This window comes from Balaenoptera acutorostrata, chromosome 13 (genome assembly GCF_949987535.1).
Source record: "Balaenoptera acutorostrata chromosome 13, mBalAcu1.1, whole genome shotgun sequence".
Lineage (NCBI taxonomy): Eukaryota > Metazoa > Chordata > Mammalia > Artiodactyla > Balaenopteridae > Balaenoptera > Balaenoptera acutorostrata.
Window position 1 is genome coordinate 62,420,661 of NC_080076.1, and position 288,358 is coordinate 62,709,018.

Here is a 288,358-nt window from a genome sequence, read left to right on the forward strand (position 1 = left end):
CAGCTCCACTCAACGACCAGCAAGCTACAGTGCTGGACACCCCATGCCAAACAACTAGCAAGACAGGAACACAATCCCACCCATTAGCAGAGAGGCTGCCTAAAATCGTAATAAGGCCACAGACACCCCAAAACACACCACCAGATGTGGTCCTGCCCACCAGAAAGACAAGATCCAACCTCATCCACCAGAACCCAGGCACCAGCCCCCTCCACCAGGAAGCCTACACAACCCACTGAACCAGCCTTAGCTACTGGGGGCAGACACCAAAAACAACGGGAACTACGAACCTGCAGCCTGCGAAAAGGAGACCCCAAACACAGTAAGTTAATTAAAATGAGAAGACAGAGAAACACACAGCAGATGAAGGAGCAAGGTAAAAACCCACCAGACCAAACAAATGAAGAAGAAATAAGCAGTCTACCTGAAAAAGAATTCACAGTAATGATAGTAAAGATGATCCAAAATGTTGGAAATAGAATGGAGAAAATACAAGAAACGTTTAACAAGGACCTAGAAGAACTAAAGAACAAACAAACAATGATGAATAGCACAATAAATGAAATTAAAAATTTTCTAGAAGGAATCAATAGCAGAATAACTGAGGCAGAAGAACGGATAAGTGACATGGAAGATAAAGTAGCAGAAATAACTACCGCAGAGCAGAATAAAGAAAAAAGTATGAGAAGAATTGAGGACAGTCTCAGAGACCTCTGGGACAACATTAAATGCACCAATATTCAAATTATAGGGGTCCCAGAAGAAAAAGAGAAAAAGAAAGGGACTGAGAAAATATTTGAAGAGATTATAGTTGAAAACTTCCCTAATATGGGAAAGGAAATAGTCAATCAAGTCTGAAAAGCACAGAGAGTCCCATACAGGATAAATCCAAGGAGAAACATGCTAAGACACACTATTAAACTATCAAAAATTAAGTACAAAGCAAAAATAATAAAAGCAGCAAGGGAAAAACAAGTACCATACAAGGGAATCCCCAAAAGGTTAACAGCTGATCTTTCAGCAGAAACTCCGCAAGCCAGAAGGAAATGGCAGGACATATTTAAAGTGATGAAAGGGAAAAATCTACAACCAGAATTACTCTACCCAGCAAGGATCTCATTCAGATTCGATGGAGAAATTAAAACCTTTACAGACAAGCAAAAGCTAAGAGAATTCAGCACCACCAAACCACCTTTACAACAAATGCTAAAGGAACTTCTCTAGGCAGGAAACACAAGGGGAGGAAAAGACCAATAACAAACCCAAAACAATTAAGAAAATGGTAATAGGAACATACATATAGATAACTACCTTAAATGTAAATGGATTAAATGCTCCAACCAAAAGACACAAGCTCACTAAATGAATACAAAAACAAGGCCCATATATATGCTGTCTACAAGAGACCCACTTCAGACCTAGGGACACATGCAGACTGGAAGTGTGGGGATGGAAAAAGATATTCCATGCAAATGGAAATCACAAGAAAGCTGGAGTAGCAATTCTCATATCAGACAAAATAGACTTTAAAATAAAGACTATTACAAGTCACAAAGAAGGACACTACATAATGATCAAGGGATCGATCCAAGAAGAAGGTATAACAATTGTAAAATAATTATGCACCTAACATAGGAGCACCTCAATACATAAGGCAAATGCTAACAACCATAAAAGGGGAAATCTACAGTAACACAATCATAGTAGGGGACTTTAACACCCCACTTTCACCAATGGACAGATCATCCAAAATGAAAATAAGGAAGCACAAGCATTAAGTGGTACATTAAACAAGATGGACTTAATTGATATTTATAGGACATTCCATCCCAAAACAACAGAATACACTTTCTTCTCAAGTGCTCATGGAACATTCTCCAGGATAGATCATATCTTGGGTCACATATCAAGCCTTGGTAAATTTAAGAAAATTGAAATCGTATCAAGTATCTTTTCCGACCGCAACACTATGAGACTAGATATCAATTACAGGAAAAAAATACAAACACATGGAGGCTGAACAATACACTGCTAAATAACCAAGAGATCACTGAAGAAATCAAAGAGGAAATCAAAAAATACCTAGAAACAAATGACAATGAAAAGATGACTATCCAAAGCCTATGGGATGCAGCAAAAGCGGTTCTAAGAGGGAAGTGTATAGCAATACAATCCTACCTCAAGAAACAAGAAACATCTCAAATAAACAGCCTAACCTTACACCTAAACCAATTAGAGAAAGAAGAACAAAAAAACCCAAAGTTAGCAGAAGGAAAGAAATCATAAAGACCAGATCAGAAATAAATGAAAAAGAAAGGAATGAAACAATGGCAAAGATCAATAAAACTAAAAGCTGGTTCTTTGAGAAGATAAACAAAATTGATAAACCATTAGCCAGACTCATCAAGAAAAAAAGGGAGAAGACTCAAATCAATAGAATTAGAAATGAAAAAAGAGAAGTACCAACTGACACTGCAGAAATACAAAGGATCATGAGAGATTACTACAAGCAACTATATGCCAATAAAATGGACAACCTGGAAGAAATGGACACATTCTTAGAAAAGCACAACCTTCTGAGACTGAACCAGGAAGAAATAGAAAATATAAACAGACCAGTCACAAGCACTGAAATTGAAACTGGTTAAAAATCTTCCAACAAACAAAAGCCCAGGACCAGATGGCTTCACAGGCGAATTCTACCAAACATTTAGAGAAGAGCTAACACCTATTCTTCTCAAACTCTTCCAAAATATAATAGAGGGAGGAATGCTCCCAAACTCATTATACGAGGCCACCATCACCCTGATACCAAAACCAGACAAAGATGCCACAAAAAAAGAAAACTACAGGCCAATATCGCTGATGAACATAGATACAAAAGTCCTGAACGAAATACCAGCAGACAGAATCCAACAGCACATTAAAAGAGTCATACACCATGATCAAGTGGGGTTTATCCCAGGAATGCAAGGATTCTTCAATATATGCAAATCAATCAATGTGATAAACCATATTAACAAATTGAAAGAGAAAAACATATGATCATCTCAGTAGATGTAGAAAAAACTTTTCACAAAATTCAACACCCATTTATGATAAAAACCCTCCAGAAAGTAGGCATAGAGGGAACTTAACCTCAACATAATAAAGGCCATATATGACAAACCCACAGCCAACATCGTTCTCATTGGTGAGAAAGTGAAACCATTTCCTCTAAGATCAGGAGCAAGACAAGGTTGTCCACTCTCACTATTGTTATTCAACATAGTTTTGGAAGTTTTACCACAGCAATCAGAGAAGAAAAAGAAATAAAAGGAATCCAAATTGGAAAAGAAGAAGTAAAGCTGTCACTGTTTGCAGAATGACATGATACTATACATAGAGAATCCTAAAGATGCTACCAGAAAACGCCTAGAGCTAATCAATGAATTTGGTAGAATAGCAGGATACAAAATTAATGCACAGAAATCTCTTGCATTCTTATACACTAATGATGAAAAATCTGAAAGAGAAATTAAGGAAACACTCCCATTTACCACCACAACAAAAGGAATAACATACCTAGGAATAAACCTACCTAAGGAGACAAAAGACCTGTATGCAGAAAACTATAAGACACTGATGAAAGAAATTAAAGATGATACAAACAGATGGAGAGATATACCATTGTTTTTGGATTGGAAGAATCAACATTGTGAAAATGACTACACTACCCAAAGCAGTTCAGTGCAATCCCTATCAAACTACCAATGGCATTTTTCACAGAACTAGAACAAAAAATTTCACAGTTTGTATGGAAACACAAAAGACCCCGAATAGCCAAAGCAATCTTGAGAAAGAAAAACGGAGCTGGAGGAATCAGGCTCCCTGACTTCAGACTATACTACAAAGCTACAGTAATCAAGACAGTTTGGTACTGGCACAAAAACAGAAATATAGATCAATGGAACAGGATAGAAAGCCCAGAGATAAATCCACACACATATGGTCACCTTATTTTTGATAAAGGAGGCAAGCATATACAATGGAAAAAAGACAGCTTCTTCAATAAGTGGTGCTGGGAAAACTGGACAGCTACATGTAAAAGAATGAAATTAGAACACTCCCTAACACCATACACAAAAATAAACTGAAAATGAATTAAAGACCTAAATGTAAGGCCAGACACTATAAAACTCTTAGAGGAAAACATAGGCAGAACACTCTGTGACATAAATCACAGCAAGATCCTTTTTGACCCACCTCCTAGAGAAATGGAAATAAAACCAAAAATAAACAAATGGGACCTAATGAAACTTAAAAGCTTTTGCACAGCAAAGGAAAACATAAACAAGACGAAAAGACAACCCTCAGAATGGAAGAAAATATTTGCAAACGAAGCAACCAACAAAGGATTAATCTGTAAAATATACAAGCAGCTCATGCAGCTCAATATCAAAAAAACAAATAACCCAATCCAAAAATGGGCAGAAGACCTAAATAGACATTTCTCCAAGGAATATATACAGATTGCCAACAAACACATGAAAGGATGCTTAACATCACTAAGCATTAGAGAAATGCAGATCAAAACTACAATGAGGTATCACCTCACACCAGTCAGAATGGCCATCATCAAAAAACTACAAACAATAAATGCTGGAGAGGGTGTGGAGAAAAGGGAACTCTCTTGTACTGTTGGTGGGAATGTAAATTGATACAGCCACTATGGAGAACAGTATGGAGGTTCCTTAAAAAACTAAAAATAGAACCACCATACGACCCAGCAATCCCACTACTGGGCATATACCCTGAGAAAACCATAATTCAAAAAGAGTCATGTACCACAATGTTCATTGCAGCTCTGTTTACAATAGCCAGGACATGGAAGCAATCTAAGTGTCCATCGACAGATGAATGGATAAAGAAGATATGGCACATATATACAATGGAATATTAGCCATAAAAAGAAACAAAATTGAGTTATTTGTAGTGAGGTGGATGGACCTAGAGTCTGTCATACAGAGTGAAGTCAGTCAGAAAGAGAAAAACAAATACCATATGCTAACACATATATATGGAATCTAAAAAAAAAAAAAATGGTTTTGATGAACCTAGGGGCAGGACAGGAATAAAGACACAGACATAGAGAATGGACTTGAGGACGTGGTGAGAGGGAAGGGTAAGCTGGGACGAAGTGAGAGAGGGGCATAGACATATATACACTACCAAATGTAAAATCAGTAGCTAGTGGGAAGCAGCCACATAGCACAGGGAGATCAGCTCGGTGCTTTGTGACCACCTAGAGGGGTGGGATAGGGAGGGTGGGAGGGAGACGTAAGAGGGAGGAGATATGGGCATATATGTATATGTATAGCTGTTTCACTTTGTTATAAAGCAGAAACTAACCATTGTAAAGCAATTATACTCCAATAAAGATGTTAAAAAAAAAATCCAGATTGGTAAGAAAGAAGTAAAATTATTTCTATTTGGAGATGACATGATTTTATATAGAGACAATCCTATAGAATAAAAAAAAATCACTATTAGACCTAATAAACAAATTCAGCAAAGTTTAGGATACAATATAAAATTACTAAAATCAGTTGTATTTCTATACAACTAGTAACAAACATTTGCAAAGGAAATTAACAATTCTATTTACAGTAGTATTAAGTAGTTAGGTATAAATTCAACCAAGAGATATAATGTTGTACTCTGAAAACAACAGATTTCATTATATTTAATATAAGTATATTGCTTGAAGAAATTAAAGAAGACCTAAACTAATGTAAAGACATCCTGTGTTTATGAATAAGAAGACTTAATATTATTAAGATGGCAATACTCCATAAAGCAATCTACATATTCGGTGCAATTCCTGTCAAAATTCCTCTTGCCTTTCTTTGCAGAAATGGAAAAGCTGGTTCTAAATTCATATGTAATTACAGGGGATCCAGAACGGGCAAAACAGTCTTGAAAAACAAGGTGAAGTACTCACAGTTCTCAATTTCAAAACTTACTACAAAGCTACAGCAAGCAAGACCATGTGGTACTGACCCAAGGATAAACATACAGACCAATTAACTGTAATCGAGAGTCCAGAAATAAACCTATATATCTATGACCAATCTATTTTCAGCAAGGGTGTCAAGATCATTGAATGTGGAAATAATAGTCTTTTCAACACAGGGTCCTAGAACAACTGGATAACCACATTCAAAAGAATGAAGTTGGACACTTATCTCATACCATCTAGAAAAATTAACTCAAAATGGGTCAAAGGCATAAATATAGGAGCTAAGACTATAAAACTCTTAGAAGAAAACACAGGAGCAAATTTTCATGACCTTGAATTTGGCAATGGATTCTTAGATATGACACCAAAATCACAAACAACAAAAGAAAAAGTAGATACATGGAATTTCATCAAAATTTAAGACTTTTGTGCATCAAAAAGCACTATCAAGAAAGTGAAAGTGTGGCTCACAGAATGGGAGAAAAATTTGCTATTCATATACATGATAAGGATCTAGTATCTAGAATATGTAAAGAACTCCTATAACTTGAGAACAAAAAGACAAGCAGTCCAACTATAAAACGGGATGAATAGATGTTTCTGCAAAGAAGATATACAAATGATGAATAAGCACATGAAAAGTCATCATCAGCGTAATGCAAATCAAAACTGCAATGAGTTGCCATTTCATACCCACTAGGAAGGCTAGAATCAAAAAAACCCAGAAAACATCAAGTGTTGGTGAGCATATGGAGAAATTGAAACCCTTAGACATTGCTGGTGGGAATGTAAAATGGTGCAGTCACTATGGAAAACAGTCAGTTTCTCAAGAAATTAAATGTAGAATTACCATATGATCCAGCAATTCCACTTCTAGGTGTATTCCCAAAAGAATTGAAACATAAGTACGCATAAAATTTTGTACACAAAATGTTCATAGCACTATTCATTATAGTCAAAAAGTGGAAACAGCCCAAATGTCCTTCAACTGATGAAGGGATAAGCAATTTGGTACATCAACACAATGAAATGAAACCATGAAAGCAAATAAAGTGCTGTACATGGTACAACAATGAACCTTGAAAACAGTATATTAAATGAAAGAAACCAGATGCAAAAGGTCACATATTGTATGATTCTGTTCATATGAAATATACAGAAGAGGGCAATCCATAGAGACAGAAAGCAGCTTAGTAGTTGCCAGAAGCTGGGGGAAAGGGGAGTGGAGAATGACTGCTTAATGGATATGGGGTTTCTTGTGGTGGTGGTGTGAGGAAAATGTTCTGGAGCCAGTTGGTGGTGATGGTTGCACAACATTGTGAATGTACTAAAACGCACTAAATTGTACACTTAAATGGTTAAATGGTAAGTTTTATGCTATGTGAATCTTACCTTCATTTTTTAAAATGTGAAGAAGCCTGAAAAACTGTAATTGGGGGGTATACCAACTTTGAGCCCTAATAGTCACAAATAATAATTCTGAATTTTGGTTTGAGTGGTTTTGTTTCAGAATTGTTCAGTGTTTTTATTTCTTTTAAAACGGCACAACACTGCTACAAGTTACTACATTTTGTACCAAGTGGTAAACCCTGAAGTTATCTCTTTATATTTGTGTAATTAAAAAATTAAAAACATGAACAGTGAAAAGGATTTTTTCTGTTTAAGGCAGTGCGAGGCAGACTACAGTCTGCGGCCTGTTTTTGTTCAGCCCACCAAAAAGAAATGTTTTTTACATTTTTTAATACTGGTAAAAACAACAGAAGAATAAATAATATTTCTTGACATATAAAAATTACATGAAATTCAGATTTCAGTGTCCATAAGTACAGCTTTATTAGAAAATAGTCCGTTCGTTTGGTTATGGGTTGTCAGTGACTATTTTCCTGCTACGTCAGCAGAGTTGAAGAGTTGCAACAAACACCATGAAACAGCACGTAAAACATTGACTAGCTTAAACTGGTTTTGCCTCCTTAAACAGGTTATTGATTAATCAAATTGAAACAGCACCAGCTTAAACTGGTTTTGCCTCATTAAATAGGTTGTTGATTAATCAAACCCTGAGTCATTTTACAGAGACAGCACTGCACATATGCAAGAGGGAGCCCATGTCTCCAGGATAACCCCAGAACCAACAATCTTCAGTCCACGGAACTTGGAGAATAAAATTGTTACCCCGGAGCCCTTTACAAAGCAAGGAGTCCTTCAATGAGGAAAATCTGGCTTCCAGCAGCAGGAGTAGTTTCTGTGGACTAATTTGAGACTAAGCCAGTCAGCTTCCGGGTTTGAAATTCCCCTAACCCCTTAATTTTTGCCTCAAACCCTGGATCTATGAAACAGGTTTGGGAGCTTTGCCTCCTGTCTCCTTGCCGGTCAACCTGGCAATAAAGGTCTTTCTCTTCTCAAAAGCAGGTGCTATAGTTTTGGCTTCTGCAAGCATCAGTACTGAGCTCGGTAACTACCATGCAGGATGTTCTTATCACTTTACACTGCTGCTCAGCACGCTACAAATTGCAGTGACATTTATAGCAACAGCATTTCGAGTGCCATGCGTATTGCAGGACTGTGACTTTATTACCAGTCTATCCCCATCATGTCAAAACAAGAAAAGAAGAAAAGAACGGACTTTGTTGCTCTTTCAAAGCACAGTGGAATGTGGATTATTTTGAATTAGATGCAAAGCACTGTGTTTATTATACAGTGACCCTACAGGCATACCTCGTTTTATTGTGCTTTGCAGATGCTGTGTTTTTTACAGACTGAAGGTTTGTGGCAACCCTGCCCACATAAGATGGCAAACCTAGTCAATAAGTGTTGTGTGTGTTCTGACTGCCCCACCAACAGGCCGTTCTCCATCTCTCTCCCTCTCCTCGGGCCTTCCTATTCCCTGAGACATATCAGTATTGAAATTAGGCCAATTACTAACCAACAGTGGCCTCTAAATGTTCAAGTGAAAGGAAGAGTCAAACTTCATCGTTGTCTTGTTTTAAGGAATTGCCATGGCCACCCCACCCTTCAGCAGCCAGCACCCTGACCAGCCAACAAGCATCAACATCCAGGCAAGACCCTCCACCAGCAAAAAGATTGCTCTTTTTTAATAGTTTTTTTAAATTAATTTATTTATTTTTGGCTGCGTTGGGTCCTCGTTTCTGTGCAAGGGCTTTCTCTAGTTGCGGCAAGCGGGGGCCACTCTTCATCGCGGTGCGCGGGCCTCTCACTATTGCGGCCTGTCTTGTTGCGGAGCACAGGCTCCAGACGCGCAGGCTCAGTAGTTGTGGCTCACGGGCCCAGTTGCTCCACGGCATGTGGGATCTTCCCAGACCAGGGCTCGAACCCGTGTCCCCTGCATTGGCAGGCAGATTCTCAACCACTGCACCACCAGGGAAGCCCAAGATTGCTCTTTTTTGAAGGCTCAGATGATGGTTAACATTTTTCAGCAATAAAATATTTTTAAATTAAGGTATGTACATTGTTTTTTTAGACATAATGCTATTGCACACTTAATAGACTACAGTATAGTATAAACATAACTTTTATATGCACTGAGAAACAAAAAATTCATGTGACTTGCTTTATTGTGATACTCATTTTATTGCTGTGGTCTGGAACCGAATCCTTGATATTTCTGAGGTAGGTCTGTATAGGCTTTGCTAAAAAAATACAATATACATCAACATTACCAAACAAAGACTCATCATAATAGTCCCAACTCACAGGAGAGCAGTCAGAAAAATTACCACACTTAAAGTGGAATATCTCATCACAGATAAATTTTTTCACAAAAAGAAACAAAAAAATGAGGCTGTGACCAAAGTAAGTTTCTGAATGGCTCATTTGTTAGTCAAGCAAGGAAAGTCATTTACTGATGGTGAGTTAGTTGAATCATCTTTGATTGTAGCAGCCAACAAAATTAGTACAGAGAAAATAAACTTGTTTAAGATTGTAATCCTTTTGATGAGAACAGTTGCTTGGAGAGTAGAGGATGTTGGGAGCAACATCAGTGGTCAGTTTTTCTTTCGAAAAGAAAATGATCAAGAGGCTTTCCTTAACTCTTGGTGAATTGACAGATGTGACAAATGCTCAGTTTTTGTTATTTGAAGAGTCAGTGCCACGTATGAAGTAACTGAAGAATTAGCCTCTGAATAGTCTGCATGAAACAACTACCAGCAAGAATATTTTCAAAGTTGAGAAGACCCTAATTAGTACAACATGAAGCAGCAGATGCTAAAATGTGTTGCAACTAAGGCAGTAAAAATGTGTCTGCAGCAGAGAGGCTTAGTTGTACGACTTTTAAAAGCTTGTGAAAATGTAAGGTGTTTAAATCCCATGGTTATTCTATTCATCAGCAGGTATTTTGCAAAAAATAGTTTAACCTACCATGTGTTATTGAACTAGTAACATCAATAGTGAACTTCATTTGCTGTCATGAATCTAACTATCATCAGTTCGAAAAAAATTTTTCCAGAAATAGATTAATATCCTGAATTGCACTACTTTACAGCAGTTTGATGACTTAGTGGTAAAAATGTAATTGTGATTTTTTTGAGCTCAGGACACAGATTGAAATTTTTCTAAATACGAAGAACCACTTTCAACCACATTTTCAAAAACTGAATGGCTTTAGAAAGTAGCTTTTGCTGCAGATTTTTTCACATTGTGGAAATGTGTTTTCTGTTTTGTCGTATAAGTACTACATAATCTCAATTTTTCCTCTTGGCCTGCAAAGCCTAAAATATTTACTATCTGGCCCTTTACAGAAAGTCTCCTGATGCCTAGTTTAAGACATTAGAATCAGAGAATTCCATGTATTTTTACTGAGCAGTAATTTTGCACTTAATTACAAATGTTTCAATGATTTTTTTTAAGAGTGCTTCATCTTAAGTAGGAAATCAGTAGAGTTAGTTTGTAATCTTGGATTTCACATTTTTTTGCACCAAAGCATTTACTGCAGTGATTTTTAAAAATAAACAGATCAGCTGAAAACCTAAAAAAGGCATGTGAGCCATGGAGATATGTGCAGTAAAAATGGTAATAAATATGTACTTTAAAATATTGAGTATATCACTTTATATATAGTTTTTACTTGCTCTGTTGGCTATAGTGCTAGTAATTTTTCATGTTTCCCTTTAATAACTATTTAGAGAATTTTATTTTGATAGACTGTCCTAAGTAAATTAGCAGATACGGTTGTCATCAAATTGCAATGATAGGCAGTATAATTATCACTTTGTAGTATTAGGAAGTGACAAACGAAAATTCATTCCATTTATCATTACTTTGTGATGTATTAATGGATTAGGAAATAACTTTATAAATATATTATTGCATAAAAAACTAGTACCCTGAAAAACCTGTGTAAAAATTTAATTTTTCTACCCCAAATAATATTTTGGTTTTAACTCTCGCTCATGTGCTTCATTTTGAATTAATACATAAAATTGCACTCTGTTTTAGCTTTTTATTTTATAGGCTGGCCTATTATTTTGTGCATTGGAGGCCTAAAAGGACCAAAGTAATATTTCTCACAGATTCTTAAAGCTGCAGTAGAAAGACTTGTCTCCACCTCTTTTGGTGAGAAGAGTTTGTAGCTCTGCTGGAGGCTGGTTTTTATCTGACAGAAGCAATAAGCCCTGTTCAATAACTTTAAAATATTGGAAGAGGCATGAGAGACCATGCAGTAAGTCTCTCATTTTACAAACGAGGACATTTGTTCTTTATTCAAAAAGCAAACATAATTTTAAAATATGTCTTAATTTAAAAAAAACTCAACTTTTTAAGAAAGATTGAAGTCCACTTTCCAGACCAAGTACAATGTAAAAATTTCCAGTACATAGTATATTGTCTAACATATACTGCCATGTTCATGGCGCAGATTATTCAATATTATTAATATGCCAACTCCCTTGCTTACAGCAGAAACTAACACAACATTGTAAAGCAACTATACTCCAATAAAAATTTTTAAAAAGATGCCAACTCTTTCCCCAAATTGTTCTATATGTGTAACATAATTCCAATCAAAATCCCAGTAGTTGTTTTTAAGAAATTGATATGCTGACTCTAAAATTTGTAAAGAAATGCATAACATCTAGAATAGCTAGAATGGTTTTTAAATATAATACAAAGGTAGAGGACTTACCTGATTTCAAGACTTGAAACTATAGTAATTAAGACAGTGTGGTATTATTGTCATAGGATAGAAATAGGAATCGATGGATAAACATAGAGATCAATGGAAAAGAATATACAGTCCAGAAATAGATGCACATATATATGGCCAATTGATTTTTTTAAAGATACCAAGATAATTCAGTGGGGAAATAATAAATTTTTCAACACATGTTGTTGAATATCCACTTGGATAAAAATTAACCTTGACCTTACCTCATACCATATATTAAAGTGAACTAATGAGCAATAGAACTAAATCTAAAAGCACTCTAAAATTTTAGAAAAAAATATAAGAAAATCTTTGCAACCTTGGGGTAGGCAGAGGTTTCTTAAGACACCAAAAACATGGGTCATTAAAAAAGTGATAAATTAGGCTTCATCAAAATTAAAATTCTCTGCTCTTCAAAAAAAACACACACACACAGATAAGAAAATGCAAAGATAAGCCACAGACTGGGAGGAAATGTTTATTGAACCTGATAAAGGACTTGTATTCAGAATATATAAAGAATTCTTATACTTCAGTAATAAGACAAATGATCCAGTTTAAAATGGGTTAGAGATTTAAATGAACGCTTCACCAAGGAAGATACACAGATGCCAAGTGAGCACAGGAAGCAGCTCAATGTCATTAGTCCTCAGGGAGAGAAGACACCTCTGCATACCTACTGGGATATCTTCATTAGAAGCTTAAAAATACCACGTGTTGGGTTGGTTATGAGGCAACCAAAACTCTCACTCACTGCTGGTGAACATGTAAAATAGTATAACCACTTTGGGAAACAGCTTGGCAATTTCTTATAAAGTCAAATATACCCTTACCATGTGACCCAGCTATTCCACTTCTAAGTATTTTCTCCAAGGAAAAAACACCTATGTTCAAAGACCTATACGGCAACGTTCATAGCAGGTTCACCCCTTACAGCCCCAAACAGGAAACAACTCAAGTGTCTTGGAAGACAGTCTGGCAATTTCTTCTGAAACTAAATATACTCTTACCATATGACCCAGCAGTTATGCTCCTTGGTATTTACCCAAAGGAGTCGAAAACTTAATGTCCACATAGAAACCTGCATGTGGATGTTTATAGCAGCTTTATTCATAATCGCCAAATCTTGGGAGCAACCAAGATGTCCTTCAGTAGGTGGATGGATTAATGAACTGTGGTCCATCCAGACACTGGAATATTATTCAGCACTAAAAAGAAATGAGCTATCAAACCACAAAGAGATGTGGAGGAAACTTAAGTGTATATGACTAAGTGAAAGAAGCCAGTCTGAAAAGGTTACATACTGTATGATTCCAGTTATGTGACATTCAGGAAAAGGCAAAAATATGGAGACAGTAAAACGATGAGATTGGTAAGGGCTGCAGTTATGGGGGTTAGGGAAGGAGATGGATAGGAGGAGCACAGAAAAAAGTCTTTAAAAAAATGAATAAAATTAAAAATGTAATAATTTTTTTAAAAAAGAAAACTATGCTTTGCTCTTGTATAGCAGATCAAGAATTATGGTGTTTATGTCTTCTTTTAGAGGTTGTGTTAGTCTGCTTAGGCTGCCATAACAGAATACCACAGACTGGGTGGCTTAAACCGTGGAAATTCATTTTCTCACAGATTTGGAGGCATAAAGTTCAAGGTGTTGTCAGGGTTGGTTTCTGGTGAGGGTCTCTCCTCGGCTTTCAGAAGGCACCTTTTGTGTGTCCTCATGCGGCCCTCCCTTTGAGCGCACGCACAGAGAAAGAGAAGACCAGCAAAGGCACTATATCTGCCAAATTTGCATCTGCAGCATGTGGACTTAACACCTGTCTCATAAAGTTAACTGGAGAATTAAAATTATGTATGAAAGTGTTTGGCAAAGTACCTGGGACAGAATAAGGCCTCAATAAATGGGCATTATAACTATTATCAATGTTATCCCCTACAAGGAAACTCTTAAAAAGATCTTTGTATGAATCTGCCTATCCGAACAAGAGCTAGATATCAATAGTATTGATTTATAATCATTTCAATTTCTTCCACTTTCTGATTTGAAATTATTTAAGCAAAATAGTTAACAAAAAAGTCATATATTTAAAATTTGCTATCGATGGAGGGAGAAATAAGACATAACACTTTAATAAACAAATTAATTTCTTTTGATTGAAGTGCAAAAAGAAATCCAATTCTACATTATCTGGGTAGCTAAGGAGCTCTTCAATATTTGTGACATAGTCTTGCTCACCTAATTGTTTGGGCACAGCTACATAAAACCTTTTAAAAATTCTATGCACATCACAAGTTTAAAAGTATTGGTTTTATCTATGCAGAAAGGATAAAAGAGGAAAAGGACTTTGCTTTACTACATACCAAAGAAGGCTACCAACCCTGAATATTTTACTTCAAAAGCTTATTTCAAAATACTAAAGAAAAAAAAAGAAAAAGTCAGAGGAGTGTTTTTTACTTGGAGTCTGCAGTAAAGGGCTACTACTGCTGCCATAGCAACCGGCTTGCTAGGTGGCTTTGCAAAGGAAGCGTCTCTCCAGACCAGCTGCCAACCTCATTTGCATCTTTCTCAGTAAAGTTGCTTCCAAAATGTTTCTAGAACATTGATCTCAATTTCATGAAACCTCAGTTATGACCTCCTCTCTATCCCACAACCAACTCCCTTACTCCACAAAATTCAAACTTAGCTCTCCCCCTCCCCTCCTGCCCTGGTAGAAGATAGTGATTTATCATGTCATGAATCAAAGACTGCCAATGAACTAGGAGTCAGCCCTCTTGCATCTTAAAATAGAATCCTTGGCAGAGACCCGTTCAAGATTTTAGTTTTGAGACACTGCTCCCGATTATTGAAACTAAGGCCGGTCCTTAGAGAATGGAAGTAGGAAGGAATAGTGGTTGGGGGCTTAGGCTCTGCAGTTAGATACACCTGATGCCAAAGGTCAGGTTCTCCCTGCCCCACCTCCTCTCACAGCCACACTCCCTCTCCCTACTCCCCACTCCCCATGGAAAAAACTCTGAGGCAGAGATGTTTATGCAGGAGTTTACTGGGGAGAGAGCGCCACCTGTAAAGGAAAGGGAAGCAGGACCGGGCAGAGGGAGAAGTTCAACTGCAATTCATTTGCAGTAGAGGCTTGGCTGACCCTGCAGGGTGCTCTGGAGGTGCTACAGCCCTTCAGGGTTGGCTTCCCTTTGCCAGAAATTTGAATTGGCAAAATCAGTCACAGAGACTTGTAGCTCAAGGTCATTAGGACTGTAGGAGCTCAGAGGTCCCACAGGTCTGCTAGCACCTGTAGAACCTTCACCTGGCAGTGCAGACAGTTCTGGGCTATGTCAATGTGCAGGGACGAGGAGAACCGTGCATCTCAGATGGGGCCAGGTGTGCAGTATAACGAGGGCACCTGTTCTCCTTGCACGTAGCTCCAGAAATAACTCCAGACTTTTGTTGAGCACTTCAGAGTTTGATGCTGAAGTTGTAAAGAATTACTCAAAGGTGTTCTTCCAGAGAGGCAACTCCTAGGGCCTGGGTCTCTCTGTGCCTACTTTCTGATCAGGAATTCCAATTAATAATTGATAAAGATGTGATTTTTGTGTGCCATTCACATTGGTCTTTTTAACAGTGCTTTGAGCTTACTGTTGAGCTTATCATATTGGGATTTTTTTTTTGCAAAATGAGTGTAATTTTCCCTAAATTCATGTATGTGAAAATAAGGGAAGTTGCTTGTGGGCTGACTCAAATTGTTCTACATAAAAATACTGTTAAAGATACGGCAAAGTTATTCTAGTACCTTAGTTTTATTTTTGTTTTTGTTTTTTGTGTTTTGCTTTTGAAACTTTAAGCCAAGTCCTTTATGAAGAGCATAATAGTGAAAAATGGTATGCTTTTAAAAAAAAGAATCACTGTATATAAAATGTTTGAAAATTTTAATTTTATTTCACATGTGCAGACACACAGGTTGGAGAAATACAGCAACGTGAACTAAATTTTGTAAATACTCCACTTCTTTACACTGTTGCGCTGCCAGTGCGTATTGTACAAAAGAAAACGGTTTCATAAATTAATTGATTCAAAAGCAGGTGCCAATGTTTTAACATTTTTTATTTTAAAAATTAATTTTATATAATGAAATTTTTTTTAAAGGTTGCTGGGCAGCTTCTGATGCATCAAGTTAGATCAAGCCTCACTTGAAGGCTGCTAATTATTGGGTTAGTTTTCCACTGCTGCTGAACAAATTCCCACAAACTCAAGGCTTAAAACAGCATCCATGTTATAGTTCACTGTTCTGCAGATCAGAAGGTTGGACGAGCTTGGCTGGGTCCTCTGCTTGAGTTCACCTCTGAACTCTTATCTGGTTTGCTCAGTTGTAGGCCTGAGGTTCCTGTTTCCTTGCTGGCTGTTGGCCAGGGGTCACTCAGTCCCAGAGGCCAGTCTCCAATCTCTGTGCATTGTCCTCTCTGTCTTCAAGGCCAGCAAATGGTGTAGAATCTTCTCCTGCCTCTTCTCTTTCTGATGTCCTCTTCTGCTACCAGCTGATGAAAACCTGATACTGTAAAGGGCTCTTGTTAGGTTAGGTCCACCCAGATAATCTCCCTATGTTAAGTTCAGTTGATTATCAACCTTAATTACATCTGCAGGATCTCCTTTGCCATGTAACATAAGGTAATCAGAATAAAACCAGGGGTGGAAGGTCATGGGACCATCTTAGGACTCTGCCCTTCACAGTTCATGTAAAGGACCCAGCAGAATTCTGAAGTGACATACACTGTCTCCAACCCACTGGCTTCCTTTTTGGTGCCTGGGGACCAAATAGCAACTTTTCCTTGATCCCTGGAGGGACTGATCATCGTGAATCTACCCACAGAGTCCTAAGAAATTTTTCTTGGTGAGCAGACCCCTGCATTTTGTGGGGGGTTATCAGACACTCCTGCAGACAGAGGTGTGATGATATGGCAGTCAGGGCCTTTGAGACTGAGACTCCCCACCTGTCAACCCATAGGACATCATCTGTTGAGTGAACACTTTGGACGTCAGTGGGTAGGGGCACTTGTACCAAATGCTGACCCACTCATTGGTGCCAAATGGCAGGGAAATTTGCCTCACCAGCACTTCTTCCCCAATGCTCTTCCTGATCAGGAGCGTCCCTTGTGGCACTTACGGGATGGGGAAGTACAAGCATACAGCACATCAATTCCTCCTAGACATTCAAATATAGATGCAACTGTAGTACATTGACTTGGCTCAAACGCCCTGTGGACAAGTTTATGTTAGCTTCTTTTTCCCTGCGAGATCCCTGCCCAAACCCCATCAAGTGAGCTTCTCCCTAAAGGGCCAGGTATGATGGTCACTTGAGTGCCTGTATTCAAAAGAGCCATGAAAGTTTTGAGGTGCTGCCACCAAAGTTCCCCAGCATACTTAGATGGGTATGTTTGAGGACAGGGAGACCTTTGTCCCACCTCTAATCATTTTATTTTCCTTAAAGCATCTGAGGGCCAGGAGGAGGGAGATGGAGGGATCAGAGGAGAGAGCTGCTCTGGGCCAGTAAGCAAGCACATTTACTTTCAGTTTCAAGTGGCTTCCTGTTCAGACTCAAGCAAGCTGTTTTTGATTTTGGCTCACCGGAAACTCTGTGTCCTCACTGTTGGCACCATTTATTTTAGCTCTGGGGACCCTTTGACTCAACAGCCAAGCCACATTGCCTTCTGGCTGGGTTTACAGGGCATGATAACCTCCCTTCCTCCTCCTGCCTGGAGGAGAGTGGGCAATAGGCAGTGCACCATTTGGAAGGCTTCTTCAATTCTTGCCACTCAGCCTCTAAATATTCATTAAGAGCTAAGGCAGTGAGAGACCCTTACTCCCCACCCATCACTACTTGGCAAGAGTATTCACTTCCCAATCCCAGGAATTCGTCCTATCCCAGCCCTTGGAAATTTTTGTTCCTCTTCCAGAAAGCCATGACTCTATCAGAATCCTATCCTCTCACCAAAACTGTCAAGAACTGGGCAGGGTCTGAGATTTTACCCTGATTACAAGCCAACAAGTTAGCCTGTTAGCCTGCTTTGAGAGATCTGCTGTACAACATTGTACTTAACAGCTGACAATACTGTATTGTACACTTAAAAATTAAGAGCATAGGTCTCATGTTAAGTGCTCTTACCACAATAAAATAAAATAAAAATTGTAAAGAACCAAAAGAAAAAAAAAAAAAGGAGGAGGAGAAGAGGAAAAAAAATCCCCTCCCAAGGTCTTTATACTCTTCTTTTTTATCAAAGAAATAGAGGCATGATGGTTATGAAGCTAGGCTCTAAAGGCACACCTCCTAGATTTGAATCCTAGGTTTTCCATTTTGTTAGCTGTGTGACCTTGGACAAATTACATAACAGCTCTTTGACTCCATTTCCCCAACTGTAAAATGGGGATAATAGTATCTTTTATAAGGGTGCTATGAGGATTAAAGATGTCAATCCATGTAAAGACACTTAGGCCCTGGCACTCAATAAATGTTACTACTGCATGGGATGCTAAATAAATATTTTAAACAATGACTTGTACGGAACATATAAACCAATTAAATCTTTGTTCCTAAAGGAACAGAACATTCATGTAAGTATAGTTCTGTCATTTATTTTCATCTACTGGCCAAGAAACAATAATGGTGGATGTACATGTATGGTTTCTTAACAGGAAGGAATAGGGCTCAGGTTGATTGAGTGCCTACTGTTTGCTCAGCACACTGTAGATAGTTTTACCTAGATTGATTGTTTTACTGTATTCTCACAACAAGCCTGCAAATTGGGCATTTTACCCCCATTTTTCCTTAGGATGAAACTTGCCCAAGGTTAGTAATTTGTTCCAAATCACAGCACCTAGCAGGTCTGGATGTGAATTCAGGTCTGTCTGACTACAGCATACAATATATCGACACAGGTGTCCACAGATACTCTGGACGCTGCCACCTAATTTCCTGGGTCCACCAGAAAGAGGACAAATGGAAATCATTATAGTTGAAGGAGTTCAGTGCCAGTAAGAGCCAAGTTATTCATAGGCTATACCAGACTTCATGGTTTTCTGTTTTCATATTTAAACAGGGTGTTGGTCTAGGTATAACACTCCAGGTGACCAAATCTTTGCTTTGATCATTAATTTAGTATCCTACGAGAAAGTAAATTAGAAAAAAATGTGTTGGGACTTGAAGGATAAATTAATATAGATGGCTCAGAAAAGATGGGATGGGGCGGTTGGAGTGGTCATGTAAGGACATGTAATGACCAAAAAATGCACTATCACTAGGGCTGAATTTTATTTTTATTCAAATGTTGGATAAGCTACCATTTAGTGAAACCTACCTATTCTCTGTCTTTTGGGAAGTATCATGGAGGTTTTTTTTTTTGGAGGCACTGTTTTAAATGTTCAGAAACAGAAGCAACCATCCAGGGTTAGAAAAGTAAATCAAAGAAACAAATGTCTTCTTTTGCTGTAGAAGTATCTGTATCAAATTACTAATGTTGAACTAAAGGGACTCGGAATATGTTTCATTTATTTGCTTATGTAACTTTTACTCACTATTTTCATTTTGTGGTGAGTAAAGGAAAAATGGAATAAGAACAAGATGACCTTTCCATTTTGTCCTAAAATAGAAAACAGGAAGAATGAGCACTGCCCTCTTTTGGTTACACAATATAATAATCTTAACACTGAACAGCTGGCAGAATGTGTTAGTCATCACCAAATGAGCAGAGACACTTACTTACCTGGCCTGAGTCAAGTTTTAGACTGTGTCCTCATAATATCTTTCTTCTGCAAAGTAATCACAAGGATTCCAAACTCTTTGTCTTTTAATCATAGACAGAGAAAGTGTAGGTGGGTTGTTTAGATTCTCTCGCAGATGGCTGACAGTTCTAATCGTATTTAATCATTCTAAAGCATTCAGAGTGGACAAAGAGGAGACACGGAGAACTTTTTGTTTAATCATTAGACCCAATTTCACAATTGCCCCAGGGGCCAAGAACTTGAGGGAGAGGCTAGACTCCCTTAGACAAGAAACGCTGTGCAGGGGCTGCCGGGTCCCCACTGCAGGGTTTCGTCTACACCAAGTGAGGGAGGAAGAATAGGAGGTCTGGGCCCAGAATCAGCACATTCCAGGAATGTCCTATGTTCTAAGGAAACACTGTTGCATCAGAAGGAAGCCTTGAGAAGTTTCATGGGGGTTCCTGCCTGGGGCTGGCCTCTCCTCTGCATTAGCTGCAGGGAAAACATAGTCACTGTTGGGACGTGACACATGTCTCATTAGCAGTGGACCTGAAGAAAAGACTCGAGTGTGTAGGTGGAGGATATATATCTTATTTTTAAATTGAAGTATAGTATAGTTGATTTACAATGTTGTGTTAGTTTCAGGTATACAGCAAAGTGATTCAGTTTTATATATATATATGTGTGTGTGTATATATATATATGTGTGTGTGTGTGTGTATATATATATTCTTCTTCAGATTCTTTTCCATTATGGTTTATTACAAGATATTGAATAGAGTTCCCTGTGCTATACAGTAGGATCTTGTTGTTTATCTATTTTATATATAGTAGTGTGTATATGTGAATCCCAAACTCCTAATTTATCCCTCTCCCCTCTTCCTGCTTTGGTAACCGTAAGTTTGTTTTCTATGTCTGTGAGTCTCTTTCTGTTTTGTAAATAAGTTCATTTGTATCATTTTTTTAGATTCCACATATAAGTGATATCATATGATATTTATCTTTGACTTACTTCACTTAGTATGGTAAGCTCTAGGTCCATCCATGTAGCTGCAAATGGCATTATTTCATTCTTTTTTATGGCTGAGTAATATTCCATTGTGTGTGTGTGTGTGTGTGTGTGTGTGTGTGTGTGTGTGTATATCTATATATATAGATATATATATATAGATATATAGATATACACCACATCTTCTTTATCCATTCATCTGTTGATGGGCATTTAGGTTGTTTCCATGTCTTGGCTATTGTAAATAGTGCTGCTGTGAACATTGGGGTGCATATATCTTTTCAATTTGGAGTTTTCATCTTTTCCAGATATATGTCCAGGAGTGGGATTGCAGGATTATATAGTAACTCTGTTTTTAGTTTTTTAAGGAACCTCCATACTGTTCTCCATAGTGGCTGCATGAATTTCCATTCCCACCAACAGTGTAGGAGGGTTCCCTTTGCTCCACATCCTCCAGAATTTGTTATTTGTAGGCTTTTTAATGATGGCCATTCTGACCGGTGTGAGATGATAAGTAGAGGGTATATATCTTTAAGAGGAAACTTGTGAATATGAAGAAGAGAGACATTTAGAAAGGAAATATAATCCCCTCAGATCGTGTGTGGATCCAGAGAGGGAGAAATCAAAATAAACCTTTTAAAAAGTTCATCAGGGTGGCAGAAAATAGAACATAAAACCCAAATGAGGACTTTAGGGATATCTGGGATAAAAAGGGACATGGAAACTTCCGTTGATTCACCAACTCTGCTGCAGGGGATCTGAATCGAAGACTGCTGGCAACTAATATATTTTTTGTTGTATGACATGATAGCAAGAGAGGATGGAAAGAATTAGAACCTAATTTGGATGTCAGTGATCTGGATTTCAGGTTAGGACATCATGCCTATCCTTCGATATGAACACCCGGAACAGTGAATAAAGGGGATAAATAAAAATTTTTGCAAGTTGAAATGCAGTAGGCTGTTGTGTATTGGAGAAAATAAGACATTTTTTTCATTCAGCCGACACGCAATGTAAAACAAAAGTACCCCATTGTGTAGAAGTCAGAGCTTCCTACTTCTTGTCAAAGTGGCTGCTGGCATCTCCAAATTTCATCATGTTTCCATTTTCTCATCTATTTGGGATGGCAGCATTGTTCAGAGGTATAAAGATAAGCACTGGATTTAAGTATTTCCTACTTTCTTAGGGGGAAGTAACTCGAGCCCAGACTACCTAGATCACCATCGGCTTACTTATGTATCATTTGTCACATGCGCCATTCTGGCCCTCTCCTGCATCCCTCTAAGAACAGATTTTGACCAGCAGGAAGGGCTGTGGAAGTTAGCAGGGGACCCTGGCTAAACCACTGAGGAAATCCCTGTGGGGCAATGACGTTTCACCTCCCTCACTCACACCTGTTGCCATGATATCGATTCATCCGTGTGCTCTTTGTGTTGACAGTTCCAGAAGCACCATCATGCTTCCCTTCCCTTTTTACCATTGAGATCAACTTAAAAAGATGAGCTCCAATAGGAGGAAGAGGGATTGCACTGCACATAGCATAAAGGTTAGAGTTGCAATTCTGCAGGAATTTAGTGCAGTTTTAAATTGGTACTGTGCATTTTTGGAAGGTTGACGCCTACTGAAAGGGTGCCCCTTCCTGTGTTCCCTTAGACAGTCAGTACCTCTGCCAGGGCCCTGTGCTCCCCCAGCACCTGTTGTGGGTGTCTGCTGGCTGGTCCCTCCGAGCAATGGATCCCCAGAGGAGGGAGGAGGACTTCTGAGTCAATGGGGGAAGGTTCAGCACTCCAGCAGCCTAGCCAGTCTTAAATTTCTTGAAAATAAGTGCAAATGGATTTTCTTTGTAAAAATAAAGGTCTCACATTTTTTGTGGCCTGGCATCCTGTCCATCCCTAGATAAAAGTGAACTAAGATTGCCTTGGTTTTCAGCAGCCGTTATCTGCTACCTTTACGCTGAAAATGATCTTTCCACCTGTCCCATCCTTTACTCAATCCCAAGGGACTGTAGCGAGGACTCACGTTTACACTACAAGGTGAGGAAAGGATTATAAACAAATTGAACATTAGCCCAAGCCCGTCAGCTCCATGTGATCAGTTTTCTTCATTTTGCCCCATCAAGTCCTTCATTCAGAAGAAAGGTCCCCACGAGGAATTACAGTCCTTCCCAGCTGGGCCTGAGCATCTGCCCTGATGCCTTTTGTGGTTCACCCCACACTACCCGTCCACCCAGAGCGGGGCTTCCGACAACCCCTCTGAGAGAGATGAGGTCTGTCCACAAGTGTGAAGGGTCTGAAACTTTACCCAACTTAGACTCTGACACGTTATCCTGTTCCTCTTTTGGGAATGCTGGCAGAAGACACAAGACTCGGGGGTCAGAGACCAAGGACTTTACTACTCACAGCCCAGGAGAAAACGTCTGCTCTTTGTATTAGTTCCCTTTGCCCCCATGTAGCACTGAGATCATGCGATGGTCCCAGATGACACCAGCATGTGCAGGAGAGGGACCAGGGTCAAGTGCCCAGCACATGATCAGGCAGCAAACAAGCCCTGACCTACTTAAATGTCAGGGGAAAGGTCAGCCTAACCATCAGGCGCCCTCGGCACAAGCTTGCCAGGATGTTCAGGGCCCACGGAGGGCTGCCTCTCCCAGCAGGGCCCACATACAGTTGATCATTCCAGCTTCCCTTCAGAGTGACCTTAGTCCAAAAGCCCACAGCACCGAGTGCTGACAGCCCTGGGCTGGCTGCTGAAGACCCACCAAATGTTGATTTATTGCTGGAGGAAAATGGGGTGGTGGGATGTCCATGTGTCTCCCTATGTTTAAACAAAAACACCCCACACACGGCCCCCCCAACCCTTTCCTGGTTTCAGTTCCTGCTGGACTGTTACATACACTCTCAGTTCCTGTTTGATGGTAGTACTGAAAAAGAAACAGCACCTACTCTCCAACTTGGATAGAGAATTCAACATGAAAAAGGAAGATACGTGTAATAAACTCAAACTCAGTATGTCCAAAACCAGACTTCTGGTCGCGTCCACAGCCACAGAGAAGGCAGCACATCCTCCCTCGGCCTCCTTCTGCGCCTGAGCGCCCGGCGGGCCATCCACAGCCTGACCCACCAGTTCCGCCCGCTGCAGTCCCATCACCTCTTGGCAGGATGATTCCATCACTCGCTAGATGCTTGGCGGCTTCAGTGTTTACCTTCTCACGCTGATTCTCAGTCCAGCAGCCGGAGGGGTCCTTTCAGCATGAAAAGCCGGATCCTATCACTTTTCTGCTCAGAACCTCCCACTGACTCCCAGTGCATTCCGAATGAAAGGACCTGCCTGGTCCCACACAATCTGCAACCCAGCCTGCCTCTCTGATCTGACCTCTGACCCCCCTCCTCACTGCCTCCATTCCCATCACTCCACCTGCTCTGGGACTCACTGGACTCACCAAGCCCACCTGGCTCAGGGCCCTTGCACTGCTGCTGCCTCTGCCTGGTCCTCCCCCGACCCACAGATGCCAAAGGGCCTACCTCTGCTCCCCTTCGGGCCACCCCGACCCCTGCACCCCTGCATTATGTTTATCCATGGCACTTACCACCATTTGACACACGGCAGACATTTATTTCCTTGTTATCTTTCCTCTGTGAGTCCGGGATTCTGCTCACAGGTACCCTCCTTGCTGTATTCCCAGTGCCAAGAACACTGCCGGCCACACACCGGCTCCCAGTGAATGCTTGCTGGAGTCATTAATTCAACAGGTATTTATCATCTACCTTTTCGGTTTGCAGTCCAAGGGGAAGAGAGAAAAATCAAAAGGAACTTGTAATACAGTGGGTTTAGTGCCACATTGGAGAAGTGTAGGGTATCACAGGGCCACACAGGAGGTCTACACTGCGGGGAGCCAGATGGGAATTTATTTTTAAATACAGACTCTCGGAGAAGTCCCTGTGACATCCAATTTGGCATTCCCAGCATCCTACCCCACCCAAGGAGTTCTCAAGTTTTTGTTCTAATTGTGATTATAAATGCATCAGTCATTGCCTTTATAGGTAATAGCAAAATGAGGGAACATTTACCTATCAAAAGTGATAGCCCAGGGCTTCCCTGGTGACACGGTGGTTGAGGATCCGCCTGCCGTTGCAGGGGACACGGGTTTGAGCCCTGGTCTGGGAAGATCTCACACGCCGCGGAGCAACTAAGCCCGTGCGCCACAACTACTGAGCCTGTGCTCTGGAGCCCATGAGCCATAACTGCTGAGCCCACGTGCTGCAACTGCCGAGGCCCATGTGCCTGGAGCCCATGCTCCACAACAAGAGAAGCCACCGCAGTGAGAAGCCTGCGCACCACAACGAAGAGTAGCCCCCGCTCGCTGCAACTAGAGGAAGCCTGCGCACAGCAATGAAGACGCAACGCAGCCAAAAATAAATGGATAAAATAAATAAATTAAAAAAAAATGATAGCCCAGGAATGAACTAAAACAATGCTAAATCAGCTAAAACAATTTTAAAATAATTTTGAGTTATTTTGCAGTGCTTTGTATACTTTTTATATTGAATTTAAGTATCTTTAAAACTTTACTGAGTATCTTCTAATTAATACCGAATTCTCTTCTACTTATTATCAATGGGAACATGTTTCACAAAACTGTAGTGGTATGTACCTACATACCTTTTTAAAATCTGTACCTTTTCATGGAATATCACTTCATTTGCACACACCTCTCCTTGCCCCTTCTGCATGACTATCTCACCCTCCTTCGTTTGCCCTGTTTTTCTGCTCTTTCTGGTGATTTGTCATCCTTCAAACAGCAGTGGTTCAAATAAGCCATCAGATGGACGCTTTCCCTGCAGACTCAGGGTTACAATGTCGGCTTTCTCATCATCTTCCCCTCAGTATCTTTTAGGACTCCCTCTGCTCCTGTTGCCTTCAGTTCCTAGAATGTGTTTTTGTTGGGTTTGAGTTTGGGGTTCGGGGGTTGGACAGGGAATATAGGTGACATGGGTCACTTATGATTCTTTTCTGAAAGGCCACAGAGCTCTGCTCATGTGCATCTTCCACTGTCACTGTCACTCCGGCCGACCTTCCTCTTCCCCCAGACCAATGGGAGGCAGGAATCTTACAACAAAAGTCCCCTCAGGTTTACAGAAAACAAGAGCTAACAGCTGATGTGCATTAAGTACTGACCATGTGGCAAACTTTCTGCACACTCGTGTGGCTTGTCTCAGCCACACACCACAGGCTTGGCCCCGAGGCCACCTCAGGCCGGGCAGGGTGAGCACCTTGTCTGAGGGACTTGAGTATTGGGTGGAGGAACAATTTTTTTTTCATTTTGAGAGTAAAAATTTTATTTTTGAGGAACTTCATATGCACATTTTAAAGAGAGTCCCATAAGAAAGCAAAAATATTACCCTTCCCTCATCCCAGAAATAAATTTAAAAGGCATAAAATTTCTTTTTTAAATCATGACACTTGGAAGTTTAGCACCAGCATCCAAAATTTAAGAAAGGGAAAAAAAGCATTTACATACTATGTTTTAGATTTCTTTGGTTGGGGTTCTCCCGACGGGCTAATGATATTTCATCTTTCAACTCATATTACTAAAAGAGGAAAAAAACAGGAAAAAAAATAACACCTAGTGGTTGCTGAAACTGGAGAGGTCCTTCCTGTCCTCCTTTCAGGCATCCTGGGATCTCAGCTTGCTGGAAAGTTGACTGACATTTTCCTTTTGTAGTTGTTTCGTAAAGAATAATCGTAGGGGCTTCCCTAGTGGTGCAGTGGTTGAGAGTCTGCCTGCCAATGCAGGGGACACGGGTTTGAGCCCTGGTCTGGGAGGATCCCACATGCCACGGAGCAGCTGGGCCCGTGAGCCACAATTACTGAGCCTGTGCGTCTGGAGCCTGTGCTCTGCAACAAGAGAGGCCGCGACAGTGAGAGGCCCGCGCACTGCGGTGAAGAGTGGCCCCCACTTGCCACAACTGGAGAAAGCCCTCGCACAGAAATGAAGACCCAACACAGCCATAAATAAATAAATTTTTTAAAAATGTAAATGTTCCATATAAAAGGGCAGCTCCTACTTAAAAAAAAAAAAAGAATAATCGTAAATGTTCTAATGTCAACATCTTGGACAGTTAATCTTCCACTTTACTGTTTGGATGTTTCCTTGACATTGGTGAGGTCACGGTCTGCTCTATGCTTTGTTTTATTTTTTTGAATGGTCATTAAATTCTTTAGGTCACCTGCTGATGGTGGAGATGCCCAGGGGCCTGGGGATACTAAACCCAGCTCTAACCACCATGCAAAGCTGACAGGTCAGGGAAGCTGACAGGTGACAGAGCCGCAGGTAAAACGGCAGCTGCCTGAGAAACCCTGTGTAGAAGACTGGCAGTGTTTGGTCCTTGTCTCTGAGGGACGGTGATGGGTTACTCTTAGAATGGCTCCTTTCCTAGTTCCCATGGATTTGCTCTGGGGTGAGCCACACCCCATCTGGTTGGGTAGAACGCTGGGAAAGCTCCTCAGATTTAGTTCCAGGAAGATCAGGTCGGCCTCACTGATGAGCCTAGGAGTGAGATTCTCAGCGACTGTAGGACCTGCCTCCCTTCCCCTGCTGGCTCATCCCAGCACCAAGCTTTCTATTGTCTCACCAGCCACCTGGGGACAGCAGACCCACAGGATTCTGCCTTGGTCTCTGGGCTTTCTACCTGAGAAAGGCCCCAAAGGCTCCTCTCCTGGAATTCAAGCTAACCTGGGCCTGGATCAAGGGGGATGTGTCCTCCTTCCCTCAACCAACCCCTCCTGGGAAGGGGCTCCTGGAAATCCAGAAGCTGCCTTGCCTTCTCCCTCTACCCCTTTCAGTTTGTCCAAAATATTCATCACTGGGTCATTCTGGTTGGTTTGCACTTCATTGAGTCTTGGCTCCTCTTTGCCACACTGTTCTGTTGGCATCTGGGGCCATGAGGGCCTGGTGACCACAGTGGCAGGTGCCACCGCTGGGGAACCCACCTGCCTTGCATAGGAGCGCCAACAGCAGCTGCTATATCCTATGTGAAAGCTCGGGTCCCGGGTGGACACACCACCAAGTCAGAGTTTCCAGCCGGGGGACTTTTCTAGTTGTCAGCTCATCTGCACAACAAAGATGACACTAAACCAGGGGTGGGGGGGTGCCCAGGGTTGTGGGGTGCCCGGACCCCTCCCAGCCCAGGTGACAGGCTCTCCTGCCCCAGCTTTCTGTGACGATTCATCTGTGGGTCACACGCTGGCCCCACAGGAGGACTGTCCTCCAGAAGAGACTCTACCAGGAGAGTCTCGCAGTGTTAAACAGAGTTTCACACCCGTCTTTCATACACTGTAGTCACAATTTTGTCAGTGTTGAGTACCTCCTATACTATTAATTGTTTTTCTTTGAATCAAGTCAGCTTTTCACTTTAAATTTAATTTACTTCTCTGTTGTGCTAAACACTGTCATTTCCAAGATTAATGATCTGAGGTGCTAGTTATATATTTTCAAAAACACATAATTATGAGAACTAGAGTCTATCTGTGTCAACATAATACAACTTTTCGTTCCAGGAAGTTCTTGCCCAAGAAGATAAGGCTGTACACCAATAAAGTACTTTACTGTTTGCTTCAGAAAATTCCTACAAATGACTTTATTCAGGTGAACAGTTTGCTTACCTGAGCAAACTGTCCTCAGACAGCAGTTCAGTCCCCCAGACCCTCACCTCCAATCCTGAACCATCACATCACAAACTGTACCCAACCTGATCCAGTCTCTGCCTTGAAAGACCCACCTTCAACCCCTTGAGCCCAGACCTCAAACCCCTATAGATGTTCTTCCTTGAACTTTTCCTTCTGACACACAACTAAAACTGTCAAAATGGTGGTCTCCCTTTTGGCAGTAAGTCTAAACACAACTTTGCTTACTCAGCGGCTTCTTCTGATGTTCTTTTGGGAGCTGACAGTCAGCAACTATGCAAGTTTAAAATGTTCAGCTGTGCACCCCTGAGACCATCACACACTATGTGTAGACAAGACCCAACTTCAAGAACAAGCAATGAGAGGACAAGGGTCCTCCCCTTCCTCCCTGCATTCTCTTCACATATCCTCCCCACCAAGGCCCTTTTTGTACCTAACCTCCCCCTGCTTCTACAACTCTGACTGCAGGACACAAGCTAAGGGGGCAGGCAATTACCGGGGGATGAGCAGGTCATATTGTAGTGAGAGTTGTAAAGTAATGAGCAGCCTCTGTGGCTTGAAAAAATTGTTAACTTAAAACAGAATAATGGGGGCTTTCCTGGTGGCGCAGCGGTTGGGGGTCTGCCTGCTAATGCAGGGGACACGGGTTCGAGCCCTGGTCTGGGAAGATCCCACATGCCACGGAGCAACTGGGCCCGTGAGCCACAATTACTGAGCCTGCGCGTCTGGAGCCTGTGCTCCACAACAAGAGAGGCCACGATAGTGAGAGGCCCGCGCACCGCGATGAAGAGAGGCCTCCGCTTGCCGCAACTAGAGAAAGCCCTTGCACAGAAATGAAGACCCAACACAGCAAAAATAAATAAAATTAAGAAGCGTTGTAAGAAAGGTTTAATTAAAAAAAAAAAAAAAAAAAAAACAAAAAAAACAGAATAATGGACCATTCCTGGAGTCATTCACTACATTGGCCACTCTGTCGCCAAATTTCAAGCAAATGCTGAAATTCACAGCTCCGATACAGAGCAGTATCATGCCCAGGTAGTTGCTTACACGTGATAAGATTTGAGAGTATCAAGAAGTCTTCTCTGCCCCAAATTTCTTGCTTTTCTCCCATCTTCCCACAAGGCACAGGTTTTATAGGGTATGAAACTTTAACTTAAGGAAAACATTAACTTCTTAACTTTTTAAGGACCGCCTTTATGGTCCTTTGAAGACACAAAATCTGGGGAGATAACATAATAACAACCATTGTCTTTATTGGTCATTGTCTTAGTCTGTTCCAGATGTTATAACAAAAGTATCACTGGGGGTTGTTGAAGACTGGTGGTTTAAACAACAAACATTTATTCTCACAGATCTGGAGGCTGGAAGTCCAAGAGCAGGGTGCTGGCAGATCTGTGTCTGGTGAGGGTCCTCTTCCTGGTTTGCAGACGGCTGTCTTTTTCTTGTGTCCCCACATGGGGGAGAGAGAGAGAGAGAGAGAGAAATCTGTGTCTCTTCTTATTAGGGCACTAATCCCATTCATGGGGGCCCCACCCTCATGACATAGTCACCTACCAAAGGCCCCACCTCCAAATACCATCACACCAGGGATTAGACTTCAGTTTGTGAATTTTGGGGGGGGACATAAACATTCAGTCCATAGTAACCACTTACTGTGGCTGGGATCTGTTTTGACGTGTCTACCTGCATTACGTGTTTAATTCTTAAAGCTCCCTGTGAATGGGAGGTACTACTTTCCACAATTTAGAGATGAGGAAACTGAGGCTTCACGTGGTTTGCCAAGGTCGCCCCGCTGGTAAGCGGCAGACCCAGGGAGCCCAGGTTAGCAGACCTTACTGCATTGCTAACATTTCTGAGATGGATTCAGAACGTGAAAACAACACCGGACACTGGTGTGACCCCACTGTTCTTACAGCTTTCTCCTTCTTTTCTCACTTCCTCATCAGGACACCCCCCCCCCCCACCTCAGGAGGCAAGACAGGTACTATTTTTAGCAACAGATTGTCCGTTCAGATTCCCCTGGGGTGAGGCTGAGCGGGTTGGAGGAGCAAAGAGGAGGGAGCAGAGGGGTTGAAGAGGGACCCCGGCTGAAGGGAGGGGATGTAAAATGTGGCTGGATGCACAGATTCAGAGAGAGGCCTAGTGGTGCCCAGAGGCAGGATGGGTGGGCAAAATGGGAGAAGGACGTCGAAGGCACAGACTTCCAGTTATATCGTAAATAAGTCCTGAGGATGGAAAGTACAGCATGGTGACCACAGCTAACAATACTGTGCTGTATATTTGAAAGTTACCGAGAGAGTAGATCTTAAAAGTTCTCATCACAAGAAAAAAAATGTGTAACTACCTATGGTGATGGATGTTAACTAGACTTACTGTGGCCATCGTTTCACAATATTTACAACTATGGACTCACCATGGTGCACACCTGAAACTAATTGTAATGTTATATTTCAATTACCACTCAATTTGAAACAAATGGAGCTGGGTCCTCATCTTCTCCCCAGGCGTGCTCTGCTCACAGGAAATGCCGTGGTTCCGTTTGGGTGGTCACCGTCCCCAGGATGGTATCCCACTTTGAGAAGAAAAACCACAAAAGACCCCTGCTCTTTGTAAAATAAAGAAGGCATTGCAGAAACAAGGAAAACACTTTCACTGAGATTTATAATAAACGCAGTCATAAACAGAATCAGAGAATGCAGAGTTCAGGCTCTCACTGGACCGCCCTGAAGAAGCAATCGTTATTGGGATTCAAGTTTTAAATTCTTTTAGGGATATTTGCAATTCTAAGCTATAGAAATCTAGGGCAATAAGGAAGACAAGAACTATTTGAAGTGATGTCAGTGCAACTCTGGCTCCTTGCATGTGATGGGCACACCGTCTGTATCATCCATGTGTTTCTCATGACAGCTCCACGCAGTAATAATGAATGGCTTCATGTTCAGATTAGGACGCTGAGACCAGAGAGGCTGACATACAGTGAGAAGTGTCTGCATCGGAATTCAAAACCAGGATTGTCCTGCTCCAAAGACTGTGTGCTCCATCACAGGAGGCTTCCAGATCTGTCCGAAGTTATCCTCACATCAAAGGCAAAGAATAGACTGGGCCGGGGCTTCCCTGGTGGCGCAGTGGTTAAGAATCTGCCTGCCAATGAAGGGGACACGGGTTCGAGCCCTGGTCCAGGAAGATCCCACATGCCGCAGAGCGACTAAGCCTGTGCGCCACAACCACTGAGCCCATGTGCTACAACTACTGAAGCCCACGAGCCTAGAGCCCGTGCTCTGCAACAAGAGAAGCCACCGCAATGAGAAGCCCGCGCACCACAACGAAGAGTAGCCGCCACTCGCCACAGCTAGAGAAAGCCTGCGCGCAGCAATGAAGACCTGATGCAGCCAAAAATAAATAAATAAAATTTTTAAAAAATTATTAAAAAAGAATAGACTGGGCCGACAGTTCCACTTCTTTGCCTCCGATGCCATCCCATTTCCTGCCTCAAGGCATCTTAAACCACCTTTTTCAGAAACAGAGAAGCATATTCACATACAAGGAACCCTAATTCATTTGAAATACAACAGATTTTAGCTGTGGTTTGATTTTTTTTTAGAACAATAGAGCAGAGGCTTTTGAACTTTTTTGAACTTGCCCCCCAGGATGAAAAGCCCTTTACCTCACACCTCAGTACACACAACACACACACGTAACAGAAGTTTCACAGACTAACACTCACTATGTGTGTGAGAAGCTCGCTGACATTTTAGATTCCAGTCTAGTCTTTCTTCCCTCCCTCCCTCCCTTCCTTCCTTCCTTTTTCTTCAGAGTCTTCCTCAATGATCCTTTTTTTTTTTTTTTTTTAATCGTGGTAAAAACATGAACTCTACCCTCTTAAAATGCGAAGTGCAGGGCTTCCCTGATGGTGCAGTAGTTAAGAATCCACCTGCCAATGCAGGGGACACGGGTTCGAGCCCTGGTCCGGAAAGATCCCACATGCTGCGGAGCATCTAAGCCCATGAGCCACAACTACTGAGCCCACGTGCCAGAATTACTGAAGCCCACGCGCCTAGAGCCCGTGCTCCGCAACAAGAGAAGCCACCACAATAAGAAGCCCGCGCACTGCAACGAAGAGTAGCCCCCGCTCACTGCAACTAGAGAAAGCCTGCACGCAGCAACGAAGACCCAACACAGCCAACAATAAATTAATTAATTTTTAAAATGCTAAGTGCATAATACGGTGTTGTTAATTACAGACCCAATGTTGTTCAGTTCTCCAGAACTTATCTCGTGTAACTGAAACTTGACCCCCACTTCTCACCCCACCCCCCAGCCCATGGCAACCACCACTCCCCTCCTGCTTCCGGGAGTCTGACTATTTTGGATTATTTCTCATGTAAGTGGGATCGTGCAGTGGAAAACAGTGTGTAGACTCCTCAAAAAATGAAAAATGATATTTTATTTTTTAATCCTGGACACGACCCCCTATACTGATGTCAGGATCCACTCGTGTGTTGCTACCACAGTTTGAATTACATTGCAAGGGGACCTGAATTGTTTTTTGCTTTAGAACAAACGGTCAAGTCGTTGAAGCTGGTATCAAAGACTTGTGAGGTAGGCAGGAAGAGCTGGGGGGAGGAGGACAAAAAGAGAGATTTAAAAAATTAATTATTAATGGCAACTCAGTGGAAATATTAATACCCTTATGTATTTTTAATTCTTGAAAAGAGGAAGAGATGCTGCTTATAAATGTCGCTTATTTTTTCCTACAGGCTAATAAAAGATGATGAAATACCAGATTTGCTTCATTAAGCAGACATTTTAAAGTCCAAACCCAAACTAAAACTCAAAGGATAATTCATCTTCTGTGTCCCAAACAATATTCATCAGCTCCTTACCTAACTGGGGCGAGCAAGCCTCTCTGAAGCCAATGCACCAGAGCATGGATGCCATTGTCCACTAGGTGGCGATATAGAACAGGAGTAGCCCTTTCTTAATCTTACACAAAAGATGCAAAAGAATTTAGAAACCCAGGGTTGTCCAGTAATTCACATGAATTCAGCCTGAAAGTTTACTCAGTGCTCCGGGCATGTTTCTCCCTTTTCTTGGAACATCCCTGGATTTCAGCTTCATTCTTGCTGACAGCCTGGCATTTAAAGTTAGTAATATCTTGGCTATTTCCTGTGGCAATACAGATGTATCATAATGTCTGTATTTATTAACAATCTGCAAAATTAGCATGTGCCGTGAATCTTTATTTCTTGCCCCTCCATATAACATTTAAGAAATACTGTGGGTCCTTGTGTCATTTCCCTTTGCTAACAATTTCTATATCTCTTAGTTGTTCTGCATATTGTAAAGTTATTGAAATATCTGGTGGATATTTTAGTTCTTATTTTTCAATTGAAAAGAATGATCTCAAATACACATGGGCAAAAAGAACTAATAGCTGATAAATTAGAAATGTCTCATAAACAAAAATGTATGCTTTTGCAATGTGGAAACAGTCTTTTGAAATAATCCCATGTATTAGAGATTTTAAAATTCTCATCAAGTGATGCCTGTTATAAGACATATTTATAATTACTTGCAAGTCTTACTTATTTTTACAATATTTTTTTGATGTTGGTAAAGAGAAGATATTGATGAATAATTTTCTCTTGCTACTTATATTTGTATATCCTTTGAACTTTTATGAATACACATTACTTTTACAAACAGGAAAATAAGGTTTTTGTTATAAAAGTAGTATGTAACTATGAGGAAAAACATTTTAGTATGGCATAAACTGGAAAGTTATTACTTATAGGTCAGTTGAATGCTCACACAATTTAAGTGCTATGTAGAGTAATCTTAGTCATGAATTGCTGATTTAGGAAGTAATATTTCTAAATTTAGGTCATTTCTACCGTGTTCCTATCTATAATTAAACATCCTCCTTAAAGTGGGAAGAATATCAAGTTGTATTCATTATTCTCATGGTAATGTAATTATTGAGACAACTGGTATTAGCATTTTTCATTGTTAAAAACAGCAAAATCAGTATATCTAACATTTCACTATTCTTCAAGCTGCACGTAACCTACCTCTATGTGGTGGTCATAGGTTTATGGTATAAGAAGCACTTTCACTGACATTAGCTCATTTTGTCCTCCTAATAGCTGTGTGGCATAGGCAGGGCACATGAAAATTCTAAGCCATAAAATCATGCACGTAAGGTCCTAATTGAATGGGCTACGGAACCAGGGGAGGACCGACCATGTGATTCTGAGGTCAGGCCCTTTGCCTTTCGTTTCTGTAAGCTTTTTGCAGACTGCCCCAAAGCTCCCTGGGTGCAGATGAGGAGGAGGGAGTCTTCCCAGCAAGTGTTTTTAAGTACTGGCCGCTCTTTCTTGCTTTTTCTTCATCTGCATGTAAGCGGGAGTGAGGGGTGAGGGGAGGGACAGGAATGACTGAGAACGGGCTACGTGTGCCTGTTGTGCTCACACCCTAGGTGGTAAGGGCTGTGCAGTAGGCTACACGGGTCCTAATGATGCTGAGCCCAGATGCCATGTTGATTTGTGACTTTGTCCCTCACCTTTCAAACTGCATCTCTCTGAGGCATAGTCGAACGTTACTCAACAAGTAAGTGTATAAACTGACCCCCTCCTGCGCTCTGGGGACTCCTGTCAGGGGCCGCATCCCCGGACACGGGGTGGATCACAGCAGACCCCCCCACAGCAGGCCCACACAGAGTCTGAAGTCTAGCGGGAGAGGCAGACAGCTATCATCACTAATTCTACTGTAAGACGAAAGTACAGGCTTTATGAGAGACAGTAACAGTGAGACATAGTTTAGATGGCGGGAGGGGTGTGTCAGGAAGTTTCTCTCAAAAAGCCTTATTTAAGCTCAGACCTAAACAATGAGTAGGGATTTACCAGGAAGGATGGTTGGAAACATTCCAAAAGGGATGCCCCATACACAGGCCCTGGGGTAGGAAGATGCTTCTCTTGTTGGAGGAACAGAGATTCATGTGGCCCCAGTAGAGGCAGAAGAGATAGGCGGCAGGCAGGGGCCCCATCCTGGGGGCCTTGTGGTCCATATTAAGAATGTTGTATTTTGTCCTAACCACAGAGACAAGCCATTGTTGAGTTTTAAGTAGAGAAGAGATATGATCAGATTTATGTTTTTAAAAGATGCATTGGCAGCTGGAATTAGACTAGAATGGAGTGAGTCTCCGTGGGAGACAGGCTGGGAGGCGCCTGGTGATCCAGGACAGATGATGGCCGTGGTAGGGCAGTGGTGGGGAGGTGACGGAAAGAGAAACCCTGGCAGCGGCTGAACAGAGTGTGAAGGGGTGTGCAAGGAGTTCAGATTCGAACTTACAGGGATGGGACTCTGAGAGATGGTCCAGTGGGTGTTAAAGAAGCATCTGGACATGAGAGTCCATTGTTGAAAGGATGCTTAGGCCGGAACTATCACTTTGGGAGATGTCATCCTAGAGATGGTGCTAAAATCCAGGAAAACTGTTGAGAACACCTTGGGAGGAAGAGGGCACGGAAAAGACAGGAAGGCCCAGAACCCAGCCCAAAGAAACCTCTACATTATAAAGTAGGCACAGGAGAAGGAGTAAGTAATGGAGCTCGAGAAGGGCCACCAGAGAGAGGGGAGAAAATCCAGGAGAGCGTGGTGTCTCCCAAGGCAGAGAAGAAGATGCTTCCTGCGGATGCAGATACTGCGAAGATGAGGATGGTACCCTGTGTCTTGGGAAAGAACATCACACAAGTTCAAGGGGGAGAGCACTGCATATTAGAAATGCAGTTTCAACTAGAAGCAGCATTGTTCTTCTCTCCTTTCAAGAAGGACCTTTTACCTACATGGCTACAAAACTGGCCTGACTGGAATGTTTTATTTCAGAGCACTCAGATTTCATGGCTTTCCATAGCCGCCAGATTGATACTAGCTGTGAGTACCACTTTATTCCCTAACATTTAACTATGAAAAATTTCAACTATACAGAAAAGTTGAAGGAATTTTACAATGAACACTCGTGTATCTATCTCCTAGATTCTACTATTAACATTTTGCTTTACCTGCTTTATCACATGTGTATCCATCTAACAGTCCCTCTATCTACCCACCAATCCATCTTATTTTTCAGATACATTTCAAAGTAAGTTTCAGACATTGAATCAGTAATTTAAAAACTCCCAACAAACAAAAGCCCGGAACCAGATGGCTTCACAGTGAATTCTACCAAACACTTAGAGAAAAGTTAACACCTATCCTTCTGAAACTATTCAAAAAATTGCAGAGGAAGGAACAATTCTGAACTCACTCTGTGAGGCCAGCATCACATTGACACCAAAACCAGACAAAGATATCACAAAAACAGAAAATTACAGGCCAATATCACTGATGAACATAGACGCAAAAATCCTCAACAAAATATTATCAAACCCAATCAATCCAACAATACATTAAAAGGAGTATGCACGATGATCAAGTGGGATTTATCCCCGGGATGCAAGAATTTTTCAATATCTGCAAATCAATCAATGTGATACACCACATTAACAAATTGGAGAATAAAAACCATATGATCATCTCAATAGATGCAGAAAAAGCTTCTGACAAAATTCAACACCCATTTATGATAAAAACTCTCCAGAAAGTGGGCATAGAGGGAACATACCTCAACATAATAAAGGCAATATATGATAAGCCCACAGCTAACATCATACTCAATGGTGAACAGCTGCAAGTATTTCCTCTGAGATCAGGAACAAGGCAAGTATGGCCACTCTTGCCACTTTTATTCAACATAGTTTTGGAAGTCCTAGCCACAGCAATTGTAAGAAAAAGAAATAAATCCAAATTTGAAAGGAAGAAGTAAAACTGTCACTGTTTGCAGATGACGTGATACTATACATAGAAAATCCTAAAGATGCTACCAGAAAATTACTAGAGCTCATCAATGAATTTGGTAAAGTTGTAGGATACAAAATTAATGCACAAAAATCTCTTGCATTCCTATACACTAACAATGAAAGATCAGAAAGAGAAATTAAGGAAACAATCCCGTTTACCATCACATCAAAAAGAATAAAATACTCAGGAATTCCCTGGCAGTCCAGTGGTTAGGACTTGGTGCTCTCACTGCCAGGGGCCTGGCTTCCATCCCTGGTCAGGGAACTAAGATCCCACAAGCCACTTGGTGCAGCCAAAAAGAAATAAAATAAAATAAAATAAAATACTTAGGAATAAACCTACCTAAGGAGGTAAAAGACCTGTATTCAGAAAACTATAAGGCACTGATGAAAGAATCAAAGATGACACAAACAGATGGAAGGATATACCATGTTCTTGGATTGGAAGAATTAATATTGTTAAAATGACCATACTACCCAAGGCAATCTACAGATTCAATGCAATCCCTATCAAAATACCAATGGCATTTTGCACGGAACTAGAACAAATCATTCTAAAATTTCTATGGAAAACAAAAGATCTCGAACAGCCACAACAATCTTGAGAAAGAAGAACAGAGGTGGAGGAATCACACTTCCTGATTTCAGACTATACTACAAAGCTACAGTAATCAAAACAGTATGGTGAGACTTCCCTGGTGGCACAGTGGTTAGGAATCCACCTGCCAATGCAGGGGACACAGGTTCGAGCCCTGGGCTGGGAAGATCCCACATGCTGTGGAGCAACTAAGCCCGTGTGCCAGAACTACTAAGACCGCGTGCCACAACTACTGAAGCCCACATGCCTAGAGCCCGTGCTCCACAACAAGAGAAGCCACTGCAATGAGAAGCCCGCGCACCGCAGCGAAGAGTAGCCCCTGCGTGCAGCAACGAAGACCCAACGCAGCCAAAAATAAATAAATAAATAAATTTATATTTAAAAAAGCAAAACAGAACAGTATGGTATTGGCATAAAAACAGACACACAGATCAGTGGGACAGAATAGAGAGCCTAGAAATAAACCCGTGCACTTATGGTCCATTAATCTACGACAAAGGAGGCAAGAATATACAATAGATAAAAGACAGTCTCTTCAGTAAGTGGTGCTAGGAAAACTGGAAAGCTATATGTGAAAGAATGAAATTAGAATATTCTGTAACACTGTATACAAAAATAAACTCAAAATGTATTAAAAACCTAAATGTAAGACCAGAAACCATAAAACTCCTAGAGGAAAACATAGGCAGAACACTCTTTGACATAAATCCCAGCAATACTTTTTTGGATCTGTCTCCTAAAGCAAAGAAAATAAAAGCAAAAATAAACAAACAGAACCTAATTAAACTTAAAAGCTTTTGCACAGCAAAGGAAATCATTGACAAAATGAAAAGACAACCTATAGAATGGGAGAAAATATTTGCAAATGATATGACTGATAAGGGGTTAATATCCAAAATATGTAAACAGCTCATACAACTCAACATCAAAAAAGCAAACAACCCAATTAAGAAATGGGCAGATGACCTGAATAGACATTTTCCCAAAGAGATACATGAAAAGACACTCAACATCACTAATCATCAGGGACATGCAAATCAAAACCACAATGATATATCACCTCATACCTGTCAGAATGGCTATCACCAAAAAGAATACAAATAACAAATGTTGGAGAGCATGTGGAGAAAAGGGAACCCTCGTACACTGGTGGCGGGGATGTAAATTGGTGCAGCCACTATGGAAAACAGTATGGAGGTTCCTCAAAAAAGTAAAAATAGAACTACCCTATGACCCAGCAATTCCACTCCTGGGTATATATCCAAAAGAAACCAAAACACTAATTTGAAAAGATACATACACCACAATGTCCATAGTAGCACTATTTACAATTGCGAAGGTATGGAAGCAACCTAAGTGTCCATCAACAGATGAATGGATAAAGAAGATGTGGTATACACATATATATGTATGTATATACAATGGAATACTACTCAGTCATAAAAAACAATGAAATTTTGCCATTTGCAGCAACATAGATAGACTTGGAGGGTATTATATTAAGTGAAATAAGACAGAAAAAGACAAATACTGTATAATATCACTTATATGTGGAATCTAAAGAAAATACAAAAAACTAGTGAATATAAGAAAAAAGAAGCATGCCCACAGATATAGAAAACAAATTAATTAGTGGTTACCAGTGAGGAACGGGAAGCAGGGAGGGGCAGTACAGGGGTAGGGGATTAAGAGGTACAAACTATTATGTATAAAATAAGCTACAAGCATATATTGTACAACACAGGGAATATAGCCAATATTCTATAAAAACTATAAATGGAGTATAATCTTTAAAACTGTGAATCACTCTATTGTACATCTGTAACATATAATATTGTACATCAACTATAGTTCAATTTTTTTAATTAAAAAAAAAAACCAAAGTAAGCTTTGGACATAAGAGCATTTCACAGCTAAACACTCTAGCATCTATATCATTGACCAGAGTTCAGTATCTGTTTATGGTTCTCCTTCTTTTGAGGTAAGATTTTGAAAGAATGAAAAGCCCAAATCTTAAATGGACCAGTTGTTGCCTTTTGACAAATGCATACCCTGTGTGGCCGTCCTATTAAGTTATAGAACATTACATCTCCCCAGAAAGTCCGTTGCTGCTGCTTTATCTCTCAGAAAGCGCAGGTGATGTAGGTAAGGAACCCAGTCCTGGGCTCTGGTAGGAACACAGCAAGTGTAAATTCCCTTCTCCCTCTGCCAGGGGACTCTGCCACCGCTCATATACATTCACCCACATTCTCACCAAGATAGAAATAGACATTGAACTCTTCCTAAAAGTGCTTTTGTAAACATTTCACAATACACCCTTTGTAGAGAAGGACAATGGTGTCCAGTGAACCAAGCCCACCCCAAGGAATCATAATTCTTCACCCAAAATCCTGCTCTGCTGGCGCTGAGCAAGCTGAAGCCTCAGCCCTCTGATTTGTCAAACAGGAACAGTGACCATCTCTGTCTACAAGTATAAAATCACCTTGCTGTTTTTAATATATGAATTAATAGAGCCCTGGAGGGAAAGGTGAAAAGACTCCACCACAAGGCTGTGACCATTTTGACTAAGCTACCGTATTGTCCCAGGTTGCCCACCGAGCCCCATCCTCGCCTCACTGCTCAGGTGAGGCCCCTGGGCACAGGTATGAGTCAGGGACGTTCCATGTGGAGGGCTCAGGTTCAGCACCAGGTCAGGACTGGAGCTGCTTAGTAGGTCTTCAAAATCTAGTGTTAACAACCCCTGGAAGAGGCTGTGGGCTTAGTTTATTTGTTTATCTTCTTGCTTTTGTCTTCTTCGTCACTCTGGGCCTTAGGAAGAGCCCACACGAGCTGATTTGTTGGAATGAAGAGAGGGTTTCTCAATCCTCACCCTATGCTGGATTTAAGGAACCCAGAGACATAAGTTGAAGTGCCAGCGACTTCTAAGATTTAATGAAAATTTGTTTGAGCCTTCTTCCCAAATCAGTGAGAGGCCTACTGATTGCCCCAGATTTACTTATTAAGTCTTGAGATTTTATAGACTGGTATTCACTTTCAGTTACAAAATCCTGCTCTGGCTGAGCTCACATCTCTCTTGGGGGCCACTTCCACTGTCGGCATCTTTTTTCTGCTTTGGACCAATTTTTTCTGCTTTGGACCAACCCAGACCTGGAATTCAGCCTCTTTTCTTTGCCTTCCTCCAAGACAACTTTCCCAAGCAAAGCCTTGTAGAATCCCACCTCTCTCTTCAATCTCTTTCCCTTCTACTCTCTTGACTCCCAGATTCCTCTGGATGTATAGATTCAGATTTGTTTAGCTATGACTTTACTTCCTTTCCACCCACAAGTGGATAATCAAGGTATTTTTCTAAACAAAGATAGTTGTCAAGAGGAATTCTGCTGCAAATTCTTTGAAATATATATATATATATATATACGTATATATATTTGTACACATCTACACATACATACATGTATATACACACATACACGATACATATATGCTTATATATATGTCCTACATGTATACATAATATACAACACATAGAACTATAGAAATAATTACATGAATGGGTGTATAATTACATAACACATACTATCTGTACATACACACATGTATATACCCTGTGACATACGTCTACACAGATCTAAACCACCATCACTAAGGAATTGGTGAACTCCAGCTCCTGCCTCATCTTGTTGGAGTCTTGTTCTCATCTTTTTATTTCTGCATTGCACAGATCCTGCTCTGTAATTGAAATGGATCCCATCCAGCTTGCACTGTTTAGTTTACAAAACAGGGGACTGGAAATATCTGCTCAGTCACTCATTTATTCAGTCTCACATTCACTCAATAGACAATAACCCAGCACCTACGACAGCCCCGGGTTGGATCCTATAGAGGAGAAGATATGGAAATGAGGGAGAGACCCACGTCTTTAGAAACTTGAAATCCAGCTGCATGTGCAACACTTAACACACCCGAAACAAAACGTCCTCACGCACAATTCTCATCAGAGGAACAGCAAATTCGAGCAGAAAGTAGGGACTTGCAGTGTACAGCAGCGCTGCTGTTTCAGCAGAATGAACAGGAGGAAAAAAACCACTGTGATCAAAAGAAACTGCTGGCTGCTGGATTTTTGTTTAATTACAATTTGTGCTCTTCTAACAGCGTTCGTTCTGCTTAGATGGCAGAGTGGCTTTCATGAAAGTATGAGCTCAGCCTTGCCTTATGCCTGTTGAAAAAAAGAGGTCAGGTAAAATGACTGTAGTGACAGCACCAAGCTAGTTGAAGACAAAAACAAAAAACAACAAAAAAAAACCCGCACGCTGGAAATTTTTTGCCGACTGAAAACCCCTTGAAGTCGTCTCAGAAACACATATAGAGACGATTTCCTCTTTTCTCCTTAGCAGTGTCCTCAAGGAAAACAGCTTTCCAGATCTGAGGGGGTGGACCAGTGATGCAGTCTAGCAGCCTGGGTTCGTTCCGAATTCAGCTCCATGGCTACATTCGGGATGACGGACTTAATCCTTATGTAGCTCTTCCAAATCTCTTCATATAGTTCTGCAATTTTTAACTGAACTCTACACTGAATATTCTAGTCATTTAAAACGTTTTCACACCACTTTGGCACAGAAATTAGTAATGACCGGATACATTTGCAAAAATCCATGCTTTGTATATTGTAAAACGTCTACATAAAGGCTGAGTAACTCTCATCCCGCATGCAGATAAACGTGATCTATATATGGTTTTGATAATTGTTTTAATTCAAAAATCAAATGTATTTTTAATGTACCCACAGAGGAATTTACATATGAGTTCATGAAGAACAGCAAGTGATATTCGTGTATGCAGAGGAAAGATATGATGGCCTGTTTCTTGATGGTAATGAAATTTGATAAATGACTTCTTTCCACAGAATCTCCAAAATAGAGTGATGCAGGTACACACATTTTATCAAATTAGTTAGAGCTTTTCTAGGAATTGGCTCTGTTTTTACTTACATACTTCTGTGACAAAATTAAAGATAAGTTATTTGTTAGAGGCACTATCAATGGTCTTAATGGGAAAACATTTAGCAAGATGAACCTAGCATGCTGGATGTGACACTAGGAGAACTTGTGCTCTGGTTTCAAAAACTGGCAGTTCTTAGTGCTATACGTTCCCAAACCATAGAGAACTGGCTTTTCCTGGGAAATCCTAACTTCTCACACGATGCTCCTTTTTATTCTTTTTACTTATTTACATTGCTTAATGAAATGAGGCAATCACATGATGTACTCTAACTTGAAAATCCTGTATGCTGATACTTCAAATTCTATAAATTATATCCAGATCTAGTATTCTTTTTTTTTTTTTTTTTTAGAAACTGTTTACTTTCCGTCAGCTTATTTCCATTTTAAGAGTTTGTGGAAGAACAGCTTAAGACCACTCAGTGGTTGTTCCTACCCACTCAGTGGCCTGAGCATTGGGGGCTCCAGACCAGTCTTCAGTGGGGAACTGCTGAATAGGCACAGAGGGCACCTGCACACCTTCGGACCAGTCCGCCACCTCAGGCTGAGGAGCAGTGAACTCAGGAGGTGGGGCGGTCCATTCACCCTAAAATTCCTCCTTGGTCACAGCCTTCTCAGCTGCCGCCTGCTTTTCCTTTTCAGTCTCTTCAGGATCTCTGTAGAAGTAGACATCAGGCATGACCTCCCATGGGTGTTCACGGGGGATGGTGCCACGCATGCGCAGAACTTCCTGGGCGAGCATCCACCACATCAGACCCCCTGAGTGAGCTCCCTTGTTGTTGCATGGGATGGCAATGTCCACATAATGCAGAGGAGAGTCTGTGTTACACAGAGCAGTGGTAGGCAGGTTAACGTAAGAGGCCTCTGTGAGGGGCTGGTGGTCAGCCCTGGGATCAGTAACCACCAGAAGTCTTGGCTCCCTGAAGGCTGCCTGGCTCTGGTTAGTGAAGGTTCCAGGAGTGAAGCGGCCAGCAATAGGAGTGGCTCCAGTGGCAGCAGCAAACTTCAGCCCAGCTCGCTGGCCAGTATTCCTGGAGGATACGACACTGACATCAGCTGGGTTCTCAATGGCAACAATGGCACGAGCTGACAACAGAAGCTTCTCCCAGGTTCTCTTCAGATTTATGATGTAGATGCCATCACTTCTCCTTTTGTAGATGTACTGTTACATTTGGAAGTCAAGGTTGGTGCCACCTAAGTGGGTTCCTGCTGCAAGGAATTTGAGGACATCCTCCTCCGTCATTTGCAGGACATCAAGGGCTCTGGACATTGTGAAAGTTTCCCTTTAAGTTATGATGGGAATCCAGAACAACGCCATATGGACCCCTGTCTGACTGACGCGGAAAGAAAGCTAGTATTCTTTAAAAAAAATTTTTTTTAATATAATTTTAAAGGTTACATTCCATTTACAGTAATTACAAAATATGGGCTATATTCCCTGTGTTGTACAATACATCCCTGAGCCTATCTTTTTTTTTTTAACATCTTTATTGGAGTATAATTGCTTTACAATATTGTGTTAGTTTCTGCTGTATAACAAAGTGAATCAGCTATACATATACATATATCCCCATATCTCCTCCCTCTTGCGTCTCCCTCCCACCCTCCCTATCCCACCCCTCTAGGTGGTCACAAAGCACCGAGCTGATCTCCCTGTGCTATGAGGCGGCTTCCCACTAGCTAGCTATTTTACATTTGGTAGTGTATATATGTCCATGCCCCTCTCTCACTTGGTCCCAGCTTATCCTTCCCTCTCCCCGTGTCCTCAAGTCCATTCTCTATGTCTGTGTCTTTATTCCTGTCCTGCCCCTAGGTTCTTCAGAACCTTTTTTTTTTTTTTTTAGATTCCATATATATGTGTGAGCATACGGTATTTGTTTTTCTCTTTCTGACTTACTTCACTCTGTATGACAGACTCTAGGTCCATCCACCTCACTACAAATAACTCAATTTCGTTTCTTTTTATGGCTGAGTAATATTCCATTGTATATATGTGCCACATCTTCTTTATCCATTCATCTGTTGATGGGACACTTAGGTTACTTCCATGTCCTGGCTATTGTAAATAGTGCTGCAATGAACATGGCGGTACAGGACTCTTTTTTTTTTTTTTTTTGAATTTTATTTATTTTTTTATACAGCAGGTTCTTATTAGTCATCAGTTTTATACACATCAGTGTATACATGTCAATCCCAATCGCCCAATTCATCACACCACCATCCCCACCCCCCCTTGGCTTTCCCCCCTTGGTGTCCATACGTTTGTTCTCTACATCTGTGTCTCAACTTCTGCCCTGCAAACTGGTTCATCTGAACCATTTTTCTAGGTTCCACATACATGCGTTAATATACGATATTTGTTATTCTCTTTCTGACTTACTTCACTCTCTATGACAGTCTCTAGATCCATCCATGTCTCAACAAATGACCCAATTTCGTTCCTTTTTATGGCTGAGTAATATTCCATTGTATATATGTACCACATCTTCTTTATCCATTCGTCTGTTGATGGGCATTTAGGTTGCTTCCATGACCTGGCTATTGTAAATAGTGCTGCAATGAACATTGGGGTGCATGCATCTTTTTGAATTATGGTTTTCTCTGGGTATATGCCCAGTAGTGGGATTGCTGGGTCATATGGTAATTCTACTTTTAGTTTTTTAAGGAACCTCCATACTGTTCTCCATAGTGGCTGTATCAATTTACATTCCCACCAACAGTACAAGAGGGTTCCCTTTTCTCCACACCCTCTCCAACATTTGTTGTTTGTAGATTTTCTGGTGATACCCATTCTAAGTGGTGTGAGGTGATATCTCATTGTAGTTTTGATTTGCATTTCTCTAATAATTAGTGATGTGGAGCAGCTTTTCATGTGCTTCTTGGCCATCTGTATGTCTTCTTTGGAGAAATGTCATTTTAGGTCTTCTGCCCATTTTTGGATTGGGTTGTTTGTTTCTTTAATATTGAGCTGCATGAGCTGTTTATATATTTTGGAGATTAATCCTTTGTCCGTTGATTCATTTGCAAATATTTTCTCCCATTCTGAAGGTTGTCTTTTCATCTTGTTTATGGTTTCCTTTGCTGTGCAAAAGCTTTGAAGTTTCATTAGGTCCCATTTGTTTATTTTTGTTTTTATTTCCCTTACTCTAGGAGGTAGGTCAAAAAAGATCTTGCTGTGATTTATGTCAAAGAGTGTTCTTCCAATGTTTTCCTCTAAGAGTTTTATAGTGTCCGGTCTTACATTTAGGTCTCTAATCCATTTTGAGTTTATTTTTGTGTATGGTGTTAGGGAGTGTTCTAATTTCATTCTTTTACCTGTAGCTGTCCAGTTTTCCCAGCACCACTTATTGAAGAGGCTGTCTTTTCTCCATTGTATATCTTTGCCTCCTTTGTCATAGATTAGTTGACCATAGGTGCATGGGTTTATCTCTGGGCTTTCTATCTTGTTCCATTGATCTATGTTTCTGTTTTTGTGCCAGTACCATATTGTCTTGATTACTGTAGCTTTGTAGTATTGTCTGAAGTCAGGGAGTCTGATTCCTCCAGCTCTGTTTTTTTCCCTCAAGACTGCTTTGGCTATTCGGGGTCTTTTGTGTCTCCATACAAATTTTAAGATTTTTTGTTCTAGTTCCGTAAAGAATGCCATTGGTAATTTGATAGAGATTGCATTGAATCTATAGATTGCTTTCGGTAGTATAGTCATTTTCACAATATTGATTCTTCCAATCCAAGAACATGGTATACCTCTCCATCTGTTGGTATCATCTTTAATTTCTTTCATCAGTGTCTTATAGTTTTCTGCATACAGGTCTTTTGTCTCCTAGGCAGGTTTATTCCTAGGTATTTTATTCTTTTTGTTGCAGTGGTAAATGGGAGTGTTTCCTTAATTCCTCTTTCAGATTTTTCATCATTAGCGTATAGGAATGCAAGAGATTTCTGTGCATTAATTTTGTATCCTGCAACTTTACCAAATTCATTGATTAGCTCTAGTAATTTTCTGGTGGCATTTTTAGGATTCTCTATGTACAGTATCATGTCATCTGCAAACACTGACAGTTTTACTTCTTCTTTTCCAATTTGTATTCCTTTTATTTCTTTTTCTTCTCTGATTGCCGTGGCTAGGACTTCCAAAACTATTTTGAATAATGGTGGTGAGAGTGGACATCCTTGTCTTTTTCCTGATCTTAGAGGAAATGCTTTCAGTTTCTCACCATTGAGAATGATGTTTGCTGTGGGTTTGTCGTATATGGCCTTTATTATGTTGAGGTAGGTTCCCTCTATGCCCACTTTCTGGAGAGTTTTTATCATAAATGGGTGTTGAATTTTGTCAAAAGCTTTTTTTGCATCTATTGAGATGATCATATGGTTTTTATTCTTCAATTTGTTAATATGGTGTATCACATTGATTGATTTGAGTATATTGAAGAATCCTTGCATCCCTGGGATAAATCCCACTTGATCATGGTATATTATCCTTTTAATGTGTTTTTGGATTCTGTTTGCTAGTATTTTGTTGAGGATTTTTGCATCTATGTTCATCAGTGATATTGGTCTGTAATTTTCTTTTTCTGTAGTATCTTTGTCTGGTTTTGGTATCAGGGTGATGGTGGCCTCATAGAATGAGTTTGGGAGAGTTCCTTCCTCTGCAATTTTTTGGAAGAGTTTGAGAAGGATGGGTGTTAGCTCTTCTCTAAATGTTTGATAGAATTCACCTGTGAAGCCATCTGGTCCTGGACTTTTGTTTGTTGGAAGATTTTTAATCACAGCTTCAATTTCATTACTTGTGATTGGTCTGTTCATATTTTCTGTTTCTTCCTGGTTCAGTCTTGGAAGGTTATACCTTTCTAAGAATTTGTCCATTTCTTCCAGGTTGTCCATTTTATTGGCATAGAGTTGCTTGTAGTAGTCTCTTAGGATGCTTTGTATTTCTGTGGTGTCTGTTGTAACTTCTCCTTTTTCATTTCTGATTTTATTGATTTGAGTCCTCTCCCTCTTTTTCTTGATGAGTCTGGCTAATGGTTTATCAATTTTGTTTATCTTCTCAAAGAACCAGCTTTTAGTTTCATTCGTCTTTGCTATTGTTTTCTTTGTTTCTATTTCATTTATTTCTGCTCTGATCTTTATGATTTCTTTCCTTCTGCTAACTTTGGGTTTTGTTTGCTCTTCTCTCTCTGGTTCCTTTAGGTGTAAGGTTAGATTGTTTATTTGAGATTTTTCTTGTTTCTTGAGGTAGGCTTATATAGCTATAAACTTCCCTCTTAGAACTGCTTTTGCTGCATCCCATAGGTTTTGGATCGTCGTGTTTTCATTGTCATTTGTCTCTAGGTATTTTTTGATTTCCTCTTTGATTTCTTCAGTGATCTCTTGGTTATTTAGTAATGTATTGTTTAGCCTCCATGTGTTTGTGTTTTTTACGGTTTTTCCCCTGTAACTCATTTCTAATCTTCTAGCATTGTGGTCAGAAAAGATGCTTGATATGATTTTAATTTTCTTAAATTTACTGAGGCTTGATTTGTGACCCAAGATGTGATCTATCCTGGAGAATGTTCCATGTGTATTTGAGAAGAAAGTGTAATCTGCTGTTTTTGGATGGAATGTCCTATAAATATCAATTAAATCTATCTGGTCTATTGTGTCATTTAAAGCTTCTGTTTCCTTATTTATTTTCATTTTGGATGATCTGTCCATTGGTGTAAGTGGGGTGTTAAAGTCCCCCACTATTATTGTGTTACTGTGAATTTCCTCTTTTATAGCTGTTAGCAGTTGCCTTATGTATTGAGGTGCTCCTATGTTCGATGAATATATATTTATAATTGTTATATCTTCTTCTTGGATTGACCCCTTGATCATTATGTAATGTCGACACTTCCTTGTCTCTTGTAACATTCTTTATTTTAAAGTGTGTGTTATCTGATATGAGTATTGCTACTCTAGCTTTCTTTTGATTTCCATTTGCATGGAATATCTTTTTCCATCCCCTCACTTACAGTCTGTATGTGTCCCTAGGTCTGAAGTGGGTCTCTTGTAGACAGCATATATATGGGTCTTGTGTTTGTATCCATTCAGCAAGCCTGTGTCTTTTGGTTGGAGCATTTAATCCATTCACATTTAAGGTAATTATCGATATGTATGTTCCTGTGACCATTTTCTTAATTGTTTTGGGTTTGTTTTTGTAGGTCCTTTTCTTCTCTTGTGTTTCCCACTTAGAGAAGTTCCTTTAGCATTTGTTGTAGAGCTGGTTTGGTAGTGCTGAATTCTCTTAGCTTTTGCTTGTCTGTAAAGCTTTTGATTTCTCCATCGAATCTGAATGAGATCCTTGCTGGGTAGAGTAATCTTCATTGTAGTTTCTTCCCTTTCATCACTTTAAGTATATCATGCCACTCCCTTCTGGCTTGTAGAGTTTCTGCTGAGAAATCAGCTGTTAACCTTATGGGAGTTCCCTTGTATGTTATTTGTCGTTTTTCCCTTGCTGCTTTCAATAATTTTCTTTGTCTTTAATTTTTGCCAATTTGATTACTATGTGTCTCGGCCTGTTTCTCCTTGGGTTTATCCTGTATAGGACTCGCTGTGCTTCCTGGACTTGGGTAGCCATTTCCTTTCCCATGTTAGGGAAGTTTTCGACTATAATCTCTTCAAATATATTCTCTGGTCCTTTCTCTCTCTCTTCTCCTTCTGGGACCCCTATAATGCGAATGTTGTTGCGTTTAATGTTGTCCCAGAGGTCTCTTAGGCTGTCTTCATTTCTTTTCATTCTTTTTTCTTTATTCTGTTCCACAGCAGTGAATTCCACCATTCTGTCTTCCAGGTCACTTATCCGTTCTTCTGCCTCAGTTATTCTGCTATTGATTCCTTCTAGTGTAGTTTTCATTTCAGTTATTGTTTTGTTCATCTCTGTTTGTTTGTTCTTTAATTCTTCTAGGTCTGTGTTAAACATTTCTTGCATCTTCTCGATCTTTTCCTCCATTCTTTTTCCGAGGTCCTGGATCATCTTCACTATCATTTTTCTGAATTCTTTTTCTGGACGGTTGCCTATCTCCACTTCATTTAATTGTTTTTCTGGGGTTTTATCTTGTTCCTTCATCTGGTACATAGCCCTCTGCCTTTTCATCTTGTCTGTCTGTGAATGTGGTTTTTGTTCCCCAGGCTTCAGGATTGTAGTTCTTCTTGCTTCTGCTGTCTGCCATCTGGTGGATGAGGCTATCTAAGAGGCTTGTGCAAGTTTCCTGGTGGGAGGGACTGGTGGTGGGTAGAGCTGACTGTTGCTCTGGTGGGCGGAGCTCAGTAAAACTTTAATCCACTTGACTGCTGATGGGTGGGGCTGGGTTCCCTCCCTGTTGGTTGTTTGGCCTGAGGCACCCCAACACTGGAGCCTACCCGGGCTCCCTGATGGGGCCAATGACTGACTCTGGGAGGGCTCACACCAAGGAGCACCCCCAGAACCTCTGCTGCCAGTGTCCTTGTCCCCACAGTGAGCCACAGCCACCCCCCGCCTCTGCAGGAGACCCTCCAACACTAGCAGGTAGGTCTGGTTCAGTCTCCCTTGGGGTCACTGCTCCTTCCCCTGGGTCCTGATGCACACACTACTTTGTGTGTGCCCTCCAAGAGTGGAGTCTCTGTTTCCCCCAGTCCTGTCAAAGTCCTGCAATCAAATCCCACTAGCCTTCAAAGTCTGATTCTCTAGGAATTCCTCTTCCTGTTGCCAGAACCGCAGGTTGGGAAGCCTGACATGGGGCTCACAACCTTCACTCCAGTGGGTGGACTTCTGTGGTATAAGTGTTCTCCAGTCTGTGAGTCACCCACCCAGCAGTTATGGGATTTGATTTTACTGTGATTGCGCCCCTCCTACCATCTCATAGTGGTTTCTCCTTTGTCTTTGGATGTGGGGTATCTTTTTTGGTGAATTCCAGTGTCTTCCTGTCGATGATTGTCCAGCAGCTAGTTGTGATACATGACTCTTTTTGAATTATGGTTTTCTCAGGGTATATGCCCAGTAGTGGGATTGCTGGGTCATATGGTAGTTGTATTTTTAGTTTTTTAAGGAACCTCCGTACTGTTCTCCATAGTGGCTGTATCAGTTTACATTCCCACCAAGAGTGCAAGAGGGTTCCCTTTTCTCTACACCCTCTCCAGCATTTGTTGTTTGTAGATTTTTTGATGATGGCCATTCTGACCAGTGTGAGGTGATACCTCATTGTAGTTTTGATTTGCATTTCTCTTGAGCCTATCTTACACCCAATAATCTGTGCCTCCCACTCCCCCACCCCTTTATTGCCCCTTCCCCTCCCCACTGGTCACCACTAGTTTGTTCTCTGTATCTGTGGGCCTGCTTCTTTTTTGTTATATTCACTAGTTTATTGTAGTTTTTAGATTACACATATAAGTGATATCCTACAGTATTTGTCTTTTTCTGTCTGACCTATTTCACTTAGCATAATGCCCTCCAGGTCCATCCAGGTTGCTGCAAATGGCAAAATTTCATTGTTTTTTATGGCTGAGTAGTATTCCATTTATATATATATGTATGCCATAACCTCTTTATCCATTCATCTGTTAATGGACACTTAGGTTGTTTCCATATCTTGGCAATTGTAAATAATGCTGCTATGAACATTGGGTACATGTATCTTTTTGAATTATTGTTTTGGTTTTTTTCAGCTTTATACCCAGGAGTGGAATTGCTGGGTCGTATGGTAATTTTATTTTTAGTTTTTTGAGAAACCTCCATACTGTCTTCCACAGTAGCTACACCAGTTTACATTTCCACCAACAGTGTGAGAGGTTCTCTTTTCTCCACATTCTCTCCAACATTTGTTATTTGTGGTCTTCCTGGTGATGGCCATTCTGACAGGTGTGAGACGATATCTCGTTGTGGTTTTGATTTGCATTTCCCTGATGAGTAGTGATGCTCTAGTATTAATTCTTTAAGTTTACTTGAATGCTAGAAAAGTCCCCTCCCTGTGTGACAGCTGCAGGATCATAATCAAGGGGGGAAGAGGAGATATCAACAAATGATATTGAAAATATCAGTGGTGACTCTCTTGGGGCAGTAGGATTTCAGGTGACTTTTAATGTCTTTCTTCATATGTTAAATGATTAGTTGAATTTTAACAGTGAGCCTGAATTGTTTGCACAATCAGAAGGTTATCTGTAAATAAATAAAATTAGAACCTTATTGAACACTCTTTTCACAGATAAGTTCCAGAAAGAATAAAGACCAAAATATGTGAAGCACAACTTTTATATGATTAGAAGGAAATGTACAGATTATCTTCATGACGTTGAGTTAAGCAGAATATCTTAAGCCAGAAAGTATGAATCGTCAAGGAAAAGACTTAGAAATTTGCATGTATTTTTTAAATGATGCCAAAATTAAAGTTTAGCTTAAAGATTTGATTGAAAAAACAAGCCACAAACTAGGAGAAGATATTTGTAACATGTATTGCAAAGTATCTAAGAAACACAAGGAAATAAAATTAAAAAGCAACAGAATGAAACCCCCAATTTTTAAGAATGGACAAAAAATATGAAGAGGAAGGAGAAAAGGCAAACAAAATGACCAAAATTCACAAAATGTCCTCCTCCTCACTATACTTAGAGAAACACGAATTAAATTAGATGCCACATTATATCCCTCTGATTGTCTACAAAACGTCAAACCAGACAATATGAGATGTTGGAAAGGAAGTGGAAAAGAGGAACTTGCATATTCTACTAGTGGGAGTGAAAATGAATACAATTGTTTTGATGTCAAATTACCAATATCCAGTAAAGCTGAAAATTTACATTCCTTGTGACCTAGAAAGTCCTCCTCTAGAGAAACTTGCAAATAAGTGCTAAGAGACAGCTACCAAAAGAACAATCTAAAACCCATCAGAGAGAAATAAAAAGTAAAGTTTATATGCCCAAGAACATTAAAATAGCAATTTAAAAAATGAACTAGGTCTCTGTGTGTTAACCTTATTAACATAGGTCACTAAAACATACCACTGAGAAGAAAAAAGAAACAGGTTGTAGAACATTTAAACAGTAGGATACAAATTATTTAAAATAAAAAAAACCCACTATATATTGCCAACGGATACATATACGCTTAGAGAGGTGTACTGGAGGACACTCCCTGGGGTTGTCTCTGGGGAAAAAAGTGAAAGAAGGCAAAGGAGGAGGGAAGCAAAATGGACTTGAATTTTATTTCAATATTATATTACCTTTATTATAAATACTTATAAAATATCTTGCAAAAGATAAAAGTAATGAACTCAGAGTCTCTTTCCTGCTTGTCACAGAGCCTGACCAGCCCACCAGAGTCTCAGGTATCCCGGGGTTCCAGGAAGAGAACCTGCAGGGCCCTTGCGTGGGGCTGCACCTCAGCAATGGGAACGGAGCACAGCTCCAGCCTCAATTTCCTGTTTTTTTTAATTTTAATTTTTAAAGTTTTTTTGGTATTGAAATATAGCTGATTTACAGTGTTTCAGGTGCACAGCAAAGTGATTCAGTTATACAGTATATATATTATTTTTCATATTCTTTTCTATTATAGGTTATTATAGTTCACTGTGCTATACAGTAGGTCCTTATTGTTTATCTATTTTATGCATAGTACAGTAGTTTGTATCTGTTAATCCCAAACTCCTAATTTATCCCTCTCCCCTCTTCCCGCTTTGGTAACCATAAGTTTGTTTTCTATGTCTGTGAGTCTCTTTCTGTTTTGTAAATAAGTTCATTTGTATCATTTTTTGAGATTCCACATATAAATGATAATCATGTGATATTTGCCTTTCTCTGTCTGACTTACTTCACTTAGTATGATAATCTCTAGGTCCATCCATGTTGCTGCAAATGGCATTATTTCATTCTGTTTTCTATCTAAGTAATAATCCATTGTACATATGTACCACATCTTCTTTATCCATTCATCTGTTGATGGACACTTAGGTTGCTTCCATGTCTTGGGTATTGTAAACAGTGCTGCTATGAACATTGGGGTGCATTTATCTTTTTGAATTAGAGTTTTCATCTTTTCTGGGTATATGCCCAGGCAGCCTCAATTTCTGTTTGCAGTTATGACGTGGATCAAACGCTACTGGACACCCAGCATGAACCTAGATGATGTCACCCCCAGAATGTCCACTGTGATGACCCACAAGATACTAGTAGTTTCTGAACTAGACACCCACAGTGTTGGAGGAAAAACAGCCCTCAGCCCAAAGAAGATTATATCAAGAGAAGAAATTGAAAGGCTTTTGAAGAAAAACTCAGATTGGACATGGGATTGGTCAAGTTCGTCTGAAAACATCCACCCTGCCCCCGCCTCCAAAAAACTGCCTTTAAACATCTTTAAACACCATCCGAAGCACACAGCCTCTCTCGGCAGGAGGAACATGCGTCTTAGGAAGAAAGGGGACATTTTCTCAGCAGAATTTCTAAGGGTTTTCCTTCCATCTCTGCTGCTCTCACATCACTGGCCAGTAGCTTGGGGATCATATTGGAAAGCATCTGGCCACCAGTGTCTTTTGATGGAGACTTGGACTCTGGCTGTTGCACACGGTGGAGATTGTCTACTAAAGGCTACACTGAACTCTGCTATTTATTCTTTTTTTTTTTTTTTTTTTTAACTTTTTGGGTTTATTTATTTATTTATTTATTTATGGCTGTGTTGGGTCTTCGTTTCTGTGCGAGGGCTTTCTCCAGTTGCGGCAAGTGGGGACCACTCTCCATCGTGGTGCGCGGGCCTCTCATTATCGCGGCCTCTCTTGTTGCGGAGCGCAGGCTCCAGACACGCAGGCTCAGTAGTTGTGGCTCACGGGCCCAGCTGCTCCGCGGCATGTGGGATCTTCCCAGACCAGGGCTCGAACCCGTGTCCCCTGCATTGGCAGGCAGATTCTCAACCACTGCGCCACCAGGGAAGCCCTGCTATTTATTCTTTGCGAAGCAGGAACTAGAAAACCAAGGTGCAAATCAAACTCCACAGTAGAGTTTAGATGCCAAAATGTGTTTGCTTTCACAGTGTAATGGCTTCAACTTCCAACGGGTAGGCGACAGGGACGTGTCAGCATTCTGTCAGAGACACCTGCTCAATCTGTTTCAGGCCCCTCATCAGTTAACCTCGTCCTTTGTGCTGAGCTTTTGGGGGCTCTGAGAATCAATGTTAATCTAAGCTAATCTGTGTCTACATTTAAAAAACTAGAAATTGAAGAAAATAAATAAATCTTTGCCAAATCCTTCAGAGATTACTGTATTTGCATGTGGTTTAAAATCAAACCTTATAAAAGCTTTTTGATTAAGCCAGAAAAAAGTAATTTATTTAAAAATAAACATTTGTACTCCCGCCGTGTTACTGGGGAGCTTTCAGTCTTGGTTTGGGTGATAATGCCTAGAGTCAGCTGCAGCAGTGGAAGTGACCCTATTTTGGGCTTTTGCTGTTGGAGAGCTGGGAGAGCTCAGGAGGTCAAGAGACCAAAGCAAGAGCATACCCACCTCTCCTGGGACCTTGCTTGGGGCACAGATGGGGCTTGGTTGGGTGACTAAAATCTTCTCCCAGCTTTGCTGAAGGAAACCAGGCTCTGTGTTGATTCATAGGTGTTAGCAACTGTTTTATTTGTCAATATTCTAAAAATTTATTGGGAACTCTAAATCATTTTAAAAAAATCATCTCTCAAAGATAAGGCAAAGATGTACGTAAGAAAAGTACAGCTTGTATTTTTCCTCTCTAGATTTCTAGGTCAGTTTAAGTGTGTTCGAGTCAAGCATCATAAGTGTTGTGATTAAATAGCTACCTTTCTCAGAAGATTCCTCTGGTTTTTGTAACCTTCCCTCCTGTCTAACAGGCTTAATACAAATTTAGCTTGATAAGCGTGTCTTGGAAATGGAACATTCCACAAGTCCTATGCATTAATCATTACCTGAAGTACCCACAGATATGTACTTATGAAGCCTTTCAACAGATCCCGGGACACAGGGCTGATAATTAGCAGGCACTGACATCCACTCTGCACACTGGCCATGGTCCACCTTGATCATTTAGTACCTGAACCTCACTGTGTACCTGAGTTCAACACTGTGCCTTGAAGGTCATTATGGCCCCTGATCACGGGTCTTGGCAGATTTACTGTCTCAGTGCTGAAATCTGGTAGAGCCCTTCCAAGTTCACTGCTTCTCCAGCCTTCCTCTCCCCATTGCTGGAGCAATCTGGTCCTTGTCGCCAGCCTTGACCTCAGCCAGTCTCCAGGACAAATCCGACCTTAGGCAGGAAGCATCTGGACCTCGATCCTCATCACCCTGCCTTCAGTGCTGAACCTCTAGTGGGGATACACGAGCTGGCACCCTGCCAACCTCTGCGGCTCCCCTTCCCCACCGCCTCTCTCTGCCCCACCTGTCTGGTGCATGCACGCACACGCACACCTGTTCTCAGGTGTGCCGGCCTGCTCAACATCCCAGTCGTGACTTCAGCCCTGCTGCTTCCTCCCTCCTCTTCCTGGGATGCATCATTTCAGCAGAAGCAGTTAGCTGGTACAGGGAAGCAGCATGAGTAAGAAAGGATGGGATGGGTTTCCTTGACCATCCGTGTTTCTGAGAACACCCTTACCTTCTTTCTGTGCTCAAAGCAAGTTCTGTTTCCAGGGGGGCTGTGGCCTCTCCGGGCTGCCCCAGCTTACTCAGGCAGAGAAAGAACACACTTACCTCGTGCTCCCACTTCACATTTTATTGCTAAAACCCTTCCACAACTTCGTGAGGGAGGAACCGTTATCGTCATTCTACTGATGAGGAAACTGAGCTCAGAAAGGCTGAACAAGTCACCCTTCTGGAAAGCTGGGACCTGGATCCAAACCAGAGAGTCTCTGGTTCCAGAGCCCTTTGTCACTGTCCCCAAGGCCCTGGTCTTAGACTCACTTCTATTTTGTTCTGTAGCCTGAGTTCATGTGTTATTTCATGGTCAGCACCAGACTCTCTCTAGGACTGGGGCTGCTTTGTCCCGCAGCTCATTCTCAGAGAAGGGAAGCCCCCTGCCCTGGACCCTGACTCAGTGCTGGAGTCCAGCTCCCCCTGACAATGTTCCCCATCACTGCTGGCTGCCTAGACGTCCAAACACCACCTGAACTCACCGCCACTGTGCTCTCCTGTCTGATAGGGGACTGGACTCCTGCAGGCCGGTCTCTGCAGCCAACTGCTGACATAAAATGCAGTCTCCTGTTGCCACACCCTTTGGCTACAGCCTTGGAGCCCAATTTTCTCTCAGCACCAGCAGCTGGATCTGAGCCCTCATGTTCATCCCACCCCAGGGAGCAAGTCAGCTTAGAAGTCATGCACACCCCCACCCAGCATTCTTCACTGGATCCCTCTTCACCAAGTTATGTCTAGTTCTTGAGCAAGACAGCTTCAGCGGGACTAACGCAACTAGACTCTGACTTTAGTCTCCGGTCTTTATTTGTTCACTAGGGTCTTCAGCTGGGTTTCCCCAGAAGCCAACTTTGAGATGAAAATTTGAGACCAAGTAGTTGATTTGAGGGGTGACCCAACGAAGTGTTATTGAGTGGGTTACCCCTGGGTGGCCCCAGGGTTCAGTGCCGCTGGGGAGCTATGGATGAGAGTGTAGAACACAGCTCAGAGTCCTCCCACCGAAGGAGGGTGAGGACACTTGGGGATTCCTCCTGCACTTCTGGCTGCAGCCCTCACAGGGAGAGCAGTGGGTGCTTGCAGTAAGGTTGTTCTAAAATATACTGTGAGGGGTCTTCCCTGGTGGCGCAGTGGTTAAGAATCCGCCTGCCAATGCAGGGGACACGGGTTCGAGCCCTGGTCCGGGAAGATCCCACATGCCGTGGAGCAACTAAGCCCGTGCGCCACAACTACTGAGCCTGCGCTCTAGAGCCCACGAGCCACAACTACTGAAACCCACGCGTCTAGAGCCCATGCTCCGCAACAAGAGAAGCCATGACAATGAGAAGCCCATGCACCGCAGCGAAGAGTAGCCCTTGCTCACCGCAACTAGAGAAAGCCCACGTGCAGCAATGAAGACCCAACACAGCCAAAAATAAATAAATAAAATTTTAAAAGATAAATAAATAAAATATACTGTGATGGTGCGTACCCAGGGGGTATAAGCAGAACACAGGTGGCATCCACTACAGTCAGTTAAAATAACACTCAGAGCTGCCGTTTCAGTGATTCTGGAAAGCTTCTGGAGGAAGTATGCAGCGTCACACTAAGTATTACCTGCGGAAGTCTTCCAAGGTTTCTTATGTTTGGCTTATGAACTGTGATCATAGCCCTGTATAGGACTGCTCTGGCAGCTTCCCACCTCGACCCTATCTCCAGTACATGCACCAGGTCATTCAGGGAATTCAAAGGTCTTTCATGTGTTTTTTGCTCTTTTACTAACTATGAGGATATAGTTCATCATTCATATTTTGCGAGCCTTCCCCTCATACAAAACAGCAGGAACTAGATGCTTAAAAGAGCGCTAAGTGTAAAACATTCTTCCTACCCTCAAGGAACACGCCATCAAGTTGAGCAATTCCAATACGTACCATTATTCTTCTTTTCAGGTGGGATACAGGGTAAGAACTAAAGGGATGGGGTTGCTTATGAGCCTTTCCAGCTGAAAAATCTATAAGAACATAAATCAAGTTAGCCTGAGACTAGAATTGAAATACCAGAATCACAGAATTGAGTCCCTGATTTCAACCTCTGCCAAGTTACTAAAGATGGCACTTCTTTTCACATTGTGCTATAGTTACTGTTCTGTCTGACTCCATCTATCCTACCAACTCTTAAGAACGGGGATAGTTTCCATATTACACATCTATTGCTGCATAACAAATTACCCTAAAACTTACCAGTTTACAAGATACATGTATTATGTCACAGTTTCTATGAGTCAGGAATCTGGACACAGCCTGCCCAGGTCCTCTTTCTCAGGGTCCTTCTCAAGCTGAAATCAAGATGTCAGCCAAGGCTTGAGTCTCATCTGAAGGCCTGACTGGGCAAGGATCTGCTTCCAAGTTCACATGGTTGTTGGCAGCATTAAGTTCCTCATGGACTGGTAAACTGAGGGTCTCAGTTCTGAGATGGCTGTTGGCTGGAGGCCACCCTCAGGTCCTTGCCAGGTGGGCCTCTCCAATACGGCAGTTTGCATCACCAAAGCATGGAAGCCAAGAAGGCAACAGAGAGAGAAGCCATAGTCTTTCCTAACCTAATCGTAGAAGTGACATCCATCACCTTTGCCATATTCTATGGGTTAGGAGCAAGTCACTAGATACAGACCACACTTAAGAGAAGGAGATTGGGCTTCCCTGGTGTTGCAGTGGTTGAGAATCCGCCTGCCAATACAGGGGACACGGGTTCAAGCCCTGGTCTGGGAAGATCCCACATGCCGCAGAGCAACTGGGCCCGTGAGCCACAATTACTGAGCCTGCGCGTCTGGAGCCTGTGCTCTGCAACGAGAGAGGCCGCGATAGTGAGAGGTCTGCGCACCGCGATGAAGAGTGGCCCCCGCTCGCCGCAACTAGAGAAAGCCCTGGCACAGAAACGAAGACTCAACGCAGCCAAAAATAAATAAAAAATTAATTAATTAATTAAAAAAAAAAAGAGAAGATTATTTAAGGCCATGAATACAAGGAAGTGGGGATAATTGGGGGCCTGCCATGGTGTCCTTACCACCTGGTTATACTAGGTGCTCAATAGTGTCTGTTGTTTTGCATGTTTATTATTCCTAAAACAACAGGACAAGTTGCAAAACTATATCACAGCAAAAGAACATTAGATTTCAAAGGGGGCTGACCACGTACTAGGAGAGTTTGGTGTCGTACATTCCATTCTATTCAGTGGACAAATCCACCTAAGAACCCAGTCATGTACTAGTAGCTGGAATGTGAGCTCCCTGAAGGCAGGGCTGTGTCCTTAATCTCGACATCGTCAACACCTATTGCCCCTTCCCTGACTCACGAGAGGAAGTTGGCAAACACTGAATGGATTGAGGAATGGTGTAGTGTGGACCAGTACCAGTCTGGGGCCTGTTAGGAACCGGGCCGCACAGCAGGAGGTGAGCGGCGGGTGAGCACGCGAAGCTTCATCTGCAGCTCCCCATCGCTGCCCGCTGCTCCGCATCGCTCCCCATCGCTCGCATTACCGCCTGAACCCTCCCCCCTCAACCCTGCCTCCCGTCCGAGGAAAGATTGCTTTCCATGAAACCAGTCCCTGGTGCCAAAAAGGTTGGGGAACCGCTGGTTTAGTGAATAACAAAGCCTGTCCCTCTTAGGACTTTTTCCACATGGGTTACAGATTTAACAAAATATTATGCCAATTTAGAAAGTAGTCACGGAAAGAGGAAGTTTACTATTGTAGCAACCTAAACAAATACTTGATTGAATGAATGTCAGCCAGGCTATCCCCACATTGGCTCTGGTGTATTCATTATTCAGTACCTTTCAAAATGCTAATCTGAGAAAACCTATAACGTTGACAAACAGAAATGGTATCCAGTAAAATCTGCACTTGCTATTACCATCAGATTGATCTTTATAGCACAGTTATTGGGCAAATAGAATTTAGAATCTAGGTTTATCTAGAGAGGTTCACTAGCAAGGATTGAGGTGCTGCATGTACTCTAAGGTGTGGCATGTCACAGAGGTTTTGAGTTGGAGTTCAGCAGAAGAGTGAATCCATGTGGAAATTATTGCAAACCCTTGTCTACACAATGCAAGCTATACATTTTTGTAAGCCCTTGGAAGTCTGGGGGTTGCAGTGGGTTTTAAGAATGTGCCTTTGTTTACCTCAGATGAAATGCTGGTTAGAAAAGAAGGTTTTCTTATTCAGAGAAATTAATCCTTGGCCTGATACACTTTCTCCCATTTCTCTCTCTCTCCCCACCCCCACCCCCTTTCGCTCTATCTCCATTTCTATCATTTCCTCTGTCTCAGGGAAGAGTGGTTTCCTGACTCTATACATCAGATATTGGTGGAAAGTGACACATGTCACTGGACAACTCAGCCCTCTTATTCTGTTTTGGGTGATTTACACCATGCATAGTGATACTCGCATTCCTTAGATGCTGACAGATGAGGAAGAATCAGATTGTGTGCTTCGTAAGAACGACGGGGGATTCCCAAGAGCTACAAATTCTGCAAAACAAATCCCTTAAGTAAATAATGGAAAATGATAGTTCATTTTAAGTTCTTTGAAAAGTTGAAAAGTGATGCAAAAGGAAAGGGCCCATCTGTTCTTAGTCAGCTTTTGACCTTTGACTGTATAAACACAAGAAACGCATTGGGCTCCAGCTAGGAAACAGAGCATTACCACTCTACTCCCCAGATGAACAAAATGAGTCTTTTCGTTAAGTTTTACAGAGTGTACGAGAGCACCATTTCACAGAACATTACATTTAATAATTTATTCTTAAAGAATAGGGCAGTTGTTAAGAGCTTGGCCATCTCAGTAATTTTTTTTTTTTTTTTAAGTGAGGAGATTGGACCAGATCTTTTCTAGTCTTTCCTGCTCTGAAATGCTGATACCAGGACTCATCAAATCAGGCTGTCTCTGAATCTGTACAACCATTCCTGTCCTTCCACCGCCCTGGAACCACAGCTCCTTGTCTTGACATTAACACACACAGGTGGCACACAGTGTGCAAGTCGTGCCAAAAGCACCCCCCTTCCATGAAGGCCCAGCACGGGGATCAAGTGCCTTTGTTACTGTGCCCTGGTTTTACCCGGTAGGAAGTGGTCCCCAGAGGAAGTGGGGATACGTCTCCTCTAACCTTTTTATTAGCAGGATCAGTTTAGAAGGTTAGTTATTTGCCACCTGGACCTTTTAGCTGCTCTGTAACAACACTTATCTTTCACCTCTTTCAGGTGAAAACTTGTCCCCAAGAAACCCTATTTAAGGAAAATCCCCACAAAGCCTTCAAGTGTCAGTGGACATGAACTCCCCCAGTTAAGATTTGGCACCCTCCCTCTAAGTTCCCATTCATCCTGCACGTACACTTTATTTTATAATCATTTCCCTGCAGTGTGTAAGGTATTCCCAAGAAGGGAATATGATCTTCCACATCTCTATCTTCAGAGCCCTGGAGCCTAGCCCATTAATAGGGGCTGAAAATACATTTGTACAGCACATGAATGAATGAAAGTCTTTCCTGACCCATTTCACTCTGCTCTGACCACTCTTTCATTATGCAGCTTAGGCTATTTATACCAACCACACAAGAATATGAAGCAAATGAAGTAAAGAGATGCAAGATCATTTTTCTTAGTCAAGGAATATTTTATATAAGCAAGGAGCATTGGCTGTTTAAACAAATTTTCTGTGAATACTTTTGTAACTGCTCAAGGAAGACATGAATTCAGATACGCACAGCAATTTTAAGGAGTCCAGAGCTGCTGCTTCTGCCTAGAATTAAAACTCCCCAAAGAGCCTAAGAAATGGTCCGTCTCCCTCTTCCCAGCCCTAAATGAAGACCTGAACAAAAATCAGTAGCAGTTAAAGAAGCAGCTCTGAAGGTTTTCATCCACTAAAAAGAAGTGAGTATAAAAGAAAACTATTTTTTAAAAAATTATTCATTTTTAACTTTTTTTTCTTAATTAGACTGTTTCTCAAAATGAACACAGCTTTATTTTTCATGTAATGAAAATAACACATGTTAATTGAAATAAATTCAGACAGTACAAAGGGTGTAAAGAAAAAAAATGAAAATTATCTTTAATCCCATCACCCAGAGAGATTTAACATTTTGATGTGTACCTTTCTGCATTTTTTTCTATGCACATACAAAAAGCGTGATCATGTTATACATAACACTGTAAATTTTTTAAAATTAAACTTAATCTATCATGGGCACTTTTCCTTTATGATAAATACCGATCTTTATTATTATTTTTAAATCTGTAGCCATTGTATGGCTGCACTGTAATTTGTTTAATGAGTTCTCTATTGATGACGATCATTTACAGGGCTGCTAGGATTTCAGTGTTATGAATAATACTGTGAGGTACATACAACTTCATAGACTTTTCCAGTTATTTCTTTAGAATAAGTTAACAGAAGTAAAATTGCTGGGTAAAGGGTTTGCATATTAAGAAACTGAGTACAGGGGACTTCCCTGACAGTCCAGTGGTTGGGACTTTGCCTTCCAATGCGGCCGGCGGGAATCAGGGGTGGGATTGGGGGTTGGTGAGGGTTCGATCCCTGGTCGGGGAGCTGGGGTCCTGCGTGCCTTGCAGCCAAAAGGCCAAGATGTAGAACGGAGGCAATATTGTAACAAATTCAATGAAGACTTTAAAAATGGTCTACGTCAAAAAAATCTTTTAAAATAAAAGAAAAAGAAACTGAGTACATATTGCCAAATTACTCCCTGGAGAAGCTGGTCTTATTTACATTGCTACCACCGCAGGATGAGAGATTGTTGCTCCACACGTTACCCATACCAGCAATTAGCAGTCTTAAAATTTTGCCGATCTGTTAGGTAAATATTGTATTCATTGTTGTTTAATTACTTTGATTAGTTGACCGGGAAGCATTGATCAGATTCTGAGAAAAAATTTCACTTGAGCCATGGAAGCCACTAGGTTCGGTCTCACATTAGGGAAGTAACAAGTCACCTGAATATGTTAATGGCTTAGGTGACATTCCGCTTACTATTTTTTTTATTTCTATTTTTATTTTTAATTAATTAATTTTATTCTTGGCTGCATTGGGTCTTAGGTGCGGCACGTGGGATCTTAATCGTGGCATGGCATCCGGGATCTTTCATTGCTGCCCGCGGGCTTCTCTCTAGTTGTGGCACACGGGTTTCCTTTCTCTAGTTGTAGTGCGCAGGCTCCAGGACGCGTGGGCTCTGTAGTTTGCGGCATGCGGGCTCTCTTGTTGAGACCTGCCGGCTGAGTTGCTCCGCGGCACGTGGAATCTTCCCAGACCGGGGCTCGAACCCGCATCCCCTGCGTTGGAAGGCGGATTCTTTACCCCTGGACCACCAGGGAAGTCCCGGCTTATTATTTTTTTTAAACAGTCTGCTCTTAAAGTCCTTGTCTTTAAGTTACTGGCTGTTCTGATTTTCACTCCTGTTTGGTCCTACACATCCACGGTTAACTCGCGGAGAAGTTGGAAGGACCATGAAGAAATGATTCACTGCCCTTATCCCCCCTCACCCAGGTGTAAAACAGCATGAAACAGCTGAGTGCTTCAGTGTACCACTGTGACCAGTGACTCTTCTTTGCATCTCCAAATTTCCTGCTTGAAGAACCCCCCCAACCCTGCCTCCTAAAACTCTCTCTTACTCACCCAGCAGTAACCTCATCCTTTTTTTTCCTTCCTTTGAGCTTTGACTTCATAACAACTGGCTCTCAGTTGCTCCTCTTCCCTTAAAGCGGGACTGGGCCTGCATTTCACATTATTCATTAGAAAACCAGGCGAGGCAGGCCGGTTGGCATTGTTAGAGCTGGCAGCGTACACAGCGATCTGCCGGAGGCCGCCTTAGTAAGTAGGATGCGACCTAGGAGATCTTCGCAATTTAGAATTTCTGACTAAAGCGTTCCACGGATGAAGCGAACCACCTGTTAGGTACTAGAAAGAACTTTTTGCCAGGAACCACCTTAATCATTTTCCATAAACTGAATGGTTTAATGTTCCAATTATACTTTCAGAAATTGAGGACCAAACCTTCACAGAATCTAGTAAGTGATGTCAGAATTCAAATCCAAGTCCCTCTGATGACAAAGCTCATGGTTTCCATGATGCCATGTCCTCAATAGCCCCAATTTGTGATGCTTCAAATGGAGAAGAAATCATAGGGTTTGCAGAGCCAAAGTTCCCACATTTGGTCATTCCCCCCAACTTTATTCTAGCTGCCCTGGCACCCAATGCCCCATCTCCCACCCCCCAAACACATGCATTCTTTTTTTTTTTTTTAATATTTTATTTATTTATTTATTTATTTATTTATTTAGGCTGCATCGGGTCTTAGTTGCAGCATGCAGAATCTTCTGGTTGCAGCATGTGGACTTCTTAGTTGCGGCATGCGGGATCTAGTTCCCCGACCAGGGATCAAACCTGGGCCCCCTGCTTTGGGAGCACAGAGTCTTACCCACTGGACCACCAGGGAAGTCCCAAACACATGCATTCTTTAATTAAAGGGTTGGCCACTATAGTTAGGGCCAACTTCCCTGGGCTTATGGCAATAGCACTAACTTAGAATAGTGGAATATACCCTAACCAGGCAGCCATAATGTCCATTACATGTATGTAATCAAGCCAGCTTCAATCAAGCTTACAGGGTTAAGTCACTAACATTTGAAATCACTGATGTCCATGTGGGTCTGTGCTCAGAAACAATGACTTTGAAAGTGGGAGGGGGACATCCTTGGCGGTCCAGTGGTTAAGACTTTGCCTTCCAATGCAGGAGGTATGGGTTCGATCCCTGGTTGGGGAGCTAAGATCCCACATGCCTCCCGGCCAAAAAACCAAAACATAAAACAGAAGCGATATTGTAACAAATTCAATAAAGACTTTAAAAATGGTCCACATCAAAAAAAAAGAAAAAAAGCGGGAGGAAGAGCAGGGATTTTTCAAACAGTCCCCACAATTCTAGCCTAAGGACTTTGGGAAGAATAGTTGATTGTGCAGTGGGATGGCTCTAGAAATGAACTCACATTACTGGGTGTAAGAGATATTAATCCTGACATTTGCACTTGAGAATTATTTGGGTTAACGATAAGTCAAAGTCACCCTGGGCATTAACAAATCTTTTGGACTGCTGAACAGAGTGGTGTCACACTTACTGGCAGTTGAATGTTGAACTAAAAGCATTTTACTTTCTGTATCATTGTTGAAAAAGTTTTAACAGGCTAGACACTCCCTTAGCCCTGATCCTTAATATTTTAAGCATGACTCTTTGCACTGTTCGGTTTTACTCCGAAGTAACAGAAATTAGGGACACCTGCTAAATCCTTGCTTACTGTTAGACACCAATGAAATATACACGTTCTCTACAGATTGTCACCTCCAAAGAGACTGCTCTACCGTGGAAGACCCCATGCTAACACCTACTCTAAGCTAGGTACTTTAAAAAGCATTTCACAGGTGTTTCATGTCATTTTTACAGGTGTTTCATAATGTCTGCTGGAGGAACATCTGGGACCCTTCCTTGAAAGGTAAGACTTTTTTCTCCTAGGAGTGTTGTCATCTGCATACGGTCCTTGGAACTGCTGCAGCCATCTTGTAACCATCATAGGAGTCCTAGCTGAGGATGGAGGAGTAAAAGATGGAAGGCACTCAAGTTTTTAAGGACATCCTTGAGTAACTGAATTATCTAATATTGGAACTTCTCTACCTCTGGAATTCTTTTCGTGGGAGATCATGAACCCAGTACTGTTTAATCTACTTCAGTTAGGTTTCCTGTTACTTGTATGGAAAAGCACTCTCACTGATACACATGCATATAAGCCTAAATCCACGCAGACATACGGCCCTTTCAGAGAGGTCAAATATATTTGCACTGTGGTTAAGATTTTCATGGTCAAGAAATATTGAATTCCTCCCACATGCCAGGCACAGTACAGGTTGTTGAACTGAATGGGTTAGGGAGGGCAGGATTCTGCACCTTTGGTGGTTACAAGCTGTGGTAAATGTGGTGATGAAAGTGGAGCCAGGTGTACTTAGGGAAGGTATCATGAAGACTAGGCCAGGAGGCTAGAGAAGGCCCTAACAGAGTCCAGTAAAAGCATGCATTCCAGATTTAAAGACCCATGCCATATCAATCAACATCATCCATTTCTAAGTTTCTATGTATTTGTGATATGTTTTGGTTTTAGTTATATAAGAACTGTAAGAATAGTGTTATGTGTATAATAGTGTTAGGTGTATCTATATTTAGGTAATGTTAAAATAGCTTAAGTCAACACTGAGGCCCAGAATGTTCCCTTTTAAAAGGAACTACTGAAGCCAATTTAGAGGAAGCACACTAATACAAAAGATGAAGCAAAGGAATGGAAACCAAGGCATTTGGTGTCTATTCCTAGCTACTGGCTGGCAGCCCTCTGTGACTCCAATTCCCTAATCTGTAAAATATGACTCATAAGGAGTTGCAACTGAATATTTTAGAGTTTTTAAATTAATGAGGGATAAGTTTTTTAAAAACTCCCTGTACTGATATGAAAGTTCCAGAAATCATTCACAAGTTTATTATAGCAAAGAAAATGGGCAAAAGGAAGCGAGTGGGTTCAGGACGTACAAGGAAAGGCAGTCAAGGCAGAAATCAAGAGGGAAGTCAACTCCCCACAGCAGGAAGCGGCGCTCTGCAGATCAGAGCTATTACCGAATAAATACTTGCTGGAATTTCCAGAGATGACCAAACAAACATCAAGAAGGAAGTGGCTTTTTTCTCTTTGGAAAGTTTTATTATGGAAAATTTCTAACACGTACGAAGAGCCGAGAATAGTAACGAGCACTACCCCGCAGCTTCAGGCAGTCATCACTCACGGTACGTTACTCTAGAGCAAATTCCAGACCTCATATTATTTCGTCCCTAAGTACGTAGGCACGCACCTCTAAAGCAAAACAACGGGAACCAAGGCATTTGGTGTCTATGCCCAGCTCACTGGGGGGCAGCCCCTGTATCTTCAATTCTGCAATTCGTAACATACTACTTATAGGGGAACGGAGCGGAATTTTTTTTTAGGCAACCACAATCAAAAAGGAGGCGGTTAAATCCTCCTAAGACTCCAGGAGGCAGGCTCACCCCAAAAATCCGGGTTGGCGGAGCGCAAGGCGCTGCCAGGGGACATCTTTCAAGGCGGGGGCCCCGGGTGCGGCCCGCGGAACCCGCCTTCTAGGGCGCCGGCGGGTCCTGGCCCCACCCCTGCCCCGGAAGTCTCCGCCCACTGGCCCCAGCCGCCCCCGCACGCCCCCGCCGCCCTGGGCGCGCGGGGTGGGCTCGGGGGCGCGCACGCCGTGCGTGCCGGGCGCTCGGGACTGTACCTGGCGCGGCCCGAAGGACCGCAGTTTGGCCTGCCATGTTCCTCTCCGCGGCGCTTCGGGCCCGTGCAGCCGGCTTCGCCGCCCAGTGGGTAAGGAGGCTCGAATGAGCGCGGGCGCTGCCGCCGCCCTCCCCCTCTCTCCGCGCCTCCTGTTGTAGCGGGCACGCGGGAGCCCAGGGCCCCGGACGGGACCCCGGGTGGCGGCAAGGACACTGCGGCCTTCGCCCTCCTCAGGGAGGCCGCGTCGCCGCGGAGCGAGGGGGTCGGCGGTGCGGCTGCGGCGGGCGCGAGGCCTCCTTCCGGACGGGAGGCGGGAGGGCGGTGCCGGGACCTCCGCCCGCCTAGCAGGCCGAGTGTGTGCGCGGGGCGGCCCCAGGGTCCCCTAGCAGCACTGCCCTTGGCAGGTGGGGAAGTTGGCCGAGTGATGGCGTCACCGCGTCCCGCACCCGGAGGACGTCGGGGCCGCTCGCGCTCCTGACATCCAAGCCCGTCTCTAGAAAGGACATTGACCCTCGGGGTGAAACACCCGTTCGCACTAACTTAATAGAACGTATTCCAGAAATGACGAGGATGACGGCGGGACATTTACCGGAAGGAAAGCAGCCTTTCCCCCAGCAGTAACATAGAAAGGTTGAATCAGTTCTCGGCAGAAGAGAGGGCGGTGGTGCGCAGTAGCGGAGGATGAGCTCAGGGCCTTGCAGGGAGACCTGAGTTTGGATGGTGGGTGCACCGTCTTTCCACCTTTGTGCCTTTGGGCTCTTATTGTTCTCACTTGGTGTCCTGGGCTGTCAAGTGGGAATATTCTAATTTGTAGAGTTTGGTTTTCAATAAACGCTTGAGGTTCTACTGTTACCTGCTGGGCTCCAGGTAACATTGTGGATAATAATAATGACAGGTGACATTCCGTGACTGCCCTTCTAACCAGGCCCTTCTAGCCTTTTACAAATAGTGGGATATCAGAATGACCTAGCAAAAGTCAGGAAAGATGTGAGTAAAGTGGTCTCACCAATAAAGTTCCTTTCCTAAAAGAGAAACATTTAAGGAAATCATTTACATTTTCAAAGAAATTGCTTATTTTGTTATAATTGCTCCTTTGTTAGCTAGCTGCCAATTTCTTCAGCCACAGGCTTTTATTCAGCTTGTCATTGCTTTAAAAATATCCAGAATTTAGTACTGTGTCTAGGGGAAGACACTAATTGTGTGACCTTGAGCCATATTTCTTAATCTCCTTGAGCTCTGTTTTTCTTTTCTGTAAAGTGCAGTAATACCTTATTGAGCGATTGTCAAGAATTGCCTAAAAATTATGAAATATGGAGCAATAGCTACTCAGAATAGGTTTATTTCCATCTTCAGTAATTGCCCAAAGTTTTCTGTAATGTTGACACCATTTTACAACTCATCACTGCCTCTCTCCCAAGCCACTAATTAGTTTCGTAGGGGTGAGAGAGTTGTGGTGGCGTTTTCAAGGATTGTGTTTTCAGTTTTAGAATTTTAATTTGGTTCCTTTTTTATAGTTTCTGTTTCTATCTTTTCATTTATTGAAGATGTTTTTCTTTCTGTCCTTAAGCACTGTTGTAGCAGTTTTGAAATTATTGTTTGGTAATCTCCATTGTCTTTTTTCTTGAAAATAGGTTGTTTTCCTTTTTTGTTGTTTTATGTTGAGTAACTTTGGATTGTATCCTGGACATTGTGAATGATGTCATAGAGGCTCTAGATCTTTTTAATTCCTCCAAAGAATATTTTGTTGTAGTTGTTGCAGGCAGGCAATTAACTTGAACTGCAGTCCGGCTCCCTTGTGGGCAGCGGCTCAAATATTGGTTCAGTTCTTTTAGCTGGGCTGTTTGGAGTCTGCCCTGTGTGCATGCATGTTTGGAGTCAGCCACAGAATTGGGGGCTTCTCCTCTCTGGCTTTTCCTTTTCTGGGATTTCCCACTTGCCTATGCCTCTCCTGTGGTTGTCCCAGCCTCTCCTGTGGTACTTCAGGACATTAAGGCTGCAGGTTTTCTCTTGGAGTTTTAGCTGCCCAGCATGGGATAGACTGGGGCCTGCCTTCACGGTAAAAGATGTAAAGAAAAAAAAAAAGAACCCTTATTGGCTTCTTCTAAGTCTAGACTCCTTTCATGTGTCTGCCTGCATTTGGTTGTTCTTCAGTGCCTTCAGAAAGATTTTTGGTTTTTAATTTTTTTAAAAATATTTTGTCCAGAGTTCATAGTTGTTACCCAGTGGTTTGGCCTGATAATAATCTACTCAGCCATACTAGAAGTAGAACGTTCTTTGGTGGCATTTTTCTTCCTAAATTTTAAGTTTTGTAGAATGAAGTGTTTTCCTATTCCATTAGAGATTCCATTGATTTTGCAGTATCTACATTTTGGCTCTAGGACATTAACCCAGTTCTTTAGAAAGAAAGAGAGAGAGAGGGAGGAAGGAAGGGAGGGAGGGAGGGAGGAGGAAAAGTGAGATTAGAGGGCATTTATATTAGTTTTCTATTGCTGCTGTAACAAGTTACCACAAATTTGATGACATACACAAATTTATTATCTTACGATTGTGTAGGTTAAAAGTCTGACATGGGTCCCACTTGGCTAAAACCAAGGTGTTGGTAGAGCTACCTTCCTTTCTGGAGATTCTAGGGGAGAACCTGTTTCCTTGGCTTTTCTAGCTTCTAGAAGGTGCCCTTCTTTGTTGGTCCATAGCCCCCTTCCATCTTCAAAGCCAGCGAGGGCAGGTCAAGCTCTCACATACCATTCTGACCCTGCTCTAACTTTGCTCACTCCTCTTCGTTTTAAGAGCCCTTGGGCCCACCCTGATAATCCAGAAAATCTCCCTATTTTTGGATCAACTGATTAGCAACCTTAATTCCATCTGCAACTGTAGTCCTCTTTTGCTGTATATACTAACATATCCACAGCATCCCAGGATTAGGATGTGGGTATCTTTGGGGCACCATTATTCTTGCCTGCCACAGCCTTAAACAGTTTAGGGGAAAGAGAAAATGAACACATTTTAAGTTTATTCACTGAGGTTCAGTGGGCCACTATTGCACACTACAGACTCAGATCTTTATATTGGAGATGTGAACTCAGTCTCCAGTGTAAGGATAAAAATAGTATGCTAAACACTTCATCTCATTTAATCTTCTTAACACTTTAAGATAGGTACTCCTGTTATTTTATAGATGAGCAAAACTAGGTGCAGAGAAGCAGAGCAGCCTCCCTAAGGTTATAGTAATTGGTGAAGGTGAGACTGACTGAAATGATGTTTGGACATTTCATTTCTGTGAAGTATTCTTCTCCTTAGGACATTGGAGTGTTATGGGTATCCATATTGGATTTTAGATATGTAAAGAATGCTTTGTTTAATTTATGGGCAAGATGGCTGAAAGTAATCACGAATATTGTGACCATTAATATGGTTATCTTAATCTGTAATGCTCCTTTAATACCTGAATTGTTCGTTTTAGCTTTTCTATAATATAAAATTTGGCCAAATTTTACTTGGTAATTCTCTCACAATGCTAGTAAAATCACTTATATTTCTTTAATCCAAATTAACATTTTTAGTTAAATTATTGATGGAACTTTATTTGGAGAACATTTGTAAAACTCTCCTATGTATATTTGAATATATCACAAAACTTAGTTTTAGTGGTTAAGGCGTGTCCTCAAGTCAGAAAAACCTGTGTTTGACTTTTCATGTATTTAGCTGTGTGATCTAGGGAAGGTTCTTTTCTTTCCTTCTTTGAGCCTTAGTTTCCATATCTGTAAAATAAGGGATGATAATAATACCTATGTGGGGATTTTGTGAGCCAAGGGAGGCAGGCCTTTTCATTTCTAATCTGACTCCCTGTATATGCTATGTGTTTTTTTAAATTTTTTTTTTTAAAACAGTAAATGCAGCTCTTCTGTTCTTACAGAAAACCTAAATATATATACATTAACACAGAATTTTAGCAACTTAATGTCAAAGGTGATTTCTTCAAAATAGTAGAGAAAGGGCTCAATTTGTTTATAAAACAAAGGCAAGCAAAATAGTGAAGGTAAACTGATAAAAGCCCTCATTTGTTTTTCAACTGGGCATGCACTGTTACTCATTCATAGCAAGTTAGCACGTGGCCATTTTCAAAGCTGCCCTGTTTTTTGATATCTTTAGGAACTTCACCTATTTTACTACATTCATTATAATATCCACATCAGGCATTTCCAATAAAGGAATAAATAAGATATTAAAAGTTTGAATTATAGAGGGGAGGGGCAAGATAGAGGTAGGGGATTAAGAGTTACAACTACTATATATAAAATAAATAAGCTGCAAGGATATATTGTACAGCACAGGGAATATAGCCAATATTTTATAACTTTAAAAATATATAAAAAGTATAATGTATAAATATATATATAAATATAGTGAATCATTATGTTGTGCACCTGAAACATAATATTGTAAATCAACTATACTTCAATTTTTAAAAAGTTTGAATTATAAGTCGTCTTTTCCCTACTTAATGGGCCATTTGAATTCAGTTTCACTTTTAGAAGAAAGAAGCATTCTAGGACGAAATCGTCTTAGAACTGGAAAAGAACAACTTAGCTAGGCGGGACTGATTTGAAGAGTAAGCTGAATTTTCCCCCCTGCTTAGAATAGAGTCTCGGCTTTTCACTAGACTGGAGTCTAGTTTCTCATTAGACTCTGAAAATGTCTATACTTCAGTGAATTCCAGTTGAATTCACTGAACTCCAAATGAAAATTCAAGAAACTTTTTTTTTCATAAACAAGAATATAATTTGATAGTGAAGAATTAATAGTGGGTTTCAATTCTAGCTTCTTTTTCAGGGTTTAAGAAGGAAGGGAGAAGACTTACAGCAGGCAAGTAGTGACAGTGACTCTGTGTTAGTTAGCTAACACAGCACAGTTGTTCTCAAAATGCAGTTTAAATCTTCCATTGTTCAGTTATTAAATGTTTTATCCCCATATCAGCTAGGCAGATGTAGTAACGCTTTAACAGGTTTATAGTATCTTCAGAGATAAGGTTATATAGTACCTGACTATTTGAACCTCAAAATACTTCAATAAGTATGTATCCCTGTTTTTACAGATACAGAAATTGACACAAAAAAATTAAGTGACTTGTGTAAGGTCACACGTTAGCAAGTGGCAGCATGGTGATCTAAACCAAAATCTTCCATTAAAAAAAATCATCATCATCATAATATCTGTAACTCCAGCGTTTCTGTAACTTAACTACTTTTTCCTGACTGTTCTCAATCAGTATGTAGTCTACCTTCAAGGATTTGGACTTTAAAACACTTTATTTTGGGGAGTGAGAGAGAGAGAATGTGTGTGTGTGTGTGTGTGTGTGTGTGTGTGTGTGTGTGTGTTTGTGTGTGTGTGTGTAAATTCACGTGCATATGCAGAATTACAGGTCAGCCAGAGAGTGCCTCAAAATAGATTTTCCAGTATGCCGCTACATAGGCCTCAAGACCAATTTTCAAGATTATCTGTATATTTTTAAGTAAAGTATGTGACATATCCTGGTATGAGGAAAGGATCAAAACTGAAGCTATTCTAACTTAGAGATTGGTGGTGTTTATTTTGATATACTGGGAAATTGGAAGGAGAAATAGGATTAACAGTAGATGTTTCGTTTTGTACTTGATGAACGTTTTGTTTTAAATAAGAATTTTTTTCAGTTTGTCAATTCATGCTAAAAGAAACCTAGAAAATAGAGAAAAATATAAGAAACAAAATATAAAATAAGAGTCCCTTATAATCTTGTTAACATCATAATAACAGATAAGCACTTTTAATTGTTAAGGCCATCTAGTATTTTCATTAATGTCTATATTGAATATATTGGGATGGTAATTTATACTTCTTTGTTTTGGTTAACCTTGATATTTTCCAGTTATGATTGTGCCACAAACACTTCTTTCTATGTCATTTTTAAGAAATGTTTTTCTTAGCTACATAATATGTAATGTAAAATATGTGTGTGTGTTGTGTGTGTTGCATTTATTTTAAAGGAAATTTTTATCATATATCTGAGACACAAAAAAGCAAAAAGAATATAATGAACATTGTGTATCCATCCACTTGCTGCCTAAGAAAGAAAACAAAACCAACACAGTTGAAGCCTCTTTGTGTACCACAGCTGATCAAATTCTCCCCTCCTCCCCCCATTATCCTGAAAATATTTATCACTCCCATATTTTATACCTATGTTTCACATTCTGTACCTGGGTCTTTTCTTGTTAATTAAAGCAAGTGTTCTGTGTGAACTTATTTCTTCAACTGAAATATTATTTGGATCTAGGGGAAAAAATCTGTGATTGTGTTATGTCACTGCTTTTGCTTCCTTGTCTGTTATGTTTGCCTTTGAATTGTCCAGCTCTTTGCCAGTTCCGTGCTTTGTTTAATCCAGTGTTCTACTATCTGTGGTTAGTAGAACTCAGAAGTTGGAGGATTTCTGAACAACGGTAGAATTGCTTTTCAGGGAGAGGGTAGAGAAGGTAGAAGTGGGGGAGAAGCAATAAGGCAAAGAGAAATGAAATGAAACAGAGAGTAATCAAATGGATTCCTTCCAAAGCAATTGAGTATGGTCAATCTGCATAGCATTATAAGAAGCTTTCTGAAACTACTTTTATGGCTGGAGTTTCTAAACTAAGGTAGTAAAGAATTGAAAAGGGGATGTACATTCAACTCATTTTTACAGAATGAAAACATGTTTGTGAAATGAAAGCTATCCAACTTGATTCAGACAAAAGTGAAAGGCAGTAAGTTAATGGTACATTAACTCTGCAATTGCATGCCAAAAGAATGTAGGAGAAAGGATATGCGACTCAGGAGATTAGGTTGTCATTCTGGTTCTTCCACTGACTCTTGCGTGTTACCTTAGGCAAGTTAGTAACCTTACCTTTGAATCTCCATTTCCTTATATCTCTCCTGAAATAGAGGTGGGCATGGTGTAGTGTGGTAGGCCATATCTCTTAAGATACTCTACTTCTATCAGTTGATTCTATTATTTTAAATTATGGATCTTAAAATTTCATAAGGCTTTTGATTTACTAAACTTTCTTAAAATTTTAGGGAAGACATGTAAGGAATTTGCATAAGACAGCTGTGCAGAATGGAGCTGGAGGAGCCTTATTTGTGGTAAGTAATTACTTAGATTTCTTCAGAATGGAAGGACTTGGAAATTTGGGTAGATACAACACAACATATCTTAAACACCAGTGTCTTTGGTATTTGCTGGCCATTGTGGGAATTTAAACATAGCTAATTGAATTCACTACATTTCAAGAGGTGTAGTTCCAGCTAAACCTCTCAAATTTAAATTGATACCAGGGCAACTCTGGGAATAAGAATTTAGATTATTCCTTGGTGAAATAACTGTGAACCTAACCTGATTTCTTGTCACACTGTAGGTTCTTAAAAATCATTCATGTTGGCTCAGTGAAGATTCTGAGGCTGCAACTTGGGGAATCCCAAAATGGCACTAGCTTGAAACTCATAGATTTTAGTAATACAGCGAACACATTGGCAGTTGGCCTTTATGTTTTTCGTGTCCAGGGTTTCACTACAGGTAGAGGTCGATGAATTCCCTAGCTTGGTTGCACAGTTCAGAAAGGCTAAGATATGTATCCCCTTTCTGTGACAAGGTACATTTTTTAGGAATCAATCTAGTGTTTAAAGGCAATTTAGTGGACGTGTATGATGATTTAGAGTTAGTGGTATCATTTTGGAAAATGAATTATTTTTAGGCTGACTCTTAATAAATGAGTTAGCTATACTATTAATAAGTAGAGTCCTGCTTTGTATTTTGTCATCTTTGTCTAAAAACATTCGAGATCATTGTCCAAAGTTTCCGCTTTTTTTCTCTTCTATGTCCTTGAAAAACCAGAACTTTGAGAGTTAACTTACTAAGGGATTCAGTTCTGTGTTCACCATACATACAAAACATTAATTGATGTAAGTGTTAATCTCAGTGTGACTCATTTGATTTCCTGTTGACATGCCATTTCTTGTCAGTGTTTGAAGAGGGCCTACTCTTTTGGAGAAGAAATAAAGCTTGCTGTTGGCTAGTTTCTGTAACAGAAAACTAGCTGTTGGCTAGTTTCTGTTGTGTGGGGAAGAAATGGTGCTTTTGTAGTAGGAGGTAGGTCCCTTTGACAATCTGGTACACTCTCTTTTGGAAAAAGGCACATATTTTCACACTCAGTATTTTGTGTCTTAGGGACTTCCGTTGTGGTCCAGTGGCTAAGACTCTGCACTCCCAGTGCAGGGGGCCCGGGTTCCATCCCTGGTCCGGGAACTAGATCCTACATGCTGCAAGTAAGAGTTTGCATGCCGCAACTAAAGATCCCACATGCCCGGACTTCCCTGGTGGCTCAGTGGTTAAGACTCCACACTCCCAGTGCAGGGGGCTCAGGTTCGATCCCTGGTCCAGGCACTAGATCCCACATGCATGCCACAACTAAGGAGCCCGCCTACTGCAACTAAGGAGCCCGTGAGCTGCAACTAAGGAGCCTGCCTTTCACAACAGACCGGACGCAACCAAATAAATAAATAAATAATAATTTTTTTTTAAAAAGGGTCCCACGTGCCACAACGAAGATCCCACGTGCCGCAACTAAGACCCGGCACAGCCAAATAAATAAATTTAAAAAAAAATTTTGTGTCTTAATTTCATAAGGCTTCCAATAATCGGTAATTTTTTGTAATTAGATTACATTAGAAGATCTTATTCTCTAATCAAGTTAGATAATGCTTTTTTTGGGTTTTGATCCTAAAGCTACTTCTCGTAACCTATAAAGGATGATTTTGAAAACTTCTAAATTTTTGAATTCTGCTAATATTTTGGTAATCATACTCATCAGATCTGTATTTCATAATTAGTTTAGCCATTCTTCTTGATGCAAGGATAGGTTGATGTATATCATGTTCGAATTAAAGCGAAGAGATTAAATGAACAGTAGTAGTAAAGTACAAATTCACACTTTTGAGGGAATTTTGATAATTTTGGAAAACATTTTTTTTCCTTTGTGTAGCACAGAGATACTCCTGAGAATAACCCAGATACTCCATTTGATTTCACACCGGAAAACTATAAGGTATGACTAAATTAACATTATAATTAATTTACAAAATATTTAGTATCTTCCAGATGTATAAAAACAAGTGCTTTTTCTTTGATACAGAGGATAGAGGCAATTGTAAAAAACTACCCAGAAGGGCATAAAGCAGCAGCTGTGCTTCCAGTCCTGGATTTAGCCCAAAGACAGAATGGATGGCTGCCCATCTCTGCTATGAACAAGGTACTTCATTTTTGTGTTAGTTCAAAAAGAGGAGAGATTGTGTATAGTAACTTCCTTATGTAGAAATTTCTCTGACATTCATTGATATCAATCCAGGAGTTTGAAGCCCTTTAATCATTTATATGTTTCATACCTCAAATTACATTTATGTTTTTGTTGATTCCCTTAATAATGCAGAGAACTGAAAGGGTAGAGCTTTTTATCCTTGCAAGAAGTAGTAAAGGCATTATAGTGAAAGAGGCTTTCTTTTTTTCTGTCTTTGAGAGAAATGGCAATAATAATAAAAGATCCCAAATGTGTATAATTTGCTGTCAAGATATTCTGAAAATGAATGTACTGCTTAAACACTAGAATTGCACAGAAAAGGATCTGCTCACAGCTAATGTGAATCTTTTTAATTTTGCATCTTTGGCTACAGGCTTTAACAAAATACATATAATACATGGTATTTACGACACTTGATTATGGCAGCTTGGAATCCACAACGTACAGAAATCTTATGGGTGACCCGTTTAAATATGGTTAATATATTCATGCATGTTTTAGGATTCATTTTTTCCTAATAGTGTTTTCAGCAGTAATCCAAATTTCAAGTTTATTCATATCCTATTAATACAACTACATTTGTATGGTATTATGTTACAGTGTATCATTTACAAAGTGCCATATAAAACCTTATATTATTTGATTCTTGTGAGAATCACATGACTAATAAGCCAGTGTGATATAATGGAAAACATATTTTACTTTGGACTAAGAGATCTGATTTTTCTCTGGGCTTCTTCATCTGCAATGATGATTTTGAACTAGGTAGAGCTCTTCCAATTATTATATTATGATTTCTAAGTGATAGAGCTGGGACTGAATCATTTCTAATTCTATGTATTTTCTACTTGACTGACTGTTGCAGAGATTCTGCTATACTTCATTCTCCTTTTCACTTTCTAAAGTCTAACTATTAGGTTAGACCATTATCATCTTTCTTAGAGTATAGGAATGTCCTCAATTTATCTAATGGAATCCTGGATGCAAATTTTAGATATAGCTCATTGATCTCTTATTTACTTTGTACAGTACTCGAACACTGTTGTGGACCTTTAGTTTTTTGTTTTTTTACTATGAAAAATGTTATAAAGCAAGTTTGGTTGGTACTATACTTAGTAAACATAGGTGCTTATTTTTCTTTTTTTTCCAGTAAATCACATATATGTTTGGGGGTTTTCTAAATTCCTTACATTATTTTTATAATAGCCAACTTTCTCAATAATGATTTAGATGTGTTTCTAATCATAAATACTTTTTTTGTGTGTGAAAAATTTGTGTTTAATAATGGTAAGCTTGTTGGAAGTCTTGCTGAGTGTCAAGCTTAGCAGAGCAAAATAAAATAAATGAGAAACTAATGTGAGAACATTTCAAAAATATTGTCCTGTTCTATTTAGAATTGGATGTATATGTGTGAGAGGCAAGAAATAGCATATAGAGAATAGAATCAAGATTCTTTCCACTTTGAGATTTTTAATGTTACTGTCCCCCTCCCCCCGCAAAGAAAAGCCCAACCTTACAACAAAAACAAAATCCAGAGGCTCATGCATCATTTCCTTAACCATCACTAAGGCATAGGGAGGTGCACAGCAGCAGCTTTGGGGGGCTTTTTCAATTAAACACCAGGGCCTTACAATTATTCCATTGGTCAGGCCCCAGTGTGTGTATTTTGAGAGAAATATTCAGACATATAAGCCTGGTTTAGTATCACTAAATTAAATTTAGCATAGCTACTTTAATCTTGCACAAGTGAGCCGGGATTAGATGTCTTTTGAGAATACATTTCTTTTAGAATCCCTGATAAGAGAAAGTTTAATATATTTGTCATTTGAAATGCTATTTAATGAGTTCTTTTTTCGTGTCAGAACCTGGATATATGTATAATTTTTGAGTGTCAAAATTGAAGGACTTAGCCTCGCAGATATCAGATACAGATATAGTTTCTGCTTTCAAAGAACTTTTTTGGTTTTTACCAAATTGAAGTAATACGCTCAATTAATAAATATTGTAATCATATTATTTTAAAATATTTTAGGTTGCAGAAGTTTTACAAGTACCTCCAATGAGAGTATATGAAGTAGCAACTTTTTATACAATGTATAATCGAAAGCCAGTTGGAAAGTATCATGTTCAAGTCTGCACTACTACGCCTTGCATGCTTCGTAACTCCGACAGCATACTGGAGGCCATTCAGAAAAAGCTTGGTATGGGACACAGTATATTTATAAATTTTACGAAAAAATAGAGTTGCCTTTCAAGATTTGACCTATTTCTTACCTGTATTTTCAAACTTTTACCATCTTACTAGATCTGTACTTCACAAGTAAATTTTTGTCTTACTGTGTTTGCCCACCATTATTGCTTCCTATTTTGTATTCTTTAGTTCTCCTCCTCAAAGCTGAGTTTTCATGTTTTCTTCCTTAACCATTGAGTATGTTTTAAAAGATTCTCGAAGTTTTAAAGTTTTCATTGTTTAGAAAATTAAGTTTCACTTGTTATGTGATAGCATGTGGCACATAAAGAAGTGACTATATCATCCTGTATCCTTCCAAACAAGACTTGGAACAAATAAGATACGAGAATAGGACTTCCCTGGTGGCGCATTAGTTAAGAATCTGCCTGCCAATGCAGGGGACACGGTTCGAGCCCTGGTCTGGGAAGATCCCACATGCCGCAGAGCAACTAAGGCCATGCACCACAACTACTGAGCCTGTGCTCAAGAGCCTGTGAGCCACAACTGCTGAAGCCTGAGTGCCACAACTACTGGAGCCCGCGTGCCTAGAGCCCGTGCTCCACAGCAAGAGAAGCCACCGCAATGAGAAGCCTGAGCACCACAATGAAGAGTAGCCCCCACTCACGGCAACTAGAGAAAGCCCGCATGCAGCAACGAAGACCAGTGCAGCCAAAAATAAATAAATTTATTTTAAAAACAAAAATGATACTAGAATAGGAAGAATGCTTCAGGAAGGGAAATTTGGAATAAGATGTTATTACAATTATACTCCAATAAAGATGTTTAAAAAAGAAAGATGTTATTACAGTAGCATTTACAGAATTAAAAGGGCATTTTATTATATAAAACTGCCATTGTTGCATTTATCAATATACATATCAAATGAAGTAAAAGGAGGTGTCTCTTAATTTTGTTGTTACTTGCATGTTGTAAAAATAGTTGGAGAGTATAGAAGTATGTAAGACAGAAGTCTGAAGTCTGCTCAAAATCCTACCCTGCCATCTCCAAGGTACAAATTCTGATAACAGGTATATTAGTTTTAGATTTTATATTGTTTTAATTATTTTCATTATTAAATACATAAATGTAATATGTCTGTTTGCTTTTTGCACTTGATTTTGGCTATAATATGTGTGCCTCATTTTTCTATTATAAGTTAAATTATTCTGCAGTTACTTTCATGTATACAACATGTCTTTGCATACTTGTCCAATTGTACACGAAGGTTGTTTACAAGAAGAATTGCTGGGTCAGATTTTACTATATTTTGCTAAAATGCCTTCCCTAAAGATATGAGAGTACCTATTTTCCTTACATTCTTAATGATCTTTGACATTAGCTGTTTTCTGAGTCTTTGCCCGTCTGATCGTATGACTGATTTTAGTAGGTTAATTAGCATGATCAAAATGAAGATAATATGGTCTGATGCACTGTTATGTAACAACAAACACTGGAGATGAGTCCTCTGAAATTTGTTTTTAAAGGAACAAGTCCACTTAAATCCTTGAATGTTCTATAATAACTATACAGAGTTGTTTAATTTAAGAAATTTAATGCTCTTAAATACTTTTTATATGCCTCTGTAAATACTTTTTATATATATGCTTTTTCTGTAAATACTTTTTATATATATGCTTTTTATGTTGGTTTTTTTTTTTTTGGTTCTTAAGCTATATTGCAATTAAAATATAACCTGGTCCTTACCAGTGCTTATTTATATTTTTAGGAATAAAGGTTGGAGAGACTACACCTGACAAACTTTTCACTCTTATAGAAGTGGAATGTTTAGGGGCCTGTGTAAACGCACCAATGGTTCAAATAAATGACAACTACTATGTGAGTATTAATATAAAGTTGTATGATGTTATATTTAAAATATTTTAAACATTTGGTTTCTTGTCATGTGGATGTTGGTTTCTGAATTATTCATTTAGAAGAAACTGTTGGCATAAATATCTAGAAGGTTTCTTTTTTCCTGGTTTCCAAACTTTATTAAAAATCAAAGAATAGAAAAACTTTACATAAAATATGTCAGTTTTAGCTTCCACATTGTTGTACACCAGAACGTTTTTAAAAAATTATTATCATTAAACATTTTTGCATTTAACTCCAGGAGATAATGACACATTTTAAAAACTTTTAAATAGGGGCTTCCCTGGTGGCGTAGTGGTTAAGAATCTGCCTCCCAGTGCAGGGGACGCAGGTTCAAGCCCTGGTCTGGGAAGATCCCACATGCCGTGGAGCAACTAAGCCTGTGCACCACAACTACTGAGCCTGCGCTCTAGAGCCTGCGAGCCACGACTACTGAGCCCACGTGCCACAACTACTGAAGCCCACGCACCTAGAGCCTGTGCTTCACAACAAGAGAGGCCACTGCAGTGAGAAGCCCGCACGTCGCAACAAAGAGTAGACCCCGCTCGCCACAACTAGAGAAAGCCTGCGCATAGCAACAAAGACCCAACGTGGCCAAAAGTAAATAAATATTTAAAAAATCTTTTAAATAATGAAAAATTTAATAATTTACATATAAATACAAAAAATAACCAACAAGTCTTAATAGATAATAATATTTTGCCACACTTGCTTTAGGTATTATAATTTTTATCATTATTATGTGCAGAAATAAACTATAGGTGAGGGTAAACCTCCCCCACCCCCATTCAAAATCCTGTTCTTTTCCTTTCATTCCCAGAGATAACCACTATCATAAACTGTGTTTTTCCTGTACATGTTTTTTAAACTTTCAAAATATATGTATCTAGGCATGCTAATAATACTATATTGTGTGTTTTAAAAATTTGACAGAGATTGTATCATAACTCTAAGAACTGCTTTAGCCAGATCTCAGAAGTTTTTTTTTTTTTTAAAGGAAGTTATTTTGTTTATGTATTTATTTATGGGTACGTTGGGTCTTCGTTGCTGTGCGAGCTTTCTCTAGTTTTGTTGAGCGGGGGCTACTCTTCGTTGCGGTGTGTAGGCTTTTCATTGCGGTGGTCTCTCCTGTCACGGAGCACAGGCTCTAGGTGTGCGGGCTCAGTAGTTGTGGCTCGTGGGCTCTAGAGCGCAGGCTCATAGTTGTGGCGCACGGGCCTAGTTGCTCCGCGGCATGTGGGATCTTCCCAGACCAGGGCTTGAACCTGTGTCTCTTGCATTGGCAGGCGGATTCTTAACCACTGAGCCACCAGGGAAGCCCCTCACAAGTTCTTTTTTTAAAAAATATTTATTTATTTATTTATTTTTGGCTCTGTTGGGTCTTAGTATAGCCTGTGGGATCTTTTGTTGCGGTGTGTGGGCTTCTCTCTAGTTGTGGCGCATGGGCTCCAGAGTGAGTGGGCTCAGTAGTTGCAGCGCATGGGCTCTCTAGTGGCACGGGCTCCAGAGCACGTGGGCTCTGTAGTTGTGGTGCACGGGCTTAGTTGCCTTGCGGCATGTGAGATCTTAGTTCCCCAACCAGGGATCGAACCTGTGTCCCCCACATTGGAAGGTGTATTCTTAACCACTGGACCACCAGGGAAGTCCCATTACAAGTTTTGGTAAGTAATATTTTTATCATTTAGTTCTAAATATTTTTAAATTTGCATTTTGATTTCTTCTTTGACCTCTGTTTTTTAGAAGTGTTCTTAATATCCAAGTGTGTGGAGTTTTCTAGTTACCTTGTTTTAATTGCTTGCTACCCTAATTATATCATGGCTGTCATTCATAATATCTTGTTAGTTCATAATCCTTAGAAGTTTGTTTATGGAAATTCTTTTAAGGCCTGTGTTGAAGGTAGATACTTCAAGAAAGGATTGACTTTGCTTCTCTCTTGCTCCTGGAAATACTACTGGCCCAAAAGAAATCCCTTCTTCTTATATCCTCCCCTCTTCTTCCCCTAAAGTGTAAGGTTCTAGAGTAGCAGGGTTTTTTTGAGGGACAGTTTTAATTTCTAGTTTTCCCTTATATTGAGAGTATAGCTTTTGGGGGTCTCAGCTTTACATGGTTTGGATGACGTCCTGTGTCCTGGAGATTTGTCCCTTGCCCCTCTAGGCTATGAGACCCTGAAGCCAAGTTTTTTTGCTGTTCCACTGTCTCCCTAAGTTTTCATTGAGTTTTTGGCCTCTGGGTATTTTTTTCTTGTCAGTGCCTTGATATTGATAAAATTTTAAAGTTTTTAAAAAAATTTTATCCAGCATTGTTAGTTGTTACAATAGGACGTTCAGTCAGGATAGCTGGACTGCCATAATGCCTGTAATGGAAATCTACAATTTTTTTTTTTAATGAAGATGAAATTGGACTTCTTTGGCATTTTACATTTCTAGGATGTTTTTATTACCTATAGGGGTTTTCTTCATTTTAATGATGGTGATTCAAATTTCTTACCTTCTCTTTCTCATACTAAAAAAAAATTCCTTTAAAAATATGGCAATAACTTACCCTTTTCCCACATTTCTGCAATTTACTCATAATCATGAGGATCTTAATTTAAGCAGGAATTAGACAGTCAAGGCTTTGTATGAAGCACTATAAGTCTAAATATAGTAGACTGCGGATTTATGCAAGAGATTCAGTTAGTAGTGGTATGGTCTTTGGTGAGGCAGTTAACTTTTTATTATTATTATTTATTTATTTTTGGCTGCGTTGGGTCTTCGTTGCTGCACACGGGCTTTCCTTAGTTGCATTGAGCGGGGGCTACTCTTCGTTGCAGTGTGTGGGCTTCTCATTGCGGTGGCTTCTCTTGTTGAGCATGGGCTCTAGGCATGCGGGCTTTGGTAGTTGTGGCACATGGGCTCTAGAGCACAGGCTCAGTAGTTGTGGCCCACGGGGTTAGTTGCTCTGTGGCATGTGGCATGTTCCCGGACCAGGGCTCGAACCCATGTCCCCTGCATTGGCAGGTGGATTCTTAACCACTGCACCACCTGGGAAGCCCAAGGCAGTTAACTTTTATGGATGTCAGCTGACCAGTGGATAAAATGAAATAGTCACATAAACTGTGAATGGATACCGATTAGAGAGAAATATTAAATACATTTTGAGGATGGTTGGGTAGCTTTGAATATGGTCTTGACATTTGATTTTATTAAGGAATTATTATTGTTAGTTAATTGGGTGTGGTAATGACATTGTGTTACTTAAGAACATTTAAAAATGTTCTGAGAGTTCCCTGGCGGTCCAGTGGTCAGGACTCTGGGCTTTCACTGCTGTGGCCTGGGTACAGTCCCTGGTCAGGGAACTAAGATCCCACAAGGTGTGCAGTGAGGCCAAAAAAAAGTTCTTAGGAGATGCCCGCCTGCTGTGGTTATTAGGGGTGAAGTGTCATGATGTATGCAACTTGCTTTTCAATGTACAGCCACAAAAAAAAAAAGAAAAGAAACCAAAAGGCATATGTGTACATAATTCAGATATGGTAAGGAATATGGTTATTCATGTATACTTTTCAAATTTTCATAATAAAGAGTTGGGGTGGATAAAATCATTAGGTGAGTTTAAAGATTCCTTCTAGTTTTGAGGTTCTGAGCATCTGTTGCACCCTAAGCAGTTCTTATTTTTATAAATGTTTATTCTATATTAAAGGGCTTCTATGAGGCTAGGCATTGAATATACAGTACTGAATCATGATTTCTCTAGCATAGTACCAGGGTCCTAAAAACATTTTCTTAAGTACTTAACAGTTTGGGAGGGGTAGAGGGGATATAATGTAGTTTAGGCACTTTTATTAGTTTAATCTTGCCCCATTCTGTTTTGACTGTCTTTTGACTAATCCTAGGGTGCAGCCAGGGGTAGGAGTGTGTCTATGTGTTTTAATTGTGTTTGTTATTTTAAATAACAGAACACTTGAGGTAAGAATTTTACACAGGTGTATAGTGCACAAAATACAAAGCTGCTCTGGTTGAAACGGGGATTGGAGGGTCAGGATTATTAAAATAAATGTGTCCAAAATAAGTTTTTTACTTTTCCTTTCGAAAATTAAGTGACGTTTGCAACAGGGTGAATTTTACCTGGGAAATAAAGAAGATATCACTAGGGTATTAGATCTTTAGCTTAGGGATAGATATTAGGCATCTACTTTTTATGACTGCTGGTGCTAATTACTATTTGCATCTCACTGATTCTTCAAGGACATAGCATTTGTTGAGCATGTGCATGGCAGTGTTCTATTTTATTTATCTTCTCTTTTAATCCTCAAAACGCTCTGAAGTCAGTTTATGAATGAAGAAACAAATTTGGGGAAGCTGAGTAATTTCTCTCAGATTGCTGGCTAGTAAGTGCTGGGACTTCAGCTGAAATGCAGAACTATCTCCCTTCAAAGCACTGCTCTGTGCTGCCTCTTAGGCTGCAGCTCCTGTTGCTATTGCATTTAGCAGGACAGACTATGTATAGGAGTTACTCAGTTGTTGCTGCCTTGGTAACTAACTTGTGAGCTGAGACAGACAATAAACTGTTATTAGGGATTTACACTGATTTTGAGGTAGGATGTAATTTTAATATGACTATTTTACTTTTTTTTTCTAGGAGGATCTGACACCTAAGGATATTGAAGAAATTATTGATGAACTCAAGGCTGGCAAAATTCCAAAACCTGGGCCAAGGTATCCTTTTATTTCTTTTTAATAAATTTTAATGGCTTAACCTAAGTTAGTCTTTCATGTAGACTTAATTTTAAAATTTTATACCCTAAGTCCATAGGAGTTTTCAGGAGCCTTGAATACTATCTAAATCAACTTGTCATTTAAAGCAATGATTTTTTCCCCCGTCCAAAACCCTATCAGATAATCATCTGGTATCTACTTGGATGTTATAAAGAAGGGAAATGTACTACAAATAGAAATCTATTTCATTGCTTAAAAGTTCATACTGCCAGAATTTGACCCAAAGTCTGTCTTCCCTCTGATTTCCACCTAAAGGTCCAAAAGTTCTGTCCTTTGAACAAACACAAGATAATTTTTATATCTCTTCCAAATGACGGCTCTTTAGTTACTTGAAATAGCTATCTCATCTTCCCCGTATCTTTTCTCAGATTTAATATCCACAGTCGTTTCATTGTTTTTCCTTATATGACATAGTTTTGGTCTCCCTCCTTGGCAGGTCTTCTGGTTGGCTAATGAGTTTCTTTTTCTTTTTTTTTTTTTTTTTTAATTTTTATTTATTATTTATTTATTATGTTTATTTTTGGCTATGTTGGGTCTTCGTTTCTGTGTGAGGGCTTTCTCCAGTTGCGGCAAGCGGGGGCCACTCTTCATCGCGGTGCGCGGGCCTGTCACTATCGCGGCCTCTCTTGTTGCGGAGCAGAGGCTCCAGACGCTCAGGCTCAGTAGTTGTGGCTCACGGGCCCAGCCGCTCCGCGGCATGTGGGATCCTCCCAGACCAGGGCTCGAACCCGTGTCCCCTGCATTGGCAGGCAGACTCTCAACCACTGCGCCACCAGGGAAGCCCCGGCTAATGAGTTTCTTAATGTGATACTTAAACTAATCACAGTATTTGAGATATGTACTTATTAGCATGTGGGGCATTGTGGGACTGTCTTCTTTATTCCAGACATCATGCTTATAATAATGCAGCCTAATTACATCAATTCTTACTTCAGATACATTACACCATTAAATTGTACTTACAGTCAGTTAGAATGCCTAGATCTTTTTCAACTTAGACATGGTTTTATCCAGGCTACTCCCATCCTGCAGTTGTGTAACTGCAGTAATTAGTAACTACTAATTACTCCTCATTCAGTTATGAACCTGAACTTTTGCTGCTAAACAAACCCCTATTCCTTATCTAAGTGTTCTCATTACTTAAAATTCTCTCAATACTAGCAATGTTTGCATGGTTTTATAGTTATATTCCCTTTGTATTTTTTCTGCTTATGTCATATACAATTTTCCTTGTCTCAACATATATATAGGTTTTAAAGGCCATGTAGTATTCTAATGTATTGCGAGAACTATGATGTGCTCTTTATTACCCTGTTTTAAAATATATTTTCCTTCTTTTTGTTACAAACAACGATTCCCTGAGGTTGAATTACTAGGTCAAGAGGGTATGCATGGTTCTGGAGTCTGCAAGAAGTACTGAGAATTACTCCCTCATTGTTCTGACCGACCAATAACCCTACCTAATAAGAAAAAGAGGTCAGTTCAGGATAACAAGTTTAGTAAAGGCAAGCTGGCCCCTAAAAAACATACACTTCTTTCAACACTTGAATTTGTTTAAAGACGTTTGGCATTCTCTTCCTAGTTCCTCACTTACTTGGGCTACACTGAAAACATTTTTTAGGAATAAAACATTTCCACTGTGAAGAATTAGTCTCCTTTATGGAGGCTACTGAAGTGAAACCTTTTGTCATTTATCATTACAATATTTCTCTTAGCCACTGGTCCTGTCCCTTACTTATCCTTGCTTCAACTGTAGCCGCCCCTTGCCCAAAAACAAAAGTTCATAATATTTTTCACAAACTTTAGCTTGTTTTTAGGACTCGGATATTTTAAAATAAGTTCGTGCTACTCTTGTATTTGTACTTAAACCCGTAATACTTCTTTGAACTTCGGGGTACTTTGTTTTAATATCTCAGGTGTACATTTCCTTGTGAAATCCACTTGGTTTATTTAAATGTCCCCTTTTTTTCTGATTAGGTATTGTTTTTAATTCTGTAGTCATACTTTTGGAGCTTAGACCCTCCTCCTTCCTTTCTTGTGAACTTCGTGATCTATTGATGACAACATTAATCCAGCATTAAATCTCCTGCCACACAAATAGACAGATAGCTGCTTTGTCTACTTTATTGTATTCCCTCAGCATTCATTTGTTTCACAAATATTTCTGGATATGTGCTGTGTGCCAGTCACTATTTTAGGTTGTGCATACAAATTATGAACAAGGTAAAGTCGTCATATATTTTATATTCTAGTGATGGAGAGAGACAACTAGTGTAATACCTGAATAATAAATGCTAGGAGGAAAATAAACAGGTTAGGGGATGAAGGATGACTGGAGGTAAATTTAGTCAGGTGAGGCCTTTCTGAGGTGGTGAATTAATGACCTGAATGATAAGCCCAAAGGAACCATGTAAAGAGCTGGAGGAACAATGTTGCAGAGGGAGAGGAAAGAGGAGGTATTAAGGTCCTGGAGGAAAAATAAGATGACAGTACGGTTGAAGTGAGTGATCAAGGAGGAAAGTGGTGGAAGAGGTCAGAGAGGTAGGTAGAGGCCCAGGTAAGCAATTTGGGTTGAATCCTAAGTATAAAAAGCTGTTGGAGTGTTTTCAGTAGGGAATGATATGCGTGATCTTGTTAAAATTATTGTCGTAGTTGCTGTGTAAAGAATAGTTTAAAATTTAGTGGATGTTGTAGGGCAGAGGAATTACGAATGATTTCTAGCTTTTTAGTCTGAGCACCTCAGTGATTCCTTTAACTAAAATGAAGAAGATTTGGGGTAGGGCAATTTTGGGGAAGAAAAGTCACTTTGTTTTGGACATGCTACTTAGCATGTTTGAGATGCCTACTTAGACATCCATGGTAGAGTGCGGAAAGGTTAGATATGAGCTTGGGATTTAGGGAATACATTAGGGCTGGAAATATGAATTGGGGATTCATTAGTTATTATAGATGGTATTTAAAGCCATGTCTGGATGAGATTACCAGGGGTGAAATTAAGAGTTTGTTGTTGTTTTTAATACAGGAGATACTATAACATTGTATTTTAACATTAATAAACAGGAACTAAGTACCACAGTAAAGCATTTTCGACACCTAATAATAATAAGGATGTTGCTTATCAGTAACTGTAAATAGTTCTTCAATGTGATTTTTTTGACAGTGTTCTAGATTTGAGCCAAAGACTTTAAGAATTACTGGTTTCTCAACCTATTTTTATTTCCTACGTATCACCTCTTATTTAAAAAGCTGGGCTTCCCTGGTGGCGCAGTGGTTGAGAATCTGCCTGCCAATGCAGGGGACACGGGTTCGAGCCCTGGTCTGGGAAGATCTCACGTGCCGCGGAGCAACTAGGCCCGTGAGCCACAACTACTGATCCTGCGCGTCTGGAGCCTGTGCCCCGCAACAAGAGAGGCCGCGATAGTGAGAGGCCCGCGCACCGCGATGAAGAGTGGCCTCCGCTTGCCACAACTACAGAAAGCCCTCGCAGAGAAACGAAGACCCAACACAGCCATAAATAAATAAATAAATACTTTAAAAAAAATAAAATAAAATAAAATAAAAAGCTGATATAGGGAATTCCCTGGTAGTTCAGTGGTTAGGACTCTGTGCTTCCACTGCAGGGGGCACGCACGGGTGGTCAGGGGACTAAGATCCTGCATGCCATGCGGTGTGGCCAAAAAAAATTTTTTTAATAAATAAATAAATAGCCGAGATAAATCTATTTAGTTTTCAGTAATTGCAGAGCATCCATCAGTGGTATATGTAAAGAGTGTATCTGGACATGGTAATTCAGAATGTCTTCCCAGCATGTGAAAATAAGAACTTCCCCAAGTTAATTTCTTGGCTATTGAGAGAGACTGTGATGATAGCAGTAACCAAAATAGTTATAGCTGTTCTTTAAATTAACCAAAGCTGGCTACTGCTTTTTTATTAGTTTTTTTTTTTTAAATAAATTTATTTATTTATTTTTGGCTGTGTTGGGTCTTCATTTCTGTGCGAGGGCTCTCTCTAGTTGCGGCGAGCGGGACTCTCACTATCGCGGCCTCTTGTTGCGGAGCACAGGCTCCAGACGCACAGGCTCAGTAGTTGTGGCTCACAGGCCCAGTTGCTCCACGGCACGTGGGATCTTCCCAGACCAGGGCTCAAACCCGTGTCCCCTGCGTTGGCAGGCGGATTCTCAACCACTGCACCACCAGGGAGGCCCTATTAGTATTTTTATAATAAAGCCCTCTGCTTAAATATTTGAAAGAGGTGCTAGTTGTGAGTCTTTGAGTAATTAGAGAAATTAAACTGGTTCAGTGGTAACTGATTTCTGAGTACCACTATCAGGTGTACGCTGGCCAAAATTGGTAAAGATTGCTATCTCTTTGTGGTTCAAAACTGCTTTTTTATTATTTTGGTAAACGATGGCTAGAAAGAAAATATTAAACTGATGGTAAGACAACATTCTTTCTTTTGACATTTATAAATATTTGTGTGCTAGAGATTCTTTTTGTTTTTAATTTATTTTTGGCTGCGTGGGGTTTTCGTTGCTATGTGCAGGCTTTCTCTAGTTGTGCAAGCTGGGGCTGCTCTTCATTGAGGTGCGCAGGCTTCTCATTGCGGTGGCTTCTCTTGTTGCGGAGCACGGGCTCTAGGGCACGCGGGCTCTAGAGCACAGGCTCAGTAGTTGTGGTGCACGGGCTTAGTTGCTCCGTGGCATGTGGGATCTTCCCGGACCAGGGATCAAACCCATGGTCCCATTCATTGGCAGGCGGGTTCTTAACCACTGCACCACCAGGGAAGTCCCTAGAGATTGTTCTTATTTTCAATTAAAGTACTGAACATAACTTCTAAACCTGCTTCCAATTACTAATTAATAGATAGAGGTTGTTTTTTAGTATGGATTATCTAAAACTAATTTTAAATTCAACTTGAATTCATATTTAGTTTTATAAAGATATTTTAAATTTTACGGAGTACAGATAACATCTGAGGTGTTTAAAAGTATAGATAGGCTACAAAGTATATATACAAAAGATATAGGTGATTGATGATAAACTCTAGACAATAAAGTCACTGGTTTTTTTATACTAAATGTAGGGGCAGTGGTGCATGTATCTCAGTAATATTAAAAAGATAAGCACTTGGGGCTTCCCTGGTGGCGCAGTGGTTGAGAATCTGCCTGCCAATGCAGGGGACACGGGTTCGAGCCCTGGTCTGGGAAGTTCCCACATGCCGCGGAGCAACTAAGCCCGTGAGCCACAATTACTGAGCCTGCGCGTCCGGAGCCTGTGCTCCGCAACAAGAGAGGCCGCGATAGTGAGAGGCCCGCGCACCGCGATTAAGAGTGGCCCCCGCTTGCCGCAACTAGAGAAAGCCCTCGCACAGAAATGAAGACCCAACACAGCCATAAATAAATAAATAAATAAAACTTAAAAAATAAATAAGGATTTCTGGGTTTAAAAAAAAAAAGATAAGCACTAAACTTTCATAAAGTAGCTTTTTTTTTTTTTAAGGAATTCCTTTTATTTTTATTTATTTATTTATTTATTTATTTATTTATTTTTGGCTGCATTGGGTCTTCGTTTCTGTGCGAGGGCTTTCTCTAGTTGCGGCAAGCGGGGGCCACTCTTCATCGCGGTGCGCGGGCCTCTCACTATCGCGGCCTCTCTTGTTGCGGAGCACAGGCTCCAGACACGCAGGCTCAGTAGTTGTGGTGCACGGGCCTAGTTGCTCCGCGGCATGTGGGATCTTCCCAGACCAGGGCTCGAACCCGTGTCCCCTCCTTTGGCAGGCAGATTCTCAGCCACTATGCCACCAGGGAAGCCCAAGAAGTACTTTTTTTAAGCCATAAAAAATGTACAGAAAGGCCAAGTTTTCTAGAATGCAAATGAGTTAAAATGATTACTGTGCAAGTAGTGTTGGAATGGCTAAAAAACCAGATTTACCTTTTTAATTGTAAGAAGAGAACAAGGTAATTAATAGATGGTATTTTAAGCATATCGGGGGAATCATTTTTTGTTTTTTATTACGTGAAAATCTGGGTGTAAATTGTGGCTGTCGGGTGAATGGGTGGGGCTAGATCATGGTCTCTCTAGGGTTCTGAAGCATGTTTATAGATAAAGTGAGGAGGAAAGTTACATGATTAGTAGATTAAACCAAGTTTGTAGGCTTTATTGGAGTATTTTACAGCCTTTGTAGTATTTTAATGTGCATTTTGTGAATGGTGGGGGCAGGCGAAAGTTTGCAGGCAGGCATAACAGAGGACTGGAACCCTCTTTTTTCCCCTAAAGTATGTTATGGGATGGTAATTTTGTGGAACAAATTTTAGGAAACTGGACCAGATTATTCTTAAAGTTACTTTCTTGTATAAAATTCCATAATCCTGTGAAGAGCTCATGCAGTATACATGATTAATTCTATTTACTGTTCCAGAAACTTCAGTTTTTTAATCTTCCTAAGTTGATCCTTTGTGTTGGTAAAGAGGGTAGCTGAGCTTAAACCACAAGAGGGAACCTAGTAAAGGAGAAGAAAGGTCCTCCAAAATGGATTAATTTCATTATTTCATTGGTAGTCAAAGAGCAGCAAGGGTACCTGTGCTACCAGTTAACATAAAAAAAATTACAAAGCAAAATACTGTTTATTAAAGCTAGATATCATTTTGCTACTTACCCTAAAACTTTAATTTTAGGCTGTAACAGATAGTACAGTAACTGCTTTTTTATCTGGTTTTCATAGTGAACCTATAATGCAAATATATTAACTAATTTCTGACTTTGTAGGTATTCTTTATTATAATACACTACTTAGTTACTTGCATTATGTAATGTAATAGCTTAAAAGATCTTATAAATGACTATGTGGTGTCATTTTCCTGTCCCCTCAACAAATGATTTTCTAGGGCTCTAAAAATAGACTTATAAGATTGATGACAGAGTGTGAAGGGCAAAGCCAGAGGGAATAAAATGATTTAATTGAATAAGTTCTTCAGCTGAAATCTGTGGCAGGAACAAGGTAAATGAGCAAAGCCAGGGAATAGAAGGGTGAAACAGGAGTAGGTGCTGAGATAGGCTCTAGCAACAGAGGTCAGACAGGGCAGAGGTTGAGCCTGAACGATTACCTGGGAAAGTATGTGTGGTGGTGAAAAGAAGACAGGTTCATTTACCTCTGCACTGCCTCCCTTCATAGAACTATAGCAGGACCTGTTCATGTTTTCTCTGTGGCTGTGGTAGCCACCCTGATCTGGAACCTGTTTTTGAAAAATTAATATGAATAATTTAGCCTTTAAAAATAAAAATACAAACGGATTTTGTCTTTACAGCTTCTAAGGGACATCCTCCCAAATCTTCAAATCTCTCAAGGAATCCAGTTTTTGTTTGTTTCCAAATACAGTGTATAACTGTGTATTCCCTGCGACAGTAGATCTCAGTCAAAATAAAATTCAAATATAAAAAGAATAAACGTAGTGCTCTAGTTTATTAAAACATGCTTTTTTAAAATGTCCTCTGGGGCTAGGTTATTTTGCTGTAGTTCTTAGCTATGATCTTTGGGCAGATGCTGCATCATCCCAAGCCTTGGTTTCTGTATCTGTAAAATATTTTGGCCAGTGTCCCTTGTCTCATGGTATTGTTGTAAAGATTTAACGAGCCAGTGATGTATGTACACTGCTCAGTAAGTGGGAACTAGTATTAGTATTATTTTTATATTTTTCATATTTCATGTTTTTATATTTAACCTTAGGAAGAGAAAATCTTGTGGCAGTTGTAATGTTTGGATTAAATAATCCATACTAGTTTTCTGAGGAGAAATAGTTACTTAACTGGGCTCTTGTGAGGTAACAGTTATAAATGGTAATCATTAGCAGTCAATTTAATGTTACTTTTCCTTTCAGGAGTGGACGCTTCTCATGTGAGCCAGCTGGAGGTCTTACCTCTTTGACTGAACCACCTAAAGGACCTGGCTTTGGTGTGCAAGCAGGCCTTTAATTTATATTCAACTGTAAATATGTCACTGGAGAAATAAAATATGAATCTCCTATCTATCTACATAGACTTTTTATATTACTTGTTCATTTCCATCTGTGTACACCTTGCTTGTAACCTAGCAACTTGCAGCAGTAAGTGCCATGTCAGGACTTCAGAGCACCATTTTAGTCGTCTGCTGTCTTTGGCTAACTATGAACACATTATTCCATAAGCTAGTTAACAGTTATTTCAACATTACGCATTTTCAACTGCCCCTTCACTTTTATCAGTAATATTAGGTTATTGTGAAGTAAAAATTCTGTCAAATTTCAAATACATTTTGCACTCCCATCTTTAGCCATAGCCAAGTCTTAAGTTAATATGATCTTTCTATAAACTTTGTTGGTATCCCCTTTAAACATTTTTATATTTACAGCACACCATTGCTACTGTAATTTCAACTGGTAAGTGACATATCAAGCAGACTGTAGGTGTAACGGGGATAGGGTAGTTGTCTCTAGAAGTACTATTTATCATTTTTAAAGAAGGAAGGTACAAAACACTTTGATATTATCCTTGGCTATTCTGACCCTGCAAGTATACAAAAACTAAGTGGGGGAAGAAACTGGAAGTGTAACTTGAGTTGGAAGGTTCAGTGGATAGGGGAAATATACTCCTCAGCTGAATGCATATTACAACTTGGAAGAAAGAATAAACCCTTTGTATATAATAGCCAGTTCAAGAAACTAGCCATGAGTTTTGCAAGCTGGAATAAAAAATTAATAGCCAGCTTTAAATTCAGAGATAGATCTCAACTAATCCAGTTTCAGGATTTCTCAAAGTCACTGTTTGGCCTTGATCTTATGACAGACTAGTAACTATGATGCTTACAAATATGGTTATTTTTAAGACTGTCTTTAAAAACAAGTTTTTGAGAAATGAAATTGAGTTATTTTTACTGAGGTGGATGGACCTAGAGTCTGTCATACAGAATGAAGCAAGTCAGAAAGAGAAAAACAAATACCGTATGCTAACACACATATATGGAATCTTAAAAAAAAAAAAAAAAGGTTCTGATGAACCTAGGGGCAGGACAGGAATAAAGACACAGACGTAGAGAATGGACTTGAGGACACGGGGAGGGGAAGGGTAAGCTGGGACGAAGTGAGAGAGTGGCATTGACATATATACACTACCAGATGTAAAAGATAGCTAGTGGGAAGCAGCCGCATAGCATAGGGAGATCAGCCCAGTGCTTTGTGACCACCTAGAGGGATGGGATAAGGAGGGTGGGAGGGAGACGCAAGAGGGAGGGGATATGGGATATATGTATACATATAGCTGATTCACTTTGTTACACAGCAGAAACTAACACAACACTGTAAAGCAATTATACTCCAATAAAGATGTTAAAAAAACAAACAAACTAGTTTTTGTTTTTTACCTAGGAAGGTAACAACAGTAATTTTTCAAGTGGCACAAAAAGGTAACACAATGAAAATGCTCCCTTCTACTCTAGAGCCCTTAGATGACCTTCCCACAGGCAACTACTTTTACTATTATTTTTACCTCTTCAAAAAAAAAAAAGTCTATCATCTCTTTGTTAGCTATTAAGCTTTTTATTTAAAATTATGAAAAATTACAGGTTTTCCTTTAAATTAAAGTTACTATTGTAAAAAATGCCTTACACTTAGACATAATTTTTTTTTTCCCACTAGACGAAAAGTTAGGAGTGGGAAGGTTTCAGATACTGGGTGAAAAAACAAGTCATGTATTAAAGATATGCACTGATTATTAACTTATGTACTACTTCAGAAGCAGAATATTGATTTTAGGTCGTTATAATTATAGGCATACTGTTATATCATTATCAAAACATATTCTATAGTTCTTAGATCATCACTTACATTGTACTGCAGTAGTACATATTAGGATTTTGAGTTGAATCTTGCTTAATCTTTTTGTCCATTTTTCTTGAAAATCCTGTCAATTTTTAACACAAGAGCACTGGTTTTAATAACTACAGATAGGCTTTTAAAAACACCTGGCAGGTGAAATTTCATTATAGTAATCCAAGATGGTTCCAAATGTATATCAACACACTGATTAAAAATTTCTTGCCAGTTTTCGGTTGCCTGAGATGAAGCTATATCCCAGCCTATTTTTCAAACCCATAAGGAGAAGTTGGCAGTGTTGATGTGTCTAACACCACTTGCTCCCTCATTTCCTCTTCTCAGTTCCTAGCTCTGTGCTGTTTTTTACAAAAAAGATATTTAGGGAGGAAATGTTCTTATTGCTATTTAAATTTTTTAATTACAAAAATGAACCAACAATTAATTCAACTTGTCATTTCTCCTACTGGGCAAAGGATCTAATGTCTGGCTTTTTTGGTGGTTTTTGGAGCGGTTACTGAGTGTTGCTAGGGAAAGCTACCAGTTCCTTAGAATTACTTGCTGTGACTGGATGGAGCCATTGCCCTAGTTAAGTCCTACAACATGATGATAGTCATACGAGTATTAAAGCATTACATCTGTATAGACTCATATGATAAGCCATGATTGAGATTATATTTTTCATTTATTATATTCACCTTCCTGAAATATGGCAGGATTTTTTGAATGATCTGATTTAACTGGACATCATATAGCAAAACGTAACAGGAGTTGATTCTAAAGGTAAGAAGTTGGAAAGTAAATTTTGCAGATGGCATCTAGATATCAAATACACACATTTTAAGTGTCTGCTAGTAATAACCCTAAGTAAATGTAATAAAACTTAACCTTGGCTAAGAGTGATGTTTAATGCTTGGGGTCCTTGATCTCCTGGTACTATTAAGAAAACATATTTTGCCCACTTGCTGAAGATGGATTCCAGGATTTGAGCCAATGAAAGACAGGGCTCTACAATTAAAAGCCCTAGCAACGTACTAATCAACTAGCTCCAGCTTCTTTTGAGGTCTCTATCCATAATAAGAATTAACTTCTTGATTTATACTTCTAGTTTCACACTGAAAAGGAAAATTAGCTCCTCTTCCCTTCATTTTGGACCTTTCCAATAAACTGGCTGATTTATAACTTGTCGCGTATAATCTTAATAGGAGCTTCAATAAAATTTTTTTTGCAACTTGATTCTACAATGAACTTTTCTTTTACAGATAGTGTCCTATTCAAGTGTAGTCAGTACAGTGCCTTGGATCACAATTGCCTTATGAGTCTTTCATGTATTCAGTGACTTTTAAGTAATAAGGTTGTGCATATAGTTATGGCATGAATTATGGTTAATTGATTTCAGCAAATTCAAGATTAGCTACCTTTTCAGTTTTGAACTGAGGCTCATACTGCTGTAGAAATAGCTATTGCCACTGCCATCCATTCTCCCTATGACAGCGAGTTAAATGAGAACCAACTCAACGACTTGAAGTCAGACAAGACTTGGTTAAATTTTTAGTGGATTTTTCTTTGTATTTCATGCCATAAATATCCAAATTATACGTAACAGTGATCCACTTCTAGCCACAAGGTTGCTCTCTTACAATTCATATTGAACCTAATGTTTTTAAAGGTGGGAGAAATCAGGAACCTAGGAAAGTAAATAGTGATGTTTAATGCAAGTTTATGCTTTATATGGTTAAATGCTGGGATTTAGCTTTCTCTGTCAAGTCTGAAATATATCATCTGCTGATTAATGACATAAATTCGTAACTTCACTCATTAAGTCACAAATGCGTGCTGTAGTTTGGAGGCCACAACGATGAGGGAGAAGATGGTTTCCCTCCAACTACGCAAGCCCTTTTATGGTTAAATAAAGGCATGCACAAATTGTCGCGGATTAACCTCAATGTAAATAAAAAGCGTCCAGAAGGAACTCAGTAAAATGGTTTCCCTCCGATTATGTAATCTCTTTGGTGGTTAAATAAGGGCAAGTACAAACTGTCGCGGATAACCCTCCAGAGGAAGTCAGAGTGCCAGCAGCTGGACCGCCGAGGCGGTAAATTTCCCTCCTGCACTGTCCTCCAGCTGGCACTGCCCTGAGAAGTACTATCTCGGATGGGGGAAAATGCACTTAATTTTGTCTGAAAAGGTCATCCGAAGGTGTGACTGTGAGAGGGCGTATTGCAGAGTCCGTGCAGTCCCCGCGACAGGTGCACGCGAACGTGCTTTAGGGATGGGCCCAGGGCCCACATGGCTCAGGTGAGGGGCGCGTTGCAGCCTGGCCAGCCCCGTGCTTCCGCAGGTGCGGCCGTCGGCGCGCAGGCGCAGTGCGCGGACCTGGGCGCACCGCCTTTCCGAACGACCCTGGCCCGCAGTCCACGAGCCGGGGCGGACACCCGCCTCCGCCGCCAGGCGGGGCCGTAGCGTTGTTCTCCCGGGTCCCAGCTCGCAAACTCGTCCGCCCGCCCCCGCAAAAATAACATGTGAATACCCAACGTAGATAGAGCCTCCTCTTCCTCGCCATTTCCAGAAGTTTCCAGTCACTGCCACGGCCATGGTCGCCGCAGAGCGCAAAGCGACACCCGCCGGCCCGGCACGTCGGCGGCGCCTGCGCGGCTCCCTCGCTCCCCTAGGCCCCTCCCTTCTGGGGCCGGTGCCGGCGGAAGGGAGGCGGCGAGGCGGGTGGGGTCCGCACCCCTGCGTCCACTTGGTACGCCCCGACCCCCGTCCCCGGCTCGGGAAGCTTCTCCCGGCCCAGCCAGAGCGGCGGGCCGCGGCGGGGAGGCGGGCGGAAGGGGAGGCGGGGCCGGGGGCGGAGCGCTCACGCCGCCCGTCCCGTGCCCGGCGCGTCACGTGCCCGCGCCGCGGCCAATCGCCGGACGGCGCCGTCCTGGGAGCGAGCAGGCTGTGGTGAGGGGCGGCGGAGACCGGAGATGTTTTCGAGCCCGGCCTTGGCGGCGTTCGCGGCGGCGGCGAAGACCACGACAGCGACGGCGGCGCCGAGGCCCTCGTTCCGGTGGTAGATCCTCCCGCGCCGGCCGTGCCTCGGGTCCGTGCAGGCGAGGGGGGCGTGGCGACAGGCGAGGAGGAAGGGGGGGCGCGGTTTCAAGCCCCGGCCCCGGAGCCCGGGAGGAGCCCCTCAGTCGCGCCCGCTCCCGTCCCCTCCCCCGAGCGAGGTAGGGACGCGCCCCGCCCCGCGGCGCTGCGCTGACAGTACGGGCTGCCCCGCCGGGAGCGCCGTGACCGCGGCGCGGCGGGAGCTGCCCGAGCGGGGGGCGGGGGCTCCGCGGGCGGCCGCGCCGCTCCCGGAACATGGCGGGGCCGCGGCGCGTGTGCGTGCGAGGGAACGAAGGAGCGAGTGTGCGCGGCCGGGGGGGCGCCGCCGGCAGCCGGGCGGGGTGGGGGCGGGGCGCCCCCAGCCCGGGGCCGCGGGTAGGCAGCTTCGCGGTGCGGGCGAGCCGGGCCCCGGCGTTCTCGGACCCTCGGGCCGCCGGGTTCTTGGAGCTAGTTCGAGGGTAATACGGTGTGACGCAGCCTCGAGGTTCCCAAAGCGTTGAATAAACGGTTGTACAAAGAGGTCACCGAAGCCCAGCTGACAGCTGTTTTAATAATAACAGTAAGAAATAGTTTAGGACGGGAAGTTGACACTCTTGCACCCGTTGAAACCGTAGGAAACATTTTAAGCGGTGTTAATGGTCGAGAGTGTAATTTCCACCCTGTGGACGCAGTGAAAGGGGTCGCAGACCCAGGGATCCTTAACACTTCGGAATCGGCTCTAATCCTGAAGTTGAAGTGAACCTGAGTTCTCAGTCATGTGTCCTTTATTTTAAAACGGTTTATGTAAATTATAAAAGAAAGCGAACTGGTGAAATAGCTATTTTAAAATAAATTGACTGTTGATTAAAAACATATGCTCATATAGGCTCTTAAAAATCTTGGGCACTGATCTGTTTCAGTTTTTTCAGTCGTTATACAAAGGCTTTCCTGGAGATTAGCTCAGAACTGGCAGAACATGTGCTATATTGGTGCCAAGTGGCTTAAAAAACAAAATGAGATAGTGTCGACTGTATAAGATCAAGTCGTTGTATTAGCTAAGCTTGTTGGGAAAAGTCTTTAATTTGGGCTAAACGCAAAAACATGTAAACATTCGAAATGTTTCATAGGCAAACGGGGGAAGGCTTTACTAAAAGATCTTTTATAGTCGACACAAGCAGTAACTAAATTTCTAAAGGTCTGCAGACGGTTGACTGAGTAAGGTCAAGCCTAACTATTCGGGGTATGTGTTCTATTTTAGGGACAGGCAAGGTGTTAAAATGAAGTAAAACCTAAGTAGTATTCATGGAAGGAAAAGAGCAGGATGCCTGTAATGTTCTTAATATCTCTGCTTTCCATAGTTGTTGTTAGGATGGCTTTATGAACAAGCAGAGCTGGGAGTGGAAATCTCTGGGTGTGTATTCCATGAAGACTATTTGAGGCAGAGTAAAGAAAGTATTCAGATGAGGAAAGAACTTAGTAGGTGGAAATACATTGTGCGGTCTTTGATTTTAGTTCTTTAATATCAGGAAGGGGGAAAAAAGCTTGAATTTTGTTTGGAGATGAGCGCCCAACTGGTGGAATGAATTTAAAAGGAAGATGTTTTTATCAAATTGTTTATGTTACTTTTTTTTTTTTTTTTTTTTGCTATAGAAGTTGCTGAAAAAGGTAACTGATAATCTTCGAGGTAGACTGGAGAAATAGGGATATTTGGAAAACTTCATTGGAAAAGAGGTTTTTATTCTATAGAATAAAAATAATAGTAAAAATGTTCAGTTTCTTGGTATGAGTTGACGAGTAGTTAAATTTTCTGTAAGCCATTCTTATGTTTTAAGAGCATTGTTTCAGGCTAAAAGGAGAATGAATAGTGAGATTAATCATTTCCATCGTAGTCCATAAAAGGTTTAGACAGCTTTCTGTATATAAACTTGATGCTATTGAAGCAACATCTACCAGACATGAAGAATTTATCCAGTAATTGCAGTAGGTTGCTTAATAGCTAATGACACCACTTTGCTGAAGCTGACATCAACATGTATTTGTAAAATGTTTGTACTCTGTAAAGGTTGTAGTTTAGAGATTTATCCTTAGAACTGGAAGAGACCTCAGATTTTCTAATCCGTTGCCCTCATTTTACAGATGAGAAAATAAAGGCCTGGTAAGGGGAAATGACTTACCCAAGTCAGCACAGCTAATTAAAACAGTCTGTGGTTTGGCCTAGAGATTTTTTTTTCTGAAGACGCTAATTTGCTTCTTTCTTTAAGAAGTAGCTTTATGGAGTAGTGGAAAGAACAGGCAAATAAAAGTGAGAAGGCCAGGGTTTAAATTCTTGATTTGTCACTTCCTAACTGTGGTTTTTGACAAATCATACTTTCAGAACCTTGCCTTTGTAATCTGCAAAAAATAATTTTCCTGCATAATTTACAGGATTGTTTGATGGAACAAATGTGATTACATATGGAAAGCATGTTATATACTATAAGCTTTTATCTATATAAAATGTGGTGATATTATTTTTAGAATAAATAGTTTTCTACTGTATTATCTAAGGTGTCTAGATCCCTAGGTTTTTGCTTAGCCTTAGCTTCATTGTTTTGAGCACCTGCTGTTTTACAGATTATAACTCCCTGTAGATACATTTTCTGATCCCTACTTAGTTCTAATCTTAGTAAAGCCTCTTATGAACATTTTAAATATTGCGGTTGTTAGAGCCTGACTTCCTCTGGAGAATATGAAGTTTCTTCATATAGCATTTGAAAACATTCTCATATACACTCATGCATGCATAATCTGTTTCTTTAACAGGCAGTGGCTTTTTAAAAGTAATAGGGAAAGTATCTTAGTAGCAATGTTAATTTGTTGCTAGTTTCTAGATAATGGCAATAACAGGAGGTAATTTCCTTTATAAACTCAGCTTTTGAGTAGTTCATGTTAAGGTTATCTTGTAGATCTAAAATATCCATGTAGGAATGTTAAGAGAGTGTTTGTTGACTTTTGCTGTTAGGTTTAAAGACCTTTTTCTTTTAGTGCTTTAAATCGATAATACTGGGAACATCAACATTGTAGTATTGTAGTGTTACATACATGGATTATTTGTAATCTTGAAGCTAAAGGTTATGGTAAACATTTGTTGAGCATGTAGAATCTGCACGTATCTGTGTTCAAAGTTTTAAGTGAAATATTTCAGATAATTTTCATAATAACCCTGTAAAACAGATACCGTGGCTGAGGAAAATGAGGCTTTGAACTGTTATGTGGTGTACAGATATTCACAGACCTAAAAAAGTGACAGACTCTGCCATCCCCATTCTTAACCATTTCTCTGTATTCTATCTCTCAGAGTGTTCAGCTGATTTTGAGAAGTTTTAGGGCAGTTTTTCTTAAGTTTCTGACTTTGTGAAAAATTTGGGGGGGAGGTGGTGGGCAGCATTCTACCCTCTACTGTGTTGGTTAAAAAACAAAAAGAAAAGAAAATACCTTATGAGAATTGTGGAAAACAGTCCAGCCAGCCTTTTAATGAGATGCTGATGTAGTTGGGTTTTTTTATGTTAGTTGTCAGAAGCAAATTAGTCTCGCCAGCAACAGAAGGACTACAGTTGTTAACAGTACTAAGAGGCTGTTCTGACAGACTCCACCTTGATATTGATGTTCATTGTTCTAAGGAAACATACTTTAAACAGAGTGACTGAAGGGAAAAGATAACTAACCAAATTCATTTGGGACTTTTATAAAGGAATATATCCAGCAAGAGTAAATATGAGTTTGTCCAGGTTAGAAAATAGCAACCAAAACTAGGTTTTCTGATTAGTGGAACCCTCCACAATTCTAAGAAATTCAAATTCAAATTTAAGTTCTTAGAAAATTATGTTTAAACACAGAAATGCTTCCAAATTGAGGTAAATAGAAGAGGTAAACTATGAAGCTGCAAGTTGCAAAATCATTTCTTTTTCTTCGGCTTTTAAAAATTGTATCTTTTTTTGGCCGGTCCCTTAATATTTGTTTATTGCACTAAAATTGTGTCAAAATATGTAGTAGTTTACATTTCTGTTTATCAGTTTGTATTTGGGCCACAATTGGGGGAGATACCACAAATATTAGTGATAAACACTATGTTGTTAAACTACCTTATTGCTTGAAAGAGTTGGGAGAGTCCTGTAGCTTCTTACATTTCAGATTGTTGTTCTTCCTACATAGGAGTTTTGTTGGCATTCTGACTTCTAATAGAGAACAAAAACCATGTGTGCGTGGCTCTCTTTCTAGAAATAGCTGTAGTAACTCACGATAAAAGATAAAAGTATGTAAAAAATTACAGTGTTCTGTAGTTCATGAAGTACATTTTATATCCGATCTCTTGAATTTCACAACTACTCTGAGATCAGCAAAAAATCCGCTAATCTGATGATATTGAACCATGGATAGGATCCAGGTTAAAATTCTCTGGAGTAATGCTAGACTCCTTTGAAATGCACTCGTGAAAGAGAAGCATTAGCAATCTGAAGGAAGAGGAAAGAAACACCTACTTTTATTCTCTCTTCCACCAAAGCCGCATTGTACACAGCTTTCTTCCGTTCTGTTCTACCACTTCTGAAACTTTAACAAGCAGGGTAGAAGTAAATACTAAAAATATTCTTTATACCACTTTACTAATTAGTGCTGGTGGTTAATGATGTTACTTAGATGAGAAAATTTAAAATTTACAGAATGCTTCCTACCATAATTTGCACAAAAATATTGTAACTAGGAATAAAGCCTTGGCTTATATTCTAACATTATGTACTAAAGTCTTGCAACCTCTGAGTTAAAATAAGTCCTTTTTACCAGAGTTTAATTTTGACTATTTGTAAGTTACTTGGTGATCAAAGAAAAGACCTTTTATTGAGCTTTAGTACTCTAGGTACTGTTAGATACTTACATATGTGTTATTTTAATATATGATGAGAATAGATATTTTATATATCTAGTTATGAAGATACTTCAAAAAGTTGTTACTGGAATGTTTCCAACTGTAGATGCTATTACTCAAGAACTAACTTGAAATTTGTAAGTGTTATATAAATGTAATTTTATTACTTTGAGAAAAATTTTTTCTTAAGATCAACCCAATTCGTTTGTAGATTGATAGTTGAGGTGATCACCCAGTAGTGGTTCTTCAACCTTCAGAAATTATCCCTGTCTTCCAGGATTCATAAAAACATCCCAAGAATGAAGATGAGTGTTCTCTTTAAGCTGCAGCCCAACAGGACAAAAAAATACCTCTTTATCTTCTATTTGTGTTCATGCTATTGAAAGTAAACAAATTGTTGGTTACAAATTAAAATTTGTGTCATTACATTTAAGTTATATTACCACTGTCATTTTACATCCAAGGCTTTCATCTTTAATTGTGGTATGAAGGGTTTGATTTTAGCTACAGGAATTTGGATCATTAGCTAATACATGGAGAAATAATCGTTTGCATTTTCTCTTCTGTGAATTGATACTTCATATCCTTTGGTCAGAGGCATAATTACAAATGTTCTGTGATTGATAATGGGCTCTCCACATAACTTTTCATTCACTCTTTACCATTACCTTGTGAAGTTTATCTTGGTGCCATTATACAGATGAGTTTAAATCAGTGTCTGTATTGCTCCTTTACAAAACTGCACCTTCAAAGAAGCTGTTATTATTAAGAGGAAAAAAAGGTAAAATGATAGATAAAATTTGAGCCTTTGTGGGGAAAATAGTTGTTTTGTATTATGGATTTTTACAAGGAGTGAAAGTTCTTGAATGATCCAGTCTGACAGTATGACAGATTATCTCTGGATCTTGAATATGGAAGTAACCATAATTTCTTTTATTTTTCTGTATTTTCAAGTTTTGCCACAATGAACTAGTATTATGGATATAATCAAGAAGGTTTTAAACACTGCATGCTTAGTTAACAAATTTTTTTTTTTTTTATAAGTACTTGATTTTTTTTTTTTAATATTTATTTATTTATTTATTTATTTATGGCTGTGTTGGGTCTTCGTTTCTGTGCGAGGGCTTTCTCTAGTTGTGGCAAGCGGGGGCCACTCTTCATCGCGGTGCGCGGGCCTCTCACTATCGTGGCCTCTCTTGTTGCGGAGCACAGGCTCCAGATGCGCAGGCTCAGTAATTGTGGCTCACGGGCCTAGTTGCTCCGTGGCATGTGGGATCCTCCCAGACCAGGGCTCGAACCCGTGTCCCCTGCATTGGCAGGCGGATTCTCAACCACTGCGCCACCAGGGAAGCCCTAGTTAACAAATTTTAAATAAATGTTTCTGTGAACGGTATTGCATTTAGCATTGTTGAGGCAGGAGTTTAGAAAAATATAAGTGAAGACAGTATCATAGGTTTTTTTTTTAAAGGATTTACATTCAATGAACAAAACATAGACATGTGAAATAGGCGGACAGTATTATTGTTTAGTCATTCAAATTGCTTTCTAGTTGGTGTAGAAAGGAACATGGTGAGCCCTCCAGGACATGGATCATGTCTGTCTTGTTCATTGTACCGTAGATTCCATCACACTGTAAAGGATCACCCCAGTGCTAATGACAGGAGGATGATCTGACTGGCAGAAGAGGATGAACTGGGACTAAGGGAGAAAAGATGGGTAGCAGAGGAAAAAGGCCATGATTGCTAGGAAGAGGGGCTTAATAAAAATTTTCCAAGATGGGGAGTAATGTAATACAGATTTTCTTAGAAAAAAGTTCGAGGTCGTATAGAATTCATATAGGAGGCAAGGAGATCATTGAAAAGGTGCTTAGGTTTTAAGGTTTTAGGTGCCAATGCTAAGCACATATCTGAAGAAGACATTTTCTTCTTGTATGGAGCTTAAAATCTAGCTGCAAGAGATAATTACTTAAAACAAGGATCCATAATTACAGAGAGGTTCTGTAAACATTTGGAAGTTACACTGCAAATTTTTTAGTGAAAGAACCTATGGCTTTCAGGCTCTGAGATGGGTCTGTCCAAAAAAGACTAAGAATCACTGACTTGGAAATTTAAATTGAATTTTTGATGTAGAACTGTTATATTCTTAAATAGTCCTAATTTGTGTTTTTAGGCATTTATTTTTTATAGTATATTTCTTTTCATAGATAAAGTTGTTTAATATCAGTATCATCAGTGAGATTTGCCTTTTTTATCCACAGTTCATAACATTTACATGATTATATTTCAGGAAATGCTTTATTTTAAAAATAAAACCAAATACATACGTATTGTTTGTCATTGGGGTTAGAGTTTCCACAGTACCACACTTTTCTTGTTACTTACTTACAGCTGTTAAAATGCAGTGAATTTACTATGCTTTGGTCCCTCGGTACCATATTTCTTATTATTCTTCTCAGCATACTTTGGCAGGGAAACAGTTTATAATCCTAAATTGCCCTGACTAAAAGAGCTACCAATACTACTACTACACTAAGTCAGTTTAGAGCATGTTTTCTTTTAAATGCCCTATATGCAGTTATCCTGAATTCTTTTTTTTATTGAGGTCTGGTTGATTTATAATACCAATCATATTAGTTTCAGGTGTACAACATAGTGATTCAGTATCTTTGTAGATTATTCTTCATTTAAACTTGGCAGTTGTCCTGAATTCTTGTGCGGAGTATAGCAAGTGGGTTTATGTTGGAGAGTGTGCAGGAGACAGAGGTAGCAAGCAGGTCAGGACTAAAGGCCCAGATAGTTCAGCCCTGGTGTGAAGTTGTATGGAAGCTACAACTTTGGCTATAGTTGAAGTAGTGCTAATAACCCACCTTATTGTTGGGTCAGGGCGGGAATGATGTGGTATGTGGATTAGAAATAACTTAATACTTCCATAAGTGTTGCTCTCTTGGGCAGGGTACTGATTTCAGTACCTCTAACTGCATAGAGAGTTTGGGTGTAGATAAAGGTGATTTTCAGGATCTCAGACTTACATTGCAGAAGCCATGATTATCATAAACTATTCTGGTTTTTTATGCCATGTCCTTTATCTCAAATCTCTTTTTTTGTTTTTTTTTAATGTGTCATTATTCAAACTGCACCCAATTATCAAAGCAATTAGAAGTCTTTTCCTTTCGTTTAAGACTAAAGTATGTACCTATCATTTTTAAAGAAAGCTGTCGGGACTTCCCTGGTGGCACAGTGGTTAAGAATCTGCCTGCCAATGCAGGGGACACAGGTTTGAGCCCTGGTCCGGTGGCACAGTGGTTAAGAATCTGCCTGCCAATGCAGGGGACACAGGTTTGAGCCCTGGTCCGGGAAGATCCCACATGCCGCGGAGCAACTAAGCCCGTGCGCCACAACTACTGAGCCTGCGCTCTAGAGTCCGCGCGCCACAACTACTGAAGCCTGCGCGCCTAGAGCCCGTGCTCCGCAGCAAGAGAAGCCACCGCAATGAGAAGCCTGCACACCACAACAAAGAGTAGCCCCTGCTCGCCGCAACTAGAGAAAGCCTGTGCGCAGCAACGAAGACCCAATGCAGCCAAAAATAAATAAATAAATAAATATTTTAAAAAATAGAAAGCCGTAAAAATGAGTTAGGGCATTATTTGGGATTAAAGTGTGAGTACTGAAGATGCCACCAGACGTTTGATCTGTTGAGTAGCTTGGCTGCTTTTGTGGGGCAAAGTAAAATACCAAAAACTTTTTTAAATTTTGAAATATTTCAAGTAATTTAAAAGGTACAGAAGATAGCATAGTGAGCACCTTCTACCTATCACCAGCCTTAAGAATTACAATTCAGTTGAACCCCCCTGTATACCTTTCCTTGAGCCATTTCCTCACTTCCCCAGGCAAATTCCTATCTCCCTCTTGGCACAAACTTTTCCCAACAATGGATCTGTCCTTTCCCTAGACCTGTGTAGATTTGTTTCTTTATGCGACGTTCGCCACAGTGACCTTTTCCATTTCAATTCTATTACATATTTTTTTCAATCCCTGCCCATTTTCATTTATTTATTTACTTATTTATTAATTAATTTATATTTATATTTTTGGCTGCGTCGGGTCTTAGTTGCGGCACGCGGGATCTTTTGTTGCAGTGCTCAGGCTTCTCTCTAGTTGTGGCGTGTGGGCTCCAGAGCGCGTGGGCTGTGTAGTTTGCGGCACGCGGGCTCTCTAGTTCAGGTGCGTGGGCTCAGTAGTTGTGGTGCGAGGGCTCAGTTGCCCCACGGCATGTGGAATCTTAGTTCCCCGACCAGGGATCAAACCTGCATCCCCTGCATTGGAAGGCGGATTCTTTACCACTGGACCACCAGGGAAGTCTCTCTTGCATATTGTGTATAACAGTAAGAGCAGTCTCACTAGGGGAGATGAAAATAAGATTTGTGTACGTGAGGTAGAAATCTACCTTAAAATCTAGGCAAAGTAAAGACTTCAGCACTGCACTATATGCAGAACAGATTGGCAAAGTAGATGTGAGAGTAACCTAATGAAATAATCATTTTAGGAAGATTAGTCTGGTAGCAGCAGTGTGGAGCAGTGGTCTGAAAGGAAGCGTGAGTTGCTAACTCATTTTGACTGGCTTTTTTCCCTGCTAATTACCCTATGTTAGTGAGATTTTGTTCTCCTTCCAAACACTTTGCTATTTTGCAGGAAGAGAAAGGAGCTGGTGGCAAAATGCTTAATTATGAGTGTTTCTACTTTTCAGGCTTTGGGGGATTGCTCTTGCCCCCTTTTAGAATCTGTTGACAGTGAAGTGAATACGTAGTGGTTGTTAGTTCTCTACTTTCAGTATTGTAATTTTTCCACCGCCCAGTGCCAGAGATGCAAGTCAAGCTGCCTCACCATTTTCTCTGGGCTGTTGCAGCCCTCTGCTGGTCTACGGAAGTTGCACATTTAGAGCCCTGTAGGGCTAGAAAGAGGTCAGTAAACCCAGCAACTCATTTTTAGAATCTTAGAACCTTAGAAGTCATTTATGTCAACTCCCCATTGCTGATGAGTGTTTTATATGTCGACCTTTACATCTAGAAATGAATGTATATATAAATATATTTATATACCGAGGGCAAATAGATCATTGTAAACCCAGCTGCCTGTATTACTTTCTTTAAAAATTCTAAATGCATTGTTAGAACGTGATCCTTTATGGTCCACCGTTTGACAGTGCCAAAAAAATCTTTTTACCACTAATCTCTTTTGTAAATATTATCTAATGAAGTAATGAGAATTTTATTTTTTAAAAATTTGAGGTATTGTTTAGTCATTATTATTGGAAGATAAATACAACAGATAAATGCTAATTGTTTCTTTTAAATTATTTTCAAAGCATTTTTTTTTAAACTTTTTTTGGGGTTTATTTTATTTATTTATTTATTTATTTATGGCTGTGTTGGGTCTTCGTTTCTGTGCGAGGGCTTTCTCTAGTTGTGGCAAGTGGGGGCCACTCTTCATCGCGGTGCGCGGGCCTCTCACCATCGCGTCCTCTCTTGTTGCGGAGCACAGGCTCCAGACGCGCAGGCTCAGTAGTTGTGGCTCACGGGCCTAGTTGCTCCGCGGCATGTGGGATCTTCCCAGACCAGGGCTCGAACCCGTGTCCCCTGCATTGGCAGGCAGATTCTCAACCACTGCGCCACCAGGGAAGCCCTTCAAAGCATTTTTACTTCTTGTTGCTGATGTCATTCTAGCCTCCTTGCTGTTGCTGAGTATTCCTTCCCACCTCACAGTCTGGTCGTTATAATTGAAGTGGTCTCCGTGTCTTTCCTGTAATTCCTCTTTAGTCTGTCTTCCAGCGTTTCACCAATGGCACTTCCCCCCCCCCTCCCATAGCACCTTTTTAAACATGCTACTTGAATTGTGTCACTGCCTTTTTTTAAAGCCTTAAATTGCTTTTGTCATCATAAAGATCAAACAACACAATGACAAGGTGCTTCATGTTGCTCCCTTCCTCCTCTCTTTAGCCTCATTTTCTACCCTGTTGTGCTTCAGTTTTTGCTATCCCTTCAATGTGGTCTGCTATCTTGTGTGGGCGTGTGTAATTTCTTGGTCTGGAATACAATCATCATTTTCTTGTGGGAAAATGTTATGGAATAGCTGCCAGAAAACATTGTGCTAAAAGTCAACCATGGCTTACTTTGGGAAGGTATGATATAGCAAGCATGAACCCTTGGTTGTTTATATTTCAAGCAGTGTGGCTGCCTAAATGTTACTGTATTTTATACTGTTCGTTTACCTTTGTGGAACTTTGAAGGTAATACACACACAGAGCTAAACCAAATTGACTATTTACAGTGCATTTACTTGGTATAGTCTTCTAAATTAACTGCCATGCTCAGCTTTCCGAAGGAGATAATATATAGCAACACCAACCCAAAGTGCAGCCTATATTTACTGGATTGAGCTTCTGTCCTGAATCTTTTGCTTCCTTTCCTATTCTGATGGGTGGGTTAGAAAACGTAAAACACATAAAAGTACCTTTTACCTCTTTCCCTCTTCCTCTCTCTGAAGTAGTTCTCTCACCTGCCATCTCATTATTTTTTCCCCTTGGGTTCTAACCAGAACACTGTAGTTCTCCAGAGCAAACCAAGTGGAAGTCGACCTATTTTATTATTTTTAAAATTTTTATTTGTAGATTATACAAGTAGTACATGCTCATTATAAAAGTTAATATAGAACTGTGTAGGGCTTCTCTGGTGACGCAGTGGTTAAGAATCCACCTGCCAATGCAGGGGACACGGGTTCGAGCCCTGGTCCGGGAAGATCCCACATGCCACGGAGCAGCTAAGCCCGTGGGCCACAACTACTGAGCCTGCGCTCTAGAGCCTGCGAGCCACAGCTACTGAGCCTGCGTGCTGCAACTACTAAAGCCCCGCGCGCCTAGAGCCCGTGCTCCGCAACAAGAGAAGCCACCACAATGAGAAGCTTGCGCAACAAAACAAAGAGTAGCCCCCACTTGCCACAACTAGAGAAAGCCTGTGCGCAGCAATGAAGACCCAGCACAACCAAAAATAAAAATAAATAAATTTATTTTAAAAAAAGTTAATATAGAACTGTATAAAATAGACTATAAACATTCCTTAAGGACTTTAAAAAATATTGTTTTAAGGGCAGTGTTGAGAACAGTTTATTTTAAAGGATGTGGATGTTTTCATCTTTTTCATGCTGCTGGTTAAATTTGTGATTTTGATGATACTAATTTCTTGGTCTGGAATACAGCAATATTATTCTTGTGGGAAAAATGTTATGGAATAGCTGACAGAAAACATCGTGGTGAAAATCAACCATGCCTTACTTTGGGAAGGTATGATAAAGCAAGCACAAACCCTTTTCATAGACTGAATTCTCACTTGAATTGTTTAAGTAGTTGAGGTGTTAAGGAGGTACAGTTAATATCCCAGGAGCATGACCATTTACCGTGAGGCCTTTTCTGTTATTTTTTAAGACCACTTTTTAAGTGTGAGGGAATTAAGCTTTTGGTCTTGGTGCAAGTAGGAAATGTTCAGTATTTATGTCTAATGGTTTACTTTTTTTGAATGGGGGAACACAGCAATAAGGATGTCATTGTTTAGTACTTTAATCTGTCATTTTTGTATTCATAGAAAAATAGAATGGAGTGAAATTGTTCTAAACATCTTATTCTGGAATCAGAATTTTGGAAGAATAGGAGATCTTCAATGTTATCTAGCCTAACTTTACTTTCAAGAAGAAACAAATACTGAGAAATGATGAAGGTCAACCAAAAAGGCAGTGGTAGATCTCAGCATAGAATCTTGGACTTCAGGCTCCCAGATCAAATCACAGAGAAAATAATAGTCACTTTACTAACTGAATGACTCTTTTTTTTTTCTTTTTTAAAGGATGAGCTCCATGACCTTTATTTATTTGTTGTTTTTTAAAGTAACCATTTTATTTTATTTTGGCTGCACTGTGCTGCATGCGGGATCTTAGTTCCTCGACCAGGGATCGAACCCACGACCCCTGCTGTGGAAGTGCAGAGTCTTAACCACTGGACCACCAGGGAAGTCCCTACTGAATGACTCTTAAGGGTCATTGAATTCTGTTGCTGTGATTTGGTCCTTTACTAGTTACCTATTTTTCTCAAAACAGTTTTGGAGGAAGCATTTTTACCCTCAGCATAGCTGCAGCCCAGTGGAAGCTGGAGCAGGAAAAAAGTTAGGAATTTCCATTCCATGCTTACGGTTCTAGCTTTACTTTCTTTAGGTAGGATGTAAAATTGCTGGTAAATTTAGAGGGCAGCATTTGAATATTTTATATGCACCAAGGACTGTGTATGCTAAGATATTTTATTTACTTAAAGCCTTATTATTTGAGCATTACCATTTCATAATATAGATGAAATTAAGATTAAAAATTTAAAATTAAAAAAGAAATTAAGATTAAGAAGTTAAGTGCATGTTCTGGGGACTTCTGGACTATGAGGCAGACTGGGGATGCTCCCTTCTTTTTTAGTAATGTATACGGAAAGCTAGATAAAAATAAAATATTTTAAAAACACAGCTGAGCTTGAAAGCAAGAAAGAGGAATCTGCAGGTGCCTGAAATGGAAAAAGAACTCAAAGTCATAATAGGAAGCAGAATTTGAAGCCCTGTTCTATAAAGAAAATAGACAGATACCTTCTTAGTGTGTGAGCTTTAATGCAGCCCTGGAACCCACAGGCCCAGGAGTGGCAGGGAGCTGTGCCCAGACCAGGAAGGGTCTGAATTATTTATGAATGGGGCCTAAAGAAAAGTCTGCCAGCCTAGGGTTATATTTCCTGGTGTGTCTTCTTCTTATCCTTTTATCGTCAACCATTTTAGTATCCTTTTTTGGTCTCTTTTACAAAGTACGTTGCTGAATCTTATTTTTATTCAATCTCAGAGACTCGTATCTTTTAATTAATGAGTTTAATCCATTTTCATTTATTGTAATAAATGTAATAAATTTATTGTAACAACACAAATATTGGCAATTATTTACATTCTATTGACTATTTCTATTCATCTTCCACAGTTTCTTAATCTTATAAATATATTTTAAAAAATATTTTTAAATATATATGTTTTCTTTCCTCCAAACAAGAGAAGTACTGTAACCACTTTCTCACTTTCCTCTAGTCTCCTCCACCCCACCTCCTACCCCACAACGTCCCAGCAGCCATGTTGACGTTTTGTAGAATTTTGTTTCTGGATTGTTAGGGGTATTCTTCAAGCATCCATCTGTCATTTTTGTTTTTGTATGAAATATTAGGTTTATTAGGTTATTTACTCACTCTAATTCCCATACATCACATAGTAGTTCTCATAGATTTATTTCAGTTATTTTTTGAGTGCCTCCTTAAAAGCAATTTTCAAGCAGGGTGTTTGTATATATACATTCTAAGGCCTTTTTATGCCTGAAAATATCATTCGTTAACCCTCACTTTTATTTATTTTAATTTTTATTATTTTTTTAACATCTTTATTGAACTCTCACTTTTAAATGATAGCTTAGTTTAATTAAAGATTTTTGGTTTGAAATTTTTTCCCTTAACATTTTGAAATGTTACTACATTGTTGTCTTGCCTCTGATGTTGCTTTTCGTAACTTCTGATGTCAGTTTGATTTCCTGTGTGTGTGACCTGCAGTTCCTCTCTAGAAGATTTTGAAATTTTTGTGTTTTTTTTTTTCAGTTTATAGTGTGTCTGGGTGTAGTTCCTTTCCTGTCTTGTTTGGCCCTTGAATTCATATTCATTGATTCTTTCATTCAACAGATATTTATTGGAAGTCTACTGTGTGCCAGGTTGTATTCCAGACACTTCAATCTAAGACCTTTGATCTTTCCTCAATTCTGGAAAATTATTGGTAATTTTTTCAAATATCTTTTCTTCATTTTTTTTTCTTCTGGGAATTCTGTTAATATGGATTTTGTTACTTCTAACGTCTTTTTTCCATCTCTTAACTTTAATATTTTCCTTAAAAAAAAAAATCCCTCTCTGATGCTTTCTGCATCTATCCTCTGCCTGATCTTCTAGCTCACTAACTCATTCTTTGGGTTTTTCTTTCTATTATTTATCTAACCTGTAGAGTTGTTTATTTCAATCATTGTACTTTCATACTCTGTATTTCTTCTTGGTTCTGTTTAGTCTTTCTGCATATTATCAGTCTTCTCTTATTTCTTTGAGGATTTTAAATGGTTTAAAAATTTCTTCAGACGTCTGTTCCGTTAATTCAGCTTCATATAGTATAGATGGTTTAGTTTGAGTTGAGATTTTTTTCAGTGGGAAACCAATAAAAAAATTAAGCACGTCAGTGGTAGCATCTGGTTTTTAGTTTTAAGAGATCTGATCACTGATCACTGCTTGTAGAAGTGTGTGTGTGTTTAAGAGAAGGAGGAAAGGAGGAGTAGGGTAAGAATGGAAGCAGGGAGATAATTTGCAGAGTTTTTGCACTAGCCTATTCAAGTGATGATGGTGGCTTGGGGTGGGTAGCAATTGATGTGGAAAGACATGGATTTAATTTGAGACATGCTTTAGAGATGGAGTCAGCGTTTCTGAATTTCTGGCTTAAGTGATGGATGGAGGGTGGTGCCATTTACTGAAATGGAGAAGATGGGTAGGTGAGGAAGTTTGACAGAAAATTAAGAATTCTCTATAGTATTATTTTAGTTTGATATGCTTATTAGACGTCCATGTGAAGGTGTCAAGTAGGCAGTTGGATATACAAATACAGAGTTTTAAATAAGGACGAGAGGTATGGATTTGGAAGTGAGTAGCACTTCAGTGGTATTTAAAACCATGGGATTAGGTTATTTAGGGAGTGTGTTAGAGCGTAGAAAGGGATCCAGGATCAAGTCCTGAGATACTCCCAACATTTAGAGTTTCTGCAGAAGAGGAGAGGTCAAGAAAAAAGGATTTTTGCATAACTTTTACTGTAAAAAGGTGCTATACTTTGTTTATCCACATTTTTACAAATGAATATTTAGATTTTTTCTTGTGTTTTGGATACACATAACATTTTAGTGGATGCCTTTGTATATTATCTTTGCATGTTTGTATAGTACACCTGTAGGGTAAATACTAAAATTGAATTATCAGGACAAAAGTCTGTGCGTTTGTATTTTAATAGTTTTGCCAGATTCTTCTCCAAAGAGGTTATCGCAGTTTCATCGCCATCAATAATGTATGAGTATTCTGATTTTCCTTAATCCTTGCCAACACAGCCTTAATCCTTGTCAGTCTTCTAAATGAAAAGTCATCCATTATTTTACAGTTTTAAAATTATGAGTGAATTTGAATACTTCTGTATGTTTACTCAACGTTTGTATTTCTTGTTCTTTGAACTGCCTCCTCAAGTCATCTTCTGATTTTTTTATTGATTTGTTTTTAACTCTTTGACTGCTAGTTCTTTTTCATATGTGTTGCAGATGTTTTCACTTGTTATCTGATTGCTGTTTATGACACTTGCATTTCTAGTTTAAAATTTTGATTTAGGACTTCTAAAAAATGACTTTTAGCTTTTATATTATGTTTTAGGAAGATTTACCCTATTTTAACGATTTTTTTTAGTATTTCTGTAGTTTGATTTTTATGTTTATTTCTTTGACCCAGATGCCAACATTTTTAACTTGTCAAATCTAAAATTTGGTGAGAACTGGCAAGATAATTTTGAAAAAGAAAAATGAAAGACAGAGTAGTGAAACACTAGAAAGCACAGAGACAGATTTGGGTATATAAAGGAATAAGATTGTTACTAAAAACTAGCATTACAGGGACTTCCTTGGTGGTCCGGTGGCTAAGACTCCACGCTCTCAGTGCAGGGGGCCTGAGGTCGATCCCTGATCAGGGAACTAGATCCTGCGTGCTGCAACTGAAGATCCCGCCTGCTGCAGCGAGGATCCCGTGTGCTGCAACTAAGACCCAGCACAGCCAAAATAAATTAACAACAACAACAAAAAAAGAACCTGTATAGCACAGGGAACTCTACTCAATGCTCTGTAATGGCTTTTATGGGAAAAGAATCTAAAAAAAAAAAAAAGATTGGATGTATGTATATGTATAACTGATTCACTCTGCTGTACACCTGAAACTAACACAACATTGTAAATCAACTATACTCCAATAAAAATTTTAAAAAAAACACTAGCATTACAGATAGATAGGAAGAGTTAAATGTTAAAAAAGGAATTAAAGGGAATAAAAGTGAATATATTTTCTGATACTGGAGTTGAGATGGTGCAAGCCTAAAAGAAGAAAGGATTCATAAGATACAGGCATAGAATGTATACTTGATTGTACATGTACATTTTATTTATTTTTTATTTATTTTTTTAAATTAACTATTTTATTTACTTATTTTTTTTTAATTTATTTATTTATTCATTCAGTGTTGGGTCTTCGTTTCTGTGCAAGGGCTTTCTCCAGTTGCGGCAAGCGGGGGCCACTCTTCATCGCGGTGTGCGGACCTCTCACCATCGCGGCCTCTCTTGTTGCGGAGCACAAGCTCCAGACGCACAGGCTCAGTAGCTGTGGCTCTCGGGCCCAGTTGCTCCGCGGCATGTGGGATCCTCCCAGACCAGGGCCCGAACCGCGTCCCCTGCATCGGCAGGCAGACTCCCAACCACTGCGCCACCAGGGAAGCCTCATGTCATCCAGAAATAAAACCTGCTTTACTTCTTCCTTTCTAAGCTACATACCTTTTATTTCTTGCCTTATTGAACTAGTTAGGGCCATCATTAAGTACAGTTTTGAATAGAAGTGGTGCGGTCACCTCAATAGATGCAGAAAAGGCTTTTGACAAAGTTCAGCATCCTTTCATGATAAAAACTCCTCACAAGTTAGGTATAGAAGGAATGTAATATAATAAAGGCCATATATAACAGACCCACAGGTAACATCATAGTCAACAGTGAGAAGCTTAGCTTTTCCTCTAAAATCAGGAACAGGGCTTCCCTGGTGGCGCAGTGGTGAAGAATCCGCCTGCCAATGCAGGGGACACGGGTTCGAGCCCTGGTCTGGGAAGATCCCACATGCTGCAGAGCAACTAACCTCGTGCGCCACAACTACTGAGCCTGCGCTCTAGAGCCTGCGTGCCACAACTACTGAAGCCCGTGCGCCTAGAGCCCGTGCTCCGCAACAAGAAAAGCCACCGCAATGAGAAGCCCACGCACCACAATGAAGAGTAGCCCCTGCTCGCCGCAACTAGAGAAAGCCCGTGTGCAGCAATGAAGACCCAACGCAGCCAAAAATAAATAAAAATAAATACATCTATTTAAAAAAAATAAAAAATAAAATCTGGAACAATATAAGCTTGCCCATTCTCACCACTTCTATTCAGTGTATAGTACTATAAGTCCTAGTCAGAGCAGGTAGGCGAGAAAACGAAAAGACATCCAAATCAAAAGGGAAGAAGTTAAATTGTCTCTGTAAATAACATGATAAAAAGCCATAAAGACTCCACCAAAAAAATTACTGAGCTAATAAATTCAGTAAAGTTGCCAGATATAAAATCAACGTATGAAAAGCAATTACATTTATATACACTAACAGTGAACTTTCTGAAAAAGAAATTAAGGAAAAAATCCCATTTATAATAGCATCAAAAAGAATAGGGCTTCCCTGGTGGCGCAGTGGTTGAGAATCTGCCTGCCAATGCAGGAGATATGGGTTTCGAGCCCTGGTCTGGGAAGATCCCACATGCCGCAGAGCAACTGGGCCCGCGAGCCACAACTACTGAGCCTGCGCGTCTGGAGCCCATGTTCCATAACAAGAGAGGCCACGATAGTGAGAGGCCCACGCACCGCGATGAAGAGTGGCCCCCACTTGCCGCAACTAGAGAAAGCCCTCGCACAGAAACGAAGACCCAACACAGCCAAAAATAAATAAATTAATTAATTAATTAAAAGAATAAAATAGGAATAAATTTAACCAAGGAGGTAGAAGATTTGTACACTGAAAAGTATGAGATGTTGATGAAAGAGATTAAAGACATGAATAAATAGAAAGATATCCAATGTGTTCATTGATCGGGAAGGGTTAATATTATTAAATGTCCATACTACCAAAAGCAGTCTACAGATTCAATGCAATTTCTATCAAAATTCTCGTATTTTTCACAGAAGTAGGAAAAACAATCCTAAAATTCATGTGGAACCACAAAAGACTTTGAATAGCCAAAGCAATCTTGAGAAAGAATAACAAAGCTAGAGGCATCACACTTCCAGGTTTCAAACTATACTACAAAGCAATAGTAATCAAAAGAGTATGGTACTGGCATAAAAAGAGAGACCAATGGAACAGAATAAAGAACCCAGAAATAAACCCATGCATATACAGTCAACTTATCTTTGACAAGAACTCAAAATGGGGAAAGGATAGTTTTTTCAGTAATTGGTGCTGGGAAAAGTGTATATCCACATGCAAAAGAATGAAATTGGACCCGTATCATACACAAAAATTGACTTGAAATAGATTAAAAACTTAAATGCAAGGCCTGAAACCATAAAATTCCTGCCAAAAAAAAAAGGAAAAGCTCCTTGACATTGGTCTTAACAGTGATTTTATGGATATGACACCAAAAGCACAGGCAACAAAAATAAAAATAAACAAGTGGGACTGCATCAAATAAAAAATATTTTTCACAGCAAAGGAAACAAAATGAAAAGCAACCTATGGAATGGGAGAAAAATATTTACAAAACATACGTCTGATAAGGGGTTAATATCCAAAAAATATATGGGACGCATACAAGTCAATGGCAAAAAAAAAAAAAAAAAGACTAAAAGATGGGCAAAGGACCTGAACATTTTTCCAAAGAAGACATACAGAGGGCTAAGTATATTAAAAGGTTGTACAACATCACTAATCACAAGGGAAATGGAAATCAAAACCACAGTGAGATATGCCTCATGCCTCTTAAGATGGCTGTTACCAAAAAGGCAATAGTAAGTGTTGGTAAGGGTGTGGCAGAAAGGGTCCCTTGCACACTGTTGGTAAGAATGTAAATTGGTGCAGCCACTGTGGAAAACAATATGGAGGTTCCTCAAAAAATTAAAAGAACTGCCATCTGACCCAACAATCCCGCTTTCAGGTATATCTCCAAAGGAAATGAAATTAGAATTAGCTGTACTCCCATGTTCATTGCACCATTGTTTGCAATAGCCAATGTATAGAATCAACCTCAGTGTCTGTTAATGGATGAATGATTAAAGAAAATGTTGACCCTTGAACAATACGGGTGTTAGGGACGCCAATCCTGTGTGCAGTCAAAAATCTGCATATAACTTTACATTTGGCCCTCTGTGTCTGCAGTTCCACATCCTCAGATTCAACCAACCACGGATCATGTAGTAATGTAGTATGTATTTATTGGGGAAAAAAAATCCTTGGGAATTCCCTGGCAGTCCAGTGGTTAGGACTCGGGCGCTTTCACTGCAGGGGGCCTGGGTTGAATCCCTGGTTGGGGAACTAAGATCCCACAAGCCCCGCAGTGTGGCCAAAAAATAAATTTAAAAAGAAAGAAAAAAAAATCTACATACAAATGGACCCTCACAGTTCAAACCTGTGTTGTTCAAGGGTCAACTGTATATATATTTACAATGGGATATTAGCCATTAAAAAAAGAATATCCTGCCATTTGTCACAACAGGGTTGAACCTGGAGGACATGCTAAATAAGTGAAATAAGCCAGACGGAAAGATAAATACTGTGTGATCTCACTTAGATGTGAAATCTAAAAATGCTGAATTCACAGAAGCAGGGAGTAGAGTGGTGGTTGCCAGAGACTTGGGAGTAGGGGAAATGGGGAGATACTGTAAAAGGGTATGAAGTTTCCGTTATAAGACGAGTAAGTTCTGGGGAGCTAGTGTACGGCATGGTGACTGTGGTTAGTAATACTGTATTGTATACTTTAAATTTGCTGAGAGTAGATTTTAAGCGGTCTCAACACACACACACAAAATGCTAACTATGTGAGATGGGTACTTAATTAACTTGATTGTGCTAACCCTTTCACAATGTATCCATTTATCAAACTGACACATTGTACACCTTAAATATATACAATTTTTGTTTGTCAGTTATACCTCAGTAAAGCTGGGAGGGGAAAGTGATGAGAGCAAACATCCTTGCCTCATTGTTGACCTTAGGAGAGAAAGAAAGCATTCACGTTCTGTCCTATTACTAGTTTGCTGAGAGTTTTGTCATTAACGGGTATTAAATTTTATCAGATGCTTTTTCTATATCTGTTGAAATGGTTATGTCTCTTAGTCTGTTAATACAGTGAATTACATAGATTGATTTTCAAACATTACGCTGACCTCAGGTTTCTGGTATAAATCCCACTTGGTCATGATGTATTATCCTTTTTTATATAGATGTATTTGATTTACTAATATTTTGTTGACGATTTTGTTATATGATTATGAGGTATATTGGTCTGTAGTTTTCTTGTAAAAGACTATTCTGTTTTGCTATCAGGGTATTGATGGCCTCATAAAATATGTTTTCTTTCCTTTTCAGGAGAGTTTGTGTAGAATTGGTAATATTTCTTCCACATATGTGTTTTGTAGAATTCACCATTGATGCCATCTGGGTTTTCTTTGTTTCTAAATATGAAATCAAGGTCTTTAATAAGTATTGAGTTATTGAGATTGTTTTCTTCAGTGAGCTTTGGTAGTGTGTGCCTTTCAAGGAATTTTTGTCTTTTCATTTAATTCGTTGAATTTATTTGTATAAAGTTTGTAATGTGTTCTGTCTTATTTCTAATAGGTGTGGCTAAGAGGTTTATAAGTTTTATTGATTTTTTTTTTTAAAAAAAACAGTTTTTAGCCTCATTGATTTTTGGTTTTTTTTTTTTAAAGACTTTTTTTTTTTAAAGGAATTCCTTTATTTTTTTTTTATTATTTATTTATTTATTTTTGGCTGTGTTGGGTCTTCGTTTCTGTGCAAGGGCTTTTCTCCAGTTGCGGCAAGTGGGGGCCATTCTTCATCGCGGTGCGCGGGCCTCTCACTATCGCGGCCTCTCTTGTTGCGGAGCACAAGCTCCAGATGCGCAGGCTCAGTAGTTGTGGCTCACGGGCCCAGTTGCTCCTTGGCATGTGGGATCTTCCCAGACCAGGGCTCGAACCCGTGTCCCCTGCATTAGCAGGCAGATTCTCAACCACTGCGCCACCAGGGAAGCCCTGATTTTTGTTTTTTAATTTGGATATATTCTTGTTACCTTTCTATAATTGATTCTGGTTTAATTTCTTTGTTGTATGAGAACAAACTTTGTATGATTTTAATTTTAAATTTATTAACGTTTGTTTATGATCCATGATGTGGCCTAGCTTGGTGAATATTATGTGTGTCCATGAAAAGAATGAGTATTCTGTTTGTTGTGCAGATTTTTCTGTAAATGTCAATTAGATCCAGTCAGTTCAAATTGATGGCATTTTTTTAGTTCTTTTATATCCTTGTTGATTTTCTGTCTTACTGAGAGAGTAGTTGAAGCCTCCAGCTGTAACTATCAATTTGTTTATTTCTTCTGTCAGTTTTGTTGGTTTTTGCTTCCTGTACTTTGAAACTCTGTTGCTAGTTACATACATGTTTAGTGAACTGGGCCCTTTATCAGTATCTAATATGTAATGTCCCTTTTTGCTTTGAGATCTGTTTTGTCTGATATTAATACAGTTACTCCAGCTTTCCTTTGATTATGTTTGCATGGCATATCTTTTTCCATTCTTTTACTTTTAACCTACTCATACTATTATATTTGAAGTGAATTTCTTGTTAGTATATAGTTTGGTCATTTTTTTTCTCTCCTCTGACAATCTCTTTTAATTGGTGTGTTTAATATTTGCATTTTATATTAATTATTGCTATGTTTTGATTAGGTCTGTCATTTTATTATTGTTTTGTTTGTTCCTTCTGTTTTTCATTCCTCAGTATTTCTTTTTCTGCCTTCTGTTGGGTTATTTGTACATTTTTAAATATTCAAGTTTAATTTACCTAATGTGATTTAGATCATCTCTTTGTGTGTTGATTGTTCTAAGGATTACAGTATATATCTTGAGCCCAGAACCTAATTATTTATTAAGTACTTTGTTGACTGAAGTAAAAATTTAAAAATCCATTTGTGAGTTTTGTTAGTGCTAAAATTTTCCAAGTGCAGTTACATTGAAAAATAATACAAGCTTTTTAAACATACAGTCTATTAATATGATATTATTGCCACATTTAATTTCCTCCAAAAATATTCATGAAAGTTCTTCATTCACCAGTGACTTGTTTTGCTTGGTCTGCAAAAGGAGATACTGCTTCATCTTCACAGTCTCGCCTAGGTTAATGCCTGTTGATATTATGCACCTCAGTTTTGCTTCTGAGTCAGAATTTTTCTCTTTATATATGACTTGTAACTCTAACTGTGTAAGCTTTGCATAGGGCTGGCTTTGAGGACAGTACTAAGTTTAAATGATTCCGTTTATATGGTAATAGTAGAAACAGTTAAATGACCCCAAGGGAAACTTTGCCTCTTCTGTGTAGTGTCAAAATTTTTCCTTTAGTTCTTCAAGTTTGTTTCCTCCTCTATAAAATGAAAGATTTGAACTATTTGAACTGTGGCAGTTTTTCTGTGTTGCAGTATACTCTAATTTGGCTACATTCAGATTAATTTAAACTAGTTTTAATAATTTACCAATTAACTCAGTTCATTTAAGGGTTTTTTGGTTTTGTTTCTATTGAAACCAAACAGATTTTAAAGCACCAGTAGAACAATTTGAAGAATATAGATTTTACTAGTTTTCTGTTCAGGATGTCTTAGTTTTAATAATTCATATAGGTCTTAGAATGTAGCTTACTTATATCTATGATACCCATTTATAGGAAATTTATAGCATGAAGTAGTTAAAATTAGGCTTGTCAGTCATTGTGCTTCTTGTTGTGGCCCAGGTCCTGTTCCTGTTGGCCGGCAACCTCAGTCTAGCCCCGTGCTGTGCAGTAGAGCTTTCTGTGGTCATAGAGTAGATAATAGTGCAGACTACACAGATGCACTGTGTAGTGTGGTACCAACTTTAATTAATTTAACTTTCAACCATGTGTGACTAATAGGTCATCAGACAGCAACACAGGTCTAGCCTCATGGCTACCCCTTTTATATGTAAAACCCACATTTTGGAATTTTTTCTGGATCTCTCAAGCAAAAACTTCTAAGAGAAAAAAAAAGCTTGTAAGAGGCTCTTTGACCTATTAAATCAGCTTGTAGAGGAGGAGGCAGAAGGCTAAACAAGTTGGAAAGAAAATGATACATAAAGTGATAATTACAGTATAGTATGATAAGGATTAAATCAGTGAATAGGTTGATAAAGTGACTGAACACCTGGGGATGTCTGGGGGTTCAGTGAATGAAAATAAACCACTCTGGGGATTTTAAGTAGTAAGGGCTTGATTTAACTTAAAATAGAATTCGCTGTAAAATTACTGATCAAACCTATCAAGTTCTTGGTTGAGTCTTTAGAAATAATTTCCAGACCAGTGCAGAACTACCAGAGAATCTGTTAGGAGCTCCTGCCACTGGAGCCATGCTGGGTGGGGTGACAAACACTTTGCCTCCACTTGGACTGCTGCTGGTTACCCAAAAAGCTGGAGGTTAGATACTAGTCTAGAGAAGATGGGAAGGAATGTAAAAGTAGTTCTCTTTTCAGTGACAAGCTGAATGGACTTGAGCAAGAGAACTTTAATTAGAAGCTCAAATTGTTAAATGAAAACTTACTTTAGGCTAGGATAGCCTGTCTGAGAAAATAAATTATAGAGACATGGAAGAAACCAAATTGCACTAATTGTGCATAAACTTTAAGTAGGTTTTATTGCATGCATATACAAATAACCCTTATATATCCATTCTTTGCAGATCCAGGATGAGAAGACTGTTAAAAGAAGAAGCTAGTTGAACAGCTATAAGATGCCCAAATCTGGGTTCACAAAACCAGTTCAGAGTGAAAATTCTGACAGTGACAGCAATATGGTAGAAAAACCATATGGAAGAAAGGTATATGATTATGCTAAAGATTTGTTCACTCTTTGGAAATTGTGAAGAAGACTCCTGATTTAGTATTTTTATTTATTTATTTATTTATTAAAAACTTTTCTAATTGTAACATTTATTTTGTTTTATTTTATTTTACTTTATTTTATTTTATTTTATCCACACCCAGTGGCTGTGGGATCTTAGTTCCCCGACCAGGAATTGAACCCGGCCCTCGGCAGTGAACGTTCAGAGTCCTAACCACTAGACCACTAGGGAATTCCCATGGTTTCGTATTTTTAGTAACTGCTTATAAAATAAAAAGCTGTATGGATGCCAGATCCTGGGAGTGAGATTGTTTTTCATTCCCTAAAATAACAAAATTACCAAGATTACACAGTTACTTGAGAAATGATCATGAGGCTGGGGATCCAAGACCTCACAATCATTTGTCATTTCTTCCCCCTGACCCCTGGTACTGAAACACACATACACAGTAGCCGTTCACTTTTCCATGTCTATAACTTTGGATAAATTTACATAACTTTTCCAAACTCAGTATATCTCTCTGTAATAGAGGACAACACTACTTTATAGAATTGTGACAGTGAAATGACTTAAGTATTGTACTTAATACAAAGCTTGGTATATAGTAAGTGCTCAATAAATGTTAACCGTTTTTGTTGTTTATTATTAGTCATTGCCAATGACCCATGATTCTGCCCTTTTACATCTATCCTTTTTCATTACTATTTAATTTAGACCCTCAAAACCTTTATTTAGACTTCTGTAGTTGTCTCCTAAGTGGTCTCACTATCCCTAGTCTCTGCTTTATCTAGTTAGTTTTACACATTATCTTTGAATTTTTCTTTCTTTGGATTTTTCTTTTTTTTCTTTTAAGTTCTTTTCTTCCTGTAAGCCATTTTCTTGTTGAAGGACATCTGAAATGTTTCCAGTTTTTGGCTAATATGAATAAAGAGTCTGAACATTCGTGTACGAATCTTTTTTGAACAGCTTTATTGAGGTGTAATTTGTATACCATAAAATTCACCCACTTAGTGTAAAATTCAGGGATTTTTAGTAAGTTTATAGAGTTGTGCAACCATCATCACAATACAGTTTAGACCATTTCCATCATTGTTAAAAGATCCTTATGCCCATTTGCAGTGTGTCCCTATTCCCACCCCAAAGTCCAAGCAACCCCAAATCTGCTTTCAAAATCAGAGCATGTAAGTTTTCAACTTTGTTCTTTTCAAAAATTCTTTTGGCTCTTTAGGGTCATTTGCATTTCCATATAAATTTTGGGATTAGCTTGTCAGTTTCCACAAAAAAAAGCCTGCTGAAATTTTTATAGGGATTTTATTGAATCAGTAGATCACTTCAAGTAGTATGTCATCTTAACATGTCTTCCAGTCCATCACAACAGAATATCTCTCCATTTATTTAGATTTTCAATTTCCTGACCAATGCTTTGTAGTTTTCAGTGTACAAATCTTGCACTTTTATTGTTAAATTATTAATATTTTATTCTTTAGGATGCCATTGTAGATAATTTCATTTAGGATTTTTCACTGCTGGTATATAGAAATGCAAATATTTTTATATACTGATCTTGTATCCTGTGACCTTACTGAACTCATTTATTCTAAAAGTTTGTGGATTCCTTAGGATTTTCTACATACGGGATTATGTTATCTGCTTATAGACATAATTTAACTTCTTTTCCAGTATGAATACTTTTATTTCCTTTTCTTGCCTGATTGCACTGGCAGTCTTTGCTTTTGATTGCAGTGTTTAATCCACTCACATTTCATGTAATTATTGATAAGGTTAGATTTATATCTGCCATTTTGCTCTTTGTTCTTATGTTTCAGGTCTTTTTTTCTCTCCCATCTTTGCTGCCTTTTTTTAAAAACTATTTTTCAGTGTACTGTTTAAATTTCTATGATTTTTTTAAACTATGTTTCTTAAATTGTATTCTTAAAATGTTGATCTAGGGATTATAATGTGCATGCTAATTACTACAGGATAATATTGACTTAAATCCAGTATAATACAGCAACTTTGCTCCAGTATAGCTCCTTTACCTTCCCTTCCTTTGTGTTCTCTGTGTAGTATAGATTATATCTACGTTTGTTATTAACTCAACAACAGAGTGTTACAATTATTGTTTTATACAGTCTTATTTTTTAAAGAAATAAGAGAATTAAAGAGAAATATATATTTATACAGTTCTTTGTTTTTATCTACAAATTTACCAATTTTGGCACTCTTAATTTCTTACTGTGAATTCAGGTTACTGTCTAGTGTCATTTCCTTACAGTCCTTAGTATTTACTGTAAGATGGATCTTCAGCTGTGATTTCTCTCAGTGTTCATTGATCTAAGAATATCTTGATTTTGCCATTTTTAAAAAACAGGTTTTTTGAGATATAATTCACATACCATACAATTTACTCATTTAAAATGTAAAATTCAGTAGTTTTTAGTATATTTACAGAGTTGTTTAATCACCACCTCTGTCAATTTTAGGACATTTTCACCTGAAAAAGAAGCCCTATTTACCCATTAGCAGTCACTCCCCATTCTGTCCCCAAACCCCACAGCCCTAGATAGCAAATAAATCTACTTTCTGTCTCTATAGATTTTCCTATTCTGGATATTTCATATAAATGGAATTCTATGGTATGTGGTCATTCATGACTGTTTGCCTTTATTTTGTTGGATATAGAATTCTTATTTGACTTTTCCTTTTAGTAGATTGTCATCCCACTTCTTTCTTGCTTTAAGTGTTTCTGATGAGAAGTCAGCCGTTAATTGTGATGATTTTTTTTTTTCATTGCTGTTTTCTCTTTTGTTTGACTGTAATGTGTTTAGGATCCCTTTGCAATTATTCTACCTGGGTTTTTTTGAGTTACTTGGATCTGTAGATTAATGGTTTTCATGAAATTTGGGGTGTTGAATTTACTGATTTTTTTTGTTTGTTTTTGCCATCTCACATCTGCTGTTGAACATACCTAATACATTTTCAGTCACTTTACTTTTCAAATCCAGTATTTCTTTGTAATTGTTCTTTATTCATATTCTCTGTTTAAGTCATTGTTGTCATACTTTAATTCTTCAAACATTGTTTTCTTCCTTCCTCCCTCCCTTCCTTCCTTCCTCTTTTTTTTTTTATTTAATTATTTATTTATTTATGGCTGTGTTGGGTCTTCGTTTCTGTGCGAGGGCTTTCTCTAGTTGTGGCAAGTGGGGGCCATTCTTCATTGCGGTGCGCGGGCCTCTCACTATCGCGGCCTCTCTTGTTGTGGAGCACAGGCTCCAGACGCGCAGGCTCAGTAGTTGTGGCCCACGGGCCCAGTTGCTCAGCGGCATGTGGGATCCTCCCAGACCAGGGCTCGAACCCGTGTCCCCTGCATTGGCAGGCGGACTCTCAACTGCCGCACCACCAGGGAAGCCCCTTCCTCTTTATAGACTTTGCCAAACCTATCTTGGCTCACTCAGAGAAGTTTCTCTTGAATACTTTTTTCCTTGCTTTCCCAGCTGCCGTAATTTTTATTACTGGACAGTAATTACTGGACAGTTTAGGTCATATAGCAGCTCTGGATTCTCATTATTTCCCACCTAAGAGTTGTAACTGTTGCTAGTTTTTTGTTTGTTTGCTTTCAGTAAAATGTCAGGTTTTTCAGTGTTTGTTACTTTGTCCCAACCACTGGTGCCAAGGTTTTTGGGGGTTTTGTTTGTTTGTTTAGTCTTGCTTTCTAGAGGTTGCCCCACATCTACGTGGATTAGTTAGCAACCATTGGTTGGTCAGACGTTGTGCTCAAACGTGAGCCAGTAAGGCTTCCACCTTCCACTGATAGATTTACATGTGTGTTGGGGAGTGTGCTTAGTGTTCAGGCATTTTTCAGGTAAGCCCTAGCATTTACTTTCTGTCGGGCTCACCCAGGAGTTCCCTCGTGTGTGCAGGCTCCTCGTTGACTAAGGATGGTGTAGAGAGCTTGGACCCTTGTAGACCTCTCCGGTGTGTGCACACAGTCTCCCTGTCAGTGAGGGGTCTGTGCAGAACTTAGCCCTTCTCAGGTCTTCCCCACATACTTACCCTGTCTGCCAGGGATGAGTGGCTGTCTTTTTTTTTTTTTTTTTTAAAGATTTGCCTGTTAAGCATAGTGTTTTAAATTTATTTATTTATTTTTGGCTGTGTTGGGTCTTCGTTTCTGTGCGAGGGCTTTCTCTAGTTGCAGTGAGCGGAGGCCACTCTTCATCGCAGCGCGCGGGCCTCTCACTATCGCGGCCTCTCTTGCTGCGGAGCACAGGCTCCAGACGCGCAGGCTCAGTAGTTGTGGTCACGGGCCCAGTTGCTCCGCAGCATGTGGGATCTTCCCAGACCAGGGCTCGAACCCGCGTCCCCTGCATTGGCAGGCAGATTCTCAACCACTGCGCCACCAGGGAAGCCCGAGTGGCTGTCTTATCTAGTGCCTCTGTGGCTCTCTGATTTCTGCAACCTCCCTGTTAAATTTCTGGCTTGTCTACTGGCTGCTGTGGGACCACAGCCGTAGGCTAATAGAACTATGGTTTTTTTTCCACTCCATTCCTTTCCTACCCTGCTTGCTATTTTTATCAATGGAGTGACTGGGTGGTGGGGTTTTGGCCTTCTGTGTCAATTCAAGTTGACTCTCTGGCAGCAAAGATGCTGATTTTCATTGCCAGCCCCACCCTGGAACTACTTCATGCAAACTAAGCATTAGCCAGGAAATGAGAACAACCCCAGGCAAGAATGCCAAAGACAATCTCTGTTCTTATCCATAGTTCAGCAGTTTTTCTTGTTGAAAATGCTTCTCAATTTGTTGTTTTTGTTCAATTTCTAGAGCCTTGAAATGGTGGTTTTCGACAATTTTGTCCAGGTTTATAGTTGTTTCTTGTAGAGATAAGTTGCCAGTATCTTCATTCTACCATAGACAGAAGTTTCCCCAAATGTATTTTAATGTGCCAAATCTTAAGGAGCGTGAGTTCACGAATTTATTCATTTTATTCAACAAACCTTACATGGGATGCTTATTGTGTTGTGTGCCTCTCCTATGACCCTTGAAATAAAACAGTGATTGGTGGGACTTCCCTGGTGGTCCAGTGGTTAAGACTCTGCGCTTCCACTGCAGGGGGCATGTGTTCATCCCTGGTTGGGGTACTAAGATCCCGCATGCTGCGTGGTGCGGCCAAAAAAAAAAAAAAAAAAAACAGTGGTTAAGGCTTGGTCTAAATCTTTATGAAGACTCTTAAGTAATTGCTCTATCTCTGTGTCTGAAGTGTTTTGCTCTCAGGACCCCTTGATACTTTTTAGCATAACTGAGGAGGCTAAAGGGCTTTTCTGTATGTGGGTATGTCTGTTGACATTTACACAATCAGAAATTAAAACTGAGAAAAAATTTAAATGTATTAATTGGTTTAAAAAACAGTATAACTGTTACATGTTAATAATATATTTTTATGAAACACAACTGTATATTCCAAGACAGTATCAGTGAGAAGAGTGTCATTGGTTTTGCAAATATCTTTAATGTGCGGCTTAACATAAAGATAGCCAGATTCTCATCTGCTTCTGCAATCTGGATGTTCAGTTATCTCTTGTCACGTAATCTCAAGACTCAAATATACATTCTTTAGAGAATGAGAGAGAAAGATACACTAACATCTTAGTGTTATTGTGAGCATATTTCTGACTTTGCATTTCCCCTGAAATGGTCTCAGGGACCATACTTTGTTCACACTAATTAAAGTATTTGAGTGTTCAATGATGGGGCAAAGGAGAGAAGCAGTCAGTTCTAGGGCGTTCAGGGGTGGTCTCACAGTGGAAAAGATACCTAATCTGGATTCTCAAGTATGTGACTAGCAGGAAAATGAGAGTAAAGAGTAGACTAAGCAGGAGATGTAAAAAGGACAAGAATCTGTTAAAGTAGTGCATACAGAGTTAGGATGTAGCCTGTGAAGGATGGAGGGTAGGAGATAAGCATTAGACAGGGACCAGTTCATTATGGCCTTGTGTTCCTTGCTAAAGATCTTGAAATGTATCCTGTGGCCAGTGAGCCAGAAGGGAAGGGCCATGGCAGAAACCAGTTAGAGTGTTATTTAAAAATCCAAGCAGAAGGCAGTGTGGGCAGTGGCTGTGGGGATAGAAGTGGCAGATCTAAAAGATACTGAATTACTGAAACTTGTGTTGTATAGAAAAAGTTGTCTGGGCCCACTCTGAGGTTGATTGGACTATTCCCTGAGAGGGCATTCAGGAAAAGGAACAGGTTGTTTCAAGAAGAATGTTTGGTTTGTACTTGTTGAATTTAGTTGGTCATCGGAACATCCAATAGAAGTATCAGTTAGATAGTATTAGTTAGATATGCGTCTAGAGGTCAGAACAGCTAGACTGGAAATAAATGTATGAGGATTTGTGGAAAAGTGATCTATAGGTATCGAGATGTCACCCAAAGAGAGTGGGGCAAGAATGGAGGAGAGCATACCCTGAGGAATTCAGGTATTTTAGGAGGAGTCGGAGAGGGGGAGCAAGGAGGACAGAGAGAGAAGCAGATGTTACACGGCGAAGAGTGGCGAGGGGGTCTGTATGCCAAATGCCACAACAGTTAATAGGAAAGACCAGGCCATTGTCAGTAGAGATACCTTACAGTGACCTGGGTAAAGGTGACGTCAGTAGAGTTGTGGGGACAGAGTACAATGTGAGATTTGAGGAATTATAACTTTTATTTCTAAATGTTTAAATATAGTGAAGGTTGCATTTGTGAAATTACATGTGAGCTACTTGATGTCAGTTTTTGGATTTGAATTTATAAGGCTAAAGTTGTTGAAGCTTTTATTCTTCTAGGTACTTCGTATTATTTTTTGAAGATTGCCACTAAATATGCAGTAGTCCTGACCATTGCCTTCATAACAGTGTGATTTCTTAAAACTATAGAGGCAAGCAAAAAGCAAACACTTTTTACTAATGTATTTCTATTAAAAATATTGCTTAGGTAAGTTAAGAATACTTATTAATCATTAGACTTATAAAATAAATAGGAAGAATAAATACAAACTATTAAATTCCTTAATTATTAACAGTTGGCTTACCTAAAGGGATATATTTAACTGTTCTCAGTCTCAGTTTAATCATTCAGTGTTTTTTTCAAGATCACACGTTTCTTTGGGTAACGGTCAAAAGCCCTTCTGAGGCAGTATGCGTGGTGCTTACTGCCATGCTTTGGGATTTCCGAGCAGCTTGACATCCAAAGCTGTTGTTAGAAGTAATTTTCTTAGTTTTAAGTAGATATTTGAACTGTTCATTTGCACCTTCAGAGAGGAAGGGCCATAATTTCCATTCCAAATTTCTTGCTTATAGACCACATTACTACTGCTGCTTAGGACAAAATAAAGTTAGAAGAGGGGAGGAGAGAAGGCGGCATGACCATCTTATTCACTTATTTATTTGTAAAGCATATTCTTAGGATTGTCTTTTCTTGGTGAGTGATTGGCCTTGAAGCCAGCTTCTAGCTTCTGCTGAGTTTTTCCTTCCATAAAATTTTTAGAAATGAATATATAGCTGTTCTCTTATGTAAATACAGACCGTATTTACAGCTTAATATGACATAGACATTGCTGTTATAAGATTCTAAATTAAAAAATAACCTGAACCAAAGTTTAATTTTTTAAATGCATTTAAATAGACCATAATTTTAAATAATAATCCCATTCTATAGCAATATGCTTTTTATATAAAGTGCTTTTATTACCATATTAAATATTACAATAGTCAGGGGTTCATCAAAAATGTCTCCTCAAAATTCTTCAAATATTTTATCCTTTCACTGCTAATCTGTGGGATTTTTTTCCCCATTGGTTTTAGTTTAAAATTTTTTCCACTTACATTTTTAGCTATAAATTAGCTATAATTTGCAAAACAAAATCTTTCATCAAACCTTTTCTGATAAGCTAAAACCTGGGTTAAATTCATAAAGTGTGAGAGAGTGGATGTTAATTGTCTGCCTTTCTAAATAGCTCTGCCCTATCCTTTTCATCATCAATATAGTTCAGACCTTCATTATCTCCTATCCCCATGATAAGTGAGAGCTTTTCTTTTGTTATTCAAGTAATGTAATAATGTTCATTACAGAAAAATTAGAAAACGTATATAAGAATAATGAAAACAGAAATTGCCTTGTCTGAGATGAAGGATCTGAGGTTTTACCCTACTTGCAAGCTAATTAGTTTCATGGATTATGGCAGAAGACATGAGACTCCTGGATCAGATAGAGAGGAAAGTGTTTTTTCTCACAGCAATCGCAGTAGCCATATATCAGCATTTGTGCCTGTTCTCTGAGCCCTGTTTCTCACAAAGGGATGCAAAGAAGGCCAGGTGACAACTACATATACAGTGGATTGTATTATAGGAGAGGAACCCCAGATCTTTTTAATGGGCAATAAATCTACCTGACCTTTGCCCTAAAGGGAGAAATTATTTATTATACTGAACAGTGAACAGGTCTGATCTACCCTTTGCTCCAGAGGGAGACACTTTCTCTGTCTTCCAAGGCTATTCTCTATACAGATATCCTTGAAAAGATAGAATAAAGGGATTTAGTGCCTCTGCTTGCAAGATGTGCAGAAATGCAAGAGAGCTATGGAGAATTGTCTCCCAGCACACCTGTAATGCCATTACCCACAGATAGCCATTAACATTTTGGTTTATATACTTGAAGCGTTTTTTGTTTTTTGTTTTTTTTCTTTTTTTCTAGGTAAATTTTTACCTCTTATTTTTTTCTATCTTCTTGAGTTGGTAAAGGCTACCAGCACATTGTTCAATATCAGCAGTGATAGAAAATCATTCTTGTCTTGCCATTAATACTTTCATTGCTATGTATGATAGCTGTTGTAGGTTATTGAAAGAAAATCATTAATATAAATGAAAAAGAAAACTATTTTAAAATAAAAAAAGTCTGACTCTGTTAGGTTTATTATGTCATGGATATGAAAGAAGAATGTGCCAGTGATTCTCTCCTGAATTGACAAGAGTATTTATACCATTTGATGATATAGAAATTTTAAGACAATCAGAAATAGCTATTTCTTTTGAAAGTTACTTTCCCCAGATCAGAAAATAATTTTTATTGTTAAGATTCTCACAAAAACGCTGTGTTCAAGTAACACTTTTAAGGACAATTTTATTTTACAGAGAACAGAATAAGTTGGGAGCAGGAATGAATATTCACACTGATCACCATATTGCACAGGAGAGTATGATTGATAAATTCTTGTGAACATTTTTCATTTAACATATTAACAAATTGGTTTTTCTTGTTTTATGGCACAGAACAGTATCTTTACTCACACAAGTGCAAGGGAGAAGGGACAACCTAATGTTTTTCTTAGATTCTTTTTTTAATAACAAAGATTTGTATTTCTAAGGCAAATCTTTAGAACTTTGTTGGCTAACCATTTTACTAATCATGCCTTTTTGTTTCTGATGCTTTGACATCTGGGGCCTCAGTGACCCTGGAGAGACTGCCCTTCCCAGGGCTACTCAGTTCCCAGAGATAGTAAACAACTTATGTGTGACCACACCTTTCATATGCAAACCAACCAATCCAGAGTCCATCCCCAACCACCAACTCTATCCAGCTCTCACACTCTGGGCCACTATCCCCCTGCCCTAATAACAGTCACCCCAGAACCAGGTACCAGACAACTAGAGAAACAACACCTATACCCTAGAGTCTGCTGAAATTATGCAAACTAGCCAACCCTAAACCTGCTTACTCTGCCTTGCCTTTTTCTTCCTGTGGAAACCGCAATAAAAGCTTTGACTCACATTTCCTTCCCCTCCCTCTGCTTCCTGAACCTCCTAGGTGCTTCCCCCAGTGGCACCTCATGGTGCGGCATGCCCCCTCTTCTTTGGAGCTGTGAGTAACAAACTCTCTTTTCAGTGGCAGTGATCTCTTGATCTGTTGGCCTCACTATACCAGAATAATAATAAAATCGACGTTTTAAAACAACCTTATAAGCAAAAGGCATGCCTGTGAAGCTCCATTTCATTAGCAGAAGTAAAAAAACAGCTCAAGAGGATTTTCCTTTACATCTGGGAAATAAATAGTATGAGACTTTTATTCTTTACTAATCTTTACCAGTTAAGATATAAGGAAGTGGGGCTTCCCTGGTGGCGCAGTGGTTGAGAATCTGCCTGCTAATGCAGGGGACACGGGTTCGAGCCCTGGTCTGGGAAGATCCCACATGCCACGGAGCAGCTGGGCCCGTGAGCCACAGCTGCTGAGCCTGCGCGTCTGGAGCCTGTGCCCCGCAACGGGAGGGGCCGCGATAGTGAAAGGCCCGCGCACCGCGATGAAGAGCGGTCCCCGCACCGCGATGAAGAGTGGCCCCCACTTGCCGCAACTAGAGAAAGCCCTCGCACGAACCGAAGACCCAGCACAGCCAAAAATAAATAAATAAATAAATAAATAAAATTTAAAAAAAAAAAAAAAAGATATAAGGAAGTCACATTCTCTTCCTAATTTGCTAATAGGTTTATCAAGAATGAGGGGCTTCCCTGGTGGCGCAGTGGTTGAGAATCTGCCTGCTAATGCAGGGGACACGGGTTCGAGCCCTGGTCTGGGAAGATCCCACATGCCACGGAGCAGCTGGGCCCGTGAGCCACAATTGCTGAGCCTGCGCGTCTGGAGCCTGTGCCCCGTGACGGGAGGGGCCGCGATAGAGAAAGGCCCGCGCACCGCGATGAAGAGCGGTCCCCGCACCGCGATGAAGAGTGGCCCCCGCTTGCCGCAACTGGAGAAAGCCCTCGCACGAACCGAAGACCCAACACAGCCAAAAATAAATAATAAATAAATAAATAAATAAATAAATAAATAAATAAATAAGAAAATCCTTAAAAAAAAAAAAAAAAAGAATGAATGTAGGGTCTATTTAGATGTTATTGTCACCTATTAACATCATAATAAGATTTTTCCTTAATCTTTTGATATAATGAATTGTCTTGAGGTTTTCTAATAATGAACTATTCTTACATTCTTTGGGTGAATCCTGCTTGATTATGATATCTTTCTAAGGCACTAAGTTTGGACAGTTTATTTAGGACAGTTTATTGTTTCATTTATTTCATAAGCAATTTAGTGTATAATTTCTATCTTGAACCCTTCTTTGGTGTTAGTTTATTTCACACTTGTAAAATGGATTGGGTATCTCCTAATCTTATTTCTGTGTTGTAGTATTGTTTATATGAAATGGGAAATATATTTTCCCTGAATTTTTAATTTAAAACCTCTCGTAAAATCTTCTGGAATAGGTACCTTTTTTAGACGTAAAATCTTTGGCTATAGATTTATTGTTTTCTATGATCATTGGTCTATTCAGCTTTTCTACTTCTTTCATGAGCCAGTGTTTAGGAATGCATGTTTTCCAAGAAAATAATCCATTTTTCCAGGCCTTGAAATTGTAATTGTATAAAAATGAATACAGTATTCTTTCATAACTTTTTAATATCCCCTCTGGAATTGTATTTTAGGTCTCAATCCCAGTCTTTTTTTTTTCCTGGTTTTTTTTTCCCCCTCTTCTTCTTTTCATGATTAGACTCACTAAAAGCTTTATTATATTGCTCTTTTTGAATCATCTTTTCGTTGATAAATTCTACTTTTAAAAAAAATTCAGTATTTTTTTATGCCCCTTCTTCCCACTCTTCCTTCCTTTATTTTCTGGCTTGGGTCGAAAGCTCGTGTCTTCTGCAGTCTGAGTCTACTTCTCATTTTCTTCTGAAAATCTCTATGGTTATGATATCTATCATTTATTATCATAGTTTTTATGCTCACTTGCTAGGTGATGTGGCTTAGTTCTTAGTATCTAGCATGTTTTTCCAAAGGAGTTGTCATAGCCCAGTTAGATGTGCTGTATGTACCAATTCAGATGTTGGATCATAAGAGTGAACTTAGGTAATTGCTGTAGGCATGAGGGTAGGATACTTTATCTGAATGAGTGGACACATGGTATTAATAAAATACAATCTGCCTAATTCAATCTAGACTGCTTTTTCTGATTTATATATTTGTTTATTGGTGATGATGTCTATCTTAGACATAGAGTTCCATTATATTCAAGACATTTTGTTTTGTTATTTTAAAATTTTATTACTAAGTAAAAAGGAATATGAAATAAGTTAGAAAACACATTATGATTGTTGAAAGTGGACCTTAAGGACATTGAGGACAACGATGGTTTGTAGTAATACTCTTTCTACTTTATATAAAGTATTTTTTAATACTGTATTGCTCAGCTAATATTGTTATAAGTTTATTCATATTTAATTTTTTAATAGAGTAAAGACAAGATTGCATCCTATAGCAAAACTCCAAAAATTGATCGGAGTGATGTGGGCAAGGAGATGAAAGAGAAATCGTCCATGAAACGTAAACTTCCTTTTACCATCAGCCCATCAAGAAATGAAGAACGAGATTCAGACACAGGTAGGAAATTTTGTTGTTTTCTGGTAAAATCATAATCCTTCTTTTACTGTGATTTTCTTTATCATTCCTTGTTCACTGCATTTTAGAGAGAAATATTTGTATTTCAGAATTTCAGGTTTATCATTGGGGCAGAAATTCATATATTCCTCACCCAAATTTGATTTCTATCATAGATAAAAGCAATTAGCTTTTTTTCTTAGTCTCAGTGTTTATTACAAATTTCTTACCACTTTAAGAACTTAATTGCTTGGGGAGCATTTCAGTGATGAAAATTTACTCAGTAATATGGAGCATTGATATGGTAGATTTGAGAAAAAGCTGTTGAGTTTTTGTGAACAAATTATTGAACCCACCAAAGAAAAAGTTTAGGCATTTTAGATTCAGAAATGAATCAGAAATATGTCCCTTTCAAAAAAAGGAAGAAAAATATTGAGGCTTCCTAAGCCCAGTTCATAGTACTTTTTTCCTCAAAACTTTTGCTATATCAGGAATGATAACTTGCCATCAGTAAATCCCAGTTATTCATAATAGATTAAAACCTTATTACCACTATCTAATAAATTACTAGGTTGTATTTTAGCCATGAACTAATCGTTTCTTGAAACTAATATAAACTTGAATGTTCGTTATATGTTTATCATAATTGTTTTAGCCCCTGAATGAAGTATTGGTAATGAACTATTCTTAAGAATGTTTTAGTTTCACTCAAAGAAAATCAGTGTTGGGGCTTCCCTGGTGGCGCAGTGGTTGAGAATCTGCCTGCCAATGCAGGGGACACGGGTTCGAGCCCTGGTCTGGGAAGATCCCACATGCCGCGGAGCAACTAGGCCCGTGAGCCACAATTACTGAGCCTGCGCGTCTGGAGCCTGTGCTCCGCAATAAGAGAAGCCGCAATAATGAAAGGCCCGCGCACCGCGATGAAGAGTGGCCCCCACTTGCCGCAACTAGAGGAAGCCCTCGCACAGAAACGAAGACCCAACACAGCCATAAATAAATAAATAAATAATTGTATAACTTAAAAAAAAAAACAAAACATTTATTTAAAAAAAAGAAAAGAAAAAATCAGTGTTACATGCTAAATTTATGTACAGAGATCATATCCTACTTTCATCTTTGTAGCCATCTTAATCATCAGTATGGAAATGATCTTGACTCCAGAATCTGTGAAAATAGACTTTTTGAAAGACTATTTTCAAAAGACTAGACTTTTGAAACTCCTTGTGCTAATCTTTAGAAAATACTTAATTTTACTATACACTGTTAGTAAGTAGGTTTCCTTTTGTGTATTTGGCTGTTTCTCTTAGCTTGAACTAAAAATTTTTTTTAAACGCTTATGACATTTTTAAACTTTGAAAATTGCTCTTTTTTGAGTGATTAAGAAATTATGTGCTTTGTTCATTTTAAGTTACACTGTCTTCTTCTAGAGGTTCAGAATCTTTCTTTCTTTCTTTCTTTTGTTTTGAAGTTTGACCCTCCTTATTTTTAAGCATTTTTCTCAAGGTATTACTAGGTCACTTAGCTGAGAAGAAGGTGCTTCTGTGCCTTCAAATATACAAGATTTAACTTGTCTCATACTCTCTCCTTAGAAGCCCTTTTGCTAGTTATTTTTAAAATACTTACATTAACCAGGTTTTGTTTTCCAGTGACAGTGATAATCCTACTAGTAGTTTGAAGAAGGGACTTAGAAATAAGGTTTCAAAATAGTACACTTCCCATGAGAACCTTTGTTATTAGATCCGGTGGGTTATTTGTCTTTTATTTAGTGCAAAATAAAAGAAAGACTTAGGAAGACATGAACTTTAGGCACTGAATAAACATAGTCTAATTCATATTTTATTGATTGGATTATATGCTTATCCCCTGCTACAGTCTTTCCACTATTTGAATTTAGTGGGACATTGCAGCTCTCTCTAAGACTGTTTCATGAAACAAACTCTTATTTTATTTTATTTTTTTTTTTTGAAAAGGTTACATGGCTAACATTAAATGAGATTTTGATAGATTTAAACATGTATTTCTATATTTTGGGTAGGCTGAATTTATAAATTTTAGTAAATAACAGATGAAGGCTTTAGTTTTACACGCACACACATACACACACATCCAAAGCATTAAGAAGAATTTCCCCAGGCCCAAGGCAAAATGTCTTATTTACAATTAAGCTGTCTTATTTTCATAATTTAAAAAAAAGAGTCCAGAGTACCATTAACTGATATTTTCCATATGAAAGATAATTATAGCACCAAACCCCGTATTTGACATTGATCTTTTTAAAATTTTAAATCATTAGCTGAAACTATACAGAATAAACTATAAAAGGGAGAAATATTTATAACATATATGACAACCCTTATCTTAATATAATTAGTAATTAAAGTTCTCTTAAATGTGAAGAGAAAAATACAGAAATGGGAGAATGGACAAAAGATACAAGCAAGTAGTTCAGAACAACAGAATTACAGTTGGTGAAGAAATATATGAAATGTATTAATAGTACTCAAAGAAATAGAGTTTACAATGATTGACAAAACTGTCGTTGGCTTAAATCATACAAACTGGTCACTGGTTTGAAATAGGAACTTGCTTTAGTTTGTCTAAATTATGGAACTACCTTGTTGAAGGTAGATATAACAGCATATGTTAAAAACTAAAAGTTTGTTAACATTTGACTTATTCTTTCTTTTGTCATTTATTCTATATAAATAATTATTGATGAGAGTAAAAATTATCTTCAAGTATATTTCTCTCAGCTTTCTTTATAATAGAAAAAACAGGAAAAGAGTGTCAAGAAATATAGGATTTGTTAAATTATGGTAAATCCAATGAAGAAATATGATCTTTTACCCTTAAAAATAACATTGTAGAAGAATAAACTGTATGGAAAGATGTTCATAGTATACGAAGTAAAAAAGTAGGTTATGAAATAATATGTACTGTTTGCATTATGTCATATTCTTTATATTTGTATGCATATGCACACAGGACATACTTAACACACATACAGAAAGATAAGATTGTTTAAATATAAAGACTGTTTCATTGTAGAACTAAGCCTAAACCTAGTGGGTTTATTAAAGGTTCTGAACAAAAATGTAAATATTATAAGCCCTGACTTAGGTGAAAAGTAAAAGAACAGGGAGTGGGGAATAAGGAGAAAATGCTAAGAGTGCTACTCAACTCATCATCTCTCATAGCAAGGGATTAACTGAAATTGTCTGAAACTGAAATAATCTGTTTTTAATCTTTAAAACTTTTAATCTTTCCTTTAAAATTTTACCTATATGTTTATATATGTGTGTGTTTATATTTTAGTATATGGTATCTCTTATAGAGAAGAGCAATTCCTTTAGTTTCTTTTCTTTTTATGTTGGATTAAACTAAAGTTAATCTTACAGATTTTTATTTAAAGATAGCACATATGTATGATATTTTCTTATTCTTACATAAGTTGATTTCTCTCTCTCTCTACTAGTTCCTCTGTCTTTATATACATTTAGAAGGATGCTTGGCATGATGCTCATGAGATGTTAACATTTTGTTTCCAGGATTTGGGATGATTTGTTACTTTCTTCTTTGTATTCTTTATATGCCTTGAATTTTTAAAATAACAAACATACATTATTTTTTTTTTCATACATTATTTTTATAAAACACGGTCATTATTTTTTTTTAAGACATTCATATTGTCCAAGGAAGATTCAGTGGTCCTCAAAATCAGCAGTAATGCCATCAACCGGCTGAGTCATTCCTAGTCTTCGTTTTGAGATACCCTAGTGTGTCTTAAACTTTCCAAATTCTCAATTATTTAATATGTATTAATTTTTTAAAAGATAGCACTTTCTAGAAAAGAAATTCAGATAAAATTTGGGGAAAAATTACAGCATAATTCAAAGTCATGCCAGTGAGTTCTTATAGCTGTATCATAATACTGTTCATTTCAGCAAATCTCCAGTATATCTACTTATATCATTCCAGTATCAATCCCACATTGTCCTATCCTATTAGAGAAGTCCTATAAATTTTGTCCCATGAAATGTTGAGGCCAATCTATACAATGACTCATTGAACCTATGGAAGCAACTACTTCTTATCTAGAAGACAAATTATTTCTTACAGCTACTGCATCAGCTTGCTTTATCACCTACTTTTAGCTTTTACTTTTAATCTTTCCTAGTCTAGAATCCTGACCAGATAAGTTTTTTTTTGTTTTTTTTTGTTTTTTTTTTTTAATATAAGCAACTTTTTTTTTTTTTTTTTAAGATTTCTTTATTGATTGATTGATTGATTGCTATGTTGGGTCTTCGTTTTTTTGTTTTTTTTTTTTTTTTTTGTGCTAGGGCTTTCTCCAGTTGTGGCAAGTGGGGGCCACTCTTCATCGCGGTGCGCGGGCCTCTCACTATTGTGGCCTCTCTTGTTGCGGAGCACAGGCTCCAGACGCGCAGGCTCAGTAGTTGTGGCTCACGGGCCTAGTTGCTCCGCGGCATGTGGGATCTTCCCAGACCAGGGCTCGAACCCGTATTTCCTGCATTAGCAAGCAGATTCTCAACCACTGCGCCACCAGGGAAGCCCCTGACCAGATAAGTTATTGTAGTTATAACAGAGGGAAATCATAGCATAGTGTTTATTATCAGAAGCTTTGGAGTCTGACAGACCATTGTTGAGTCCTTGCTCAGCCACCTACTAGCCCTGGCCAAATTAGTTGAGTTCCTTGTAAGTCCCAATTTTCTCATCTATAAAAGTGCATATAATACCAACTTCAGAAAATTGTGACCTCTAAGTGACATATCATGTAAAATCAGCTTGCGATACATTAATTAAAACGGAAAACTAATACTGGCTTAAATAGATAGGGATTTTTTTCATCTAATGCGGTAAGACCAGGCATAGGCAGTCCAGAGTTGGTATAGCAGTTCAGTAACACCGTCAGGGACTGGGCTCTTTTCATCTTTATGCTCTGCTACCCTTAGCTCATACGTAGCATTTGTCCTTAAGCATTTTGCCTTATAGTCACAGGATACATCCTTCCTGGGCAGAAAAGATGAGAGGAAGGACCAAAGACAGAGGTATCTTTCTCCCAGAGAGACTTTTGCCTTTTTACTCATGAAACAACCTCCCTAGAAACTTTTGCCTGCACCTCAATTGGTTAGGCTCCCCTAGTTGCTGGGGAGTCTGAAAAGTCGAATATTTTTGAGCTGGGCATATTGTCACCCTGATCAAAATTGGAGTATTCCTAGTAAGGGGAGAATGAATATTGAGTAGGCACCTTATAATACTGTTATTGTATATAAAATTTTTGACATAGTAATTAATAATATAACTGCTGTTATCTTTAAGTTATTAATGTTTCTACCTAAGGGAACTTTTTTCCTACACTATCCGTCATAAAATCATACTTATTTTCTTTCCTAGTCTATTGGCATCCAAAGGATGCCATGACAATCCCTTAACTTGAAAGTACTGAGCAATTATCTTGAGACTACACATGAGTGAATCTCTTCTTAGCCTCCAAGCTAAATTTGCAATTATTTTGTTGTGAGTAATGCCATAGAGAGTCTTTGCAGATTGTATTTTTATTGTACCCTGAATTTTTTCTTTCTTATTCATTCCCAGGAGTAGGTTTACAGGGTTAAAAGGGTAAAACATTTCTATAACGTTCCTTCAAAATAGTTATACATAGTTATAAAGGCTCCAGCAGTATATTTATGTTCTTTAATCTCAAATAACATCATGGCACTTGTTTTTCTTTAGGTTTGATAGCTCTAAGTATCTATAGGGATAAACCAGTAGTACTTCATTTTAGTTTGCATGTTTAGATAAGTAAAAAAAATACAACATTCTTTACTTTTTAAAAAATATTTGTTTCTTCTTAATAGGCATTATTTATTTCCTTACTGATTTTTTTCTTGTGGCATATGTAAGTAATACGTAAATAAATGTGGTAGGAGAAAATGTAAAGAGACACAATATGATCTGTTCCCAAAGTCCATGGTCGCAGTTGTAGAGTCTGTTCGAATGTTTTGAACTAAATCTCTGCCAGCCAGCCATAGAAGGCCTACTTTCCTAAGGCTTTGGATACCATTAAAGGATTTACCCTATATAATGACACAAGCAAATTTGGAGAGGAAAACTTTTTTAAAAAAAGAAAACACATGTAATTTTTCTGGTAACTGTGTTAAAGTAGCAGATAAAATTAGTGCTTTGCTTAATAAGGATAGTCCTCTTTTGGTGCTCTTCGTGGTGATTATTTATTATAGATTTACTCCGTCCCTTTCCCTGATATTTTATTATAAAAATTTTCAAACGTAGTGCACACTCTTAAAATCATTTTTGATATTTTTCTTATTCTCTTGCAATCCAGAACAGAATATTAACTTAAAAAGATGGCTTGTACAACAAGGATTTACTTTATAGTACAGGGAACTATATTCAATATCTTGCAGTAACCTATAATGGAAAATAATCTGAAAAATACATGTATATATAATGAATCACTTTGCTGTACACCTGAAACCAACACAGTATTGTAAATCAACTATACTTCAATTGAAAACAAAAAAGATGGCTTTTAAAATATAGGTATTGCTTGTCTTGCCTTGCTGCAAAGAACATATCAGGGAGAGAGAATTGCTCTGCTTAGCACTCAGTGTTTTACAAAAACCTCATAGATAACAATAGTCTCATTATGGTCTAGTCTCAGTATAGCACTGAAGGAAGAAGTAGTTGAGTAAAAGGACAGAATATGGGAGCTTTTAATTTTCTAGCTCCTTAATTAAATCTTTATAAGAATACACATGCAAACGCCCCAAATATAAGCATACTTATTTGAGTAAAAGCCAAAAGGGTATGTGGAGTCTGGATGGATTAATTACTTCCAAAGGAAGGTTTGGAGAAACTACTTCCTTATATTAATGAATATAATTGAAAGTTTATTTTATCCACTATTCTTTCATCTGTCACAGTAATATGATCTGCTTTCAATAATCCATTTAATTCAATTTGTTGGTGCAACTTATTAGTTGCCCCTTTTTCTTCGCAACCTATGGAGGCCTTTTAAAATTTGTGCTTATCTTTAAATGAAATGACAAATATTCTTCATAGAATTCTTCTAGTTGCTAACTTAATGGGTTAAATTTTGAAATATAAGTGTTTATTGAAAGGCTTGTAATTCAGTCCATTTACCCACTTGCTCTAAAATTGGTCTAAATATTATTTTATTAATGATTTCCCCTTTGATTGAGTAAGCCTTCTCATCACTAAACTTTTAGGCTTATCTTTAAATTTTTCAAATACTATGTTTAGGAGTTACTTGTTCTCTAAATTGGTGTTTTTTCCAACACTTTTGTTTCCTTACACCTAACAACTCATGAATAATGTCTATAATGATCATCCTGGAAAGAAGACCATAAGCCAATAAATAGAGAATGTGAAGATCAGAATAATGTTATGTTGAGTTAAAACAGCATATTGTTTGTAAGTAAAATTATTTGCTCTGGCCATACTGCCAGAAGTCAGTTCTCTAATTTATTGAGTTGTTAGGCAGCATTTCATATTCTTTGCTGATAAACTTTGTTTTGATTTAGGCTACTTTCTTTCTAAGACGTCTTTTGTAGTGGTCAGTAATAATTCATATTATTTGAAATGTTTATAAATTATAGAAAGGTCCGTGGTCTAGAATGATACTGTAGTCCAAAATGTTCTATTGTCTTCTGAATAGTTTTGGCACTCATAGAACAAAAAGAATGATGCAAGTCCATTATTCAAGTTTTCTAAAGACAAATTCTAAACAGAAAAACGTGATAGAGTACTGCCTCTTTTATCATTATTCAGAGATTGAAAAAATATATCCTCAAAAGAGATATGTTTTAATAAGCAGCCTCAGTAATAACTATTATTGCAAACTACGTGATTGACTTTTTCAACTATAAGATCAAAGAAACTGAAATCTTAGGTATTGGCCAAATCTGTGTTTGAAATGTACTTTTGGCTTTACCTTAAAAATTATCTTTTGGAAAAACAACGATACATCATTGTGGTCTTTTGAAAAATGTTGGTTTGTTGAATTCTACATTTCCCTTCGTATGCTTTTTTCTTTTCTCCTGTCTCTTCTTATTCTGTAGATTCAGATCCAGGACATACAAGTGAAAATTGGGGGGAGAGACTTATGTCTTCTTACAGGACATACTCAGGTAATTAGATTATCAGGGGCTCCTGTTTAGCCAGTGGTTTCTGTCACATTTATAATTAATTATTGTACTATAAGTAACTTATTTTCAAACCAGTATATAGATATCTGTGGTTGAATAAGTGAACTATATGAGTGACATAAGATTTTCCAGTCTTCATTTGAGATCTCCAGTGCATCATGTCCAAGACATGCTCTGTGTGAACGTTACAAGCAGGACTCCTGCACACAGCCACTCAGGTGTGCAGCGCAACCTGGGGGCACCATTCATGTAGAAAAGTGTGAAAGTCACCGCCTTGGAGTTGTGCTGTGCAGCAACGCCTGTGGGAAGGTGCCCGGGGTCCTTAGTGTCTTAGCTGTATGCCCGTCACACGGTATACCATGTGTAGTGATTTTGATAGACAGTGTCATCTTACTCTTCAAACATGCAGTGTTTTTTTAAAAACACATCTAAAAATTTTCAGTTGACCTCTTTAGTGTATTGACTTTGCTGCCCCTGTTGAATTTAAAAGTAGATTAAAACACCAGGTTTCCTGGAGAAATGCCATTAAAGAGTAAATGTATCCCCTAGTATGTGAAAACTAAATTAGTTAAGTGTTTTGATTATCTTTTTTTTAGTTTTTAATGAGCTTACATTCTTATGTCTGAACTTTTTAAATGTAAAATATTGTTCAGTCCCTGAATGTCCAGTTTTTAGCATATGACATTTAACTCTAAAAGCTGAAATAAAATTTGTTTCTGATATACCTTGTATTCATTTAAAAAATTTGTGGGGTTGGTATAGAACCAAATACTTATTCTTAAAATTATGCTGAAAGCTGTTAATTGAGCTGATGAGTCAGTAATACTTAGTTATCAAAATTTGGGGGTGGGAGGCAAGTTTACAATCTGCCTTAAATTGAACAGACTTACACTTTCTGTGGAGTTAGGTGTACTTTTCTAAAATGGGGCTCCTAAGTACCAGGGTGCACCTAAAAGAGCTGTATGTGATGAAGCCATCCATGGTCTGAGGATCATTGCTGGAAATCAGAAGATATAAGCACCCACCTGTCAAAGATTGTGTAGATACTTCACAACCAGAGAGTAATTGGCAATGCTTTTCCTCAGAATTGAAGTATATATACATTCTAAATGTGATTGATTTAAATACGTTCATCTGTATTTGAATCGTAGCTCCCATTCTTTCATGCCTTATACAGTGACTGCTTTGTGGGAAAATGTTGTATTTAGTTTTTGAGACACTAATAGGCTTATGAGCTAGTTCCCCAAGAAAAACAATTTTGTCTCTTCTCCTTAATATACTTAATTGGGATGTGACAATGTTGAGCTTTCTGTTTATTCTGACAAGACCTGGAAAGAAAGCACTGATTTTCATGATTATAAGACCGAGACATTTCTATAATTCTAAAGATCCTCTGAACCTTGAAATAAAGAATATTGGATTGTTGAAAAGTCCATATCTGTTTTTCTTTAGTCTTAAATGAATCACCTGGATTTTTCTTTAAAAATCTCTTAAGGTGGCTGAGTGGAATTTCAAATCTATTAGTATAGATTGAGTATATGTGTCAGTATTCCTGTGTTTAAATTTTAAAATTCTGATCTGTCATTCAAACAAATAAGTACGTATTTCAGATACTGAGATTTGAAAAAGTACCTGACTTTTTCTAATATTACCGTATATGATCATTTTTTACTTATGACAGGTCAGAGGAAACAAGTTCTTCACAGGATAGATCCCAGATAGTCAGATTTGAATGCTTTCAACTCACACTTTGGGACATACTAATCTAAGATTTATGATTTTGAAGAATGGTATATAGTTATCTGTAACTTAGCTATCTTGCAACAGCTTCTGTTCAGTTACCTTCTTTTCCTGTCTCATGTAAAGCATGAACTCAGACAAATGGCTAAGGTAACTCAGAAAAAATAGAGTTCATATTGAATGCTAGTATCTAATTTGAATTTTTGCTTGAATATTTGGAGTATATCCAATTTGTTCTTTTCCAAAATGTAATAATTATATGTTTGCTCATTTGGCAGCATGGAATTTTAATAATGAATTCATAAGTGTCTCACTTTCTTCCGTAAACTGAGTGTATATCACTTTAGAGCATATTCTTTTTTTTTCTTTTTTTTAGGAGGTCATTACAGGTATAGAGGAACACAACTGATTTTTGCTTTTAAGCTTAATCTAAATCTCACTGAATTTACTTTTTTTTTTTTTTCTTTTAATTTTTTGGCTGCGCCTGTGCAGCATGCAGGATCTTAGTTCTCTGACCAGGTGTCCAACCTGCACCCCCTGCAGTGGAAGTGCAGAGTCTTAACCACTGGACCGCCAGGGAAGTCCTAGAGCATATTCTTCTTAAAAGATTGTATTAAAATGCAGTTGATATCAAAAATCAATAGTTTTGCAAATGAGAAAATAAAAGACAAAATTTTAGGAAGTATATTTTAAGGATAGATACTGTGTATTTTTAATTTTGCTTCTTCTAATTACTAAACTCTACTTTTTTTCCTTAAAACAACTTTTCTACTTTCTTTAAAATTTTCACACTGTTAAATATTTTAATTTTGGACGAGAAGTACATTCATTATATTTAAAGATTTGTTACTCAGATGGAAAACTATTAAAATAACAATTGTGGTTTCTCATTAAATCTGAGAACCAAAGCATACAGAATGTTATTAGGAGAAAGTATATGTTTCAGAAAAAAACAGGCTTCTCCAAAAGACCTATTTAGGGCTTTATAATACATTTAGTACGCTGGGTGAAACACTGCTGAAACTGGCTTTATACTAATTGGATCATTAATGATAATGAAATGAGAAATAAGAAAATAATATATTAGAACTATTAATAAAGGCTGACTTCAAAAATCTTGAAATTTTTTGTTTCTGTTATGTAAAATTTTGCAAATATCAACAAAATGGACATTTTAGGAGCTATTGAATTTTGAGTGATTTGTGGGCAGCAGAGTTTAAACATTAGGACCTCTAATTTTTCTAGGTCATTAGGATGCCAGTTTATCCTAATTAACTAAGTGGTACACTGCAAGTTTTTATGTCTTAAATTATAGTACAGTAATATTTAAATAATATCAAATTTTATTAGTTTCTTGAAAATTTTACCAGATCAATAAATGCTTATCTCCTGGAGTAGTCTAGCTGCTGGCCACATCTGCCTGAGAAAAACCACAATATTGACTACTAAGCCTTCTCTTCTTCCACTCATTTTTGCTGTTTCACGTTTATTTAAAATTTTTACTAATTTATTTAGTTTTTTAGCCCCTCTTTATACCACAAACCTGGATCAGTAAATCCCAGATACTGGTACAGGGTTTCCCAAGAAATAAATGCCTAGACAGTTAATAGGCAGCTCATCTCACAGGGCCACTTGAATTAATTCCCAGAAAAGTCCTAAAGGAAGGAAGGAACAGACACCTGTATTTCTTTGACCTATGGAATCCAGTTCCATCTGAATTTTCTGTCACTTAATGGGGAATGCTGGCTCCATTGCCAGAGATTTGCCAAATAGCTAAGTCTGAGAGCTGACTTTATGATGGATCAAATCTCTTTGAAAAATCTTAAGACATTTTTGGATCTTTTCAGGATCTCTATTAACCATCCCCGGCCCCTTATCACACACATATAGAATCTTTAATTTGCTCAGTTTTAGCTTTGATTAATACTGTTCCATGTTCAGCTGTCCTATGACTGAAATAAAGTGATTTGGCGTTTTTTTTCAGTAATTACTCCGTGTGATATGCTTTGTTTTAAACACCTCCTTAGAAGATTGTACAGATTATTAGTGGAATTAGGGAGGTAATATGAAGGAACGTTGCTATATAAACTTATCAATAATAGAATAAAATTATAATGAATGAAAGAGGCATTTCAAAGATGTAAAACTAAGGATTGTTTGAAGTGTTATTTAATAGAACAAATCATTAAAATTTTACTAGTACTAAATTTCCGAATGTTATTAATTTTCTGAAAATTACACAAGACTATTTTTTTCAAAGCATTCAGGAAGAAAATTGCTTATATAATAAAAACCTAGTGCCCTTTTGTCTGCCTATTGCAAGTTCCTCTGTTACCCTTGTTTCTCATAAACATGTATCATCTATTTTTAAGAAGTCTCCTTATGTTTTACTTTTGAGTGCTTACATTTGTTTCAGATTCTTACATATTTATTAATAATTCCAGAGAAAGAAGGTCCAGAAAAGAAGAAAACAAAAAAGGAAGCTGGAAATAAGAAGTCCACTCCAGTTAGCATTCTTTTTGGTTATCCACTCTCAGAGCGAAAGCAGATGGCACTTCTTATGCAGATGACAGCAAGAGACAACAGTCCAGGTGACACTTACCATCATCGAGTTCTTGTGTGTTCATAGTTTTCCTCACACTGTAGCTTTGTCTTGACAATTTTTTTTTTTAAAGTGCCAAACTGTATTTATTGTTTTATTTCTTTTTTTTTTTTAACATCTTTATTGACGTATAATTGCTTTACAATGGTGTGTTAGTTTCTGCTTTATAACAAAGTGAATCAGTCATACATATACATATGTTCCCACATCTCCTCCCCCTTGCATCCCCCTCCCTCACACCCTCTGACAACTTTTTTTTATAATGACTGTTTTTGGATTTATTTTTATTTTTATTTTATTTACTTATTTATTTATTTTTGGCTGCATCGGGTCTTCGTTGCTGTGTGCGGGCTTTCTCTAGTTGCGGCGAGCGGGGGCTACTCTTTGTTGTGATGTGCGGCCTTATTGCGGTGGCTTATCTTGTTGCAGAGCACGGGCTCTAGGCACACAGGCTTCAGTAGTTGTGGCTCACGGGCTCTAGAGTGCAGGCTCAGTAGTTGTGGCACATGGGCTTAGTTGCTCCGCGGCATGTGGGATCTTCCCCGACCAGGGATTGAACCCATGTCCCCTGCATTGGCAGGCGGATTCTTAACCACTGCTCCACCAGGGAAGTCCTTGACAATTATTTTTAACTACTTTAAATGTTTATCCTTTCTTGGATTTAATCAGTTTCTTATAACATAAGTTTGCAATTTTATATTTATTTGTGTGACAATTGTTTATGTCTGTATCATCCACTAGATGAAAAGCTATACACGGGCACGGATCTTTGCACTTAGTGGACATTCAGTGAATATTTGTCAGCTAAAATGAGTACAGTTGACACTTGAACAACAGGTTTGAACTGAGTGGGTCCACATATATGCAGATTTTTTTCAATAGTAAATATTGTACTACTGCACAATCCGTGGTTGGTTAATTTGCACATGCAGAACCGTGGATATGGAGGGCCAACTGTAGGTTGCACACGGATTCTCAAATGTGAGGAGGGTGGGTGTCCCTAATACCCGAGTTGTTCAGGGGTCAACTGTAATTTAGAATTGGGTCAGTCAACATGAGAAATCTGTTGCAGAACTGTGTGTGCTTTTACCTTACTGCAGAAATTTTACCCTAGTTTCTGTAAAGCTGCTTCTGGGTTTATAGTTTACTTTTCAGTTCATTAGCACACTGCTGTAAGCTGGTAATCTTATCACATACTTTTAGAAGCAAGAGTGTAATTCATGTTTTAGTGTTTAAGATCTGCTAAAATTTATTTTAAAAGGAAGAATATCTGCAGTATACTATGTAAATTTATTTCATATTTCATTTCACACTTCCAGTTAAGGTGTTGTGCTACTTGTGTGTGTGTGTTTATTCAGGTAGTTTGCCCTCCAAAAATGATTAAAGATGGCTCACCAGCAGGATGAAAACGAAGAAGGAACAAACCAACTTGCTAACTTATTAAAAGGGGTTTAAAAAGTAGATAAAACCCAGACATCTGGACTGAGATAGTTATTACTACTGAGCATTGAACTTAGCTATGCATTCTGGTAGCTCACAACACAAAAATTTTAAGTTGTATAGTTCTCATTGACCAATACAAGAAGAAAGTAAATCACTTTTCTCTAGAGAAAAAAAATTTTTTGTTTTGGCTCTGACTTCAAGGCGTCTTTTTATGTAAGACTTTGGGTAACATAACAGCCTGTTGAAATGCATTGAAAAGGACACAGTTTTTCTAGTGTACTTTCCCAGTGTTAGCTCTTTTTTTAAAAAATGGGACAACTTGGTAAAATTCTTAGAGTTTCTATATATCATAGTTTCCATTAAACATGAGTGTATCTATATCTCTCACTAATAAAAACATGGTAGGGCTTTCTGCTTTTTTAAGTAGGGCATGTTGTTTTGGTTATTCTTCTGCCTTTCCACCCACAACTGGGGAAAGAGTGTGGCCAAATTAAAGTTGTTTACGGTGTTAAACTTTAAATATTTCTGTAAAATGTTGACTTTGAGTCGGACTTAATTGTTAGATGGGGGGCTTCCCTGGTGGCACAGTGGTTGAGAATCCGCCTGCCAATGCAGGGGACACGGGTTCAAGCCCTTGTCTGGGAGGATCCCACATGCCGCGGAGCAACTAGGCCCGTGAGCCACAATTACTGAGCCTGCGCGTCTGGAGCCTGTGCTCCGCAACAAGAGAGGCCGTGATAGTGAGAGGCCCGCGCACCGCAATGAAGAGTGACCCCCGCTTGCTGCAACTAGAGAAAGCCCTCGCACAGAAACGAAGACCCAACACAGCCATAAATAAATAAATAAATAAAATTTAAAAAAAAAGATGGGAAGACTTATTTTTTAAAACTGTTTTTTTAATACTATGAACCTCTATCCATAGAGTAAATTAAAGAATTAATACAGTAAGGCAAAAAAGCTAAAGTCCTCCCTCATTTCCAATGATCTCCCCCCTTGAGAGGCGAGCACTATTAACAGTTCCTTATTTTCTAGAAAATTTCTAGATATAAACATGCAAACATATATCTTTTGTTGCTGTTCGTTTTTAAATATAAATAAGATTAATACTATAATACTGTTCTGCCGTTGGTTCTTTTCATTTAAAGGGTACATCAGTCATCTTTATTAATATATGTAGAACTAGAGTGGAGAGCTTTTGAAATACCAACCTGTTTGCCATCTTATAGATATGCTTGGAGTTTAGGGTTCATTGTTTTATCCATTACATAATTCATTTTCCATGTTTTTGTTTATTCTGATTGCCATTATGGATAGTACTACTGTTATTTTGTCTGTGTGTGTATCATTTTGGAATGGCTAAGAAAATTTTATATGAATTAATTAATTCCTTGCAAGTTGTTTGCATTTTAAAATGTCCTTTTGTTTTTAAGAAGTTCAACCACTAATTTTCTAAATAAATAACTTGACTATAAATATTATAATAAGAATCATGTATTCATTCAACAAATATTGCGTGAGTACACTGTGTACCAAGAAGTCTTCTAAGCAGCCGAGATACAGTGATGAATTAGACAAGGTTCATGCTCTTCTGGAGTATACATTATAGAAATCCATAGATAGGAAACTGTTACTAACTGAATGTACTTTAAAATCCAAAAGGTAAATTTTAAACTTTTTCTTATTGAGAAAAGGATGATAATGCTTCAGTGCTCTAATCTTGTCAGTTTGCAGGGAAATTATTATATGATGTCAGAAAATGATTTTCCATAGACTTTTTTTCTCTTAGAGCTGTTGTTTCTTTTAAATAGTTGTAAATTTTCAGAGTTAATTATTAACACTGTACATATGTTTTGAATCCTTAATTGATTAAGAAACTAGTTTTTTGTTTTGTTTTTTTTCCAGTTCTGAACTGGGGAGGAGAGGACTTTGGGTGTCATCCAACTGAACTTTCTTGTTTTTGAGAAAGAAACTGGAACAAAAATCAAAAGATAGGAATCAAAGCAAAGCACTTTTTTTTCCTCTTTTATCACCCACTTTTTAAAGGCCTTTTTCTAGACTGTCCTTATTTCTCATAGATATTAAGCTTCATTTCATACTAAAATCATCTATGACCTTAATTTGCACCCAATATCAGAATAGAACTCCAGTAGTTTGAGTCAGAGGTGTGAACTCTAGCCTTCAATGTCATTTCATCTAGTTCTTGAAATAGTATCATAACATGCCATGAAAAACATGTTTTTTTGCAGTTTATCAAATTATTCATTAAGCAAACACTTTCACGGTGCATACTTGATAACTTTATTATCATTTTAAACCAATTCTGTGAATTGACAGAATAAAACTTTTTCCTTAATTGGCTCCTGCAATATTTGATAACCCTAAAGGAAGATCTACTACATGTAATTGGGTCAAATTATTAGTGTATCATCCAAGTCAAGTTTCAGGTTGTTTGGGTGAGAAGATATTCCCCCTGTTAGCACCTTACCTATAAAAAACCTTTAAATGAATATACAAAATATTTAGTCTAGAACTTTTGTTAACTTTTCTCTTTCTTATAGATTCCACACCAAATCATCCATCACAAACAACACCAGCCCAAAAGAAAACTCCCAGTTCTTCATCTCGACAGAAAGATAAAGTTAATAAAAGAAATGAACGTGGTGAAACTCCTTTACACATGGCAGCTATTCGAGGAGATGTAAAACAAGTCAAAGAATTAATAAGTTTAGGGGCAAATGTGAATGTGAAAGATTTTGCAGGTAAGACTTGTAGTTAAAGACTAATACTCAGGAACTAAAATTCTGAGTTTATCATCTAAACAGATGCTGGTTACAATTTAATCTATATTCTTCATTCCTCTTTCTGAAATGAAAGAGTTCTAAAAGTATACTTTAATATAAAACTATTTTGGAGTGTATACCTAAAACCCTGATCTCTGCTACAATTCCTTGTCAGTCATTACTCAAATACTTAAATATTAAACTTGCATTTTATTTGGCATATTACCATATAATTTTTTATCCAATTTAGGTTCTAGGTGAATCACAGTTAAATAATGTTTAAACCGTTTATTAGCTTGAGCACAAGGACTGTAAGAGAGTGGCAGTGTTGTTTCACACAGTAAAAGTATTGGGGAACAATGTAGAAATTCCCTTTAGTTTCACATACTACGGTACCCTACCCTCCCATCCCCCAGGTTCTTTCTTTTTCACAGAACTGTTGTTAACAATTTGGAGGCTGTCCTTTCTGTGCACTTGCAGGATCATATATACAATGAACGTTTATTTACGTAGAGACTTTTTTTAAAAAAATCGAATCACTCTATCTGTGTTAGCCTATAGTTCTGCAATCTCCCCATTTTACTAGTGTTGTACAGATATTTCTGTTGGTACATATAGGTGGTTCTACTTCATTCATTTCAACAGCCACATAATAGTGTATAGAATAGATTCCGTGGGCAATACTTCAGTAACCCTCTTGTAGAAATATATTTGTGTATAGTTATGGAAGGACGATATTTCAGTAGAAAGGAAACTGCTAAATCAGAGGAGACGCATATTTAAAATTTTTTGAAAATCAGGCAAATGACCCTCCAAAAAATCTTTTATCAGTTTACACTCCCATCAGGAGTATATGAAAGAGCCTTGGGTCGGGGGAAGACATAAATTAGGAGTTTGGGATTAACATATACACATTACTATATATAAAATAGGTAAACAACAAGGACCTACTGTATAGCACAGGAAACTATATTCAATATCTTGTAATATTGAAAGACCCTAACAAGCTTATTTTGCCTTTTTCTACTCTTTTTCCATAGTTGAGATGATTGTTCTAAATTACAGCAAGTTGTTGGATAAGCTTAAATGTTTAGTACTTTTGTCAAATAATTTAGTCCCAATGGAAATAATATGATTGTGGATGAACCTTCTGTAAAATTGGTGGTTTTCTTAGGTACTTATTTCCAGTAACTTGTTCATCACTCCTTTTTCTTTCTGTACTGTGTGCGTGTAGAATCAGTATGTCACACATGGTTATGTATCTAAAAAGCATATGTGTTGAATTAGTAGAAGTGAACCATATGTTCAATTAATATTGTAACTTTAGGTTGGACACCACTGCATGAAGCTTGCAATGTTGGATATTATGATGTTGCTAAGATACTTATAGCAGCTGGAGCAGATGTTAACACACAAGGATTGGATGACGACACTCCACTCCATGATTCTGCTAGTAGTGGGCACAGAGATGTGAGTATGATGGAAGGAGCAGTAATATACATCTTCAAAATATACATTTAATCCAGTCATTTAATTCACTTCTTAGTCATACGATCTTGTGTCATATTTCACTCATTGCATGATCAGCTCATCTATATTATATTTTCCCTTTTTTCTACCTTCTAATTGCTAATTCCTATCATAGATTTAGCATTTTCTTTTCATAAAACCTGTTTAACTTGGTAATTAAACAACTTGGCAAATCTTTATTTAAAAGGCCATTCTACTGTCAGATAATTAGATGCAGCGATTAAAGCAGATTTTACTTAAAATAAAATTTTACATTGTCATGATGCCTTTTTTAAGACTTATTAATATTTAATGATTCCTCTATATATAACATCTGTTCCTGAATTTTAGCTGACATTATTATTCAGATGCTTATGTATATAATAATAAAGACATGATTTAAACAAACATGATTATATATGCTTGCAAATTTAATGGTATCTTTAAATATCAAGTTTAATTTGTTTTGATATAATATTATGAACCATTCTGGGTTTTAAATTCCATTTTCATTTTCAGTCTCTGGCATGTTGACATCAAAGCCTAACCAGTCTTTGTTGTAATGTAGCTTATGTTTTAAGTGTGTTTAATGCTTAGCTCCATTACTATAACCTGCTTACAGCCAGAGCGGATCAACCTGGGGCACTATTAGCAATGGTTCTAAAGTAGGATTTTGTTTATCACATAAGTAGTTTTTCTCTTTCATTTAATTTTAACTTCTATCAAAGAATACTTGTACATAGTTTAAAAAGTTGAAAAGTACTACTTAGCTTATAAAGATAGATAACTACCTGCTCCCTCCCATCCCTCCGCACTTCCCAGTACCTTTAACCAAAAGCAGCTCTTGTAGGTGTTTCTTCTAGTAGTTATCTCTTTATTTCTAACAAGATGGAAGCTATTTTGCTTTTTAAATTTTTAGTCACTAGTTATTGACCCCCTGCAAAGGGTTTTAATATATATTGCTTCTCAGAGATGCACAAATTTAATATAATTGTATTTTCTCTTGGATTTTTGTTTATTACCTTGGTTACTACACTGCCTTGTTCTGATTTTTCTTATTTAGTTTTCCATGTATCTATTTCTGTACTTCCTTACTCTCTCTGACATAACTCTAAAATGCCCCTGAATAAGGTCAAATACATTGATCAGTTTATTATGTTTGAGAATATCCTTGTATACAAGATATCTTGTATCCTGCTTTAATTGGGACTAGCTGCTCTCTAGATCTGTAGCATAGATGCTGTCCAGGGATTTGTTTTTGCCATTAATTTCATGTGAGATTCTCAGTCTCTTCATGAGATTTCCAGTCTCTGGCTGGAGTGGTTGTGAACCACATTACATTAACTTCTCACAGCAATATTTGTGTGTTTTCACTATGGGATAAGAAGTGTTGTAAATGCTTTCTTTATGCGTATTAATTTTTTTTTAATATTTATTTATTTATGTTGGCTGTGCTGGGTCTTAGTTGTGGCACGCGGGATCTTTGTTGCAGCACGGGAGATCTTCGTTGTGGCCTGTGGACTTCTTAGTTGCGACACGCAGACTCTTAGTTGCAGCATGTGGGCTTCTTAGTTGTGGCATGAGAACTCAAATTAGTTGCGGCATGCATCAGGATCTAGTTCCCCCACCAGGGATCGAACCTGGGCCCCCTGCACTGGGAGCACAGAGTCTTACCCACTGGACCACCAGGGAAGTCCCAGTATTATTTTAATCATCACAGTAAATGAATAACCCTCTGGTGTTTCTTGTTGAAACTGTATGACCCATTGCATTCCAGTACCCTCAGCTTCTCCCAGAACATGGAGAAACAAAGACACAGGAGACACAAAGACAAAGACAAAGACACACTGGTCTAAGACACTCCCAAGTTTATTAAACTGATAGGAGTTCAAATTAAGGGACTAAAAAGGATAAATATCAGTGTTTTTTTAAGACAAAGTGAGGTAATAATTCATTAATCTGGAAGAGTTGTTATTCAGTACACTGTCTCTCCTCTCTAGTGAATAATGTAGAAGGATTTTGGTCATCTCGTACCTTTGTGCTGGAAAATTCCTTTTTTTTTCTCTTGTTAGCAGCAAACATTCTCTGCCTTATTTTCTTTTTTGACACAATAAAAATTTCAGTGTCGTGGTGCCTGTTTTTTAAAAGCCACTTTAGTTGAGAAAAAAATGGAATTTGGAGTGAAGATAGATACGAATTCAATTCTGGGCTGGCCAGTTTCCCAAATGAGTGATCTCAAACAACTTACTTTTTTCCTATCAACTTCCATTTTCTCATCTTTAAGTCACATAATAAATAATACCTGTCTAAAAGGGATATTTTGAAGGAAAAAAAAGACGCTGTGCACATAAGTATACCTTGAAATCTAAAATGTTATAGAAATGTCAGAGGTCAAAGATTAAAAGCCTACTTTTATATTGCTATTTTTCAAATATACTGAGATATTTTGGAAATTAAAGATGCCATTTTTCTCATTTAAATCTTTCTATAAGGTATTTTTCATAATTCTCAAGTTATAATTTTGAAGAAAAATGTAGCCTATAACGTTATTTTTCCTAAACTGATCCTTGCTTACCATCGTTCCAGTCTTTTTTGCTCCCTTGACAATTCATACATACCTATGTGATAGCACTTACTATATTATTTTTTACTCATGTGCTTGTCTGTTTTCTTCATTGAATTTTGAGTCCCATGCATACATGATTTATGTTCTGGCTGTGCTATTTTAAATACTGTACTTACTGCCCTTTTTTTAAAAGCATCGTTGATAGTTTATCAAGCATGAATAGTTTTTCTTTAAATGTTGCATAAAAAGATTTCCTGATTTCTAAATGTAATGTTAAAGAACTATGCCTTATGAGTAAGACATGTTTCTATGAATACAAGTTTCTAAAAATGCACATTGCTGCAAAATATTTCCAGAAGCTGACCTTTGAGCTCATGTACTTACAAAGACTCAAACACTATTTCCAGTCTCCTTCCAGAAGGAGACTGGCATGCTATTTTCAAGAGATCTTTGCTTTTCCTCCTACCAACATGCCTAGGATAGTAGGAGTCACAATTCAGAGCTGTTGAGGGCTATTTTCTCCTTGTTCTTTTACTTGTCCCCAAGGAGGAGGAGGGAAATGAGATATACCAAAACCCATTGGTGTATATTTGTACCATATATTATGAGTCTCCACCAAAGAATTAGATTTCTTTCACTCAGTAACACTCATGACAACTTCAGCCATCCATAAAACATTTCTAAGGTAGGAGAGAAACAGATCTGTTCTAAATTGTTTCGAGTAAGAGAGGATTAACATAGCTTACTAAGAACCTAATCTTTGGCCTACCTTTCACAAATGAGTATTACTTCATAATATACATTCTTACAATAGCCCTATTCTTAGTTCTATTTTAGATACTACCGATGTTTATTTTCTTCTTGTCTCATCATTTTTACTTACTTCTCATTTGCTGTCTATGTTTTTTGGGGTTTTTTTAATTTTTTTATTTATTTATTTTGACTGTGCCGGGTCTTAGTTGTGGCACACAGGATCTTCACTGAGGCATGTTTAGTTGCGGCATGTGGGATCTTTAGTTGTGGCATGAGGGCTTCTTAGTTGAGGCATACGAACTCGTAGTTGTGGCATGCATGTGGGGTCTAGTTCCCCGACCAGGGATTGAACCCAGGCCCCCTGCACTGGGAGCACAGAGTCTTACCCAGTGGACCACCAGGGAAGTCCTGCTGCCTGCTCGTTTTAAGCAACTTTAAGTTACTTTAAATTCTTTTTAGAATAAATAATTTTTTGCATATGAGAATGATCTGTAAAGTATTGGTTATTTAGGTTAGGGTTATTGTAGCATGTTTGAATGAACCAACTGTCTAATCATAGTCAGGAATAAATTTTTTTCATATTTATTTATTTATTTTTGGCTGCATGGGGTCTTAGTTGCAGCACACGGGATCTTTCATTGTGGCGCGTGGGCTTCTCTCTAGTTGTGGCATGCGGGCTCAGTAGTTGCGGCACACGGGCTCTCTAGTTGTGGTGTGTGGGCTCCAGAGCATATGGGCTCTGTTGCAGCATGCGGGCTTAGTTGCCCTGTGGCATATGGGATCTTAGTTCCCCGACCAGGGATTTAACCCCCATCCCCTGCATTGGAAGGCGGATTCTTAACCACTGGGCCACCAGGGAAGTCCCAGGAATAAATATTTTTTGATTATTTCCTGACAGGTATAGAAAGCGTTCAGTAGTATGAAGATCCTTCTGTTTTCTCATTCTAGGACTCTAACCGAAGGAAATAAGCCTAAAAATGGGGGGAAAAGTTTCAACTTATAAAGGTGTTCACTATAGCATTATTTATAATAACTAAAAGTTTTTAACTTCAGTTACCTTCTCAAACCCCTAAAAGGGGAGATTTTAAAGGACACAGTCCCACAAGGATAAAGAACAGAAAAACAAGAAAACCAATATTTTGGGAGATAGAAATTTGAGGAATGAGTGGTGACTACATAGAACAGGGTTTGGCAAACTTTTTCTGTAGAGGGCCAGATAGTAAATATTGTGGGCTTTGCAGGCTACATGCCACCTCCACTGACCCTCCTCCCTTCTCCCTCTCTCTCTGCTTCCTGTTTCCTCCTATGTATTTCTCCTTTATCAATTCTTTTTAAAGTATTTTATAAGAATATAAAAACTATTCTTAGTCAGCAGGCCAGATTTGGCCTACAGACCAAATTTACCAGCTCCTGATTTTAAAAATCCAAGAAAATTGAAAGCAAAGCCATTTCAACACAGAATCCCAGAAAAACTGAAGCTCAGCAACTGATGTCTGGGTTCATCTGGAGGTGCCCATTGAATAAGACTGAAAATAAGAGGATTGAATCAAACTGGTTTTTTACCCTCATATTCCCTTCCTAACCCTTCACAACTATGTGACGGCACATTTCTCTGGCAGATGATTGGAGGTTTATTTCCTGACAAGTATAAACCATACCATCTGGACTGACATACCACAAGAGTAGTTGGGAGTAAGGATTAAATGTAAGCTAATTAAGTAAAACATACTGAACATTAAGACCTCAGTCAACCAGAATGCTGACAGTTAAGGCTTATAGTTCTAGGGCAGTAATTGAAAGATTTCTCAATAGAAAAGTGAACTAGCCAAGAGGGGGTTCTGATGAAATGGCCCGGTCATGTCACACTAGCACAAGATGCATCTGTCAATAGATCGTACCTATGCCTAAAAAACTTTAAGCAAGTCTTTTAGTGCCTTACTCTTTTTTTTTTTTTTTAATTTATTTTTGGCTGCATTGGGTCTTCATTGCTGCTCATGGGCTTTCTCTAGTTGCGGCGGGTGGGGACTACTCTTCATTGCTGTGAGCGGGCTTCTCATTGCGGTGGCTTCTTTTGTTGTGGAGCACAGGCTCTAGGCGCACGGGCTCAGTACTTGTGGCTCACGTGCTCTAGTGCACAGGCTCAGTACTTGTGGCACATGGGCTTAGCTGTTTCGCAGCATGTGGGATCTTCCCGGACCAGGGCTCGAACCCGTGACCCCTGCATTGGCAGGCAAACTCCCAACCACTGCGCCACCAGGGAAGTCCCTAGTACCTTACTCTTAAATGTGGACAGTCAGTGATCACCTGACCTTTGAGAAAGGTCTCTAATATGGAAGGCAAAGAGCAGAACAAGCAAATAGAAAAGTAGAAATGTGGAGGACATGATAAGGCCAAGAGAAACTTCAAAAAAAAAAAAAAAGAAAGAAAGAAACACATTACCTTCCCCAAAGAGATGAGAGTTTCTTGTAGCCATGAAACAAAAACTGAAGGGTTGCTAAATAAGGAACAGTTAACAAATTTAAAAATAAAAACAAAAAAAGCTCTTGGAAATAAATAATATGGTAACAGAAATGAAAAATGGAGTATGGAGGGTTAAAGATAAAGTTGAGGAAATCTCCAAGAAACTAGGAAACAAAAGACAAAGGTGGAGGAGGGGAAATGAGAAAAAAGAAGATTAATTCAGGAGATTCAGTATTATCTTAACAAGAGTTCTTAGAAGACAGAACAGTGAAAACATAGGACATTATCAAATAAATAAAGCCAGGAATTTTCTCAGAACTGAAGGAACGTGGATCTTCAGATTGAAAGAGCAATTGAATGCTCAGCTCAATGGATGTTAAAAGACCAAGATCAAAATTCATTATCGTGGGATTTCAGAACAATAGAGGCAAAGAATGTCCTCAAGCTTACTGAGAGAAAAAGCAAGTTCCATATAAAGGTAAAAAATCAGAATGGCATCAGACTTCAATAACAATACTAGAATCTAGAAGATAATGATGATGCCTTCAAAACTGGAAAATTATTCTATATCAAGAGTAAATATTAATCAAGTGAGGACAGAATAAAGGTATTTTCTGACATGGAAAAATCTCAGAATATTTACTGTTTCTTAGGAATCTCCTGGAGATGGTGTTTCAACAAAATGAGGGAGTGAACCAAAAAAGAAGATAAGGTCTAAAGAATCCACAGAATATAGGGAAGGCTATTTCTAGGATGATAGGATAAACGGAGATGCCAAGATGACAACTGGGAAGCAAATCTAGACAGCAACCAGTCCATCTTAGAGCAAGTTAGAAAGCTTGGAGAAAGGAGTTTAACAAAAAAATGGTGGTATATTGAATTGAAGAGATCTGTACTTGTAGCAGAATGGGGAATGAATTAAAGATGAGTATGTAGAAAAACGAGTAAGTGAAAAGTCAAAATAATTAACTCTCTGGGATAAAATTAACTTGTGTAAGAATGGAAATTTTGTCATGGTGTACTACTTGGTTCAACATTTATATTTATCATACTGACACACAAAAAATAATATGTCTATCTTGGAAAGTTAGGAGGAGGGGGAAGTGGATGTTTATGGGAGGAGAGAGATGGAGTTGGTAAGAGAGAGCTGAATTGTTTTCCATTGTAAGACAGTAGGCAGTGCCTAAAACTGAAAAATACAGAAGCAGCACACTAAGTATGTTACTTAAGTATATGAACATAAATATCAGGGACGATTGTTCTTCACCAGCAGCCTTGAAAAGCCGTTTGATCTTTTAAAATAATAAACATGTAATTTGATAAAAATTAGTAAACAAAAAGGGAAATTAAATATTAACAGTTGAGATCATGCGTAATTTGTTTTCTTTATACATTCTTAAATTTCAAGTATTCTGTATTGATGGTTTATTCTTTGGTAGTCTAGAAAAGATTTTTCATTATTCACTGTGAATCTTTATTATTCTTAAATACTTTCATTTGTTAGAAGTTCCTAATTTATAGCATCCTGTTTAATATTGCTTCTTTAAAAAGACATGATAGGACTTCCCTGGTGGTGCAGTGGTTGAGAATCTGCCTGCTAATGCAGGGGACACGGGTTCGAGCCCTGGTCTGGGAAGATCCCACATGCCGCGAAGCAACTAGGCCCGTGAGCCACAACTACTGAGCCTGTGCGTCTGGAGCCTGTGCTCCGCAACAAGAGAGGCCGCAATAGTGAGAGGCCCACGCACCGCGATGAAGAGTGGCCCCCGCTTGCCACAACTAGAGGAAGCCCTCGCACAGAAACGAAGACCCAACACAGCCAAATAAATAAATAAATAAATAATAATTAAAGGTGCTAATAATTAAAAAAAAAAAAAAAACATATATTTCCTCAGTACCAGAGAACACCATAGTTATGTGTTAGGAATACAGAGACGAATAAAGATCTCACATGGGGCTTTCCTGGTGGCGCAGTGGTTGAGAATCTGCCTGCCAATGCAGATTGGGGACAGGGGTTCGAGCCCTGGTCTGGGAGGATCCCGCATGCCGCGGAGCAACTAGGCCCGTGAGCCACAGTTACTGAGCCTGCGCGTCTGGAGCCTGTGCTCCGCAACAAGAGAGGCCACGGTAATGAGAGGCCCGCGCACTGCGATGAAGAGTGGCCCCCGCTTGCCGCAACTAGAGAAAGCCCTCGCACAGAAACGAAGACCCAACACAGCCAAAAATAAATAAATAAGTAAATAAATAAATAAGTAAATAAGTAAATAAATAAAAAAGATCTCACTTGAAGTTTATGGTCTAGGATAAGGAGAGAAATGTGTTAATTATAGTATAGATTTACCTATGATAGAACACACTCATGTCACTGGAAGTAGAAGCTCAAAACAAGAAGAGATGTTAGGGAAGCAGAATTAATAATACTTGGCCACCGCCACCTATTTGACATAGAGTATGAGTGAAAAACGAGAATGTGATGACTCCCAGCTTTCTGGTTTCAGTGACTGGGTACACTTTGGTGCCAGTCACTGAGAATGGAAACAAATAAAAGATAAGGGTGTATGTTTAATGAACTCTGGGACCTATTGGTTTCAGCTTTTGTATTGAAATACAGTATATCCAAAGAATATTTGGATATTTGATTTTGAAGCTCAAGAAAAAGGCTGAGAAAGAGCAAGCCCAAGAATGAAAATGAATGAGTGGATTGCTTAATCGTCATCGCATTCAGAGTGGGTGAGCTCTCCACGGAGATGATGTAGACCAGAGCATGAATCAAGTGAATCAAGGACAGAGCCCTAGGGAAACAATCTATGGCTTAGATATTTACAGATCTTAGGAGACTCATTTCATTGGACTGACGGTAACATAATTGTAGGTAGAAGAGCGAAGGGCCAATAAGAAAAAAGTAGTCAAGGCCCCAAGGGTAAACATCTTTTTAGGAACTTGACTGTAAAGGAAAGAAGAGAGATTTAGCTAGAGGAGGGGAGTATAGGTGTGAGCAGTTGCTTTTTTTTAACCTGTGTTTCATTTCTTTATTGCCATTATTTTAAGGCAAAAGAGACATGAACTGGAAAGATTGGCTTTTAGAAAGGAGCCAATCGAAAAAGAGGTAAGAAATATAGAAGGGAAGAGGAATAAGGAGCAACAAACAAATGAAGTGATGACTAACCAGTCGCATCTTGGTTTGTGGAGCCCAAAGCTTAAGAAATTAGTGAGGGCAGGGTTCTTTAAGAAATGAATAAAAAATTAGATATAGGGCCATGTAAGGGGACCATGAAAATGAGAGGCCTTGAAGTTTAAGCTATAGTAGTTTTAAGTAAACCCATGTCAGTTAATGATAGTTTAAATCCCAGAATGATGGGGAACTGGTGATTAAGAGCCTTGGTAGCGATGGTAGCCTGAAACAGAGGGGAGATACTTCTTTTGAGACTTCCTGTAGCCTGTACATTCCAAGAGGCCAGGGAGCTTTATACTCTTGTTCATTGATTTATCTGAAGAACTTGGAGCAGTGCCTGTTAATAGGTACTCAGTAAATATTTGTCAAATGTATGATGAAACAGGAAGAAAAATAATGAGATTCAGTGCTAAAATAGCCCAGCTTAAATTTTGAGGAGCAAATTTCTTTGTAGTAGATACGATCAGAAGGGGGATGGCGATGAAAATGGAACTTGAGAGTAATTATGATTTAGAATAGACACTGAGGAATGGAGGCAGAGGAGATGAAGCAGGAGGATATTATGAGTGTGATCAAGAGGAAAATGGTTGAAATAATGCAGTCTACGAAAGGACTGAGTCTTCCTACTGTTTAATGTTGCAGATAGTGAAACTGCTACTTCGTCATGGTGGAAATCCATTTCAAGCTAATAAACATGGGGAGCGTCCAGTGGATGTAGCAGAAACAGAGGAGTTGGAATTGCTGCTAAAAAGAGAGGTGCCTTTATCTGATGATGATGAGAGTTACACAGGTTTGTTCCACATGATCTACATTCACCTGTTTGACCTGATATTAGTAGAATATTCTACTTCTGCTTTATAATACCTAAAATGTTGAGTACCTTAGGTAATGCTATCTAGCTATTAAGAATGGTGAATTTAGTAACCTAAATTTAGGTGTTTGCTACATGTCCTCTGTGTAAATGGAGTCATAATGCTCTCGCCCTATTTCTGTGATTTCTTTTCCCCACAGATTGCTGATGTTACATTCAAGCCTGTTGCAGCCTCTCTCCCCATTAATAGCTACCACCACTGCTATACACTACCACCACTAGCTATCCCACATCTGAGTTCTTTTAATTCTTCTATAAGTTAGAGCACCACTAACCAAACTCTTCCTGGCATTAATGAGTCATCTTTGCATTTTTATTTTTGCAATTTAGGTGGTTGAACTCTGGTCATTGTTGTAAAATACAGGCACAGTTTTACAATCACAGTTTTAAAAAGGAAAGACCCGAAAAGAATATTTCATAAAACTTTTGGCATACTCAGAGTTTAAAAAAATAAACATAAACAATTAAAAATATATAAGAAAGTCTTTTATGTACAGATTGGAAGGTTTCACCATGTTTCAGGCAAAAATCAATGGAAAACAATTTAATAAGTCTCATAACTGGCCATATCTTTACAAAATTGTAAACAATTCCTATAAGCAATTAGGTAATAGTACTACTTTTATATTATTTATAAATAAAATGAAACCATACTCATTTAATCTCAGCCGTTACCAGAGGGCAATAGGACAACATCTGTACTTTTAAAAGAGAAAGGTCTACCATTTACTTTTTTTTTTATTGAGGTATAATTGACATATAATATTGTATTAGTTTCACATGTACAACATAATGATTTGTATACACTGAAATATGGTCACTGCAATAAGTCTAGTTAGTAATGGTCACCATACGTAGTTACAAAGTTTTTTCTTTCTTGCTTGTAATGAGGACTTTTAAGATCTACTCTCTTAGCAGCTTTCAAATGTGCAATGCGGTGTTAAGTACAGTCACCATGTACAGTACATCCTCATGACTTATTTATTTTATAACTGGAAGTTTGTACCTTATGACCCCCTTCACGCATTTAACCCACCCCCCATCTCTGACAACCACCAGTCTGTTCTCTGTATGGATGAGCTTGGTTTTTGTTTTTTTAGACTACACGTGTGAGATCTTAGAGTATTTGTCTTTCCCTGTCTGACTTATTTCACTTAGCATAATGACCTCAGGGTCCATCCATATTGTCTCAAATGACAATATTGTGTTCTTTTTTATGGCTGAATAATATTTCATTGTGTATATGTACCACATCTTCTTTATCCATTTATGCATTGATGGACACTTAGGTTGTTTCCATATCTTGGCTATTGGAAATAATGCTGCAGTGATCGTGGAGGTGCATATATTTTTTCGAATTGGTGTTTTCATTTTCTTTGGATAAATAACCAGAGGTGGAATTGGTGGATTACATGGTAGTTCTATTTTTCATTTTTTGAGGAACCTCCATCCTATTTTTTTATAGTGGCTACACCAATTTACATTCCCACCAGTGGTGCAAAAGGGTTCCTTTTTCTCCACATCCTCAAGCCAACACTTGAAATTTCTTGTCTTTTTGATAATAGGTGTTCTGACAGGTATGAGGTGATATTGCATTGTGGTTTTGATTTTCATTTCCCTGATGATTAGTGATGTTGAGCATCTTTTCATGTGTTTGTTGGCCGTCTATACGTCTTCTTTGGGAAAATGTTTATTCAGATCCTCTGCCCAATTTTTAAATTAGATTGTTTGTTTGCTATTGAGTTGTATGATACCAGTTTTTTATGTATTTTGGATATTAACCCCTTATCAGATACATGATTTGCAAAGATTTCCTCCCATTCAGTAGGTTGCCTTTTCATTTTGTTGATGATTTTCTTTGCTGTGCAGAAGTTAAAATCTCAATATTTTATTATGAAAATGTTCAAACACACAGCAAAATTCGGAGAATTGTACAGTGAACCCCCTGTACCCACCAGCTATGTTTTGCAGTTGTTAACTGTTTGCTATATTTCCTTTATTACATTATCACATATCTATTCATCTACCCATCAATTCTTATTTTTTGATGCATTTCAGAATAAGTTGTGGACATCTCTAAATAATTTAACATGCATTTCATTATAACTAGAGTTCAGTTTTTGTATATGATTTTTAGGTAATATTTACATTTGTGAAATTAATAATTCTTTAATAAAACATTCTATGAGCTTTAAGAAATGCATAGACCTTGTATAATCCAACCTTATCAAGATACAGCATATCTCCAATACTCCAGGAAGTTCCTTATGCCCCTTCCTAGTCAGTGCCCACCCCTACCTGATCATTTACAACCCTCATGGTAAAGATGATTAGACAAGAATCACTAAAGGCTGGTAAATCTAGGGAGAATTCTTTTTTTATAAGAGCAGATATTTACATGACCTTTTCACATTACAAGAGAGGAGGAAAAAAAAACGGTTATATGGTAGAGAAATCCACCACCTGGACTGAGTGATCAAAATTAACATCATCAAATGAGACACAGATGCATATCATGTGCCTCTACGTGTGGTACCCTGAGAAGGATAGAACATCACTTGTAGCATTCTGGCTGAGAATGTATAATCATGAGGAATGTTCTGCTTCTTTTTAAAAGCCACTGTCACCAAAGATTAAGAAATGTCAGTGTCATGAACCAGTAAAGGCAATAGAAATGTTCCAGGCTATCCAAAGAGGTAATAATTAAAGGCAGTACCTGCTCCATGACTGTTTTCTGTCCTGGAGGGGGAGAAAGATTATAAAAGACATTATTAGATCATTTAGCAAGGAATATGGACAGTAGATTAGTGTCGTATCAGTGTAAATTTATGAAGTCGACAACTGTACTGTGGTGACGAGAATATCTGTATGTCTTGGGAAATACTAAAGTATATAGGGATAAAGAGCCATGATATATGTAATTTACCCTCATATAGTTCAGGGAAACAAATGTATTTACACACATGTGTATATATAGAGAGAAAGTAAATTATAACACAAGAGAGCAAAACGTTAACAGGAGGAAAACCTGGGTAAAGGGTATATAGTGTTCATTATTTTTTATTTTTCTAACTTTTTGTGAGTTTGAAATTATTTCCAAACAAAATCTAAAATATACAAACACATAAAATTTTTTTGCTTTGTCCATTGAAAAGATCTAAAACTGACTAAGACAGTAGCAGTAATCATTCCTAGTACCCAGATTATAATCAGGAAATATTTCCTCCTAAAAGAAAACCAAGGTTTCTTGGAAAAAATGAGTGATGCTAAGTCTAGGGCAGGAAATGTGTAAGATGAGCTTGGAACATCTTGTCATTTCAGATTTCTGGTCTTGTCAGAGGCCTTAGGAGACAACTTGAACAGTTCCCCACTGGCCAAAAATGCAGTAGTTTGAGTTTCATTAAGGGTGTTAATTGCAAAGGTTTGAAACCCATTGAATATGTTTAAACCCATGAGTCTATGATGATAAATTTTTAAATTTATCATGGTCATCGGAGAACCAATTTGTTATCTTAAAAATTAGGCAAAAAAGAGGAAAAAAAGCAGTCGTTTATTTCACCTTCATATTCCTATATGAACTCTTGTCACTGGGTAACCTCATTATGGGTGAGGAGAAATGTTTTTTATAAGATTAATCCAGCTAAAAGAGTGAAAAGAAAGACTGACCATTTTGCAACCCCCTGTTAGTTAATGTATGGGAGCGTTGAGGATCAACAGTTGCTAACATTAAATTAAAAAGAGAAGGAAAGAAGGCATTGCCTGCCCTTGCTGGAATGCCCCTCTCCTCCACTCCCCAGTCCTCAGGATCCAGCTGCCATCTGCAGGAAATACCCAGACAGAGGAGCGTGCTGAGCTGCACCAAGCAACATTCAGACCGTAGGAAACCCCAACAGCATCGTTTCCCAACAGATAAATTGTACGAAAATAAGAAGAACCTGTAGAAAATAATAAAAATGACTTAAGTGGCATATCACACTTTCAAAAATGGGCAAGACTAAAATATTAAGCATGTATTTAACAGGTAATTTATAGTTCAGGGGCATTTTGTACAAAACTCAGTTAAGGGCTTCCCTGGTGGCACAGTGGTTAAGAATCTGCCTGCCAGTGCAGGGCACACGGGTTCGAGCCCTGGTCCGGGAAGATCCCTCATGCCGCAGAGCAGCTAAGCCCGTGTGCCACAACTACTGAGCCTGCACTCTAGAGCCCGCGAGCCACAATTACTGAACCCGCGTGTCCCAACTACTGAAGCCTGCGCACCTAGAGCCAGTAACTGTGGGGGGAGAGGGGAATAAAGAGACAAAAATGTAATGTTGGTTAAAGGGTTGATAAGCAATATATTGTAGTGGGAATGGTAATGATGGAGCTAAAGCTATAGGCAAAACTGTAAAGGTGGCAGCTTTCCTTTTAGTATGTATTTTCACTCCTTCAGCCTCCAATAAATGTAAACTAAAGTGTTTGGTACATAGACATTGCTTAATAAATATTTGTTGAATTGTGGGGGAGGGGTAACTGGCCCTAAGGGATTATTCCAGAATCCTCCATCCCCCACAGATCCAAGGAGTAACTGGGCTGAGTTTGTCCATTACTGAGACTGGGGAAGTTGGAGAAGACCTAGTCCAGCAACAGGGAGGTCTCCTCCTGGTGCTTCAGTGCTGACTGGCAGTCCTGGGGGAGCCGACTTTCCCTTCCACTGCTTGCAAAGAGCTGCCTCTTGGACTACTTCAGCTTCAACAGCGACAACAAAAGGAGTACTTAAGAAAATTCAAGGACAGTGCAAAGGCTTTTTGGAGCTAATAAAAAACATGATTATATAATCAGACAACACAGTAGATGAGCTGAAGTGGGACTTAAACGATTAGGCTATAAAATCAAGTAAAACAAATCCTCACAACACAGCAAAAATACAAAGAGAAAGAACCCTGAAAGAAGAGATAAGATAAAAGACTTAGGGAATAGATCTAGGAGCTCTAGCAGATCTTTTTTTTTCTTACTTGGAGTATAGTTGCTTTACAATGTTGTGTTAGTTCTGCTGTGCAGCAAAGTGAATCAGTCATATGTATACATATCCACTCTTCTTTAGATTTCCTTCCCATTTAGGTCACCACAGAGCACTGAGTAAGTTCCCTGTGCTATACAGTAGGTTCCGTTATCTATTTTACACATAGTAGTGTATATATGTCAATCCTAATCTCCCAATTCATCCTACCCCCCCATTCCCTGCTTGGTAACTGTAAGTTTGTTCTCTACACCTGTGACTATTTCTGCTTTGCAAATAAGTTCATCTGTACCATTTTTCTAGATTCCACATGCAAGCAATATTATACATTTGTTTTTTTCTTTCTGACTTACTTCACTCTGTATGACAATCTGTAGGTCCATCCACATCTCTGCAAATGGCACTATTTCATTATTTTTTATGGTTGAGTAATATTCCATTGTGTATATGTACCACATCTTTATCCATTCCTCTGTCAATGGACATTTAAGTTGCTTCCATGTCCTAGCTATAGTAGGAGCGCTAACAGATTTAGCATATGAATAATAGCTAGTTATGGGAATTTAAAAGGGAAAAAAAGAAACAGGTGGAGAATAGTCCATAATTATACAAATCGAAGAAAATGTTCCTGAGCTGAAGCAAGCCCGAGTCTATCAGTTATAAAGCTCAGTGAGCTCCAGGTGGATTGATGGAAGAAGCATGTACACATACCCCTAGACATATTTTGATCAAATTCCTTGTAAATTCTGAGTGTAGCAAGTTACAAGGAAATACAGTCGCATTGGCATTGGACTTCTAACTTACAACAGTGGAAGATAGACTACTGAGAGAAAAGAACTGCAGCATAAGAATTATGTACCTGGCCAAGGTATTGTTCACTTGTTAGGGTAAAAGAAAGATAATTTAGGGGTTTAAAAGCTATATCAATGTATTTTCTTACTTTTTTAAAAAAGAAGTTATGGAAGAATAAACCAACATCTTATAAAAGTGGTTACCTAATAGGAGAAGGGGTTAAAAGAAAGGTATGTGAATTGTTAGTCTTTTTGAAAAACAGTCTGGCAACAGCTAACAAAATACAAGGGCTCTTACCTTTTAGAGAAATATACTGAAATATTTCTGGATGAAATGATACCATGAATGGGATGTGCTTCAAAATGATACAGGAGTAGGATGAATAGAGGTATGGGTTGGCCAGAGATTGATGGCTATTGGAGCTGAGTGATGAATACATGGGGGATCAGTATAACATTCTGTCTACTTTTGTGTAAAGTCAAAATTTACCATTGTAAATACAGTTTTAAAAATACTTATGCTCCTTAATATAGTAGTCATACTTCTGGGAATATGCCATGTTTATTACAGCAGTGCTTTCAGTGGCAAAAGAAAAAATGTATAGTCATACAGGGGATCAGTTGCATAAATCAAGGTATATAGCCACACCACAGACTATTGTACAGCCATGAAAAGGTATATCTTAACACTGTACCAGTTACTTGGAGAGATTTTCATAAGATATTATTGAGTCAGAACGGTCAAGACGAAGGATCATAATATCTCATTTTTGTAAAATGAACAGTGTTTTAAAAATCTACATGTTTGTATATGCACATATATTTGTGTAAAATTTTATAAACATGGAGTAAAATCTGGAAGGGTGTATCTCAGGCTGCTAATGAGGCATGTGTTGGGGGTCAAGTGGCAGAGGAAGGGATGACTTGGGTGGAGGGAAAGGAGGTAGAGCTGGACACAGTGGTGTAATAATATTTTTGTACACATAAATATACAGGACTCTACAAAATCTCTTGCCCTGCACCACTGTTTATTTAATCCCCATTCCCTTCCCTTCACAACTAAGTTTCTTAAAGTGCATTGTGGTGCACTTAAAGTACCTTCCATCCAATCTGTGTTTACTAACATCACACATGATCTTCCAACAACAAACCCCTTAGCTGTCTTTTTAGTCTCTCTGTGGGATTTGACAGTGTTGATTGTGTTCTTCCTAAAATTCTCTGGTCCTGGTTTCAGAGAGGCAGTTCTCTTCTGGCTTTTTCTCCTGGAAGATAATTCTCTTCCAGCTTCTCAGACTGTTCCTTCTCTGGTTCCTTCCAGATCTCATCTCTTCGTTTCTTCCTCATTCTCTTCCCATACACCCCTGTGTTCATTTTTCCAAAGATTTACTTTCTGGAACCCTCTTCTCATACCAGATAATCTCCCAAATAAAGTTCACCCACACTTACAGCTTTAACTACCATCTATGTTGTGAAGCCTTTTAAATATCTCTTTATTCCATACATTTCGCTTACGCTTCATGCATATATATTTAACTGCTCTCCGGATGTTACCACTTAGAATTACCACAGAAATCAGTGTACCTGAAATGAACTTCTTTTTTCACATTTACACTCCTCTTCTTGTTTTTCCTGTCTCATCATTGAGCTATATGTATGTCCTAAACTTGATAGTCATCCTAAATTCGTCTTCCTCCTTTTTCTTCAGGTCAATTAGTCTACAGCTGTGTTTGTGCACCCATGATGCGTGAGGCATTGTTTAAGCACTGGAGATCTAGCTGATTAAGAAAGTGGAGATACTAACATAATCATCCCCTAACCCTTGTCACTTCTTATTTTCAAAATATTTGTAAATCCATCTACCAGTTGGAAGCTGAAAGTCATTTGAACATCTTTGTGCTGTGTGAAATCAGGATTATAATAGCTGAATTACATAGGCTTCCGCAAGAAAGTAAGAAAATAAGATTTGAAAACTAGGAACATTTCACATGGTATGTTAATACTCCCATTTATTATGGCTACAAACTCTGTAATCTTGGTCTCTTCAGAAAACAGTAGCTGTGAAAAGCAGCTTTGGTTAAAAATCTTTCTGTGAGAAAGAAGTGCTGCAGTAAGTTTTTCCCATGGAAGAAGTTAGGTATCTTATTTGAACTTACGTGTTTCATTAGAGTGAAACACATCTTTTAGAATCTTTTTTGATTATCACCGATATTGTTTCATGTGTTCATCAGCTATGTATTGATTTTTCAGCATACTTATTTTCCTCATGGTGAATGTGCCTGAATTATTGCTTGATCAAAATCCCTCAAGGAATGATTCAAAAATCATCAGTAAAAATCATCCGTAAGTATCATACAAAGATTTTGAAGTTGCTGAAAAAGACTGATAAAAATACCCAAATTTATTGCTTAATTTACATGAGGTCCTTGTTAGACTTAACGTCATCTAATCTAAATTCAGAATGTGTTAATATTTAATCAAGTATTCATTTTACTGCCCATAGACGTTTGTACATACAAAGCCTGATAGCATCGTTACCCATCTTGTATGTTATGTCATCCATGTGACAGATACACTTTAAGTGTTGCCAAGTTAGAGAATATAACTGACTATGGATTTCAGAACTTAATGAATTTGGAGTAGATAAAAAGGTACTATACGTGTAACATTTTAAAAACGGTTTATTCCATTAGTCATTGTGCTTTGTGACAGTGCTACTGAGAGTAGCTGTTCTGCAAACTGTTACTGTGCCTCAGGATACAGAGCTTGTGCCAGAGTGTACATCAGTGCACTGCTTCCTTCATCAGAGGAAAAAATGCTGTGACAAAAATGTCAGCTGAACTAAGTGTGCTCGTGACATAACTGATTTCCGTCTCTGGCACAAGCCCGTTATTTCATCGTTTCATCACAGATTTGTAATAAACAATTGGCAGAGTGGCCTTAAGTTCATGGACCACACTGAGTAGCCATTTTATGTTGTGCGTATCAGACATTTATGATATTGTTGCAGGAAATACATGTCCTGGTTACTACAGCTTATTTGTATACAAATGTGTGGCACTTTTAAATTTGCATAATTCTTTAGTTGTTTTCCCCCAACCTCTGCCCTTTTTCCACAGTCTTATTCCACATTACCTTCCTGACAGAATTCTATCTAATAATAGTGTTTGCTACAAATAATTGCTTCTTGCTACCCTGCTGAAAGCTCAGTCATATTCAGAGAGCCAGACCATGCTCATAAACCATAATTACGGTAACAGAGGTGTCACACGGTGCCTCTCCCGATACTTTCTGACACTCCTTAATTGCCAAAGTAGAGATTCTGCTGCAAGTTTGCAGACCCTGGTTTTATTACTTAAACACAGTGCCCAGTGGGCAAAGTTGAAAATGCCAGGCATTGTTAAAATAATTATTCATCATTTTCTTACCTTACTTTGACTGCCAATAATCTGGCCATGTTTATTAAGCAGCTGCTATACACTTTCCTCACTTGCATGCTTCAGCTTAAGCAAGGAAATGCTCCATCATAATAAATAGACAAGCTACATTTAGAGTCTACCATAAGACAGATTAGGAAACTTTTTAAAAGACCGTGATATGTTGTTACCCTCTAGTGTTTACTGAGTGCATTTCTGTGTCATAAAATACACAAAATGACCAGTATTTTGAAGCCTTATTTTCTGAATGTTAAAACAGTAGATTGTAACTATTCTAAATATATTGTCATATTTGGTAAACTTATATCCTCAGTTTTATATTTCAGGAGCTATGAAAAAATGACTGTTGATACATGCACATATGGAATTATAACAGTTAAAATAAATCAAGAGGTACAAAAAACAATTATTTAAGTCAAAATATACCAGAAATTTTTATTAAATGGATTATGTGATGTTAACAGTTTAAGTAGGAAGAAGCATCACCTTTGGAAGTTTTAAAGCAAACTTTTTAACCTTGGAAGCATAAACACTGCAGGTAGAAATTACATAGCGGAAGCACCATATTTGGTGTTCAGCACCCTTTATTTTTCACATATATGTCACTGTAGTATTGATGCTTACAATAAATGAAAAGGCACTTAAATATCCATGATGTGCAGAGGGCTGAGCATACAGCATGATAAGCAATGAGATATTCTTTAATTTAATGATCAATTAAAAGAAATTCTGGGATTTCCCTGGTGGCGCAGTGGTTAAGACTCCACACTCCCAGTGCAGGGGGCCCAGGTTCGATCCCTGGTCAAGGAACTAGATCCCACATTCATGCCACAACTAAGAGTTCACATGCCACAACTAAGAGTTCACATGCCACAACTAAGGAGCCTGCGAGCTGCAACTAAGACCCAGTGCAACCAAATAAATAAGTTTAAAAAAAGGGGAAAAAAAGAAATTCTATCACTGTGTTTTGCATACTCTGCTTTTTCTCCTCTGCTTTGTGACATATATGGTGCACTTTATACACAGAGTTCTGATTTTACTTTTTCAAACTTTTTTCTAAATATCACCAGCTACTTCTGCCTGAAACTTAAACAACCAAAACCCCTACAGTTCTCTTATTTGAAAATCAGTACTTTAAAATCAATACAGATTTTATCATGTGTTTTATGTGGATTCATTATATCAACCTAATTCTAAAGCTTAAGAATTTTAAATTCAAAGTTGAGTGTTTTTGGGGTTTTTTTTCAAGAAAATTTTATATGTCAAATTTTGTTAAGTAGAGGAAAAGGGAAAGAAATTATAAATACCTAAATTACCATACTATAAGCATTTACTCTTTAGTAGTGTCTATAAAAATTACATAGTTCTATATTTTTTACTTGTTCATGTATCAGAAAAATAAATGGGAAATTGTGACTGCAGCTGGGATGTTCTTTGGATGCAAATGAATGTCTTTAAATTTTTATGTTACATAAAATAATAGTCCTCTAAATAGCTCTCTTTGAATTTTATGTAAATATAGTAGTCAAGAAATTTTTAGTGTGTTTGCCCAAAATATGTAAAATTGCTTATTGCAGATACCAAAACTAATAGATTTTTTGTTAAAAATATTTTAGCTTGATGGTTTTCCTTAAAAACTGAATTTGTACCAGTGCCTAGCAACTTAAAGTGAGTCTGTCACATAATTATAGTCCTTGAGATATTGCTGAATATTTAAGACTTAAAGCTCTATGAAGGGTACATTTGGGCAGAACCCTTAAAAAAAGACCTTTGACTTTAAAATATATATGCATACAGTTAAATGAGTTTAGCCTTAGCTATATCATCCTGTTTTATCTAGTCATGGTTTGAAGGACCTCCATGTAATATATATATATGTATGTATGTGTGTGTGTATATATATATATATAGAGAGAGAGAGATATAAATATCTATTTATCTATCTATCTATCTCTCTCTATATATAGATGGAATAGCCGAGACTGGGTGATTTTTGTCAGTTTCCTGTAGTGACATCAAAATTTTTGTAGTGATACCAATCATATTTTTCAGAGGGGGAAAATCTTGATAATTTTTATTTATAGAATTCGTTTCTGTGTTACTGACATGTTGGTAGAAAGGCCATGCATAACTACTAATAGAGGGAGTGTAAAGAGTGGTGTGATACTTGATTTTACTTTTTATGTAAATTTTGCTTTTAGACATAGTATTTTCAATTATTGATTATATTCTCTTCCCTCTCCAGCTCACCCCTAAATTCTTAGCTATAACTCTCACCTATATCTGTTACTTTAGAAATACAGTGAAAATATGTTCTCATATGGCATACTTACTTCCAAATAAATGTATGACTACTTTTCTCCTGTATAGTAGAATTAAAATATCTAACCTTTACTTAGGAAAATTGAGGTTTAGAAATGGAGATTTAGAAGAAACTGTATACAATTACCCAATATTTTATTTTCCTGTCTCTAAGCTGCATTTCTCAAGTCAATTTAGGGATATAAAAGCTGTAAAGATTTGTTTCCTAAAATGCAGGTGTTTTTTTCTAATGTTACTTCCTTAGCTAGGTAACATAAATAAGTTATATAATCAATTCTTAAATATACTAGTTGTGGTTAGTGGACTATTGCAAAGCAGAGGAACAACCCAAATAGGCATAAGAGAAGCCCGCCTCAGTTGTGAACTACCCCTGTCAGTGGAGCCCCGGAGACTCTGAAACTCAGAGAAGACTGCAGTTAGAGAGGACCACGGACCACTCGTGCAGGGGAACACCTGCTGTAGAGGTCCTCCACAAAACTGCTGAAGAAACAAGTTTTCCCCTTTATCAGTATGAAAAGAAATCCAGAGATTTGAGGAAAATCAACTGAATGAAAACGAGAAGGGCCAAAATGAACAAGCACAACAGCTGATTTGGAGAATGTAAATTACATAGGAAGCAGAAGGGTAAGTTCTTCTCAGTATGCGTGGAGACACTGGGGGTGGGGGGCAGTCGATCCACTAACCATAACAAAAGGCCACCCTGAAAAAGTCGACAAGGGAAGTCCTTGAAATTCAAAATGTTTATCGTTACTGAAAGTAAATATTCCATATAGGGCTAAAGAATGGACTGGACATTGCTGAAGATCTAATTTGAGATCTATGAGAAGGGCAACATATAAAACATTAAAAAAATCATTGGAAATATGAGAAAAATGGTTCAAATAGACAAAAAACATACCCAGGATATGCAGTATTCACTTTACAAAAAAGGGCAAATGTTGGGAGAAAGTAATTTTTTTAATGGAAGAAGATGTCCCTTAACTGGACAAAGAGGGTAATTTTACTTAAAAACAAAAGCAAAACAAAAAGTAAGGAAAGGATACATTTACATGTATCTAGATGTATCCACATCTAGATACATCATGACTTCAAGGATAAAGATTATTTAAAATCTTATAAATGCCCAGACTCAGGTAAACATGTTACCTACAGAAGAAGGAGAGGGAATCCGATTTCTTGTTCTTAAAGATGTTGTGAGAAGACTGTGTAGCTACAGTCACAACGTTCTGTGAAAATTATTTTGAACCTAGAATTCCATTCCCAACCTGTCACTCAAGTGCAAGGGCTAAAGAAAAACATCATTAGACATACATTCTATTCTCTTTCTGAAAAAATTATTCAAATATATTACTTTTCAGTGACACAAAATACAAGTCTAAGAGGAAAATATGAAGACTATGGATTTTGATGAAAAATTTGCAAGTGACAGCAATGAGCAGTTGGCATATTTTAGGACAAAATGTCAGCTTTGTGAAGAATGTTATCAAGAAAAGAGTAGATTACCACATACATAGTGTGTGAATTAGATTCTGAGAATTCACTGTGTCATGGTATTGATAATACGAAGATGAACAAGACAGAAGGCAAAACCTCAAGGGAAAATAAACTATATATACAAGTCACAGGCTAAATATTGACAGAAAGAAAGCTAAAACGTGGTCTGAGTTGGGGGTGCTCATGGAGTATAAGCGTGCTTTCTGAAATGACAATAGTAGACCGCCTTGGTCAGGGAATTTAGAAGAGCCAAGAGGACAGACTTGAGGTTCAGAAATTCTGTTCACTTTATTATTTCTAAGTTAGTTAAATTCAAATAAAATCAAATGTAATACTTTTAAGTTATGAAGAATGATTCGCTTGAGTGATGGGGCTATATTATGGTTGACTTTTCTTTACCCATCTCTATATTTTCCTGGTTTTCTAACATTAACTGTTTTTTACTTTTGTAATAAAAGAATAATAAATACTACTTGAAAATGAAACAGAAGCAATGTTAATAAATGAAGATCACTAAAGAAGTTTATCTTAGGACTTTTTTATGCATTAGCGCATCTCTGAATAAAAATGATATATATAAACACAATTCCAAATTTTTTTTAAAGTACTATTCCTGTTGTTAAAAGAATTCATAATTCTGATTGAGTACATTACACCAAAAAAAGAAAAAAAAAGGCTTTCAACATTGTAGAGTTTTTGGCAATGGAAATCAAGCCAAAACCATCATTTTTTCCCCACTGTGTGGAGTGCTGTATTAATTTAATCATAAGAGCTCGTATTTTAGTGCTCCTATACTATTATGTAGGTTTCAGCCCTGGATCTCGAGTTCTGGGTAAGTTAGTTAACCTGTACGTGCTTACGTTCCACATCTGTAAAATAGGAATTACAGTACATACAGTTCCTGAGTACATACAGTACTTAACGGTGGTGTGGTAAATAAAGGTTAAATGAGTTAATATACAAAGACACATAGACTATTGACTGGCACAGAGTAAGCACTTGATAAATGTTTCCTTTAAAAACAGTGAAAACCTGAAATAAAGTTATCATATTAGACATGTCCAGTTATTTAAAATGAAACATTCAGGACCATCCTTTATATGATATTGCAGTCTTATAATCTTTAAAATGTCATTTTTATTTACCATCATAAAGATGAAAAATCTAATCAAGTTCACTGGTTTATATAGTCATTTAAAGTAGTCAAGACGGCTTTTTTCCTTTATTTTTTTTTCTAGCTTTATTGAGATAATTGATATAGAACATTGTATAAGTTTAAGGTGTAAGTGTAATTATTTGATATATGTATATATTGCAAAGTGATTACCACAGTAAGGTTAGTTGACACATCCATCACCTAACCTGATTACAATTTTGTGTGTGTTGTAAGAACGTTTAAAATCTACCCTTAGCAACTTTCAGGTATACAGTACAGTATTGTTAACTGTAGTCACCTTGCTGGTATGATTTTTTTGTTTTTTGCCATAGAGCCTACAGTTAACTCATTTACTGTCTTTAATGAAAGAGTATCTTTTCATATGTATTCCTGAAAATGTGCTTACATATTACCTGATTTTATACTCAGAAAATTATTTATTTTAAAACTCCCTAAGTATAGTATATATGTTATGGTGGGGGGGGGTAATTCTGTACATTGTATGATATATATTCATTGTTGAAAACATTTTTAAATAGATTAATTGTATGCAAATTAATGTTTTTAGTTTCAATATAGAAATTTTTAATTTCTATAGTGAAAGTACAGAGCAGAAAGAGGAGTGGTATTATGAATCCATGTATACTTATTACCCACTTTTAATCATTACCACCTAATGGCCAATCTTGTTTTGTTCTATCCATTCTTCCCTATCCCATCATTTTGAAGTCATTTTATTAGAAAATATTTTAGTAGGTACCTCTTAAAAGATAGGAATTTTAAAAAACATATCATTATCATACCTAAGCTAACTAAACTGTATTACTAGTAAATATTTGGTTATTGTTCCAAGTTCTCATTGCCTCATAAAATCATAAGTTTTTTTCAACTTTTTCAAAATCTGAATCCAAATGAAGTCCATATATTGCAGTTGGGTGATTCGTTTGAGTATCTTTTAATCTGTAAATATCCCCTTCCATTCTTATGTTCTTGTATTTTTCTCTTGTTGAAAAAATTATGTGCCTGGCAGTTTTTCCCAAAGTCTGGATCTTGCTCATTGCATCTCCATGATTTTAGTTAAGGAAAACTGTTTTCCAAATATTTTTCTTATCTCAATTTCACATTTTCTTTGTTAACCTACAATGAGTTTAGTGGTAAACTGACTTTAATATTGGAAAGAAAGAGTTGCTTGTGGTGATTACAAAGGGATTTAGCCACAGATTGAGCAGGAGATTATTTTAATGGTTCTGATCAATTTTCTTAATTTTTGTCAAGACAGAGGTGAACATTAGGCTCCTTTTGAAACTGATTTCTAGCACTTAGTATTGGCATAAACTCTGTATAAGTTATCTAAATATTTTACATGCTGATACTGCCCATAATTTTAAAACCTTATTTTTCATCACTGCTTTTCAAAATGTGACACACTCTAATATATATCTAGTATTTATATGGGTTCTCTAATTTTCCTTTTCTTCACACTTGAACAGTCTTTATTTCAGCTTCTGAAGGAGGCTAATTTTTCCATTTTCATAAAATACAAATTACATGTGTACTCAAATAATTGTACAGACGCCACACTATATAAAGATGGTGCCATTGTTTAAAAGTAAGTTTCTGGCTGACTCAGAAAGGTTCAGCAGCTGATGTATAAAAGCATGAGCTCAGTACAGGAAGAATATTGGAAGTGTTAGTGCATAAGGTGTGAAAGTGCAGGCTATACAAAATCTAAGGGTGGCTGAAAGCCGTTCAAGTAACAGACCTAATCTCCACGTGACCAGTGATGTGGGAACTGATACCGTGTGGGTGAAGTGGTTGCCACCTCTTCAAAGTGCTGACTTTAAGAAGACGTCAGCAATGAATGAGACAGAAAGTAGTAGTAGTCAATGGCACTTGGACGTTAAACAAAATTGTAAAGTGGATAAATTTGTGTTACATGTTTGGTTTTTTTTAAACATCTTTATTGGAGCATAATTGCTTTACAGTGGTGTGTTAGTTTCTACTTGTGTTACATGTTTCTGTTCCTTTCTGCAGTCCTCCTGTCTGTCCACCATAAGCACCCTGACTTGATTTCTTGACATCTTAATCCAGTTCTGAGATCCCCTAGTTGTATGACTCATTCTACATTTATTAAGTATCTGCACATGCTAGGTATTACAAAAGTCCCTAAGTATAAGTCACAGACTTGTATTTGAAGTATCTGTTGGGTAAGTGAAAAACAGAAACAGAACAGTAGAGCTACCTCACTGGAGGTTACCTTCCCACAAAGAACTCCCAAATTCCATAAATAGGCGTTTTTATTCTCAGTAAATGCACTACTATCCCTACCATCCTCCGTCCCACAAATAGATAATACCTAAGTTTTTCATTCTCCAGGTGCTATAATTTACACAGGTGCTTATTAATAAAGTAGTATACTTTTATAAGTTTACAAGAAGCTGAAGTGTGTGTGTGTGTGCGCATGCGCGTTCGTGTATTTAAGCACTTATTCATCTAGAATAGGTGGAATGCATAGGGGATATTGTAGAACAGATAGCCTTCTCTTTGCCCCTTGACTTTCCTGGGAAACGATCTTTGACCTCCCAAATCCCAGTGATCAGGATAGCAGCAATAAAATATACACATCTTTTGGAATGGTTTCAAACCAGTGATGTTCCCAGGGGTAAATGAGAAGTTAACTTTACCTCCTTCCAGATCAATCCAAATAAACATATAAGTAAATACCAATGCAGACATAGCCTCAAGACAAGTCCCCTACCCAACCTCCTCCCCACAACAGATTCCTACCCCTGTGCCCTTCCTAAAATATAAATTCTTGAACTGCACCTCTCCTTGACCGATAATCTAAAATATCTTCTAGTTAAGTAGATGGAAAATAATAAAGAGTAACTGATTAAAGACAAATATATGATATTTAATCTTTGGAATCTAAAATAAATGATACAAATGAGCTTATTTACAAAACAGAAACAGACTCACAGACATAGAACACAAATTTATGGTTACCAAAGGGGAAAGTGGGAGTGGGGTAGATTAGAGGTTGAGATTAACAGATACACACTACTATATTCAAAATAGATAAACAACAAGGGGCTTCCCTGGTGGCGCAGTGGTTGAGAAACTGCCTGCCAATGCAGGGGACACGGGTTCGAGCCCTGGTCTGGGAAGATCCCCCATGCCGTGGCGCGACTAGGCCCGTGAGCCACAATTGGTGAGCCTCCGCGTCAGGAGCCTGTGCTCCGCAACAAGAGAGGCCGCGACAGTGAGAGGCTCGCGCACCGTGATGAAGAGTGGCCCCCACTTGCCACAGCTAGAGAAAGCCCTCGCACAGAAACGAAGACCCAACACAAACATACATAAATAAATAAATAAATAAATAAATAATTTTTTTAAAAAAGGATTTACACACAACTATATTCAATATCTTATAATAAGCTATAATGAAAAAATGGAAAAAATATATATATACATTTATATATAAAACTGAGTTACCTGAAACTAACACAATATTGTAAATCAACTATACTTCAGTTTTTTTAAAAAAGTAACTGATGAGAATCTACATAAACGTGCATAGAAGTTTGGGGACTAGGAAGTAATACACTGGTATGGCAAATGTGTATAGCAAGAAGGAATGAAAGATGGGAGATGATGTAGAACATGCTCTGAAGGCGGATGAAGACACCCCGGGCTATATCCCCTAATGGTGAGGTGACCTTGGACAAGCTACTTATTAGCTCTTACTCTGTTTATGTGTCTCTTAAATGGGGATAATAATTGATGGTATTAATAGTTGATGGTATTAGTAGTAGAGATAGTGCTTCAGATTTTGGGAAGTCTTTTATCCTAGAGGCAGGAACCCTCAGATGAGAAGAAACATGATATGATCTGTAATGCTGGCCACATTGTGGTTTCAGGTGATAACTGATCTAGGCAAGCACTGGTGAGGACCTGAGCTGGGACAGTGGCCATGGGGATCGAGAGAAGATGGACGTAAGAGATAGTCCAGAGAGTGACACTTGAACGGTTGAATTTGGAAGCTGAGGAATTGAGAGAGTTGCAAAAGACTCTGAGGTTTTTAGTTTGAATAAGTGGGTTGTTGTCACACCAGAGGTGGGAAAACATTGGCTTTTAGCAGCAAGAGGAAGCAGTTGTGGAAGAGAAAGTAATGAGTTGAATGTTTTCAGTCTTGAATTAGGGTGGTTGAAAGGAGTCCAAGAAGTTCCAGGTTAGGCAGTTGAATCTCAGAGGAAAAGTAGAGACTTGGACTTGCCTATAAGTTCTTTAAGTTTAGGGTCGTGGTATATTTAGTTTCGTTTTGTCATCACCCACTCCCAAAGTATATGTGACATTAGTAGAATATAGTTATGTTTTCTGAAGATGTGTAATCCTTAATATAATCAGACTATTTTAAAAGCCCAGAATCTGTTGATTTTATTAGTCAGGCATGTGAAATATAATTGCTTCGTCAAATGCATGCTGGTTATTTTGGAGAGATTTTGAAGGAGGAGGGATTTACTTTATATACTGTCATCTCCCTGCGTTGGTCACATCTGTTCCTTTTGGATTCCATACAAGATAAGGTGGAAATTTATGGTAGCCTCAGTAGGGGAAAAGTCAAGCCTAAGGATAATTGTGATCTCAAGTAACATTTAGCTATTCTTTAAATGTCACTAGTGTTAGTTGCAAATATCTTAGAGTGCCTTGAGAGGTACAGAGCAACTTTCAAATGTATTTGTGTTTTTTATCAATTAAGTTTCATTTTGTTATTTAGCATTTTCTCATGGAGAAGAAAAAATGTTTTAATGAAAAATTTAATGTTTTAATGGTTGCTTATTTCTCACTTTTCTTCCTAGTTTCCCAAATAAAATTGTTGAGATGATAAACATTAACATTTTTTAAAGGAGCTTTTTATCAGAAATAATTTGGTAAAATGTTTTAAATATGAGTTCAAATTTAGTGACTAAAGAGATATTAAAGACTAAAAAGATTGCAACAAATTAGAAAATAATGCAGTATAATGATAACCATGGCCATTTTGAGAACAAGGATTTGAGGATTTGGATTCTAGGTGAGTTTCTTACTCTAAGCAATCATCTCCTAAGGGAGGCAGAGCAAACATTTTTTTTTAAGTTACTACTGCACTAGAATTCCAAGACCAGCTTGATCTGTAGTCCTGGGTAAAGTAACAAAAAGGTGTGGACTGCTTAGGGAAGAAAAGGGTTTCAGCCTGGTCTGGCAGTGAAATGGCATCACAGAGATACAGTATCTTTGCTGGGGTCACAGACTAGCCAGCTTCATGAGAACCATGCAGGGTCGTTGCTGCTGGTGCTTGAGAATCGCGTGCAGAGAGGAGCAAGCCTGTTGGGCAGGTGCAACTCAGTGACCAGAGCCAGGCTGCTATCCTTCCCTGGGATAATTCCACACTCTTCATCACGGACATATCATGTACCATGAGGCTAACTTATTCACTTTAGAACTTATATTCTTCCCTTTTAAAAAAGTAGGAGTCTCTTTAAAAGAACCATGGGGAGAAAAACATATCTGTGTTGGAGAGCATTGCTTAATTACCTTCAGTTGATGAATCAGGAGCACAGATGACAACCTTACATCTCTCAGGTACACGTATCTGTGTAACTCAGAGAATCTGCATTTGACCTTTATTATGTGTATTCAGAATGGTAAGCACTATGATATAGTGATTGAAACATACACAGGAGTATGTGTGTAGTATAATTTAAGTAATATATTAATATGCATAGGCAAAGAAGACCAGAAGAAAATAGGATGAAGAAATTATAAAGTGATGTTACACAGGAGAAATACAAACACATGGGAAAATGAGCCACACCTGTAATAAAAAAATCGAACAAATAGTGGTACCATTTTGTACCTATTAGTGAAGTTTTTAAAAATATTTTTTCTGATGTTAAAACTAATACATGTGTTAGGCTAGGAATTTGGAAAATACAGCAGAACTTGAAAAAAAAATAAAAAGGCATAATTCCTCTGGCCAGAGTTTAATATGGATACTATTTTGATGTATTTCTCTCATTTCTTTTTCCCTACATACACACACACACACAGACAAAATTATATACTGCTATTTTCAACTGACAAACTATATGAAAGTTTTTTCTAAATTATTAAGTATCTATAATATCAAATAATTAGGACAACCTGAATGTCTCCTCAGGAGAATCCGTTTAAATGATTACACATTAACTCCATGTAATATGCAGCCCTTAAAAACAGTAATAAAGAAAATGCAACTTCAAAAGAAAATATCTACAACTGTTCAATGAAAAAAAGCCATATGTGAAATGGGACATGCTGTGGTTTGAGCTCCTTATTTTCATAATAGTTGTTTTCATGCCGTTAAATCCTACCTGAACTTCCTATACATCCTTCCTGCCTCAGTTCAGTGCTGTTGCTTTGAGAAGCCTGCTTCCCTTCACTTCTCCCAGTATACTGACTCTTTCCCAAGTGCACCCTTTGGACCTAGTGCCCACTGCCATTTTAGCGATTATCAGGTTGTGTAACTGTTACAGCACAGGACTGTGTTCTTTTCATCATGTCACTCGTAGCACCTAGCACTCTGTGCCTGGAGGAGCATAATAAATATTTACTTAAGATTGATTCTAAGTGTCGAATTAAGGTTTTGTGGGATATACAAAGGAAAAAAACATTCCCAATTTCCAGTAAAACTTACCTAATGAGAAATAATATAAATAGAATACTTACATATAAACCCTAAAAAATCAAGTTCTTAACGGCAAGGGGAGAACAGTCCTCAAGAACAAATTGTAAATAAGGCACCAATAAGACAAAATAACACCTGTCATATCAGTACATATTCTTGTATTCATTTAATCAAGGAACAGAATAAATACTACTTCCAAAACAGCCGTTCCTTTTTTGCAGCATAAAGTTCTATGGCTTGATACTCTGTATTGCAATATTGATAACTGGGAATGGAGTTATGCTTACAAGCAGTTGTAATTCCAAAAATGTTCTTTTTTATACCACATGTCAATATAACCGTGTCACTCATTGGCACCTAATAATAGTATTGTCTTAGAATATTTCCACATCTTCTCCAAAAATAAGATTGTGATCTCTCCACGGCTCCTATCCAGTGCTCAAAACCTTATAGATACTCTAAAATGCTTCTGGAATTTGAATTTCCATGTAAAGAGAATATTTGGGAGCTAGATCACTTCAGAGGAAGCTTGATGTATTAAAATAAATTTATAACTTTAATATTATTAAATACTTAGCCAAAAACGTGTTTAGTTACTTTTTATAATGAGTTTGGTTTTTTCCTCTTTTGGTCAGAGGCCTCAGTTTTCTTTTCTTTTAATTAGAGGTCTGGGTTTTCTTTCCAGTTGGAGGCCCCATATATGCAATGTATATTTCAGCTAAGAAAAGATGCCCAACTAGGAAGAAAATAAACTATAAATTAAAAAACTAATGAATAAAATAGCTTTTTTCTAATTATGTATCCAGTTTATCTGTTATAATCTTGACTGTGTAATTGGGGGATATATTTCTTCTTTTTTTTTTTTCTTTAACGGATAGTAAAGCAAATAGTCATGTGTCTTGTATAGTTAAAACCATTCACCTTTATTCAAGTTCTGTCCTTTATGAGAATCATTTGCTCTTTTATGCTTTTACTAATAAAATTCTGAAGCATATAAAACCATCTGTGATGTTTACTTAATTATAAACCCTTTAATTAGTGATTGTTAATCTTTTTTACATCAAAGAATTTTACTTAAATATACTCTCTCCAGGAAAAAAGAAAATGTACATATATGTAAAATTTTATTGGGGACTTCCCTGGTGGTCCAGTGATTAAGACTCCGTGCTTCCACTTCAGGGGACGCGGACGGGTTCCATCCCTGGTCAGGGAACTAAGATCCCACATGCCTCATGGCACAGCCAAAAAAAAAATTTTTTTTTTGCATTAGTAGCCAGTGTTTTCCTGAATCCAGTCCCCTGAGTTATGAACCTCTTCATTATATTATACATACATTTTAATATTAGATACGTTTTTTTGGTATCTGTGTTGTAAATCCAGTGTATTGTGTGCTTTTAGAAGTGTCACAGGGTGTCATCCTGAAGCAGATTCTCTATAAAGCTTTTCCACAAAACTGTAGCAGAGTTCTTACATATTGCTGTTGTATTATTTACATACAAATATGAATTTTTTCTCTGAATTGTTTGAAATATTTGATGTATATGCTATATTTTTCTCTCAGTCTTACTTTTCTGACAGTTGTCTCTTGACTAACAGCAGATTTTCCTTTCTTATTCTAGATTCTGAAGAGGCTCGGTCTGTAAATCCTTCCAGTGTTGATGAAAATATTGACTCTGAGACAGAGAAAGACTCTCTCATCTGCGAAAGTAAACAAATAGTTCCCAGTAAAGCAGCTCTTCCATGTGCCCTTGATGAGTATGAGTTCAAAGATGACGAGGAGGAAGCAGTAAGCAAGATGATCGATGGCAGGCGCATTCTTAGGAAAGAGCTGAGAAGAGAGAACGAGGCTCAAGTAGAAAAGAGTAGCTTATTTGCAAAACAGGAAAAAGCTTTCTATCCTAAATCATTTAAAAATAAAAAACAAAAGCCATCTAGGGTTTTGTATTCAAGTTCTGAAAGTTCAGATGAAGAAATTCTTCAGAACAAAAAGTGTTCTGCTCCATGTTCTGTCCCTGAAACATCGAATTCTGATATACAGACCAGAAGGGAATATGGAGTTTCAAATGAACACAAACAGAAAGGCAAAGTTAAAAGAAAATTAAAGAACCAGAACAAAAATAAAGAGAACCAAGAGCTGAAGCAAGAAAAAGAGGGGAAAGAAAATACCAGAGTAACAAACTTGACAGTTAATACTGCACTAGATTGTTCAGAAAAGACCAGAGAGGAGGGGAATTTTAGGAAATCTTTTAGCCCAAAAGATGATACTTCATTACATTTATTTCATATTTCCACTGGTAAATCTCCCAAACATTCTTGTGGACTCAGTGAAAAGCAGTCAACACCACTAAAACAAGAACATTCTAAGACATGTTTATCACCAGGAAGTTCTGAAATGTCATTACAGCCTGATCTTGTTCGGTATGATAATATAGAATCTGAATTCTTGCCAGAAAGTTCAAGTGTAAAATCTTGTAAGCATAAGGAAAAAAACAAACATCAGAAAGATTTCCACTTAGAATTTGGTGAAAAGTCAAATGCCAAAATAAAGGATGAAGATCACAGTCCAACATTTGAAAACTCAGATTGCACGCTGAAAAAAATGGATAAAGAGGGTAAAACATTAAAAAAGCATAAATTAAAACATAAAGAAAGGGAAAAAGAAAAGCATAAAAAAGAAATCGACGGTGAAAAGGAAAAATACAAAAATAGGGATGGTGCTAAAGAGCTGCAGCGAAGTGTGGAATTTGATAGAGAATTTTGGAAAGAGAATTTTTTTAAAAGTGATGAAACTGAAGATCTATTTTTAAGTATGGAACATGAGTCCCTAACATTAGAAAAAAAATCAAAGTTGGAGAAAAACATAAAAGATGATAAATCAACCAAGGAAAAGCATGTCTCCAAAGAGAGGAACTTTAAAGAAGAACGAGAAAAGATTAAAAAGGAAAGTGAGAAATCTTTTAGGGAGGAAAAAATAAGAGATTTGAAAGATGAGAGAGAGAATGTACCAACTGATAAAGAAACAGAATTCAGTTCTTTAGGTATAAGTGCCAGTGAAGAGTCTATAGGGTTACATTCAGTGGAAAAGGAAATAGAAATTGAAAAACAAGAAAAGCATATGAAAGAAAGTAAGGAAAAATCTGAGAAACGGTTTCAAAGTAAAGAAAAGGATGTTGAGAAGGCTGAAAGAAAAAACTCTGAAAAAGAGAAGAAGATAAAACATGAGCATAAGTCAGAGAAAGACAGATTAGATCCTAGTGAATGTGTTGACAGAATAAAAGAAAAAGACAAGCTATATTCACATCACACAGAAAAATGCCATAAAGAAGGTGAGAAGATAAAAAACATGACTACCGTTAAAAAAACTGATGACAGAGAGAAAAGTAGAGAAAAGATAGATAGAAAACATGACAAAGAAAAACTTGAAAAAGAGAGACATCCTGCAGAGAGCAAAGAGAAGCACTTGATGGAAAAAAAAAACAAACAATCAGATAATACTGAGTATACTAAATCAGAAAAAAGCAAAAATAAAGAAAAAGATAGGGAGGTAGATAAAAAGGAAAAATCTAGAGATAATGTAAATATAACTAACTCCAAACAGTTCCAGGAAGAGAGGAGGTCAAGTATAGCAGATAGCAATAAAGCACAACATGAAAAAACTTTCTCTCTTAAAGAAAAAACAAAAGATGAGCCTTTGAGAACTCCTGATGGAAAAGAAAAAGACAAAAAAGATAAAGATATAGACAGATACAAAGAACGAGACAAACACAAGGATAAAGTTCAACTAAGTAGTTCACTCAAAGTAAAATCTGAAGCAGATAAGCCTAAACCTAAGTCATCACCAGCATCAAAAGATACTCGACCCAAAGAAAAGAGGCTAGTGAATGATGACTTAATGCAGACCAGCTTTGAACGGATGCTAAGCCTTAAAGACCTAGAAATAGAGCAGTGGCACAGAAAACACAAGGAAAAGATTAAGCAAAAAGAAAAGGAACGGTTGAGAAATCGTAATTGTTTAGAACTTAAAGTAAAAGATAAAGAAAAAACAAAGCATGTACCAGCTGAGTCCAGAAATAAAGAACTTACTAGGTCGAAGAGTTCAGAGTTGACTGATGCTTATACCAAGGAGAAACATTGCAAAGATGCTGTAAGTAACAGGTCACAATCTGTCGACACCAAAAATACAGTGAATTTAGGCAAGTCATCCTTTGTTTCAGATAATAGCTTAAACAGATCTCCTAGATCAGAAAGTGAAAAGCCAGGTCTCAGCTCCAGGTCTGTATCCATGATTTCGGTGGCTAGCTCAGAAGATTCTTGCCATACTACAGTGACAACCCCAAGGCTTCCAGTGGAGTATGACTCAGACTTTATGTTAGAAGGTTCAGATTCCCAAATGTCCTTTTCCCAGTCACCATTTTTGTCAATTGCCAAATCTCCTGCCCTTCATGAAAGGGAGTCAGATAGCCTGCCTGAACTACCAGAGCGGATTAAAGCGTCATATACAAACAGACTTCCAACAGCCCATCTCCGGTCATCTTCGGTAGAAGATGCTAAACTAGTTATAAATGAGGGGAGACCAACTGCAGAAGTTCGAAGATGTAGCATGCCATCTGTCATTTGCGAACATACAAAACACTTCCAAACAATATCAGAAGAAAGCAGTCAAGATGGCTTAGTTGTGCCAAGAGATGCTTGTCCTTCTCCCAAACCTGAGGTACCCTCGGATGTGCCTGAAAGAGAACTTTCAAGTGCGTCTAACACACATTCCAGTTTTGCAGCCTCTCCAACTAGATCTGTAAACAGCAAATATACTTCTGCTGATACAAATGGTATCAAGAGCACTGCTGCAGTGGGCACTTTGATGGACAGTCCTGTGTATCTAGAGCCGTCTAATCAGGTTGGTGTGATCCAAAGTAAATCATGGGAAATACCTGTTGATAGACGGGAGTCATTAAGCGCCAGTGACTTCGTCTGCCCAAATTCTACTACACCTGATCAAGATTCCTCTGTTCAGGGTTTTTGTAATTCTGAAAACAAAATATTGAAAGAACAGAATATTGATTTTGTATCCTTGCACCAGACTGAATTGCCAGGAAACACTTGTGCTCAGGATCCAGCGTCCTTTCTCCCTTCACAGCAACCTTGCTCTTTTCACAGCCAATCACTTTCAGATGCTGAATCTATTTCTAAGCATAGGTCTTTGTCATATGTTGCCAATCAAGAGCCAGGTATTTTACAACAGAAGAATGCAATTCAAATTATCAATTCTGTTTTAGATACTGATAATGAATCTACAAAAGATATGGAGAATACTTTTATCCTAACAGATGTTCAAAAGACAGATGCCTTTGTCCCAGTGTACTCTGAAAGCACTGTTCAAGAAGCAGCACCGAATTTTGAGAAAGCTAATACTTTGCCTGTATTACCATCAGAAAAGGACTTTAATGGAAGTGATGCCTCTTCCCAGCCAAATACATATTATGCATTTAGCAAACTAATGTATAAGTCTTCCAGTGGCCATGAGGCTGAAAATAGCACTTCTGATATTCAGGTTATTTCACACGAAAAAGAAAACAAACTGGAGAGTTTGGTTTTGACTCATTTGAATGATAAGTGTGATTCTGATTTATGTGAAATGAATGCAGGGATGCCAAAAGGAAACCTGAATGAACAGGATAATCCAAAACATTGTCCTGAAAGTGAAAAGTGTTTGCTTTCCATAGAAGATGAAGAATCACAACAGAGTACTTTATCGAGTCTGGAAAACCATTCACAACAACCAGCTCAACCAGAAATGCACAGATATGGACACTTAGTTAAAGTAGAATTAGAAGAAAGTGCTGAAGATGATAAAACTGAAAACCAAATTCCTCAAAGGATGACTAGAAACAAAGCAAATACAATAGCAAATCAAAGCAAACAGATTCTTGCCACCTGTACACTATTAGCAGACAAAGATACTGAGTCTTCATCTCCTAGAGGAAGAATAAGATTAACTGAGGAGGATGATCCTCAGATTCACCACCCACGGAAAAGGAAAGTGTCACGTGTGCCTCAGCCTGTGCAAGCAAGTCCCTCTTTACTGCAAGCAAAAGAGAAAACTCAGCAGTCTCTGGCAGCCATCGTGGACTCTCTGAAACTAGACGAGATCCAGCCGTACAGTTCAGAGAGAGCAAATCCGTATTTTGAATACTTGCACATAAGGAAAAAAATCGAAGAAAAACGCAAATTGTTGTGTAGTGTTATCCCTCAAGCACCTCAGTATTACGATGAATATGTGACATTTAATGGGTCGTATCTCCTGGATGGAAACCCCTTAAGCAAGATCTGCATCCCCACAGTAAGTAACCTCACTTGATACACACCTGCAGCCCATTCACTAGGAATGTGACGAAAGTCATGTATAGTTTTAAATTTTCTAGTAGCCACATTTTAAAAAGTAAAAGGAAACGGGCAAAATTAGTTTTAATATTTCAGTGTCAAAATAGAATCAATATAGAAAAGTTATTGAGATAGTCTATAATCTTTTTTTTTTTTTGGTGCTGAGTATTTGAAATCCGGTGGGCTAGCAGTATGTCTCAGTTCAGACCAGCCACGTGTCAGTCAGTGCTCAGTAGCCGTGTGTAGGCTGTGCTACTTTATTGAACAGCACTGGTCCATGGTATTTTGTTCCTTACCTGCTTTTTCTTTCAACCCTAAGGAGTTATACTTTTATTTCTCTGAAGCGTAATTCCTTTCCATGTGCATTTGATCCCATTCCCTCCAGTCTTTTCTGGAACCTTCCTCTATGAAAACACTTCTTGCTAATATATTTTAAAATTTTCTCTCTCCACTGGCCTTTATCCACCCACTCTGAACATATTTGGGTCTCCTTCATCCCAGGGAGAAAAAAGTTGCCCCTTGCCTGTCACAGTTTGTCTAGCTCAGCCTCTCTCACTGCCGCACCTTGGAGAGTGGTCTGTGCCTGATGTCTCCTCTCTGTCACTTCTTGTTCCTCCTGTCACCGTTATGTGCACTGACAAAGCTCACCAGTGAGCTTGTAATTGCCTGATTGTTTGGCCTCTCCCTTTTTCTTTCTACTTGATCTCTGTCATATTTGATATCGTGACCATCTTGTTCATAAAATTCCCCCCACTCCCCGGTCTTTCATGATGGTGCACTCTTCTGGTCCTCTTGCCTCACTAATCTTTTTCTGTCTTTTTATGGGTCCTCTACCCACTCCTTAAACATCAGCATTCTCCAGGAATTAAATTTTCAGTCAGCTTTCATTCAGTGAGGTCCTGTCTCTTTCTGTGGTTTCAGCAGTCTTCCACGCTCCAGTTAGTCCCAAAAAATTCTGTTGCGCCGTATCATCTCTGTTGATCTCTAGACTCAAATATAGGTGCCTCCTGGGCATCGTCACCTAAATGACCTGAGGCACCTGTAATGGGCTTGGTTCCCCAGGAAGCTGACTCTGAAACTGTGAGCAATCCCGGTCTTTGTGTGAGGGAATCAGAATCGGGTAGAGCAAGTAGGTGAACTGAAATAAATGCAGGTGCAACAGTGACTCACTGCACCTGCGGGAGCTGCTAACGGGGAGTCTACCCTCAGGGAAGGAATGTGACCTTGGGCTCCGTCCTAGAGGGGAGCTGCAGCGGGAGCCATCAGCCACCAGCACCCTGCGTTCTTGGGGGGAGGGGCTAACCACGCGCCCACTCCCACTTCAGACTTGACACAGACCAAAAGGGAATGAGTTACCACCCGCTCCCTTAAAAACAAATTTGTATTTATTAGTGAAGACACCCACAGTAGAAACCAAATTCTGACCATTCTACTTTCCAGAATCTGTACCTTCTACCACTGCCTTGGTTTAGGGCCCTTGTCGTTATCTCTTACTCTCAACGTCGCAGCAAGTTTTTCCCTTCTTTTTTCTCCTAGTTTCTTTCTATTGGAGCATTCTCTCTTGTTGTTAAATTTATGTCCCTTCAAAAGCAATAAAAAGCTGTTTCCCTATTGAAGTATCTCAGCTGTGATTAGCTGGCTTCCCATTGCCCACAGCATAAAACCCATATCTAAGCCCAGCATAATTATTCATTCACAGTCTGACCCCAGTCTACCCCTCCTGATTCACCTTCTCACCACTCATCCAAATCAACTAGTGTTTCAGCCAAACTGAACTCACTCTTCTTTGGAATCTCTTGTTTCACTACTTGGGTTCTTTGGCAGTGCTTTTCCCTCTATGCGAAATGTTGTTTTCGCCGGGCCCCCTTTTCTCTCCTCTTCCATCGATTGTACCGACTATGATGTCACCTCTGTGCAAGGTCTTGTCAAAGCAGAATTGCTTGTATCTTCCTTATACCTCTCCTGTTATGTTGCAGTTAACTGTTTAAATGTCTGCCTCTCCCTCTGAGCTATAATCCGATTAAGGGTTACTACACTTTTGATCTCTTGTAGAATGAGTCCTACATCTATCTTCAGCCCCGAATACACTACTGATTTCCATAATCATGTGTCTAGCTGCTTCTGGACGTCTCCTGAATATCCCACAATATCCTTAAAGTGATTATGTCCAATACCAAACACGCTTATCTTATCTCAGAAGTGCTCTTCTTGCTCCATCTGCTTCAGTTACCATCATTATCTGTTATCTCACTTCCCAGGCTGGGAACCCAAAACTCAACCCTCCCCTCTTCCTTCCTGTCACATTAGTCACTAAGTCCTATTGATTCATCTCACTTCCTTTCCCCTCTTCTTTCTTACCACTGTCATGCAGGGACCTCATGACCTCCTTAGACTACTGCATTATCACACATGTGAATATAGCATAATCAGATATTCAAAAATTGCATATGCATGTAATTCATAACTGTGTGCTAAGCATAGTGCTAACTGGATATCAGACATGAGCAAAACAGACATTCTGAGAAGCTGCCATAGGTTCTAGGCTAGTCAGTCTACTTATTGTCTGGATTCCTTATATGAAACTCAGATCTGATTCATGACTACCTGGCTAAACATCTTCTAAAGAAGACTCAGTTTTCTATAAGCTAAGTCCCCACTCCTGCATACACGGTCCTCTCACGCAGGCTCGGCTGTGGTTACTACCCTGCTGTACTCGGTGGTCCCCAGGCCATTCCTTGCCTGTTCACAGCCTGCCTTTGCACATGTTCCTTCTTTCAAAGCCCAGCTCAGAGGAGATCAGACAGTTAGAGGAATGGTGGTTCTTTATTCCCGCTTTCACGGAATATACCTGATGCTAGTGCCTTTTAAATCTTAGACAGAGATTTTGATATTACTCTACTAACAGTAAACAGTAGTAGTAGATTTAAAAGAATAGAGTTGTAAATAAATTTGTCATTCTTTCAAATTGTCAGCAAGATAATTTGTTAATGATTCAAAGAATATAAAGCTAATAATTTCCTTTTTTCCTTTATTTCTCCCTAAAGGATAAGAACTTTGAACTGTACTATGTATCACAGGGTTGAAATATAGATAAAGCTATAAAGAACACATTTAAATTAGAAATTTTTACGAACTGTTTCACTAAAAACAATTTCTAATAAACTGTTAGGTTACCCTTTTAACACTATCTGCCTACTGATACGTATATGTATGTATACAAGTGTATATAGTGTGATGCGTATTTGTGTATGTGTTATGCATGCCTGTGTTTACTATCAGCTTTGCTTATTCCTGCAAAGATGATGTGATACAAGTTTAATCCCCTTGCAGCAGTTCTGGGGATATAACTTTAATTAAATTAGAATTCAGTCATAATCAAGTGTTGTTTCAAAAGGCGTTATAAGCAGAGCTTAGAATTATTTCTGGATGTAGTAGGGAATTTTTTCTTTGTTTTTAATGAAAATTACTAAAGTAGAGAAACACACAGCACAATGTAGTAGAAAAGTAGTAGATTTCCAAGTAGCATACGTGAGTTTGTCTAGATTTTGCTGCAAACCACCTGTGTGATCTTGAAGAATTTGCTTCACTTCTCTGATCCTTAGTTTTGATATCTGTAAAACAATAATGTCTACCCCACCTCAAAGCAGGTTGAAATAGTATATGTCACAGCCCATTGAAAACTTTTAAAACATTGTACAGATTTAAGAGGTTACCATTATTTTATCCAGCTCAAAATTACTTTAAGGGTCACATTTACTATTGCTAATATGTGAACCCTCCACCTTTTGCTCATAAAAAGCTGTACTTTTGAGTTTATTGGACTAAAACTCGTTTATTTGAAACTTAGTTTTTGAAAAATAATAAAGACCAGAATAACAAAAATCGCTTTGTTACATTACTTTTCGTATTTACCAATATTTTATCCATTTGTTTCCTTTCAGTCTGCTAATTGCCTTTTTGTCAAAGTGGTTTCTTCACTTTGTCTGTGTAATCTGATTATAGAACCTGTTAATAAATGTGGTATGTTGTCTCCAGAGTCCACTTACATGTTCTTTCTTCTATCACATGCTTTTCTGAAAATTTAGCCAGAATGCTGCCGTTTTTCCAGAGGAAATACAGGGCAGAAAAATAAAACTTTAGGTCAGGTTCCCAAAACTCAAATGAACAGGCGGAGGAAAAAAAGAAAAAGACTTGTCACAAGCTGGTATACACAGAAACCCTGCAGAGGGATGGAGGTGTGGGGGATGAGAAGAAAGGGTGTCCCGAGGAAGCTGTCAAGAGAGCTTCTGTTCTAGAGACTCCTGGGACTCACAGATGCTAAAAAAGACAAAATCTCCACGCCTGATTTACTTACAGGTAGATGAGGAAAACAGCAAAAGGAAAGTTTCCTCAAAAGTCTCCATATAGAGACTTCTCTATAGATTGATATATGTTGAGAATTCCCAAATTTATATATTCTGCCCAAACCTCTCTCCTCGGCTTCTTTTTTGCTAACTGGATAGCTCCACAGACTCAACATTTCAGCACTGAACTTGCCCCCAAACCTGCTTCTCTTTCCTCGTGTCCCCTCCTGTGGTCTCTATTACTAGCCATCCAGTCCTCGTGCTAAGGACCTACAGGTCCTCAGCTGCTCCCTCTTTTTTATCCTAAATCAGTCAGTTACCCGCATTTTTAGACCCCCATCTCTTCCACTCCCTCCTCATCTAACACCAGTGTAACAGTGACCTGCTTCCTTAATTCCTTGCCTACAATGTTGTCCCCCTAATACCTGTTCTCCAAATATAGCAGTGAGCTATTAAGACCTTCCACTGGTTCCCCATTACATACAAAATTTACCCTAATGTGTTACAAATAATATGTGTTCCACAGTATGTTAATTAAGTACCTTCTCCAGTAGGGAGAGAGAGGTGTTTTCCATGATCAAATAAGTTTGGGAAACACCATTTATCTAAAAATAAATAGATTTCTTCACTGTAGGACTTCTGAGAACTATTAAAATTTAATTTGTTAATTACAAGATACCTAAATAAGTACATATATACAGTGTTTCCCAAACTTACTTGTTCTTGGAACCGTTTCCGGTAAATCATCTCTATGCACCCAGTGTTCTGTGGGTCATGCTTGAAGAAACGCTGTTTCCAGAACAGACTACAAGCTTTATTACTGGGCTCTGCTGCCCTCTCCACCCTTGTATCCCACCCTTCCTGCCCTCACATCGATGTTCCAGGAACTCAGGACAGCCTGCAGTTGCCTCCTGACACCAGGTGTTCTCATGCAGGTGATTATACTGTCCTCTCGTGTGTGAATTATCTCCCTCCCTTCTTTCCCTTTCTTTTTTCCCCACAACTCATTTCCCTTAACTCTTTACTCTGGCTCTTTCTTTAAGATAGAGCTCAGGCATTACCCTCTCAAAGAAGCTTTCTCTGACAGTCCGGTCTCAAAGGAGTAGATATTTGTCCTCTGTGCTGCTTGAAGGACGCCTGTATGACTTCGCAAAACTAAAATAATAGCACCAAACTCTACTCTTGCCTCTTCTTATTAAATTTAAAGAAGTTTACAGACACAGAAATCAAATGCATTACTGCAATCAGAGACCTGAAAAATGATCAGCCCCAGTAAATTATTGGTATTGTAGAATTTTCTGCATTGATTCAACTGATTGTTATTTGACATGTTTTCAATTCCCCATGATTCCTATAAACTGTTTACTGTTTATAAATAGAGTCTTGATTGGATCCAGGTTTGTGTCTTTGGCAAGAGTGTTTCCTGTATAGTACTGCATAATCCCTGTAGCACCACATCAGGAAGCACACAGTATCTGCTTGTTCCCCCTTCAGAAGAGTCCCCAGAGTTATTAAACTGTGCCAAAATGTGCTGAGATACCTTTGTTACTTCACTCTAATATGCTGACAGTAATTAAAAGCTTGGGGTGGGGGGGTATATAGATACTCCAAGAGGTAGAGGGAGAATATTCAGGGATCACGGACAGTTACTGCCATACTTGGGTGTCTCTTTATATTAACACTTGAGTGTATACATAGACTGAGTCAGCTTTCTTTTGTGTTTTTGTTTTTGGTTGCATTGAGTTTCAGTTGCGGCATGCAGGATCTTTGTAGAGGCATGCGGGATCTTTCGTTGCGGTGCACGGGCTTCTAGTTGTGGCACACGGGTTCCAGAGCGTGTGGGCTCTGTAGTTTGCAGCGCGCGGGCTTAGTTGCCCCGTGGCATGTGGGATCTTAGTTCCCCGACCAGGGATCGAACCCACATTGGAAGGCGGATTCTTTACCACTGGACCACCAGAGAAGTCCCTGAGTCAGCTTTCTTAACCTCCAGCATTTACCAGAAAGCACAGTTCACTATAATGATCAATTTAGAGATGAACTAAACATACGCTTTTTGGAGCATGGATAGACAAAGTGAGTTACCACATATAATAAAGTTTGAAAACTACAACTGTATTAGAAGACAATTTCATGTATTTTTATAAAAGAGTTAATTCACTAAATGTAAAACTCAGCACTTTAGTGTTTGGATTTTATCATGTATACAGAGAGATTTCACTTACCATACCCTCAGACTGCTGTCATCTTTAGGACTGTTTGCTCAGTGTTGTGTGTTTTTGTTACTCCTTCCTCCCTGTCTTTGAACTATCACTTACTGATGCTCTAAAATGTGTCTCTGTATGGTAAATAACTGCCTTAGTCCTAATGTGCTCTTTGGAATTTGCTGTGGCCTCAGAATTAAAACATTAAACAGAATTAAAACAGAATTAAAAGTTTTCTGGAATGCTCTGCTTTGTTTCAAAGAGTTTAAATTGAGAAGTAACAACCAGTTGTGTAATTGTTACTATATTATTTAATTCAAAGAACATTAGAATTTATGTTTTCATTAAGTTACACACTAAAAAGTTTTAATTTTATAGGAATAGCCGATTTTTGTAAATAAAATCTGTTTTCAACTTTTTTTTTTTTTAATTAGATTACCCCACCACCTTCCCTGTCAGATCCGCTTAAAGAGCTTTTTCGACAACAGGAAGTTGTAAGGATGAAACTTCGTTTGCAACACAGTATTGAAAGGGTAAGAAATATTTAAATTTACATTTATGTCAAAAATAACTATTTTAACAATACATTATAATTGCCTACAGTTTTTTATTAGTGACTCTTATTTAAAGCCATTTTGGGAAATGGTTTGATTTTATCTTGTGCTCACGCAATAAGATGGAGAATTTTTAAGCCTGATTTAGGATAGCTGCTCCCATGTTACAATTCACGTTCAGTATATATTTGATATATTGATATAAAAATCTCTAATAATTTCTTATCATTTGCCAAATTTGCAGAACTGTAGCAGTGAATTCCTATTTGGACATTTGGATTTCCAAGCTTTGAAATTGTTGCTTGGTACCAGCTACTGTAGTACAGACTCTTAACAAGGTTGTGCTCATTGGTCCTTTTAGGGTCTGCTTTAGTATTCCAGTTTCTGGTGGTTAGTTTTGGCATGAAATGACGGGGGGGAAAACCTATCTAATTATTTATAGAAATCATCAAAGTAACTTGGATTGACAAAAATAATAACACCTTAATTTTTTGTGGGAGGGTCAGGGACTTTCTGAAAATGCGATGTAAGCTATGATCTTTCTTTACAGACATACACACATATTCTTATACAAGCAAAACCTTGTATGCAATTCCTTCATACATGATTGATTTCCTAGGGTAGAGGTTCTTAACCTTTTTTGTGCCATGGATTCCTGTAACAATCTGGTTATTTAAATATAAAACCTTCCCTCAGAATAATGTTTTTAAATGAAGAAAATTATAGTATTACAGAGAGAAAAGCAATAAAAAAAGAAGCACTGAAACAGAACTTACAACATTGTGCCATGACCCACGTCAGTGCGATTTGTTAGCAGTAAGAACTTAGGTCATATAACCCACATCAATAGCTGTTTCAGCCATCAGGCATGTGTGAAGTCACCTGGTATATATTCATCTATGCATCTAACCGTGTTAGAAAAGCTGTGCTGCCTTACGGACAGTTTAGAATTCTCGTTTGAACTGTGTAATTTGCAGAACTTTAATAGTGAAAATGACTCACATCCTTCCACTTATCCACCAGCAAACAATTTAGAATTACAGAAAACTAGAAAGCAACTTAGAAGTCTGGCCAGTGTGAGAACAAACAACTCTGCCATTTGGTTCTCCGGTGGGAAGAACTGGTTGGTAGTTGGCCAGCTGTGTAGTGTAGCACAGCTGTCTCTACATGGAAGAGCTGCCATCACATGTCATACAGTAGCAGGTCTAATAACTATTGGAATTTCAAAGAAGAAATTAATATAAAAACTTGGGGGCAATACCTGCAATAGCTATAACAGGAATTGAAAATAGTTGTGATTTCTATGGATGACAAAGTTGCAAATACTTCTGGCATCACTGTGGCCTACATTGATAATTGAAAGAAATGCCAGTTAGAGGTGAGCAAAAATAAAGACGTAATTTTTCCCATTCAGGTTCACAGATGACCTTCCCCTCGTTCTGTCCAGAGGCTTCCTAGGAGTATGAGGACCGAAGGCTAAGAACCTCTGTTCTGAGGGCATTTTTCCCATAGAAAATGATAACATTGGAATACTGTGCTAAATGAATGAACACATCTTGCAGCCAGAGCCCTTGGCCCCTTACCTGCCTCCCCAAGAGCCCCTGACCTCAGAGCCACCTCGCATCCTACCTGCCTCCCCAGGAACTAAGAGGAAGGCAGTACTTTGGGAGAGGCATAGCCCATTCTCAGAAGACAGTGTTTGAGAGGCTCTGCTCTAGAAGTTCAAAGACACAGCATTAAGAATGATGATCTAAAGTGGAATATGTAGGCTATCAGTTAAGCCACATATCTCTGTTAATTATCTTAGGGGAGGGGGTCTGACTTAAAAAATGTATTTCTGGGACTTCCCTGGTGGCTCAGTGGTTAAGAATCCCCCTGCTTAAAAAAAAAAAAAAAAAGAATCCCCCTGCTAATGCAGGGGACACGGGTTTGATCCCTGGTCTGGGAAGATCCAGCATGCCGCGGAGCAACTAAGCCCATGTGCCACAACTACTGAGCCTACACTCTAGAGCCTGCGAGCCACAACTCCTGAGCCCGTGTGCCACAACTACTGAAGCCTGCGCTCCTAGAGCCCGTGCTCCGCAACAAGAGAAGCCACCGCAGTGAGAATCCCACACAATGCAACGAAGAGTAGCCCCCGCTTGCCGCAACTAGAGAAAGCCCGCGCACAGCAACAAAGACCCAGCGCAGCCAAAAATAAATAAATAAACTAAATTGATTTTTTTTTTTTAATTTTTATTTTTATTTATTTATTTATGGCTGCGTTGGGTCTTCGTTTCTGTGCGAGGGCTTCCTCCAATTGTGGCAAGCGGGGGCCACTCTTCATCGCGGTGCGCGGGCCTCTCACTATCGCGGCCTCTCTTGTTGCGGAGCACAGGCTCCAGACACGCAGGCTCAGTAATTGTGGCTCATGGGCCCAGCTGCTCTGCGGCATGTGGGATCTTCTCAGACCAGGGCTCGAACCCATGTCCCCTGCATTGGCAGGCAGATTCTCAACCACTGCGCCACCAGGGAAGCCCTGATTTTTTTTTTTAATGTATTTCTTTCTTGTATGGTGAAAAAGATTTTTGGTTATTGCTCTTTATCTCTGCAGGTCTACAACCCACTTTTTTTTTTTTTTTTTTTTTTTTGGCTGTGTTGGATCTTTGTTACTGCGCGCAGGCTTTCTCTAGTTGCAGTGAGCAGGGGCTACTCTTCATTGTGGTGCACGGGCTTCTCGTTGCGGTGGCTTCTCTTATTGCAGAGCACAGGCTCTAGGTACGCAGGCATGCGGGCTTCAGTAGTTGTGGCATGTGGGCTCAGTAGTTGTGGCACGCAGGCTCAGTAGTTGTGGCACCCGGGCTTAGTTGCTCCGCGGCATGTGAGATCTTCCTGGACCAGGGCTCGAACCTGTGTCCCCTGCATTGGCAGGCGGATTCTTAACCACTGTGCCACCAGGGAAGTCCCCAGCCAACTTTTTGGAAAGTATTTTTTCTTCTAGCTATTTTTTCTTAGTATCTGACCACGTGTTTGGATATTTATCACTTAAAGTCCCACCTTAAACTTGTACTTAAATTCATAAATTATAAGTATTGGACTTAACACTTCTCTTTTGAGTGTCATTTATCACATAGCAATTTATAGCAGATTAAATAGGACTGTCTCTTTAGCTTTTCACTAAATTATAAATACAGAAAAACTCTACAGTAATGCATATTTGGATATATTGTGGCCTGCATTCTCCAGTGGAGGAAAGATAAATTTCTTGTCAGTTGAGGGGTGAATAGGCAACATGGTGGGGACGAGACCAGCCACATGTTTAGTCTTCTCCCAGCGCAGCCTTCCAGACAGGCTAAGGTCTGCAGCTGGACCTCAGGAATTCCCATCTGCGAAATGCAGAGGATTGCCTAGATTGGCATTAACCTTACAAAAGGGTGACTGTGTATTACATAAGTGGAAGTTTTGGATCCCACTTAACACATTAAGGCAGGATTGTACTGTGATTGTCAGAGGTTTACAAGTGCAGTTGACTCTTGCACAACATGAGGGTTAGGGGCACCAACCCCTTGCATAGTCAAAAATTAACTTATAACTTTAGAGTCAGCCCTCCGTATCCACATCTCTGCATCCATGGATTCAACCAGCCGTGGATCGTGTAGGACTGTCGTACGTATTTATTGAAAAATACCCATGTATAAGTGGACCTGCTCGGTTCAAACCCACGTTGTTCAAGGGTCAACTGTAGTTAGCATTAGAGTACAGTGTGTTTGTTGCTATGAAATATTCGTTATAAAAGAGAAGCTGCCACCACAATGGTGTATCATGTCAGAACAGTTAGAATGGATATAATAAAAAAGACAGACAATAACATACATGGGCAAGGGTGTGAAAACACTGGAACCCTATACATTGCTGGGGAGAACATAAAATGATACACTTGCTGTCGAAAACATTTTGGCAGTTTGTCAGCAAGTTAAGCATAAAACTACCATTATAACCCAGCAGTCCCACTCCTAGTTATTTACCCAGGAGAAATAAAAATATACATTCAAACAAAAACTGAGCATGAGTGTTCATAGCAGCTTTATTCATGATAGCCCAAAGGAAGAAACAGCCCAAAAGACCATCAACTGATGAATGGATAAAGAAAATGTGGTAAAAAGGAATGAGGTACTGATACATGCTACAACACAGATGAACCTTGAAAACATGGGATGTGAAAGAAGCCAGTCACAAAAGACCAAGTTACCATATGATTCCATCTGTATGAAATGTTCATAAGTAAATCCATAGAAACAGAAAGTAGAGTCGCTGTTGTCAGCGGAAGTAGGGGAATGCAGAGTGACTGCTGATGGGCATGGGGTTTCTTCTTGGGGTGATGAAAATGTTCTGGAATTAGTGGTGATGGTTGAACATCTTGGTGAATTCAGTTGGCCCTCCATATCTGCAGGTGCCGCATCCGTGGATTCAACTAACTGCGGATCAGAATACTCAAGAAAAAATATTCCAGAAAGTTCCAAAAAGCGAAACTTGAATTTGCCACACACTGGCAAATTTACACAGCATTTACATTGTATTAGGTATCATAAGTAATCTAGATAGAGATGATTTAAAGTATACGGGAGTATGTGTGTAGGTTATATGCATATATTATGCCATTTTATATAAGGGACTTGAGCATCCATGGATTTTGGTATCTGTGGGGGTCCTGGAACCAATCCCCCGCAGATACCAAGGGACAACTGTATACTAAAAGCCATCATTGTACATTTTAAGAAGATGATTTTTAAAAAGAAACTGCTGATTTTGAAAAGGAAATTTGCTTATGCTTTTGGAACTCTTGGAGTTCTCCAATTTCTCAAGCTTACTGTGAAAGAAAACCTGCTCTGAGATTGAAGTTCTTTAGCACTTCAAGTGATTTTATTTTATTTATTTATTTTCTTAAATTTATTTATTTATTTTTATTTTTGGCTGCGTTGGGCTTTTTTGCTGCGCGTGGGCGTCTCTCTAGTTGCGGCGAGCGGGGGCTACTCTTCGTTGCGGTGTGCGGGCTTCTCATTGGGTGGCCTCTCTTGCTGCAGAGCACGGGCTCCAGGCGCACGGGCTTCAGTAGTTGTGGCACTCGGGCTCAGCAGTTGTGGCTCGTGGGCTCCAGAGCACAGGCTCAGCAGTTGTGGCGCATGGGCTTGGTTGCTCCGCGGCATGTGGGATCCTCCTGGACCAGGGCTCGAACCCGTGTCCCCTGCATTGGCAGGCGGATTCCTAACCACTGCGCCACCAGGGAAGCCCTAAGTGATTTTATTTTTATTTGAAGAACAAGTGGTTGAAGAATTGTTGTTGTTTTTTTAATTCTTTGTTCAACTAGGAAAAACTCATTGTATCCAATGAACAGGAAGTTCTTCGGGTTCATTACAGAGCTGCAAGAACACTGGCAAATCAGACACTGCCATTCAGCGCATGCACTGTTCTCCTGGACGCAGAAGTGTACAGCGTGCCACTGGACGCCCAGGTAAAGGACTAGCCATGGCCTTTAGTGCTCTTAGGATAGCAGGCACCTTTGTTATTCTGGGTCCTCAGAAGAAACATGAATTCAACAATCAGTAAAGCTCAAAGGAGAAAAACAACTCTTTCACACTAAAGTACTTTTTATAGATAACTTGTAAGTTGCTTCTAAAGTGGAAGCTGCTGGAAGCTAGAAAGAGCGACAGGTGGAGCCCAGGTCGTGATAGTGCTGAGAGAGGGCCAGGCTTTGTTTGGATCTTGGATGTTGTTGGGATAAATTAACACAGCTGTGGAAAACTGTAGCTACAGCTTGAAAAGAGTTTACTGCCACATATAAATTACGTGAATTCAGAACCAGACATCAGTTGTCAGAATTTTTTTGTGGTCATAAAACAGAATGAAATTCTTTGGTCATAAGAGAGAATATAAAAGTATAAACAGAGACAGTGAAGGATTATCACCAAAAAAGACTAGAAGATACTGTTTTAGACTTTTTTTTTTTTTTTTTTATGTGGGATCTTCCCGGACCAGGGCTCGAACCCATGTCCCCTGCATTAGCAGGTGGATTCTCAACCACTGCGCCACCAGGGAAGCCCGAAAATACTGTTTTAAATCAGACAAACTATAGAGACACAAAGTATATGCAGTATATTACAGAGAAAGTTACTTAGTTCTCTCTGGACTTTATTTTTCTCACCTGGAAAAAAAAAAAAACAACAACAAAGGGAGTCCCAGATGGGTTATAAAGAGAATTTCTGAAAAGAAGTGAATTTTCCCAGTAAACCCTCAGAATGATCCCCGAATCAGAGACTAAAAAGGATCAGGCCACAAGCCACCTAATAGTTGAAGGGCAGGAGAACTTAATCATCGTCTTGAGGATGACTGTGGGCCTGTTACCCACCCTTGTACGGCTGGCTTTACAGTTGGTAGACGGTCTCTCCACTGAGGAGCAGACTTGTTCAGGTGAGCATAGCTGCTGAGGGACTAAGGAACAAGTCCGCTTCCTTGGGTAGGGGCTTGGGCCATCCTTTATCCGTTCTCATATCAGACCTCTTCCTTTTCAAAATAAACTTGTAATAATAAAAAAGGTTCAATAATAAAATTTAAAATAGTCAAAAGGTCTTACCTGAAGACCAAGGAGGAAGTGGTAACAGCTAAGAATGTGAGTAGTGTGATTGTGATGCCTGGATGCCACCTTGATGGTGCTGGTGGTCAGAGCTTTGGCAGCAGTAACGGCAGCAGTTGTTTGTCAGACCCAGTGCTTCCCATTGCCCAAGCGTTAGAACAAGGGCTTAGTGACTCTCAATTCTCAAACAAGATTAAAAGAGGTGCTTTTACCCTATTTTACAGAATAGAAAATTGGAGTATGTAATTAGTTTGAGATTACACAGTAAGATACAAAGCTGACGTTTGAATATAGCCTATCTTAAAAGAATACCAAAACTGGTATTCTTAAGAGTTGGTATAGAATTTCTTTGTGAGCACTCCAAAGGACTGGTCCTGGAAGAAATGTCAGCCCCAAAAGCCTGTCTCCCACCTTAACATTTTTTTCTCCCTACATGTGGTAAACAATAACATTAAAATTAATTTCATAATCAATTATGCTTTAATAAGAAGTCACAGGCATGTAATACTTCATATGACATGCCTTTCTGAGACATTTTTGACACACAGATCGGTAGGATTCTATTTAATTAATAACTAAACCCAGCATCCTAATAATTCTAATAACTAATCTCAGTATGGAAATACTTTATCAGATTTTTAAAATATTAAGATTATGTTTTCTTTCTTTGAAATATACTTTTCATCATACCTTTAAAAGTAGAATATACCATAAAAAGATAAAATGGCATATAGATTTTAAAGTAGGTTATTTTATTTTATAATATCCAACAATTTTAATGTTTTCTTTCAGTCTGATGACAGTAAAACTTCTGTGAGGGATCGTTTTAATGCAAGACAATTCATGTCTTGGTTACAAGATGTGGATGATAAATTTGACAAATTAAAGGTATGTATGTTTAGAAGTTCACTTTAACTGGATACTTCCCCTTCATAAACAGAAACTGTAGCTGTGTTAGAGAGGAGTGGTTAGGAAAGGAAAGACCGGTTAGTGGTGAATCCTCATGCGGTCGCACTTTGGAAGATAAAGGAAGATAAAGACCCCCCATTTTTCGGGTCCAATTTCATGTACATGGTGCAGCTACCACAGAGAAAGCAGTTTCTAATGGAGATCTTCATATTTGTTATCCAGTGTATGAGTCTGGTTATAGTTCCAACATGTGAAAGAGGGGAGAACAAGAAGAGAAGAAATGTATTTTGCAAGTAATCTGTAAAGAAAATTATTTGGTTTGAATCATTTCAAAAATCACTTTTCCTTAGATTTTCTTGATTCTTCTGATAATTTGAAATTTTATTGCTTGAAAGAACAGTTTCAAATTAAAGTCTGTTAGATGAGTGTGAAGTTGTGGGTCCAGAAGTATTTGGCATATGGATACAGACAGGGTAAACCAGAAATGGACGTGTGACTCAGAAGCTTCACATACCCTAGTATATCCATCTTACACCCTAAAGAAACGATGCATGAGATTAATTTTTAAACAAAGCAATTGTAATAAATAATCAATGAATTCTTCTCTTCTTTTAAATAGACCTGTCTTTTAATGAGGCAACAACATGAAGCTGCAGCTTTAAATGCCGTCCAGAGGTTAGAATGGCAGCTCAAACTCCAGGAACTTGATCCTGCCACCTATAAATCTATCAGCATTTATGAAATTCAGGAGTTTTACGTTCCCCTTGTTGATGTGAATGATGACTTTGAATTGACTCCTATATAGCAGCCGTGACTTCCTGGTGGTGGTGTTTTAAATGAATGAGGCTTAAGAGTATTATACTGTGGAATACTGCCTTTTGACAAAAATATGATATTATGCCTTCACAGCTATTAGTAAAGTTCAACTAAAGTTGGTGATGTAGTAAACACTGTCATTTTATTAAAAATGAAAAGAATTATTTTGGATCTTAGATCCAAGCAGTTTCTAACTGAAAACTATTATTTATATTGGTGAAAGGTGACTCGCATTGGAGCACGTTGGCAGACGAGGTAGATGTTTAGGGAGCTGAGGATCTGCTAATGGCGCTGGAAGCTGTTAGTGCTCTACGTACGAGGTGACCACGGGTGTTGAGGTTCTGTCAAGTTCTACTAAAACAGATCAGCAAACTAAAAGGCTCAATTCCTACCAAATAGTTTCTAATGTGGAAGGAAAACTTGGCACAAAATTTCTTCAGTTTATTATATCTGTAAGTTAATTGTACAGCTTTCTTTTTGAAAGTTTTAATATTGTCTTCCTTTTTAATAACTTATTTTATACATATTGTGCAGATGTAAATCTTGTAATTAATGGTCAAAATGTATACAAAGGGATTGGTAGTCAAAACATATACAAAGAAATAATTGTAAAACTGTTTTGTCTAATGTTTAAGGACCAAAGTTGTAGTTTGTATGGTATGGAGTGTAGTGATAGTGTGTTGAGGTAGCAGGACTTTTAAATAAGGCATGCGTGTCTGAGTAAGCTTGTTTCCATCACAGAACTGTAGAGACTGTGACTTAGCCATACTGCATGCTTCCTATAATTTAATTCTCTCCATAGCGATGCCTGACGGTAGTGTAAGGTGTTTCATACCAGTCTCCCAGGATAGTACCTGTGACTTACTATGTTGGACATTTTATTTAGAATTAGTCATGCAAAGAAACAGCTCTTTTTTCATCTCACAATAGAGCCTATTCTCCTCTTCCCCAAAAAAATGCCTTTGAATGAAAATTCTGAAATTGTAAATGTCTATTTTAATACTCAAATATGAAAGAATCTGTGAATATATGTAAATATGTTTAATAAATTTTATTGGTCATGTTAAATCATTGTAAAACTTTTTTACATTGCTTAAATATAATGTTTTAAGCTTAATAACCTTTGCACTTTTAAAATAACTGAGTACTCAAAAAAGAGATATTTGGTAGTCAAAATAGGTAAAAGAAATGGGCATATTCTGATCGATCTCTGCAATGTTTATGAAATATTAATATGTTGTATTTCTTCCTTGTATCAAGATGCAAAACATAATTTTCAGAATTTTATAATTAAAATAAGATTTGGTATGCTGTTTTTAATAAAATAATTAGCAATATACTTAGAAAAAGTCCAGTTTCTCCTATAACATGATGTAAATTAAATATTCAGGAATATTTCAGATCTGAAACCTGCTGCTAAACTTACTAAACATTTTTGGAAAGAAAATAGGTTATATGTAAAATTGATCATAAGTATATGAGATAAAATTTACAGAACTTTCCACAATACTTTCTTGAATTATAAAATAATACCGGGTGTTTTTTATTCTGATAGAAAAAAGTGAAAAGAATATATGAGGAATAAAGTGATTTAAATTCAGCTTGCAAGTTGGAAATCCCAGCTAGTGGGAAAGAATTGTAAAATTGAAGTTTTTGAGTGCAAAGGTATATATTAAGCTTAGGGATTTTTGAATTTTTACATCAGTTTATATTTTAATTGATACTGTACTTGGCATGCGCAATAAAGCAGCACGTGTGAAAAATACACAGTGCAAGGACTTTATTATAAAGATTGGATGTAGTAGTCTTTAGAAATTTAGATGAAAGATTTTGGCCTTTTTTATTGGATAAATGGGGCCAAGAAAGGCAGGGTAGATTTTGAAGCACTGGTTTTGTTGAAGTTAAGTTTATTAAGGCTGGGAACATTAAAAACTAATTTATAAAAGCAATACTTTTTAATATGAAAAACTTAATGCAAATTTTGTTTATACTTTTGCCTAAAAATTAAAAAACAGATTATTGAGCATTGAAATCATAGAAAATATGAGAAGGGTAAGTTTATACAGCATTTTGTTCTGATGGTTCAACCAGAGAAGGGGGGCGGAAAAAAAAATCACTGTTTGGCCAAACAGAACAAGCTGCAGAAGAGAAAAACCAAGCAAGCAGAAATCTGGCATATTTTAGTCATCCCAGCTTTTTAGTACTAACCACAGTTCTCACCCTCTTCAGTGGTACCTCAAGTTGCTGGAGCCTGTCTGCCATGATGCTGCTTCTGCAGATTCCCTTTGTAAAGTGACTCATTTGAAGCTAATCGGGATAGCTTAAAAAAAAAAAAAAAAAAAAAGTAAATGCCTTCTCCACGGGAATTTATAGTTAAGTAAGTAAGTTAAGGGCTCTTGATATTAAAGATTATTCTGAAGCTCTAAAATGCTAGAAAAAACTTGGAATGGGGTATATGCCTAAAAAGATATAGGATTCTGAAAGAGAAATAAAGGATGGTTAGTTTAATCAGTGATTTTTTTTTAAATATTCAAATATCATGAACAAGATACTAAATTGTACCTAAGGATTTGTATTTCTTTAAATCTTGTTCTAAATCATATCTGTTTAATAAATGACTAGATATTTGTGCATGTTATTTAATAAAGAGTTATATTTTTATAGAAAAAATAAGAGTGAAATGTGTTAAGTGTTTTTTTTTTATTTTCCACTCCCACGTGACTCCAAGCCCAACACCAGTGTTTACTTGGGCAGCTGGCAAAATTGCAAAATACTCATTCTGGGGAAACAACCTCTGAAGAATTAGCCTTTTGAGCTCAAGTCTATTCAGGAATGAGGTCTCGAAAATGAATTTTAAGTATTAGACATGCTGCAGACTTAACCGTAAAAATCTCAAGCAAAGATCCCCTGAAGCTCATTTTAACAGACTGAGGAATTATAGAGTTATTCTAGAAATTGAGCAATACTAAATATCTATTTTTCTTAGTTATCCAAAAAGTTAGCAATATTTTTTATTCTATCTCTGATACTCTGACACATAAAAACCAAAAATTTTATGTAGGGGAAATTGACTTTTTAAAACTCATGAGGTAGTCATGTCTTGTATTTTAAAAGAAGCATTTCCACAATTTTTTTAAAAAAATCCTTTTTCAAACCTTAAAGTTTAAATAATTCCTATTAATCAAATGGCTCAAAAGGTTAGAATTATAAGTATTATAATTTAAACAGTGAAAAGTACATGTGGAAGGATTGACCTTTTTTTTTTTTGGCCATGCTGCGAGGCATGCAGGATCTTAGTTCCCCCGACCAGGGATTGATCCTCTGCCCCCTGCAGTGGAAGCTTGGAGCCTTAACCACTGGACTGCCAGGGAAATCCCTGGAAAGACTGACTTTTAAAGAAAATTTTGCTGTTGATAATAGAGAATGAGGCATATATAGCGTATGTCTATAGAGTAAAAAACAACACCTGTGTGCCCATCACTCAGCTTAAGAGCGGTCCTCAGTTTTTTTTAATTGTGTAATTTGTATGCAATAAAAATACCCACATCTTAAGTAGGCAGTTTGATAAGTCCTGACAGATGCATACAAAACATTTCCATCCCCCCCGCAGTTCCCTCCTGCCCCCTTGCAGAGTACTTCACCCCAGAGGCCACCGCTGTGATGACTCCCGGCGCCATGGATTACCTGTACTTGCTCTTGAGCTTCATGTATATGGAATCAAACAGTATACACTTGTTTTGCGTCTGCCTTCTTTCAACATAAGGTTTTGAAATTCACCATGTTGCATGTGTCAGTCATGTTCCTTTTTCTTACTGAGTGGAAGTACATTGTACAAGCCTATTTATATTTATTCACTCTTGTTGGTAGACATTTGGATTGTTCCCAGTTGGGGGCTGAATAAAACTGCTCTAAACATGCTAATCTTTTTTTGTGAACATGTTCTTTCATTGCTTGGGTGCATACCTTGGAGTACAGTCACCAGGTCATAGAGCATAGATGTATGTCTAACTTCATCAGAAACTGACAGTTCTCCAAAGGGGTTGTACCGTTTTATACTCCTACTGCCAACTATCAGAGGCCCAGTTGCTCTGAATCCTCATCAATCTTCGGTGTTGTCAGTCTTCAATTTTAGCAGTTTTGGTGGATATGTAGTGGTATCTTACTGTGCTTTTAACTTGCATTTCTCTGATGACTCAAGAGGTTGAACATATCTTTTAATATGTTTAATAGCCATTTGTACATTTTATTTTGTGAACTGTCCTCAAGTGTTCTGCTCATTTTTCATTGTGTTGTCTTTTTATTATTGATTGATTTGTAGGAAGTCGTTATTCTGCACACAAGCCCTTTGGCAGGTAGGTCTTTATTAACATCGATAAGAATTTAAGGAATGTATGCATATCCATGCATTTAGGTTTTAGTGACAAGGATTCGAGGCAAAAAATTCTGTCATTGCAAACATTCTTAACGTAAGCAGTGTTTGCTAAAATAAATTATAGTAGTATATTTTCAACCGTCTATTTCAGAATGCTTTTTTCTTTTTTAAATTTTATTTATTATTTTTGGCTGCGTTGGGTCTTTGTTGTTGCGCGCAGGCTTTCTCTAGTTGAGGTGAGTGGGCTTCTCATTGCAGTGGCTTCTCTTGTTGCGGAGCAGGGGCTCTAGGCGCGCAGACTTCAGTAGCTGTGGCTCGTGGGCTCTAGAGCGCAGGCTCAGTATTTGTAGCGCACAGGCTTAGTTGCTCCGCGGCATGTGGGATCTTTCCAGACCAGGGCTCGAACCTGTGTTCCCTGCATTGGCAGGCGGATTCTTAACCACTGCACCGCCAGGGAAGTCCCTCAGAATGCTTTAATTAAACTACTTGGTGTAACTGTCCCAATTGGAATATTTGGAGAATACAAAAATTCTGTTTTCCTAAAAGGGAAAGAGAATCACAGCAACATGTTTTGTGAAATGGGAGTGGTATTTAAAAATGAAAGAGATGAATGTCACATCCATATTTTAAAAAGCATGAAGGGAAGAAAGAAAAACCTCAACTTGTAAGTCTGACCAGCTTAAAGGCAAAAAGCTGAAGTCACTGATAAAGGGAAAAAGAAAAGAAAACCTGGATGGGTACAGTCTAATCAGGGATACAGCAGATGGAAGCCCTGGTGAAGCCATGTGAGTCCCTGAATTAACGACACTGAAGGCTGGAGATGGTGAAAAGGAGCAGTTTGTCCTTTAGAGGCATCTAGAAGCTCTGGCTTTCTGACATAAGTTAGCACTGTGGTGGAAGTTTCATGAGGAAACATTCACTGAGCAAAAGTGCATGCTCAACGTAAGAGGCAGACAAAAATCCAGTCCAAAGACATCACTAATTCAGAGGGAGTGAACAGGCTAATGCTGGCAAGCAGGTGAAGAGCAGACCAGCTGCCTTCTTGCGGAGGTTTGGTGTGGGTTTCTTTGTTTTTCGGTTCGCTTGTTGTTTTGTTGTGTTTAGCCCTGCCCAACACAATCCTGAAAGAACTCTTGCCTCAGAATTGCTCTGTCTCCACGTGGGATAAAACAGCACAGCTGTGACGCAGTCCCGTGTACCCTATCTGCTTTGGAGCCTCTCACCTCAGTGCACGCCCATGAGTTTCAGAGTGGAAACAAGGTTTCCAGCCACTGAAGACTGCTCATACTAAGTGAGGTAAGTCAGAAAGAAAAAGACATACCGTAAGATATCATAAGATATCATTTATATGTGGAATCTAAAATACGACACAAATGAACTCATCTTCTAAACAGACTCACAGACGTAGAGAAGTAGAGAACAGACTTGTGGTTGCCGAGGGGTGGAGGAGGGAGGGATTGGGAGTCTGGGATTAGCAAATGCAAACCTAGTATATGTAGGATGGATAATCAACAAGGTCCTACTGTATAGCACAGGGAACTATATTCAATATCTTGTAATAACCTATAATAGAAAATAATCTGAAAAAAAATATATATATGTATATATATTAAAAATATTAACTTTGCTGTACACCTGAAACTAACACAACATTATAAATCAACTATACTTCAGTAAAATAAAATTTTTTTAAAAAGAGTGGATAGGGTTTATGTAGCCAGGAAAAAGAAAAAAGAATCATGTCCCAAGCAAAAAGAAAAATGTGCAGAATACAGGAGTGGAGAAGTATGAAGCATGCAAATAGACCACCTTGGCTCTATGGAGAGGATTTGTGTAACATCAAAGAAGATCCACATTTACTAGCATGAAAAGATGTTCTGGATATGCCAAATGGGAAAAAGCAAGTTGCAGTGAAGTATTCTTAGCATAATTTCATTTTTTGCAAAAATATGTTAATACATGTGACTTAAAAAAGACTGAAGGAATATATAGGAAGCTAGGTGCAATCTCCGGGGGCTAAAATGGCCAGGGTCACACATGAAGTCCCGAAATTTTTAAATTCTCTGTAATCAGAAAAAAAGGAAAAAGTCAAAATGAATATAAATTAAGAAATATTCTAAATAAGTAAGCTACAAAGTTGGGACCTAATTTGGTAGGCAAGAGTGAGCCATGAGTAAATAGTGGATTTTGAGAAGCCTTAAGAGCTTTTGAGAATGATTTGTAAATCTCTCAATAGCCCTTGATGGCCCTTTGCAAACATCTGCCAAAACAGCATTTTCTCCTAGCAGGCGGGGTCGGCAGTTTCCCCAGAGGTTTGCTAGGCCTCCTGTAGCCCTAGGGACCTGAGCCTCGGAAAAGCTTGCTTGGGCGGTCCTTTTGCCTGGTGGATTCACAACCGTTCATTGCAGAGGGAATTATAAGGATCTTATGAACCCGGAATGGAACAAAACAAAACAAAAATAGCCTCAAGATTTTCTACATTTCTTCTTGTTTAAAACAGGAAGACTTGAGAGGCCTTTGGAAGTAAGCGTTTTCTTTCCCCATTCTTTTGAGAGCTTTGCGGTAATTCCCACAACAAAGCAGGGAGGGAAGAGGAGGGGGAGAGGGTGGAGGAAGGAGGTTTCTTCCCAAAGGGCCTTCCATCCCTAGATCTTCCCTTCCACACCACAGGCTGCGAGGCTGTTAGATGCGGCTCCTTTAGTTCAAATCTGTAAATCAAATCAGCTAATTCAGCTGAGTCTCTCGGATGGAAAGCATTAAGAATGGGACAGTGGATTCCAAACCATAATCCCCAGCCTGCCACAGTCGGCCAGTTCCTTGGGACACAGAATAGTCTTCCTGTCTCCACCGGCTGAAAGGCGCACAGGCTGGACGCCTCCTCCAGGCAGGCCTGAGCAATCCCCACCCCCCTCTGTCCCCCATCCAGTCCCACCTCCGGCAGGGCCGGGGGCTCTGCCTGTACTCCTATAAGGAAGCTCAAAAGTGGAGAATCCAGACCAAACTGGAGTGCTTAGCAGGGGCACCCAACACCTGTGTCTCGGGCTCCCATTTTGCTCCCTGTCTTCTGGGGTGAATTGGCTGGGGTGAGGGGAGGCCCAGAGGTGAGAGTGTAGAAGCACCACCTACAAGAGTGAGTTCACAAACTACAATTGTCCTTGTTATCTCTCTGTGCTGGGCAGGATAACACCCCCTCCCCTAGCTTCACTCCCTCTACCCCAGCGGTCCCCAACCTTTTTGGCACAAGGAACCAGTTTTGTGGAAGACAATTTTCGCACAGATGGGGCGGGGGGGTGGGGAGGATGGTTTCGGGATGATTCAAGTGCATTACATTTACTGTGCACATTAATATATATACATTATATATATATACATTGTAATATATAATGAAATAATTATACAACTCACCATAATGCAGAATCAGTGCGAGCCCTGAGCTTGTTTTCACTTGCCACTTACTGATAGGGTTTTGATATAAGTCTGCAAGCAATTGATTTATTATGGTCAAATCTTTCTGCTAATGATAATCCATATTTGCAGCCGCTCCCCAGACCTAGCATCGCCGCCTCTGCTCTACCTCAGATCATCAGGCATTAGATTCTCATAACGAGCCGCACCCTGGATCCCTCACATGTGCAGTTCACAGTAGGGTTCGGGTCCCATGAGAATCTAATGCCACCGCTGATCTGACAGGAGGCGGAGCTCAGGCGGTAAGAAAATTAATTGTTGTTGTTTTATGGCAGTAAATTTACAGTAATTTGTTAGCAATAGGAAACGAGTCACCTCTTCACTGTAGTTGGCTGACAGTCAACCACTGATGCGTCTGTATCAGGTGATTGAAGCTTAGGTGAATCAGTGACATTTGACCCTTTCATCAAACCCTGCTAAGAGGCTTTATTGCATTGATCATAAAGGCTTCTGGTAAAATAAAATAGCCACTGCAATAACCCCTGCAGCTCTCAAATTCCCAAACCCGTTCAGAACCACTTGATAGCCACCTGGAGGCTCAAATAACATTTGATCTTCTAGAGCTTATCAAAGAGGATCTTTAAATTAAAAATAACTATTTTTTATCTTATTACCAAAGTAATACAGGCAAAGACATGAGAAAATGCAGACAAGCACAAAGAAAAAACATCAACAACACAAATCGCTCATAATCTCCTTACAATCACTCCTTACACCATGGTTCTCTTTCCAGGCCTTTAAAATAACCGTATACACAGTTTTTAACATTAGTCATTCTAAAAATACACACACTGCTTTAAAAGTTGATATATCATGAATATCTTTCCATGCCAATGGTATTTCTCTGCAACACCAGTTCTCCAAGTGTGATCAGGAGACCCTGGGGGTCCCAGGACATTTTCAGGTAGTTCATGAGCACAAAACTATTCTTATTTTAATTCTAATGCATGATTTGCCTTTCAGTCTCCTTTCACACTGTAGTTTTTTTAGAGGGTATATAACATATGATATTGCAACAGTTTGAATGCAAAAGCAGATATGAAAATCCAGCTGCCTTCTATTAAGTTTGACATTAAATAGCACAAATGTAAGACAATGCCACTCTTCCCACTATTTTTTTTTGTCTTGGAATATATACTTATTTTTCATAAAATATGTATTCATGTTACCATATAACGGAGTCTATTATTTTTAAATGAGATAATGAATAATTATTTCTTAAATTTCTGTTTTAACTTCAAAAGTTTTGATAGATGTAGCACACATAAACAAAACCTCTTTGGAGCCCTCAATAATTTTCAACAGTGTAAAGGGGTCCTGAGACTACAAAGTCTGAGAACCTCTGATCTACAATATTATTTTTTAATATCTGATTTAGCCCATTGCACTGTATCATAATTCATTTAACCAGTAAGTAATGCTAAGAATAAGATCCTTAAAGTTAAATTTGTGTACACTCAATTATTTCTTTCGGATAATTTTCAGGGATGGTTTTTGAAATGTATTCTTACTTACTGTACAAAAATGGACTAACAGCAATAATGCAGTCCACCCTGTCAGCCAATCAACTCTTTCCATTCTTTCTGTTTTCTTCATCAACCAAGGGGAATGTGGGCATTTAAGATCTTACCAGCTTAAGACTTTAGTACTAGGTCTAAAATGGTCTAGTACCATTTCCAAGGGAAACGTACAATGGGCTCCAACTTAATCACTCTGGAAACTTTTAAAAAAGCAAATTCCCAGGGTTGTGGGAAAGAACTGAGTGCCATTCTCAGTCGCCTTTATCTACAAGCTAACTGTTGGTCACATGCTTGGGCAGGTGTCTCCTGCCATCTGTCCAGGTGTCCATCCGTCCTCTCCCCTGGCCTGCGACCTTCTGGACCAGCACCCACGGCGCCCCTGCCCGCTTCTAGCGCTGAGCACAAAGCCGGGCGCCCAGGAAGGGCTCGGCATTCAGTGCACTGCGGGACGAAGGCTCTACTCTTGGAGACCCTTATTCAGTAGGTCTGAGGCAGACCCCAGAAGCCTGCGTTTTTAATAAATCCTGTCTCCGACATCAATGACGGGATTCAGGTATGAGCTACACTGGGTACCAGCGGGGTGCATCAGTCAGTCCGGCATCCCCATAACGGGGCCGAGACCAGCTCCCTCCCAGGGTGGCTGTGAGGAGGCGACGAGCTCGTGCAGATCACGTCCCAGCTCCGGGACCAGGGAAGGGTGAGCCCGGAGAAGGGGCCGGGCGGCAGCGTCTGCGGGAGACCGAGGCGAGCGGGAAGGCGCCAAAGACAGGGGCGGGGAAGAGGAAGGGGGGACAGCGCGCGTGGGCCGGGTGGGCGTGGCCGCGGTCGGGGCGGGGTCGGGTAGGGGGTGGGACCCTGGGCGCGCTGGGCCCGCGGGGAGCGTGGTCTGGGCGGGGCCGGGTCGCGCGCGGACAGGAGCGACGGGGGAGTGAGAGACGCCTCCTGGCGAGAGCTGGCGGCGGCGGCGGCGGCGGGAGCCGAGGGGGGCGGAGGGAAGCAGGGGGCGGGGGCGAGGCGGGGGCGAGGCGGGGGCGAGGCGGCGGTGGGCTGGTCTCTCCCTGCTTTAGGGCCGAGGCTCGCGGGCGCTGCGCGGAGGACTGAGCGGAGGCGCGGCCTGCCTCCCTCCACAGAGCGGCGCGCCCGCTCTGCCGACCCGCGGGGAACGAGAGCCAGGCTGCCTCGCGGCGCCGCGGCGCACGGTGAGAGAGCTGGGGTGGCGGGTGCCGCTCTGGGTCTGGAGGCCGCGGCGGGGCGGGAGGAACGGGAGGACGGGGCCCGCGCGGCCTGGGCGGCCTCCGCGGCTACGAGGCGGGGCGGGCGCGGGGCGTGGCTCCTCCGCCGGCAGCCTGGGCCGCTGTCAGCACCGCCCGCTCGGCCGCTGCGCTTTGTTCCCGAGGCCCCGGAGGGAGCCGCTCCCCTAGGAGGAGCTCGGTTACCTGCCTCTGCGTGCCTCGTTCACCTGGACGACTGTTCTGGGGAGGTTCGGGGAGTGGGACGCAGACGGCCGTGAGGTGGGGGAAAATATCCCATTTTCAGTTGCTGTGGGGAGAAAACTAGCTCTGGAAGAATCCGTTTTCCGATGCCTTCTTTGGCCGCCACGAATACGTGCCGGTGGCTCTGGAGTCACCGGACTTGGGCGTGCGGTTCAGTAAAGCGGGCGGTGGGTCCTGAGGGTCCCAGGAGGGTACCCCCGGCCTCGGCCACGGTCCCTGGGGCTTTCTCGTACAGAACCGAGCCACACGGGCACAGAGCCAGGTACTTTTCACCTTCTTCTTGCCTTTGCTTTATTGTTCTTCCTAACACTTAGAATGCAGGTTTACAGCAATCATAAAGGCCCCATAAACGCACCTTTTATCCGTCTTACATCACTAGTCGTTTATTTAATCGATTCTGTTTGGGGGGTGTGTTTTAGACCCCAAGAAGTTTTATCTTCTCCTTTTTAAAAGTTTAATGACTGTGTTGGTTGTTCAACCACTGTCAGAATTTGTGCTGGTCTTTCCTTTTTCTTTTTGGACTGTAATATTTTCTTCAATATCTTTGAAGAATCACTGGTACTTAAGGTAGAGAATTAAAAGAATATCTTCACATTTTGGTAAGTTAGAGTTCTTAATGCAGTTAATAATTTACTATTCCCTTTGTTATTCGCTAAATTATTTAAGGAGCAACTGTCCACTCCTTCCGTTGAGTTGCTTCATTTTGGCTAATTATGTTAAGAGACAAAATGAGATAGTAACAAGTAGACACTAGAATAATTTGCATTTTTAAAATTTGTCTTAATTCTAAGAATTAAAATGTTGATAAATGTTTTTAAAATTATAATACAATATTAAGTCGAATAGTGGGCCTGAAACTAAAGCTGAAAAGCAGTGCAGCATTGAAACTACTTATTTGCTTTATATATTGATACTTTCAGGTTACTGATGGTATACACACACACACACACACACACATATTCACTTTAATTTTCACAGTCACCATTTCTGGGTACTCTGAGGAATTTCAGAATTCTATATCTTTGAAGATGGCTAACAAGATATTACTGTATAAAATTGTAGCTTTTTTTTTGAGTGTTTAAGTAATCTTTCATTGAGAATAATCTTTAAACAGTCACTCAAAAGTCTTTTAACACAAACAGTGAGTCTTGGTTTATTTATTTGATTTTCATTTTTGTGTTTGTTTTTACCCTAACATTTGCCTTTGAATTAAAGTTTTTGTTGTTTTTTTTCTTTTTGTTTGTTTGTTTAGCTTCCTGGGAGTTGCTGATTGTCTTTGAAGAAACATGAAGTCACCCTCTGTTGTTATGCTTACTGTAGCCATCCTGGTGTTCCTGACATGGGTCCCCGTGTCACTGAGTTGTAACAAAGCACTCTGTGCTAGTGATGTGAGCAAATGCCTCATTCAGGTAGGACTGAGAGTACTTTTTTACTAATATTAAAATATACTGTAGAGCAGATACAGAGCACATATATACAGATAGAGAATGTAAGGTCTGAGGTAATGAACCATGACACTGGTCTGGGGTTTTGACCCCATACTTCTCTTGCATACAAGCAATGTCAGAGTCAAGGAGTTCAGTACGGAAAATAATATCCAGCTTTGTAAACATGCTGTTACAAGGTGATGAGTAGCCTATTCAGATGAATTAAAGGGTTCCCTTTGTATAATCTAGTTTACATAGCAAAGAGACTCACTATATTTAGGAAAAAAAAATTTATCTAGTCAAATCATAGACAAACTGTTCCCTAAATATACACTAATTGTCTGTTCTAAGTAACAAGTTACCCCAAACAGCAACTTAATGCAGTAAACATTTATTATTTACGCAGTTGCTGAGGGTTGGGAACCTAGGAGCAGCTGAGCTGGGGGGTTCAGGGTCAGGGTTTCTCAAGGTTGCAGGCGTTGGAGAATGTGCTTCCAAGATGCTTGACAGTGATCTCTCTCTCAGCCATCAAGGCAAGCCTTTCTGAAGAGAAAAGTGAGGTTAAGTAATGGCTTAGTTTACAGAGCTATTAAGTGGCTGTGGAACGTGGCCTGTGTTTGAACCCGAATCCTGTGGCCTTTCCATACACATACTGGTTATTACTGTTCGTAAAGTTGCGTTAATTAGTGGTGAACTTCATGTCTTATACAGCTGTTCTCCCTTTTCCCATCCTGTTATACCGTTAGCAGTCTTCGGTCTGTATTTTTTAGCCTCTCTTCTAATTGTTGGCTAAGAAATTCAGTAACCACACATATTAGAATTCTGTATAAAGTATGACTCAGCTACCTCTTGGCTGTAATCCTGACATGAGAGCATTTGTATGTACTAGAAGTGATAATGATTTTTATAGATGAGAGGCATTATGTGCTGATTTGTGACATTTTGGTCCTCATTAATAATTAAAATTCTGGGAAGCCTGGCCTTTATGTGAGTGTGGTTGTCACCATCTCATACTCTGTACCCCACTTTGCATTTTAACTAAAACATTTAACTAGAGAGGTTGGTTGGTTAGGGTTAGGGTTTTCACTATGGATGTTTTTAAGCATAAATAGAAGAGGGAAGAGTATAATGAACAACAGTAATAATCAGCAGTTACAGCCATCATTCACTCGGGGCTACCCTTGCTTCCTCTCTACTCCCCTGCACTGTTCACCCCAGCTCTGTTTAGTGTCAGGCAGACCCCTGATAATATTTTATCATAGATCTATTGTCTATCTCTGAAAGATAAGAACTCTTCAAAGCATAGCTATTAGCACTTTAAAAATTAACAATAATTCTTCAATATCACGTAGTTTTATACATGGAAGTTTTTTTTTTAATTAATTAATTTATTTTTGACTGCATTGGGTCTTCATTGCTGCGTGCAGTCTTTCTCTAGTTGTGGCGAATGGGGGCTACTCTTTGTTGCGGTTCGCGGGCTTCTCATTGCGGTGGCCTCTCTTGTTGCGGAGCTCAGGCTCTAGGCGCGCAGGCCCAGTAGTTGTGGCACACGGGCTCAGTAGTTGTGTCTTGCAGGCTCTAGAGCACAGGCTCAGTAGTTGTGACGCACGGGCTTAGCTGCTCCGCGGCATGTGGGATCTTCCCGGACCAGGGCTCGAACCTGTGTCCCCTGCACTGGCAGGCGGATTCCTAACCACTGCGCCACCAGGGAAGCCCCTACATGGAAGTTTTGATATGGCACGTCTGCTTAGGCTTGTGCTGGCTGAAAATTTGGTAGTCTTCTCGTGAAGTCCAGCTTTGTGCTGTGGTCAGAGGTGAATCTGTGCCACTTCCCACGTTGTTTCAGTGCATCTTCATTATTCATTATTGGAAATAAAGTCTCATAACAATTGCTATATTCATGTTTAGGTAGAAATTTACTTAAATCTCAAATTAGTTTTTGACTCTCCAAGTCTGTAATTTCCATTATTCAAATAATTAAAAATTGGATTTTTTTTGAAAGACCTTGCTTGGTAAGGTAGTATTTAAAGAAGAAAGTGTTTGGTTACTATCGATAAACATTCTCAGAAGTTTTTGTTTGTTTTGCTTTTCAGTTTAAAATTCTGTAATACTTACAAAATGCTTCAAAAAGTGGAGTAAAAATTAAGTGTAAAAACTGGAAAATCAGGTGAAGCTTCACCTGTTTGTTAAATGGTGATTTTAGTAAACTCATTGGAAAGAAGGTAGGACTCGTTTTTGTTTTTTTTAAACCACTGATTCACTGATGCAAACATTTCTGATTCCTGTTTCTTCAGAACTAGGAATCATCAAATCTTTTTCTGGAATAGTAGAGACAGTGCTTCTGGTGCATAGTGGCAGGGTGCTTGGGGTTAAAATGATAGAGGCCTCGAGTATTGAGGGTTTTCGTGTTCATTTCTTCCTAAGCACTTATGACATTGTGCTAAGCACTTCCTGGACATTGCAGTGAAATGTGATTGGTTCTACCATTTGCCTGGTTTTATGGACTCCGCTGATTATTTAACATTCTGCCCTTTACTCTCCTTGCATTCCTCTCACTGTGGCTGTGTGACAAACCACCCCAAAGGTCAGTGGCTGGAAACAACAACAACGTTTATTTTGAGCATGAATTTGCATCCTGTGTGGTGCTTGGTAGGATAGTTCATCTGCACCACACAGCATTATTAGCTGGGGCGGCCTGAAGGCTGGCAGCTGAAATTACCTGAGGCAGCGCTGTCCACTAGAACTTTCTATGATGATAGAAATGGTCTGCATCAGCCCTGTCAGGTACAGTAGAAGCTAGTCATGTGGTTGTTAAGCACCTGAAATATGCCTAGTGTAACTGAAAAGCAGATTTTTAAATTTAATCATTTTAATTAATTTAAATTTAAACAGCTGCATGTGGCTAGTGACTGCTGTATTGGATATCACAAAGCTGGGCTAGGAAGATTCTTCGTTCTCTCTCTCTCTCACCCCACTGTCCCCCCTTTCTCTCTCCCCTCCTTTCCTCCCTCCCTGTCAGTAGTCTCTTTGTATGACTTCTCCAGCATGCTGGCTTAAGACTAGCCAGATTCCTTACATGTTGGCTCAGGGCTTCCAAGACCATGTGTCTCACAAAACACAGCAGGGGAAGCTGTATTGCCTTTTATGGCCGCGCCATTGAGGTTACGGTGTTACTTCCATCATGGTGGTAGGCCCACCTGGATTTAAGGGGAGGGTACACAGGCCCCGCCTCTGATGGAGGAGCATGAGTGTAACACTAAGGAGAGCTTAGTGGATGGGGTGAATGATGTGGCCATCTTTGGAAAATACAATCTGCCACATCTTAACTGTGACTTGACCGGCTGGGTGATCTCAGAGTTTCCTTCTAATTCTACATAGTTCTAGAGAAAGTAACCAACTATTATTATGTGATAAATATATATTTTTTTAATCAGAGTATCTCTAAATGCCTATTCTGAACATTTAATATGAATGGAATCATACAATATGTTGTCTTTTATGCCTGTCTGCTTTTACTGAGCATAATGCTTTCACAATTCATCTATATTATAGTATGTATCAGTACTTCGTTGTTTTATGGTCAAATAATATTGTACTGTATGGATATGCCACATTTAATTTATCCATTCATCAGTTGATGAATGTTTAGATTGTTTCCACCTTTTGGCTATGCAAGTAGTGGAGCTGTGGATATTTGTGTATAAGTTTTTATGTGGATATCTGTTTTCATTTCTTTTGGGTATATACCTAGGAGTAGAGTTTGCTGGGTCATATTTTTTATGTTTAACATTTTGAGGAACCACTAAAGTATTTTCCAAAGTGGCTGTATACATTTCCACCACTGTGTATGCAGGTTCCAATTTTTCTACATCCTTACCAGCACTTGTTGTTATAGGCATCTTAGTGGGTGTGAAGTGGTTTTGATTTGCTTTTCTCTAATGACTAATGATATTGAGCATCTTTTCATGTGCTTATTGGCATTCATATATCTTCCTTGGAGAAGTGTCTATTCAGAACCAATGCCCATTTTTTAATTGGCTTATTGTCTTTTTATTGTTGGGTTATAAGAGTTATTTATATATTCTGGGTACAAGTCCATTATCAGATATATGACTTGCAAGTAATTTCTCCCATTTTGTGGGTTGTCTTTTCACTTTCTTGATGGTATTATTTGCAACACAAAAGTTTTAAATTTTGATGCAGTCTTATTTATTTATTTATTTATTGTTGCTTTTGCATTTGGTGTTGTAGCTAAGAAACCATTGCCTAACTCAGGGTTATAAGATATACTTGTCTGTTTTCTTCTAAGAATTTTGTAGTTTTAGCTCTTATATTTAGGTCTGCAATTTATTTTGAGTTGATTTTTGTATATGGTGTTAGGTAGGGGTCCAAATTTATTCTTTTGTGTATGGATATCTAGTTGTCTCGGCACCATTTGTTGAAAATATTATTTTTTTCTCCGTTGAATTATCTTGACACTCTTGTTGAGAATTATTTGACCATAAATGTAAGAGTTTATTTTTGGACTCTCAGTTGTATTCCATTGATTTATATAATCTATCTTTTTGCCAGTACCACACTGTCTTGATTACTGTAGCTTTGTGGTATGTTTTACAATCACAAAGTATGAATTTTCTAATTTTGTTGTTTTTCAAGATTTGTTTTTAATACTTTGGGCCCTTGCATTACCATATAAATTTTAGGGTCAGCTTGTTGATTTCTGCAATAAAGCCAGCTAGGATTTTTATATATAAATATATTTGACTTTATTTATTGGAGTAGTTTTTGGTTTACAGCAAAATTGAGCAGAAAGTGCAGAAGGATCCCATATACTCCTTTCCCCTACAAATACCCACTGTTTCCCCTACTATTAACATCTTGCATTAGTTTGTACATTTGTTACAATTGATGGACCAATATTGACATACTATTATTAACTGAAGTCCACAATTTACATTAGGGTTCACGCTTTGTGTTCGACAGTTCTATGGATTTGACAAATGTATAATGTCATATATCTGCCATTACAGTGTGACACAGAATTGTTTTGTTGCCCTAAAAATCCCCCGTGCTTCCACATGGCCTCCGCATCCCCCACCGCATTTTACTGTCTATATAATTTTGCTGTTTCAATATGTTATACAGTTGGAGTTATACAGTATGTAGTCCTTCCAGGCTGGCTTCTTTCATTTAGCAGTATGCATTTATGGTTCCTGCATGTTTTTTTGTGGCTTGATAGCTTATTTCTTTATATTCCATTTTATGGGTGTGTCACAGTTCGTTTATCTATTCACTCATTGAGGGACATCTTGATTACTTCCAAGTTTTGCAATTAAGAATAAAGCTGCTACAAACATCCATGTGCAGGTTTTTGTGTGGACATAAAATTTCAACTCATTTGAGTAAATACCAAGGAGCACAATAACTGGATCATATGCTGAGAGTAGTTTACTTTTGTAAGAAACTGCCAGACTATCTTCTAAAGTGGCTGTACGATTTTGCATTCCCACCAGCAGTGAGTGAGAGTTCCTGTTGCTCCACATCCGCACCAGCATTTGCTGCTGTCAGTGTTTTGAATATTAGCTGTTCTAATTGGTGTATATTGGTATCTCGTTGTTTTAATTTGCAATTTCCTAATGACATGTTAAGCTTTTTTTCATATGCTTTATTTGCCATCTGTATATCCTCTTTGGTGAGGTGTCTTTATGCCTTTTGCCCATTTTTAAATTGAGTTGTTCATTTTCTTCCTGTTGAGTTTTAAGAGTTCTTTGTATCTTTTGGATTAACAGTCCTTTATTGGATGTTTCTCTTGCAAATATTTTCTCCCTGTCTGTGGCTTGTGTTGTTGTTTTCTTTTTCTTAAGATTTTTTTTGATGTGGACCATTTTTAAAGTCTTTATTGAATTTGTTGCAGTATTGCTTCTGTATTTTTATGTTAATGGTTTTTTGCCTGCAAGGCATGTGGGATCTTAGCTCCCCGACCAGGGATCGAACTCACACCCCCTGCATTGGAAGAAGTCTTAACCACTGGACCTCCAGGCAAGTCCCCTGGCTTGTCTTCTTAATCTCTTGCCAGTGTCTTTTGCAGAGCAGAAGTTTTAAATTTTAAAAGTCCAACTTACCCATTTTTTCCTTTCATGGATTGTGCCTTTGGTATTGCCAGCTATGATTTTGATTGGGTTTACGTTGACTCTATAGATCAATTTGGGAATTATTGCCATGTTAACAGTATTAAGTCTTCTGATTCATGAGCAAGGAGTGTCTTTCCTTTTATTTAAATTTTTCTTTCATTTCTTTCAACAATATTTTGTAGTTTTCAGCATACAGGTCTTATACTTCTTTTGTTAAATTTATTCATAGGTATTTTATTCTTTTTGATGTTGTTGTAAATGGAACTGTTTTCTTAATTTCATTTTCAGGTTGTTCATTGCTTGTATGTAGTGTCATAAATCTTAAATCTGTTTTCACCTTATTCTGCTTTCTGGGAGAGTTCCTTGACTTTACCTTTGAATCCTTTCTATTGAATTTTTAAATTTTAGCAATAACTTTAAAATTTTACTTCTTATTTTCTGCTCGTTAATTTTTCTTTTAACACTTTTACTTGTATTTGAATGCACTGTTTTCTCAGATATCCTGAGAATACTTACTGGAAGTTTTATTGATGGAGATGGAGGTGTGTCTCCCCGCCTCACCTCCCCATTCTGTTAGGTGGATTTCTCTTTCTTCCAAGATTATTTTTTTCTTTCAATTTATATCTCTTTCATGCAGGAGGCTTTCCTCAAATGTATAGTGTTCCTTAGTTGTCCATTATAGTTAGGAATGAAGCATAAAAGCCTGATTGGGAGACTGTGTTTGTGGGGAGGGCTGACATACACAGACTGGAGGGTATCTGTCGCCTGAGGGACAGGGAAGCCCTCGATGCTGGAGTGTTGTTTTCTGCTCTGAGGCTGATCATTTTCCTGCAGAGAAGTTTTTGGTTTGTTTGTTTTGAATGGCTGGTGTTTTTGCTGTGGTCGGGGTGGTGGTTGGTTGGTAGATGCTTGGTTCTTGTCTTTGTGCCCTAGTGTGGGGGTTGCCTCTGTGGTCTGATAGAAACTTGAACTTTAGTGCCCTCTTTTATTCCTGTTCTCTTCAGTTGAAGAATAGATTGGCTATTGGCGTTTCATGTGCCAAGAACTGTCAGCTGGTGTCCTTAGGCCTCTTTAGTGCTTCTCTTAAAGGGGATCCCCAGAATTATATTCAAATTTTCAAATGTACTGTTTTCTAGGAGAAAAGTCCATAGCTTTCAGGAGGTTCTCAAAGTGGTTGATTGCCCTGAAAAGGTGAAGAATTGCTTGGGCTTGGTTTGCCATCACACTACTAAGTTATTAAAATTCCTCTTTCACGTTCAACAAAGTACGAGGCACGTTGACATTTTAGATGGCAATAATAGCTTTTCTCCTTAAACTTACAGAAAAACATGCACAGAAATGAAGGTGGGAGATAAGAACTTTAAGAAAGGCCATGCTATAGAAGTGTAAAGAAACTTCCCTCCTAAGAGGGAGTTTAGCTTTTCTTTTAGTTATTTGGTTTGAACAACATCTGTAGTGTTGAAATGCTGTACTGTGAGCATAAGTTAGAACATTTGTTTATGTCGAGCCCTCCGCAACTCATGAAGTAACTAAATATGAAACATTTTCGCTGGAAGCTCAGACTTGTGTAAATGTTTTTTACCAGCACAGTCATTCCTGACTCTCCTACAAGTTGCTACGCAGAAAGGTGGTCCCTACGTAAATATTTATTTTGTGCTTCTGACAGGAAAGAAATGTAATTTTAACATCAGGAAAGTAATATTGTCATCTTGGTGTGTTCCTTTGCTCATATAATGAGTGGTTGAGCTGTCCTCTTTCAGGGGAAAAATGGTAAAACAGGATTTTGCTTTTAATAAGATCTTTACTTGTTTTTTCTTCTGCTTTTGTGAAAAGAACATTTAAAATTTGAATCAATATTATGCTTCTACGCCAGAAATCTCAAGACCCATTTTGTATTAAGAACTGAAAAACCGGGGCTTCCCTGGTGGTGCAGTGATTAGAATCCACCTGCCAATGCAGGGGACACGGGTTCAAGCCCTGGTCTGGGAAGATCCCACATGCCATGGAGCAACTAAGCCTGTGCACCACAACTACTGAGCCTGTGCTCTAGAGCCCACGAGCCACAACTGCTGAGCCCGCGTACCACAACTACTGAAGCCCGCACACCTAGAGCCCATGCTGTGCACACAACAAGAGAAGCCACTGCAATGAGAAGCCCGCGCACTGCAACAAAGAGTAGCCCCCACTCGCCACAACTAGAGAAAGCCCACGCGCAGCAACGAAGACCCAACGCAGCCAAAAATAAAAACAAATAAATAAATAAATTTATTTAAAAAAACCAAAGATGAGGGGGACTTCCCTAGCATTCCAGTGGTGAAGACTCTGTGCTTCCACTGCAGGGGGCACTGGTTCAATCCCTGGTCGGGGAACTAAGATCCCACAAGTCATGTGCCATGGCCCACCCCCCCAAAAAAAGAAAACCAAAGATGAGGATTTCACTGGGACACTTGGAAGTTTTCAAATATAATTTTAATAGGGAGAATAGTAAAGTCCCTATTTACCCATCACTTAGCTTCACCAGTGGTCAGCATATGGCCGGTCCAGTCTCATCTCTACCTGCCCCTATGTCACCTCACCTCGATGATTTTAAAGAAATGCTTTGGGGTACTTTTGAAGTAAGTAGGATTAAAATTTGGTTACAAGGTTTATTTAAGAAATGGGTGTCGTTTGATATATTTTGGTAGTTCATGTATGTACATGAACTTGTATGCTGATTTATTTAGCCAAAAGGATAAATTCTGTTTTCCGTATTTCACTTGTTTATATTATTTTCAAGACAAAAGTTTGAATTTATAAAGAACATGATGATAAGATTTGGTTTAGATACTTCTGTTCTGAGTTTGAAAGTCTGATGTCCTCCTTGAAGAGTATTAATTTGCCAAAACAGATTTGTTGTAACTAACGTAATTATAATTATGTTTATTGTTTTGAATAAAGGCTAATTGTTCGAAGGTGTGTTGTTTACATATTGGTTTTTAAATACCCATTTGACCTATGTAAGGGTTGTGAAAATAGTATCAGCACAGGTACAGTCTAATGCCTTGTTGGTTACTGATGCTCATACAGTGTTCATTTTCATAATTACCTTTGTTCTTACATTCCTGGGGGTTTTCGGTCAAGATATTATAAACACTTATAGTTTGTTTGATTTAATGTTTAAGAACATCAGTTTGTGTTTTTGAGTGTCTTATTTTTTTTATTGTATGAAATTAAACTGGATCTTCAGAAGTCCTACTACTTAAATTTAAAATGTTTACTTGCCATTATAAAAATATTTTGTTCTCAAAGGAATCCACAAAATACATAGAAGTAGAAAAAGGAAACTAAATCATTTATAGTCCTGTTTTCTAAACACAGACTACTCTTAATATTTGATATAGTCCTTTTTAGGTTTTTATTCTATGTTTAGGTGATTTTTAACACCTAAACGTAGAATAAAGGTTGTATATTATATATACAACTTTCACGTTCTGCATTTTTCACCAGCATTGTTTTATGTTTCTTTGTTTTAAAAAAAAATATGTTAGTTTAGAGAAGTTAAGTTTTAGCTTGAAAGTAAAATAGAGAAATATATTTTCTGAACTATCTTCTGCACTGCTTTCTTTAATACCAGTTAACATTTATATAATGCTTTATGTTTTTCAGTTCAGATTTGTTAAAATAATAAATTTATGGACCACAGTGTACCATACTGGTCCTTCAGAGATGAGATGAGGTATTCCCTAATCTCCCAAAGCATTTTTGTTGTCAGATTTATTGAGGTATAATTCACATACAGTATATTTCACTCTTTTTAGGTGTACATTTCTATGATTTTTGATAAATGTATGCTCATATATAACCACTACCACAATCAAGATAGGGAATATTTTTATCACCCTTAAAAGTCCCTTCGTGCCCCTAGGGAGTCAAGACTAGCCTCCTCCCCAGCCTCAGTACTTCTCCACCACTGATTGATTTTTGTCCCTATAATTTCACCTTGTCCAGAATGTCTTAGAATCGTACATTGTGTAACCTTTTGTGCCTGGCTGACTTCTTTCAGTTATTATAATGCTTTTGAGATTGACCCATGTGGCTGCATGTCTCAGGGACTCCTTTCCTTGGTCTTGCTGAGTAGTAGTCTGTTGTGTGGATGTACCCCATTTCTTCATCCATTCACTAGCTGATGGACGCGGCTTGTTTCCAGTTTTTGGTAATTATGAATGAAGTTATTTACTTCCATGTATAGGTCTTTGTGTGGATGTATGTTTTCATTTCTCTTGATTAAATACCTAGGAGTAGGATTGCTGGATCACAAAGCATCTGAAAAGCTGAGATTTGGTGTTACATGCTGCAGTTTACGGGCCAGGACTTGAATCCAGATTCTGTAAATCCAAGTCATTTGCTGTCTGCTAGACTATAATGTTGTTTTCAATGGTGGTATTTCCCTGTTTTAACAACATTGCTAACAAATCTCTCAGATTTTGGCAACAGTTAAAGAATGGAGATATTTATCAGCAACTTTACATCAGAATATAAATAAAAATTTCCCTCAAGTTATTAGTTTCCATCTCTGACCTGGAAATTTAGAAGTTTATAAAATAAATTTTAACTCTTAAAGTCTAGGCTTAGTCTTAGATGAATAATTACCCCCCCCCCATTTATTTTGCATGGATTAAGATCTCACCAGAACCTTAGACATATAGAGAACAAGATTTTCCATTAAAGTTGGTTTAATAATTATATAAAATCTGTCTTCTGGGGGCTTCCCTGGTGGCGCAGTGGTTGAGAGTCTGCCTGCTAATGCAGGGGACACGGGTTCGAGCCCTGGTCTGGGAGGATCCCGCATGCCGCGGAGCGGCTGGGCCCGTGAGCCACAATTGCTGAGCCTGCGCGTCTGGAGCCTGTGCCCCGCGACGGGAGGGGCCGCGATAGAGAAAGGCCCGCGCACCGCGATGAAGAGCGGTCCCCGCACCGCGATGAAGAGTGGCCCCCGCTTGCCGCAACTGGAGAAAGCCCTCGCACGAACCGAAGACCCAACACAGCCAAAAATAAATAAATAAATAAATAAAATCAAGTAAAAACTTTAAAAAAAATAAAAAATAAAAAAAATAAAAATAAAAGGAGTGTTTAAAAAAAAAAAAAAAAAAAAATCTGTCTTCTGGCATAAAAAAATTGAAATTCTTTGTCATATTCAAGATTTTCAATAATACAAACGTAAAATACTTTTTTTAAAATTTATTTTTGGCTGTGTTGGGTCTTTGCTGCGCGTGGGCTTTCTCTAGTTGCAGCAAGCGGGGGCTACTCTTTGTTGCGGTGCGCGGGCTTCTCATTGCGGTGGCTTCTCTTATTGCGGAGCATGGGCTCTAGGCGCGCAGGCTTCAGTAGTTGTGCCTTGCAGGCTGTAGAGCACAGGCTCAGTAGTTGTGGCGCACGGGCTTAGTTGCTCCGCGGCATGTGGGATCTTCCTGGAGCAGGGTTTGAACCCGTGTCCCCTGCATTGGCAGACGGATTCTTAACCACTGTGCCACCAGGGAAGTCCCTTCATATAAGTTTTTAAAGCAAATTGCCAAATTATCTCTAAATACTCATTCTGGTCAACATAGGATAGCTCAAATGTATAAATTTCTGTTTTCTATTTAGTATAAAGTTATAATTTTTTCCACCATAAATGTATTGAACGGTGTGATTACCACACTTTAAGAACATCTAGCGTGGTACTTCACGATCCACGTCACTCTGGCTCTGACACGCGGAAGCAGTGGTGGTGGGAGCAGCCCTGTGGGAGAAGATCTGATGTCGGAGCCCAGTTGGGCTGGATCACTGACCCATCCCTTCCAGCCTTTCATTTGTACCAGGAGCAGTGCCCATACTTTCCCTGGGACTTCCAGACCAGGGAGGCAAATGATGCGATCATTAACTGGCCCAAGCAAAAAAGGAATTAAGTATTAAATCCCAACACACTGGTTTTGCAACTCTTGCCATTGATACTTATTTTACCTTTACAAACAATGATTAAACTTTGGCAATAGCACTTGTAATTGTATTCAGGTACTGAGAGTGAAAGATACAATAGTGCCTTTGATTAAACAACCTGAAGGGTTAGCTAAGTTTAATTATGGGCTCATTCTCTCTAAGAAAGTAATAACTATAATTATGGAGATGCTAAATTAATAAGAAATAAGCTTTATATTTCTCATCTCAATGTTTAAAAAGCAGGAATAGCTATTCAAAACTGGGGTCAAATCTCAGCCACTTACTAATAGAATGATGTACAAATTCATCACCTTATATGAAAATGAAGATGAATAATACCTTGATAAAGGCTTTATGAGCTCCAAGATAATGCATATAAAACACTGAGCACAGTGCCTGTTAATGTTACATAAAACCCACTTAGGAACTTTGGGGGAGGCTGTGGCAGGAAATAAGTGGAGGTGCTGGATCCACCTCTCTTCTGTGAACGCTGTGTTTGCTTGAGATCCCACGTTCAGCCGACTGAGCAGTGCTCAAGGTTAGTCATAGGGAGGTTAGTGAATTACGTAAATAGCCAGTCCACACAGGAATCCCACATCTCAGCACAACCCTCTTTCTAGTTAATACGGAAGACTTTGAAGTAATAGTGACATGGAATATAATAATGACGTTTCTGAAGGCGGTGATACAGAATGAGAACATGGACAAGCTGTGAAAGAGATGAAGTATTTAAGGCCTGCTTCTGAACTTTGGTACATAATATGTTCCATTATGCAGCCGTTATGTTATGTTGACAGATTTTTATTGATACAATAGGGAAATGCTTACTTTTTAAATCAGGAGAGTGCGCCATCATTATTTTGTTAGAAATGCGTAGGAATTTACTGAAGTGGGAGGAACTTGGGTGTTTTTTCCTTCTACTCTGGTAGATTTTTTTCAAAGTCTTTTATGATTTAAAAACAAAAAAACTCTTAAAAATTTAAAGCATTCCTTTTATCTTGACTCTAACCTCTTTAGCAAAGCCTTTCTAGTTACAGAAGATTCATTTATGTGCTCATAAATAAAACAACTAAAGTAAAGGTTTCTTTTTAAGTGTCCTGAAGAAAATATTCTACTTATTTTAAATGGAGTAACTTTTTATGTTTTTCTGTGATCCTTGATTCTTCATAGTTATGTTTTGGTATGTTTTTTCTCTTTTGTATTTCCAGTACGTGACTTCAAAACACCTTAAAGTTTTTTTTATATTTAGAAACATTCTTCCCAACCATAGTTTGCTAGCTGTCAAAAAAACTAAAATATGTTTCCAAATGTGTTTATGACCAAACTTATTTAATAGTGTGATTCTGAAGTACACATAAAGTGAATAGAAAATAATGGATTTCTTGATGAGCTACACATTTGTTATTCATAATTATTTACACATAGAAATTCATTGTTTCCCATCCTTTTTTGACTTTAGAACATAGAAACAAAGCAAATCATTTCCACACGTTTTTGCTCTCTAGATTTGCAGTGAGGTTTTTGAGATCCGAAATGCCATATGTTAACTTTGCCTGTATATTATTTTTCTTCTGGAAAGTGAGAAGTTAAATGTGTAATACTGGCTAAAAAGTTCGTTTGAGGAGCTTGTTTTCATTATTTTCCAATCTCCTGGAAAGAATGCTCTCATGAGTTTTGAAGAATACAGATTATTTGATACATTTTGAAGCTTATTTACTCTCTGAAATTTCATAATTTATGAAATCAAATTGGCTTTATTAAGACAGATTTTTCATTCTATTTTGTAGTAAGATGGAAAGAAAATATTAGTTAGCATTCAGCCAGTTTTAGCAGTAATTTTTACCAATGAAGTCTAACCTGGATATTTGTCTGTTTAATGGTATAGTAATAAAGCCCTTGTCTCGGCTTCCTAGAGCTTCTCACTTTGTATTCTATCAGTAAATTAAAAGTCATTAAGCATGTTACTTCAGTGCATTGTTCTATCACACTGACATGTAAAAGTAGGTAATCAAGGCAAGTTCAAATAACTTTTAATAGTCTGAGTTTTAACCTTCCATTAGTTAGCAGTCATCTGATGTTATCGTCCACCCTTTCATTCCAGTTTAAAACACCTCACAAAAACCTGACAGTAAAAGGTAGAATGAATGCTTTAAAGACTCAGATTTCTCTAATGTCCATTAAATCGACATTCATTTTAAAGTTATTTAGCATAATATACAGTAATTCATTTAACAGGCTACCATTTGAAAGCCGTGATAGGAAAAAGGAGAGACTTATTCTTTGAATAAATTTGTTACTTTCCTAATATGTTTCTCCTGAGCTATGTAGATAATGTAAATATACACAAGTAAGATAGTAAAGGAATATTTTCTATGGATAATGGAAATTAAAATTTTAAAAAACTTTATTTCTCGTGACTAAGTTGCAACCTTTTTAAAGCTTAAGAACAAAAAGTATCAATATCCTTAACTCTGATGGTGTTTTTTTAAAAATGTGTACTAAGAAAATGTTCTCTCACTCCAAAGATGACAGACAGATTTTTATGGAGAAACAAATCACAAAATACAGCTTTGGCAGCTCTGTTTTTCTAAATTTCCAAGTAAGTTTGAGTTTGTGTGAATCAGGCATCACCAGTTTTATGATGAAGCACCTGTACTTCTCAGGAAGGCCCTGCCCTTTTAGTCCCTCCCTTTCCATCAGGCCTAGCAAGGTTACTCAAGGTGTGCATTACATGCATGTGGCCTGAGTATAGAATTCCGTGGTACTAAAATATTATAATTTACATATATTAGGTCACAGCTATATACTAACATCAAACTAATGAATTAGAGCATAGCACAAGTGTTGATTCTTTTTTTTTTTTTTTTGGCCATGCCACACAGCTTGCGGGATTTTAGTTCCCTGACCAGTGATCAAACCTGGGCCCCCTGCAGTGGAAGGGTGGTGTCCTAACCACTGGACCACCAGGGAATTCCCAACAAGTGTTGATTCTTGAAAGTGCTGTGTAATTGTGTAATAGCTAGGGGACTTTTTGAGAAAAGGAATTAAATGTCAGTGTTGCTATATCTGATAAGGGGTTAATATTCCAAAATATATAAAGAACTCGTACAACTCAATAGCAAAAAAAAAAAGAATCATTTAAAAATGGGCAAAGGACCTAAATAGACATTTTTTCAAAGAAGATATATGAATGGCTAACAGGTACGTGAAAAGATGCTCAATATCGTTAATCATCAGGAAAGTGCAAATCAAAACTACAGTGTGCTATCACATCACACCTGTTGGAATGGCCATGATGGCCATCATTAAAAAGATAAGAGATAGCAAGTGTGGGTAGGGATGTGGAGAGAAGGGAACCCTTGTGCACTGTTGGTGGGAATGTAAATTGGTGTAGCCACTGTGGAAAACATTTTGGAGGTTCCTCAAAAAATCAAAAATAGAACCATCACATGATCTGGCAATTCCACTTCTGGGGATATATTCAAAGGAAGCCAAAACCTAACTCCAAAAGGTATCTGCACCCCCATGTTCATAGCAGCATTACTTACAATAGCCAAAATATGGAAACAACCTAAGTTTCCATTGGTGGATAAATGGGTAAAGAAGTTGTGGGAGGGAAGAGATATGGGAACATATGTATATGTATAACTGATTCACTTTGTTATAAAGCAGAAACTAACACACCATTGTAAAGCAATTATACTCCAATAAAGATGTTATAAATAAATAAATAAATAAAAAGAAGTTGTGGTATATGTATATAATGGAATACTCTTCAACCATAAAAAATGAGGAAATCCTACCATTTGCAACAACATGGATGGACCTTGAAGGAACTATGCCAAGTGAAATAAGAGCAAAAAAACCCCAACAAACTCATGGAAAAGGAAATCATACTTGTGGTTACCAGAAATGAGGCCATGGGGAGGGGGAATTGGAGGAAGGTGGTCAGCAGGTACAAACTTGCGGTTATAAGATAAATAAGTACTAGGGCTGTAATGTACCACATGATGACTGCAGTTACTACTGCTATATGACGTATAAGAACGTCGTTAAGAGAGTAGATCCTAAGAGTTCTCATCACAAGGAGAAATATTTTTTCTTTTCTTTTTATTTTATCTATATGAGATGATGGATGTTAACTAAACCTATTGTAATCATTTCACAGTAAATGTAAATCAAACCATCATGCTGTACACCTTAAACTTAGACAGTGATGTATGTCAATTATTTCTCACTGAAACTAGAAGAATATCAGTTTGCAAAAAATTGTGTCATATTAGAATGATTGATTGTCTCCAGTCTAGAAACATAATAAGATGAATTTAATAGGGATAAATATTATGTGCATGTTTAACTTTTAAAAAATATATATAATATCTCATCAACCAGGGAAAGCCAACTGAGCCGTGTGGCCACAGAATTTCCCTTTAGGTTGGGTTTGTTTAGCAGTGACTCGCTGGTGGCCAGGGGAGGGGCAGAGGGAAGGCTAAAGGAATTACCTTGAAGCTTCATGTACAAAGCAAGCCATGTTAATTAGTTTTCGTGCAGTAACAAACCATCCCAAAGCTTCCTGACTTGAAACAATAACTATTTATTTTGCTCTTGTTCCTGTGGGTCAGCAATTTGGCCTCTATCAGCTGGGTGGGTTTTCTGGGCTCATTCTTGTGTCTGTTGTCAGCTGCTGGGTTGGTTGGAGGCTGGCCGAACTGGGATGGCTTCAGATGGACGGACTTGTCCACGTGGCCCTCTCCCAGGCTTCACATGGCAGCTGTGAGAAGGAGTGGAAACACTCCAGACCTCTTGAGGCCCAGACTCAGAACTGACACTAAATCACTTCCACCAAATTCTGTTGGTCAGAGCAAGTTTCAAGATAACTTCCATTCAAGAGGTCTGGAAATAGACCCTGTCTCTTGATCAGAGGAGCTGCAAAGAGGGTGACATGGGGAGGGGAAGAATCACTGCCTTCTTTATAAACAGACTGCCACACCAAGCACACTTTTAATATATTGTAGATCAATGAAAATAGTTTTTAAAACATGTTTTTATTCATACTTTACATATTGAGAAACCACAATTCCCACTACAAGTCAGCTGGCCATGCATTTAGATTAATTTGGACAGTGAATCTAATAGCTGGAAAGTAAGTTTTGTTCTTATGCTGAATTACTCGTTGAGGTAGTATGGGGGGTAAAGTTATGGGTTATAAAGTAAAATGTTTTCATTTTGTTTCAAAATAAGATAAAAGGATCCAAAATGTGTTTTCTGAATGTGTCCAAAAGAAAATCTAAATCTACTTAGATCTAGTAGTACTTAATTCTAAGTCTATCTACCCTGTAGATATTTATGTTCCTACAAATAGTTAATGATGTTGAATAAAAAAATTGTGCCAAGAGTAAATTACTATAAATGCAAATATTATGGAGTTTTTTTGCTGCAGAAAATTAACAATTTTAAATATAGTTATTTGGAATTTAAAATTTGAACATCTGTCTCATTTCTAGGAGCTCTGCCAGTGCCGACCTGGAGAAGGAAATTGTTCCTGCTGTAAGGAGTGTATGCTGTGTCTCGGGACCCTTTGGGATGAGTGCTGTGACTGCGTTGGTAAGTTGACATACAGTAAAGTTTCTTAATATTTCATATCACAGAATCCTTGACTTTAAGAGACTTTAAATAATATAAATGGATTTTCTGTGCCTAGACTAGGGTTTGTATAAGATACTGTAGGTGAATAGAACAATGTATTATTGCATTTGCTTGTATTTAATAGTATTTACATATATATATATTTGTATTTTTATAGAAAAGGTCTGGGAGGAAATTAAAAGCTCTTATTCTTGGGAAGTAGGAGTGGAGGAACAAACAGGGTTTTTTTACTTTTTCATTTTTATACTGTTGATATATATATGTTTTTAAAAGCCATGCAAATTAAATTAGATTAATTAATTTATTTTTTTTAATGAGAGGGGTCAGGGAGGGGGTGGTTCCGGGGGGAGTCGGGCTTGGCAGAGAGCAGAGTTGTTTGTTTGTTTTTCTTTTGTCTGTGCATGTGGGATCTTAGTCCCCGACCAGGGATTGAACCCGTGCCCCCTGCAGTGGAAGCGTGGAGTCTTAACCACTGGACTACCAGGGAAATACCCTGTTGATATTTTTTTATAAGAAGTATGTGGTATTGTCACAAGTAAAAATAGGTACTTAGCATAATAAAAATAGACTATCTTCATTTATATATGACTTCATTACAAAGATCCTTGAGAAATCAAAAGCTGTTTTAAGGGCTTTCTGAGGAACAGTGTCTAAGATGTATTACGTAAAAAAAAAAAGCAAGGTGCAAGAGTGTGTTTATAGAACGCTATCATTTGTGTTTTGGAAAGAAAACTTACGTGGGCAGACTGTTGCTGGGAGAAACGCTCATCCTCTCTCTGACCAGTTAACTCTTTAATCCTTTAAAACTGCAGTTCAGCTGTCCCCTTTTCTCAGAATCCTTCCTCATTTGACTGAGATAGGATCCTCTGTGCTATAAAGAGAATCTGTTTCTCTTTTCTGATTTTCTCTTAAGAGTAACAGCCGTACCTCATTTCATCTTTGCTGTCCAGCATATTCCTCAAATCCTGTGGTCTTTAGATCCTGGATCTCTACCCTCAGGCTTTGTTTTGGGTATGTGTGTGTTTGTTTTGTTTTTACTTCTCCAGATGTACACAAAAATAGAGAGCACAGTGAACTGCTGTGTACCTGCGCCCCAGCATCAAGGTCATACCTGTTCCAACCATCATCTGTCTATGTGTCTGTCCCTGCCTTTTTTGGTTGGATGACTATAAAGTAAATAAATAGTTTTACTACAACTCCAAACTACTTTAGTTATTCATCTCAAAAAAAGAGTAAATTTCCTTACATAACACAATGTCAGTACCACATGATTAACATGATTAACAATACTTCCTCAGCATCTAACACCCGGTCCTACTCAGATTGCCCTAGTTGCCTAAAGATTGTTTATAGTTGTTTTAGTCAAAGCAAGATCCAACAGAGTCCACTTAGTATATTTGATTGTTAGATTTCTTTTATTGTTTCTCCTCCCCTCATCACCTTTTAAAATTCCATTGACTTGTTGTAGGAACTAGTGAGTTGTGATGGAAAACATGCCACTTTCTGGATTTGGCTGATTGCTTCCTGTGGTTATTTAACTTGTTACCCTGTCCTCTCTATCTCCTGTAGACTGGAAGTTAGATCTAAAGGCTGATTGGACTCAGGTTTAGTTTTGGGAGGTGGGGTGCAGTGTACAGTGTCCCCATTAATAATATCTAGTCGTCCCGCTTTTAGTGTTGCTAAAATTGGTGGGTGGGTTCAGATGGCGAAGGTTTGACGACTTCATGGTGAGTCCCCACCAGTCCTTCACCCAGTGGTTCCACCCATGGCTTTTTTATATATTTGGCGTTTTAATCAGTTGTTGTCATTATTATTATTTTTTGCTCAAATTGTCCCATCTTTGGTTAGTAGGAGCCTCTTCAACTTGGCTCTTGAGTCCTTTTGACATGACTTCTGTCATCTTTGTTGGTTTCAGACAGGCTGTCCCGGGCTCATCTTATAAATATACATCATATACATTTATATTTGTTGTACAAAACATTCATTTGTTTCATAAAACATTAATGCTTCTTGTTTTTTCTTTTTTCTTAATTGAATGTTCTGGAATTTCTTCCACATTAACATCATTTTTTGGTAGCTACCTAGAGTCCTGTTGTTGGCAGTAACACTTCATATACTCATTCATCCCTAGGTGGACATGTAGTTGCTTCCAGTCTTTTACCATTACAAATAATAGTATGATGAATAACCTCGTGTAGTCAGTTCTGTTTAATATTGCTAAATGTTGTCAAATTCTCCTTCCAAAGGGGTTTATCGTTTGCATTCCCACCAATGAGGCACATCTCTTCATCTCCACTGGTATCACCCTAGACCAAGCCTCCAGCAGATTTTGACTGGACTTGGGAACACTGTATTTTGATGGATTTTGAACTTCTTCCACTCTCCTTCAGAAACTCCAACTCCTTTAAAACACATTTTATTGGATTTTTCCGTCTCTTATCCCTCCTTTTGCCTGTTATCTTTGTATCCTCAGTCACTTCCCCCTCATTTATTAATAGCTTCAGTACCTGAATCAACGTCTCACTTCCACCACTAGACCCACTGCCCCTTTCGACAGTTCAGTGTGCGCATTGAAGATCTACCCTGGCCTTTTGTTCCTAGGCCTCCTTAGTGATGATGGTTTTTAAATCCACCCCACTGTCAGTTACCCAACCCATAGGTCAGTGCTTAATTCCCCTCTTTCCTCATATCCGACATCCAATTCAAACCAAACGATCCTCTATTGCACTTTTAAAATATGACGTGTGAGAGGCACATTTTAAAGATGTAATAGGGGAGCAATCAAACAAGATAGGGCAGAAGACCAAGAAAGAGAAAAACATGGGTTGAAGGAAACAATAGCTTTAACCAGGAGTTAAGGATGGTTGTAGGATGATAACTGTTCTTTCATAAGATGGTCAGTCAGGTGCAGCCATAGAGGAGACACAGGAGAAGCTGAGGAGACTGCTTTCATCATGCTCCCAGGTCTCAGGGAGGGGTCACTGCGTGCCACGCAGGGTTACAGGGGAAGCACCAGGTTTTGGTCAAGTGGGAAAGATAGGAGCGGAGGAAAGTGCTGACAGTCTTCGTTTGGGATTTCTGCAGGAAAGGCAGGGTGGGGCAGAGCAAGCAGTGTAGAAGTGGCTAGTCTGAATAATTTTAGTAGACTCTTAAGCTGTAGGGGTGGTCCCTAGTTGTCTGGTACATGGCCCCAGGATGGTGAAGGCAGAGGAATATATTGCCTCCTGGGGTGTACTGGCCAGAGAGAGGAGGTCTGGCTCTGCATTGGTTAGTTTGCTGGATCCAAGAATTGCCTACCCCAGGAGGGGCAGGCTCTCTCCCACCAGAAAGGCTTTTTCTGTATTATAGAGGAGATTTAAAGCATCAACGATTCAGAGACCTAGGAGACAACTAGCCTGACCAAAGCAAGAAGTGAGGGTTCTGAGGGGCTTATCTCTGAGAAGAAACTGAGTTCCATAGGATATCAAGCATGTACTTGAGAAGCAGAATGACTTTTCAAGATATGCTGAAAGTTTATGTGTGGTCCTCAAGAAAAGAAAATTCCAAGCATAGAAATTCCAAGAAAAAACAAAAGTTCAAAAGAAAATATTAGTCCATAAAGGAATTAAATATAGCAGTTCGTTTTCTATTATGAAAATTTTCACACATACACAGAAGTGGAGAGAATAGCATGATGATTCCTATATACCTGTCACCTACTTCAGCAGTTGTCAAGAATATGCCATCTTTGTTTCATCTATCCTTTTTCATTCCTTTCTCTTTCTTCGTGTGAACGTGTTTAAAAAGCAAGTAACATTGTGGTAACCTAAATGGGAGGAGAGTCCAAAAGGCAGGGGATATCCGTATGTGTATGGCCGATTCATTTTGTTGTGCAGTGGAGGCTAACACAACATTGAAAAACAACCATACTCCAATAAAAATTAATTTTAAAAAAAAAGCAAGTTAGAAACAGTAAATAATTTTTACTCCTGCATTTTTCAATATCTATCTCTAAAGTAAATACAGACACTTGCCTTTTTAATCATAATGCCTTATGACACCTAACAAAATTAACAATAATTTCTTTGTTTAATCTAAAATTCAGTTCATGATCACGTTTCTCCTGATTTCTCAAAAGTGTGTGTATAATTGATTTGTTCAAGTGGATCCAGACAAGATCCTTGTGTTATATCTGGTTGCTGCGTCTGAGTCCTCCTTTAATCCAGACTGGCCCCCTCTTTTTTTTCTCATGCCATTTGACATACTGAAGAAACAGTATCAGTTTTCCTGTAGAATATCCCACATTCAGGATTTGACTGCTTCCTTGAGATACCATTTAACTTGTTCCTTTCTCCATATTTCCAGTAATTTGGAGCTAATTATGAAAGTTTGGTTAGATTCAGGTTTAATCATTTTTTGCCAAGAAGACCTCATAGGTAATGCTATATGAAAGGTAGCATGGTTTTCAATATTTTATGAAGTTCAAAGAAAAGTTCATTTCATCTTGAAATTAGAAATATTTTCCTTTGGTAGTGTGACATTGGACAAGGAAATTCTATCACAGTATCTGTTCTGCAGTCAGCAGTGTTCATGGGGTCATGTGAAGGTAACTGCTGTTTGCTGGTTTTCAACGTTCAGAATCAGTGTTTAATAAGACAAGAAGATTTCATTATGCATAGGCAAGAGAATGTGTAATAGTTATAAAATTTGTTGATGTCACAGGAGAAATTGGGTAGGGAAAGTGGAAATGGCAACAGTATCCTTATCTGCAAATGAGGGAATTAAGCAATGTGGAATAAAAGTGAGAAGTTTAAGTGTATTTAAGATTACAGAAGAAACAAATTATAGTATTAGAATAATATAATTATTAGAAATATGGGAGAGAGATGGGGTTAGTATAAATGAACTTAATCTTCATTTTTCATGTAAGAAGATTAATAGGCAATGTCTAAGGTTGTTTTTACTGCTACTTATAAATTAATCATTTTTACTTAAATTCTTGTAGCAGTAACCACCAGAGAAACTTAGAACAGACTTTAAAAGCAGCTGTGTATGGGGAGTGCAATTGCGGGTGGGAGGAGTGGGATGGAGGTGGGAGGAGGGGAAAGGAATGCTCTTTTCTTCGTTGTAAGCTCCTCTGGACTCTGTTGTTGCTGTCTAACCAGCACACTAAAAGAAAGGAGTAACTCTTTTTCCCCTTAGTCTTTTTTTTTTTAATTTTCGGCTCAAGGGATACTTGTGTTTGTTTTTTTTAATTAATTAATTTATTTATTTATTTTTGGCTGTGTTGGGTCTTCGTTTCTGCGCGTGGGCTTTCTCTAGTTGCGGCAAGCGGGGGCCACTCTTCATTGCGGTGCGCTGGCCTCTCACTCTCGCGGCCTCTCTTGTTGCAGAGCATAGGCTCCAGGCGCGCAGGTTCAGTAGCCGTGGCTCATGGGCCCAGCTGCTCCGCAGCATATGGGATCCTCCCAGACCAGGGCTCGAACCCATGTCCCCTGCATTGGCAGGCAGATTCTCAACCACTGCACCACCAGGGAAGCCCTCCCCTTAGTCTTAATTTCTACCCTTAAAATGTGGTTTCATTGAGTAAACTCTAACTTGACATATCCTTAGTTTTCAAATGTATGATGAAACAGGTCAGATTTATAAAAGAATTAAGCACAGATTTTAAAACCCCTTCGTATTTTAGTTGTTGTAGACCAAGAACACGATAGTCATGAATTCTGGCTCACTGAAAGAAGTCGCATCGGAATTCTGGGCACTTAAAGGATTTGAGATGCTTGCCTTTTCAGTTGTTGCCATTTGTTTCCTGGTTTTTGGCCTCCCAGGCTGTCATGTGCAGAGCCAATTTCTTGAAAAATTTTAGTATAATTATTATGTAAATTTTGGTAGTGAAACAATGTCACAAAGGAACAAACTTTCTCAAGAAAATAATCATGAAGAGAAATGAGAGCTCCCAAAATAAACTTTATAGTCAACTAAACAAAAGCTCCCTAACAATGATGATAAACTTCGGGGTAGTGGTGAGATGCTTCCCAGAAAGGTTTTACTAACTGGTTTAAATTATGGGTGGTTAGTAACTCCAACCAGAAAGTGATCCATTTTATATAGTGAAAATGGACAACTAAAGAATTTCCACAAAATTGAAAAGGTTACTTTTCCTGAGCAGGATAACTCCCACACTTCATTCCAAGAGCAGATTCCGTGGTTCACCACCCTTGAAAGAATGCAGAATCTGAAGAGTGCTTTAGTGTGGAATAGAAGCAGAATCCGCTTGCCTAGGAGAACCTCTAGTGATGACCGCTGGACAAGAGCCTAATTAAAAAGAGAAGATAGATAAAAATTTTATAATGCTGCCATGGAAACATATTACCTAGGAACTGTTTACTTCATGCTTCCTGGTTTTAATGCAGTGTATTGAGATTTAAATGAAAAATGCTTTTGGCCTAAGTTTGTTAAATGCACAAAACTCCAAAAAAGTTTTTTTCTTTCTTTTTTTTTTTTTATGTAATGGAATCCCTGGACATGAGCACTGAAGTTTTTTCAAAGCCTCAGTAGATGTTGAGTTTAGCTCTTCTAACAGTTGGACTCAGTTCTTCACCCTTTCCTCTCTAATTACGAGTTTTTATTCATTATAGAGTCTGGCAGAAGAATATATTATGTATGTTTGCATAAAATAAGTATTCTAAGTATTATTTGCTTTTCAGTGGCACTTAAAGATTATTTCTAGAATGTGATTATTAGAGCAGTGGACACAAAATCAGGCTGAATCATAATCTTGTCTCTAATCCTAGATTATATAACATTGGACAAATTATTTAACTTATCTCGGCCTTTTTCCTTTTATGAATAAAGGAGTCTGATTTGACCATTGAATCCATGATTCCGTAACACAATCTAAATCATAAAAGTTCAGGTATATTGAAAGATATTACAAATGGTATGCACAACCTTGTTATCCTCAGCTCTTGCCTTGTTCCTTAAACTAACAAAATGTGGAACACACATGAGATAGTTTTTCCTTTTCCCTAAATTTATAAAGTACAGGAATTTATAAATTTGGTATAACTTTTCAAACTTTTAATCTGAGGAAAAAGAAAAACTTCATATTAGACCTAATAGTTGCTAAACAAAAATGAAACATAATTTAGCTTTTAAAAGTGAAATGTTCACAAAAGGAAATCCAGAGGGTTCTGTTTCAGTTATTATTGCTAATAAGCAACCTACCCCAAAACATAGTGGTTTAAAACAGTAGTAATCATTTAGTTAGCTCACAAACCTGCATTTTGGATGAGGTTCTTTGGGGTACCTCCTTTCTGCTCCACACAATGTCAACTGGGACAGCTCGAAGACTGGGGCTCATTAAACATTTCCACAGCTCTCTCCTTTATAGAAAAACTGCTTGGAAAAGTTTTCTATAGTGACTAATTCTCTTCTGCTATTTTCTCTTTTAAAAATAATTTTTTAAAATAATTCATTTTGAAACAACTTCAAATGTAGAGAAAATTTGCCAGAAGGGTAAAAAGACTCCCCAGTTATTAACATTTTATTGCATTTGCTCCGTTGCTTGGTACCTCTGGCTCTCGCCCTCTCCCCCCCCCCCCCCCCGCCCAACACAGACACACACTTGCACACTCATGGGCACACACTCCCATGAGACTCTTTTTTTGAAACTTTAGAAAGCAAGCTTTACACGTGATGTCCCATCACTATTAAGCAACCTTGATCTCCTGGGCACATTGGTGTCTGCCAGATTTTTCCATATTAAAGTTGCCGTTAACCCCTTTGTAATTGATCAGTATTTTGTAGAGTTTTCCAAGAGTACATCACTATGTTCCTCATCCAAACTCTACCCACCAGCCTTAGCATCCAGTGACGACTCCCATCTGATCAAACACCTCTATGATGATTGCCAAATGGTGCTTTACTCTTTCTTTCATTTTGTCTACATTTATCCTTTGGCACTCTGCTAAAAGGAAGAGCTTTCCCTTCTCCTCCATTTTTTTATTCTTTTATTTATACTATAAGGACTTATCAATCCCTATTTTATTCATAGGGTGGTAATCCATTACTATCACTATTTATTTTAATGTTAAAATTGTCAGTTTGGCCAGTGGGAGCCCCTTCAGGTTGCCTCCTGTGTTGTTTTGACATGTTCCATCATTCATTGATCACTTCCTTACTTTCTGGCTCAGAAAGGTGTTCCAGGGTCATTTCGGACGTTCCCTAACCCAGCCCTGGAGTCAGTCTTTCCCCCAAGGAGCTCTGTTCCTCTTAGCCAAGGACAGGTATTTAGAAAACAAGATCTGGGGACTTGGTGTGCTCAGTGCTACTAGGGTGTCATTGCCTCTAGGCCCTCTCAGCAAAAAACCTAGGAAGGTATCTATGTACAGTGTTAGAAGACACCTGATTTTAATATGTTGGAGCTTGGATTGCAAGGCAGTACCTAAGAATATCTCATGACATTTCAATCAGTGAGAAAAAGAAATTTTATTCTCTTTGCCTTCCTCGCCACCCCCACCCCCCAGGTATGTGTAATCCTCGCAACTACAGTGACACGCCTCCAACTTCAAAGAGCACAGTGGAGGAGCTTCACGAACCCATCCCTTCTCTCTTCCGGGCACTCACAGAAGGAGACACTCAGTTGAACTGGAACATTGTTTCCTTCCCTGTTGCAGAAGAACTTTCACATCATGAGAATCTTGTTTCATTTTTAGAAACCGTGAACCAGCCACACCACCAAAATGTGTCTGTTCCCAGCAATAATGTTCATGCACCTTATTCTAGTGACAAAGGTAACTGCCAAAGTTGGTTTTTTCTCTCTTGCCCCCCTCACTTTCTGTGTGGTCTGTGAAGCCTATATTAACATTATCTTTTAGAGTAGCTTTTTGGTTTTGAGTGTGTATAGTCTTACGTAAGTTCTGGACTTTAATAACCCCAATCCCTGAGTAAACAAGGAGTTGTTCTCAAAACCCCTTCAGACTTACGGCGATAGAAGTTCTGTTGGAAAATAGATAACCAGGGTCTAATTTTGATATTTATTTGCATTATGCTTTCATTGTTCTTTTCATGAGATAGCAACAAGGCTGCTTACCTTATGCAGAGTTGTTCATCGTCAGGTAACATCCAGAGTGTCCTAGGAGGTAAGGTTTCTATAATAGCATTAGTGCCACGAATGATGCCAGGTCATCAGCTGAATTTGTTAATGAACAAGTTGGTATTACATTCACCTCATTTCCAGGTGTAGCCTTACCCCAGGCAGTGCTCTGCAAATGAGTGCTGTTGGTCAGAAGGGAAACTGAATGAGAGAGTGATGTGTACAACTTGGAGAAGCATGTTAAGGAACATTTATTAGTGAGCACAGGTCATACCTTAACTTTGGAATGTAAAAAAGACATGTAATTTTCATAAAGTCTGTGATGTTTTCAAATTAAAGCCTCCACACAATTTCACTGTGGAAGAATAAGACAATTTTGAATATTGCAGTTATTTCTTAAAATATGAGATGAGTTATATATAAACAGTATAATTTGTGCTTTTTTATTTGGCTTTTTTGTTGTGCCCTCCATTACAACCCTGTCTATAAAGTCGTATGAACTTTGGCCATCAATAGTAAAAGCAAAACAGCTTTTGTTAATAAAGAGTAAGAATCCTTATTTCCTCTCAGGTTAAAGTACTTTATAAGACAAATTATAAATCTTGGGAAACATCAGAAATGTACCGAAATGTGTTTGCTACCACTTTCCCATTATTAAAATGTAAATAATCAACATGCTAGATATTAAATAATTCATAAATTTTTCTCAAAGGTTATTCAAATTCATGAACCAATAAGCAGGAAGCTAATTCCTGGAAACACCACCCAGGATAATTTCTAATAGCTCATGCTGAATTGTGCCACATTGCTAATCACATTGCATCATTTGAATTACTTTATTTTATTGTAAATTCTCAGTATAAATTTAGAACAGTGTTTTTCAAACTTGTTTTAGCTGAAGAATTCTCTCCTTATGGAAATCTTATCAGAAATGCCCAGATCAAAGTCTGAAATCTGAGGAAGTGGTGAAGGAAGCCCTTTGTGTCTGAGCTGGAGTAGGAAACTCCCTTCTCAATGTGATTAACAGATGTGATCTTTTTTCCCACACCTCACCTGTTGTCCTGGGCAGACTAGCAGCAAGAGAGCTAAGATAAATAACTGTTAATAATATTCAGCTAAGTGTTAAAGCCTTTCCTGCTTTTCCTATTTATTGTGCTAAAATCTTAATCTTTTATTTTTCAGAACACATGTGTACTGTGGTTTATTTTGATGACTGCATGTCCATACATCAGTGTAAAATATCCTGCGAGTCCATGGGGGCATCCAAATATCGCTGGTTCCATAACGCCTGCTGTGAGTGCATTGGCCCAGAGTGTATCGACTATGGTAGTAAAACTGTCAAATGTATGAACTGCATGTTTTAAAGAAGGAAATGGTATGCACACCAAAGCAATTTAGTCAAGGGTATGAAAAGCTATTCAGTGATGTCTACTGGTTGCATCTGAATGCCAGCAGGTTAGGAAGATGTGAAGAGTTTGGATTGAGTTACTTCGGAAGTATGACAAATCCGGGATTGTGTTAAATTATGATTATGACTGCTCTTATTGATCTTACTGCCCGCTGCTAGCGATAAGCCCTTTCTTCTAAACACATGTACAGCTTTGATCACGTGAGAAGCAAGTGCATAGAGAACACCTTGAGAGAGGAGAGGTTTCTAACACAAAGCCTGGTGTCATTTTTTTGTCACATTCCAGAAGCCTTTTGTGTCGAAGGTTTAAAGCATGTTAACATAAGTTATGATTTCTTCATTGTACTACTCCTAGGACACTGAGTTTTTAGAGTTGTTTGCCATTTTTCACTGTGCCTGGTATTATTTACCTGTTCTATAAGTAGTGTAGATATTCAAATATATTACCCTGTGTTCTCACCAAAAAATCACCATAAAAAGCTTAATTTCAAACCTCTTTATGCAGGTTTTAGAAGGTAAACGCTTACTGTTTTTACACTTTAAACCTCTTCCATAGCCGAATCCACCCTACGCTACACATACCGACAAAGCTGTAGGGGAAGTTTCTCCTCCTCCTCCATCCCCGGCCCAAAGTACTGCTGTAGGTAATGATGAAGCATCTTTACCAAGAATTGCAGGGCACACCTATGAGGCTTTGTGAAATACACTGCTAGGGTAAATAGGAAGGGAGAGCTTTCCTCTGACTTAAGGTACCAGCTTAAAGAGCTCCAGGAATGGGAAACCACTGCCAACCGGCCTCCAGGGAAATTTTATGGAAATGGCAGGGCTGTGCTAGCTGGACAGTGAGGATGGGCCTGCTCAGCCCTAGCGCCACGTTCTCCAGTGGACGGGTGGTTGGAGAGGATAAAGCAGAGAATTCCAGATATGAAGGGGGAGGGTTGAAAATGCCCGGTATTCTAATGGAAGCAAACTTAAAACTACTTACATTCATTATGTTGTTATTTTGTAATCTTTCCTTTAGGTTTGTATATGGATCAGGTGTTCTTGTCAAACAAGGGTTATCACACAGTAGGAGGTTAAGACTGTGAACTGCCGCCCACCCCCGCAAAATTCCCTGTTCAAGATGACATTAAGTCTAAACACACTTCAGAACATTTGGGCAGCTATTTATATAATGTTTCAATGAAGATAAGTTTAAATAGTATGTGCCCTTCGTGGTAATAAAATCTCCATCTTCAAGCATGAACCTGCAACATACATATTTATATTCAGAGACTCTTAGCTTTACAAAATTATTAATTTCTCAAATAGTACGTATTTGAATTCTAAGTAACTTTTTAGGAATACCTCTTTGTATATCTAAATACTGTAGTATATAAAAATAGATAATGCTCTTTGTATTCATTATCTGGACAATGGTTAGTTACAAGATCATATGTAATATTATGATTAACTATCGTAAAATGTAAAGACTTGATACCTTTTCTGCTCTTTCAGATAACTCTAATGAACACTCAAGGTACTTTAGCCTTTTAAAAAGTTGAAATTTAGCTCATGGATATATTTTTTGGATGGGAAAACATTGGGATGTCCTTTTCTTACTTTTACCTAGAATGCCTTTCTTTACGAGTGCCTTGAAAACAAACATTAGCTCCCTTTCTTCATTAATACCTATAAAACTGAAGGTTTTCTTGAATTTAAGAGAAAATTTTGAGAAATCTGCAGCCAGCTGCTTCATTTCAACTTTGCTGTTTTTCAGAGTCATTTATACTTAGGAATAGAGGAATGCTTTTGTGTTTATTGACAACATACTTAATGTTTCCATAAATATGTCAACAGACTTTTTTAAACTGCATTTATCTTCCTTTTTAGGTGTTCATTATTAAATTTTAAAATGTAATATCTCTCATTGGGAGAATAATTTCTTGAACCATGTTATGTTTTAACTGATTTTTCTTTCCTCTATTTCTCCAAATAGAAATTATCCCTAAATATAATGGTAAGTTGTATATTCAAATTTTACTTAACTTTTTGGCTTATGAAGGGGTTAAAAGAAAGTGTTCACCTAAACTATTCCATTTCCAATTCTATAATGTACTTCAGGTTTTGAATAACAATATTTTTACAAATGAAAAGTATAACATTTGGGAAACTGATAGCCCCACTAAAATTTAGACCTTCTATTACCATTCCAAGCGCAGTTCACTTCTATACTGAAGCTCTGATTAAAAAAAAAAAAAAAATTAATCAAAAGTTAGGTTACCTTTGTTTATAACTGGATCCAAAACATTAAATCTTAAATCTGTAGGTATTATAAAAGCCATATACAAAAGGTTCTTTCCTCTAGTAAGACATGTCCTTGCTTGTTGGTTTTCCTGTCTCCCCCATAACATCTAATTATTACTGAAACTGTACTCATAACAGTGGCACCAAATCAAATGATAATTCAAATGCAATGTCTTTGTTTACAGAGATGCTATAAAAGAGAGGCCTTCATTTAGAAATATGATTTCTAAAGTTTCAGAAAACAAAATTGATAAAATGTTAGAATATTTGAATAACTATTTATAAATCAGAATAACATCAAAACGGAGAAAAGAAACTAAGACTTCTGAAAAATGAGGTAAATATAAATAAGCCACATATTTAAAGTTTGTTTTTAATGAAATCTTCGTTGAAGATTTTTTTTTTTTCGTTGAAGATTTTTTAATCTATTCTGCATTCCCAAGACTTTATTGTATTTTACATGATCTATAACATATAAAATTATGTATTTTTTTCTTTGGTTGTTCCTATAAACAAAAAAGTATTTTAATAAAAAATTAAAATGAGTGTGCCATGTTTTTGTTAGCTTCAGCATAACAAACCAAAATAAGTTTGCTGTTTCTGCCTAGTGAGGTGATTGTTCAAGGGATCAGCCGAGGCACGCCTCCTCTCTGGACGTCCCCACAGAGTCTGCTGAAACAAAGAATCTTTCACAGTTTGCTCTCTGCTTTTTCATGGGCTTTATTCCAATATGGGGAAACCTTTGAAATGAAATACGTACCTTCTCCTTGCTTGCTCTGTGGGCCTTATGATGCCAGCCAGCCTCACGAGAACTTCCTGGTGGTGGAAGGAGTCACTGAGAGAACAAGGTGGGAAGAGACTCCCGGCCCTTCCGCACTGACTCTCAAAGGGCAGTGTTACTGGAATTGAGAGCCCTCAGCTGTACACTTGTGAAATCAGTGTTATTTCACAGAATCACGTTTTGACAGCCTAGTGGAGGGGGAATCTGGAGAGGGGAAAATTCGAGAGGACAGGTTACCTGCCTGAGTGACTTCAGGGATGATGGACCTGAGGGGTAGATTAGTTTCAAGAACGATAGTTCATTTGATTCGGAAAGATGTTCTTTCCGAATGGCAGGCAGTCGTGTGGAGCCGAGGGGAGAGAGGGTCAGAGTTGGGGGCGGAGGGTGTCTCTGAGCTTGAGGAGTCAGCAGGGGCCAGACCGCGGGCAGGCTGGTGCCCATGCCCGTCAGCTCCACCCCCGGCGTTTTAGTCCATGGAGCCGGTGGGCACGCCTGCAGCCTGTGGCTTAGGAGTTACGGCTTTGAGCCCTTAGAGATTTTTCCTAACCAACAGAAAATAAATTCATTTTACATATTTTTATTTTGAAGTCTGTGCTGGAAGGATGGAGGCAGCAACAGCTGCAAGGTCTGGCTTGTGAGATGAGAACCCTCAGTGCAGAAGCAAAGACAGAAGAGACCTCTGCCCTCCCACGGGCGTGCTGTGACTTGCAGAAGGAAGCTGGAAAAGAGCAGAAATGCCCTCATTTGACTGAAGGTAGCACGAAAGTTAGACACAGTCACCACTGCAGTATCTTTACAGCAGAAAGGATTATATTTCCTGCCCTCTCCGCTTACTGCTTCACACTGAAGTCGGGGTGAGCCTCCTAGACCACGTGTGTGGTCATTACCCGCCCGACCCCAGGTCCTGCCCCAGGCGGATAGCAAGGCCTCTGTGCTCCTTTGCCTCAGAGGGTTGAGGTGCCCAGTAGGAGGTAGGCACGCAGACAACCTGCTTTTGTTTTCCAGAAGCCTCACCTGCTCCCGGGGATTCTGCTGGGGGAAGGGGAGAGAGTGAGCACCTTGGCAGCCTGAGAGTGAAGAGAAGGCCTCGGAAGAGGCCTGGACCTCCCTGGCCGCGGGGCTGTGCCAGCCTCCACTCACCCTGGAGGAGGCTGGAGCCCTGGGAGGGCCCGCAGCTCACACAGGGGGCCGGGCTCCTGAGCCTGCAGGTGCCTCTTTCTTGAGGTTTCAGCTTAGGAATGTGAGCAGCCCAGCCCTGGTTGTCCAGGGCGCCCACACTGGCCCCTAGGGCTCTGTGAGATGCCGGACAGGTGACAGCCTCTCAGGCAGACATTGGATGCGCTGGGGCTCAGAGTCAGACTTTGATTTAAAGAAGTAAGGAGACGCGACACGTGGTGCCCCGGGTTTATGGCCTCTCAGCCGCAGCCCCGGCAGCCTCGCTGCTCACACTACCTTCTCTCCTTCCTCCAACCGCCCACCCCCACCGCTGGCAGCACACCAGGTTCACTCCACCCTCGGGTTTTGCAGGAGCTGTTTCCTCTGCTGTGCCAGCTCTTTGTGCAGATTTCGGTTCCTTGTTCTGACGCAGGTCTCAGCTCAGATACCATCTCCACCACCATTTCTAAAGCAGCAGCCCCTGCCCGTGACCCCCATCCTGTTCCAGTTTTTTAATAGGCTGTGACCCCGCAAAGTGTCTACCAGCCTCTTGTTAATCATCTCTTCTCCTCAACTAGCGTTGGAAGCCCATGAGGGAGGGGCCTTATTTCTCTGTGCATTGCCGCCCTAAACACAGTCCCCTGCGCCCTGGAGGGCAGCACAGACTGTGTTATGGATGAATGAACTCAGCAGATCCTATCAGATTTCCGCTTGAAATGGTGGCTCCCCGCTGGGCTCAGATGAAGGCCCAGCTCCTCAGCAGGCTCTCAGGCCCGCAGTCGGGTCCCGCTCACCCCACCAGGCCCACCTCAGGCCTCCTCATCTCACCCCGAAACAACAGAAGATCTGCGTGCTAAAACATTTAAATACCTGCAATTTTTCATTCGAGGTCTGGCAATTAATATTCTTTACTTGTCTGACATGGTAAAAGTTCTTACTAATGTAATTTAGTAAATCAGTCAAGAAATAGTCCTTTAGCCAAAGTATGAAAAGAACTTTTCTGAAAGCCGATTTGACTCTCAAGCACATGATATATTTTCTGAGGATAAAAAGATGTGCTTTGAGTTTTAATAAAGGGCATTATAAACATTCATCAACAAGGACTTATTCCTCAGTTGCTGCATGTTGTACTGTCTGTTATTTTAAGTTTATTCATAATTCACAAAAGGGTAATGCAGTAATAATTTGTTATAATTTTTAATTTCCTGTATCCAGATAGATAGTAGGTGCTAAATATGGGCAGCCAAAAAATTTAAGAACTTTGTTAGATCCAATATTTTGGCTGCAGGGAACTCAGGAAAACAGGTTATTTATTTTTACGTCCTCGGTGTCAAGTACAAGCACCTATGTTGAATGTTCCTTCTGAATCTGAGCTTGTATTCCCTGCCTTTGGACAAAGTTCAGGATCATGCTCTATATTTCTCTTAACGATTTTGGGTTTGCCTCTTGTTTAAGTGGCCTTTCCCCCTGGATTGTATCTGGAGATCTTCTTCCAGATACTGCTAGTAGATTCTTCAGGTTTGGGGTTTTTTTAAGAAAATTAATTGGGGTATTGGTAATTAAACTTTTGAAACTCATGCCTATGGGTATTTGGGGAATAAAGCACGTACTGGTAGAATCGATGGCTGAGCTGGTCTGGGGCACAGACCCTCGCTGACAGGAAGTGGCGGCGTTTCTGAGTGTTTTCGCCGAGGACTTTATTCTGAGGGCCCCTCAGCGTGTGTGTGAGTCGGATGGTCAAGGACGTCTGCGGTCAGTAAGGCAGCGGTGATACCACAGGTGGTTATAGTAGCCAAAGATTTTGCCAGAGGAGCGTTCCAATGTGTTTGATTCCAGCGGTTGAACTTTTTACGTCTAGTTCACTCGTGGTGGCCCATTTCCACCTTTGTTTTGTCCTTTCGGAGGAAAAGCTTGTGTGCATTCCCAGGAGACCTGGGTTGCTGGGGAGATTTTCGTTTGCTTCTGCAGCTGCTCCAGGGGGCTACCGACCGAGAAACCCTAGAACTATGTATGATATTCTACAATGTGCTTAAAACAGTAAAAGTTTATGTTCACATTTGCTTGTACACAAATAAAATATCTGGAAGGATTCACAGGAAGGTGAAAACCTTGGCTGCCTCTGGGTGGGCAAATGAGAGGCTGAAGGACAGCATGGGAAGGAGACCCTGTCATCACCTGAACTGTGAGCCATGAGCATGAGTTACCTTTTCAAAAAATACATAACTAAAACTTCAGTTTCAAAAAAGACACGAACAGAAGTATTTTTCCTTAAAAAATCAATTTTGTAGCACCCCAAACCTGGGTCCCTCTCAGTGACTAGCTACCCAGTCTCTGGTAAACATGCTAACATATGACGGAGACAAAATTGTGTGCCACGGGGAGTCTTGATAGTAACTGAAAACCCCCAAACTGTTGATCTAGTCACATTTTTGACGGACGGACAATGACATATATTCAGTTCTCAAATTCTAATAAATTGTTTCCAAACAGGATCTAAGATTTGAGCGATAAGATTTTAGGACAGATAGTCCTGCAGTCTGTGTCTTTTCCTACCTGGGATTTACTTCTTTGTCCTTATAAAGGACTTTAAGAGTGTAAAGTCAGGCCACAGTATTCATTTAAACAGCCACGGGCTTCCCTGGTGGCGCAGTGGTTGAGAATCTGCCTGCTAATGCAGGGGACACGGGTTCAAGCCCTGGTCTGGGAAGATCCCACATGCTGTGGAGCAGCTAGGCCCGTGAGCCACAACTACTGAGCCTGCGCGTCTGGAGCCTGTGCTCCGCAACAAGAGAGGCTGCGATAGTGAAGAGGCCCGTGCACCGCGTTGAAGAGTGGCCCCCGCTTGCCGCAACTAGAGGAAGCCCTCACACAGAAACGAAGACTCAACACAGCCAAAAATAAAAAAATAAAAAAAAATAATAAATAAAAATAAAAAATAAACAGCCACGTCTCAACTTCCTTAAACTAATCAGAACCAACAAAAACATCAGCAAGAAACTCCAAACCTCAACTTTAAAATCCCATGAGAATGCTCTTTAAGAAGAATGTATTTGTGATTGAGTGAAGCACACTGACCTAGGACTCGCCTCCGCTGCCACGTTAACCATCTGTGAAACTACTGCCTTCGGGGCTTTTCTCCATTCCCTGTTCCTCCTGCCCTGATGGTGGGGCCTCCATGACATTCTTGAGTTGGAATGTCCTTGCTCGTGCCAGTTTATAAAGAGCTCAGTACACTTGGCAGGACCCAGTGACCCGGGGGAGGAGGAAGCACAAGAGTATGATCGTTCTAAGGTAATTGTTAGTTTATTAAAGCAAACCGTGTCTCTCAGAGTGTCTACAACCCTCCTTTTGAGAGTTAGACGTCTGAGTCGACCTACCAGATTTCCTCCCAGGGATCTTCTGACCTGAGTGCAGACCTCGGAACAAAGAGCTCGTTCCAGAAGGCCCTGGAGCACAGACTCTCCAGGGATTCCTGGGCCCTGGCAGGAGGCCAGGCAGGCTCCTGCTCCAGGCTCCAGAAATGGATCTGACCCCTTGAAAGAACACATTCTCTTATTGATCAGGAATCTTGAATGAAGTTCAAGAGGTGCAGGTGTTCGGCAACACTGGAGACGAAATTCAAACCGCACAGCCCCTGCCTTCCCCTCCGCTGCCCAGGGATGTGGGCTGGTGGGGGGCCCCGTCCCGTATGCAGGTCACCTACAGCCCTGTCTTTGTGCCCAAGGCTCTCCCATTCTTTTCTCTCTTTGATTTCTAGATGAAAAGAAAAACAAACATCCACTGAAAGTAGGGGAAAGGAGAAGACTATTATGCATTTACTGCTTGATTTTCCTGATAATAATGGATTCGCAAAGTGGATTGGAAAAAAAACCCCCATGATTCGATCATTTCTCAAATTCATGTATTTTTCTTGAGAAATGGGTGCACTGAGCAAACAGGCCTGGCGGTCAGGGCTGGGGCTCTTCTGGAGGCTTTCAAGGCCAAGCTAAACGCAGAGCAAGGCAGCGGCAGGAAGCTGGCCTCACAGCACGCTCTGCTGGCCTTTTTGGTGCGTGAGAGGGCATCTACCCGCCAGGTCCGGAGCCTGCGGGTGAGGACTGCCCTCCGGGGGTGGTGCCACGGCACCATGCGGAGTTGCACCCCCCCCATCATCCATGTTATAGTTAGGTTAACGTGTGTGCGTTATCTGAGCACACCTGGAATTGCCCCACCGGTCACAGCGCTCAGGGGCCAAGTCACAGTAACCTCGGGACCTGGGTCCCTTGCTGGCGGGACCAGGGAGCACAGGTGTCCCAAAGCAGCCTGCTTCCCAGCGGCCGGCCTGATGGTGAGGTGGACCTCACGATGTGGACTTCGGCTATTCTCTCCCGGGTGTGAGGACCAGGAGCTGCTCAAAGAATGGTGGCTCGCAGTGGGGCCTGGCCGACAGAATGACGTCAGGAGGACCAGCATGGCCCGATGGGTCCTGTGCCTGCCGGAATTGTGAAGGGACAGAAAGGGGTGTCGCAGGCTGGCCAGTCCCAAGGCAGAGCAAAGCCTCCATGGCACAGGCTCTGGGCCTGCCTGAATCCAGAATGATCTCAGCCCCATGTTTTTGGCTTTTCCTGTATCCTTGTGTGGGTGTTTGCTTGCAACGAACCAATTTTCTTGAGAAATTTCAGTGAGTCTGTGTTCTTTACAGCCCCAAATCCCAAGTAATCCAGTGTTCTCCTAGTATTTTTTCTCTACCCAGATGTACCTGTGTACTTTTTCTTACAAAACCGGATCAGTGAAATGCTATCTCTTTAAACTTGACAGTATATTGTGAGAATTCTCATAAATATCACTAAAACTTCGTAGAATTTCCTTGCCATGTACCCAAACTTCTGAATAGCTGTCGTCACACAGCGAAGTCCGGTCTGCTGCCCTCCTACTGGAAAGCGTCTGCCACAGAAACCCAGCGCCCAGTTGGGTGAAGTTGTCCCCCCAGAGCCCATCCAGCCCCAGTCCTGGCCACGCCTTGCCCGCCTTCCCCTGGCTCCCGAGACTTCTAGCAACAGTTCTCACTGTCTCGGGCCAAAACCAATTTTTCAAGAGCAGAAACATATTGGAACTGTCAAAAGAACATGAAATGAGCCACAGAAAAGCATGAAGCATAACTTAAACAGTTCTACTTGTTCTGTGACATTTTAAAAAGAGCAAATCTGTCATCAAGGTAAAATACTGAAACAGAAACCGAGCACTTTGGTATCAAGTGCTTCACGTGGTGAAGATGGCCCTAAAGCCAAACCATCTCAGTGGGCTGTCAAGTGACATGGGTCTTTCAAACAACAGCTGGTCACCCTCTGCCCATGCCTCTCCTGCTCCAGGGCCTTTGAACATCTGTTTCTGTAGCACCTTCAGTGGCAGCCGCACCTCCCAGGTGCCTTGGTGTCCCTGAAGCCTGGGACCCAAGGACCCTAATGCAGGATGCCCCAGGGCCCCCTCAGACTCCGCGTGGCGGCCCTGTCTGTCCCTCGAGCCCTCGGCACAAACTGTGTGGTGGCCTCTCCCCCGGCCACCATTGACCTGGGCGGAGCTCCATCCTGATCCCTGCACTTGTGGGACGCGGCCAGCATCGCTAAATGCCAAGATGCTGTCACCACCAGCACACTAAATGCCAAGATAAGGTCACCACCGGCACGGGTGCTCATCCGTGTTTGTTCCTGCCCCTTGTTCCTCTGGGATCTCTCTAGGGTCATCCAGAAGATTGGAGAAAACAAAGGAACCTCAAGGCCGTCGTGCTGGCTTTGTCCACGGCTGCGTGTCTTAGGGACATGGCAGGAGAAAAAGAAAAGTTGCTCACTCCCCACGGTGTCTGCATCTGCACACCATCCTGGTGCTCACACGGGTCACACAACTGTCAAAACTCATCCCGCTGAACACTGAACGCCTGTGCGTTTGGCTGTGTGTTCATTATATCTTAAATTTTTCAATAAAAAAGTGAAACCAGAGAGTAGCGCCACATAATATCCTGCCTAATAATATTAGGAGAGGATGCAAATAAATCAGCTTTTCCCCTGGGCTCCCTGAGTTGGCCGCCGGGCCCTGTGTCCCGCCCCGCCTCTCCCGGCTCTCACTTGGCTGATGTGCAGCCCGCCGGCTGCTCCTTCTGCCTCTGCGCCTCACACCTTCGACCCATCCTCCTCATGGCGCACCCCAGGACCTTTGTAAAATGGAAATATTTCCAAACTTCTCCTGGCTTAAAATCCACAGTCGCTTCTCATCTGCTCCCTAGAGGATAACATCCAAGCTCCTAACGCTGCACGACCCACCTCCGTGAGTGGCCCTTGCCCACCTTGCTAGCCTCTGCTCTCACCGCTGCCTGGCTCCCATTTTTGTGCTCCAGAAACTAAACTGCTTCCAATTCCCCACATGCCCTGCTTGCCGCCTGCCGGAAATGCCCGTTCCAAAACCACCAAATTAGAACTGGTGCCAGGAGAAACACGCACTGTGGTTATGGGCTTCCAAAACAGCGGTCAGGTTTTATATTTTCACCTTAAATCAGGACAGGTACCCAGTTTCACCTGTGAGCCAAATGTGATGTGAAGATGGTGCCCCAGGCGGGGGCCTCAGGCCGTCGTTTAAGCCCCAGCTTTGCCCTTGACCGACTGCACGTTCTTTGCGGGTCACTGAGCAAGTCTGAATCTCATTTCCTTTTATGTAAAACCAGGGTTACAAGCACCCGCCGTAAAGGAGGAGGAACCCATGAACTGTTGGATGCAGCGAACTCTATAAACTTTTCAGAGACGCACAAATGTCAGCTTAAGGCGAGCTGCCTGCTGTCAGCACAGAGGCAGGAGCAGAGCCCACGGTGGGGCCTTGGTGACGTTTTGTCAGATGGATTCTGTTCGAGAATCCTGGGAAGAATTGTCTATGGCTGGCTCTGGCACGTGGAACACACTATTGGCTGCTCCATCAAACGCCGTAAGGATTCCTTCTCCAAGGGCATATTTCAGAACCTGTAGCATCTGCCCCCAATTATGGGTCATGGTAATGCCCATCACGCAGACACAGTGTGCTCCAGCATAGACAGGCTGTGGGAAAAATTTAAGACACACGGTGGACAGAGCGCTGGACTCAAGAGAACCAGATTCTGAGCCCTCCTCTGTCACCAGCTCGACCTCCTGGTCTCAATTCCCTCACCTCCCAGGGCTCCATGAAACTAGTGCTAAGGGCCTTTCTAGTTCTTACATTCTGTGTGTGGCTGAGGTAGAGGTGCAAAATGGGTGCTTTAAAACTGAGTTTTGGGCTTCCCTGGTGGCGCAGTGGTTGAGAATCTGCCTGCTAATGCAGGGGACACGGGTTCGAGCCCTGGTCTGGGAGGATCCCACATGCCGCGGAGCAGCTGGGCCCGTGAGCCACAATTGCTGAGCCTGCGCGTCTGGAGCCTGTGCCCCGCGACGGGAGGGGCCGCGATAGAGGCCCGCGCACCGCGATGAAGAGCGGTCCCCGCACCGCGATGAAGAGTGGCCCCCTTTTGCCGCAACTGGAGAAAGCCCTCGCACGAACCGAAGACCCAACACAGCCAAAAATAAATAAATAAATAAATAAATAAGAAAATCCTTTAAAAAAAAAAAAAAAAACTGAGTTTTGATTAACATCTGTCTTTTTTGTTTTAATATTTATTTATTTATTTATTTATTTATTTATTTATTTATGGCTGTGTTGGGTCTTCGTTTCTGTGCGAGGGCTTTCTCTAGTTGTGGCAAGCGGGGGCCACTCTTCATCGCGGTGTGCGGGCCTCTCACTATCGTGGCCTCTCTTGTTGCGGAGCACAGGCTCCAGATGCGCAGGCTCAGTAATTGTGGCTCATGGGCCTAGTTGCTCCGTGGCATGTGGGATCCTCCCAGACCAGGGCTCGAACCCGTGTCCCCTGCATTGGCAGGCGGATTCTCAACCACTGCGCCACCAGGGAAGCCCCATCTGTCTTTAGGTGACTCCAGGATCAATCAAGCCACAAATATTAACTGATCTACAATTATAGTCCAATCTGGCCATTCTCACCATCAATGAAATATACTGAGCTCAGTCTACCAATTCGTATGCTGATTTCTTAGGTGAAATCTCCTTTTCGTAGGACTAAGAGGTCCTCCGTTTAAAAGAATTAGTTAGAAAGGAGTTACAGTCATTGCCTCTGGGGAATGGGGCTTGACTGGAGGGGGACAGGGAAGCATCATGTCAGATCATCCGAACTTTGCTTTCTACCTTCTGAATTTTGTGCTTTCTGTTTATACCAGCGGTTCTTTAAAATAGTCACACAAGTAGTTACTGATGAAGTGACACTGTATCCGGGACTTGCAGGGTGTGGGGATGAAATTATACCGGCCATGTATGGGGAACTATTGGGTGGGTGATGGCTACTCGGGGAGTTCCTTATACTGTTCTCTCTACTTTTGGATATGTTTGAAATGTCCCATAATGAAAATTTTAAATAATAAACATTTCAATTTGTTGAAAAGCACACTAATGTCATAAACTGCAAAATTTTGCATTATTTCACCTTTTCCTTGAAAATTTTGTTACTGTAATAAAAACACAAAGAAAATTCCTTGTACTGAATCAGTTAAATTGTTCTATGAGGAATTAGAGTGAGAAACCAGGGATGAGACTGGAGTCAGAGGCCAGCCCCCACTGTAGATGAAATTTTGCATCCCCCCAAATGTATATGTTGAAATCCTAACCCCCGACATGATGGTGTTGGAGGGGGGGCTTTGGGAAGTGATTAGGTCATGAGGGTGGGGCCCTCATGAACGGGGTTAGTACTCTTGTAAAAGAGGCCCCAGAGAGCTCCCCCACCTTGACCACCACGTGGGGGACACAGCGAGAAGACAGCCATCTGTGAACCAGGAGGCACCAAATCTGCAGTCACCTGGATCTTGGACTTCCAGCCTCCAGAACCATGAGAAATGAACGTCTGTCATTTATGGCCGCCTGCTCCGTGTACTTTGTTGCAGCAGCCCCTAATCCCTGCTGAGTGGCAGAGCAGGTTAGACAGTCACTTTGGGACATGAGCTACCCTCCTGCGACCTGGTCTGTGCCAAGGTAGACACTGTGTCAGTCTGAGCACGTCCTCAGACACCAGGACCCCTGTGTTACTGACTGAGCAAAGCACCTTCACTTGGGGGCACTTTTCCTGTCTCACTGACTCTTCCTTTAGGGAAACGTGGAAGAGGTCGGGCCACTGACCACACAAGGACGGTAAAGAGGGGTCAGACAAGCACCATGAAGGGCGTTCTCCTCTCTGAATTGAGAAAATGGCTTTTATAACCACACACCTGAGGAGGAAAAGCTTCTGTTTTCTGATTATCTGACAGAGAGTGAAGGAGTGAACATATAAACAAGGGTTTCTGGCATTGGGGGAACCACTGGAAAACCTGGGCTTCGATACCACTTGGAGCAGTTTCCCACTACTGTTGTTAAAAATTACACCACAAACTCAGGGCTTAAAACAGCATAAATTTGTTCTTTTCCAGTTCTGAAGGTCAGAAGTTCAAAATCCGTGTCAACGGGCCAAGGTGAAAGTACCAGCAGGGGAGGTTCCTTCTGGAGGCTGAGAATCCCTTTTCTCGCCTTTTTCAGCTTCCAGGGGCCGCCTGTGTTCCTGGGGGCTCACAGCCCCTTCCTCACCTTCAACGTGCCTCACTCCAGCCTCGCAAGCTCAGATGGCTTATTTGAAAACAGTGGGTTTGACTCTAATATTGGTTTTCCTTTGGAAGACCATGTCCTTCAGGATTTGACACGTTTGAGAAAGGAGGAAATCCACATCCTGGGACTCCTCGTCCTTCTCTTTTCCCTCTCCTCTCCAGAAGCTTCTGCATCCCTTTGCTTCTCCCTGAAGCAGTGATCCTCAACCAGGGGAGCGAGAGTTTCTTTCTGGAATGAGATCTGTCAGATTTATTTAGGAGAGAAATAAGTACAAATGCAGATCAGGCTGTGACAGTATAAATCACAAATGGACACAAGCCTAGGCCAGTGGGGGCCACTCCCCACGGTGCACGATTGCCTGGGTGCATTTATTGTTTGCTGGTTATTTTTAATCTAACATGACTGATACCAATGTGTTGTGGATGACAGAGAATTGAGCAGGGATGAGCTGCTTCCGTCCAGGTGGGTGGTCAAGGCTGAGTTTGCCTATCCACACTCAGGTGTTTTTGTGGCCCACACACAGTTGCGTGGTTTGGAATGCCAAGGCTTCCTTTGAATTCAGTGAGTCTGAATTCAGTGCTTTGGGAAAATTTTACTCCCTCAAAAGGACTCCACATGTCTCCAGACAGGACCTGTACTTTTTGTGTGTCAAATAAAAGACACACACAGAACAGTGACTCTGGTTATCATGGTACCAAAATATGGGAGGGTGGGGGGCAAATTGTTGTGATCCAACACCACTCTCCAACCATGGCAGTGCTCTTGGGTCAAGCATCCTTTCAAATTGCGTGTTTGTGGGGCAAAAAAAAAGAAGCTCCATTCAACAGCTGGAAAATTACTGAAAACTTGGACATTGGCACATGGCAAACAAAAAAAAAGAGAAAGAAAGAAAAACTGTTTAAGAGGACAAAAATTTTGACCAGCTCCCTTGTTTAACAGCATGAGCCACCTCAGAATTCATGAGGTCCCCAAAACTAGGTTTGCATAATGAACAATCAGAGCATCTGTAAAACAGCAAACACATGGAAATCATGTTCAGAGCAAAACCACATCTGCATAACAAATGCTGGAATATTGCTCTAAACAAAGGCTGGTCCCTGGCACTTGATGAAAACCCAAGAATGCAGAACAGTGTGGGTGCTTAAAGCAAATGGGGTCAATGGCAAGATGGTGAACAACCCCAAGTAAGCAAGTCTTCCTTTTTAGATGCTTCTACCCCTAAATATGTTGTGCACGTGTTGCATTCTTACCCCAGGGAACTTGGCCGTCCCAATGACAACCCCATGGACCACTGTGAGAAGCGTGAAGCCAGGGCTGTACGGTTGATACATCTTTAAAATGACACATCGTGTCAGGTCTCTTTACTCTTAAATCTCTCCATGTAAGTGGCATATAATCAGACAGTCTTTTTTTTCTTTTCTTTTTTTGCAACATCTGATACAATTCATGACAATATTAAACTGGTTACAAAATCACTGATTCAGGCTCTTTTTTTTTTTCTTTTACTAAATTTATTTTATTCACCGGGTGGGTTGTGGGCCCTCGCCACTGACCCTGAGTGGCCACCTAGACCGAATTTGCCTAGAGGGTGGGCTGTCGGGTTCCTGCTTCCCCACCACGGTGCTCCAGTCTCCTCAGAGCTGCTTTCACTTTTGAGAAGAAACAGCTCCTGGATCAGATGTCTTCAGGGTGAGTAACCTCGTGAAAATGCACCTGTGCCTAAATTGTCTCATAACCTTGTCAGGCTTGTGGTTAGAGCCCCACCCTGGAGAGATAATAGAATAGGTCACAGCCGCTGAGGTACTCAGAGGATCTGGTTCGAGTCCCGAATCCTGGGTCAGAGTCCCGGGGTTTTGGGTTTCTGCGTTTGTCTATGTTTGCCTATGTCTGGCTGTTTTATTGCTAGGATTGGCCAATAGGGGTTGGCTCTTGGATGACTTTAGCAAAACTTTATTAAACCTGATATTAATGAGTCCCCTGACTCCTGACAGGAGATAAAAGACATTGCTCCTGTCTAGAAACCTTGCCTTATGGAGGGGTCGGGTTTTCACCTGTGCCTAATATGATTGCCTGGTGGTATTGATACAGGTGTGTATTATTAATGGAACCAGACCTGATTACCTTGTTGGGGTGAGAAGGTAAAGGAGAAATGGGAGCTAGGAGAAATTGTCTATTTCTGATTGGGCTGTCAGCATGGATTAAAAAGCACAGCTGTGTGTCTTTAGTGATGTAATGAAAGGCAGATATGAAAGAGAAACAAAACAGGTGGGGCAATATTATTAGATATTTAAGGAAGGTTGAGATTGTTAAGGCAGTAAGAGGACAAACAAGGATTTTATATAATTACTTTCAGTTTAAATAAAAAATACGGTAGTCAAACTTGGCCTACATTTAGCCAAGTGTAAAACAAACAAAAAAATCTTCCAAACACAAACAAAACTTGTTAAGAAAAATTTTAGAGGGGTTGTTGAAAATAGCTTCTAAATGGTAAAGATGTCTAGAGGGTGGCCTGAGAAGGCTGAAGTATTTTGAAGTTGGAGACAATGTTTCTAATGCAGGTAATGTCTAAGAATCATGTGTGTATGGAACTCTATCAGCAAGTTCTGTGCTTTGCTCTGTTTGTACCTCTCCTTTCTGGTAACAATACGGTTCTTTTTGCTATGTGCTTTTATTCTATAAATTTTAACATACTATGTTCTTGTTCTGTATGACTTCCTACTGTAGATGGTATACTGGAGTTATGAAAAAGAAAATTATTTTCTTTTGTAATATTACTTGGCCCCAATATCAGCTGGAGTCGGGGGAAAAAATGGCCCACGAATGTGTCTTTGAATTATAATACTATTTTACAATTACACTTGTTTTGCAAAAGAGAGGAGAAATCAGGTGAAATCAGCTTTATCCCCATTTCTTGCAAGGGAAGAGCCTTTATACAATTGGACACATTCTGGGTTTTCCTCACTGACAATTTTTTTTTAAATTTTATTAAAATATTGTTGATTTACAATGTTGTTAATTTCTGCTGTACAGCAAAATGACAGGTATATTATATATATATATATATATTTTTTTCATGTTCTTTTCCATTATGGTTTATCACAGGACACTGAATATAGTTCCCTGTGCTGTACAGTAGGACCTTGTTTCTTATCTTCACTGACAATTTTAACACTCTTTTGTATGAGCCAAACTCATACAAAATTGAGGGAGTTAAAATTGAACTGCTTAAGTGTGTATAGATATACGTATGTTAAAAAGGAAAGTTTGCTGGGAGGAACAAACATTGGCAGTGGTACTAACGGCCAAGGGCTCTATGGAGACCTTGGGCTGAGTGTATTCTACCTGGAAATTGCCCAGATGTCTAGATTATCTTGTCTGTGATCTCTGCTGGGGAGGTAAAATATTTTGGTCATCTACCAGGAAGATTATACCCGTACATGCTCAGAAAGGAAGTGAGGGCTTGAGTATTTCACCCCGTATCTTCCTGAATTCCTCTCTCAAGTTCAACTTTGGGTCTAAGAGAGCCCCTCACTTTCTTTAGGGTGATACCGTCACCTCTCCTGCCCTCCTCACCATCCAAGGTGGTGAGTGAGGTGGAGCCTGGACTCCCCGAGGCTCCTCTGCAACAGGCAAGCCTGCGCTCAGCACACGGGGGAACTATTAGGAGGCTGTGACCGCATTGGCTGTAGTCCTGGAGCTGCCGGACAGAAAGACCTCTAGGCCACAGCTCTGGACACTCTCCTCTAGGGGAAAGCTTTCCACTGTCCCCTCAGTGAGCCTCTCGTCTGAGCTGTTCATCATTGGGACCACCGTTCCCCAGTCTCTTGTCCCAGGAATTCTCACAGCCAAGCTGTGGATAAACACCACCACATTTGCCTGCTTCTTTCCAGAAACCAAAGTAGGAGATGGAATTGGTTCCTAAATCCTAAGGTTCTTGTTTTCCCTCTGCTTTTGGGGGGAGTGAGGGAAAGCCATTTTCCAGAGATTTGCAATCCACAGACTGTTTGAAACTGGGGTATCGATGAAACCTTGACCTAGGGGCTGCTTGCCTGCACTCTTTCTCTCTCTCTCTCTAAATGGCCATCCTCGGAGGGGCTCGCTCAGCCCTCAGAACCAGCGCTGGGGGTAGAGGGGTGGAGGGGCAGGCCCGGGTGTGCCCAGGTGCTCCCCACAAGGAGCAAAGCGTGCTCTGAGCCGCAGATGGGCAAACCTGGTGCTTCCCTCCATCTCCCATGAACACAAGGGTTTCCCAGGTGTAGCCAACGCTGCAGCATCATGCAGACCTGGAGTTTCTGATGAGACTCTGGTCAACGTCGGGCCCAATCCACAGAGGCCGGGCAGAGGCGGCAGGTGTTCGCTAAAGGCGGTTGTTCCAGGCTCTTCTGTGTTTTTGCTGCCGAGAAGTAAACTGTCTCGAGCACCACAATGGAGGAACCCAGTGGGCCTTCAGAGGATGGACTCCCCGCTGGAGACCATGGGGCTATCCTACCATCGATGGTCAACTCCCCTCGGATCAAGGGTAGCAGGTGCAAGTCCTGGGCTCCTGACATTTGACCTTAACTGGTTTTTCTAGGTTATTTTGTACATTTTTCATCAGTGGTGGAGGGAAGACCCTCAGAAAAAGCCTGTCTTGCCTGAGCCAGAGCCTAACGATCTCGACTTACTACATCTGGCTCCTCCTTCCGCACCTCCTGCGGTCCCCCCACCGTGAGAAAGGGGATCCCTGCCCGCGGAGTCCAGGCTTCCACCAAAAGTCCTCCGGGGGTCTCAGGTCCTGCCCCAGCACTGCACCTTCCTTACCAGACAGTCAAGGGGATCGGTCTCCCCTCCCTGAACCCACCAGGGTATTCAATTCGGCCCAGGGGTCCTCTGCTTCAGGCAGGGCCATATCCGTGGAGACAAGTTCCTGTAGGTCCAGAGGATAAAGGTCAACCAGGGGGTTTGTATGTGTCCACCCTCCCCCCTTCCTACCTCTGATCTATATAATTGGGGAAAACGTATTTAAAGCACAGCTTTCTGTATATGCCTCAATGCCCTAGTTCCTTCTGGGAGTAGGATCTCCTTCTGGGAGATCCCTTCTGGGCTCTACTAACAAAATTAAATGATTTCCTCACCAGAACAAATAGACATTAAAGTATTCTCAGATCAGGCTTCCGCCCTTCAAGCTGCACTATTACACCAGGGAAACAAGCCTCACCCAGGAGCCCCTGAAGAAATTCTGCAAAAGGTAAGAGCAGATGTTTGGGCTGGTAGGAGGCCGGGAAGAGCCTGGATATCTGACCCAACAGTAGTAAAACTCCATCCAGGTGCCCAGGCTCCAAATTTAAAGCAACACCCTTTAAAGAGGGGCGCAAAGGAAGGAATAAAGCCTCTGATAAGCACCTTTCTTAAATGCCAATTAATCGGACCTTGTCAATCCCATATAACACTCCCATCCTGCCAGTACAAGAACCTGGGACCAGAGATGACTGGTTTATACAGGTTTTAAGGGCCGTTAATCAGATGTGTAGAGGATACACATGCGGTGGTACCAAATCATTATACTTTGCTTACAACTTTATCTGGAGACTTTTATCTGGACTTTTACTGGACTTAACAGATGCCTTTTACTACAGACCCCTAAGTCCCGAATTCCTGTAACTATTTGCCTTTGAATGGGACGATCCAGAGACTAATATAAGAGAACAAAATTGTTAAATGGGACTCCCACAAGGATGGAAGCAGGCCCCCACCATCTTCAGGGAAGCCTTAGCCCAGGACTTAAGGGATCTCCAATTATATGAGGGAGTCTTATTCTAATATGTGGATGATATACTCATTGCTAGTAAAACTAAGGCAGCTTCAGACCAAAATACAATCCTTACTTTAAACTTTCTGGCAGACCGGAGATGGAAAGTCTCCAAGGGACAAGCACAAATGTCTCCACCAACTGTAAAATATCTAGGATTTGAGTTATCAAGAGGACAAAGAGACTTATTGCCAGACCGAAGGGAAGCATGGGCTAGGGTGGCTGTACCCACCACCAGAAGGCAACCATGAGGATGCTGGGAATGGCTGGGTTTTGTCATACTTGGATTCCTAACTTTGGACTCATGGCCAGATCCCTGTATGAAGCTCTCAAAGGAAATGACAGTGAGTCATTAAGCTGGACTGAGGAAAGCTCTAAGGCATTCCCTACCATACAAATAATTGAAGTCTGTTCTAACAGAGCTGACCTGACTGATCAGATTAGAAAATTCAGATGTGGAAACGGTTACAGATGGAGCAGCTTCATGGACAGGGCTGTGCAATCGTAGCTCATCAGGAAGGCCTAGGAGCAGAACCCCCTCCAGGTACATCTGCCCAGAAGGCCGAGCTCAGAGCCCCCCCCCCCCCCCAGAGCCCTGCATCTTGGAGCAAAGAAAAAGGTTTTTATACTGATTTTAAGTTTGCATTCTCTGTCACGCATGCACATGGGGCCAGATGGAAAGAGAGGTCTACTAACATCAGGAAGGAAAGAAACTAAACACACAGAGGAGATACTGGCCTTACTAGACTCTGTTACAATGTGGGAAGAATAGCCACAGGACGTTGCCTGGGCCACCAAAAGACGGATCAGCCAAATTATTTCCTTTGCTACGTAACTATCAGGCTGCAAAACAGGCGGCCAGAACCAAAAACCCAGATCCTCAGGCCCTAGCACTCATCTCAGGTGTGGACCTCTCCCTGTTTAAGGCTTAGCATTCAGAAATGGATCTAGAGAGAGCAGACACAGGGGGATTTCATGCTGACTCTAACTGCATGAGATTTAGATGGTGATCAGCACCGAACAACCACAGAGGCTGGATTTATAGTGAACAGGGACTAGTGCTTATGCCCAAGCATTTAAGGGAAAGAATTACTAGGGGTCTACATCAAGGAACCCATCATGGGAGGGAAGCAACCTCTCATGAGCTGTGCAAGTTTATTATTGCTCCACAAATGCAAAGGACCATCCAAAAGGTAACACAAAATTGCCTGATCTGCACCAGAAACAATTCTAAAACTGGGCCACCCCCGATGATAAAAGAGGTGCAAACCTGAGGGACAGAACCAGGAGACGATTGGTAAATAGACTTCACTGTTATGCCAGAGGCCGGGGGACATTGTAGATATTTGCTGGTGTTTGTGATACCTTTACAGGATGGGGCGAAGCTTCTCCACGCAGGACAGAGAAGCCTTCCTAGGGAACAAAGGCCTTACTCAAAGAAATGACCCCTTGTCTTGGGTTGCCTCTTTCGATTCAAAGTGACAGCAGAGGAGCTTTCAAAGCCAAGGTGACTCAAGGTGGGTCTCGGGTCCTCGGAAATCAGTGGAAGCTCATGCTTCCTGGAGACCTCAGTCTACAGGAAAGACTGCAGCGATGAATCATACCTTGAAAAAGACAGTCACCAAAATGGACCAAGAAACCAACATAACTTGGGATAAGGGCTGATCAGCTGCTCTGCTGAGGGTCAGATAGCCCCTTAGAAGCAAGCTCCAATTGAGTCCTTGTTCGATGTTCTATGGGAAACCCTTCCTTAAAACCAAGTATCACTGCAGTCTTGAAAATGCTCAAGTGGTGACAGAGTTAGATTTGATAAAATGTGTACAGTCTCTCGGTGCTACCTAAAACTTAAAAGTTTTTCCTCAAACTTGGAAAAATCAATGCCTGAGGCTCAACAGGGCACACTCTCGAGGACAGGCTGAACCTCTGTTTTATCTTTGTAATTACACAAGTAAAACGAATTCATGTTCGTTGTCAAAAACAAACAAAAAAAGCAACAATATTGAAACACATGGAGTGAAAAGTGAAAGCCCTTCACACGCTCTTACCTCCTCCCACTCCCTTCCTCACATCCCGAGTCTCTCAGAGTATTTGTACATTTGACAGACAGGACCCCCCAGTACCCCCTCCACTCCTAGGAAAACTGGTCCTGCCTTCCCCCTCCTCACTCACCAAGATCACAAAACCCAAAAGAATTTGATTCTGGAGCACTTCCCAGAGTGGAGAAGGAGGTGCGATTTTACAAAGGAAAGGGGTCTGTTAGACCCTCAGGAAGAGAAGGGGGACCTCAGCCCTGCTGAGCAGTGGAGGGGCAGTTCAGAGAAGGCGAGCGACGGGAGTGCGGTTCTAGCGGAAGAGCCGGAAGATGGAAACTTTGGGGCAGGTGAGGAGCATCTGAGGCATGTCCCCTTAGACAAAGTTGGGGGCACCTACGGTCCTCCCAGGGAACAGCCCCCTCATTGGGATCAGCCTTTTCAAATTCAGGGGAATTTGTGCCTAACTTCCTCCTGTGATCGTGTCCATCTTACACCCCCGTGGGTGGTGGGCTGGGGAGATCCCCAGGGGCCCCCCTCACTGGGCCTGCAGGCGGCTCCATGGCAGCCCCAGGGCAGCCCTGGGGGCTCAGGGAGGACCTCACAGAGCGGAGGGCAGCATGGGGCCTGGGCTCCCCTGGACGGAGGGAAGGAGGAAGCCACCCTTCACGACGTCCTCTATGGACTTGGTTAAAAACCAAAGCGCGGGGCTTCCCTGGTGGCGCAGTGGTTGAGAATCTGCCTGCTAATGCAGGGGACACGGGTTCGAGCCCTGGTCTGGGAAGATCCCACATGCCACGGAGCAGCTGGGCCCGTGAGCCACAATTGCTGAGCCTGCGCGTCTGGAGCCTGTGCCCCGCGACGGGAGGGGCCGCGATAGAGAAAGGCCCGCGCACCGCGATGAAGAGCGGTCCCCGCACCGCGATGAAGAGTGGCCCCCGCTTGCCGCAACGGGAGAAAGCCCTCGCACGAACCGAAGACCCAACACAGCCAAAAATAAATAAATAAATAAATAAAATCAAGTAAAACTTTAAAAAAAAAAAAAAAAAAAAACCCAAAGCGCGGGCTTCCCTGGTGGCGCAGTGGTTGAGAGTCTGCCTGCTAATGCGGGGGACACGGGTTCGAGCCCTGGTCTGGGAAGATCCCACATGCCGCAGAGCAACTGGGCCCGTGAGCCACAACTACTGAGCCTGTGCGTCTGGAGCCTGTGCTCCGCAACAAGAGAGGCCGCGATGGTGAGAGGCCCGCGCACCGCGATGAAGAGTGGCCCCCGCTTGCCGCAACTAGAGCAAGTCCTCGCGCAGAAGCGAAGACCCAACACAGCCAAACATAAAAATAAATAAATAAATTAATTAAAGTTATAAAAAATAAATTAGTAGCCTTTATTTAAAAAAAAAAAACAAAAAAACAAACAAAAAAAAAACCAAAGCGCATCTGAGTAAATTTGAAAGATCTATTGGCTTTATTCAACGATTCCTGAATCTAGCAGATAGAAAGGAGCTCCGAGGAGCTGTAAAAAATGAGAGACTTTTCCAGGCAGAAGGGAGCAGGACAAGGAAGTTATCCATGGTGGGAAAGTGGGTTGGTCACTTTCCCTTAGGGAACAGATGGCAGGGGTCTACAAGGCAGGTCACCCACCTACCTAGGCCATTCCTGATTTTTTTTTTAAATAAATTTATTTATTTATTTATTTATTTTTGGCTGCGTTGGGTCTTTGTTGCTGCGTGCGGTCTTTCTCTAGTTGCAGCGAGCGGGGGCTACTCTCCGTTGCAGTGCGCTGGCTTCTCCTTGCGGTGGCTTCTCCTTGCGGAGCACGGGCTCTAGGAGCACAGGCTTCAGTAGTTGTGGCACATGGGCTAAGTAGTTGTGGCTTGCAGGCTCTAGAGCACAGGCTAAGTAGTTGTGACGCACGGGCTTAGTTGCTCCACGGCATGTGGGATCTTCCCGGACCAGGGCTCGAACCCGTGTCCACTGCATTGGCAGGAGGATTCTTAACCACTGCGCCACCAGGGAAGTCCCATGATTTTTTTTTATGTCATCATTTTTCTTCACTTTTTCTCTTTGAAAATAAGAGTAAGCATGCAATGTATAGTGTCTATTTATATATTAAGATTCCATTCCTGGGAGAGTCAATCCTGTAATTAAGTTGTGTCTTGGTTTGGTGACATGGGGCTTAGCATAAGTGACTCCATTTGGGGCCTGTTGTTTTTATCAGCTGACGTATATGTGTGTGTGTGTGTGAGATTCCATTTATTTTTTTTAAACCATGCATATACACACACATCTTTTTTAAAAAAATGAATGGCCTCATATTGAATTTACTTCTCTGTGGCTTGCTTTTTTCACTGAATACATTACAGTATTCCATGTCAGCATATGTAGAGCCATCTCACTCTTTTTAACAAACATACTTTTATTTATTTATTTATTTTTATAAATTTATTTTATTTATTTATTTTTATAAATTTATTTATTTTATTTATTTATTTTTGGCTGAGTTGGGTCTTCGTTGCTGCGCGCGGGCTTCCTCTAGTTGCAGTGAGCGGGGGCTACTCTTCATTGCGGTGCGTGGGCTTTTCATTGTGGTGGCTTCTCTTGTTGAGGAGCATGGGCTCTAGGCACACAGGCTTCAGTAGTTGTGGCACACAGGCTCAGTAGTTGTGGCTCATGGGCTCTAGACCGCAGTCTCCGTACTTGTGGCACATGGGCTTAGTTGCTCTGTGGCATGTGGGATCTTCCCGGACCAGGGATCAAACCCGTGTCCCCTGCATTGGCAGGTGGATTCTCAACCACTGCGCCACCAGGGAAACCCAACAAACATACTTTTAAAATTAGAAGGTGACTGTTTGTGCTCTTTCTGTTGCTGCTGCTGATGATTTAGATGATGGTGATGATTTAGAATTAGGAGGCAGGTGATGAAAATGATCTGCAGAGAGACTGGTGGGGCCTCCTACCTGGATTGGATGTGTGGTGACCTGTCCAGAAGGAGCATTGCTATTAACCAGGCTGTGTCCTTGGGGTGGATGGGGTCCCCTAATATCCCTTGGCCTCAGCTTCTACATCTCTGCAAAGGAGGTGGGGAAATTGTGGAAAATCCCCAAATTCATCCTTTTGAAACTACTTCCATTTTGTTTTAGGTTTCCATAGCACAAGCCTGTCAAACCTTCGAAGACGTGTTATGTTAAATGGCCTTCCCTTCCCTTTTATTCCTTATTCTCTTTTCTGAAAGAATCAAAGACAGACTTCAAATGTTGAGAATGTCAGTTTCACCCAGTTCAATGCTTTTACAAGTGTTGCCAAGAAAGAAATTCCCAGATGCAAACATGTCAAAATGATCTTTGTGAAAGGGGGAACAAAAGCGTATTTCAAATGTTGGTGATCATCAATATTCTTGAAATATAATTATAGCCTTTGAAATCATGTGTCTTAAAATTAATTGTCCCAAGATCACGGTTGGGCTTTTCTTTCACAGAACTTTCAAAAAACCTCAAATGTAATGCTAACTGGTGGTTTGTTTTTCATAAGAACGGCACAGAATCTCCTTCCTAGTTAGCTGGTGTAAGTTACTAAAACGGACAACACGACGAATGTGGGTGGGGTCAGGCAGGGCTGGAGCGGATGTGCATCTGCGGTCCTGCCTCTGGCTTGGAGCTTCTCCAGGGCCTCTCTGCCCGGGCCCCCCCCCCCCATCCCCCCATCCCCCTACCTCAGCTTTCATCGCTCTAACAACTGCTGAGACACCAGGGGAGACCCACGAGCCGGAAATGCAGACTCGAGGTCTGAATCTTCCTCAAGTTAGTGCAGAGGGGCTTTCACCAAGTGTAGTTCTCTTGGCAAAAAATACCGACATCATTTTTAAATTGTAAAATTGTATTTCCAGTTTCTTACCCACGTGGGGGTAACAAAGGACCCACGTGAATGGCTCAGCCCGTGGAGTCTGAGATGGAGGAACTGACGGTGGCGGGGGGTGGGGAAGAGGGAGACCTGAAAATTCTAGAGCACCTCCCACTCCTGGGTGAGTCCTGGATGACGTCACAGCAGTGACTTCACAAACCAGATTCATTGCTGCAGGGCAGCGCTTCCCAGCTGAGGGTTGCAGGGGTTCAGTCTGTTAGAAGATAGAATGGCCAATGTTTCTTTTTTTGTTTTTTTAATATTTTTAATTTTTGTCTGTGTTGGGTCTTCGTTTCTGTGCAAGGGCTTTCTCTAGTTGCGGCGAGCGGGGGCCACTCTTCATCGCGGTGCGCGGGCCTCTTCACTATCGCGTCCTCTCTTGTTGCGGAGCACAGGCTCCAGACGCTACTTGTGGCTCACAGGCCTAGTTGCTCCGCGGCATGTGGCATCTTCCCAGACCAGGGCTCGAACCCGTGTCCCCTGCATTGACAGGCGGATTCTCAACCACTGCACCACCAGGGAAGCCCCTGGCCACTGTTTCTATTTCAATCTTTAAAAAAATGCAGTAGCTACTTTTTAAAAATTTCAGCCTTAAAACAAGTTTGCGAGCCACCAAATGCTTATCCAGTGAGCAGATGAGATGAGCCGGCTCCCTTACCAGGGGGTTTCTTATTCCGCGGACACAGTGGGCTCACTGGGTGGGTGGACCATTAAGTCGTTTTCATTCTTTTATCCTTACTTCTGTATCATTTAACTTAGTCTATGTAAAACTACTACACAAAATGGGGAAGCAGAGTTAAAAGGAAACCCAGGGAATGGGAGAAAATATTTGCAAATCACACATCTGATAAGGGATTCATTTTCAGAACATACGAAGAACTCCTAAAACTCAATAACAAAAACGAGCAACCCGGTTAAAAATGGGCAAAGGTCTTAAATATACGTTTCTCCAAAGAAAATATACAAATACTTACCACTAGATCTATAGCATGTATTTACCTGATCACAGTTCTTACATAGCCAATCAAACTATCTCTAATTCTTAAAAAAATCAATGTTAAGAGAGAAAACACGTTTAAAAAATCCAACTTGGCTTTTCACTTACAGAGGAAAACAGTCCTCTATTTACAATATATGATTTCTGAACAAATAATAACAAATAACAGTTTGAAACTAAACAAAAATCATAAAAATAAACTGGTGTTGGCTAACCAAAAACTGCAAAAATCTGACAGCTGCTTTGGTGTATTTCTTTAACATTTATTTTATGGAAGTACAGTTGATTTACAACGTTGTGTTTCAGGTGTACAGCAAAGTGATTCGGTTATGCATACATATCCATTCTTTTTCATATTCTTTTCCATTATGGTTTATTGCAGGATAGTGAATATAGTTCCCTGTGCTATACAGTAGGACCTTGTTGTTTATCCATCCTATACATATTAGTGTGCATCTGCTAACCCCAAACTCCCATTCCTTCCCTCCCCCACTCCCCCACCTTGGAACCGCAAGTCCATTCTCTATGTCTGTGAGTGTTTCTGTTGCAAAGATAAGTTCATTTGTGTCCTATTTTAGATTCTACATGTAAGTGATATCATATGGTATTTGACTTTCTTTTTTTAAATAAATTTATATATTTATTTATTTATTTTTGGCCACATTGGGTCTTTGCTGCTGCGCGTGGGCTTTCTCTAGTTGCGATGAGCGGGGGCTACTCTTCGTTGTGGTGCTTGAGCTTCTCATTGCAGTGGCTTTTCTTGTTGCGGAGCACAGGCTCTAGGTGTGCGGGCTTCAGTAGTTGCGGCACGCGGGCTCAGTAGTTGTGGCTCACCGGCTCTAGAGCACAGACTCAGTAGTTGTGGCGCACAGGCTTAGTTGCTCCGTGGCATGTGGGATCTTCCCGGACCAGGGCTTGAATCCGTGTCACCTGCATTGGCAGGCGGATTCTTTTTTTTTTTTTTTTTTTTTAATTAATTTATTTATTTATGGCTGTTTTGGGTCTTCGTTTCTGTGCGAGGACCCTCCCTAGTTGCGGTGAGCGGGGGCCCCTCTTCATCGCGGTGCGGGGGCCTCTCACTATCGCGGCCTCTCTTGTTGCGGAGCACAGGCTCCAGACGCGCAGGCTCAGTAGTTGTGGCTCATGGGCCTAGCTGCTCCGTGGCATGTGGGATCTTCCCAGACCAGGGCTCGAACCCATGTCCCCTGCATTGGCAGGCGGACTCTCAACCGCTGCGCCACCAGGGAAGCCCCGGCAGGCGGATTCTTAACCACTGTGCCACCAGGGAAGTCCTGGTATTTGACTTCCTAATTTACTTAGTATGATAATCTCTAGGTCCATTCATGTAGCTGAAAATGGCATTATTTCATTCTTTTTTTATGGCTGAGTAGTATTCCACTGTATATATATACCACATCTTCTTTATCCATTCATCTGTTGATGGACATTTAGGTTGTTTCCATGTCTTGGCTATTGTAAATAGTGCTGCTGTGAAATAGGGGTGCATGTATCTTTTTGAATTATAGTTTTGTCTAGATGTATGCCCAGGAGTGGGATTGGTAGATCATATGGCAACTCTATTTTTAGTTTTTTAAGGAACCTCCATACTGTTTTCCATAGTGGCTGTACCAATTTACATTCCCACCAATGGTGTAGGAGGGTTCCCTTTTCTCCACACCCTCTCCAGCATTTGTTATTTGTAGGCTTTTTAATGATGGCCATTCTAACTGGTGTGAGGTGATACCTCATTGTAGTTTTGATTTGCATTTCTCTAATAATTAGCGATGTTGAGCATCTTTTCATGTGCCTGTTGGCCTCTGTATGTCTTCTTTGGAGAAATGTCTGTTTAGGTCTTCTGCCCTTTTTTTTGATTGGGTTGTTTGTTTTTTTGTTGTTGAGTTGTATGAGCTGTTTGTATATTTTGGAAAATGAGCCCTTGTCGGTCACTTCATTTGCAAGTATTTTCTCCCATCCATATGTTGTCTTTTCATTTTCTTTGTTGCCTTTGCTGTACAAAAACTTGTAAGTTTGATTAGGTCCCATTTGTTTATCTAAGTGCTTTTCTTTCCTCTTGTCAAAAAAAGAAACATGCCTTCTTTTTAATTGGTAGGCTTCTGGGCTAGTATCTCTCTTTCCTGTCTCTCACATCTTCCTTTTTCTTGGCTTCCACTCATCTCACTGAAGTATATCCTCCAGAACTTCCTTAAAAGTAATATGTGCAAGGTACCTTAAAAATAATCTTCTATGTGTGCAAATCTTTATTTTGCTTTCTTAGTCAATGGGTAGGTTGACTGTATATGGCATTTTAATAGAAAATAATTTAAAATTAATAAGTCAAGATAACTTGACTTACCACTTCTTGCTCAAAAATACATTTTTTTCTGTTTATTTTGGCAATTTCCTTTTTGCTACTTATTTCCTTACATTTCTGGGGATCCTTACTTGTTCATATTTACTCTCTGGATAACTATTATTCATGAAACTACCCTTTGTGAAGGGTTGTCATGGACTACAAGATGGCAGCAGAGACTTTTTGGTAGTCAGGTCAATTTTCCATTGATAAGTTGCTCTGACAGAACAGATAATTCTAAACCTAATGTACTGGAAGCTTTGTAGTCAAGAGGCCACAACTTCTTACCTCTTCATGTCACAACATTTTATTCAATAATAAGATAAATGTAATAACTGAGAATTCTGCTATTTCAAAACATTAGGCAAATGAATTATTGTTTTAATGATAGAATTTTTGCCCCAAGGGATAAGGGGAAAAAATATATATATTAAGCAACTTTAGTAAAATAATCAATATTAAAACAGTATAAAATGAATTTTAAAAATTTATATTGATATTGTATATCCTAATTTTTGTATCTAGATCAACTTCTTGATAGCCAACTTAATTGTTTGTATACTTGATATTTATTAGAGATTTTAAATATTAGCCTAGTAAATCATGATTTCCAGGTATTTCCCTGTTAAACTTTCAAAAGTACATGTTTAATGTCCAATAATTTTCCAAAGATTTTCCATAATTTTACTTTATTTTTGTTTACCAATGAACAAATTCTTTAGAAATGCTGCTTTATGTAGGAGAGTCAAATATGTTTTATAATTAGATAAGTGTCAACAGCATAATGACTACTTCAGTTGTTCTTCATTTTTTTTCATTCTTACTCCTTCTAGAGCATGACTGTTCTAATCAGGCTAATTTAATCAGTCTAATCAGACTAATCAGAATATCCTATTCTAGAGAATCAAAACATAACAAACACATCACATTGACAGGTTATTCTTACCTAATTAACGTTCACCAAATTATGTGGCATATATCACTTGCTAAATTAAAAAAAAAAAAACTTGGCCTTATGTATAATGGATTTGGAAATATGAAATGATTATGAAAACTATAATACAATTATTAAAATGTTTTTCTTGTTATAATTAAAATAACTTCTCTATTATATACCACACAAAAACTAAATATCTATCTGTTTATCTGTATTCCAAGCACTGGTTCTAGAATTCATGTGAAAATGCAAATGACCAGCACTATCCAAAGTCATCTTGAGAAAGAAGAATGAAATTTGAGAATTTGCCCTATCTGACTTTAAGATTACTATCAAGCTATAGAAATCAGTGTGGTACTAGAGTAATGACAGACAAATCACTGGAACTGAATAGAGAGCCCAGAAATAGATCCACATTCATACAGTTATTTTATTTTTGACCAAAGCAGTTCAATGAGAAAAGGAAAGGCTTTTCAGTAAATGGTGCTGGAAAAACTGAATATTCATATGGAAAAAATGAACTTCAACCTTCTATCTAAATCTTTACCCAATAAATAATTCAAAATGCATCACAGACCTAGACTGAAGAGCTAAAACTACAAAGCTTCCAGAAGAAACATTTTAAAAAATCTTCATGACCATGAGATAGGCAAAGATTTGTTAGACAGGACCCAGAAAGTAGTAACCATAAAATAAAAGTTGATAAAATAGACTTCAGCAAAAGTTTAAAAGTTCTACTCCCTGAAAGGCACAGTTAAGATAAATAAGCAAGAATAGAATAATTTCAAATTACGTATTGAATAAAGGATGTGTATCCATAATACACAGAGAAATCTTACAACTCAGAAAGATTAAAAAAGCCTATTTTTTAAAAAGGCAAAAATTTCAGCAGACACCTTACAAAAGAAAATGTACTAATGGCCAATAAGCAAATGGAAAAGTGTTCAATATCATTAGTTATCAGGAAAATGCAAATTAAACTACAATTCAGTAACCACTACAACTAACCAGAAGGGCTAAAGTTAAAAGCACTGATGACACCAGCCTGGTAAGAGTTGAAAATAACAGGAACCCTCACATGTTGCTGGAGGTATGTAAAATGGTGCATCACACTGGAAAAAATCCTACCTTATCACTCAGCAATTTTATTATTAGGATTTTACCCAAGAGAAATTAAAACATGTTCACAAAAAGCTTTGTAAAAGAATGTTTTCTTGGGAGACAATTCCCTGTGGGTCTGATTTTTTGACCTCATGAGCAGAATCTCTGGCTGCCTTTTTTCTGAGCTATGTTTGTTTAGAGAACAGCCTTGGAAGATAAAGATTGTCCCTCCAGAACAATCTTGAGAGATTCAGGTTCCCTAAGCTCAGGATTTATTTCCTGTGATGTGACTTGTGTACAGAGGTGTCACTTGGTCCTGTTATGGCACCTGTGGAAATGGGGCTTAGTGCACTGGTGCAAATACTGACACTATTGCTGTGAGCAATGAAACCCTCTGTGTCTGGTGCAGGAGACGCTTGTCTTCTGCCAGCATCCACAAACCTGTGATGGGGTAGTTTGTTATCCTGCAAGTGGGGTAAAGCCTCAGACCCTGCCCTGCTCTTGACATGTTCGTAGCAGCTTTTTATCCTAATTTCCCTAAAGTGGAAACAAACCAAATGCCCATCAATGGGAGAATGGATGAGATGAACTGTAATGTTCTCCAAAGATAGAATAGCACTCAGTACAAAAAGGGAAGAACTATGGAAACCCACATGAGTGACTCTCAAACACGGGCTGAGTGGAAGAAACCTGGCATACAATAGTTCTAAATGCATGATTGCACTTATATAAAGTTCTAGAATAGGCACAACTAATCTATGGCATAAAAAATGAGGATGGTAGTTATTTCTGGTTGGCAGTAGAGCTGGGGATTGACCAGGAAATGGCGTGAAGGCACTTTCTTAGGTGATGAAAACCTTCTCTATCCAGGTAGGGTTGGGTTGAGTGTTGCACTTTTTCTAAACTCACAGAATGGTACACTTAATACATGTCTATGTCATTGTATATAAATTTCCCTTAAAAGAAAGAAAGAACCATAAACAGATATTAAGATCTAGTTAAGTACATGCAAGCTGAAATGTTTAAAGTGTACTCATGTCTGCAACTTTGGAATGCATTAAAAATAAGATGGATTGATAAGTAGATACATACATGGGTAGAGAATAGATATGTGATCAAACAAATACTGTAGAGCACCATTTTTTTAAAAATTAATTAATTTATTTTCGGCTGCATTGGGTCTTCGTTGCTGCGCACGGGCTTTTTCTACTTGTGGCAAGCAGGGGCTACTCTTCTTTGCAGTGCATGGGCTTCTCATTGCAGTGGCTTCTCTTGTTGCAGAGCATGGGCTCTAGGCACGCGGGCTTCAGTAGTTGTGGCTCGCGGGCTCTAGAGTGCAGGCTCGGTAGTTGTGGAGCACGGGCTTAGTTGCTCTGTGGTGTGTGGGATCTTCCCGGACCAGGGCTCGAACCTGTGTCCCCTGCATTGGCAGGCGGATTCTTAACCATTGCGCCACCAGGGAAGCCAGAGCACCATATTAACAGCGATATAGTCTAATAGTGGCTATATCACTGTACAATTATGTCAACTTTTCTATATGTACAACATTTTCATTAAAAATACTTGGGGGGGGCTTCCCTGGTGGCGCAGTGGTTGAGAATCTGCCTGCTAATGCAGGGGACACGGGTTCGCGCCCTGGTCTGGGAGGATCCCACATGCCGCGGAGCAACTAGGCCCGTGAGCCACAACTACTGAGCCTGCGCGTCTGGAGCCTGTGCTCCGCAACAAGAGAGGCCACAATAGTGAGAGGCCCGCGCACCGCGATGAAGAGTAGCCCCCGCTTGCCGCAACTACAGGAAGCCCTAGCACAGAAACGAAGACCCAACATAGCAATCAATCAATCAATAAATAAATCTTTAAAAAAAAAAAAATACTTGGGGGAAAATATACATAAAGATTCTAATGGGGGTAGAGATGTTTTACTGTGAAGTTTGTTAATGAAAAGGTTGGGCAATATTACTTAAAATCAGAAACATCAGTCTTTTCAGTTCTTGTAAATAAGCCGTAAATCCAGAGATGTCTCTCAGACAAGAAAGAAACAGAAAAAGAGAAAAATGAAAGATAATGGCAAGGCTTCTAGCTCAGCATTAATAGAATTTTTCAAATGTGTTCATTAGTTACATGAAACTTCACTAATAGAGGGACTTCCCTGATGGTCTAGTGGTAAAGAATCCACCTTCCAATGCCGGGGATGGGGGTTCAATCCCTGGTCGGGGAACTAAGATCCCACCTGCCGCGGGGCAACTAAGCCCACACGCCTCAACTAGAGAACCCACGCGCCTGAACTAGAGAGCCCGAACACTGCAAACTGCAGAGCCCATGAGCTTTGCAGTCCACACACCATAGCTAGAGAGCCTGCGCACTGCAAGGAAAGATCCCACGTGCCGTGATGAGGATCCCATGTGCTGCAACTAAGACCTGACGCAGCCAAAAATAAATTTAATTAATTAATTAATTAATTAAATATTAAAAAAACACCTCACTGATAGAGAAGGCATGTTTTAAAATTATCATGGATATATGTGAATATTATTCAGCCATAAAAAAGAATGAAATCCTGCCATGTGTGACAGTGTCGATGGACCTTGAAGGTATTACACTAAGTGAAATAAGGCAAATGGAGAAAGACAAATATGGTATGATTTCACTCATATGTGGAATCTGAAACTAAACAAAACAAACCCACCAAAACAGCAAAGAAATAAAACAAAGACAAACTCACAGATACAGCAAAGAGTAATGGTTACGAGAGGGGAAGGGGTTTGGGAGGTGGGTGAAATGGGTGAAGGGGGTCAGCTGTATGGTGATGGATGGTAACTAGACTTGTGATCACTCTGTGGTGTGTACAGATGTTGAATTACAATGCTGTACACCTGAAATTTATATAATCAAATTAACTAAAGAAATTATATGGACAAGTTTATTAGTAACATGACCCATACAAGTCATCCCCTAAGTCCATCAATATTCTAATAAGCCAATCCGAATTTTATTAAATAATTGAAATTTATATTTTATAATTGTGCAAGTTTAGATAGTTCAAATTTATGACTGTTGTATTATATTTTTATATGTTGTATGTATGTCTTTTTGAATTTATGACATAATTTTGATCATATCGGTAGTGCTTTTAATGTTGAAATAAATTAGTAAGTGTGGAAATTGGATTAGACGACCACAGGTCTCTTCAGCTCAATATTTTGCTTTTTGCTTTGTCTCCTGAGCAGTGAAAATACAAATGACAGCTGCCTCCTTTTCCAGACAGAAAGCATCATTATTTTCTTCCTTCATAATGCATCATTTTCATAAAAAGTTCAAATAATACAGAGATAGTGAACACATTCCCATACATATTCCATCCAGATAACTAAGTTTGCTGCTTGTTGTATGTCAGGGACATCTTTCATGCCAAGACATAAAGATACATAAGTTTTTAAAAAAATGCGTAGTATTCTATTGCAACGAATATATCATAATTGATTTAATCAATCCATTGTTGATGGATCTTTAGGTTCCAGCGTTTCATTATTAAAAACAACAATGTTATAAATAATCTTGTGCATGCCACACTTGTCCTATGGAATAAGTTTTCGGATCACAGTTTATGTATACTTTACATTTTGTTAGATGTTCCCAATTTCTCTCTCGGAAGGCTGCCCCAATTTACAGTTCCACCAACAGGGTAAGGGTTTTTTAGCTACTGCTTCAGCTTCTAGAAACCTGCAGCTCCTATCTTGCAAAGTAAAATATTTAACAAAGGAACTCTTAAATATTCACTAGAGGGACATTTCTCATTCTTTACTTAGCAGAAAGACTCCCAGCCATTTCAATCAGACTCTATAAAGGTTTTTTTCAATTGATACTCCTTTGTTGTAATGAGACCCACACATTAACTTCTCAGGGAGATGGGAACCCACCTTACTTTTAAAAGCCTATCTAGTTTTAAAAGATTTTCAACAGCCATTATAAGAAAATCCTTCTGATGGCAAACTTCAAAGCCTTGTTTTGGTTAAGGCCCTTTTCTTTTTGTTTCAACCTCAGTTAAAAAAATGGAATTCCTTTACTTGAAAACTAGATTTTCAGTCCTTAAAGGCATGCCTCCACCAGCATGCCTGAATCCAAAGGGATTGAGACGCTGCATTCGTGAACAAGGCCCGAGCTCTCTCCTCCTGTTTGGAGAGCTCTGTGCTAGCCACCAAAGGAAGGGGTGGGGGAGGAAAAGGAGTGGGAGGGAGGGGCCTCAACCTAAAAAATGACCAAACAAAACCATTAAGAGCTTCAGAAGGACTAGGAGTTAAAGTGAACATGTTTGGTTGAGTCACAGATGGCCTGTGTGGCTGCAACCAGAGCCAGGCCACAGACAGATCACTGAACCAGAAAGTCTAACGCTCCATTAAACAACCTTGTGCAGTTTCAGCTATCCCAGGCTCTGTCCAGTGCAGCCAGACCAAAGATCATGGAGAGGTTTAGCAACTTGCCCAAGGTCACTTATAAGTAGTTAGTGACAAATCCCAGCTCCGCCCAGATTCTGTCTGACTTTGGGGCCCATTTCACTGCATGGGTGCATACTATTTTACATAAGTGCCAGAACAACCTTAAAAAAGTAGTTCGCATTAGGAGCATTTTTGCAAGTGACATAATTGTGATAAGAAACTAGCTCACAGAGCAGAGGTCAGCAAAGCATGGCCCGGGGGCCAAATCTAGTCCATCACTTGTTTTTCTAAATAAAGGTTTTTTTGGGGAAACACAGCCACACTCCTTTGTTGAGATATTGTCTAGGGCTGCTTTTGCCTCATGACAGCAGGGTTGAGTAGCTCTAACAGAGACCATACAGCCCCCGGAAACCTAACACACTTATGCTCTGGCCCTTTAAGGAAAAGCTTGCCGACCCTGACACAGGGTAGGAAGTAGAGGCAACATTCAAACTCAGTTCTGTCAAATTCAAAAAAAAAACTATGCCCCCTTAACTCATCTAATTATAGCTGCTCCTTGTGTAACAGATTTTTGCAAAGTTTTGGACAGTTTCTCCGATCCTTGTGGATGAGTTAGTCATGGATGACAGTACAGTGAGTCACTAATTCAGTGTCAGTGGGGAAGGGTCACCCTTCCCCACCCTTCCCCAGTCAGTCACATGGAGGTCATACATACACTATTGTGGTGGATGGTCTTGGAGTTGAGGGGAGGCTGCTTAGGTGACTGTAGAAAACTTGAAGGGAATTCCTTCTTTTTTACATATATATATATATTTTTTAATTTTATTGAAGTATAGTTGATTTACAGTGTTGTGTTAGTTCCTTCTGCACAGCAAAGTGGTTCAGTGAGATATATATATATATATATATATATATATATATATATATATATATTCTTTTTCATATTCTTAGCCATTATGGTTTATCACAGGATATATTTTTTAACACCTTTATTAGAGTATAATTGCTTTACCATGGTGTGTTAGTTTCTGCTTTATAACAAAGTGAATCAGCTATACATATACATATATCCCCATATCGCCTCCCTCTTGTGTCTCCCTCCCACCCTCCCTATCCCACCCCTCTAGGTGGTCACAAAGCACCAAGCTGATCTCCCTGTGCTATGCGGCTGCTTCCCACTAGCTATCTATTTTACATTTGGTAGTGTATATATGTCCATGCCACTCTCTCACTTCGTCCCAGCTTACCCTTCCCCCGCCCCGTGTCCTCAAGTCCATTCTCTACGTCTGCGTCTTTATTCCTGTCCTGCCCCTAGGTTCTTCAGAACCATTTTTTTTTTTTTAGATTCCATATATATGTGTTAGCATATGGTATTTGTTTTTCTCTTTCTGACTTACTTCACTCTGTATGACAGACTCTAGGTCCATCCACCTCACTGCAAATAACTCGATTTTGTGTCTTTTTATGGCTGAGTAATATTCCATTGTATATATGTGCCACATCTTCTTTATCCATTCATCTGTCGATGGACACTTAGGTTGCTTCCATGTCTTGGCTATTGTAAATAGAGCTGCAGTGAACATTGTGGTACATGACTCTTTTTGAAACAGTATGGAGGTTCCTTAAAAAACTAAAAATAGAACTACCATACGACCCAGCAATCCCACTACTGGGCATATACCCTGAGAAAACTATAATTCATATCACAGGATATTGAATATAGTTCCCTGTGCTATACAGTAGGACCTTGTTGTTTATCCATCCTACATATAATAGTTTGCCTCTGCTAATCCCAAACTCCCATTCTTTCCCTCCCCTAACCCCCCTCCCCCTTAGCAACCACAAGTCTGTTCTCTATGTCTGTGAGTCTGTTTTTGTTGCGTAGGTATGTTCCTTTGTGTCACATTTTAGATTCCACATATAAGTGATATCATATGATATTTGTTTTTGTCTTTCTGACTTACTTCGCTTACTATGATAATCTCTAGGTCCATCCATGATGCTGCAAATGACATTATTTCATTCTTTTTGATGGCCGAGTAATATTCCATTTCATATATATATATATATATATATATATATATATATATATATATATATACACACACCCCACATCTTCTTTATCCATTCATCTGTTGATGGACATTTAGGTTGTTTCCATGTCTTGGCTATTGTGAATAGTGCTGATGTGAACATAGGGGTGCATGTATCTTATTGAATTATAGTTTTGTCTGGGTATATGCCCAGGAGTGGGATTGATGGATCATATGGCAACTCTATTTTTAGCTTTTTGAGGAACCTCCATACCGTTTTCTGTAGTGACTGTACCAATTTACATTCCCACCAACAGCATAAGAGAGTTCAAAGGGAATTCTTTCTTGATCGTCAGTCAAAAGGTAGCCAAGCTCAACCTTTCCATGAAAGCAACATAACTTAATCAAGCCCTCTTATGATTGACTGATACAGGGAAAGCTTGAACAGCATTCTAGGTGGTCAAGATTTTGTCAACTTCCAATTAAAGGCAATAGCCTCTAATCCATCCTAAAACCCAATAAAATGACAATGAAAGGATTTAGAAAATAAAGCCCATAAGCCCATAAGGGCAAAGAGGATGAGAGAGGAGATAACAATAATTGTGTCTGGAACCTGGACAACAGATTGGTATGTTAACTGGCTGAGCAGATCCACTGAAAGATGACTTCTAAGCTGCCAGTGGGAAAGCCAGAAGGCAAGGCAATTAACTGCAAAATTTCCCCAAAGCTCAGAACTAGAGGCAATAGGCAGAAGGCCCAGGAACTGAAAGCAGGAGTTCAACCCCGCATTCTATCTCCATATATTCCGTATGTTCATCCATAGGCCTCCACTCCAGACCTTCTTCTCTCAGATAGCCTTGTCTTTTTCCTTCCCGGTCCCTGGCCACTCAGCCCGGCGACTGGCTTTGGTGTGGAAACTGAGTAAGAGATCATGACTTTTTAGGAACGACTTCCTTCAACCTCTTCTGGTACATTTTTACCTTTTTTTATGGGCGTAGACATCAAGCAGCAGTTTATTGGCTGCCTATGTGTTCCTCCTTCAGGAACACCAGGCTCTGGGAACATCTCCCCCGCTCCCTGCGGGCTGAGCCCCTTGACTGCCCCCTTGGCCTTCCTGTTCAGGAGTCACTGCAGCCTCCTGGCTGCTTGAAGTTAAGTGCTGCCACCTGCCCTCCATTACTTTGGGCTCCATCTTCCCCGTGGATATTGGCAAGTCCAGCTCTGTGCTCTCCTCCCATTATCCCTGACCTGCAGAGGTGGAGATGATGCAGGTGCCCCTCTGACAAGCACATTTCTGATGGCCACGGTGAAGGGTGCATCCTGGACCCTCCTGTGGAACGTGATTTCTGGTGGGTCTTCTGCCCTCACGTAGCATATCCCTTCCAACATACCCACTCCTCTCCATCTTTTTAGGCTTTCCTCTACCATCTGCCAGGGACACTCAGACATTTCTGCTTCACTGAGTGGTGTTGGTCATTGCTTTTTGCAAGCTTCTAAGAGCCACCCAAGCATCATGTCTGACATGTTCCTTGGGGTCCTTGCCATGGTGTTAAATTTCGTGTCTTGAAAAAGTGTCCCAAGATAATAAATTCTTGCTTATCTGGTCTTCCATTCTCACCTCCTTGAACAAGAACCCTCGAAATCCAATTTCAGGAGTACTCTCTTGGCTCCTACGAGTCCATCCTAGTCAATTCAAGCAACTGATTTGGTGGAACCTCTTTCCTCCATTATCAGGCCTAGCAAGTCCCAGCCAGGTTATGCTGGGGTAGAACCCTAGTTATTACACTGGTGCCAAGGACAGGTGAGGGGGGCAGCTCCCGATGGGTACCCCTTTTGTATTGTTGGGGGGGGGCCTATGCAATGATTTCCAGCACGGCAGGAGTATCGGCTTTTTCTAGGGCAGGGTGACACCTTTGAAAGTCATAGGGTGAAGAGGGGTCTACAGAGCTAACATCCTCAGGGGCACACAGCCAGGTGCCTCCAGTCCACGTGTCAGAGCCCCAGGTTGACCTTAGCGTAACGGGCTTGCCTTCGGCTGCGAATTCAACGTCCCTGGGGTTCATCTGTATCTACTCTTTTTTTTTTAATATATAAATTTATTTATTTTATTTATTTATTTTTGGCTGTGTTGGGTCTTCGTTGCTGCCCGCGGGCTTTTCTCTAGTTGCGGCGAGCGGGGGCTACTCTTCTTTGCGGTGCGCGGGCTTCTCATTGCAGTGGCTTCTCCTTGCGGAGCACGGGCTCTAGGCATGCGGGCTTCCGTAGTTGTGGCTCGCAGGCTCAGTAGTTGTGGCTCGCGGGTTCTAGAGCGCAGGCTCAGTAGTTGTGGCGCACGGGCTTAGTTGCTCCACAGCATGTGGGATCTTCCTGGACCAGGGCTCAAACCCATGTCCCCTGCATTGGCAGGCAGATTCTTAACCACTGCGCCACCAGGGAAGCCCCCATGTTTACTCTTCTACTGCAGGAGACAAGATGCCACCAAAAAGGCCTATGGCTCTTGGCCATTAACTGATGATTAGTGGTGCTCAGTCTCTAATTATCTCTCTGCAGAGCATTGATACAATTTCTCAGCAACCATCCAACTCAACTATCATGGAGGAGATGCTTCCCTTCATGTTCCTGAAATTCCTGACTCATGTGCCGTGTGTCCTCTTCCTCCTGGACATTTCCCCGGCTCACCACTGCTCAAATCCTTCCATTGGGGCCAGACCTTGTGCCAGGACTACCTATGCCCACCTACTATTCAGGATGCTGTCCTCAACACCTGCCAAGTGGTGAGTTAATCAGTCCCCAATCCCATCCTTCCGTGTGTTTTCTCAGACCCCAATTTCTGTACAGTTCCCAGCAGTCTGAGTCCTCTGAGAGGAAAATGCCAGGATGGGACAAGATGTGCGAGAGATGTATTAGGAGAAACAACCGTGAGAAAAAATGCGGAGATGGGGAGAGTTATCTGTCATGACCCCTGTAGTGAGACCCTGTAAAGGAGGGAGGGCAGGAAGAAAGGAAGAAACAATGAAGGAGTGTCCAGAGGCTACAGTGCAGTTCTAA

The 288,358-nt window shown here is 39.5% G+C and overlaps 3 protein-coding genes, 1 long non-coding RNA gene and 1 pseudogene across 12 annotated transcripts; 3 read left to right on the forward strand and 2 right to left on the reverse strand.

Moving 5' to 3' along the window:
• Positions 1–29,599: 29,599 nt before the first annotated feature.
• On the reverse strand, positions 29,600–96,470 carry LOC103018836 (uncharacterized). The gene is made up of 3 exons (XR_452346.2): positions 96,099–96,470; positions 31,047–31,188; positions 29,600–30,029 (listed from the first exon to the last, which is right to left on the reverse strand). It is a non-coding gene; the product is annotated as an uncharacterized LOC103018836 (long non-coding RNA).
• On the reverse strand, positions 43,484–44,344 carry LOC103018570 (40S ribosomal protein SA-like; annotated as a pseudogene).
• On the forward strand, positions 67,965–94,274 carry NDUFV2 (NADH:ubiquinone oxidoreductase core subunit V2). 2 transcript variants are annotated; one of them, XM_057526644.1, is made up of 8 exons: positions 67,965–68,123; positions 75,117–75,182; positions 77,078–77,140; positions 77,228–77,344; positions 79,422–79,590; positions 81,346–81,455; positions 86,109–86,185; positions 94,119–94,274. In XM_057526644.1, the coding sequence occupies exons 1-8, from the start codon at positions 68,070–68,072 to the stop codon at positions 94,210–94,212; spliced, it is 750 nt and encodes a 249-aa protein (XP_057382627.1). In that variant the 5' UTR covers positions 67,965–68,069; the 3' UTR covers positions 94,213–94,274. The 2 variants fall into 2 exon arrangements, with proteins under 2 accessions (XP_057382627.1, XP_057382628.1); XM_057526645.1 differs by lacking the exon at positions 94,119–94,274 and adding an exon at positions 93,549–93,570.
• Positions 96,471–98,976: 2,506 nt separating the features above from the next.
• ANKRD12 (ankyrin repeat domain 12) lies at positions 98,977–211,251 on the forward strand. Of its 6 annotated transcripts, none has more exons than XM_057526640.1 (13): positions 98,977–99,298; positions 123,950–124,087; positions 136,415–136,562; positions 144,680–144,748; positions 148,951–149,097; positions 153,110–153,310; positions 154,659–154,801; positions 164,434–164,581; positions 187,178–191,895; positions 198,915–199,013; positions 204,379–204,522; positions 206,434–206,529; positions 207,170–211,250. In XM_057526640.1, exons 2-13 carry the CDS (start codon positions 124,001–124,003, stop codon positions 207,353–207,355), a joined length of 6,186 nt encoding a protein of 2,061 aa, XP_057382623.1. In that variant the 5' UTR covers positions 98,977–99,298; positions 123,950–124,000; the 3' UTR covers positions 207,356–211,250. The 6 variants fall into 6 exon arrangements, with proteins under 6 accessions (XP_057382623.1, XP_057382624.1, XP_057382625.1 ...); XM_057526641.1 differs by having other exon boundaries at positions 98,977–99,171; XM_007196187.2 differs by lacking the exon at positions 98,977–99,298 and adding an exon at positions 113,822–113,929.
• Positions 211,252–217,750: 6,499 nt separating this feature from the next.
• TWSG1 (twisted gastrulation BMP signaling modulator 1) lies at positions 217,751–250,540 on the forward strand. 3 transcript variants are annotated; one of them, XM_057527034.1, is made up of 5 exons: positions 217,751–217,922; positions 219,469–219,625; positions 237,234–237,333; positions 245,883–246,149; positions 247,634–250,540. In XM_057527034.1, exons 2-5 carry the CDS (start codon positions 219,503–219,505, stop codon positions 247,813–247,815), a joined length of 672 nt encoding a protein of 223 aa, XP_057383017.1. In that variant the 5' UTR covers positions 217,751–217,922; positions 219,469–219,502; the 3' UTR covers positions 247,816–250,540. The 3 variants fall into 3 exon arrangements, with proteins under 3 accessions (XP_057383017.1, XP_007196253.1, XP_007196252.1); XM_007196191.2 differs by lacking the exon at positions 217,751–217,922 and adding an exon at positions 218,061–218,234; XM_007196190.2 differs by lacking the exon at positions 217,751–217,922 and adding an exon at positions 218,062–218,478.
• Positions 250,541–288,358: the final 37,818 nt, after the last annotated feature.

What these genes read in the sequence shown, in the direction of transcription:
- NDUFV2 (XM_057526644.1), top strand. Translation starts at nt 68,070, where the DNA reads ATGTTCCTCTCCGCGGCGCTTCGGGCCCGTGCAGCCGGCTTCGCCGCC. An exon ending in CCGGCTTCGCCGCCCAGTGG is followed by an intron (nt 68,124 to 75,116) that starts GTAAGGAGGCTC and finishes TTAAAATTTTAG; the next exon opens with GGAAGACATGTAAGGAATTT. An exon ending in TCACACCGGAAAACTATAAG is followed by an intron (nt 77,141 to 77,227) that starts GTATGACTAAAT and finishes TCTTTGATACAG; the next exon opens with AGGATAGAGGCAATTGTAAA.
- ANKRD12 (XM_057526640.1), top strand. Translation starts at nt 124,001, where the DNA reads ATGCCCAAATCTGGGTTCACAAAACCAGTTCAGAGTGAAAATTCTGAC. An exon ending in TGATGATGAGAGTTACACAG is followed by an intron (nt 164,582 to 187,177) that starts GTTTGTTCCACA and finishes TTCTTATTCTAG; the next exon opens with ATTCTGAAGAGGCTCGGTCT. An exon ending in GCAAGATCTGCATCCCCACA is followed by an intron (nt 191,896 to 198,914) that starts GTAAGTAACCTC and finishes TTTTTTAATTAG; the next exon opens with ATTACCCCACCACCTTCCCT.
- TWSG1 (XM_057527034.1), top strand. Translation starts at nt 219,503, where the DNA reads ATGAAGTCACCCTCTGTTGTTATGCTTACTGTAGCCATCCTGGTGTTC. An exon ending in TGAGCAAATGCCTCATTCAG is followed by an intron (nt 219,626 to 237,233) that starts GTAGGACTGAGA and finishes TCTCATTTCTAG; the next exon opens with GAGCTCTGCCAGTGCCGACC. An exon ending in TGAGTGCTGTGACTGCGTTG is followed by an intron (nt 237,334 to 245,882) that starts GTAAGTTGACAT and finishes CCCACCCCCCAG; the next exon opens with GTATGTGTAATCCTCGCAAC.